The sequence below is a fragment of the Onychomys torridus genome, chromosome 20 (genome assembly GCF_903995425.1).
Source record: "Onychomys torridus chromosome 20, mOncTor1.1, whole genome shotgun sequence".
Classification (NCBI taxonomy): domain Eukaryota; kingdom Metazoa; phylum Chordata; class Mammalia; order Rodentia; family Cricetidae; genus Onychomys; species Onychomys torridus.
Window position 1 is genome coordinate 7,531,115 of NC_050462.1, and position 288,358 is coordinate 7,819,472.

The following is a 288,358-nucleotide window of genomic DNA, read 5'->3' on the forward strand; positions in this document are numbered from 1 at the left end:
ATGTGGAAACAGACTTCCAGGGCTAAGGAAGTGGCCCGACCTTCTATAAATTCTCAGTGGTGGGGCTAAGATTCCATGCTAGGCATTTAAAGCATACCGATTGAAGTGGAATTAAGCTATCATTTGCTTTGTACTATCATAAACTATCTTGTACAATGAACCTGATGTTTTAAGATATAGTATAAAGTGTAGACTTTAAGTCTACTTTTAACTCAAGGATGAACTGCAAACTTTGGGTCTCAGAAGGGTTCTAATCTAGACTTTTGTTTTCAGTAGCTTAAGGATTCTGAGTCAATCGTTTAAATAGTTCTCAGACTGTAAAGATGGGAAGAAGGATGTGTATGGGCGTGTGGCTTGGCTTCTGTTACTTGAGCACACCTGCCCCATGAGACACTGCCCAACACACAGATTTGTGAGGAGCTGCAGAGGCAGCATGGCTGGGGACCAGTGTCAGTCTCCTGGGCTGGTGGGGACAGCGGTGCCCACTTTTTCTGGAAAAGTTTGTTGTGTGACCCTATAGAGGATGGCTGCTGAGCATCAGGACACTAGAAAACACAAGCAATGGTTGGATATCCTGGCTGCATGGAGCTCCTTGTCTTCTCAAAGAGTCTGTGAGTCACCTAGTGTCTTTTAACAAACGTATTTTCTACTTAGGCTGGCCTGAGGAGGGTCTGTTATTTGTAACCAAAGTTTCTGGTGATGCAGCCACAGCCTGGTCTGCCTAATGCTTGGCTTGGAGCCCATACTAATGTGTTCTATCTATGTTCTTAATTGAGTAAAATTACTCAGAAATCTGTTGACTTTTAATGTTATTGCAGTATATCCTTTGATTATTATGCTTTTCCTTTTTCGTTTTTGGATTTGTGATGATTTAAAAAATGAAAACAATAGAGTTATGAACATTTCACTTGACTCTTGTGGCTGGGCCTATGCTGAGGCGGAGCTTCTGAGCTGCAAGGGTGTGTAGGTGAGGATGCTGCTCACATTATGGCAACTGGAAACAGAGAGAGGGGAGAGAAGGTGAGTACAGGGGTAAGACACACTCTTCAAAGAAAGTGACCTACCTTCTTTCTCCTTACGGGCCTCACCTCCATTTCCAGCTAGCAATGAAGTTACTGCCCTCATGATTCAGTCCCCTCTCAGTAGCCGCCCCTATCTGGACACAAAACTCTTAATACACAAGAAACACTGCTTATACGAACCATAACAGTTTCATACAGCATTTTGTGTGGGGAAAGATCAAAATTCAAATCAGCAAACTGAGTTCATCTGAGTCCATATTGTCTTTCCTCCATTGTACAGTAAAGAAAAAGCCACAAACAAACAAAGAAACTTTAGCTAGAACCTTTGTCACTTAAGCACTGTCCATAGTCAGGCTTGGGTGTCCATGTGTCCTTCCTTACCATGTCCCAACCAGGTTGGATGACAGCCCTGTGCTGTACAAGAACCTGTGCCCTCCAGTGCGCCTGGCAGGGGCCGGGCTGCTAAGCCAGCAAGTGTGTTTCCTTCCTGTTTGTTGTTTATCTTCTTTCGATTTTCCCCAGACGTCCAAGGCCATTTGCAAAGTGCTGGATGAACTTGAACCTGTGTTCTGCTGTCTGTGGCACTTCCACTGAGTTTTCTTCCTAAGCCGCGTGGGTGGAATTTGTGGTTCAGTTCTCTGAAATCAGTTTTTATAGAATCAAACCGAAGTTTCTCTTTAATGTTATTATTTTTCTTAAAACATAAACCTAAAAGTATAACATAAGAGTGACTTTTTGAATAATCGGATAACCACAAATGGATTGCATTGCGTGTTTAATTACGATGATAAAATGTTAAATAGCTTATTTATCAACTTACATATGTCTTGCATTTTAAGACCTCTGTTATGCTTTGGTGCAATGATTTTTGTTTTAAAGTAATCTTGTGGTTTAAAATTTTAAGTTTATTTTATGTGTATGAATGTTTTGCCTACATAAATGTGTGTATACCATGTGTTGCCTGGTGCCCACAGAGATCTGACGAAACTGTCAGATCACCTGGAACTGGAGTTAGAGACGGTTGTGATCATGTGGTGCTGGGAACCGAACTCAGGTCCTATGCAAGAGCAACAAGTGCTCTTAACTGCTGAGCCCCTGGTCTGACGAGTTTTACAAAGCTTTATTAAAACAAGCTGCCAAGCACTCTATTCCACACAACCAAGCAAAAAGCTCAGTCTAACACACACACACACACACACACACACACACACACACACACACCCGTTTCTACATCTTTTGCATAACCTTAGCTATAGTTAAAAAAACAAAAAACAAAAAACCAGACCCAAAATGTTATTTAGTTTTTCTCTAAGTGAAATTACCAGTGAACTGAAAACCTAGAGTCGTATGGAATGAAAATGAATACCCTTTAAAATAAATAATCATTCTATTTTGTAAGAAGCATCACACACTAACCTCACTTTCTTACTCCAGTGAATCTTTTTTTTATTAAATGTAGTTTGTATGTACAACTCAGTCCCCCCCCCCCCCACTGCAGTTCCTGTGTCCACCTCAGTCCCCCACCGAACAGTAGGCAGTTTGAAAACATCATGTTTGGAGTTCACAGCTTTCTTTTTTTGAACCGTCCTCAGGAGCAGTCAAAGGCCTTGATTTGCACTTCACTGATGAGGGGCCAGAGAGCTGAAGGATTTAGCATTTCAAGCTCAGATTCAAGTCCAATGTGCTGGAATGGAGTACAAAGCACAGCTATGCATTCATTATCACTTAATTATACAGCCAGTTGGGTTTCAAAGGCGTTTGCATCCCTACAGCACAGTCTACACCAGGTACTTTTGTTTTTCTGGAATGACACTTTCACATATATATTTAAATTTAAACTTTCCTGTTACAGACTCAGAAACACTGCTCTGCACGCTCTCCCCTAATGATCTGCTTTAATTTGAGAGCACAGGCCAATATTCGTTCTTAAATGTGAAACAGCAAGCACAATGTTTGCTTTTACAAATACCAGCCAAAGAGAAAGATGACCAAGTCCATGTGTGTTTTCCTGGTTTCATATGGACTGTGTAGGTTTAAGAGTCACTGACGGAAAATCTGAGAACAGTGACTCTCATGAGTCCAGAGCTCTTTAGTCTCAGCACTGTTGGTATTTGAGTTGGATAATTCTTTGTTGTGCGTGTGTGGCGGAGGGTGAAGGAGGTCTGTTCTATGCATTGTGGAATGCTAAGTGGCATCTCTGGCCTCCACACACTAGAGGGCAGTGTCATGTCCACTCTTCCTGCCAGGACAACAGAAAGCTACTCCAGATACTGCCAAGTAGCTTTTAGGTAGTGGAGGTAGAGGCGGTCCCTGGTGGATTTGTCTGAAACTATGAGAAACCAAAATTTATTTGTAAGCAATGGTATTGGATCCCTTCTCTACAGATGTTTTTGGGAATAGTTTGTCAGTGTTCGGCTCTTCATTTTAAAGTGTGACGGACTTATGGCAGTCTGCTTGGACCTAGAAGGTTTTATTCTGTTTCTACCCAAAAGGTTGAGTAGAGTCTTCCCTAGGAGAAAACACCTTTCAGAGCTTGTCTGTGCCCTGCTCTGACACCCCACAGACGACGGAATGAACAATCTTTTAAGTGAAGAAGCCAAGTCAAAGTGTATCATTCCCATTTCCCCAAAAACTCCAATGGAGTCCACCTCACTCAGAGTGGACGTTAAGTGTCCTGTAAAACTGTGTGACCCTGTGAGATCTGACCTCCCCCCTGTCTCAACCCATGTTGTCGTGTGTGCTCCCACCTGGGGCCTCTCCATTAGCCCTTTACCTTTTAGGAAAGCTTTTACCAGGGAGGGCATGATATCACTTCCCAGCTGCACTTCTGGTTTTCTCAGCTAGGATGTGAGTGTCTTGAGGTGGACACTGTCCCTCGCTGGTGACAATGTCTCAGTACCTAGAACACAACCGAGTCTGGAATACATTTGTTACTCATTAAACATTCATTGAAGAATCGCATATTCTGTCAATAAATTCAGTGCAAATGGGTGTTAGTTCTCAGTCTTGGTTTTCTTCCTAGAGTCCTCTGGGTCCAGAGGTGAGCTATAATCCATCTTCCAAAAAAGATCCTGTTCCTTAGTCTCATGGTGAAATATTTATTTTATTTTGGTTGAAGGGGAGGTTAATAATCATGGAGCTGGTTTGATTAGTCAGCTTTTTTTTTTTTTTTTTTCAGTGTAAGGGACAAATAATCACAGATAACTCTAGGCAAAAGGGGGTATTTGTTCATAATACTGAAAGTCAGTGGCACATTGGCCAGACATGGCTTCCCCCTGCCTTCCTCCTTCTCTTTCTTTCTCTGCTCCTCTGCCTATGACTTAGATCTCTTTCCATACGGTGGCAAGAAAAGCCAAAGAAAACTCCACACTTCAACTATTAGGGGTCATGAGAACAACCCGACTTCCCATGGCCTGTCTGAGGTCACAGATCTTCTGAACCAGTCACCACGACAGATCACACGACCCACACCACATGTCTCAGTACCCAGAGTACTGACATGTCCAGTATGCATCCGTTACTCACTAAATATTTGCTGAAGGATTGAATGTTCATTCTGTCAATAAATTCAGTGCTGATGGGAAGAAAGGTGGAGGATGTCCCTCAGAAAATGTCAACAGATCCCCACCTAACTGTGGGGGCATGAATGATGGACAGATGGGGAAGTGGTGGCCACTAACCTATGATAGACTAGCTTACACCCCCCCCCCCCAGCATCCACAACCTTGTAAACTCCCATGGTTTCACTGAAGGGCTTGTGACATGGACAATTTACCTGAACTTAAAAGAAACCAAAACCTCATGGGGAATACAGTGGGAGGGAGGGACCAAATTTACTAGAACCTCTCAGGAGGATCTTCATTGGGTAGGGAGCAAGGCCCCCCAGGAGTAGCTCCAGATAGTAACTTCCTTATTCCTCTGCTGCTTCCTGAAGACAGCCCATCTGGTTACCTTCAGGGCTTCAGCTTTGCAAAACTGATTAAAGAATACTGGAGGCAAGTGTTCAGCTTTCCAATAGAAATGACCCTAGAGCTGGGTCCTTGTGACTCTGTCCAGCCTCTTCAAGAATAAACATGTTTATTGGAGAAGTATGCATCCCCACTGAGGATGCTGGGTCAATGTGGGGCCCAAGGAAATGTCTCCACTGGGCCCCATTCCCACTTACATATTTCAAAGTGTGGTGATATGTCAGTGGTCAGTTGAAGTAACTGAATGCACCTTCTGTTTCTCTAGATTGTGTATGAGTGGAGTTGGGAGGGAAAAGTGACTGAGCAATGGAGTGTGTCAACATGAAGTACTTTATGGTTTGCTTTTTTTTTTTTTTTTAAGATTTATTTATTATGTATACAGCATGTATGCCTGCAGACCAGAAGAGGGCGCCAGATCTCATTACAGATGGTTGAGCCACCATGTGGTTGCTGGGAATTGAACTAAGGACCTCTGGAATCGCAGTCAGTGCTCTTAACCACCGAGCCATCTCTCCAGCCCCACTTTATGGTTTTAATTGAAGGCTAAAAGCTGCTTTTTATAGTTTAACTATATTTTATGCATCAACTTTATACACACATGCATCTGAATACACAAGTGTTATATATACACACATCACATAGAGTTTTGTTATGTATACTTATATGGCTACTATAAATGACTTTAATATATGTTATATCTGTAAGTTAGATAACTTTGTGTTATATAAAATATGAGTTTTATTTATAAAACAAATTTTATATAATATGCTTTGCTTCATTTAGACTTTTCAACAATTATGGAGTCAAAATAAGATCATGATAAGAGTACCTTTTACTCCATTTTTGTGTGTGCACATGAAAGTGTGGAAGTCAGAAGTCAGCTTTGGGTGTTGTTCACTTTCCTGTGCATGTGTGTGTCTGCGTGCGTGTTCTTGCACATGCATGTGTGTGTGCCTGTGTGGGGGCCAGAGGCTGACATCAAGGGCCTTCCTCAACTGTTCTTCATCTTAGTTTTTTGAGACACATTCTCTCATCCACCTGGAGCTCACTGATTTATCGAGAACGACTGGCCAGCAAGCCCCAGGGGATCTGCCATTTCCTCCTCCTTCCTGCTGGGATTTTAGGGGTTTGCATTTTTATGTGGGTGTTGGGTATTGAACTCAGGTCTTCATGCTTATGCTACAAGCGCTTTATGGCTGAACAGTCTCCCCAGTGCCCACTGTGTTGTTCTTTAAGTCACTTTGCTGAATCACACATAAAAAGTTGTGCACAGTCATGCATACAGCCTGGTGAATGTGGAGGAGGAAACTCTTTAACAAATGAAACAATCTTTGCTGCTCTGTTCTTATTTTACCCCCAGTTTATTCTCTTGTGATTGCAGAGAGGGAGTGCTTTGCCTGGGAGCCCTTGAGAGTTAGGCCAACCATTTCCTCTGGGCTTTGTGAGAAAACGCTGTATGAAAGAACTCCTGTAGTGCCCTAATATGGCGGTGTAAAGTGTTTTTTTTTCTGAATAACTTGGGGACACCCAATAGCACACAACCCTTCAGTAGAGTAGGAGCTGGACTTGATATGTATAAGCAGGATGTAAAAGAAGGTTGCAGTGACTGTGACTGGGATTAAGGATGGCAAAACTCTGGCTGTAGCCACTAAAGAGGCAAAGTTGATACTGATTTTGCATTAACATTTTCTGTTCTGGAATGAATATCTGTGATCTGCTTTTTCTGGATTCCACATTGCATGAAGGAAGGCACCCAGGGAGACATAATGATATGATTTGTGCATGTGTGTGTGTGTGTGTATCTGTGTGTGCATGTGTAGTTGCAGGTGGCTGTGCATGCATGTGTGGAAGACAGAGATTAATGTCAGGTATTTTCTTTGATTCCTCCTCACTAAGTCTTTGAGACAGGGTCTCTTACTGACCCTCGAGCTCACTGTTCTAGTAGATCAGCTAGCCATTGATTCCCCAGATTTCCCATTTCCAGCCTCACCAGCACTGACTAGATGGACAGCATCAGGCCTGACTTAGTGGGTGCTGGGTATCTGAGCTCAGATTCTGAGGCTTGGATAGTAAGCACTCTGCTTGCTCAGTTATCTCCCCAGTTCCTGTTTTATTATTTTATTTGTACTTTTTGCAACAGAGTTTCATGTATACCAGGCTAGCATCAAAGTCGCTGTGTAGTCAAGGTTAACCTTGGACTTCTGATCCTCCTGCCTCTACCCTCCAAGAATTGGGATTATAGGTGTGTACTACCACACCCAATTTTATGTTGTACCTGGGGTCAAATCCAGGCTTTGTGCGTGTTAGACAGGCACTTTACCAACTGAGCCAAATTCCCGTCCATGAGCTATGTTTTCAAAAGATCACTGGCTGTGTGGAGAGGAGCCGTGGAGACTGTTTGTTGGGAGTCTTTCTGAGAGCTCAGACCGGAAAAGCTAGAATGGAGTTGGCTAAGAGAAAGGGGCAGAGGGTGTTTCAGAAAGAAGCTTGGCGAGTGTAGAGCCCAGAGATGAAAAGGTTGTTTCAGAAACCGAGGGAAGATGAGGGAGGAACCGGAGGGAAGAGAGCATTCAGACGGCAAGGCCTCCAGACTGTCACGATACAGCAACGATAACATGATAACACAGCAGCCGTGGTGGGCTGAAGGATGCTCACATCTTTGGAATAACTTCCTTGTTCTAGGCATTGCTGGGTTCCATATGTTAATGTTCTAAATGGAAAAAAATTAAGGTACTCTAGAAATTTGGATTTTTTTCCCCTGATTTTTAAATGTTGGCAAACTAATTAGAAAAAAAATTGAATTAAGCATGAGTTCAAAAGATATGTCTCTGGTCCACATTTGGCTTCCAGCTTCCAGGTGGTGATCTTTTGAACAGTGGAACAACCCAGCCCAAATAAAAAAACCTCCCTCTCCTACGCTTCAGGCTACCTAGAGGTGAACTGTAATATTAAATACACATATTGACAGTGACTTGAAAGTGGTGACTGGAGTGATCCTTTCACCTTTTCCAAATCCAGCAGCTCCATGGGAGAGACGAACAGGAAGAAGAAAAAGGGAAATATGACAGAGTCGGGAGTAGTGAGCACTCAAGTGCTCAGCAGGGCCATCTGTGCACACCTTTTCCTAACTCTGCCCTGGCTTGTGGGATAGCTTGAGATCCGCCATGGTGGAAATATTTACACTGGGGAAATTGGCAAACAGTACAAGCCAGAGCCTTATCCAACGCAGCATTTACCAGGACACTATTGGATGAGACCATGTCAGGGAAATGTTGTATAACTGGTAAGGATTTAGACTGTAGACTGTGGCAAGGCTGAGATCAGACAAACCCCAATCACAATTCCTCTTCATTTGGAGTCTTCCTGTTTCATGAACCATATAAACTGAAACTATTTTTTTTGGTGATAATCTTTTTTTTTTTTTCCAAGACAGGGCCTCACTGTGTAGCTCTGGCTATCCTGGAACTCTTTAGTAGACCAGGCTAGACCCAAACTCACAGAGATCCACCTGATTCTGCCTCCTCAGTGCTGCTTTCTTTTCTTTCTTTCTTTCTTTCTTTCTTTCTTTCTTTCTTTCTTTCTTTCTTTCTTTCTTTTTTAAGACAGAGTCTCTCTGTGTAACTTAGGATGATCTTGACCTCACTCTAGTCCTGACTCAGCCTCCAGAGCGCTGGATTACAGGCATGAGCCACTGTGCCCCACTAAGACATCATCTCTTTCACTTCTTTCGAAGGGAAGTGGTCCCTCCTCACTTGTTTCCACTACATCTAGGGGTAGAGGAAAGAGGGACACTGTATTGTTTTAGGTAGAGGAAGGAGGCTCCATATTTTGTCCTCATTTTGTGTCTCTTAACATTGTTTTTATCTTCAGCAACTCCCTGTCCTAAAACCATTTGCTAGGCTACTAAGTGCCATGATATCAACTTTCCCAAACAGGAGCTCTGGTCCCTCCTCCTTAGCCCTTACATCCACTTCAAACCCTTCATTCTCCTGGGAGACTCCACTCATGGAGGATTTATTCTCTATGCATTCCAGATGCATGCTTTTTATAATTTTCCAGCTTCAAGATACTTTACCTCTATTCGACTTAAGACATAGTTGTAACCACACCTTGGTCAGTACACCCAGCTTTGGGATAGCTTCATCTTTAAAATGTCATAGTGACTTTTTCCTCTACAGGTTTAAAGTAAGGATTAAATGACATATTAAATGACAAAGTGCCCTTGAATGCCTGCCTTGAATGGATACCCAATAAATGTTTCTTTCCCTTTCTTTCTGTTGAAAGGCAGGGACACCCAATGAAAACTATTTCTTTCCCTGTTATCTGGAAGATCACTTGAATTTAAGTGTAACAGTCTGTTAAATGACATCTCTAGGGATCTGTGTTCTCTCTGGCACTGGAGAGCTGCTAGCATCCAATATTATAGGTGGCAATTGTACTAATATATATAGCACAATACCCACCCTTTTAATTACAGAATGTTCTTGTAGAAAAGTAACACTGATTCCTATCTGATTAATATGTAGGTTTTGTTTTTGGCTACATGCCAGTGGTCTTCATGACAAGAATTTCTGGGGCCTCATAGTTCTCTTTGCTGCCTCTCTTCCATGAATTCAATGAATTTGTGTGAACAGACCCACCCCAGTCATGTGACAGATTCCTTAAGCCACAAATCCCCCCCACCCACCCACCCCCACCAGGGATTTAAAATGGGTGAGCATATTGTCTTATCTGAGGGTTTCTGTTGCTGAGATGAAACACTGTGACGAAAACAACTTGGGCAGGAAAGGGTTTATTTGGCTTACACTTCCACAGCACTGTTGACCATTGAAGGGAGTCAGGACAGGAGCTCAAGCAGGGCAGGAACCTGAGGTAGGGGCTTTACTTGCCAACATGAGCTTGGGGTTTGAGGTCTGTTACTGATGAAAAGCTTTCTTTATATGCTCTAGGAGTGGCAGCTGAGTGATATTTGTGCGTGAAAAGCTAAGCGACACCTCTGAGAGGCTGAATGAGTCCTGTCCACCTCAGCCACATGTTACCTTGTATTCAGATAGAACAATTAGGCTCAGACTCTTCCCTTTTCTAAGTGGTGATGATGCCTATGTGGGCATTAACCTTAACTGTGGACTTGACCGGATATGGAATCAACTAGGAAACTGCTAGGTGTGACTAGATGTGTGTGAGGGAGCATTTCCAGGCAGGACTGGTTGAGGGAGGAGACACCCCGACCAAGGCAACAGGCTCTTCCAGCAGCAGCCCAGCTCTAAGGAAGTTCTAGCAAACAGTAGTGCTCTGTTTTGCGTTCCTTCTTTCTGGTACGAGTGTCTACCCTGTAGCTGTTGCTGCTTCCTTGACCTTCCAACTGGGATTGAATGCCGGTGACTCTTTAAGGACCATCATAACCCTCAGGGCATCCAGCTTGGTGGACTGAACTGGGTGTCTACTGGACACTCAGCCTCTTTAGTGTGCAAGAAACTACCCTTGGACTGCACATCCCCTATAGAATAAGCCAACTGAACAAACCTCCCATACATACATGATACCTATTCATCTATCTACTATCTATCTACTATCTATCTACTATCTATCTATCTATCTATCTATCTATCTATCTATCTATCTATCTATGTATCTATCTAAATCTATGTATGTATGTATGTATGTATGTATGTATGTATCTATCTATCTATCTAAATCAATCTATCTATCTATGTATCTATCTATCTATGTATCTATGTATCTATCTATCTAAATCAATCAATCTATCTATCTATGCATCTATCTAAATCAATCAATCTATCTATCTATCTATCTATCTATCTATCTATCTATCTATCTATCTATCTATCATCTCTACCCATCCATCTATCCTATCAGTTATGTTCCTCTAGAGAACCAGTGTAGTTGGAATTTTCTTTGGGCCACCAACCAGCACCCAAATAAAGACATGGAGACTTATTATTAATTATGAATGCTCAGCCCTAGCTTAGGCTTGTCCCACTAGCTCTTTTAATTTAACTTGTTTCTCTTCATCTACGTTTTGCTTTGGGGCTTTTACCTTCCTTTGTGTCTGTCTGTCTGGTCTCTGGTGTCCTCCTGGCATCTTTTTTTTTTCTTCCTTGAGCCTAAATTCCTCCTCCTACTTACTCTGTCTGCCCAGAAGTCCCCTATATCTCCTCCCTCACTATTGGCTGTTCAACTTTTTATTAGACAAATCAGGTGCCTTAAGCAGGCAAGGTAAAACAGCAACATAATTAAACAAATGCAACACATTTCTACATAGCTAAACAAATGCAGCACATCTTTGCATAGTTAAACAAATATTCCCCAACAAACCCCATTTCTATATATTTGAAAGTTTTGTGCAAATCAAAGAGAATGCTTGCTTCTCAAAATTTTCCTTATGAGTCACAATTAAAGGCAGTTTTGGTTAAGTAGAACTTTATCTTTTGAGCAGGTTTGTATACCTTTTCACGTGTACCTGTTTTGTCGAGGCCACAGATATTTTAATAGCTCACCCTTGCATATTCATGATACATTAGTGGGTCATTTGCTGGGAGGGTCAGTGAAAAGAAGACATCCTTCTGACTGTCATTTGCTACACAGTAACAGCAAATTAAGGAAAATGAAAATCAGTCTGACCCATGGTGTTGTATTTAAAAGTTTGAGGACTGAAGTTGTATTTGCTGGCCGACTTTAGTTAGGGAAGATGAAGAAGATCAATAAAAAACTTAGTGGCAAGGAATAGAAGCTCCATCAGCAAAGAAGAATGGAGGAAAGCACAAGAGAAATCTGAAATAAAGAGTTTAATAATTTTAATGCAAAGAGTTGATTTGGAAAGAGTTCGATTTCTTCTTTTTTGGACAGCTGAACTCTGGGCAGTGGGTTTGAGTCACTAAATTAAAGAACTTTGTGTCGGGGTGGGGTAGGGTGTATAACTCAGTGGTTGTCCAGTATGTACATGGCAATGCCACCACGCAAACAGCCAGCACGACAAACAAACCTTTGTTTCTTCAACAGCTGCCAGACCCTGGAATGAGATCTACTAAGGGATATGGTTTTTTTCAGCTCAAAGCTTGTCAAAAAGGGTGGGTTTGAAATATGGGTGAAGAGTGGGCCAGAGTCAGCTTAGAGCTCTGGTGTAGTTGCTGAATGTCCATGTTCTTTGGATGTTACTCTGTCGACAAATGTCCCATAATTGGCCAACTCAAGACTATTCTGTATAGTAGGAGCTGTGAATAAAACTTACTCCCCCCCCCCCCGCCCATAACTTCCCTCTGTCTGCGTCTAGGTTTCAGGCAGTGGCCTCCAGTCCAGAGGCCGTTAGGCCCAGTGATGTAGTCTTGGCACCTGAGGAGTTGTTACTGTGGAGAAGTTGTGCCCTGAGGATCACCATGTCTGCACTGTAACTGGTAGCTGACCCCTGTAATCCCAGCCCTTGACATGAAGAAGTAGGAGGGTGCCTGAGAACCTGAGGCCAGCCTGGCCTACAAAGGGAGACCATGCCCCAAGAAAGCTAGAAATTGCAGAACTGAGCAATGTTGTATTGTCATTTGTCTCTTCACACCCAAAGTTTGCAGCTTCAGGGTCCTGGTTTAGCTGGGATGCCATGTCGGCTTTGTAGCTGAATTGTATTGCTATTCTAACATGGAAATCTATTTCCCATGGTTGGCTCCAGGTCTCGATCAGTCACCCATTTATGTGAACCACATTCCGGGTTGGAGCTGTGGCAAGTAGCCCTGGGGAGCCATCTTGACGTTCATGTCGAAGCTTTGATATGGCATATTAGCTTACTTAAGTGCTTGTGGGGTCCATAGCCTAGGCTGACCTGGAACTCAGAGATTCTTCTGCCTCATCCTTCTCAATGCTGGAATTATAGTTGTGAGCACTATAATGGATTACAGCCTTCAGACTACTTTTAACCCATAGAAACAAAAACCATTTATTCTCTCTCTATATTTTTTAAATGTTTAGGCACTATGTGCAAACAAAAACTTAACTTGCTGGGGGCAGTAGGCTCATGTGTGGGCAATTCCAAACTGGGGCAGTTCAGATAGGCTAATCCTAGTGAGCTCCAGACCAGCCTAGGCTGTTCTGTGCTACGCCAGGCTAGTGCGTTTGAGGCCAGTATGGATTACCAAACAGTGAAACCCTGTCTCAGAAACCTAACCACTGCCACCCTACCCCAGATTCAAAACCCAAATAAAAACCAAACTTAAACAAGCCCTGGCTTAGGGTTGATTGCAGCGCGTGCAATCTTGTGCGGGGTTCGTAGGTCTTTCTCTGCTCAGCTGCATACAATCACCAGGCAGACGTGAGCCGCCTTTATGGAAACAGCTAAGTCCCTGACTAGTTGGAATAGAATTTCTAGAAAGTTTCTGAACCAGAGTAAGTCTTGTGGTTCTTAGGCAAAGGGAATGGGCCCTGTTCCCAACCATTGCATCGCCCTGCCCCCTACTGTTGGCTACAGCGCCCTTATCCTTTTAACTTAGAATTCAAGGGAGAGGCCTGGATTGGCAGGGGACTTTAGGAGACTTCTTTATCCTTTCTTTTCTTCTTAATTCCTAGAACTACCTTTTTCGTGGAAAACCAACTCTGGCAAAAGATCAGCAGGTGACGCTCATATTCTTAAACTGAAGGCCTGTCCAGGCCTTGGTAGAGCAGACTATCTGAGATGTGGACGTTGTCCCTCCTGACTTTGGTGGCAGGGGCGGGGCAGGGTCTAGTCTACTCGCAATGCTGCTCCCATTGTGGTTGCCCGGAGACTGAGGGGTTCTCGGGACCGCGCCCGGAGGTGCCCATAAGAGTTGGGTAGTGTGGGACCAGCTCGCTTGGAGGAGGAGTCTGCGGCGAGCTCAGGATAGGGCTTCTGCAGTTGCAGGTAGAAGAGGAAGTCGTGGGTCCGGTCTGGACACCGAGGAGGTGGGTTGCTCAGAGAGAGGAACCCTGTGCTTCTGTAGACTCCGCCACCTCGGGTGGGGGTGGCTCTCGGGAGGGGCTGTGGGGCGGCGAGCAGCGGAGTCCGATCGTCCCCGGTGGTCGTCATCCCCCTCCACCCCGCTTGACCAGTCCCAGGGTGGAGGCGACAGAACTGCGCCCCGCCCCCGCCCCTGCCGCCCGTACCCACACCAAGACGCACACGCTCCTTAATCTCCCCCGCCCCCGGTTGCCCGGGCGACGGCCCAGACGAGCAGGTGATGCATTGACAGCGAGCAGATGGTCCCCCGTGGAGGCGAGCGCGGCCCACAATGCGCCCAGAGCCGCGATCCCACTGCGCCGCCCCCGCCCCGTGGCCCGCGCTGCCCGCATGCTAATAGGGGTCGGGGGAGGGGTCTGGGGCGGGGCCGTGCGCCCTGGGCACGCCCCCTGCTCTTTGCAGTCACTTCGCCTCATTTTTTTTTCCTTCCTCTAAAGCCCTCTCGAATCCCCGCATTTGAAGAGCTTTCCTATCTCACACCCAGCACGCTTCATCTCTCTCCAAACTCTGTCCAAGTGGATCCAGGCTAACCCAACACACACACATTTTGCCTTTCCCATTCTGCAGATGCAGGAACCACATTTACTCCCTGCTGGCATTTCATAGTTGATCTGGGAAGACTGGAGGAATGGGTTTTTACCACAGCCCAGCCTCGATCCCTGCTTCTAGACCTGGCATTGGAATGGCAAAATGTGTCAAGACATCCGCCCCCATCCCGCCCCCTCCCCGCCCTTGCCCCCTATCCTCAATGCTTCATGGCCTTTCAGGCTGCTGCTTTGCCGGGACTTTCCTTTCTGAAGTTCAGAAATAAATCAGCCGCTGGTGACTAGTGTGCTGCCCCTCCCGGGAAGCCCTCCCATTCACACACCCTCCTCCCATCCATCGGACGCACACACCCTCTTCTGTACCCTATTCAGCGCTGTGTGGCAGATTGAGGCTATCTTATGGTAAGGGCATGAAAACTGCTAGGCAGCATTCACAATTTTAATACTAACTTCATAGCTGTCACATAAATTCATTGCCAGACCTACTCTATAATGGCCACGAAATAACTTTAAGAGAAGGGGGAGATCCGACGACAGCGCCATAGCATTTCTTTGATTTGCAGGTGCTCCCCCCTCCTCCTTAAAACCATTACTACAGTAACTGCAGATAGCTTTTTCTTTCTTTTTTAAACTGTCACACAGAGAGCTTTAAAAAAGCCATCCTTCTCCTTTTTATTTTACAGTAGATAAAAAATGCCAAATGCCAATAAAGGCTTTAAAAAAAAAGCAGTGGAAAAAAGAAAAAGAAAAAGAGACCAGTGAATAAAGTTGGGACAATACTGGGTCACAGAGCTGTCGAAACTAATGTCATAGTGCGGCTGTTGGGCGGGCGTACAGAAAACTTCTTGTTTCTTGATTTTTATGGAGATTTGGTGTGTGGCATGAAGCACTCCCTGAACAGGTTTAGAACAAGTGGGGAAGAAAGAACTCATAATAAACCCCTCTCCGACAGTCTTTCTGCCCACAAACACCTGTGAGTTACAAAGAGGCATTTTGGAGGACAAAGAGAGGCCAGAGGGCCAGGCTATTGTTGCAAAATGGATGCCTCATGTACTCAAAGCTGTAGGAGAGGGTTGTTTTATTTTAAAACATGTCCTGGATCCTTGCTATGCAAACTTACAACCAGAAACAAAGCAGTTCTTCCGAGGGCTCTTAATAACTGTTTCAAATGCGTCCTACTCATATGAACCAGTGCTTTTGCCAAGTTGTTAGACTAGTGGAATTCACTAGAATTCAGGGAGTCGATTTATACAAGCCTTCTAGGTAAAGTTAGTAATCTTTACCCAGCACATAGAAACAAGTGGCTAGAATGTTTACTTAAAAGATGCATACTATTTGCATTCATTTGAAAAATTATGAGAGTGTGTTTCTTTCCCTGGGAATGGTAATAATTTTATGTTTATCTTCTTTGTCTCTTGCTTTTCTTTTTTTTTTCTATTTTTTAGACAAGGTCTCTCTGTGTAGTCCCAGCTTTCCTGGAACTTGCCGTGTAGAACAGGCTGGTCTCTGTCTCTACCTCCTGAGTGATGGAATTAAATGTGTGCACCACCACACCGGATGCTTGTCTTGTCTTGATTTTATGATTTAGTCTTATCACTTGAAGATTTTTCTTTTCTTGTTTCCCATTTTGACTTTTCCTCTGTTCTTTGTCATTTCCTTCCCAATAAGTTAGAATGATTGGAAAGCGTATAAAACCATGAGGCAATAATTTTCAACAGGGTGACATTCCCTTTGGTTAGGGTAACTAAAGGAGGCCAGGGTCAACTGTAGCCCGAAGCTAGCAGGGACACAAACAGCCATGTGACCAGCAGTCATGTGACCAGCAGTCATGTGACCAGCAGAGGAGCTGCAAGGGTCTCAATTCACTGTCAGAAGGCTGTGAGGCTGGGGCAGTGTGGGAGTGGGAAGAATTCTGAGACACAGCTGGATGAGATTGGCTTGAGTCAGTTAGGGAGGTCTTTTGTGGGAATGGGGAAGGAAAGGCTTTTATTCTGAAATAAACAGAGAGCTGGGGAGGATTTTGAGGGATTTTCATGATTGGACTTACCATTTTAAGATAATCACTACTGCTATGTGGAGAATTTTCTTAGTTTGTGTTACTTTTGTTTATGTTGCTTTTTTGTTTTTTGTTTGTTTTTTTGTTTTTTTGAGACAGGGTTTCTCTGTGTAGCTTTGCGCCTTTCCTGGAACTCGATTTGTAGACCAGGCTGGCCTTGAACTCACAGAGATCCGCCTGGCTCTGCCTCCCGAGTGCTGGGATTAAAGGCATGCACCACCACCGCCCGGCTTAGTTTGCTTTGTGATGCCGCAACAGAATACTGCGGATACGAATGGACAGATTCTTATTTGGCTTGTAGTTCTCATGGCTGGCTTCAAGAGCCTGGGTGGCACTTGGCATCGTGCTATCTTATACTGTGGAGGAAGGCAGATGGGCAAGGGTAGGCTAAAACACGCAAGAGAGAGAGAACCCGGGGCCTCAGACCCTTTTATAATGGGCTCTGTCCGATTTATGAGATGAGAGTAGAGTCCTTACTGGTTATAGGTCAGAACTAGACAGGCAATGGCTGGTTAGAGACCCGCTGGAAGGTCACCTCAGTCGCTGAGAGGAAGCATAAATGATGTCTTGGAGTAAATTGTGTCAGCAGAAATGAAGACTGAATGGCTTCGGATCTGTTTTAGAGAAAAGAATGAGACCTGATGAATGAAAATGTGTGAGTAGCATGAAGAGAAGCAGTGAGGACAAGCTCTCGGGGCTGAACAGCTCAAGGGGCGGTGCACACGTGGAGAGGGTGGGTGTGAACAGCTCAAGGGGCAGTGCACACGTGGAGAGGGTGGGTGTGAACAGCTCAAGGGGTGGTGCACACGTGGAGAGGGTGGGTGTGAACAGCTCAAGGGGCGGTGCACACGTGGAGAGGGTGGGTGTGAACAGCTCAAGGGGCGGTGCACACGTGGAGAGGGTGGGTGTGAACAGCTCAAGGGGTGGTGCACACGTGGAGAGGGTGGGTGTGAACAGCTCAAGGGGTGGTGCACACGTGGAGAGGGTGGGTGTGAACAGCTCAAGGGGAGTTAATTTAAGTGTAAGAGATAAGTTAATAATAAGCCTGAGCTAATGGTCAAGCAGTTATAATTAATATAAGCCTCTGTGTGTTTACTTGGGTCCAAGTGGCCGCAGGGGCGGGACCAGGAAAGCTTCAGCTATAGTACAGCTCCATAGAAGAGATGGACTGGAGGATGAGGTCTCTGTGTTAAGCCCGAATGGGCTTCCTGATATGCTGATCAAAACTGATGGGAGATACGCGTACAGGAGCCGGGGTAGGTAGAAGAGTAGCGGCAGGGTGAACTACTGCACCCGCAAAGTCTGGTCGTTATGGAGAAGCAGATGAGAGGCTGGGTGTGAGCATCTGGACCCAGGGACATAAAAGACAACAGCAAAGGCTGGGCGAGACTCTTGCTGTACTTCCCTCTCTTTAAAAAACAGATTTACTTTTGTGTTCTGTGTGTGAATGTTTTTCCTGCATGTATGTTATGTGCATCACATGTGTGAAGGATCTGCAGAGGCCAGAACAGGGTGTTGGATCCCCTGGAGCTGGAGTTACAGACTGTTGTGAGCTGCCATGTGGATGCTGGGATTTGAACCTGGGTCCTCTGGAAGAGCAGCCAGTGCTCTTAACCACTGAGCCATCTCTCTAGGCCTCTTACCACTTTTTATTTAAAGGTCCTGGTAAATTTAGCCAAATAGGTGTAGGTTTTCCCCTGTCTAACCAGTTATCCGCCGAAAGGAAGAATACATATGCTTTTTAAAAAGATGTATTAATTAATTAGTTAATTAATTCTTTGGGTATTTTTAGAGACAAGGTTTCTCTGTGTAACTCTGGCTGTCTAGAACTCGCTCTGTAGACCAGGCTGGCCTTGAACTCACAGAGATCTGCCTGGCTCTGCCTCCTGAGTGCTGGATATTTTTCCTGCATGTATACTTGTGTAGTATACATGTTCAGTGTCCATGGAGTCAGAAGAGAGCATTGGATCCCTGGAACTGGAGTTATAGATGGTTGTTTGTGGCCATGTGGGGACAGGGATTTGAACCTGGGTCCTCTGGAAGAGCAGTTGTGTTGGTAACGGCTGAACCATCTCTACAGCCCTGGTATTTGTTTCAGTATGTCCTCTGGGGAGCACTGCTGCTTCCAAGGAAACAGAATGCAGGAACTAATTTTCTCTTGCTCAAGTGTATAAAAGAGCTCTCAAATGTAAGAAATCACTGTGTAAAATTTTATGGCAATACAGTCAAGAGCCTCAGCAAAATATTGTATTAATGGAAAAGATAATTAGAGTTGACTTAAGGAGAAATGGAAGCCCTGGATAGAGCTACAGTATTGGCAAAGATGAAGAAAAATGCCTTGGGATAATTAACTCCTAAAAGGGCTTTGAGTTTTGAGCATCTTACATATAAATGTGTTTTTGGGGCCGAGAATGTCGTTCAGTGGTAGAGCACTTACCTAGCATTTATAAGTACTTGATCCACAGTGCTGCAAAAACAGAAAACAAAAAGTGAATTCTTTTAATGTATTAAGTAAACATAGTTAGTCATAGAAGTTATGGAATGTAAGAGCTGATGAAATTTTCCTAATTCTTGACATTTTAGCTGGAAAAAGAATAATAAAACAGAGCCAATAAGGTATTTTACTCATATATATGTATGTTACTGCTTTGAAAACTTCAACACATTAAATTAATGAGTGTACACAGGATATATTAAGAGGATATTGTTTTACGATAGTTTAAGGATTCTAGAAAGACATCACAGTAGGATAAACCAGTAGATCATCCAAAAATCCTATTAAATACTAAACACAAGACATGTCCTAGTTAACTTTGTTAACTCGACACAAGCTAGAGTTATCTGAGAAGGGAACACAATCTCACAGGGAAAAACGCCTCCATAAGATTGGCCTTAGGCTAGCCTGTGGGTCTTAACCTAACAATTGATATGGGGGAGCCTAGTCAATGTGGCCATGCCACCCCTGGGCAGGTGATCCTGGGGTGTATAAGGAAGCAGACTGAGCATGCTCTGGGGAGAAAGCAGTGTTCCTCAGTGGCTTTTGCTTAGGTTCTTCCTCCAGGTTCCTGTCCTGACTTTCCTCAGTGATGACGTGATGTGATGTGAGGGTTGTAAGCTGAAACAAATCCTTGCCTCTCCAAGTTGCTTTTGGTCAGCGTTTTACACAGCAATAGAAACCCTAGCGAAGACACAAATGTACAATAGTTCTTTTAAATTTTATTTCAAGCATGTGTGTTTTGCTTGCATGTGCATGCAGTACCCACAGAGGTCAGAAGAGGGCGTTGGATCCTCTGGAACTAGAATTACAGCCGGCTTTAGTCTCCATGTGGGTGGGAACTGGAAGCTGAACCCAGGTCAAATGCAAGAGGAGCAGTGCTCCTAACCACTGAGCATCTCTCCACTGCACAATAGTTATTCTTTTTAAAACTAATTTTTGTTTTTTTGAGACAAGGTTTCTCTGTGTGGCCCTGGCTGTCCTGGAACTCACTCTGTAGACCAGGCTGGCCTTGAACTCACAAAGATCTACCTGTCTCTGCCTCCAGGCCTGTGACACCATACCCACTTATAAGAAAAAAGCCAAAACCTTTTATTATTTATTTACTTTTAAATTTATTTTTACAACAGTTATTCTTTATAAAAGTTTAAAATATATTTTAAAGTGTATTCTTCGGCAGTTTTACACATGGATAGAACACATTTTTAGTCATTCTTACTCCTGTTATCCTCTCTTACCATCCCTCTTTGAGAAAATGAAGTGTCCATTTTATTGAGATTCATCGTCATAGTTAACAACAACAAAAAACGTGGGGGACGCACTATTGGTGAAATTATTAAGGCCACTCCACGTAGTTAAAAGGGAGGTTTATTTTGTGGGGTAACTTACAAATGAAGGGGTAGGTAACAGGGTCTGGGAAAGGTATGGCGCAGTCCTGCGGTGTTCTCTGAACTCTGCTCAGTCCACCTCCTGCGTCCAGGGTCCAGGAACCAAGAGAGCCCTCCTCTCGATCCTGGGTCTTCCGCTTCCTCCCTCAGCCCCGCCTTGTGGGCGTGACCATTACCGAAGCCTCAGTTGGGGTTGGAACTTCCCGGCCAAGGCTGGGATGACTACCCACTACAGCGAATAAACCAGAGTGACGAAATAAGTCAGTGTCACTATTGTTCGGGACGGTTCTGAAAATTGTAAGCAATCCCTCAGACACGGACAGACATAGCAGGTAGAGCCAGTTGAAAGGAACAAGGTCACTAATGGCAAATAACACTTCTCACGAATAAAGTCTGGGAAAAACACACAAGATGAGACACAGAGATGTTAACGTTCAAGAATAAAATAATAATAATAATAATAATAATAATAATAATGATAAAACAACTAGTAGATTTCCAGGAAGATGCACCCTACAGAAATGCAGCCCGAGGTGAATAGAATTTAGGAATATGTCTTTGGAATTTGGCGTCTATCCTTCCCTCAATTCGAAAGCAGGGAGACTGGGCCTTTTGTTCTCTAGAGGAACAGAAAGCTGTAGAACACCTCTTCCTGTTGTTGTTAGTGTTAGAACTTTAAGTTAGTGTACAAAGTAGTGGGTTTCGTGGTTAAGGTGCTTTCCAGGCAGGCAGTGGTGGTGCACGCCTTTAATCCCAGCACTCGGGAGGCAGAGGCAGGTGGATCTCTGTGAGTTCGAGGCCAGCCTGGTCTACAGAGTGAGTTGTAGTCCAGCAAAGACTATATAGCAAGACTATGTCTACCACCCAGAACAAAACAAAGCAAAACATCCAAAGAAAAACCAAACAACAATGTGAATAAGGTGTTTTTAATCAGTAGTTACTCAAGTATGTAAGAGACAAGTAATTTTAACACAGACTCCGATGAGTGGTTTGGAAAGTGACTATCCTAAGTCCTTTTATGGGACCACATAACCTTGATGGAAATGTAAAGGTATAAAGGTGAAGGTGGGATGGATTTCACTCATGATCACTGAAGAAAAACTAGAACTAATATTGTGACAGTAATGCACCCCAGCACTGAACAGAAACATGCTATGACCATGGATTCTTGACTGGCTTATTGTGAATTTTATTAGCACGACATCACATTAACATGTTAACAATGAAAACATGGTCATCCTAAAACATGTGGAGAACACTGGGCAGAATTCATCATCTGCTCCTCTTTATAAACTGAGAATGGAAGGGGGTCTGCTCAACTAGTAAAGACATCTACAAAAGAGTTAGAGAAATATTACACACTTTGTACCTGAGCGTGGAAATATGTCAATTCTTTTAAATATCAGAAGCAATAATGAATATCCAACTCATGGACAGGCTGAATGTTTGGGGGCTCCATCTCTTGAGTGTGTGCACCCATGGATCTATCAGCATTATCTCGTGTTATTTTTTGTACCCCATTCTTTTTTTCCTACTTAGTGAACCCTTTATAGTCACTTTCATATTTTGCTTTCTGTAACAGAAATATCTTAAGATTCAAGTCTCAGAACTACAAATACAAAATTATATATTAAAAATGAACAAGAATCGGAAGCACAGGAAACTACCGGAGACATAGACGGGGCTTATCCTTCTGAGCCATTTTAATGGATCAGAATGTCTCAATTTCCCTAGGCATCTCCTGTCTACACTTTGCAAATCCCAGAATGTTCCAGAACCCACAGCGAGGGATACACAAATGTGGGCTTACTATAGTGCCTTCATAGTAAGTCTGTTTTGGGGAAAAACAGCCATGCACACCACCACAGCTTCATCTATTGTGGATGCAAGCTAGTGCAATAAGAAAGAACTTAGGGCTTAGATATTTGAAAGGAAGAGGGAAGAAGAGCTGTCAATATTAGCAAGATATACAATCATTCATGTTAAAGGTCTCCAGTAATCTACAAACACGTATTTCATCATTAATGTGAGAGTATTAGCCAGCTTGCAGCTTAAGATTCTCCCCAAAGTTTAAAAGAGAAAGTTTAATCTGGAGCCAAATATGAGTAACCATGGTCTGGGAACATAGGTATAGGTTACTTCAAATTTTATGTTTCAATGAGGTATACTAGTACTAGTTTATAGTACAGAATAAAGAAAGTCATGAATCAAGATGAGATGCTTCCAAACACATTGGTGGAAACATCAAAGCAGGGAAATTTCTGCTGTAGGCCGTAGATGCTGCCTGAAGATATTCAGCCCTTGGGTTAGTGGACCCTCTCAGTCTATACAAACACATTTCCAAGGGTTTACTTAATGGTCCTGAGGATGTTTGGCCACCCAATTGCATTTTTTAAAAAAAGATTTATTTATTTATTATGTATACAGTGCTCTGTCTGCATGTGTCCCTGCAGGCCAGAAGAAGGCACCAGATCTCATTACAGGTGGTTGTGAGCCACCACGTGGTTGCTGAGAATTGAACTAAGGACCTCTGAAAGAGCAGTCGGTGCTCTTAACCACTGAGCCATTTCTCCAGTTCCCAAATGCATTTTTATACCCTGGAAGTGATTTGAAAAATACATACACCTGTAGCTCTGGTATTGGGGATTCTGAGTTGGAGGCCAGTCTGGGCTACATAGCCATACCCTTTGTCAAAAACAAAAACAAAAACAAAAAACCATTCCAATCCAAAAATAAAACAAAATCAACAAACTGAAACAAACTTAAGCATTCCCTAGAACAGGGAATCTACATCTTCAAAACAGATAATCTTACATTTTGGAAAAGTGTAAAGTGTTATCAGAATTCAATGTCAAGAAATAAAGTTTTGGGAAGGATGACATAGGGTCTTAGTAGATCAGTATGTCACTGTAACTGGCTCTTTCCTCATCTGTTGTCACAGGAGACCGAACTCACAGATGGATGCCTAAGGTGACTGGTATGGAGGAATGGGAGAAGCATTCTAACTAAATATTAGACTCTTCAACAGGATGCAGGTACTGTGTGAAAGAAACTTTTTATTTATTTTTGACCTGTGAGTGGGGTTGCTCCAGGTCAGCCATTCATTATGGTTCTTGAGCAACAGTATTGGTCTCACAGTTTGAAACATCCTGTTATTTTCTATTCACTTGTCTGTGGTGATGTGTAAAATATGTGGATGAGAGGATAACTGCGCATGCCTTCAGAACATGCAATTTTTCCTACTCCAACAAAACATTACATTTCTGTTAAGCAACTGGAGGTACAGCCCCCACTTTCTTTGACATTGTTGTATGTATTTGCTAAGGTGACATGCGCCATACAGGCGGGGTGTATGGGGTTAAAGCTACCGCTGGGGTCCGAGTTGGACAAGCTCATGTTTTGAACAGAAAGGCCCCCCAAAATCTACTGCCATGTAAAGAAAGTGAGAACTCTGAGATGGCACAGCCAATCCTTCCTGCAAACCTAGTGGCTTAAATAATTTTTAGCCCTGAAGGTCAGAAGTCTAACATGCCTTTTGGGTTAAAAATTTGGACATTGACAGTTCTCTGGTACTACCTGAAGACTTCATTTCTTTATCATTTCCAGCTTCTTGACCCTACCCGGGCTTGACCCTGGCTGCTCCTCCTCCTCCTCAAAGCCAGCTGCCACAGGTTGTTGAGACCCTCTCAAACGGCCTTTCTCTGGCCTCTCTACCTCACCCTTCAACTGTTAAGGACCCTTGAGCTCTCCTAGGCTAATCCTACTTCACAGTCCTTAACTAATTACAGTTGTGAAGTTCCATGGTACAGGGAGGCACCATGTTCAGACAGCAGGTGTGAGGGCACAGGCACCCAGAGGGGAAATTGAACATTTGGCATCACTTCCCATTTCCTCTGCTTGTTCTGGCCATCTTTCCACACGCTAGCCTCTGTGTGCACTTGCTCCCCATGGTGTGGAGCGGCTTACACGCTTACTTCTTATCTCTGCTCAGAGGGCCTTCAAGGAACCATGCGTCTAAAATTTGCCCTGTGCTCTCTAGCCTCATACTATTCCTCATTTTTTCTTCATAGAACTTCTCTCTTCTGTCGGGGTCTCCTGCTGAAGGTGAGAAGCGGGCCAACTTTGCTTCCTTATGCCACCCAGAAACTAGCCAAGTGCCCAACACATATCAATGCAGTTTGCCTCTTAAGTGTTCTGTGTTCTCCAGTAAGCTGGACCTCAACCAAATATTTTATGAAGATGAGCTAGATGGTCTTTGAAAGTGTGTGCCAGAGAATGCCATGTGTAAAATAGCTGGGCACACACAGTCTGTGGTAGCGGCTTCTCAGAGACAGCTCCAGCTATGGGAGGTGGGCTTTTCTTCTTTAACTGTTTCAGCACTGGCCTCTGCTGTTCGGTGAACATGAGCTGAGCTGGTATAAAGTGTTTGTGGTGAGAAGTACCACCATGGTTGTAGCGGGGCGGGGTTCAGCTGTCCCAAGAAAATGGTAGCAGTTGTAGTCTGGGCTTGTGTAGTCATCTGCCAAAGCTTGCTGGAAGATGAAGGTTTATCAGGGATTCATTTACATTAAAGACTGAAATGTCTGTTTTAACTTATGAAGTAAGTTTTGAAGATTATGCTATGGTTCCCCAGTGTCCCTTCTAAGAAAATAGAATTGTTTCAGTCAATAAAAGATATACTTTAGGCCGGGTGGTGGTGGTGCAGAACCAGGCGGATCTCTGTGAGTTTGAGGCCAGCCTGGGCTACAGAGCGAGATCCAGGACAGGCACCAAAACTACACAAAAAAACCCTGTCTTGAAGAACAAATATATAAAAGAGATTACGCTACTCCAGTGGCCAGATTTAAGCTGACACTAGCTGGTGATGAACTCACACGTGCTATTAGCTGTGCTTTCATAAACAGCCCTGTTACTTGATGTTTTTGAGAACAGAGATTGATAATAATCAGGACAAAAGTAAGTATCATCACCTTTGCTGCCACTTACAGAATATGTACTGTGTGTCAGTATACACACATGTACACACACACATACACACACACACACACACACACACACACACACACACACACACACAGTCTATGTAATCTTTTCATCCCAAGAAGTCATGGAGCATTTATTGTTTTGTCTACCCATCAAGAACATTCCCTTCACCCAAAGCTCATTTTAGGAAACTCTTCCTCTGCTCCCACTAGTTCTGGAGATACAGCCCAGTTATGGTCTCTTAGTATCTTGGCAGTCAAGATGAACATATGATCCAGACACAGGTGAACAGACACATCTCAGAGCAGTTCTTTACATGTCAGGAATCAAATAGCTACTGAACAGCCACATGGGGGGAATTTCCCTAGTACCTACTCAGCTGGATTCCAACCATATTTCTGTCAGTTTGCTGTGCCGTGTCCTGACATCCCATAGTCGTGATCAATCACCCACTCTTCCCATTCAGATGTCGTCTTGAAAACACAGTGTGGAGGGAAATGTGAACACTGTGTTTTTTATCAGGGTGTGGCCCTGACAATTGCTCCTTTCACCTGTCTTTTGGTAGATTAATTTTTTTGTCTTGTGTCACCAGGGCTAGAATGTCAGATGGGCTCCATCTTTTGTGCTAATTCTAGTGGAATATAGGTGGTTGTTCGGAACTCTGTTGAGACAGCGTTAGCTACTTTTCATCTCGCTGTGACCAAATGCTTGAAAAGGAGCAATTTCCAGGAGCAAGGCTTGGTTTGGGCTTATCATTTGAGAAGACGCAGTCCAACATGACAGACAAGGCTCGAGAGCAGGACTGTGTGGCAGGTTGGTCACATTGCGTTTGCAGTTAGGAAGCAAAGACTGGACAGGAGGTGGGTCTGGCTTAGTGGTCCACTCCAGGGAGGCTTCAGCTCCTAAAGGTTGCTCAACCTTCCAGAACAGCACTGACAGGTGGAAATCAGCCGCTCAAACACATGAGCACCCAGGGGATCATTCACATTCAGCTGAAGACTTGTCCTGGGCTAGTAGGAAAGTGAAGCGAAGAAATGAGTTATTAAATGTATTCGAATATTTGACTGCATTTGGATTACATTTTGGACATAGGAAATTACATGTTTTTTTTTTTTTCTTTTTAGAGTGTGCTGAACTAAGGACTTCTAACTTGTTTGGCTCAAAGAATATTTCTGTTGTGAGCTCATCTGTGTGTCAAACTAAACTCTTAAATAAGCCTGTTCACTGCAGGGCAATGGCATCTTCTAACACCTCCCTTCCCTACATCGTGTACAGACAGTCTTACCCTATAACGATAGGGACAGTGACATGATCTGAATTTAGATTCTGAACTAAATCATTGGTGTGGGGGAGGTCACTCTTTTTGGAGAGAGGGGTGTTAAATCAGTCACCCTGAGAAGACTGTCATGCCCCGGCATTGTTGAGCCGGTCTGAGCAATTGCATTAGGGCTCCCATTTTGTGGGTTGGGGGTTCCATTTCTTCATCTTTGGCCTAAGTTACTTAGCAATGAGCAACTTAACTATGCGCCCACCATATTGTTTTGCGTGTTTGACTAGAACATTGACAGATTAATAGGAAGGGTAAATAGCAACAGCAGAGGGGCCCAGTGTGGGGCAGCAGGATTGACTGCACTGGACTTTGTTGTGTTTGCTCAGAGGAAGCCGAAGCAAAAGCCTGCTGGGAGGAGGTGACTCAGGTCATGGGCATTTGTTTCTCATCTCTATAGAAAGCAATTGTCTTCTCAACGGAAGATGGCTTTTTCTGAATCTACATGGTTTCACTGACAAGGAGGAGACATTTGCCATTCCAGGGTGTTGGCTGAATCACACACCAATGAAAAGGCCACACAAAAATCCAAACCTACTAAATTCCTCAGAGAATCCTTTGACTTGGGTTGAAGGAGAGAAACCTGAGAAAGTTTATCAACTATTCAGAGCCTCCATCCAATATTTGATTAGAATTTTATGAGGTTTCAGAATGATCCAGCCATCATCCCATCTCCTGATCCATGAAGGTAAAGCCCTGGACATCAAGCTCTGTTGAATTTGCAAGCCCTGATTTAGGGGACATCTACTTAGACTCAGATTTGTTCTTTGAACTTATGTGGCTGAGGTGTCTTGAAATAAGGGGAAAGATCTCCTTTGGGTAAAACTGAGCTGGAAATGGTGGATTCAGTCAATGACAAAACTTGGTTTCCTGGGGACAATCTTTGAACACGAGTGATTTTACATTTTAGCACTAACCTAGTTCTTTACAGTACAACTCATTTCTAATAAAAGACTCCAAGAGCTTCCACATAGAGTTTGACTAGTCATTCTTGGTCTGTCTGTCCCTGCCCCATTGTGTGTGTGTGCACATGCATTTGTATGCATAGATATATAAATCTTTCTTTTAATCTACCGGGCGGTCTTCTTGAGAAGGCAGGCAGACAGGCGAATGGGACATTTGCAGCCTCCCTCCTTGGCTGTCACTCTGCTTTGTTGTGTCTGACAGATGTTGTGGTGGTATTGTTCCCCAATATATTGTGCACCCTAATAAATTTATCAGGGGTCAGAGAACAGACAGCCATTAGAACAGAGCCAAAAATGGTGGCTAGAAAATGGGTCAGAGCAAGCCATAGCAGAAATTGGGTGGTGGTGGTGCACGCCTTTAATCCCAGCACTTGGGAGGCAGAGCCAGGTGGATCCCTGTGAGTTCAAGGCCACATTGGAAACAGCCAGACATGGTGACACAGCCTTTAATCCCAGGGAGTGACGCAGAAAGTAGAAAGATATATAAGGATGAAACCCAGGCACCAGAGTTAGTTAAGCATTTGGCTGGTTAAGCATTCAGGCTTTGGAGCAACACAGTTCAGCTGAGATTCATGTGGAGGAGGACTCAGAAGCTTCCAGCCTGAGGAAATAGGATCACCTGAGGAACTAGTAAGGTGAGGTAGCTGTGGCTTATTCTGTGTCTCTGATCTTCCAGCATTCGCCCCAATAACTGGGCTCAGGTTTGTTCTTATTAATAAGAACCTTTAAGATTCACACTACAAGATGTTGTTTTCTGAGGTCTGCTTCTGCTCCCTTTTTCTGTCTCCACTGTTTGACTCAAGGTTTCCTTCCTTTTCTTCTTAGTGCTCAAGGATAAGGAGCTGCATGGCAGCATTGTTTGTAGCGGTGCTGGAAAACATTTTAGCACCCATAAGCTTTTCAAACCGAAAAACCATTAAGAACTGTCTGTTTCTTCACCTGTCAAAAGTGCTGTAGCATTTGTACCAATACGTACAGTGTGAATCGTAATTCAGCGAAGGCACAGACTGGTTTTCTGCAGCCTCATAATGTCTGGCCTGAGCCTGATGGAGACGCCCTCATTCATGCCTGGCGTCTAAGTTGGGTTGATTCAAAGCTTCTGTTCATTTGACACCATCACTTGGTGCCTCTACCCACAGCCTTTTCTTTTGATGCAGACTTTTTCATAGTTTGGTGATATCAAGGCAGAGAGCTCTCTTAGGTGGTGGCTGAAAATTCCAAGAACAGTTCTTCCCAGAGGACAAGGAGGAAGTGCTGTTGCCTTTAACCACTTAGCACAGAGCTAGAGCACATCACTCTTAAACTCTATTGGCTAAGGCAATCAGAAGCCCACCCAGCTTCAAGTGAAGGGAGCAAAGATCTTTGGGTTCATTGTGAAGAAGAATTCAGGGCCATGCTCTACAATTCCAATAGGGTTGAGAGAGAAGAGACTGGAATGTGCTGGGTGACATCATAGGAAGTACTTGAGCACAATCTCCCAAAGACACCCGCCATCAGCAAGACACTGATCCCTAGAAGTAACCCGACCTTCATCTTAGGTAGCCATTTAGTACAGCTTGCCACCAGGCCAAGCTTCCTAACGCCACTTTGCTTTACTTTATTCTTTCATGTTCGCCTTTCATGTTTCTTCCCCTCTAAAAGGAAAGATCAGAGAACTGCTGGGTGGTAGGAGCACCCTGCAGGGACGTGTGGAGGAGACTCTGAAATGTCAGTGAGGCAAAACTCTTACCAAATGCCAGTTAAAGTGTTCATCCACCTTTCTGTTTGGTATACATCTTAGAGCAGCCTTCGATCCTACTGAAAACCTCGAGGACCCTGGAGTGAGTGAGACACAGAAGACTCAGGTTTTAGCTCACCACCAAAGAGAGGCCCAGGCAGAGAATTTCTCCCCTGGCCTTGTTCTCTTTGAGGTCACATATTTTTCCGATGACCCATTTTACAGCTGTGCAAATGGGCTAGATATGTAAACTTCATGAGCAAACCAGGCTATTTATACTGCATTTTGTAGTTATAAACAAAAACATGTGACCTTAGATATGTAACTGTGCCAGATTACCACAGGTTGAACTTTCTGTGTTGGTGGGAGTGTGTATTAAATACGAAGCCATCCCGTGCTGCTGCAGAGCACACTGATTTCGGGGCCTTCTGAGCAGCCATTTGCCTTGCCTTTGTGCATTAGATATATTGATGAACTTGTGCATCTGTTTATCCCACTTCTGGAATCCATCTTACACACATGATTAGACCATGAGGTCAAGGGTTCTGTCCAAGGATCTTTATGACAGTGCTATTAATAGTTACTCGATGGCAGCCCCCTGCACTTTCCAGTAACAGAACGTTCTATAACCTACAGTTCATGGACAACAAGAAGTCAGGATTTCTGAAGGCATGTTTGTATAGACTTTGCACAAATTAATTTAAATAAGTAAAGAATTAAAGTCTGCCTAGAGGAAGAACAGGCAGGGACTGATGGAAGAGAGCTCTATAGAATTATTAGGGATCTTGTACCCTTCTGGGATGTGTTTTTTATTAAAAATACTATTTTTTAATGGGTGTATGTGTATATGTGTATATGTGTGTGTCTGTCTGTATATTTGTGTGTATGTGTGCATGTCTGTATGTGTGTATGTTTCCGTGTGTGTCTGTGTGTATGTGTGCATGTGTCTGCATGTGTGTCTCTGTGTGAATGTCTCTTGTGTGTCTGTCTGTCTGTCTGTATGTGTGCATGTGTCTGTGTGTGTATGTCTCTGTGTGTGTTTGTATGTCTGTGTGCATGTGTGTGTCTGTGTGTGTGTGTATGTCTGTATGTGTGCATGTGTCTCTGTGTGTGTCTATGTGTGTATGTTTGTGTTTATGTGTGTACGTGCCTGTTTGTGTCTGTGTGTGTCTTTGTATGTATGTCTATATGTGGTCTGTGCATGTGTGTTTGTGTGTGGTCTGTGTGTGTGTGTGTGTGTGTGTGTATGTGTGTATGCATCTTTCTGTGTGTGTCTATGTGTGTATGTCTGTGTGTATGTGTGCATGTGTCTGTGTGTATGTCTGTCTGTATGTGTGTGTGTGTGTCTTTGTGTGTATGTCTATGTGTGATCTGTGCATGTATGTCTGTGTGGTCTGTGTATGTGTGCATGTGTCTGTGTGTGTATGTCTGTATGTGTTTCTGTGTGTGTGTCTTTGTGTGTATGTCTATGTGTGGTCTGTGCATGTATGTCTGTGTGGTCTGTGTGTGTGTGTGTGTGTGTCTGCATGGCTGTGTGTGTGCACATGCACACTTGTGTTGCAGGTGCCTGTGGAGGCAGGAAGAGGTCACTGGACCCTGCTGGAGTCCTGAGGTCTTCTGAAGAGAGGTGTGTTCTTGTAATCACTGAGCCCATCTTTCTGCTTTTTCAAACTCTACTGTGTGTTATGTGTGTTGTCTGTAGTCAGAAAGGGAAACGAACAGTATGTGCAGCTGTCTTGCATAACATGTTTTCCTTGTAAATACCTTGTCCAAAAGGCGGCTCAGCAGGTTAATGCTTCCCTTACCCACTCACCTAAACACCAGTGGCTGCTGTCCTGTAGTGCCCCCTCTCTCCCTCCTCCATCTCTCTGATTCCAAAGGGGATTCCCATGCTAAGAACTGGCTTTGTGGCGGTGGAGGATGGATGGGCTGAGAAGGGCAAAGGCAGCCAGGATCTCTGGTCTGATCTTTGGGCTGTTGTGGGAACCTGCAGCCACAAGACAGCCCCAGGCCTCCATGTGGCCTTCTGCTTAGACCTCAAGTCCACAGGCTATTAACTGGATTTTACCTGAGTAAATTGCCCTGCTTTTTGAGAACATTAATAAATTACCGGGAAAATTCTGTCATCCTGAACACAAACATCTTTCAAAGGCTTACTCACTTCACTGGGCTTTTGGTCTCAACTCAAGATTTACCTGTTCGCTTTACAAAAAGCATAAACTGAATTTGGACTCCCAGGGTAATTTGCCCTCAGAGTGTTTGATCTAGCATCTCCCTCCCTTACCTCCTCGTAGAGTTGGTCCTCTATCCAAACCGGTCCAAAATTCCCCAAAAGGCAATCAGCCTTGTGTGGGCCAAAGAGGGAGAGCATTCCAATGTAGCTCCCTCCTCTTGAACCTGAAGAATGGAAGAGATTGCCCTTTAGTTAAGAGTAAGATAAATTTGGATTTAAAATAGGGAGAACTGTTACCTTTAAAAATCTGATCCAGGGAAGGACTGCAGGGTACACATTGCAGATAATTTGCATTATGAAGTTTCCTCATTCAATTATCATCCTGTCTATGGATGTAATAAGCACATGCCTTAATGCTTGCAAATCTGGACAATAAATAGCATTTTAAAACTTATGGGTATGAAAATGGTACAGTTGGCTCCTCTGAAAACGTTAGCTTTTTGTATTGTCTGTTATTATGTCTAATTACTGAAGGAAGGCTCAATAAAGCCAGGAAGTAATGAACTTTATTAAATAATCACAGTACTCAGCATAACTGTTCAGTACATCGAACGCTGTATTGAGGTTCCTTCTCCTAATGCAATCATACTCACTAATAAGGTACTTTTCAAGGCATCTGCTATGAAACTTGACTTCTTTTGTCTTTGTTAAACTTGGTGTTGGTATAGATTATTTATATCTTGAAACAGATGCACCTGCTCAGAAGTCAGGCAGCATCCCCAGCAAAAAAACAAAAGAAGGTAGCTTTCTTGGAGTGTTTTCTAATGTGTAGATGATATCAGAGTTAAGTGGGCTCCTTCAGAGGGGTCCCAGATTCTGGTTCCAGAACACAGAATTGGACAGGGATTCCTTGTGTATTATCAGCAATGCTTGCACATCAGGGGCTTTCCAGACATGCATACTCTATCTGCACATGTGGTGGATCTTCATGCATCATGTATCTCCTTGCATCCTGAATCCCCATCCAGAGCTGTGCATTTTACTATTATAATGAGCCCCAGGTAACCTGTGGGCACTCTGAGCACCTCTGAGCCTGAACTAGTGGCTCCGTGGCTCCAGACAGTTCTAGTTGGCCTCAGCAGGTGTAGCGGGTTCCTTTTTTTTTTCCTAACCATTTTTTATGCATGCTAATTTTGTAGCCTCTGGATGGGACCTTCTGTGTCTCACTTTACATTATTCTTCTGAGTCTCATATAGCAGAGTGCCCAAGCTGAGGGCTAAATATTTATCCACAGAGAAAGAGAAAAATGTCTGCCAAAAGATATGAAGCAAATCCAAACCTGAATCTGCCAAAAGCTGCAGGGTATTGGCTTTTAGTGATAAGCCAGGCAGCTGCTAACTAGGAGATCCTGAATTCAGCATGACGTTCTGTGACACTAAAAAGCAAATATTATGGCAGTGGACACTGTGAGCTTGTTAAGGCTTAGAACTTCAAATCTCTTAGTCCAGTAGGTCCAAGGAGGAGACGTAGAAGAAAATCCTTGTGTGGACTGGACTTTGGTGAGTGTATATCTGTGTGGGGTTATGTGCAGGTGCCTGCTGAAGTCAGAAGAGAGTGTCTAAATGCCCTGGAGCTGGACTTAAAGGCAGTTGTGAACCCCCTGATGTGGGTTCTGGGGACTGAGCTCTGGTCCTCATAAGTGCAGTTAAGCACTCATAACCTCTGCACTGTCTCTCCACTTTCTAACCTTGTGTGTGAGTTTTCAGGGCTTGTGTGTGAGTTTGTGTTGGTAGAAAGGGCAGAAAGAGCAATAATTTATTAAATACTGTGAAATTATGAGGACCTTCTTTTTCTGACTGTAGGTGCCTTTTCTTTATCGGGGCTTAGACTATGTTCTGCACTTTGTCAAGAGTAGAAGGAACTCAGCTTTGTAGATGATTTTAGCGGGTTTAGGATATCTGAATCTTAAACTCCACTGAAATTGCTTTGGGTCTAGCTTAAGCAGAAAAGCAAAAAAGATTAGGAATGAGATTATTTCTCTTTCGAAGATCCACTTTGCAGTTTTCATATCTTATATGCACACAGATATATGCACAAACACACACACACAGACACACTCACACAGATACACACATAGACACACATACACAGGGACACATAGACACACGTGTAGACACACACAGACACTCACATAGACACACTCACACAGACACATATACACAGAGACACATAAACACACACACACACACACAGGCACATAGATACACACACAGATACACAGACACACACACACACAGACACACACATAGATATACACACAGAGAAACACACAAAAATACACACATAGAAACATACATACATACATACATACATACAGACAGACAGAAACACATACACACACACACACACAGACACACTCACACACACACAGAGTGTAGGAATTGAACCCAGGGCCTTAGCACACGCTAGGCAAGAGCTCTACCACTGAGCTATTATACCCATTGCCATGTACATACATCTACTTTTGAATCTGAAGACAGCCCTGGGAGGAAAGAAGGCTGGGCAGTTCTACATGCAGCTTTCTATTTGTGGAAATGAAAAGGCTGAAAGGTACAAGCATATAATATGGAGGATTGGATGTGGGCGAAGTCATTCACCTCAGATCTCAGTTTTATGTAGCAGGGAAGCAAAGCTCAGGCAAGTCGATCACTTGTCTGACAGAAAATAAATGTAGAATTGAGGCAAGCCTTTGGATTCTTAGAATCCTACTCGGAATTCTTCCTGCCACACCCCAGTAGCTCCAGTTCCATGTGTATAAGTGCAGACACCAGGACTATTCTAACATTGGTGTCCACACATCTGTGAGTGTTAGGGAAATGTTTTGCAATACAAAGTACGTCTGGAAGGCCGTCCCTGCGGATTTCTCCAATCAGGAACCTATTGTTCCACTTCTTAGTGGCACTTACAATTTCTTGGCTCTCATCTGTAAGCCCAGGATATTGCTTATCCTCTGAAGTGGACAATACAGAGCAGGAGTGTGCTGTCAGGGAATTGTGAAGGTTGTCATTCACAAAGAGGAAGTAGTGATGCAGCAGCCTGGGAAGAAAAGAGACACGTTCTCCTTGTGCAAGCAAAGCGCTTAGATTGCTTGCTGCTTTGCATTCTCTCCTGCATTTCTTCAAGGGTATGCTCCAAATAACACATTTATATATGGGTAAGAGTCCAGAATAAAATCTCACCATAATTCAGTCAACAAGGCACAAAACTTGGCTCTCATGAAACGTTGTATGACTTCATTGGAGGTCAGTAGTAGTCAGTGTTTTAAAACAGTTTATGGTGTCACAAAACCCACAGGAGCAAAGAATCCACTTAATGATACTAAGGTGGCCTGCAGCAAATCTTCAACAGACTAGAGATTATATGTAGAAAATTCCAAATGGTCTCAGAAAGTGAGTCCCTAACCTGCCTCTGCCCTGCGCCTCCCTGATGCTAAGCATGCAGTCTTGTTAGAGGACTTGAGCCAAGTGCCAGTGACCTCACATTCAAAGTCACACCGTCTCAAGGTTTTACAGGATGTGACATACACATTTATGCTCACATACACATATATTTAGTGATTAATGTGCAGATGGGTCTTCTTAGTCTGTTTATAAATAGGTTGTTTATAACTCAAAACACATTTCCTCATAGAAAATGTCTGCCCCCAAGTATTGACCACATGGCCAACGCTGAACTTGTAAGCAGCCCAGTTGTATATATAGGTTCTAAAGAAAACTTCAGAAACCTAATGTAAGTGTGCCCGTGTGTACAAGCTCACGTACAAACACTAGTGCACGTGGACGCTCAAAGTCAACACGGAGTGTTGTTCCTCAGCAGCCACACACCTTGTTTTCTAGACAGTTTCTTACTAGTCTTGAGTTCACTAAGGATGAAGCTATCTGGTCAGTACTGGGATCACAGCGGTTGCTGGCACATCTATTTTTTTCAATGTGAACTCTGACTTCAAGTCCTTGTGCATGCAAGATAAGCACTTAACCACCTGAGCTGTCCCCAGCCCCTGGGAACCTTTTAAAGCAACGCTGCCCCTTGCCTTTCGAAGAGGGCCATCTCTCTGTGCAAGGCTTTAGAATTAGCCTGAGACTCCAATTCCCAAGCTTCAGCTCCGCCCTGAGCAGAGATGGTGTGGCAGGGGCCCAGGCAGGCAAAGTCATTGCCAGTCAGTCCTTAGGAAACATGGCCTCCTCGGGGACCTAGGAAGTAAATTTCCACAGCTTCCTCCATCAGTGCCTCTTTTTCTCCAGCTGTGAAGACAAACTTAAAGTAAAGCAGACATTTCAGAAAGAAATATTTTCATAGATAAAGTCAATCTGTGGACTGACCAAGACTTTAAGCAAAGCAATCCAAGGGCTATTCTTGGTCATTGACCAGTGCAGCAGGTCCATTAGGTGGCCTTTGGATTCAAGGCAGAAGGTCCCTGAGGAGGACAGTCTTTCCACTGTTCCCTCCTCTCCTCTCCTTCCCCCAGGCTCGATTTTCTTGGGCAGGTGGTTCCTATAGCAAATCGCTTATTTTATCCATCTTTGTTTTTTTGCTTCTCAGAGGATTTGAACTTTCCCCGAAGCCAAATGTCATTTTCTAACCTTTCAATGTGTAATTATAAAATGGGACTCTTGTTCTTAAGTGTGAAGGTGAGCTGCTCAAGTTCTCTGGGTAGATGGGTTCTGTGACAGTGACTGGTTGCTAGTGTATAGTTTCCTTGTTAAGACAGGACTGCGAGGAGCCCTTTGTCCTATCCAAGAACCTGGAAGCCAGCTTGCAAGAGCCATAGAGAAGAGAACTTTAAAAAAGTTTGTGTGTGTGTGTGTGTGTGTGTGTGTGCGCGCGCGCGTGGGGTAGAGATCAATGTTGGATGTCTTCCTCATTTATTCTTTTAGACAGGGCCTTTCACTGAGCCCAGAGCTAACCGATTCAGCAAGACTAGCTGTCTCGTAAGCTCCCGGCTCCTCCTGTCTCTGTGTTCTTAGTGCACTAGGATTATAGGTGTGTGCCAATCACGCCTGGCTTTTATGTGAGTGCTAGGATCCAAACTCAGATTCTCATGCATGGCAAGACATCTTTCTGGCCTGAGAACTTGTTTTTAAACACAGAGGTTCCTGGTAGAGACGAGACTATTAGGTAAGCTTGGTGCTTTCAGTACGTTGTTAATGAAAATTCATCTCAGGCAGATGATTTGACTCCAAAGGGCTGAGGCTTAAAGAGGAAGCAATGTGCCGACCTCACACATCCATTAGGAGGCGGAGCCAGTGTTTACGGTCTAGCCTTCCCACACCCTAAAGATCCTATTTTGCTACCTGCCTTTTTGGAGAAAAGTTTTGTAGTGAATTCTTCAAGAAGTTTTGTCTGTTTTTCTTTTCCTTAAGAAAGCTTGAGACAAAACAGTTTCAGAGGGTGTAGAGAGGGCAAGGCGCCCCCACAGTTCTTTGGAGTCCCCACCTCCCTGTCTTCATGTGAAATGCCTCATAATTAAAAAGCGCAGACTCTGTATGGACACTGAGTCTTTTCAGTAGAAACTGCGACTCCAAAGTGGTTATTATGCATGGACGTGCTGCACGGATTCGGTTTCTGTGTCTTGACTTTAATGGCCCTGTCTAGATAGGGGACAAGCTTCTGTTCTTTGTCTCAAGATGACTGGTCAATGGGGTTGTGTGGTTTTAATTTCATCTGAAGTGCAGTTGGAGAAGAGGTAACCAACAGAGCCTGTTGCTTTTCTGCCTCTTGCTTAGTCACTGTGACCCCTGTTTCAATATTTTCAGGTCTTGTTAAACAGTTGGAGTGACATGAAATTATGTTATGAGAGGTTTTTTGAGTACAACATGGAACTTCTAACTTAAAAATATATGACACAAAGAGGTACAAAGAGTGAATTTTTACTTGGGTCTTAATCCGCATCCCCAAAAGACAGAGTTACAAATGTGTAGCCCGTGGGACGTGAAGGAAAACACAATTTAATATAAAACTGTAGTTCCCTATCTGTGATCATTGGTTACCATGACAACTGATTCAAATGCTGGAAAGACCAGAAGTTAGGCAACATAACTAGATGTTTTTGACAGTATGGGAACTAAGTATGTTTTAAAACAGACACGCGCAGATCCCACTGAGTGACCTGGATGACACAACAGTGAGGCATTGTTGTGACAACTGGAGGCTTTGCACAAAAGAATATAGTTTAGGATCAACAGTCTCAGACAGGAGAGCGGGCTCCGAGGCTGTGGCTCCTCACTGCCGTGGGGAACACAGTTACACCACGGGGCTCCCAGCACCCCTGCTGAACGAACCCAGGCTTACATTTTCCACATCTTCAAACCACCAAGAATGGGGCAGGCTGCAGTTGGAGGACACAAGCCTGAAAAAGGGAGAAGTGCCATTCCTGGATGCACAAGTACTTGCCAGGAGCTTATTTATCAACTCTATTAAAAATGACTTCCCCCTTCCTTTGGGTAATGATAGAGAAATTTGCTCTTATCTGCACGTTCAGTTGGAATTATAAACTTGTAGATTGCTCCCCTTATTATCAGGCGCTGTCAGGTAGAAAATAAAAAGCAAATTAATAAAAGCAAGTTTCCCCAGCTTTTGTTTATGTGTGCATGCATGTTCGTGCGTGCACATGTTTGAGCATGCATGTAGAGGTTGGGAGTCATCACAGAGACAGGATCTCTCATTATCATGGAGCTTTCCAATTATATTAGACCAGCTAGCCATTGCGTTCCAAGTGCCTGTGTCTGCTGTCCTAGAGACGAGATGAGGTCAACATACCTCACATTTTAAAAACATGGATTCTGGGACTTGAACTTAGCTCCTCTTGTTTGTAAGGCAAATGCTTTAATGGAGCATGCCGTCCTCACCACCCTCAGCACAGTTTCCGTGTTTTTAAAGCAACACGGCTCAAAATCTACAAACACAAAAGTTCTTTAGGACACACTTACATACACAGTATTTGAGGAGAGTCCGCAGAAGCGAGAGGAGAAGTGAGCCTGAGGTTCCTTCCCTCTGTGTCACGTGGACATTTTAGGCTTCTAGGAAATACGTTATAGGATAGTGGTTGGGTCAAGTATTTTCCTTTTTCTGATGAAAATTTCAAAGCAAATTCAATTATTTTCAAAAATGAAAGAAAACAAAACATAAATCACTGAACAGAAGGGTTTCCTGGACTGCTCACTTATTAGTAAAGGAATGTGTAAGAAACACCCTTAAGTCTGTGAGGTATTTTCAAGAGAAAAAAGACAAATGAATCCAGATGGAATTGGGCAATGGTCCCATTTCTAAGGTTTGGTGATACACCTCAACCTTGAAGCAATTATGGGTTTTCATGGAAATGTAGGCTGTACCACGTGGGCGGCAGACACTCAAGGCATAACCAGTGTTCATTTCCTTGTATTTTTGCTACTAGTTCTTTCCTTATGGGTGTCATAGGCAATTCACACAACAAAAATGGCAAATACTGTGTTAAAAGCTCCTCTCCCCACTTTCTCTGGTTGAGAACAAGACATTTTGTGAAACTATGGATGTTTGAATTTAAATATTAGTGTATTACATCACCCATAGAAAGATTCTGATACCAACTTTTTCTTTTGACAAGGTTTTGTAATTCTATCTGACTTCTAGAAATTGTCCCACAAACTTTCGAAGCCTTTATGAGCTATGAGGCACTGTTCTGAAGTCATCAAGGGAACAAGGAAGTGCTGGACAAGCAGGAGACAGGGGCTGCCTTGATGACCCTCTTTCTGCCTTTCTTGTTTGTAGTTCTAAATACTTACAGTAGAGTGTGTGTGGAAGACACCAGCCCGAGACCAGCAGGAGCTGCGTGGAACAGCCCGGCTGTCATCCTTTTCCTATTCCTGTTCCTGTTCCTTCCTCCTCCTATGGATTTAGCTCAGAGAGTCCATCCATTCCTGGGCAGAAAAACCATGGGATATGTTACAGTATGCTTTAGAGGTCTCCAGTGCAGTGAAGTGTGGGACATTCACAGCACCAAACCTACCCTCGAAATTTCTCCTCGACCTCAGAGGACCAGTCTGCCATGAATGGTCTCTATTGTCCCCCACCTCGGATGTGTGAAAAACAAAGCTGCCTCCGTTAACTCGTGTGTTGGTTGTGTATTACCAAACCCCTTCATGTGGATAGGGCAATGGTGTGCAGTGAATGTGCTCCACAGGAAGCTTGGGGGTCTTAGTAGTGGAAGCTTATCTTGGAAAATGTAAGGAAAGAATACTGTGGTTCATCAAGATGGCTCAGTGGGTCTAAGCATTTGCTGTCAAGCCTGACAACCTGAGTTTGATCCCTGGAACCCACAAGGTAGGAGAGAACCAACTCTCACAAGTTGTCTTCTGACCCCCACCCAAACAAACAAACAAAAATAAATAAAAACAACAAACGTAGTAGATACCTGTTCTACCTACCTATGACCTTGAAGTAGCTGCCTCTGTGGTGTGGCCTGGGGGGCTACCCTTGAGACCTAAGATGCACGTAAACACAGGCTCTTCTCTCCCTTGTGGGCTTCGATGGTGCAGACTGACTCAGGCAGCCAGAACAGTGGAGGTCAGTACCTCAGCATTCGAGGACCCTGTGACAATTCTATCCTGTTTAGTGAATTTTCTTTCCTAATAAATTCCTTTATCCTTTAAGCAGACTCCAGTGGATTTCTTGCTATACCTGGCGCCCAATGTGGGTCACAAAAACCAAGACCTTGAGATTAAGAGTCTCCTGCTCTACAGATTGAGCTAGCCAGGCTGTCATTTAAGCAGATTCCAGTGGATTTCTCACAATAAACAAACAAACAAACAAAGGAATAAATGAATAAATAAGCAAGCGTAAAAAGAGACTATTCTGGAAGTGGATTTGTTTTTCCAGTAGAGAACAAGTAGATGTTTTAAAAGTTCTCTTTGTTTCACAGCTATTCTATGCTTGAAAGGACAGCAATTAAAACAGCACAAATAAAATTCGCAATGAGTCAGGCGGCGGTGGCACACACCTTCAATCCCAGCACCTGGGAGGCAGAGCCAGGCAGATCTCTGTGAGTTTGAGGCCAGCGTAGTACAGAGCAAGATTCAGGACAGGAACCAAAACTACACAGAGAATCCCTGTCTCGAAAAACAAAAACAAAACAAAACAAAACAAAACAAAAAATCGCAATGCAAAGGAGGCTATAACTACATATAGAAGTCAGAATGAGTATGAGAAAACAAGTTTATGTCAATAACTTAGCAGTTAAAATGAAAATATTACAAAGAAAAGAACATGTAAAAGCCTTTGCAAAAATGTAATTTTACATAAATATTTTATAAAATACTAAGAAAATCCAGAAAACCTTATGGTCATGAGCTACATTAGATAACACTCTGATAAATACTTTAGAAGGGAGGAAAAGAAACCATTTGAATTTGGTACAGTCTTACTTGTAGAAAAGTTATGCTGTAAATTCAAAGAATAGATTAATATTAAGCAAACTTCTCCACAAACTTTGGGATGTTCCTTGTATCACATTGACTGTGAAAACTCTACATTTCCAATTCCTAACCTCTCTCTAAATGTATGACTTGACAGCTTGTCCCCAAAGAGGTAGGGTCTACTTCCTTAATCCTTGCATTAGAATTAGTTTCATCAGTTACTGTAGTGATTATAAAAGGTAATGGAAGGGATGGGCCTAGAAATGGTGATGTGCTGGTCATCACCAGTGTCTTGAGAGGTATCTCATGCTTTTGGACTCCTGACCCATTGATCATGTGTGCATACCTTGGTTGGCTTGTTGAATGTGAAAAACGCATAACCCAGTCATCCCATAGCCCACCAACTATGAGGCAGGTAAATAAGGACATCTTAGATGACCCCCAGTATCCAGCACACAGACTTACCAGAAAAGGCCAACCACATCTAGTCTAAATCATGTGAATTTTCAGCTGATCCTTGGACTCATAGGGATTCATGCTTATTGCTGGAAGTCATTAAGTTCCAAGATGGCTTTTTCAACTGATGGAAAAACTAGTATCTACAAGTAGGGTGCTAGTAATACAAAAACCAGAAGCATGTGATGTGGCTTTTCTAGCTGGGCTTGTTTCAGAAGCTGTAGAAATGGTAAGCCAACTGTGGCAAAGCCAGAAAAATGGAGATAACACTGTTTTTGGAGGGTGGCCATTGATGACATATGGTAATACTTGCTTATATAAACCAGAAAAGAGAAGATAACCTATGGATGCTTGGATTTGGTGACATGGTTTCTCAGGCAGAATGTTGGAAATGTCATCTGGCTGCCCCAAACTGTGCAAGATCCAGTCTGACAAGATAAAGAAGCAGTTAAGGAAGGACTGTTCAGTTTCTAGACAAAAGTAGAGGGCATATAGAAAGCAGAATTGCTAGCTTAGAATTAAAATATATTCTAGTCTCTCCATTTGGCCAAAGTTTCTTAAATTTAAATGGAACCTGGAGGTGCGAACAATCTCTAAGCTGAGTCTTTCAGACTGTTTATGTAGACTACTGTGAGGAACTTTGAGTGGTGCCACATAGATCTGTTAAGGTCGTTGTCCCAAAGTAGAGTCACATAGGGAAAGTCTTAGAAAGAATGGTGGATTTTTTTTTTTTTAAGTTTTAAAAAATACATTTGAGTGGAGTTGGGTATGTGGCATGAACTCTTGAGGGGGTTGTACATATTAGATAGAATAGACTGATGGGTAAATTTAAAAACGATTTCTGGCCCTAGCTTTCTAATAGATGGGGTAAGATTTTAGTGTCCAGTATCAACCACTTGCCCTGCCCTCAAAGACAATTTAGGCTGCTGATGAAAGAGTCAATGTACCCAAAAGGAAAGACAGGAACCATGGCAGAACCAGTGGGCAGAACAAGTAATTACCCAGAACAGTATATTGGGGGGACTGCTCCAGAATAATGCTGAAACCTAGTCAAAACTCTCTCCCTTAGAGCAGGGATGGGGTCTCCCTGGCAGCATTCCTTGGTGAGGTTTCACAGTTGCTATAAAACACCACCAGGAGCTCACAGAGATAACTGATAGGCCTCCCTATCCTGAATTATGAGGCTCATATAATTTTTATATTGAAATTAGTCAAAGAAAACACAATGATAAAAGTCATAGAGCAGTTTAAAGAACATTAGTAAGAGAATTTGATCCAAAGTATCTGCAAACTGACTTGAGAACACTCATCAATGCAGCATTGGCTTAATGCTGGAATGCCAAGCCATGTACTCTGACTTCAAAGCAAAAGAATAACACAGATGGGAACATTAAAGAGAAATCTCACTGTCCTATGGAGCATGAATGCAAAATTCTAAACACAAATCTACTAAGCCAGACCCACCATGTTAAATATATTTCAGGGAATCAAGGCCAACTTATCATGAGAAAGCCAATGAACTTACCATACAAAAAGACTAAGCTAGAAATGTAGGGAGTGTGCTTCTGGGTAACCATGGTGGACCAGAACTGCCCCCTTTGGGAGCTAGTGAAGAAAGTGTTAGAATAAGAAAACAAACAAACAAACAAACAAACAAACAAACAAAAACAGACACTTCAAAGCAAAAAGAGAGGAAGAGTCTCAGAAATCCAGGAAGAAAGTGAAGGGAAACCTGGAGGAAAGAAAAACAAAAAGATAAGACAAGAAGATGGATGATGTGGAGGAGTAAGATGAACACAGCTTCTGCTTTCATGTTCTCTGGTCGAGAGGAAGCAGAAGTCCTTTCCAAATGGGAGTCAGGTGTGAGACAGGCAGACCTACCCCAGGACAAGCCCACAGCCCTCCCAACCCTCAAATCCTGTCTTGGTGTTGGTGAGACACTGATACCTCCAAGTAGGCCAGAGAGATGGGGGTGGGAGAGAAAAGAGAGGGAGAGAGGGGTGTGTGAGTGTGTGTGTGTGTGTGTGTGTGTGTGTGTGTGAGAGAGAGAGAGAGAGAGAGAGAGAGAGAGACAGAGAGAGAGAGAGAGACAGAGAGAGAGACAGAGAGACAGAGAATTCCATTTGTCATTCAGTCAGTAGGACCCAGGGGTCAGTGCTTGGGTGCCATCTTGAGAGAGTAAAACTGATAACTACAGAAATGACTCCATGGGGGAAAGTCTTAAGCAGTGATGAGGACTAGATTCCCAGAATCCATGTCAAACCGGGCCTGGTAGTGCACGTCTGTAGTCTTAGCACTTCTACAGTGAGAGGGGAGATGAAGTCAGGAGAAGCCTGGGAGCTTGAAGGCCAGCTAGCCTGCCATGTGTAGTGGTGAACAATAAAAGCTCTGGTCTCCAGAAGAGGGTGAGGACCAATATATGAGGTTGTCCTTTGCCCTTCCACATGTATCTCCCCCTCCCCCCAATGATAAACACTTAGAGCTACACAATGGTAAAAACAAATTCCTCACCTCCAACTTCCCAGCTCTCCTGGGGTCTTGTGACACTGTTCCCGTGATATCAACAAATGTCTACTCACCCCAGGTAGGGAAGTGACGACAGTCCAAAGTATAGATACTCCGAAAGTCAACCTGGTGAACGGATGAATCCTACTGTGGTTACTCACAGGAACAGGGGTGAAGGGCTACTTACAGAGCTGAAAGGACTCAAAGCCTACCCCAGCATGGGTGATAGCTCATGAAAGCTGGTGTTCACTGCTTTACCTGCAGGCAGCTCAGAAGGCTGAAAGTGTTCTCTCCAGAGTTGGCCTGAGCCTTTTTCCTGGCAGCTTTATTGGTCTCTGTTTCCTGTAGGCAGTTCAGGATCCCTGATTCTTCCAGGCTGCTTGTCTTGTCTGAGAGTTAACTCTTCAGTAGGCCTCACTACTCACAGTGCTTGGGTAGGGAGGGGCCTAATGGATCTGTAGTTTCAGGGACTTCTGGGAAAGCTATTTTAAGTTGTTTACTTCCTGAGCTTAAATGTTTTACTTCCTTGCAAACATTCTGTGTCTCAGTGAACTTCCCTCTGAGATGGAAGGTTTTAAACCTCAGGAAAGTGCTGCACAACAGCCTGAGAGGGAGGATCTCATCAACCGAAAATAACACAAAGTGGTAAACTGAGGCCGTTAGGAGGAAAAACAAAAGACAACCCAGAACCATCTTTCTGTTGTTCACAGCTGTAGAACCCAAGAACTGCGCCGTTCCTTGGTGTTTTTGATACAGCCACGGTTTTTTTTTTTTCAGGTGATGAGTACCTAGGCGGTCTTGAAAGTAGGAGGGCTGGACTTCTGCCTGTCCTAACCTTACTGCTGTGGTTGGAGATGTCCTTTCCCACCCAGTTAAAGCGTCCCATGGCTCTCCCCTGCCCACAGGCTGCAAAGCCAAGGTCGACCAGCAGAGGTCTCTGGTATGCAAAGAAGAATGGAGTCCAGGTGGAGACCGCTCTGGGGGACTTCTCATAATATCATAAACTCAGAATATCAGAAACCATAGAAAGACAAGGAGCCCACAAGATCAACCGAACGTTCCAGTCTCCAAGTGTGTAACCGCAGTCTGCAACTTGCTGCTCTCTGCCCTCTTTGAGACTTGTTCTCCGTTGCCTGTTTCTACTGGCGTTTCAGCAGGATTTTTTTCTTTATTATTTTTAAAAACTTATCACTCCCCATCATACATCCATCTAATTTTCTTTACAATTTTAAAATTATTAGGCAATGTTTTTCCTTTTTTCTTTTTGCCTCTGAGTTTCCTCCTTTGGAGAAAACATGGTTAGTAGTATTTTGACTCTACCTAACTGACCTAAGAATATCCTTGTTTTCATTTCGTATTCTTCTTATATTTATCTAATTTTAAAGCCCTTTTCACCACAAGGGACTTCTCCCTCCCACTGCCCTGTTTTTTCTTTTTTTCCACTTTAATCTTATTTCTTATTTCTTAGTATATTCTACAGTAGTTTGGCCACTTTGAATTTTTGTGGTCATTGATGATATATGAGAGGACTGTAATTAATTTTAAGTGTCCAAGAATTGATTTCATGAGAAAATTATAATTCACTGAAGTATATCAAAACCTGAAACACAAAAAACCATGTTCATATGAAAGGTTTAGAATTATCACTGTTTCATTGATGAGCACTCTTTGCCTCAGTCTTAGACTTTGATGCATTTCCACTCAAATGTGAATGTGTTTTAAAAAAAGTAAAACTAAAAAAGTGTTCCAAAGTTTGGATGTGAGGTATGTCCAAGCTATTCCTACATGAAAATAATTTCATGAGGATAGCTTTGTCGGATGTGAAGGTTTGTTACAAACGGGTAGCAATTAAAAGGCCATTCTAGTGAAGTAGCCCAATGGAATAGAAGAGAAAGCCCTCAGTATGGAACCCTGCAGTCTGACAGAGTGTGCATTATACAGCAGAACCCACTAGAAAGTGGGCCTCACGTGTAAGTCGTGCAGAGCAGTGGCTGACGTGAGGTGAGGAAGCCCAGGGCAGAAGTTGGTTGCTTCGCGTAGTGATGAAACTATGGGCTAATCTCTAGACAACAACAGGGTGACTGATTGCCTCACAGGACAAAGAAAGTTGGTCCTTACCTCATGCCATAGACTTAAGTACCAAGTTACCTCACACCAAAAGACTTAACTATAAAATGGTAGTACACTAATCTTTAAGAAAACTGCTGGTATAGAGCTTCTGAGATGGCTTGGCCAATGAAGGTCCCCAGATACGCGCTCTGGTGACCTGCGTCTGGTCCTCAGGCCTAAATAGAGATTGTACAGGAGGAATACATTCTGTTTATTTAAGCACCGAAATGAAAACCACCAAATAAAAATCAATAAGAGGGAGAGGACACACGGAATCTGGGAAGAGCTGGCACCCAGCAAACATCTCAACAGTAAGGCAGGTAAAGGACTCGCAGAAACTTGTTACCAAACAGCCTATCCTCGTGGTGGCCAAGAGGCTATGAGGATAGTCCTGTAGTCAAGAGCTGCAGGTGAAATTTAAAGTGGGATAGAATAAGGATCTCCTTCATCAAATTAAGTAGGATGTTGGTCAGGTGAGAAACAACCAGCATCGGTATAAATTTGTGTATCTCTTTTGAACAAGTAAGTATCACATGCTGCATATAAACATGTGCAAATTATTATGGTCCACTAATTTCATCCCCAAATGCCAACCTTGGAAATCCTTACACATATACACAAGGAGTTAATGTTCAAGAACGCAGAAGCATTGCTCAAAACAGTCAAATGAGCACTCTGGGGACCACAGAGTGAAGTCTTGGGATGCAATTCTGGATAAAATATGGTATACACTGGCTTTTCTGGTTGGCAAGATGGAGGAAAATGTCTTAGAAAGTGGTTGCGAAGGTTGATGGATGTTGGCTAAGATCACAACGGTAAAGACTTCTACCAGGACCCCGGCTTAGGGACTGTCTGCATTAGTGTCTTCTGCCTCATGGGTCTTTCTTCTCTTCTGTAGTATGAAACTACTGCCTGCTGCTACTTAGTTTTAGCAGAAAGATGAACAGTAAGATAACTGTGACCAAGTGTTTAATAAAGCTAATCTCTCTTGCTTAGGTGTTTGAAAGAGAAAGCTCATGGTGTTTGACATCAGCTTATTCCAAAACACAGGAGCTGCTGGTCACACACTCAGTCTGTGCATGCAGCAGTCTCTTTATTCCTCCTCATCTTCACTTCACAGTTCTCTTCTATTGTTAGCCTATAAGCTCCTGCCTGTCCCGTCCTGCCTGCTGTTTTGTTCTTAGCACCCTGGGCAAAGGCTGGCATCTCATAAGCACTTAAAGAACATTTGCTTCATGGATGGGTGGATGAATGAATGAATGAGAAAGAGAAATTTCCAAGACAATCTCCCTTTAAAACAATTTGAAAGAAATAAGATGCCTATTATTGTTTAACTCACTTTCTTTAATCCCAATGCGTGTGATTTGTTAGAAAATAATTTAGTATGTATTAGGATGGGAAGAAAATGTTTGTGCTAGGGCATCCACTACTGGCAGATTCAGGGCTGGCTTGGATCACAGCACAAAGAGCAAAGACAGAAGACTCTGGACCCATTTGGCAGATTGAAATGTTAGTGAGAGCACTTTCCAGGAGAACCACCTTGTCCTCAGCCCCTTGAAGGTCACGGGTGCCCAAAGCTGCAGTCTGTCCACCTGCATGGCTGCTTCCTTACGCTTGAGAGTACCATTGTCCTTAGACTTTGGTCCTGTGAGGCAGACATCATCAGTCACAGCCCTGCTTTTGTATGGAAATGGCATCCATGTGAACACAATTGTTATGCTTAGTGGCTAACATTATCTTATTGGAGAAACCTAGAGAAATTCATGCATACCAGATTTATATTACAGAGGTTTATAATAAAAGTGATATAAAGTATTAGTGCTGGAAGAGGTTAGGAAAATACAGAAGGCCAACAAGCATCTTGTGGAAGTTTTAGTGAAGGTACATTTTTTTTTTTTAATGGCCAAACTTGCATTTTTATTTTTAAGAGAGAATTTCATTTCAAGCAGAATCATGTTGCTGCCTTTTTCTTCAAAAATTCTTGTCCTTCAACAGCATATTTCCTGGATCACAAGTGCCCCTTTGAACAGGACAGGGGACAAGAGAGGATTGTTGCTGGGCCCGTTGGAGGATGGGGTTTGCGTCGCATGGTTTCCAGACCATGTCCATCATTGGAGTTCCCGAGGCCTCTCCTGTGATGAAGTCCAATCATTTAAATCCACCTGAAGCTCCCTTGGTCTCTGCTCACAGCCTCTCAGGCTGTTGCTTCTATGTGGCAGCTCTGAGGAGGTGCGTGGGGTAGAAATGAGCCAAAAGTAGGGATGTATGAGGGCAGGAGGAGGCAACAGGCTTTTATATGTACGGAAAACATTTCTTGAAATAACTTACCTTGAAATAGCTGTTTCACTTTTCCTTTTTAAAAATCATTTATTTCTTTTACATCCTGATTACAGTTTCTCTTCCCTCCTCTCCTCCAAGTTCCCCCACCCCCCACCGTTTCTATGTTCCTATTCAGAAGAGGGCAGGCCTTCCATGGATAATTACTCACTTTGCCTTTTTAATGATCAAGTTTTGGTTTGAATGTTTGAGGCATGGAGAAAAAAAGTCACAAATTTCTGTAAGATTTGATTAAAAAGCTTATGTTTTTGGTTGAAATAACAGTAACATTAAATTGTGGAGGCGTGACTGATAGATGGCTCAGCAGGTAAAGCCGATTTCCGGCAAGGTTTGACAACCTGAGTTCCTTTATCAGGACCTGGGTAGTGTCCGTAGACCAGGCTGGCCTCGAACTCACAGAGATCCCCCTGGCTCTGCCTCCCGAATGCTGGGATTAAAGGCATGCACCACCACTGCCTGGCTTTGCTGGTACACTTTCTTAGAGAATATCTTCAAAGATTTGTCATGACCTTGTTGCATTATGTCAGGAGACTTAACATCTTCCCAGACACCTTTCCGTATCTTAAGATTGGTCAGTGTATTTGGATGGGATCAGTGCAATCTTCACGTTGTAAACTCCTTTCCTGTCATTCATTAGTGACTTTAGGATCTTTTAACATCAAGTTCTGCATTAATGGTCACAAGATAACAATCACCACATTCTATCAGAAGTTCTGCAATACTGACAGTATTTCTACAAAGAAATTTGTCATTATCTGCGTAGCCTGGGACAAGAAGGATAAGGAAAAGGATAGAGAGTTTCTCAGTTTTTTAATTTAATAAGTATCTGTTGGGTCACAAGAATTATATTATGTGTTAGGGACACCTAGTAAGCAAGCATATCTACATTCTTCAGCTAGTTTATAGCATGGGGATACAGTTGATAAACAACTACTAGATGATGTGAGGTAGAAAGCCTGTTGGAGTTCTCTTTGACTCCTAGCTTGAGGTGATTGTTATTGTTCCGATCTACTTTATAGAAAGTATCCATCTGTTTGAGATGCTATAAAACACCACAAAGTAGAAAGCTCAACTGAAAGAAAGCCAGATGATGGACAGTGGCCATTAAAAGCTTGTGTGAGTAATCCAGCTGCTATTCCTTGGGCACTTTCAGTTGGTCAGGCTGAGTAATGTGTTTCTGTATTACTTCACCTGCAGAATGAGTCAGAGCGTTGGCCTTGTCGTCGATGCCATTACCATTTTTTAAGTGGGAGGGGCTTGAGAGGCAAATGATCTGAGTTGTCTTAACAAATTAGAGCAGGGTGCAGGACTTGAATGCAGAGTTCATGGTCTCATCATACTATGAATGGTCTTTATAAATGGTTTCCCACCAATGCAGCTTGGTGAAAATAACATGGGCTCTAGATTAAAAAAACAAAAACAAAAACATTCTCCTCCATCACCCCTTGTCCTGTGGTATTGGTCTTTTGATTCCCCTGGACCACAGTTTCCCAATTCAGAAGGCAGAAACATTTCCCTGCCAGTGAGCACACTGGTGGCTTACCACCATGTCTGAGTGATGAAATTCATGATAGATATTAACTAGGCTACTGTCTCTTCCTACCTTAGGCATGTTTACATATGCAGTAATTCTCATTAGATGGGTGTGTGGGCAGCCATAAAGGTATGAAGACAGAGGACATTAGGAGGAACTTGACCTATTACTTTGAAGCCCACAGATCCTATCCAGTGTGTAATATCTTCATCAGGTCCCCTGCACATCATTTTGTGTGCTCATGATGTAGAAGAAACATGAGGAGGAGGTACCATGTTCAGGGCAGGCTCTAATCCTGTTGGAGATGCTCTCTCAGGGCTTCCTTTCTGCAGGGTGACTGGTGTGAATGTATTTCAGTATGAGGAATTGTGATAGTCTTCCTTCACTCACCAGTCAAAGTAGACTTAATGTCGCCCCCACATACAAAATTAAGGCAAAGATAATTAACTACCAGTGCTATACACTTTGAAATCAACTTCAGGAAATATAATACTTTTTTTTTTTACATTGAAAGACAAAGAAATTCCACCGTAGGTTATTTATAAATGTCTGTGGATCTCTCTGGGGGTATAATTCTCACTTGTTATTAAAGAGGATGCTGAGAGTTCTGACTTTATTTGGCATTTTAAGTTATCACAGGTTGGTTTTTTTTTTTTGTTCTCTGAAACTCATTAAATTTTAACTAGATGCACACTTTCTGTGTTGAACTGTAGGGAAAGACATATTTGGAATATCTGTCAAGTATGTTGTTGTTACTCATAAAAAGATGTCTAGTTTTAAGCCCTGGAACACGGATCTGCTTGGAGGCAGCACATGTCATCCGGCGGTGTGCAGAGAAAGCTCCTGCTCACACAGAGGAGCCCAGAATCTTCTCAGAAGTTCCCTGGCACATTAATACTCGAAGGCCCGTTTGAAAATTTCCCATTCAACTCCACTAAAGAGCTGGGGGGTGGGACGGGGAAAGAAAAAAACACTTATCTTAAAGATTCATGATTCAAGCAGCCGATAGAATCTGCAGTTTCCATAGTGCTGGGCCCTAGATTTCCCTTTAATGTAATTAAGCCTCAAGATTTATGAATACAACAGGCCAGAACTTGATCCGTGTTCGTTTTCAATTACTGCAGTGAAAGGGCCCTATCCAGATGTCTCTATTTATAACATTCAAGCAGGCCGGGCAGGGGCTGGGGGGGGCCTCAAATTGTCAACTTGTTAATTCTTCACAGAGGGTACTCAGCTGAGGTCCTGGCTTTGACCCTGTGACAAAAGGCTAGAGGCCCTGGGGGCGAGGGCATCAATGCTTCCAGGGACAACATGGTGAGCCCCAGGGGTCACTCACTCTGCTTTGTAGGTATTTGTGTAATAATGGGGTCCATTCCTTATTTTTTATTTCTGTTACAGTTCTGGGAACATGGAAGGGTGAAAAAAAAAAAACTGCCTCGAATGTAGATGTGAAAGACAAACATATAGAATGAGAGCATCAGGTGTCCCCTGGCAACAGTAACCAGGATAAAATGCTACAGGGGGAACCCACAGTATGCAGTGACCCACATAATCGGGCCTATTTTAGGAGCATTGTTTTATTTTTCTTTTGAAGGGTGTTGTGTCTTTTTTTTTTAAATGTTCCCAGGTCTACAATTTAGTTTTGCCAGGATTATTAGGACCCAAGTGTCTTTTCTTTCGCCACAGTTACGGGCTTATTCCTTTTCCGAGCAGGTTTTCAGCCACCAGAAACCCACCTGCTAGGGAAGCCTAAAATACTCTATTTTATTCCCTTTTATTTTTTCTTTGTAAAAGACTTCTGTGCTTTCCAGGACCATTCTACAGGTTTCTCAGACATGTGCAAAGTGTTTTCTTACATGAATGTGGATTTCTGCATGGAGATATCATTTTAAAAGGAAAATCCCAAACAAAAGGCTTAGAAATAAGAGCCCAGCGGGGAACGCAGGCCCACTAATGAAACGGACCCCATCCAGTAAAAAGCCCCAAATCCTACCCACGCTTTTCCTTGGCGGCATGTGTCTAGTCCATCATTTTATTTTCTAAACTCCCAGCCCTGAGTTGTTACCTTGTAAACAAGAGTGAACTGGAATATTGCGTTGTGGAGTGATAATTGGCTGTTACATTAACGTGGCTCAGCCAGAGAATGGTTGGCCAATTCCCTTCCAACTCAAAAGTCCACTTCTAAAAGGAACTGCAAACCTTCCTGGCTAGTCCCTTTAAATCAATTTGGGGTTTTTCTTTTTTCGAGTCATGACCTTTACAGGCCTCAAATTTATTTCAATGAATTTAAACAAAGATTTGAATAGAACAAGGGATTGTTAAAAAAATCAAGCTTCCTCCAGGTTTAGTCCACTGGCACTGTTCAGCATGACACCTCTCTTTCTCTCCCTTTATTTTAGAAGTTATTTAATAATTCAGCACCAAATCCAATCAAGTTCAAAAACTTCATTATCCATAAATGTGCCCTTCTGCTTTCAATGAATATACTTCAGATACATACATCATTTCTAACCACCAACTCCTCCTCTTTTTTTTTTTTTTTTTTTTTTTTGAAAATGAATGTGTCCAGACGCACAGGACAAGAGCTCGGGCTGGAAATCTATCTTGATTAATCGTTCCTTCTGGAAATCTGTGGTCTGGCAGTTCTAGCCGTTCATCTGGGTCTTGCAGAAGCACGTGTGTCGCTTTCACTCACCCGTCAGTCGCAGTAGGCTTTGGAACCGGGTTGAAAGAAGGCACCGCATTTTCCCAAGTTTTTCAAACTTTTCTTGGTTCTTCGCTGCTTCTGATTGGTTCTGTCCTATCGATTGTGCCATTTTTGTTTTCTAGCGTGTTTTTAAGTTACACTTATTTGGTCTTGTTTGTCTTTTGAAAGAAATTAAGAGTTAACTTGGGAGACAAAAGCTAATCATTAAGCTTTTAAGAAAAAAAAAGGTGGGGGGATTTTCAGCAAAAACACTGAGAAGAGTCATCTTGACCTCACTGCAGAAGGTAGATAGGATATTTAAACTAGAGGCAGGATCAGGACATAGGAGACATGACCTGTGGTACAGGAAATTTGGAGAAGACAACCCTTACCCTTCCAAGGCTTTTTGATAAACTTCCAACCCACTATGGACCATGCTATTAACAGTGGTAAAGACTCCAGTGACCCCAACTCTTCAGATTCCACCTACTCAGAATCCTCCAGACTACCCTTCCAGCTCCTCCAGTCTGCCCAGCATACATTCCAGACCTATGTGTGCCCATTTTGTTAACTTGACTGTTCTACCTTGACTTTTGGCCTTCTTACAAACTCAAGATTATCCTCTGGGCATTTACACTCTGGATCCCCTCTGGTGAATACCTTGCTAAAGCTTGTCAAGCATGCTCAAATCCTAACATTAATTTATAATCTTTGCAGGTCCATTGCCATACAAACGTTTTCCACCTTTGTCATAGTGACACAATGACCTCATCCACAAACCTCACGCTTGAGAACTGTGCATGCTCAAGTACTTCCATTAGAAGTAAGTTTACGGTTTGTGTGTGTTGTGTGTTGGTCACTTTCCAAGGGTTGATCACGCCTTCTTCTCCATCATTTCCAGCTGTTAGTTGCCTCGACATCTCTTTCCTGCAAATGCTGCCAGCTCTCCAGACTGCTTGTGGGTCTCTGAACGCACCATCATTTCCTTGTTGTATGCATAGCTCCTCTGCATAGCTTTATGTTCTCATTTCTCTCCCATCCAGACCCAAGTTTGGACAGTGATTTTTTTTTTTTTAAGGAAGTTGTATAAGGTTGTTTATCTCTTCTTATTGTTTGTGACTCACCTGCTTAATTCTGTTTCCATGATGGGCTCAGACTCACAGAAGCATATATGGAAAGAACTCCTGACTTTTGATAGTGATAGATATGAGCAAGATGAGCAATATGGCTATACAAAATATTATCCAAATATTACACTGAATGAGCTTCAGAGCCATTTTATTTTATTATTTCTTAATTCAAAAATTAAATTATTTTGAGGATTTCATATGTGAGTACTATGCTCACATCATTTCCGACATCCCCTACCCCCCTTAATTCCTCTTGTGTCATCCTCAGTTCCTCTCAAATTCATGACCTCTTTTATTTAATTATTTGTCTGTCTGTCTGTCTGTCTTTACATCTGTCTGTCTGTCTGTCTGTCTGTCTGTCTGTCTCTGTCTCTCTCTCTCACACACACACCACACACACACACACACACACTCATGCATGTGTAAATACAGTCTGCCGAGTCCATTTAGTGTTGTTCCTGTGCACGTGTTTACGGCTGTCCTCTTGGGACTGGCTAGCCTATTGGGGGCTTGTCCCCCAAAAGATTGGTTCTCCTGTCTCAGCAGTTAGTGTCTGTGTCTCTTCATCTAAAGACTTCCCACATCCATATTGCCATGTCTCTCCAGCCACTTTGAAATCATTGTTTCAAGCCCATTCTTAGCTGATATTATACACAAGTGCTCACTACAGAAAACACACGGGTGTAAGTTGTAGTTGGATGTTTCTTGGATCCCACCATGCCCCCGCAGTCCCATGGCCCTCTTATAGAATTGTCACTCAGAAGCGTATATTAATTGTAACTGCTCAGCCATTAGCTCAGGCTTATTACTGATTAGCTCTTACACTTAAATTAACCCATAATTCTTATCTATGTTTAGCCATGTGGCTTGGTACCTTTACTCAGTTCTGTCTTGTCATCTTGCTTCCTCTGTGTCTGGCTGGCGACTCCTGACTTAGCCTTCCTCTTCCCAGAATTCTCCTTGTTTGTGCATCCCCCAGCAGTGAGTCATCTCGTTTCTGTTTCAATGTAGTATCTTCATAGGATCAGTTGTTTGTCACGGTGTTTAGTGGCAGACAAGGGTAGGCTGTGTGCACCTAAGAAGAAACAGCGTAAGCTTGCTGGGGCCTGGCTTTCATGGCTTGGCTTTGGACAGTGGGAGATGAATGCTTAGGAACTCATGGCCCTAAACCTGTATTTTCCACAGTTATAAAGGTTACTGTATTAAAGTAAAGATTAATACAGTAAAGATACTGTATTAAAAAATAGCTACTGAGAAAAACTGTTTTCTTAGTCAAAGGAAGATATGGTTATATAGTTCTTAAGGATTCGATCTGGGTTGACATTAATTAAAATGCAGTTTCTATTTGAGCGTATTAATAGCTCTTGGCTATAAGACAGATAGAGGAACAAAGTTCACTTCAAAATATCTTTGTGAATAAAGCTGGATTAGTCCAGAATTACAGAGCTAGCTGATGTTCTTTGTAAGAATTTTGTTTAATGTCATGTGAAATGTAGATTCTGTCACTTGAATCTTATGCAATGACATGATTCATTCATCCACCGAACTGTTTAACTACTCACTTACCCAACCATCTATCTAGGCATTTGTTACCTTCTTGCCCAATAACCCATCAATCCCACAATTTCTTTTTTTTTTTTGCCTCCCAACAAAATGATTCTTTATTTTTGTATTAGACTAAAAGTTACATAAATCCAGGCATATATTCTTATAATTTGTCAAAATACCCAAATCTAGGTAAAGTTACACATTACTTAAATATGAAATGTCTTGTGGGAAAAGACTTATTAGATTTTATGCTTGTGTGAATGTTATGGAGTCCTAAGGAAACTTAGATTGCACACCTATGCTGTATGCAATATGTCTTATGTAAGATCTATTTAGTACAGGGTTTTTTCCTCATGAGAGGATTCTAAAGACAGATGAGGTTATCTCTTTTCTCAAAGTGCTCCAAGCTTGCTTTATTTTGTTCTTTTCTTAGACAATAGATTTATTTATTTTTATTTTATATGTATAGTGTTTTGTCTCTTTGTATGTCTATGCATCTGCATGCAGACCTGCTGCCTGCAGAGGCCAGAAGAGGGTAACAGCTCTCCTGGAACTGGAACTATGGGAAGGCTGTGAGTTGCCATGTGGATGTTGGGCATTGAACGTGAGTTTTCTGGAAAATAAGTGCTCTTAACTGTTGAGCCATCTCCCTGGATCCTTTTTGCTGTGGTTGCTCTTGATTTTTGCTTTTGAAAGAGGGACTCACTGCATTGCCCAGGCTGGTCTAGATACTGTGATTCCCTTGTCTCGGCCTGGAGACAGTGCTGGAGTTACAGTTGTGGACTGACACATCGCCTTCTCTGTGAATGTAAATATGTCTTGGATCATTATGATTAGGACCTAGATGCAGATAAAGCAAGAAGATAGTTGAAAGGAAAAGTCAGTATGAATGCCACATACTGGGAAAGAAAGGAGAGTAGAGGCAGACAGAAGGGCTTGTGGGGTTGGTGAGAGTATGTAGAGGGGAGAATGCTGGCCAAGGTGGAGAGGGTGGTTTGGATAAGGAGCAGACACCGTCATGCTGTGAGGGATGTTCAGAGACCCTTTGTGATTTCTGAGCAGGGCGAGTAATATGAGGTTCAGCTACCCTTTAGAAGGTCAATCCAGGTCTCTCCTGAAGGTGGACACAGAGATCTTTACAAGCTAGTTATTCAGATTTGGGTCACTTCCAACACTCAGACTGTTGCCATAGTGAAGCTAGGGGCTTTCCAATGAAAACTACTCTGTCTTGTTCATATTTCAGGGCTGGAAAAAGAGAGGTTGCATTTGTAATGCTTTGGCTTTCAGTGTACATTCAATGTTGATTTTCTCATAAATGTTGCAGAGATTAATTTGTATGTTCAGATTGTTCTTAAGCTGGTACCTTGGTACAGGAACATGAAAAGACTTGGGTGGCAGAGTAAGAGGCAGGGGAGATACAGATGTGTTCAAGTTTAAGAGTGGGGAAGGATAGGTCGCCTTTCTTAGGAAAAGAACTGGAACCTGAAACAAATCTGTTGTCTTTGTATGTAGTCGTTGTAATATCTTTTATATCCCACATGCAAATATGCGTTTAACTCAGCAAGAGAGCCTGCTGTAAAGCACAGGGCTCAGGATACAGCAGGTTAAAGCAGGGGTCAGGAGTTGAGTTCAGTTCTTAAGGTCACCAATTTAAAAATCAATTACAATAATGCAGAGTAGGGGACAAAGATCCCTTTCACAGAGTGGTAGAGTTGTTAGGTCAGGACTAAATACCCATCTTGGTGGGTACAAAGCAAACTTCCAGTTAACTGTTAGACATAATATAATAGCAAACACAGCACAGATATGAATGAATTCATTCCTGTTGTGTGGGTGGGGTGCCTTGGGGAAGCGGCATGCTTTCTCTAGTTTCAAAAGTGTCTTAGATCCATGAAAGCATCAATCCTGCTCATCTCCATTGAAAATTGTCCAATGAAACCTATCGGTGGCAATGCAGTCTGTCTGTCCATCCCCACCTTCCAGGAAAAAAGATGTCTATTTCCTCACGTGTTAAGCTCTGCCTATGTTACATGTTACTCTTTCCTCCCCAATTCCCTGATGCACTAAACCTTTTGGTTTATGTAAGAGTCTGATATATTCTGTATGTTTTATTGGCTTAACAGGCCAACCAAAAATATATTGTAATTAGAAATGCTTTTAAACATTCACACTGCTTTTCTCTAAAATTCTGTATGACTTTTTAGGCACGTACATGCCTCTTACTGAATACAAATTTTAATTATAACAAAACAGACATCCAACTGACATCCTAGCACACACTTGTATGCCTTACATACTCGGTTGTAAAAAGGCCAAGACACACTCTGAGAAAAAGACCAGGTTGCCCCAGCCATCACCTGTTAGGACGTGTGAATGCATCAGAGAAGAACCAGGAAGCCGCACCAGGCAGAGGGGATTTCTCTTCTTGGAAACGGGGAGAAAAGAATACAATTTGGCACTTTCTCAGCGTGGCAGCTGTGCCTGTCTCCACAAGAAAACGCCATCAAGCAATTTGCGAATTCTTGTTATGTAATTACTCTTCACTTAAGGTGACTATTGTGTTCTCTGTCCCTCATTATGAATATCTTGTGGTCTGATTTTGGCACATTTAATCCTGTTCAAAACCAAATTAAACTCCTAAAGCATATGTTACTGTAAAGCTTGAGTCACAAGCCTTCCGTGATATTTTGCAGAAGGTCATCTGTAAAATAAAAACACAAAGCAAAGCTAAATCCTCTATATGCCTATAGTGTGTCAGTGGCTGAAGTGACTTATGGCCCTTCATTATACAAGTGCTGTGTGAAGATGGGTGTCGTTTTAAGGCACTACAGTGATGACATCACCCATAACCTCACCTCTTACCAGATCTAGCTAGATGGAGGACTTCTTGCTTGCCTAGAAAATCAGACAACATCATCTTTGGTGAACCCCACACTGTACAAGCTGTATGCTCCTGGGTGATGGTACAAATGGGAGTTACTGGTGGGATGGGCCCTCTGGTGGCTCTTTCTCACTTGGGGTACGTTTTTGGAATAGGTGAGACTGTGTGAAGGTTTGGTTATGCCATAGTGTACTAATTTCAAAGATTTGACCAGAATCTGTTAAAAAAAGGACCTATTTTTTTCCAAACATGAATACTTCATCTTAAAATCTGAACAAATTATTTTCCTTTACACAGTCATTTTTTTCCCCTTTTGCTTTTCCTGAATGAAGCCTGTGTTATATCTAGGAGTCTTAATGAGCTGTCTAATTCTTTCAACAAAGTAGACTGTTCATTGCCATCTCTGTGACAACAGCGTCATGGTGCCCTGGGCTCTACTAGATATCAGCCGTGTTCTCTCCTGGAGAGGCTAAGCACTCACAGCTTTTTTCATGCTGCTGTCGAGTCAAGATTATGCAAGAATTATTTAATTCCATTACATTTGATAGACACCATTAATTGACTTTTGTTATTTCCCGTTAGTATTTGTATATTTGGTTTTATTCTTTGGGCATGATTGCATTTTCCTCCTAATGTTCAAGTAGTTTCCGATTCTCTTGTCTCCACCTCCCAAGTGCTGGGACTACAGGCTTCCAACTTCCTCCTGTCTTATGCTGGGTCTAACAGAATCTTCCTGCATGCTTATGCTACATGCTAGGTAAGCCCTCTCTCTACCAACTGAACTGTGTCCTCATCCAAAGTTCTCTTTGGTGGTGGTGGGATTTGTCTCTCTGAAAAGTTATTACAGTTTATCAGACAACCACATCCCTGTATTTGCATGACAGAACCATTATTCGTTCATTATTGTTTGGCTGAATTAGAATATACTTAGCATTCAAATGAGTAAAATTAAATCAAAACGGTCTTAGTGTTAAGTGTGTTTCTCACTTTGATTCTGAATGATAAGATTTTACTTCTGCTCACTCAAAGGTTAAAAATTTGGATTTAGTTAAAATGTTAGTCTGCAGAAAGAATCCTAGAACGGGTGCTTTATCTTGGAGTGTCAGATGGTGTTCTGTTGCCTTGGTAACAAGTCCAGATGTGACATACACCTGAGTGTAAGTATAGTCTGCTTAATTATGCTCAACAAACTCAGCACAGTAATTAATGTTTGTTGCATTGGCCTCCCAGTCAGTGAACAGCAGGGACTATATCAAGTTTTTACGAATTATATTTAGAGTAGAAGTGGGATACAGAATGGCAGCATTGTGTTCCTATGTCTCTCTGTCTGTCTTTCTCTTTGTGTGTGTGTGTGTGTGTGTGTGTGTATACTTGTCATAGCCTGTTTAGGCTGCTATAATAAAATTACTGGACTGGGTAATGTATAAACAATAGAAATTCATTGCTCATAGTCCTGGATGTTTTAAAGGTCAAGGTCAAGGCACTTGATGATTCAGTGTTCTCCGAATATGATACTTCATTGCTGTGTCCTGTGATAGAAGGGGCAACAATTCCCCCTTAGGACTTTTCATGAAGTCTTTATTCACATTTGTGAGGTGTTGTTTTTTCTCTTTACTCTTTGAGGGCTCCCAAATAATTACACATGGAGACTTATTTCTTATAAATGCTTGGCCTTGGCTTGTCTTGTTTCTAGCCAGCTTTTCTTAACTTTAAATTATCCCATCTACCTTTTGCCTCTGGGCTTTCCTCTTTTTTTTCTGTATATCTTACTCCATCCAGCTATGTGGTTGGGTGGCTGGCCCCTGACGTCTTCTCCTCTTTGCTCTCTTACTCTTCTCCCTTCCAGATTTTTCCTTCTGTATCTTGCCTGTCAGCCTCGCCTATCCTTTCTCCCACCTCGCTATTGGCCGTTCAGCTCTTTATTAGACCATCGGGTGTTTTAGACAGGCACAGTAACACAGCTTCACAGAGTTAAACAAATGCAACATAAACAAAAGTAACATACCTTAAAATAATATTACCCAAAAGTGAGGTCAGTTCATCTTCTGAAGGCCCCAACTTTTGATACCAATACTTTCATATTATGAATTTCAATGCACAAATTTAAGGACAGAAGCACTCAGACTTTGGCAATGACTGTCCATACCAATTTTTACTTTTTGTTACTAATTTTGTATTTTTAGTATTTAATGGTATCTTTTGGAGCAAAGGGGACTGTTGTGGGAAGAATAAATTGCTATAGTTTAGCATAATAAAAAGGGTAGTAAGTCCTTTTGTTTATTACTTATCTTAAAGGTTTTGCATATTAAGGAGATTAAACAGACCTGAAGGAAGACTGGGTGGTTAAGAGTAGGTACTACTCTTGCAGAGGATCCAAGTCTGTTTCTCAGCACTCACGTTAAGCAGTTCACAATGGCCTAAAACTCCAGCTCCAGTGTAATTGATGTCTCTGCCCTTTGGGCATGTGGGTATACTTTTCAACAGACACAGACATACTCTCTCTCTCTCTCTCTCTCTCTCTCACACACACACACACACACACAGCAAAAATATTTTAGAAAGCATTAAATATACCCCTATTACTATAATGTTATTAACAAAAGACATAGATGGTTGTTTTAGCTACATGGCAAATGAACTAACTGTGTAAAAAAAGATGGCAAATGGATCTGTAGATATGCTGTGTGATTCCATATGGATGGGAGAACAGAAACAACTCATATATGGTCTCTGTGGTCTTAAAGGTAGTGAAATTCTATTGTCAAGGTTATTGGACTGGGCTTGGATGCTTTGGGCACAGAACTTGGTCTGAATCTCCCCTGTGTAGTAGCTGAGTGTTCTTGGACCAGTCAATTCATGTAGTCATGTAGCCATCCATCAGTTTCTCTTATGACTTGAGACCACAGTTCCTTTCCTATAGGGTGATCCACCAGTTTCTCTTATGAGTTGAGACCACAGATCCTTTCCCTTAGGGTGATCCATCAGTTTCTCTTATGACTTGAGACCACAGTTCCTTTTCTATATGGTGGTTGAGATGAGCTTAGTAACTATTGACCCTGCTTATTCCTCCCTCTTATTTGACCTTCAAGAGGATGGATGTACAATCTTCTACTCTGCACCTACTCTTCTCAACAGGAAGGGCAGAGGCTTGTGGAATTCAACCCTAGACAAGAAGTGTTCTCTAAGTTGTCTCCTATTCCCACCATGTTCTTCTCACTGGAATCAGGTTACAGTCTTAAGTGTCCCTCTTGCAACTCTTTCAAAGCACTGGTTACAAAAAAGAAGATACATGCTTTATCACATCCCCATCCACTCTGGAACTCGCTTGTGGCAATGAAAATCATGCCAGGCAGCCTGATGCTCTTTCATGTGAAACTTGGATTTCCAGGCAGTGGTTCCTTGTTGACTTCAGCAGATGTTCAAGTCAAAGATGACTCAAACGTCTGACCTACATTGGAAAAGTCAATTTCATAAAACCACACAAATTTTCAGAGATGATGGCACATACTAATCTTCCTTTTCACTTGAATAGGGTGCTTGAGCGAATTACTTGAGTTATGAAATTGGCTTCAGAGCTACAGTCAAAATTTGAGACACTTGACTTCAACATTGAATCATTTTAGTTCTGTTTTCAGTGTTTGCTTATGAAGATTGTGTCTTCAGAAATGGAAGGCCCTAGGAAATGGCAAGTTTGAAGTTGTGCAAGTCCTAACTACAGACTGTATACAGGGAGGTGGCAATGTGATCAGGAAGTCAAACATCAGCTGGGATGCTGAATTATATGATATAGAGCCTTTTGGGCCCTAGAACCTTAGGCTCATTTTCATTATATCACTGAACAATACCATTTTCTAAACATGAAATATTTTAGGAAGTAAGTGGCCAGGCCTGGGACTCCCTTGTAATCCGACATTTAAGATTTTAAGTAACACCTAGTTTAACTAATTTATGTTTGGTTTCCATGAAACACATTTAGAACTCTGGTTATATTCCTAAGTACTCAATATAAGGTGAAAATTATGAAATTTAGAGCAGAGGAACTATAAATATTTAAGTTTTTTAAAGTTAAAAGAGCTGATAGATTCATGGCCATACCCCAAGATTACTTTCTGATGAAGGAAGAAAACCTCTTATTCATGCATACCTCTCTCTTTAAAAGCATCTATGGGAAGCTGAACATTGAAGTTAACTCCTGAATATGAGATTTCAGAGGCACGCATCTGCCCATTTTGAGCACAATGAATGTTAAATTCATTTGTGTGTTATGTTGTGTGCGTCATGGGTATGGATGTGATGTTCTCATTGAGCCTTAAAAGCCACAGTGAGCTTCTCTTGTGTCCCATCTCCCCCTTGCAACGCTCCAAATCTAACTTCTGCCCATACTATTGTTCAGAAAAAGTGGCCATATTGTGCTGATTGCTATTAAATTAAAGCAGAAAGGGAGAGACACAAACGTGGAAACCCATCTTGCCAGCAGGGACACCACAATCTTTTATTTTGCATTTTGGGAGGGTCAGAAAGTCATGACAGGCATCTGACCCCTGATAACCTCTTTGATGCTTCTGTGTGCAGGTTTTTTTTTTTTTTTTTTTGGGGGGGGGGTGAACTTAATTAAACACAATTGAATTTCCCTGCTAACATGGCCAGTGAAAGGATGCCTTTGAGATGGCTGTGTGTTTGCTGGTGAGGAACAAACAAAGATGCTTCTTTTGTTCCTCAAAGAAAAGTTAGCATATGTTAGTTAAGGATTTGTGATTTCTTTTGATGAGCCTGGCTGGTTCCTGGAAATTCAATGATTCTTCTGAAATGGTAACCACATGATGAGACAGAATGCATGATCCACAAAACCGCCAGTCTCCCAGCATCCTGCTATGGTTCTTTTTTTAAGCTTGTTGTATCTAGCTACTGATCATCACTGACTTATAAAGGACTTGCTGGTGTTTGGCTGCACATAACATATTTGTATATTTCTTGGATTTTTCTAGCAGCCAAAGGAAGGGATATTTGTAGAGACATATTAGTGTTGTTTGATAGGAAACTACTTAAACAGATGTTAATGAAGAATATCCAGTTGTTGCTTCTGCTTAGTTGACTGTGGGTATCCAAAATTGAATAAACATCCTGTCTCCTGCTAATGCTTTAATAATAATAAAAAAGCAACAGTTAAAAAAACATCATTTAAATTGAGTTTCTATTGTTTTTCTTGAGCTTCTGGAATCAGTGGCTGACAATTAACAATTGAGGAATGAATTTATAATTAAGATACACACAAAGAGTAAGTGGTTTTGTTCAACTGGGAGCCTAGATAAACTGTGTGTTTATCCAGAGGGAATAAGATTTACTTCTTAGACTCAGAATCTTTTAACCTAGATGGTTTTGTCTTCCTTGAAGAGAGGATTAGAACTGGGGACTGGCGCTTTTGAATTTAAAGTTGTCTATTGTATGTGTTAAGCCCCCTTTCTCACCTCCACACCCCCTTTCTCTGTTTTTAAGCTTTCCTAGACCTCTGTAATTATTTAGAGAGATAAAGTCAACACTTGACCCCATCGCCCTGGCTGGCTTCCGTCTTATCTCTTGCTCTCCATTCATAGTGGGACTCCTAAAAGTAGTGTAGACTACACACAACCCACGTTTCCCCTTCCCCAGCATTCTGCAATGTAGTTTTGATGCTCACCCTTTGTACCACATTCCACAGGTGAAGTCAGTGACAGTCAGCTGCTGTGTGAGGTTGGAAAGTTTTGCTCTACACAATGACATTTACTGACCAAACCAAGCGTTGTCAGAGGGCCCTATCTGCCAAGAGAGGGCGCCATGTTTTTTCCAGTTTTGAAGTTCATGTGGAGCTCCACAAGGCTAACTGAGCTTTGTCAATGCTTTCCTTGACTCAGTTTCTGTCTGTCTTGTTTGACTGTGCTTTCCAAAGTTGAGATCCTTCAAAGGCAAAGACACTTTGAAGAATCACTGAGAATAAAATTATGGTTATTTAAAAGGTCCGAAAATTTGTTGCTGACAGGTGTTTGCCAAAGGCTGATAAAATATTAGCTTGCCATGTGACTGGAGTCAATTATTTTTCTGTGTATTCAAATATTCAAAGTACTAGTTAAAGATAGGAAAACTAAAATAGAGTGGAATGTTTGTACAGAAATGCAATATTGATCTCTTCTCATCAGCTGCCTCATATTTCACCTTCTAGATCTTCTGAAATACTTATGCAAGATGCCATGAGAAGAACACAGGTCTTGTAACTAGGCAGACTCACCTTGGGATTCCAACTGCTCAGTAATGGGATTGCCTTGGGATATAGTGAAATTCTTCGGGTGTCAGGTTTCTCATCTCCGAAATAGATCTTGATAAAAATAGAAGGCCAGAATGTTCTCCTGTCAAGACTTCTCTGTCCCTCTTCTCTGACATCACCATTTTACTTCCTTTTCTGCCACTGAATCTATTTTTGCTTCTACTTCCGAATCTGGCTGAAAGACATTTGGCTCTTGAAGGACAGACACATCCTTCAAGAAGTGGCCGCTGATATGTTTTTGTGTTTCCGCTTTGTCTGATGGAGGCATATCTCAGGTACTCCCTTCATCCGGTCTTGGCCTTTGTTCTGCTGGGCTTCCTGGGAAGGACCATAGAGATTGTGCACCATTTTGTTTTACTCCTGTGGGGCTGAAGACACTGCAGTGTGAATCAATAATTATTCTGGTTGCGATAACCAGACAAGTGGACGCACACACGTTGGGCATGGCTATGACAATTGGAAAGCCCACTACACGGCGGCTAGACCATGTCTTTATATTTCATTAGTAGTGGACATTGCTCAATTACTGGTTCATTATACTTTTAAGGACTTTCATTGGAGAGGAATCTATTTTCAAGGTTTCAGTTATCTTTGGTCTTAATCTCTTTATTTTATTTATAATTTTGGAAATGATTATTGTTAAATAGCCCTGGCTGACCTCTTTGTGGCTACCTATGCAGAACAGATTATTCTTAGCAATCCTTCTGCCTCAGTCTCTAAAGTGTTGGGATTATAAGGCATGTTCTACCATTCCTGGCCTCTTATAGCCTCTTTAAGACAATAAATACTGTAAGGCTCCGAGGTTCAGTGATATGTTATATGGGAATCATATCATCAGGAAGCTTGCTATAAAAGTATGATCTTGGGCCCACACTAGACTTCCTGAGCTAGCCTGCACGTCTTAACCAGTGAGCCCCAGGTGACCTGACTGTACATTAAAAGGTAAGAATTGTCCATAATAATAACTGCTTCAATAGTGGATTCCCTGAATTTTCTGACACGTGAATGTCTTTGACTGTGAAGACTCAGGAAAAGCCCCTGGGACTACTACAAAGGAGTGGAGGGATGTATTAGTACACTGCTGGAGTGTGGTTTAAGTCAGGAAGCATTTTGCTGACCAAGGAAACTTCAAATGAAACACCCCTATTAGGTTGACTAAGGAGACAATCTGATCTATAAAAGGAGCTTCAATTAAGTGAGTTCTTTAATGCGTTTTGAGATTAATATCTTGATCCTATGCCTAGAAACAAGTGATTTTTTTCTCTTATAATCAAATGACACCTTTTAGAAGAAATAGCACTCACTGTGGCAAACGTATCTTCCTATTTGGTGCAGTTCAATGACCTAACCCGAGATTTCAAAAGCCATCTCCTGGTTTCCGCTTTCTGTTCCAATCCTAGGGGCAAAGCAAGTATTTGCTTTTAGCATTGTTGACAGCCAAGCACTTCGCAAATGTTTCCACAAGGCCAGCTGCCCTTTGTGGAGCCTCCTGGGAACTTTCTTTTGGTTACTAACCCTCAAGTACATGTGAACCTTTATTTGTGAAGGTATTTGTCACATCCCATCTTTAAAGGAGGGCGAGCCAGACATTGACTCAACCTTGAAAATCTTTGTGTTTTTAGTCTACTCTCTGGGCTCCTCTGAAGATTTTTCTCTCGCAGCCTAATCATCTTATTGCTGCCCTAGGAGGGAACGAGTACACACACACACACACACACACACACACACACACACACACACTCACACACACACACACACACACACTCACACACACTCTCACATACACATTTGCAAACACATACACACATTCACACACTCTCATACACACACTCACACAATCACATACAACACACATTCATACACATATACATTCATATAACATCCACACAAACTTTTACACATAGTCACACACACACACACACACACACACACACACACACATACACACACACCTTTCTATTCTTCGAATTTCTCCACTAAATTTTAGAGCACTGGAAATTCCGAAAACAGTGATTTCCCATTGGAAAGCCCTGTCACTGAAGCTTTGTATGTAGCTTGGCAGAGACACTTTGATGATGAATTTTGTGATACATTTTTGCATGGAATTTTGTGCTTGCATTCTTTGCTTTAAACGGTCCAGCCATCTTTTCCTGGATTCTTTTCTTAAGGCCACCACAGTGCTCTATTCACTTTTGAAAGTTGTTGACTGTGTTTAATGACTGGAACTTTGAGCCACACACTAGGTTGAATAAAGGCCACATTCAGGTGTCATCTGAAGATCAAAATTGTCAGTGGTAAAAACCTGTTACTTCAATAGAGTGGCTCCTGCCAGCAGGTTTGGTTTTCACCATTCATGCAGGGAATGCGTCATATATGTCTGTGCGTGCATGTGAATGGAGCAAAACCTGGATCCTGCAGTGTATGACACCTGGTTCCACAATATTGTGTCACAATGTTTTTTTTTTTAATATACATTAAATGGGTGAATTTGTCCTTATTTTTGGGAACCTGACTCTTCTCTAAGACATGGGCTATGCCTTTATTTCTTCTCATTAGACCAAGCCTTCTGGTATATTTATTTTTGCCTTCTCTTTCATTTTCAGAGAAACATGGGCTATTATTATTATTATTATTATTATTATTATTATTAATTGAGTATTTTGGAGCAAAGCACCCTTGCTTTTTGTGGCGACTCTTGTAGCTTTCTAAATGCACTTGATTTAGCTTTCACTGTGTAATTACTGCCAAACAAGTTAATTGCTTTATAAGTGTCCAGAATTCCCTGGTTACATTTGCTTTCATTTACCAACCTTCATCACACATCAGCTGCTCAACATAAACACAAATGATTGTTAATGAATGCCTAATGCCATATTCATTAGAAAATCAGGTTAATGACCGGCAATGACTATCCCAGCAATTTTATTTTTTCAAGCCCCTCCCCCACTGGCTTGTTGATTACAATAGCCTTTTAGTTTGAAAATAAATTCTACCTGCATTTGAAAGTTCAAGGAGAGGCTTTCCCAGAGAGAAAAGCCTAATCTCTGTTGCTTCTTTTCTCTGGTAAATACCTCCCAAGTCATTAATTTGTGGATATCAGATACATTCAGTCATTTGTATATCAGCTATACCTCAACAAAATGTTCTTTTGTTTTAAAGGAACAGAATGTACTGTTGGCCACCATGGAGCCTTACTGTTTGGAAAGTACAAATTTCAGGACTGCTGTGCACACATGGGGATACTGTTTTCCCATCCTAGGCACTCTGAATGAAGCTACTCAGTTGTGCCCTGACATGAACAGTGGTGCCAAGAAATCTCTGTTGAAATCAATGTCAGAGCAGTGTTCAAAGGGTCCTGTCCACCTCAGGTGAAGGTTACCTAGTTGGAAAATCCCAGATGCATGAAAATTGGAGTGAATGCAGAGGTTTCACTGAAGAGCGGGCCTGAGATGCATGTTGGGCATGAGCCTGACTTCTCCTAGTGGTCCTTCAGTCCTGCACAGATGAGGTGGTTTCCAGGTTTTCCAAACAGACTTCTGGGGGTTGAAGGCTGCATATGCACCCTAGTAACTCAACAGAGAGTTAAGTAGTTAGAGGAGTCCAGGCTGGTGAATCTGCATTGGCTCTTCACTACGTTGGGTGATCTGAAGTAACTTCTTCACCTAGAGTTTAGAATTCCTTCCTGCTTTTCACCTGTGTTCTCTAGTCCTGTTTGTTGTATGTTTGTCATGTATAGAAATGACACCAGGGTTACCATGTAAAAGATGTGTTTGCTTGACTTCATCGGCTCATACCTATGCATGTATTTATGGTATATTTATAATCACTTTCAGGGCTCTTGGAAATCTTTTTACTCACCTGTATATTTCCTCTAGATTCCAGGAGTTTTATTCTTTTCATGCCCTCTTAAACCTAACCTTTTATTTCTCATGTCCTTCAGTCTTGCTTTGGATTTTAGGAAGACCATTATTTCTTCTTGATTTTTATTGAGTAGGAAGACCTGTTTCCCAAGTCTGCACCATTTACCACCTTTGAATCTGCATACACTTGTCTTTCTCCTTCACAACATTCAGCTTTTCCCTGCATGAGTCTTTGTAACTATCCCTGTTCTAAATCCTGGTCACTCAGGGCTGGAAAGATGCTCCACCGTTAAGAGAACTTGCTGATCTTGCTGAGGACCCAGGTTCAATTTCTAATAGCCACACCAGATAGCTTACAATCAACCACGTCTCCAGCTCCAGGAAATCACACACCCTCTTCTGGCTGCCTTGGACACTTTCATACACATGGTAACTGTAAATACACCAAGGTACATACACCTACACATAAAATTAAATCAACCAATAAAATGTTTAAATCCTTGACACCTTGGTGAAAAGTAGAAGGGCTACTGTTTTTCAGTTGCATACCTGTATCCTGGCCTTGGGCATGTTGGGGTGTACTCTTCAAGGTACCAGGATTGAGTTTATCAAATGCTGAGTCAAGGGCTCTGAACACTGACTAACTAAATGAAAAACATCAAAATGAAAACCAGAAGTTAGAAAACCAATCCTGACATCATCTTATTAAGGTTTGACATTTTCTGGAAAATGTCAAGGTTCTCTCTCATCATGAGGTCCTCAGGTTACCTTCTCTGGCATTGCACATTTGTTTCAAGCAAGTTTTTCCCATGTTAATTCTGCATAATATACAGTTCCAAATTAATGACTTCCACCAAGTAGTATTCATTTCTTATTAATGTTCTTGGGTATGTGGGTTAGCTTTGCGTATATCAGTCGAGGATGGCTCAAGATGATGTGACATATGCCAAAAGCATATGGCAAAGGATCTGCCAGTTTAATTCTGTCTCATTTCTCCCCTTATAATACACCAGCATCAACATTTTAAATTCATTCCTGAGGTTTCTTTAAACTTTCTACATGTGGCTTCATCTGGACTCTGAAAGGTGGCAAATGCATTTGGAATTTGCCACAGTTCCCATGGTAACTGGGCCAGTGTTCTGGGTGTTATCAGGTACTTACGGTATGAATGGCCATCTTTGGATAAATGAGCTTCTGAGCTCCCTAAAACTCATCTCTCAGTGACAAAACAAGACTGAAGTGACGCCAGATGCCTTGTTCCCTCTCTTCTAGAAATCCTTCTGCTATCTTCCCATTGTGAGCAATGTGACCCTGTGGGAGAGAGGCTCAGCTCAGACAAACGTGAGTAAACAGAATACTGTTGCCTAGGACCACATCTGTAATGTCCTCCCTCGGTGTTCTGTAGCGTGGCGCTTAGCATCTATTCCTTCATACTTATTTCGGAAGTTATAACTGTAAATTATTTGTTTTAAATCTCTAAATAAGGATGTTAAAAGGTATTTCCTACAGAACCTTGAGTCTGTATCTGAGAATCGCGTGAGCTCCTTCTTCTTTGAGCACATAGATATATGTGTACCAAGGAAAGACTCATGTACTTGATGCTTTTTCAGTGTCTAGATGTGTCACAATCTAGGGGTCTAGCATGATGATTTTGTCTTAAAATAATCACTACAAGGAATGACTGGTCTGATACAGAAAAAGTTAAGACACTGAAAAATTTCAACGCTCTGTGTGACCTCTTAGCAGGCTGCTGATGGCCCACTCATGGAAGGCCAAAGTGAATGTCTGTCTCTGGGATTTGTGCTTCTCTCAGTGACTGTGGTGTGTACACAGAGAGGGTCACCTTGGCTAGCAGGGCAGTCCCACTGTCACAGAGTCATAACATCCCAAATTTACCCATACCTGAGCTTTGTTTACAAAAGTGGGACTGGGAAAAGGAGGAGACTTTTATACTGAAATACACATTGTAAGAGCTCTGTCTGTCTCCATGTCCTTCCTATTTGCCTTGAGGGCAATTGCAATATCTAAAGAGGACCCCAGAGTCTAGAGATACTGATACCCTCACTAGGTCCCAGGCAGATGAAGAGGGTTTGGGGGTGATTCTAAGATAGTTTTACCTTCTAGTTTGCCCTTTTTAAAACTGAGTAGTTTCAGGCTACATGGTTACACTCTGTCTTGAACAAACAAACAAGCAAACAAACACATCCAAGAACAACAACCAACCAATGGGACAAAGAAAAAATTGGAAAGAAGAAAGCCAAAATCAAATAACAACAAAAACTCCATCACGGTTTGTGAGTGGGTTTGCCCTGAGTTGGTGCTTACTCAAAAGTAGGATGCAGTGACTTGAAATAGAATTCTAGTAGCAACCAGAGGTGTAAACTCACGTTCTAAGATTAAAAATGAGGCCAGCGTGGAGAAAATGAAAACATGGCCTACTTAAAACACATAAACAAAACTATGACCTGATTTTATGCTGACTTTTTCTGTGCTGGAGCAGAGGGCTGAGTCTAAATAAGGCATCTGCAGCTTTCTGTTACAGTAGTTGTTTTTCCATTTGGACTTGAAGCCATTGGCCGCCTAAGAATCCATTCAGCTAATGGAGTCTGTGACTCACAGTGGGGTTTTGTAGGAAAGGGAAAGGACATTAACAGAATCCCCTTATTGAGGCCATTCCATTAGTGTGCCTAGACCTTCAGAAAGCAGAACTTTCTAAAGGAAGGCCCAAGTCCCTCTTCTTGGAGAGATGTGTTCCACATGACAGTCATGAATTGCCTATACAGATACAGTGACATAAAGCTTGCTCCCAGCTGACTCCCGGGCACCCCTCTTTTCCTCTGGATTTCAGCAAGGAATTCAGGGCTGTGAAGTCCTGTCTGAGCCCTGGGTCGTGGTGTCTCCTGGGTGCTCAATTGGATGGGCCACTTCCTTCCTTTTGTTCTTTGTTCTTTCCTCTTTGTGTAGCTGTGTGCTTTGGGGGAATCCCACAGACAGTAGTAGACATTTTCAGATGTTTCTCTTTAAAACACTTCTATGTTGTCATAATTTATAGCTACACTATATGCTAACTATTGTATACTTCATTTCCTATTATATATTGCATTTAGGGTGTTCTGTATTGTATGTCAAATAGTATATAGCACATAGCATATATTAAAGAACATATATGTGGGGCACTATCATAGATTACATATTGGATGCCCTCTACCTGGCCAGCATCTGAATATAGGTGTTTCAGTATCATGCTTTTTATATTGTGTTCATTGAGTAAAAAAAGGTCAAATGGCTGTTATAAAAGCAACAGTAAAGAAAAAAAAATTGCCTTTTAGGAAATCCATGTCCAAAGTCAGGAAAGAAATTATAACATGATAAGCAAAAAATTAGAAAAATTTTTAACTAAAATTCAAAATTTCCTGTTGCTTCCCAAAGAGTCCATCAAGAGTGTGCCATGCTCAGTTTTCTGTGACTGAGTTTTATTAAAATGTCAAATGCCGGAAATTGCTACGGAGAGAAAGAGAGAAATATGTAATTCATCTTTTGAAGCGATCAATACTTAAAAAGGAAACAAATTATAGATCACTATAATTTATAAAATATATTAAATGGAGTGCTAGCAAGTTCAAATTCAGCCGTCTATAAAATAAAATGCATCATAACTAATTAAGATTAATTCTAATGATGTACCATACTTTAATATAAAAAAGAAATTTATAAGATACTTATTAATAAACCAAATGAACAAAAACATTCCCATTACCATGGTCATTTCTTTCAACATTAATTCATGGGAGGAAAACTGTTTAGGAAATTGGGAATAAATGAGAACTTTTTTATTTAAAATTTTTTTTCAATATATTTTGGTCATAATTTTCTCCTCTCTCAACTCCTCCCAGTTTCTTCCTATCTCTCTACCCACCCAACTTCATGTTCTTTCTCTTAGAAAAACAAAACCAAAAAAAGGAAAAAAAAAAAAGACAAAAAACCAATGCAACTCTCCTCAAATGAAAAAATAGAGCCCCCCCACCAACACAAACCACCACCACCACCACCACCATCTACTACTACTATCACAATTGCAACACAAAAAAGCCACGGAGTCCATTTTGTGTTGGCCTATTTCTCCTGGGCATGAAGCCTGATCTGGACTGTGGTTGATCTACCCAGTGACATCCCATTAGAGAGCATATCCCTTTCCCAGCAGTCGTCAGTTGCAAATAGCTTCTTGGTTATGGATGGGACATTGTGTCCACTTCCACTTCTGAGCTGGGATCTAGTCTGGTTGAAACTGTGCAAGGCCTTGAACACACTGTCACAGTCTCTTTGAGTTCATATGTACATCAGCCCTGTTGTGTCTGGAAGATGCTGTTTCTTTGGAATCATCCACCACCTCTGGCTCTTACAAAGATATAGAGAAACAGCAACTTCACACACTGTAGAATCACTTTGGAGGACATTTAACAATTGAACACAATTGCAGATGCAAACAGCTGTAACTCAATAGTCCTCATCAGCATATGAAATTAGAGTTGATGAAGATACATAAGACCTGACTTTCTGAGGCCTGAGTTTTGTAATGAATGGGACACTAAAAAGCCACTCATGCCCATTCACAGGGGAATGGCTGAATTCATTGTGGCATATTTAAACAATGGAATGTTGCAGTTGGTGACAAGTGGAAGCGACACGCGACATCAAAGATCACCTGAATGACTTAATGCAGAATGAACCAAGGACAATCATGTGTGTGTGGTTTAATGTGATAGCTGTGTCCGTGGAGGTGATACATTTATACACTTTGGTATTTTCTTCCTAGTTTAAAGCATGGGCAAAGCAAACAGATGGTGGTAAAAATACATTCTGGGTCAAAGATGGATTGAAGGACTTAGTGATGTTTCCCAAAACATAAAAACGTAGTCTGCTTACAGTTACCAACAGGGTTCAGTTTTACTAACAATTAATTGTGAAGACTTTGTCATGGCTCAAAGGCCTACACACAGGCTGGTCCTCACTCTTCTCTTGGCCTCCATGATTATCTTTTCCTGCTCAGTCTGTTTTCTATTCAGCCTTCTAAGCTCATTTCTTTCTTGGATCCTACTTGTCCTGTCTACCTGAAATGAACATACCTGAAATGTTTGAATGATGGTTTTCTCAGGTGTCAGCCCCACTTGTTGAGAACCAGTAGACCTGGGCTGTGGGACATCTGGGGTAAAATGCTCCTAAGCATCTCTATTGAAAATGACTCATCAGTGTGCATCAGAGGATTAGAACAATGGTATTTAAATCTTAATTGCAAATACCTTGTGGTGATTAAAAAATTGAGTGTTCATATTCAGTCTGCTTATGTTTATGTATGTATCACCCCACTTAGTACAACATTACAAGCTATATTATAATATGCTTATAAATTATAAATATATCATAAACTACATATCTCACTGAATTTAAAATATATAAATAAATTAATGAAAGCAGAAGTGAACATATTCCTTCATATCTATCCATGATGTTTTCATAATTTCTTTGGTGGTGCTGTGGGTCAAATCTATGGCCTCATGCTCACTGGCCAGGCATTCTACCACTGATTTCATAGAATTTTTGACTGAAAGGAGTGAGTGTGACCAACTTAAACCAAACATGTACGAAAGTGCTGTAAGAATATCTGTTTTATATGCTAATAAACACATTTGAAAAATGTTCAGTAATCTTGAGCAAAAAGAAATGTGGAGTTCGAGATGTGCCCTGTGGTTGCGAGTACTCACTGCTCTTGCAAAGGACATGGGTTCAATTCCCAGCACCCACATTATAGATCATGCTGTCTCTAACTCCAGCTTCAGAGGATTCAGTGCCCTCCTCTGGCTTCCACAGGCACTGCCTGCACACGATACATGTGGGCAACACACACACACACACAGACACACAGACACACAGACACAGACACATAGACACAGACACACACACAGATACATACACAGACACACACACACACAGACACACACACAGACACACACACACAGACACAGACACACACACAGACACACACACACACACACACACAGACACACACACACAGACACACACAGACACACACACAGACACACAGACACAGACACACAGACACACAGACACAGACACACACACAGATACACACACAGACACACACACAGACACACACACAGACACACACACACAGACACAGACACACACACAGACACACACACAGACACACACACAGACACACACACACAGACACACACAGACACACACACAGACACACACACACAGACACACAGACACACAGACACAGACACACAGACACACAGACACAGACACACAGACACAGACACACACACAGACACACACACAGACACACACACAGACACACATACACACAGACACAGACACACACACACACAAATAAATTTTTAAAAATGTTCTATGTGAGGGTCACCATTAATACGGATTGTGAAGTCATATTTCCACAGGTTTATTTTAGTAAACTCTAAATATTGTAGCAAATTTCTCAACAACCTGACGTCATCACCCTTCTACCCTGTCAAGTGGCAGATGAAGGAAAGCGTGTTGTACAGAAGCACAGAAGAAGAAAAGGGTTGACTTAGCAGTTATCCTCAACCGATTAATTCAAGAAGTATTTGTTCAGTGTCTCTGAGTACCAGACTATAAACTCCATGAGGGTAGGGTCAATCGCACCTCACTTATTGATGTATCCCAGGCTCCAGTAGGAAACCTGGCTGGTTTGGCATTTACTTACTGAGTGGGTGAGCTGGTCACTTTCCACAAGATGGAGATGCTCTGAAGAGCCACAGGCACTACTTTTCTGTCCCCCAGCATCCTTGTTCCTGGAAAGACCTTGCTTTGATCTGGAAGCTCCCACATCCACACTCTAGCTTCAACTATGCTTTCTCTTGCTCCCACACTGGATGGGACTTGCTCTGTCACAATTTGGAATGAGCCTTTGGTTGCTGGTCCCTCCTGGGGCCTGGCTATAGGAAGGGGGACTCTATCTGTACTTCCTAGGGAGCTGCACCACTTCTCAGTACTTGCTGTCCTTTTCAATGCTGACTCTCCTGACAGCGTAGCTGGAGCAATATTGGAATTTATGGAAAAACATGTTGTTTTCTGGAAAGTGTGTTTCCAAATGATTCTACATGTCACATGATAGCCCAATCTATGATTAGCATGAAACGCATATTTAAAATTGTGTGACATCTAAGACCGGTAGACAGGCTGTGTGTTAGCAAAAGGAAGGTTCAGGTGGCTCTCAACAGTTCCATGCTGTTGGAACCTGAGCTTCTCCACAGCTGTTGTTCAAATGGACATTTGAAAAGGACCCATGTTGTGGCGGTTCTGAGGACTGTAAGGAGTCAGGTAAATGTAGGGCAGATCATGTCCTAGAAAGGAGAGCCATTTTCCCAGAAGGTATAAGAGAGTCAGATGTGGACAGCAAGGCATTGTAGTATCTTTTATAAATTTTGAGAAGTGAGGAGTCTTTTATTTTTCTTTTGAGACAGGGTTTCTCTGTGTAGCTTTGCGCCTTTCCTGGAGCTCACTCTGTAGTCCAGGCTGTCCTGGAACTCACAGAGATCCACCTGCTTCTGTCCCCCAATGGCTGGGATTAAAGGCGTGTGCCACCACTGCCTTGGTCGGAGAAGTGGGCATGCTTCATCAGCTCATTCCATGTCTTCTCTGACTGGATTAATTCCTACTGTAGCTGAGTTGGCTACAGGACACCTTTATATTTAAGTGCTAAAGAGTGGTCTCTGAAGGTGTTTAGAAATAAAAGTTCAGCTTTTCTAATATCTGCTACAGACATCTTATAGAAAAAGGGAGACATATTCATTCACTTTGGTAAACCCGTTACTAATGAGCACAGGGGAAGGCTGGCAGATCGGTCATGCAGAAACATTGTGGGGGCCAAGGGAGGTACTGCTAGTGACTTCCTGATCTCTGTCTAGAGTGGTAGAGTATAGAGCTGAGAGGTGTTAGCTACCTGAAGAGAAATCACTGACATGGTATTCAGGATAAATATCATTGCTTTTGGTTTCTGACAGATGCATATTGTTAAAACTTAGATTCGTATGTGTTTTATTAAGTAGTCAGTATACCAGACACTGCTTTAGGTGTGTGGCAATAAACAAAACAAAGGATTATAACTTCATGCAGCTTTTGTTCTAGTATCAAAACTGAACAATAAACAGATAATAATAAAAACTGTAATAAGTAGTACAGGTGAAAAGCTGGATAAAAGAATAAGGCCATTTATTACTGTTGACCATTTATTAAATAGGGTTCCCATTTTGAACAAGGGGCTATGGAAACAACTTAGTTGGTACATACAAGCTTGAAACCCAGAGTTCAGATCTCTAGTTCCGACATAAAGCTTTGGGTGCAGTGGTGCACATCTGAATCCCGGTACTGGGAAGGCAGAGGCGGGAGAGCTCTGGGCTTATGGATCATCCAGTCTAGCAGAATTAGTGAGCTGTAGGATTAGGGTGAGACCATATCTGAAAATAAGGTAGGGAGTGATTGAGGAAGACACTTGACATTCTTACACACACACACACACACACACACACACACACACACACACACACACATGAGTGCGTGCAAATACAGCCCATACACAGAAACTATTGAACAAAATACATTAAGCAGTCCACAGCATTTTTGGAAGAGCTAGGTGTGGGGTTCTAGGAGGAATGCCCCAATTGCAGTGATCTGATATTGTCCATGCCTGCCACCGCCTCCTCCACGGGATGCCACAGTTTACACGCCTGCTGCCTGCTGCCAGGAACTCTGGCTTGCCCTTTCTGCTTCTGCGCAGCTGGCGGAAACATGCACAGAACTTCCTAAGGGTGTTACTGGTTCATAAGTCAGTCTGCTAATGCTGATGTCTAAACATTGGCTATTAGATGGTCATTGCACAAATCTCATTAAAGATTCAGTGTTAAAGCTAGCACACAAAAGTAACAAATTTGTAGAGTTTAAAATCAATGCATAAAGGGTCAGTTGTATTTGTATTTCCCATCAATGAGAAATCTGAACAGAAATAAAAAACTCCATTTTAATCCCTTTACGTGAAAGCCGTAAAATATCAGTAAATTTAGCTAAAGAAATGAAATATTTGAACATTGAAAAGTTCCTATTAAGGACACCACTGAAATAGCCTAGATAAATGGGAGACTTGCAATGTTTGTGGATCAAAAAATTTAACATGGTTGATAAAACATTATCTAAAGTGGACTATAAATTCAATGCATATCTATCAAAATCTCAACTGAGATTTCCCCCCAGAACTTTAAAATTCACATGAATTGCAAGAGGTATCCAAATGTCAAAACAATCTTGAAAGCAAAAAGGAAAATTTAGACACTTGAAAACATCTCATGAAGCTTTATTGGTTTCAGACTGAATCCAAAGCCATGATAATCAAAATAGTGTAGAAGTGGTGTATGAGCAGACACAGACCAAGGGAATAACTTAGAGGGCCCGGACATAAATATACGTGGCCAGTGGATTTTCAAAAAGTGTGTCAGGATAATTTAGTGGGGGAAAGGACAGTGTTTTAAATAAATTGTTCTAGGTAAACAGGATATCTATCTACAATAAAGTAAAATTGTATACTTTCTTTCATCATATACAAAAATCTACTCAAAAGGTTTAAACATAGCAGCTCAAATTATGAAACTTCCAGGAAGAAGAAAAATATTTTTGATCTTATGTTGATTTCTTAAATATGACATCATACAAAGAGTTATGCAGGAAGAGAATGAGGTACATGAGTTCTCCTTATCTTAACTTTTAGAAGAGAGAGATCCATCTCTTCCACCTTCTGTTTGGCTTCTTCACTGGGAGGGAAGATCCTACATCTTAGAATGGAGAACAGAGTCATGGTAGTTCTGACAGTAAGGTATTTTACACATGGTCAGATCTCACTCTCTACTCATTGGTGTAGAAGAGGCGACTTGCAGTGTTCTTCACAGCCTTGCTCACCTTCACCCCAAACCTCATCTTCTGTTGTACAGCTCATTGGTGGGAAGAACAGCTTGCTCCTCCCTGGGTTCTGCTTCCTTCCCCACAGTCTGTCTCAGGAGTCCCCACATCCTGCTCCAGCAAGAGAGATTTGGAGTAGATGAAATAACCCCTCTGGCAGGTGTCAAGTTTCCAGACTGAGCTACCCAAATAGACCCACCAACTTCTCTCCTCTGGACCACGGAAGGGCGAGACCTACCCCTGGGGATGGAGAACCCAGACTCAGTAGGCAGGAGTGATTCCCGAGCTTGCTTATTTTCAAGGAGGGAGTACATATGCAGGCACATAGGTGCAAGTGCACCTACCTGCCAGGCATCTCAGTTTCCCATACAGTTTGTTAACAGCATGGGGTGGGTCTGCTTGAGATGTGGGGACACATCTGGGCTGTGACTGCAGGGTGGGACTATGGTTTAACATACTTGGCATGACTTCTTGGAGGCAATAGAGGTAACCCATGAGGAATTCTTCTAGATAATTGAGGTTCTGATGTCTGGCCCCTGGAGCCAACACTCGATGGTCCAAGTGAGTATTGCAGCCTCTTTCAGAGACTGTTCACCTTGAAAAGGCCACATCGAAAACAACAAATATGGAGTGATGTTTCAGTCTGCTCTTTTCAGCAACCCAGCCTGCACTGTGGGTGCTATCCTTTGGGTCCTGCTAGCCCCAACCATCACAGACTGTTCTCTGATGACATCTTGTCTAGAGATCAAAGGCTCTCATTACAGATGACATTAGGAAGACTACTCTTGGCAAATGACTTGGAGTACTTACCCAGATCTAGCAGCTTCCTTTACCCACATGAGCATGATGCCGATCAGACAATTTTAGGGCTTATGTAATTGGGAGAGGAGGAATGAGTTCATAGTAGTAGCCAGAGATAGTCTGGGGTCCAGGTCAGACAGACATCCAAAATGCCAGTTCTGTACCAGAATTTGCTACTGAGTTCTTTCTTTTTCTTTCTTTCTTTTTCTTTCTTTCTTTCTTTCTTTCTTTCTTTCTTTCTTTCTTTCTTTCTTTCTTTCTTTCTTTCTTTCTTTCTTTCTTTCTTCTTTCCTTTCTCTCTCTCTCTCTCTCTCTCTCTCTTTCTTTCTTTTTTTGTTTTTTGTTTTTTTTTAGTTTTCCAAGACAGGGTTTCTCTGTGTAGTTTTGCGCCTTTCCTGGAACTAGCTTTGTAGACCAGGCTGGCCTTGAACTCACAGAGATCCATCTGCCTCTGCCTCCCAAGCGCTGGAATTAAAGGCGTGCGCTGCCGCCGCCGCTGCCGCCGCCGCCGCCGCCGCCGTTCAGGTGGCCTTGGCTCTCATGGGTGGAAACTGAAGAACTAGTTGAGAATATTGATTGTGAAGACAGACTCAAAGACTAGACAGCCTGAGTTCAAGTCTTCTTCAGTTTCTTCCTGGTGACTTTGGGTGAGGTTGTCTGCAAAACCATGTAATGAAAAACATCAGTTTCATAAGGCTCAGTGTGGGGCCCCAGTGAGTTAGATGTGACTCCAACCATGTGCTCCCATGTGCATTAGAGGGTGTCATTATCTTATCTCACAAATACCCTCTTTATGTGGATTCTGTTTTGTGGAGTTGATTCCTTTTGACCCCAGTGATGGGCAGACTGCTATCTTTTGTTGTTTGTTTGTTTGGGAAGTAGATAAGTTAGTTCTTCTGAGAGTCTCTCTAAATTAACCATCACCCATGCCATGCAGGCCTAGGCTCTCTCTCTGCCTGTGCATTAGGATGCAGTTAGTTCTCAGCAACTGCTCCAACACCTGCTTGCATGCTGCTGCCATACTCCTTGCCATGACAATAGTGGACTAAACCTCTGACATGTAAATGAGGTCCCATTTAAATGTTTTCCTTCATAAGAGTTGCCCTGATTGTGGTATCATTTCATAGATAAACGATAGATAAATAAATAGAACTAAGAAACTTCTTGGTACTCCAATATCAGGAGTTTCCTGGATGCTACCAGTCAGATGTCAACCTTCTTGTCTTGGGGTTCCTTATGCCACTGGAGGTTTTTAGGTCATTAACATTTCAACATGAGTCAGTGTAGTTTATTCCTAAATGCAAAGTTCTTTACAGATAGTTCATGTAAGTGAGCTCATTCATCTTAAAAAACCAGTCTCTATATTAGAAAGCAATGTGAAATGAGGGTAAGCTTCAAGAAATCAGTGTTCAAGACTTCTATACTGTTGATGGTGATCAACATTCTAAACAAGCTCCCACGAGGTCTTACTTGTTATCTTGAACAATCCATGACATGGATCATACATCTGCTCGTGATATCAAAGCCTCACTTTGCATTGATGTTACACATCTCTATGACACTCTGTAAATAAACATTGATGGGATTAGAATGTACATAGAAGATATTTGTAAAGATGTCATGCATGATGATTGGCTTGAGGAAATATTTGTTTAACCAAAAAGTTAAAACTGGAAATGTAGTTTGGAACTAGTTTTATTTTAATTAAACATTATACACAATGATCTCTTTATGTTAATTTTCAATTACTTTTAAATTTAATAAATGTTTAACATGTCAATACATCCACTAAATAAAATTTACATTTCCCAACAACAACAAAATTAACCATCAAATACTGGTTTTTAGTAGTGAATGGATGACCTCCAAGGTAAGCTTAGCTTTTCTCTTAAATTGACTATATATTGATTAGGGCAGGATCTTTCTATGAAGCCCAGGTTAGCCTAGAACTTGTGGCTATTCTCTTGCTTCTGCTTCCCAAGTGCTAGAATTAAATGTGCACCACCACATCTGCCTCAAAGTTTTCATGCTTTCTTCCAAATAAAAAAAAAAAAAAAAAAGAGGTAAATTACACTCAGTCAAATTTCAAAGTAACATTTTTTCAAAAAAGGTTTTAATCTTATTAGGCAAGTGAAATTTAGAACTTTAGTAAACAAACATTGATCATTCTTGTAAAACCAGGCAAGAAGTCTCTAATAGAGGAGATGACACGGGACAATTTATTATAACAATTTCAAAGCTCTGTTGCACATTAGATGGATGGATGGGTGAGTGCCGTTCTACCTGAATCGCTTTTATAAGCTCCGAATGGGTTACTTACTTATAATACAAGAACAAGTACATCTCAAGGAAGAATATCTTCAGATTGACTACTCATCATAAGCATAATTATTGTTTAACAATATTATGAAGGGCTGGTGATGAGATGCAGGTGTTTAAACACACAGAGCCAATAGATTTGACACGGCATTCAGTTCCAGGCGTATACATTTTTAAAGGCTCTATTCACCAGAGGGGACAATAAAACGCCACACAATGGTAAGAGTGTTTGCTAAAAACATGAAGTGACTGGTTAATTTTTTTTCAAATGGGCTATTATATTCATTACTAAGTGTTTCTTAACTTATTAGTTTCTACACATTATATATTTTAGGATGGGAAAAAAAATCAATCGGCTATTGTTAGGTTAGGATAAAGCCTAACTCTCTGAAGCTTTCAAGCCATCTCTGAGGTTTGGAAGATGCTACATGTTAAACTTTGTTCTGAGAAAGTTGCCTGCCACGTGATGACCGGCAGCTTTGATGGGCATTTTTAGGGAAGACGTAGCCTGACCCCTTGTTTTCTGGAAGAGGAAGCTGAGGCTATGTTTCCCGATTTACTCCGTGGAGCAGACTCTATAGTGGAGCTTGAAGAATGAATAAATGCTAGGATTTAAACAGTGCTCTAAGTGCCCCCAAAGTTCTGCTGTTAGTTGGGTTTTGTTTTTTTGTTTTTTGTATTTTTTAGTATCAGGAATCACTTCCTTTGGCCATCACTTAGCATTGTAACCAACTGTTTTAACAAGTTCCAGTTTGTTTGTGATGGCATTTAAATTACCCAAAGTTTGGCTTGTTTATATAGCTGTTACCTTCGTTTTTCAAGTTTTATTTACTTATTTTATTTGTGTGTGTGTGTGTGTGTGTGTGTGTGTGTGTGTGTGTGTGTGCGTGTGTGCGTGTCTGTCTGTCTGTCTGTCTGTCTGCCTGCCTGACAGTCATGGATGTAGGTGATTGTGCAGGCCAGAAAGGGCAGTGGATTCCCTTGGAGCAGGACTGAAGGCCATTATGAGCTGCCCAATGTGGGTGCTGGGAACCAAATTCGAGTCCTCTGGGAGAGCAGCAAGAGTTCTGAACTGTTGAGGCATTTCTCCTGCTCCTCTTAGGTTATTTTTTATTTTTAATAATAGAAATGATGTACTTATAAAATTAATTGTTGAAATTGTCATTGGAAGTTTAAAGCAGCCAGAATGCCTTAATATGGAACTGTGAGTATCACCTGAAGCTCCACTGCCCATGTCCAGCTCTTTCAGCACTGTGGCTTTCAAACATTTTTGGTGATTGTCCCTGTCTGTGAATGTTCACAGCAACAGATCATTATTTAATGATTTCACAGATCCTTTATTTTAGCTCAGTGACGATATCTTGAATTGCTCTGGGGCTAAGCCTCATTATTAATAGCCATTCATCTTATTCCATACAGTTTCTTAAAACTATGTTCCCTATGTTATAGGAGGAGAAAGTTGAATTCCAGAGCAGTTAAGCAGAGATCCTGTTCATAGAGTGAACCAATATGTCACTTACCTTGATTGTAGTTCACAGCTATACACCGCATTTATATGCTCCTTTATTCAGTGATCTACCCAGTTAAAAATATGTGTGTATATAAAATACGTATATACAATTATTTACATATTATATTAATTATGTTATATATTTTAAAATTCTAATATATATATTCAACACATTCGTAATTATACAAGGTTCATCCAGGAAGACACAAAGCAATGCTTGTCAAGAAAAAGAAAGCATCTATAGTTCCCATATGTAAAGAGACACATGCATCAAGGTTTATTTGGTGAAGCAGTCTTCCTGATGGTAAAATAATCAGAAACAACCTCCACACTCGTCAACAAGGATCTGGGTCAATGTACTCTTATCATTGTACAATCCTGTATGCTCTTAATGAGTCAGAATGCTGTAACCAACCCCAGAAGCTCACCTGTAGGTAGACGCCAGCTGTAGTGTTCAAAGCTGTAGTGTCCAAGTGTCACCGTGTGACCACAGTGATGTGCAGATGAGTCTTCACAGTGTTGACCTTTCTACTGCTCTTTGAGAAGTGAGAGGCCTTTGTTGCTTCGATGAGCTAGCCACACTTGCCTCTTTATTGTCAATCCAGTGATGGATACAGAGGAGAACTGAGAGATTTCTAGAAAGCTTAGTGATTTTGGAATGGATTAGATCTGCTGATGTACAGGCAAAGTGGGAAGAAGTTTGTGTGTATGTGTGTGTGTGTGTGTGTGTGTGTGTGTGTGTGTGTGTGTGTGTGTATTAGAAGAATACATTGAGTTTTGAGGATACGGATATTTGGAGAGCGTGGGGAAAAACGGGGAGAGGGCCCACAAGAGCAGACTCTGGGAAGGAAGGTGAACAGTGTCGGGGACCCAGGGTACACTGTGTAGGAGACACTTTCCTTGCACAACTTCAGTAAGACTTTGAATTGCTTTCTAGCTGGCTTCTGAAAGTAAGTTTAGTTGTGGAAATGGCTTTATCTGGTTCTGCTATGGCCCTATATATAGAGAAAAGACTGCACATACCATTCTAATACATATACATCAAAACCCATGGAAGCACCTGAGAACATTTTCCCTTTTAATTATCTGAGGGTGGTAAAATCTACACCCTCTTTAGCATGGTTGAGGATTTAGAGTGAACAGTTACCACTTTTATAATTAAGAAGGGAAATTATTAACATTCCTCCTAAGATGGAATAGCTGTGTTGAAATAGCAGCTCCATGGTCTTGCTGGGAAAGGCTTAAATGTAAATACTTCTGGAGACATCTGCTTCTGATGCCTACTTTAAGTCACCATAGAAGCACTGAAAAGTCTTGGCAGGGAAATAGTGTGCTGACTAAAATGGGCTCCAGCTATGTGCCGGAACAGCGAATTTCACTTCAGTAGCTCTTGGGAAGGAATCAGAGAGAACCAACCTCCTCAGTTTCAGCTTGGACACTAGATGCCAGGGCCGCTTTCATGCCTGGAAAGCCCAATCTCAGGCAGTGCCATAGGCTGTTAAGAAGCAGATACCTACATGGTGCCTTGGGTCTGGGAGATGGTCCTCATCACCCTCCTCTGCAGGATGCTTCCTATCGGGAAATGCCCTCCTCCCACAGAAAGGAGTTGGTTGGAGGCAAGTTGGACCAGATAGGCAAACAAACTAAACAAAAGCCAAACCAAATTAAATATTGGAAAATCGTCTTGGGTCTAAGCTGCCAATATGTGACAGTTTTTTTTGTTTGTTTTCTTTTCCTTTTTTCTTTGCATCCATTTCAATGAAAGAGAAATCAAAATACCAGATTGACTGGGAATGCTAACTTAGGTGTGCGGCAAGTGGGCTTTCTGACCTGACTTCCAGCAGGACTGCCTCTCCTAGACAACCTGGGTAATACTTTGAAATCCAGATCTCCTGGGAGCATGGAGATGGCAGGTGTGTTCCCTGAAAACCATTGGCCAAAATGCAGATCGGAACCACTTGTTGTCTGTAGACTCCGAGGGACAGTGTGGGAAGAGTTCTGAGCTGAAGATGCTCAGTTACCTGGTTCCCCACACTTTTCAGTCAGATGTCTCTCTGCCCTGTGATGTGCAAGGCTGGTGTGTAGGCAAGCTTCCTTCCCAGGACAAAACTGGAAGAGCATTTTTTTCAAAGAAAGCAAATGCATTTTTAGAGAAGAACCAGGAGATTTGATATGGAAATGGGTGCGTTCAAATGATGTACCTTTCTTTCTAATATTCAGAAGAGTCCAGGTTAGCCTAGATCTGAAATGAAGTTGGTCAGTTTATATACTTCAGCCCTCCTACCAAGGTCTCTCTCATTGTGGGAAACCCTGAGTTCTTTAAAAGGAGCATCATATCTACATACAGACAGAAGTGACTCATCAGCTCGAGTTTTGTTCCCCATATCAAGGACTCGCAGAATTCAAGGCAAACTAATTACACCAAATAGAAAGACCAAGAAAACCCAATAGAGGAAATGGTGGTGGAGAACCCTGACATCATTCAGAAACCAGAAGTAAAACTTCCCTCTCAAAAGATGGCTGATTAGTACTCTAGGGTGGGGGGGGGGTTGGTTGTGAGAAGACAGGAGCTAAGAACAGCTGTGTCCTTTAAAAAGCAGCAATCAGGAAACAGAGGGAGTTCACGGAATCAAGTACGTGATTGTTGGAAGCAAAAGTTTTAGTAGACAATTGAAGGAATGTTGCAGAAAAACCTACCAACGTTTAAAGCAAAATCACAAAAATATGGAAAATGCAAGAGAAAAGTCACGTGGGAAAGCGAAAACATTTGGTTTGAAAGGCAGATATTCCGAGGAAAGAGCAAAAGATGATGAAAACTAAGCAGACTCCCTCACCCTGGAGTCTGATTAATGTCTCTTGCCAGCAAAAAGTCAAGAATTCTTGCCTGACTGACAAGATTTGCACTCGTTTGCCTTCATAGACTCAGTGCCCCATTTATATAATTTATTTAATTTTTTAAAGATTTATTTCATTTATTTACATATTATTTGTGTGAGTGTATATGTGTATGTGCCTATTGGAATATCTTTGCCTATGTGTGTTAATGTGTATGTATATGTGCCTATTGGAATGTGTTTGTGTGTGTGTGTGTTAATGTATATGTGTATGTGCCTATGGGAATGTGTTTGTTCATGTGTGTTAATGTGTATGTGTATGTGCCTATGGGAATGTGTATCTGTGTGAATGTATATGTGTGTGTGCCTATGGGAATGTGAATGCACATGTATGTGAGGTGCTAGCATCTGTGTTCATGTATGGAGGTCAGAAAGGGTGTGGAGCATCCTCTTCTATCACTCTTTCCCTATTTCTTTGAGGTAAGTTTTCTCCTTGAACCTTGTGCTCCATGTTTTCCCAGCTAGGCTGGAAGCCAGAAAACCCCTTGTTCCCTCTCATCTTGGAGCTGGGGGGATAGACGTGTGTGTGTGTGTGTGTGTGTGTGTGTGTGTGTGTGTGTGTGTGTGACTCTGGCTTGTTACACGGGTGCTGGGACCCAAACTCTGGTCCTCAGTATTACGAAACCTCTTAATTACAGAGTCATCTCTCCAGCTCTCTATGCAGAGATCTTTTAAATAAGAACATTAGTTAAAATGAATCACACTTAAGGCCTAAGCATATATGGTCTTACTCCCTTCTTAGAAGTCAACCTAAATTTTTCTAGAAATCTTATAAACCAAGACTACAAACTTTTGTTTTTAGTAGAGACACTTTAACTCCATGTTTATTTATTGGAACAGGGTTTTACTTCATCAGCTATAATCCTAACCAATGCTCCTCAGAAACCACATCATGGTTTCATTTATAACCCCCAGCAACCCTTTCAGATACAACTTCAGAAGCCACGAAAATCACTTAAAGACAACTAAGCATGAGTCTCTCTTGAGAAGGCCATGTCCACACTACCGTGTATTATACTTGCCCAGAGTGCCTTTCTGTTAACTCTTGTGTTTGAATCTCTTAAAACATCTCCCCTGCACCTTTAATCCCAGCACTCGGGAGGCAGAGGCAGGCGGATCTCTGTGAGTTCGAGGCCAGCCTGGGCTACAGAGTGAGTTCCAGGAAAGGTGCAAAGCTACACAGAGAAACCCTGTCTCGAACCCTCCCTTCCCCCATCCCCCCCAAAAAAATCTCCCCGACAAACTTGACACTACTTCATGCTGATGTGTTCTGAAATTTGTTTCTGTAATGCGGTCAAAAATCTTGGCTTTCCCGTGAGAAGAGTTCCTCAGGCTGCCACAGGAGGCAGTGTAGAGCTGCCTGGAGCCCTCAGTATTGCTGCCCACCCCTTCTTTTTCAAAATATTTTTATTTTATAGTTAATTTAATTTTACATATCAGCCACAGATTCTCTTGTCCTCCCCCTCCCACCCCCCAGCCTTCCCCCTCAATTCACCCCCCATTCCCACCTCCTCCAAGGCAAGGTCTCCCCTGGGGAGTCAGCTCAGCCTGGTAGACTCACCTGATGCAGGTCCAGTCCCCTCCTCCCAGAACCAAGGCTGAGAAAAGTGTCCCAGCATAGGCACTAGGCTCCAAAGCCGGCTCATGCACCAAGGACAGGTCCCAGTCCCACTGCCTGGGGGCCTCCTAAACAGTTCAAGCTAAATAACTGTCTCACCTATCCAGAGGGCCTGATCCAGTTCCATGGGGGCTCCTCAGCTATTGGTTCACAGTTCATGTGTTTCCACTAGTTTGGCTAGTTGTCTCTACTTTTTCCAATCATGGTCTCAATATCTCTTGCTCATATAATCCCTCCTCTCTCTTGCTGATTGGACTCCTGGGGCTCCACCTGGTGTTTGGCGGTGGATCTCTGCATCTGCTTCCATCAGTCACTGGATGACAGTTCTATCATGACAGTTAGGGTGTTTGGCCATTCAATCACCAGAGTCGGCCAGCTCAGGCACCCTCTCAACCATTGCCAGTAGTCTATAGTGGAATCATCTTTGTGGATTCCTGGGGACCTCTCTAGCACTCTGCTTCTTCCTATTCCCATGGTGTCTTCATTTATCATGGCCTCTCTTTCCTTGTTCTCCCACTCTGTTCCTGATCCAGCTGGGACCTCCCAGCTCTCTTTCCCCTGACCCTTGCAAACTGGGGGTGAGGGGGTAATGGAGGGCAAGGGTCGGGGCAAAGAGACCACCTCTTCTTACTATGCATCTGTGAAGACACATGCAGGAGAGTGAGGGAGCCACTCACAGGCGCAGAACCCTGGTACCCTACTTCTTCCATCGCTGAGCTTTGTGTTGTCCCCTCATCCACTCTTTTAATCCCACGTGAAACCGTAGGATCTATTTTGAACAATTCATTTTGTTTTTTTGTTTTTGTTTTCTAGATTATTTAAAAAAAAAAACTGTAGCCTGGCCTGGTTGGCACATGTTGGTGATCTCAGCAATATAGCTGTTTTTCTAGGTTTTCTACATGAGCTCATATCACTAGTAAAGAGAGATTGTTTGGCATCATCCTTGTATATCTTCCGTTACTTTTCTTTTTTAACCCAATTATCCCAGAAGGGCTTCAAATACTATGTTGAATAGATGTAAGAGCAGGCATGCTTGTCTCGCTCCAAAGTGATGAAGAATCATCAGTCTTTTAATATGGAGTATAATGTTAGTTGTGGGCATGTCATAAATAACCTTCATTATGTAGAAGCAGTTTCTCCCTATTCTGTTTCCTTGAGTGTTCTTTATCATGAAATTTCATTGACCCCACTTGGTATCAACTGAGATAATCATGTTAGACTAGTATATTACTTTGATCCCCCAACTCAGTACATCAAACCATCCTAGCACTCTAGGAACAAAACCCACTTGGTCTTGGTACATGATTTTTTTTGTGTACTATTGAATTCAGTTTCCTAGATCTTTGTTGAGGATTTTTTGTACCACTGTTTGTTGAGGACAATGGTCTGTCATTTTCTTATGACATCTAAGTCTTGCTTTGATAACAGGGTGATGCTGGTAACTTACCTTGTCTTAATCAGAGTTGACATTCTAGTATCAGAATATCAGAACCTCTCTCTCTCTCTCTCTCTCTCTCTCTCTCTCTCTCTCTCTGTGTGTGTGTGTGTGTGTGTGTCTGTGTGTCTGTGTTTACATGTAGAGGACAGAGGACAACCTCAGGTATTGGTGTCATGTCTTAGGTACCAACCACTTTTTAATTTTTGTTTTGTTTGGGATTTAGTCTCTCACTAGCCTGGAGCTTGCCAAGTAGGCTAAGATGGCTGGCCAGTGCATCCAAGGAATCACCTATCTCTGTTTCCCCATTTCTGGGTTTAACATGCTCAGTAATTTTACATGGGTTCCTGGGATTGAACTCAAGGTTGCCATGCTTGTAAGTCAAGTTCTCCACTACCTGAGCCATAGCCTCACCTCACTGTGGACCTCCAGGCTCTCCACTACCTGAGACATATACTCACCACACTGTGGACCTCTGGGCTCTCCACTACTTGAGATATAGCCTCACAGTACTATTGAACTCTGGGCTCTCCCTTCAGTGCAGATAATTTCCCTAGGGGGCTTCTCAATCCTCAATTGATGCTATTAGGTATGATTGCTGTATCTGTAAAATGGATGTGATGTACTTTATTTCATAGAATGTGTAGCAAGCACCCAGTGGATTGACATAAACCCTAATTCAGTGTGGTTGAGAGCTCCGTCAACTTGGGATGTAATTGTACTCCCTCATGAGTATGTCCTATTAGAACCGAGGGCTAGGGCTAAGGATTCTGGTGTAGGAAACACTGTTTCCCTACTCCCTTTTCCAGCCTTGTGCCCACTATCATCAACTATTTTATCCTCTGCTGCTGCTGCTTTAGTATCCCCATAAACTCAGTCCCACAGATCTCCAGGGGCCTGCCTGTCATACAAGATTCATCTTTCAAAGATGCAGTTTATCCCTAGTTATGCACAGAACCAGAAGTAGGTGGAATAGCCACTTATAGCTTAAAACACAATTTCCCACTCTAGTTGTTTAGTGTAAGTGTAAAGGAATGATTATTTTTCAAATGAAAATAGTCTTCTCTCACACAATACATTCCAACCACAATCCCCCCTCCACATTCCCCTGCTCCCCTCCTCACTTCCCCTCTCCTCTAGATCTACTCCCCCTCTTTTTCCTCTTCAGAAAAGAGCAGGTCTCCAAGAGGCGACCTCCAGACAGGACAAAACAAGATACAATAAGACAAGGCAAAAGTCCTTGTTTTAAGGCTGGGCAAGGCAACCCAATAGGAGGAGAAGAGTCCCAAGAGCAGGCAGAACAGTCAGAGACACACCAGCTGCCCCTTTTAGGAGTCCCACAAAAACACCAAGCTAACAGCCACAACATGTATACACAGAGGACCTGCTGCAGACCCATGCAAGCCCCACGCTTGCCCCTTTGACCAGAGGAGATGGAAGACACCAGGAGAACTTGGGCCAACTAAGCAAGGCTCCATGGGCTCAAAGAGACTGAAGCAGGGTCATTAATTATTACTCTGGATAGAAAACAAAGACCATTTCAGATTTCATCTGTTAACTCAAATAAAATAAGTAGTGAATCCAAAAACTAGTGAATTGTTGGCACCTGCCATCAAGCAATTAGTTATACCACTTGTTAGAGCCATCGAAAGTGTGTATACAGCAGCTACCTGGTTAGGCTATCTGAAATTATCTGTGGATGCCATCACTGAGGTGTCATTACTATTTAGCCCTGTAAGGGACTATTTCCCCACTTCTCAGATGAGAAAACAGAGTAGAAGAAAAGGAAGTTAAAGCAGCTGGCTGTGATAGATTCAGGATCCAGCCTGTGCTGTGATCATAACAAACATTGCTTCTCCAAACTAAGAACACGTATTTATAAGTATTGCTGTCATTGTTGAGGTTTGATATTGTCTTACCTTTCTCTAAATCAAATTATCCACACCTCCTAAGATTCAGGAAATGATTTTTGATATTATTATTATTATTATTATTATTATTATTATTATTATGTGTTTTAATTTTATACATCAGCCATGGGTTCCCCTGTCCTCCCCCCTCCCGCCCCCACTCCCACCTTCCCCCCAGTCCCTCCCCTAAATTCCCATGTCCTCCAGGACCAAGACACCCCTGGGGATTCATTTAAACCTGGTGGATTCAGTACAGGCAGGTCCTGTCCCCTCCTTCCAGGCTGAGCATGTGTCCCTGTGTAAGCCCAAGGTTCCAAACAGCCAGCTCATGCACTAGGGACAGGTCCTGGTCCCACGGTCTGGGTGCCTTCCAAACAGATCAAGCTATTCAATTGTCTCACTTATCCAGATGGCCTGATCTAGCTGGGGGCTCCACAGCCGTTGGTTCATAATTCATGTGCTTCCATTCGATTGGCTATTTGTCCCTGTGCTTTTTGCAATCTTGGATTCAACAATTCACGCTCTTACAGTCCCTCCTCTTTCTCAACTATTGGACACCTGGAGCTCCACCTGAGGCCTGGCTGAGGATCTCTGCATCCACTTCCATCAGTTATTGGATGAGAGTTCCAAGACGACTGTTAGGGTGTTTTGATCTTTTAAAAAATTAATTTTTGCAGCTATTTTGGCTTTAAAAATTATTTTCCTTTTCTTTTTCTTAACAATTTTTTTTATTGACTCTCTGGGAATTTCACATCATGCACCCCAATCCTGCTCATTTCCCAGTCCCTCTGTACCACGCCTGTAGCGTTCCCCCCCAAAAGAAAATTAAAAACAAAACAAACAAACAAACAAACAAACCCCACTTTGCTCCTCTGTCTTTCTGGCCTCTTCATTCATCTTAGTGGCATTGGGAGCTGCGGTGTGTCATGCACTAGGCTCCTTTGTCCACTCAGCTTTACTTCCAAATGTTCACTGTAATGAGTTGTTGGTCAGGTCCAAAGCCTCTGGCTGCTGGCACACCATCAATACTGGACCCTCACCAAAACTTCCCTCAGATATCTTGCTGTTACCTGGAGTTATGGAGATTCTGTGGCTACAGTTCCACAGGACCAGTCCCTCCACACACTCTGGCAGGTCACAGATGGGGTAGATGCTGGGGTGGGCCAACTCAAAGCCCTGGATGTGGGTCTGGGTGGTAGGTGATTTCATCAGTCCAGGCATCTGGGACCTCGACCCCTCAGGCAGGGGGGCGGAGCCAGCCCTTCTTTGCCCATGCCATCAGGACCAGCTCTCCCATGCCCATGATGAGATGGGTTAGGACCCGCTCTCCTGTGAGGGGCAGGGCCAGCTCTCCCAGGGGCAGTGAAGGGAGATGCTGGCTCAGCACAGCCCTCAGATTCTAACACTCATGGTTTTTATGGCCCCCTGTGGTAACATGGACTACGGAGATCAACACAGATCCCAGCTGCAACAGGATCACAGACCCAGACATGCCCCTCAGCTGCAGCCTGGGCCCAGACGTTGCCATGGCCCCAGGTGGCAGTGCAGACCACTCAGATCAACATGGCCTCGGTGGCATCATAGCCCTCAGACACCAACATGGCCTCCGGTGGTGGGCCAGACCTTTGTTATCTGCACAGGCTTCAGTGGGAATAGGACCAAGAGATGTCAACACAGGCCCTGGCTGCAGTAGGGCCATGGGCATTTGTTAACCTTTATTCTTCTCTCCTACATTACATCCCGACTGCAGTTTCCCCTCCCTCCCTTCCTCCAAGTCCCTCCAGCCACTTCCCCTCTCTTCCAGGATCAACTCCTCTGTTTCCCATCAAAGACAAAAAGAGCAGGTCTCCCAGAAATATCCACTGCATGTGGCCAAACAAGATACAGTAAGACTGGGCACACACCCTCATATCATGGTTGAATGTGGCAACCGTGGTAGGAGGAAAAGGGTCCCAGTCTTAGGCAGCAGAGTCAAAGACACACCCACTCCCGTTGTTGGAAGTTCCTCAAGAACACCAAGCTGCACAACTGTAATGTGTAGGTCAGATCCATCCAGGGTCCGTGTTTGTCACTTTTGTCAGCCATGCACTTTGGCTGTTAATGCAGTGTGTCTGCCCCTATGCAGCAGGACACTTGATACTTCCTAAAGGGCTTTCACATTCCCTATTCTGTCTCAAGGACCACGGAAGGATGAGACTCAGGACATTGATTCCACTTGACTTCCTCTTGGTGGAGAATGTGGTGATCTGCTGATTGCTCAGGCCTGGGTTGGGATGTAGCTCTTTGGGTTGATTGCTCATGCCTGGGTCAGCAGTCTAATTCTCCTTCTGAGCCGCAGCACCTTCTCTTTGCTTCAGGATGCTGTATGGGTGAATGTCAGTGTAGCACAAACATTCTGAGTATAGATTATGCGGCTTCTTAGTTGGGAACTATGAATGATTTCAGCTACCCATCAGAAATGTGAATGATAAAACTTGCTCTAATTGTGAAGGTAAATAAAACAAAGAACTCTATACAATTTGGGGTGGTCGAAGCTTCTCTGTATCATTTTCACCATTTGTAAAATGTGGTAAACAAAATCCTGATTCTGTAAAGTTGTTATGAGGAGTTGAAAAGTCTAGAGCAGTGGTTCTCAGCCTTCCTAACACTGTGACCCTTTAATACAGTTCCTTATGTTGTGCTGACTCCCAGCCATAAAGTTAATTTCCTTGCAACTCATAACTATAATTTTGATACTGTTATGAATCATAATGCAAATATCTGAGATGAGGGATATCTGATATGTGACCCCTGTGAAAGGGTCATGACCCCCACAGGTTGAGAACCACTGGTCCAGAGTGTTTATAACAATGATTTATAGCAAGCACTCAATAAAATACTAGTGCTCCTGCTATATAGTGGTAAGAAAGCAAAATATATTGCTAAAAATAAAAATTATAGCCAAAGACATTATGTATACCCACCAAAGCAGTTGCTAAAAAGGCTTCTTGGCATATTATTCTTTCACAGCCTGATTTCATCATCTTCACCTTAGATTTGGTTTCATGTGCCAAATGTTGAGCAACTCTTTCAAATCATTTTTGTGCTCTGGGTCTCTGGCCTTTCTTCTTTGAGACACAGATCCACACTGACTGTATTCAGCAGTGTTCCCTCAGACACTCATTTCTGCCAGAGCTTTTCTGTTCTCACTGTGTATCTGCTTGACAGTAGGGAGCTTCACACTCAGCAATGGCATAAGCCCGAGAAATAATCGCATATGGAAGAAAACAACATCTTACTCCAGCTTAATATCTGTTTGTGCAATGACCTCGTTAGGTAACTCCAAGTCCCCTTGGTACATTTCCTATTAAAATTCTGCCTCATCTGCTTCTTATTTGATAGAAATAACTTTCCCCAGAGGAAATTGGGCAGAAAACCTTGCCAGTGTGTTCAACTTCTTGTCCTTTAAGAAATGATACTTTGATTTTAGAGGTTCAACTTTGCTAGGTAATGAAATTATCATGCTGGAACAAGGCATAGAAATAGTAAGTATGATAATTCTTTTCTCATTGTATGCTTTTGCTATTCATAAAGTTTTAGGGCCTTAGATATTAGATACACTTACGTAAGGCCTCATGAACGGTAATTATCTTTTGGCCAAAGAAAAAGCCCAAACGAATGCTAAGCTGCATTATCGCTTGGCTTCTGACATGAGCTGATAATCAGATTTTCTTGCTTAAATCCATGGTGCTTGAACAATGCTACCCACTGTCTGCGCTTCCCGATATTACCCTTAATTAGAAAGAACAGAAACACAAATCTGAATTATTTCAAAATCTGGTTTCCATGGTCAGTGGTTTGAAAGGCTTAACTTTATTATAAATAAACCTGGTTTTATTGGCTAATGAAATCTGAAATGTGAAGCCTGGGATTGTGGGGGTGTAGTACTCTGATGTTTACACATCCAAATATCCAGTGTAGGCAAAGTGTTTTATAATAAATCATTGGATAATTGAATTATGGTTCCTTTGTTCAAGTACACTAAGGAGGACCTGGAAGGATCTGGAATTTATGTTATTGAAAAGCACCTTCTTTAAGTTTAGTTATATACATTTCAACAGCTGTCAGGAGATATTGACCTATTTTACATTTTTTTCACTTTGTTCATTTTTGTTCCTTCTGAATATTGAGGTGACGATTATACCTTTGTGATGGTTTGTCTCTGTATTTATATGCCTCCTCAATGTTTGGGTCTCAAATATTCACAACGTGTGTGTGTGTGTGTGTGTGTGTGTGTGTGTGTGTGTGTATGCGTGTACGTGCATGTATGTGTGTGTATGCAGTATATAATAATGGACAGGCTGGCATAGATGGGAGATCAGTTGCATTTTATTTATGGTCTAATAAAAATAAGCCTAATAATAGATAAGGAAAACTGACCCCATTTGACAGGCCAATTAATAATGAAATACAGGTAGTAACTTTGGTCATCTGGAAGATACCAAGACAAACTTCTAGGACAAACAGAACATATAAGGACCTCAAACACTGTTGAGAACAGTGATCAAATATATCACAGATGTTTCTCCAGTTTCTCTGTGGATAGGAGGACCCAGGTGTCTCTATATGTCTAAACTGAGGCCTAGATTGCTTTTGTTCTCCATTTTAATGTTTTTAAAGAGACTTACAAAAAAAAGACTTTGTAATCCTTGTCTTCTCCTTTTCATTGTTCATTGATATTTTCTGCTCAATTCATCCACTCCCTCACCACCTCCATGTTTGGCACTTTGTTCCAATAGAAAACATTCCCACCAATAGGAATCACCCTGGAGAAAGCCCAGTACCTGACTAAGGAGGACCCAAAGCTTAGGGAGGACCATATACTGGGTGACTATCAGAGGCAGTTGGAGAATAGCAGGAATTAATCCAAGTCCTGGGGTCTGAGCACTGTTGTTTCTGAGTTCCGGGGTCTGAGCACTGTTGTTCTCTGCCAAGCTGTGCTGCTTCTTCCAAATTAGTCTCGTTGTCTCCACAGCTCTGTATCACTGCTTGGGGGTGGAAGCCCTTCTCTTTCCAGTCACCAGGGTGAATGTGTCTGAGGTCCAGACTCCTGTGATTGAAGGGGTTCCTCATGGGTCCAGGTATTTGCCTTGGGTGGTACTGGTTGGGTAAGGAGCATAGCCTTTACCTCTTCCATAGGGATCAATTGCCTATGGTCAGAAGACGGTTTTGAAGGAGTTGGCTGGGAACTACGGTATGGATAGCCTTCTGGAAAAAGCGGCCTACCTTAGCTAGCGAAGACAAGTGAGGGCTGTATTGTCAGACATTTCCCATACTTACACATCTCCTCTCCTCAAATGCCAGTGAGTTCATGATGGAACAGAGACTTCTAATTTGCATATTGCACATTGCTTGCAGGTAGCTAGGGACTGCTATGTGTAGCTTTCTTAGAGCCCTGTGGAACTGGCATAGCCTGGTCACGTCAGGCCAGCAGCTCTCGGCTTTCAGAGTTTCCCTGGGGTAGCTTGGTGGTTCTAAAGAGTGTATATTTTTACCTTTGTCTCATTTGATTCTGGAAATGATTGACCAATGCCACTTTGATGGAATGTACCTATGTTTAAAGATAAGGTCCCAGAGGGGACTGTTTATCAAGTGACTCCCTTCGATAATTCTTTGAAAGTAAAGATGCTTAGGAAATGACAATTTCAGCAGGAAGCAGTGGCTTCCAACAGATGTCTATCCAGGGGCCCAGCAAGGAGAGGCATTGTCTCATGCTATACCCACAGAAAACCCAGATCCCAATGGCTCCTTTATTTACTAACCAGCTAGTGGGGTGTAAGACTTTAAAGGAGGCTGGTAAGAGGCTGGCTTCTGAGTTCCACCACCCTTGGCTCACCCTGCAGAGTCAAGACAAGGATTTACTTCCTGGAAACAAGGATAAAAAGTTCTCAACTTGAGGATGACATGGAGATTACACAGTAATATCTTGAAATTTTATTTAGTTGCCTTATATAAGGGACCTTCAGACCATTTCCTCCTGCTTGGTTCCCCTGAACTTCTTCATCCAGGAGGATATTTCCAAGCCTTGGATTTGAGAAAAGAAACAAACAAGTTTAAGATATGTTTTTTCCTTGAACCCCCAGGAATCTCTCATAGGAAAGACAGGCTTGCTGTCCCTTGGTGTTGGGACGCTTACTCTGTGGCCAGCATCCCTGAGTCTAAAGCTTGGACCTGGACTTTTAGTGATTAGTGCTTTACTATGGAAAGTGAAGTATGTAAAGCAGTGTCTCCTGGCCATCACGGGGATATTGTGCCCATGAATTCCCAACAGTGAGGTGACATGCACAAGACCATACCAATCAACATTCCGGCATGGATGGAGAACTCATTCAAGTCTAGTTGAAGAGCTACAGGAAGCCGATGGCTGCCGAGGGAGGGGTAGTCAGCTTTCTTCAAGGACAAGTTCCCAGATAGGTTGTCTGTGCCCGAAGGGTTGACTATTCCTATACCAAAGTACATATGGCACATGAATTGGGCTTAGAGAATGGGAGTGGAAATAGAGGGATGGATATGATGAATGTACATCATGTCCATAAAGTAATTTCTCAAAAATAAATACTTTTTTGTTTTTGTTTTTTGAGACAGGGTTTCTCTGTGTAGTTTTGGTGCCTATTCTGGATCTTGCTTTGTATACCAGGCTCGCCTCGACCTCACAGAGATCCACCTAGCTCTGCCTCCCAAGTTCTAGGATTAAAGGTGTGTGCCACTGACACTTGGCTAAAAAATAAATACTTTTAAAAGGGAAAAAAATTAAAGGGAAAAGTGAATGGGTAGTCAAACCTCTTCAGGTCCCTGAGGGAAGTCTTTAATATGGGATAGACTGGAATACACAGAGGAGGGGAGTTCAGAGAAGCAAACAGATAAAACTCATCCATACCTGATCCTGCAGACCCCACACCCAAATGAGAGAAGAGATGAAATATGCCAAACATGTGTCTACAATGCCATCATTTAAAAAGAAGAGATCGCATGATCAAGAAAGTCACTGGAGAGGAGGGAGGGGAAGAAGAGAGCAGATACACACAAAGAGAGTCTATGAATCATTTTCACACACATGCAAAAGAAAAAAAGAAAGAAAGAAAGAAGAAAAGAAGAGAAAAGAAAAAGGGAAAAAGGTTTGTAAAACTGCAAAACAGGAATTTCCAGGTTGAAAGGAGTGATTGGAACGCCCAGACAGTGAAAGAAAATCCACACTATGGCACTTTATTGTGAAACTTATTTCAATAGTGACAAAGAGATCTTAACATTCTCAGAGATGCATGACAAAGGATATAAATAAAACAAATATCAGCTGGACAGATCACAAAAGAATGTAAATCAGAATGGCATCAGCATGAGATGCCTAAGATCAGAGAAAGTCACCAAAGTGCATCTGTGCTGTGCGGTCTTTTACTCCAGAAAACGTGCACTTCCAGTAGATGGCAGATGTTGTGATTTTCTAGTCATGTGGCCAGAGACTGGTCTTAGATGTTTTAAGCTGTGATCTCCCAAGACAGAAAGGCCACCTCTAAATGACATAGGGAAGAGATGCAGAATTTATTCACTTGGCTCAGGATTTTTGTCCTTGTCCAATTGCCTGTGGGAATTTAGGACTTATTCTGAAAAAATTCTATGGATACTGTCAAGACCTGGGCCGCAGAGCAAAATGTAAATGTCATCTGTTAATGGTAATAAAATAATAAAGCTCTCTGCTTTAAAATACCTCATTACTAATATGTGTGCCATAAATAATATCAACATACAATTATTAGTATGGACTCACAAATTAAAGAAATAATATTTTATTATCAATTTTGTACACTATGATGAATAATATTTCATTAATGTTATGTCTTAATTTGTCATAAAGATTTTTTCTGGCTTATTTTCTATAAACCTATTTAAGAGAACATTATTGAAATCCTTTTAGCAATTTCATTTTCAATATTGTAAACAATTTCTGATATATATTTTTATTTTCAGAAGGACCTTTCTTCTCATATGGCTGTTACTGATATTGTTTAGTGTATTTTATAGATTCTGATACCACTGGGCTAAATTTGTGAGAAATTATTTTGAAATACAAATTTTAGTATATCTGGAGTTGATTATTCTTACAGAATAGTTTAAAATTTTAAGTTTACTTATTTTCTATCTTCTGTGTGATTATTTTGTCGGCATGTATGTTTGTGCATGCCTAGTTCCTTGGAGAGCGTAAGAAGATATTGAATCCTTTCCATCCAGAGTTACAGATGGTTGTGAGCTGCCATGTAGGTGCTAGGAATAGAATCAGAGTCCTCTGGAAGCACATCCAGTACTTTTAACCACTGAACAACTTCTCTAGCCTACAGGATAGCTTTTTATAAGAAATGACTCTTTCTACAAATCCGTTTTACATGGATCTGGATTTCCTGCTATACAAGAGCCATTATATTTCCATGTTTCCTCTGAAATTTCCTGTAACTTTTGAATGTTGTAAGAAGCTGAAAGCAGCTGCAATTGGCATGCACCCAAGGAGTGTAGTTTCAGCTTTTTACTCTAGGGATTACTCCAGGTATTGACAACAATAAACCATACTTCTTGATTGTAGGCATAAGAGTTGGTAGCAAGTATTGTCCCTTCAATTTGGGGGAGAAGTAGATTACCTAGGAATTTCTTCCCAAGACAGACTGAGTGTAGGTCAGTGAGGGGCAGCCTCATGTGTACTAACCCTTATCAGAAACGATCAGTTTTATCTAGAGTAAAATTAACTTTCGGGAACACAGCTTGCTTTTTGACACTGCATCTTACAAGCACAGCACACTGGGTGCCAGGAAGAACAGCCCTGGCTTTTGCAGTCTTTCACCGTGAAACCTCCACTCAAGGAGTTCGGACAGAATCTTCATTTGCCATTGGTCCTCAACTAAAGTTTCTACAACCAATAGCATGGAGTATGCAGTGATGTGCTCAAATATAAGTATTTGTTTTACACAAGCCATGGGGATCCAGAATTGTAATCTGGACTCACAAATTCATGAAAGTAAAATAAAAGTGGAAAGAAAAATGACTGAAGCCCTTCTGTGTGGTCGGAGTAGCCTTGTAGGTGGGTCACTGTTGTAGGTCACTGGGTTGGTTGCCGGGTGATAGGAATGATTCCTTTTCTCCTCTGGCAGTGTCCAGAGTGCCTTCCAGCACCATGAACACTAGATAGTGCAGGGCTGAAGCTTCTAGTCAGCATGAACTCTGTGTCTCTGTGTTCATGACCTAAGTGTTTTCCTCAGCAAGAAGGCTTTACCATCAGGGCATGGAAAACAACCAATAACCGGGCCAATAGTTTGTGATGCTGGGGACCCCTTTGGCCAACAACTCAACGTGATGTAACCCATTTCTGGCACTGGTGGTTTTACTTGGTGGCATGAGATGTCTGATTGGAGTGTTGTCTCCCCCATGACATGGTGACGTCATTGAAATTCCCTTTTATATGTATACATATTTGGGAAACTTCTGCAGTAGTAGGCTTCCACATTAGTTGTGCCAGCTCCTGTTCCCTCCTTTCCCTCTCCTCCCCTTTTCCCCATTTACCTCCCAGTGTTCCTTTTATCTCCCCAAAGCGTTATGTAGCCTATTGCCCTTTGCTTTAGAGATTCCCTCCGCTCCCCACTCCCATAGTAGGGGAGTACTTGACCTCTGTGGTTATTCAGATTGTAGCACACACACTGTAAGATTATTTCTTATGTTGTTATTGTTTAGGTCTCAATTCTCAGTTAAAGAATGATTGAAGATTTCCACAACACATTAAAAAGCATCACCTTTAATGATGTTAACACCTCCACCAAACAATAAGGCTCTTGCAGAAATCCCTGTTTTTGCCTTTGGTCTGCAGGGGTGATGCATTTCCCATGATCCTAAGGGAGAAGTCCAGGTACAGGAGCTCCGATTTCTTATTCTGTCCTCCTGTGTCCTCTAATTACAGTTTCTGTAGGTGGCCCAAAGCTGCTGCGTCCCTTACATAATGCCAAGGGAGAAAGAAAATAGAATTTCATTGGCTACTGTACTTAGAATGGATCCTCAAGCCAAGAAAGAAAACCACAATGGGCTTGGCAAACAAACAATTGAAAAGTACAGGTGCTGGGAGTATGCACAGTCCCAAAATCAACATGACTTGGGAGGAGAGAGGGTTGGAAAACAAAGAAAGGTGCTTTTCATTCAGTGAAATTTATTTCTTTTCAATATTTGTGATCTGCAGCTGATAGTGCACGAGGCCACTTGGCATTATTTCCTGACAAAGGGGAAGGCTGCTGTGCTGAGCAGACGCTCGAGCGGCCTGTGGCATGAGGTGCGCCATTTGTCAAGAAGATCAATATTGACTGTTCTTGTATCTTTGTGGTGAAAGTTTGCTCTTCCCTAAAAAGAAAAAAAAATGTGGGGGCTTTAAAATATAGAGCACGTGCCCAGTTCAGATACTGAATCAAGTGATTGCAATGGGTCTTCATAGAGAGCCGTCCCTTCCCGATAGTGAGCTGTCCCTTCTTTAAGGAGTCAGGTTCATTTGTCTCATGACACTGGCAACCTCTTCTCCATCATTCCAGTTCAGTCCCAACTCCATGAAACACACACTCTGAGTGTAACAATGCACTTCAGTGTATGTTTTGGAACATCAATTCTATTCAGTTCAATCCAACATAGACCAATAAAGCCTCATGTCTCAGGCAGCAGGAACTAAGGCACTGGGTGAATAAGTCTAAGGGCACGGACTGCATTAGCTTCTGATGCCTCGACTTCTGTAGTTTGTTATATTTAGATTGCAGAGGAGTGTAGATGTAACCAGCTTGTTAAATAAGAAACACAGAACCAATTGCAGAGTTAAAAACCACGAGGTCAGAGCAAAAGCAGAAAACCTTACCCTTCACTGCTTCTGTGGTTCCTCCTCTCTGCAAGAGACCTACTTCTGTGCGTCCTGTCTATTTAAAGACTTTCTGTTCTGTTTTCTCATTGGTTGTAAACCCAGCCACATGACCTCCTTGTCACTGCCTGTTTGTACAGACCTCCAGGTCGTCTATGGTTGGTATTGAGATTAAAAGCGTGTGTCTGCCATGCTGGCTGTGTCCTTGAACACACAGAGATCCGCCTAGCTCTGCCTCCCAAGTGCTGGGATTAAAGGCGTGCCCCACTACTGCTCGGCTTCTGCTCTGGCTTGCTCTGACCTCAAGGCAACTTTATTGACATACAAATAAAATCACATTTCAATACAAATAAAATATCACTATATTTCCCCTTTTCTATTTTAATAAAAAGAAAAAAAGGAAAAAGTTATAACTAATATAAGAAAAACTATATACAAAAGTACAATAACTATATATACCATATATACAAACAAATACCTAAACAATGTCTAGTCCATTTGTATTTGACAAATTCAGAGAAAATAATTCCATTATCTATCCTATTTTGGTAAGTCCAGAATGTACCTGATTCACTTTTTATCCTAACTTATATAGCTAACGGAACTGTCTTATAACGTCTTTCAAATTTATACACTTACAGCTCTTAGTGAGTTTTTCTGAAATCCTTAACAAAGATAATTATAACTATAACTAACTGATCTTCAACTCCCTCAGAGACCCAAGAAGGAAATAATACTACCTAATAAAAAATAAAAACAAGAAGTGCATGCAAGCAGCTTACAAAAAAATGTGAGTTGACAGAAACAGCCAGCTGCCTGGATAGTCACCTGAGGTTTCTCCACAGTGTTGGGGCATCATCTTCAGCCTATAGGCTTAGCATATCTGACAGACTCTTTTGTGAACTAAGATGTATACAAGGTCAACAGTTTGACCTCACATTTGGTGAGAGCAGTCCATGTACCAGAAACACCTGAATTCCATTAGTGTCATGTCATGATTCAGGATTTTAAATTCTGGAAATTATTGATGTCTTTTCAATTCAGCTGTCCATTTTTCTTGGCTGTGTATATGTGGCTTCATCTTGGCATCCTGTTCTTCTCCACATTTCTCTACTAAATGCCAGTCTACTATTGAGAGGGGTGAGCTTAGTTATTCTTCAAGAATAACTGTTTCATCTGCTGTTCCATTGCATATCAGAAGCCATTGGCCCACTCCCTGTTCAGCTGCCTTCGAAGAAAAGGGCATGGTACCTTTTACAGATTGCAAAGGTCACTCACTTCAAGGATGGTGCCATATTGTCCTGGCTTCAGAAGATGCCTTTTGTTAAAGCCACAACCACACTTGTTTTGGCAAGAATTGGTAGTCCTTGGTTTCATGTCCTGTCTGTCCTGTTTGTCAGCAGTTGATTCGAGGATACTTTGTTGTCCAGTGGCTAACTTTTGCCACAATGAAAGTTAGCTCCATATGCAGTTTCTTCAATGCCCATATTTTCTCTGAAGTAGATTGGTACTGCCAGGAGCCGTCATGTCTCATAGTCATAGCAAAAAAGAAAAATTCTTAAGTTATTAAAACATTTTAAATGCCATATTCTGTAGATCTCTGAAGGGTTTGAAGATGACCTGTCTATCTAAAATATATCTGTTTGATCTTGAAAACACACCTAATATGACTACAAGTTCAATTGTAATGTCTAACCACTAATTTTCATTTCTATATATCCTAATAGTTGGTAATACTAACATTCAAGGATTAGCAAATTGCATTATATTGTTAAATGAACGGTATAAATACAATATCTCGAACAAGATTAGAAATACGTGTATGGTATATTCTAACAATCTCAACAATAATAAATTGTATACAATATAAAACAATCCAATTGTATGTAAAGTATTTAAAACTAGTAATTGTCTTTTTCTTTTCTTTCTTTCTTTCTTTTTTTTTTTTTAAACAAGCACCTTTTGCCTAGCCCTTTTCCTAACCCTTAACAACAACTTGTAACCAACCCTCCTAAACAATGAAAACTATCCCAGACCCAATACCCATAAAAAGACCAAAAAACCACCCACCCCACACCACCCCTTTGGGAATGTGGGCATCGAATTCTTAAAATTGCTTCCTGCTGGGTATGGGCGAAGTTATCTTTATTCTGAAAAGAAAAATTTTGGGTTAATTGACAAATTCTAGGAAAGATAACTATATTCTTTGTTATCCATAATGCCAAAGTTCAGGGTTTATCTCAAGTCCTTATTCAAGTAGTCTTTGAAACTGGATCATCTCAGCTAGCCATCTCAGAATTGCTCTAAGCACTTTGTAGTCCAAAGCTGATCTGTAGATGATGTTTGTCAGCTTAGTGATATTATTTTCCACGTGGAATTGTCGTTGTGGGGCCCCATCTTCTTCCTGGAGATTTCAGTTGAAGTTAGGCCTGGCTGTGATTTCCTGCAGAAAACTGATAAGAGACTCGAACACAAAGACATGTATAGGCAGCTAATTGAAGCCTTTTCTCTAGATTTAATTAGTACTCTATATGACCATTATTATCTTAACAAAGTTTAAAATATATATATCTTGTAAATTTTGATATAAAATTCATACTTTAAGAAAAGTTTAAAGAATCAGAATAGAGTCAAAGAATTGAGATTAGTAATAGAATAGTCCCTTAATTAATTTGGTTTTTCTCCTGTCCCATGTCAGAAGATGGCTCTTTCTTCTGGTATGATACAGGGAGTTTTCATTTTCCTTTTAACAACATGCTTGAGTTTAAAGGAGGAGAGAGCCATTCTCCAACTCCAAAATCAGCTTGAAGCCTTAATTGAACTGGGACTACAAGAAGACTAAGAGTATTAATTTTTTAGAGAAGAGCAGAAACAAACATTTAGGAAGAATTATGAAATTTTGTAGATGATATACCAATAGGCCATTTTACTCTTTTTTCCTGGGACAGATGGTTTGTCCTTTTTCTTCAGTTGTCTCATTTGTCCAGTGTTCTTCAGATACCTTAGCCTTCATTCTCCTAAAAGACAAAAACAAAAACCCTTCCCCAAGACTAATTTTGGGGAGGTCCCCTTTTGGCAAGTTACATCTGATTAAATGAAAAGGCATGTATTAATGGTATAAGTGAGTTTAAACTGGATGGTCATGTTGGTTGATGAACTATCACCTCCTCTAATTAAGAGGTCTCTCTTGTTCAAATCGAACCTTTATCAGTTTTGATGGTACCCACAGCTTATCTTCTCCTGCAGAAACAAAAGCAAAACCTCGTCCCCAATGTAACACATACCCTGGTTTCCATTCTGAGGTCAGCACATCCTTGAAGTATATAGGCTGATTTAATTCTGTTGTTTTTTCTATTAACCAATGTCTCTCTGCAGCTGTTGTTCCTTTCTCATTAGCATTGAGAAAATTCAAAGTTAATAGAGCATTGTGCAGTCTATTTCTGGGGTTTTTTGTTATCCCTTTCTGTTTATTTATCATATCCTTTAGAGTTCTGTTGGATCTTTCTATAACTGCTTGGCCTGTAGGATTATGTGGTATATCTGTAATATGCTTTATATTATAATAAGCAAAAAACTGTTTCATTTTAATAGAGACATATGCTGGAGCATTGTCAGTTTTAATTTGTGCAGGTATACCCATGATGGCCATAACTTCTAGCAAATGAGTGATTACAGAATCAGCTTTTTCAGAACTCAAAGCAGTTGCCAATTGAAATCCTGAATAAGTATCGATAGTATGGTGTACATATTTCAATTTTCCAAATTCTGCAAAGTGAAACAATCCATCTGCCAGATTTCATTCCTCTGAGTACCCTTTGGGTTACATCCTGCTGGTAATGGTGTCTGATTGTAGAAGGAACAAGTAGGACATTTCTTTACAATTTCCTTGGCTTGTTGCCAGGTTATGGAAAAATCCTTTTTTAAACCTTTACTATTGACATGATGTTTCTTATGAAATTCTGAGGCCTCCAGCACATTTCCTATCAATAATTTATCAATCTCATCATTACCTTGTGCTAGAGGGCCTGGCAGACCAGTATGGGATCGGATGTGAGTTATATATAAAGGATGACTCCTTTCCCTGATTGTATCTTGTAATTGAATAAATAGTGAAGTTAATTCTGAAGCATCATGGATAAATTCTGCAGTCTCAATATGTAATACCACTCTTTCAGCATACTGAGAGTCAGTAACTATATTGAGAGGTTCTGAAAAATCCATTAATACCAACAGAATAGCATACAATTCCGATTTTTGAACTGAATTATAAGGACTTTGAACCACTTTACTTAAATTTTCTGATTTGTAACCTGCCTTTCCTTGTTTGTTGGCATCTGTATAAAATGTCCAAACTCCAGATATGGGTTTTTCATGTACAATTCGAGGCAAGATCCAATCAGCTCTCTTTATAAGATCAATTCTATTGCTTTTAGGATGTTTGCTGTTAATTTCTCCCAAAAAATTACTGCAAGCTCTTTGCCAAGGTTCACTTTCTGTCCATAATTTTTCAATGTCCTCTTTAGTTAAAGGTACAACAATTTCTGCTGGGTCTATTCCTGCTAATTGACGAAGTCTCAATTTTCCTTTCAAAATTAAGTCAGAGATTTTTTCCACATAAGTTTTTAATTTTTTATTTAGTTTATTTGGTAAAAATATCCATTCCAATATAATATCTTCTCTCTGCATTAATATTCCTGTAGGAGAATGCCTAGAAGGTAAAATAACCAAAATGCAATCCAGCTTTGGATCAATACGATCTACATGTCCTTCATGTACTTTTTTTTTGTACCAAGGCCAATTCTTTCTCAGCTTCAGGTGATAATTCTCTTGGACTATTTAAGTCCTTGTCACCTTCTAAGGTTTTGAACAAATTATTCAGTTCATCATTTTTTACCCCAACAATAGTTCGTAGATGAGAAATGTCCCCAAATAATCTTTGAAAGTCATTAAGAGTCTGTAGGCGATCTCTCCTAATTTGTAACTTTTGAGGTCTAATTTTTTGTAGCTCTATTTTATATCCTAAATAATTAATAGAATCTCCTCTTTGTATCTTTTCAGGAGCAATTTGTAATCCCCAGCCAGGCAATATTTTCTTTACTTCTTCAAACATTCTTTCTAAAGTATCTGCATTTGAGTCAGCTAGTAAAATATCATCCATATAATGATAAATTATAGATTTAGGAAATTTTTTACGTATCACTTCCAAGGGCTGTTGTACAAAATATTGGCACAGAATTGGGCTATTCAACATTCCCTGTGGGAGGACTCTCCATTGAAATCTTCTAACCAGTTGAGAATTATTGTAAGTAGGCACTGTGAAAGCAAATCTTTCTCTGTCTTTTTCTTGTAGGGGTATTGAAAAGAAACAGTCTTTTAAATCGATAACTATGAGAGGCCATCCTTTAGGTAACAGAGTAGGCAAAGGAATTCCAGATTGTAGAGAGCCCATTGGCTGAATTACTTTGTTAATTGCTCTAAGGTCTGTTACCATTCTCCATTTACCAGATTTCTTTTTAATTAACAAATACAGGAGAATTCCATGGGCTAGTAGATTCTTCAATATGCTGAGCATTTAACTGTTCTTCTACCAGCTCTTCTAAAGCCTAGAGTTTCTCTGTTGTTAAAGGCCATTGATGAACCCATACAGGCTTGTCTGTTAACCATTTTAAAGGTAGAGCTGTTGGTGCCTTTGGAAGATCATCAGTTTTTCTGCCCTGTTCTTGTATAATATGGATGGCTGGTGACCACTCATTAGAATAATACCTTCTAATATTTCTCTCAGAAACATGTGCTAGTTTATTATTTATTTCTGAGGTTGGAGGGATGTTAATCTGAGTATTCCATTGTTGTAACAGGTCTCGACCCCACAGGTTCATGGCTATGTTAGCCACATATGGTTTTAATCTGCCTCTCTGTCCTTCTGGGCCTATACATTCGAGCCATCTTGCACTCTGTTTAACTTGAGATAATGTTCCAATTCCTAACAGTTGAACATTTACCTCCTGAAGAGGCCAAGATGGATGCCAAAATTCTGGTGCAATTATGGTAACATCAGCACCTGTGTCTACCAGACCAGACAACAAAACACCATTTATTTTTATTGTTAATTTTGGTCTTTGTTCATTTATAGAAGTTTGCCAAAAAAATTTCTTTATGGTCTCTCCTGAATTTTCTGTTCTCTCTGTCTCAGTTGTTCCATTACTCTGAGTAGCCTGGTTTATTCCAATAGGCATTTGGTCATTTAACTGCTCTGAGTAGGGGTCTCCTCTACGATTGCAGGAAAGGTATGAACTGGATTCACTGTAGGGGCCTGCCTGAGGCCCCTCTGGGAGTTTCCCAAAGACTGAGGCAAAGTATTACCTTGTCTGTCCCTTGTTGATCTACATTCATTGGTCCAATATCTTCCCTTACCACACCTTCTACATATTCCAGAAGGAAGGGGCGTTCTGTTGCCATTGTTCCTTGAAGAAACATTGTTTCTAGAAGTGCCCTGTTTACAGTCCCTTTTCAAATGTCCTTGCCTTCCACATCCAAAACATCTAACATTCCTCAAACCTCTTGAAATTGCTTCTCCTACCCACATATTATCATGATCATGAGCCTCAACATTAACCGTGTCTTTAATCCAATCTTCCAAGGGTGCAGATCTCGCCTTTAACGGCCTGATTATTCTCTTGCATGCTTCATTTACATTCTCAAAAGCCAAAGATTCAATTATTATCTGGCTAGCTTCTGAATTTGGGACCATTCTCTTTATTGCTGAAATCAGTCTTTGTAAGAAATCTGTGAAAGATTCTTTTGGGCCCTGTGTAACCTTTGTAAATGACTCAGTTTTCTTCCCTGGTTCCTCAACTCTGTCCCATGCATTCAAGGCTGCCATTCGACATAGAATTAGAGTTTGCATATCATATAAACATTGTGTTTGTACTGCAGCATATTGGCCTTCTCCAACAAGCTGATTCTGGAGGATTTGTATACCTCTATCACTACATTGTTTTGCTATGTTTTTAGCTTCCTCTTTGAACCACATTTGCCACTGGAGCTGCTGTCCGGGTTCCAGAACCGCCTGTGCCAGCTCCCGCCAGTCCTGTGGTATAATTCTATTATAAGTTGACCAGGAGTTTAACATTTGTTTTACATATGGAGAATGCATGCCATAAGATACTATTGCCTCCTTAAACCTTCGTAAGTCTAACATTTCAACTGGAGTCCAAATATTTTGTGTAGTCACTTGACCAGGTTGCTGTTGTATGGTTACCAGATAAATTAAGGGTGATTGTGTGAAAACAGGCTTTCTTTCTGTAACCTTATAATCCAATCCTGAAACAACTTCACGTTCTGGCTAAAAGCTTGAATCCAACCGCTTCAATGTTCCGGTCTGAGCCGAGTCGAGCCTGGGCTCCGGCTTCCTTAAGCTCCGACCAACCACATGCGCTGGCGTTTCAGCCAAAAGCAGCCTATCTGCAGTTGCGTGTAGCTCCTGCAATTAGCGGTAGCTCCCGCAGGCCTGAGTTGTTCGTAGCACAGGCTTTTTAAGCAAGTAACTCAAGCTGCGGCTGTAACCGCTTGTGGCTAAGGTAGATTGGGCCTGAGTCCTAAGCTGAGCTAGGCCCAGGTTAGGCCGGGGCTAAGCCTGTGCTAAGGAGCCGGGCCTGCCCAGGCGGGAAGCCGGACCCACTGTCAAGGCAAGTGGTTTTTTAATGAATTCTTGCCACGTTGGGCGCCAATTGTAGATGTAACCAGCTTGTTAAATAAGAAACACAGAACCAATTGCAGAGTTAAAAAACCACGAGGTCAGAGCAAAAGCAGAAAACCTTACCCTTCACTGCTTCTGTGGTTCCTCCTCTCTGCAAGAGACCTACTTCTGTGCGTCCTGTCTATTTAAAGACTTTCTGTTCTGTTTTCTCATTGGTTGTAAACCCAGCCACATGACCTCCTTGTCACTGCCTGTTTGTACAGACCTCCAGGTCGTCTATGGTTGGTATTGAGATTAAAAGCGTGTGTCTGCCATGCTGGCTGTGTCCTTGAACACACAGAGATCCGCCTAGCTCTGCCTCCCAAGTGCTGGGATTAAAGGCGTGCCCCACTACTGCTCGGCTTCTGCTCTGGCTTGCTCTGACCTCAAGGCAACTTTATTGACATACAAATAAAATCACATTTCAATACAAATAAAATATCACTATAGAGGAGAAAGTCCTCTGGTCTGCAGGTAGAGGAAGAGAAGGGAGTCTGGTTCATGACCAGCTTTCTTCCCTATAGAATCCTTCACATCAACATGTTGTCTAGGTCTTTAATCAGCTGGAAACTGTGATGGTGCAGATCCTGATTGGGTAGATGTCGGTGGAGTGATAGAACCTCCTGGTGTAATAAGCTTCTGGGTGGTGCTACTGAGCCAGCCCAGTGTGGTGTTCTAATAGAAGTTATTTTTTATCTGCATCAATTGCCTGGGGAGATTTCTTTTTTAATCACTGTATACTCCTGGACTCTGCCATAGGCATTTTGCACCAGAATTTGTATTATAAAATATATATTCCCCAGATGATTTTTAAAAGCGACAGTTACAGAAAGCTGTTTAAAACACAGTGAAGAGTGTGCCTTATTTAGTTTTTTCTTTTAGAAAAGGAATATGAAAAGGAGAATTCTAAGAAGGCAAACGAGGCTATATATAGCTAAGCTCATGGGTACCAAAGGACTGAGGGGAGTGAGTGGGTCTGAGGATCTTGAGAGGTGAGATTCAAAGTTGAGCAGATCAGGAGAGCCAGAGAGAAACCGGTCAGGGTGACCTGCCCAGCTCTGTGCGTTTGTGTGGCTGGATGTGTCGGCACTAAGAAAAGGGGGCTCTATGATGTGAGGTTGAGAATGTGGGTTTGGGAAGAATAGATTTGGGACTGCCTTACAATAGCTACTCCTGCAGCCTTGGAGGGTTACTTAGCATTCCATTTTAAAGTAAGGATAATGATTGCTGGGAAGGAAACCCTAGGAAAAAACAGAAACCGAGGAGCAGAGACGAGAGTTTGTCTGAGTTCCTGCGGAGAGGAATGGAGGGCTCTCACTGGACACTGTTCTAGCTTCATCTCTGTCGCTGGTACAGAACACTCTGGTCGAAGACGACTCAGGGTGAAGAGAGGGTTTAGTTAATATTTTTTTCCTTTTTTAATCAATTAAATTTATTTATTTATTTATTTCACATCCTGACCACAGTTTCCCCTCCCTCCTCTTCTCTCATTTTCTCCCCCATCTCCCCTCTGCACCCCCACGGGCCCCAGCCCCGCCATGCCATCCACTCCTCCTCAGTTTCTGTTCAGAAAGGGGTAAGCCTCCCACGGATATCAGCAAAGCATGACATATCAAGTTGCTGTAAGTCTAAGCACCATCTCTTGTTTTGAGGCTGGACAAGGCAATCCAGTAGGAGGAATAGATTCCCAAAAGGCAGCCAAAGCGTTAGGGACAGCCCCTGCTCCCACTGTTAGGAGTTCTACTTGGAGATAGATAGTAGCTTCAGTGGTGAAAGTGTTAGACCTACAATGTATTCAATAGCTAAGCAATGATCTAATGTTCAGTCACATCCAAACAATGAAAACGGCATATAAACATTGATGGACAATTGGTACTGACAAAACATTTAATAAACTGCTTTTCACTAAAAGTGAAATCGTCCTTTTGGTAATTCATTGGTATTTATTCAATGTCTGTTGCTATTTTCCCTCTCAAATTTTGTTGATTACTTCAAGGTCCCAACGGCTGACCTGAACATCCCCCCTCCTATCTCCTGACTGCTTCCTCCTTTCCACAGCTTTACCTTCTGGTCTGCTAGATACTCCCTGTGTTTGTAGTGACCCTCCTCTAGGTCACCACATACTACCTACCACCTTTGCCCTAATTCTAAAGTACTCCCATCTGAGAAGCCGTATCTTATTTCTGTATATAAATTAGAGTGGGGGGATGGGGAGATGGATCAATGGTTAAAAGCTCTTACCGTTGTTACAAAGGACAGGGGTTTGGTTCCCAGCACCCACATCGAGTGGCTCACAACTGTCAGTAACTCCAGCTCTGGTAGACGTGATGCCCTCTGCAGGTACTGCACTGATGTACACATACCCCTCCAAACATGCAGATAATTAAAAATATTTAAAAATTAAGAGTATTGCTCTTAACGTTTCCCTATTACTTTTAACCTTACCTAGTTTTCATCTTGGTGTCAACATCAAAAAAAATCTCCATTTGATATCTATTGTTCAATGTATGTCACCCTTCACTAAAATGTCAGTTTCATGAACCGTTTGTGGCACATGATGTAACTGAGTAAAAAAACAATTCCTGCATGCCCAGGACATGTTCACTAATCCTTTAAATGAAACACACAGTGTGTGTGCTGTGGGCAGTGGGAGTCAACTGTAGTTGTTTTCAGGATTATAACTTTTAAAGAATAAAGGGACAAAAGTGCTATTCTAAGGTCACTCATGTAGTGAAGTAAGGGTTGCAGGCGGGGTGTCCTGTTTGTGGACTCACAGATGTAACATTGTTTGGTTTATTTTTCTCTTTTGCCTCACAGTCTAGCCCTCGTGGTGAAAAAACACCCTCGCCCTGCTCCAGGTTTGTGACTCACATGAAGAATTTTTCTGCATCACATAAAACGGATAGATTAAATTTTCTACCATTTTCAGGTAAATTAGCCCAGAGAAATTCATGGTTTCCAAAGAAACTATAGAGTATACAGGCAAAGACTATAAGCTTTCACTCTTTAGTGCCTTCCAACCTGGCAATGAAAGAGGCCCTTCGTTGGTTTGTGAAGTCTGCAAATCCAGGGGGAGGTTGGCTCAAGGCTTGGCTTGATCCATGGATCCGTGGACATTACTAGGGTTTTATCCCACTGATATTACTAGCTTTATTCAGTTGTTGCTTTCATTTTCAGAAAGGGTAGAAAATTGTATCCAGAGGTAGGCATTATTCTTAGAGTTGATGATCTCAAAAGGAAAAGCTTGAGGCAGAGGCAGGTGGATCTCTTTGAGGCCAATCTGTTCTATATAGTGAGTTCTAGACCACCCAGGTCTACATAGTGAGACCCTGCTTCAAAATCCAAAAGGAAGCAAACCAAAGTAAGACCCTGTTTCTCCCTTTACATACATACATAGCTTCACATTATGTCTGATGACTTTGGCTGGCCAAATTTGGGTCTCAAGTGCCTGGTAAATGAAGCATGTTAGGTGGGCCACAGTGGAAACTGTACCTAAATTTTACCTAATGTGTGTGTTTAGAGTGGGGACCGAGAGATAAAGAGAAAGAGAGGCAGGGCTGGGGATGGTTTTCCAAACTAAATTGATGGCAGACAAGGTTTTTACAGGAATATAATTTTTTGATGAGGTCAATGAGATGTGTAGTTGTGTTCTCACCTACTGTGTTCCTCCACTGCAGACTGTTACGCCACTGGGGACTATTGATAAACTCTGTTTTGAGGAGTGTTTCCATGACTTGAAAGGGAAATCAGTCATATGACCAATTTATTATCCAAGAAAAAGCAATAATTTTATAATGATCGATGAAGCAGGTGATAGTTGTGCTTTGATTTGTGTTCTGTTACGTTATCAATTTTAAATGTTAGAAAGTTGTAGTTAGAGTTTTCCTGCCTGGCCCAGAGTCAGGACAAGTCTCTCTTACCCGCCAGTCCCACAGTCACTCAGACCCAACCAAGAAAGCACACAGAAACTTACATTGTTTAGAAACTGTATGGCCGTGGCAGGCTGCTTGTTATCTACTTCTTCTTCTCTTAAATTAACCCATTTCTGTTAGTCTATACTTTGCCACATGGCTTGTGGCTTACCAGTGTCTTTACATGTTGCTTTTCATGGCAGCGGCTGGCGGTGTCTCTCTCCAGCCTTCTACTTCCTAGAATTCTCTTCTCTCTTGTCCTGCCTATACTTCCTGCCTGGCCACTGGCCAATCAGAACTTTATTTACACAGAGCGATATCCACAGCACTTCCCCTTTTCTTTTTTTTTAAAGGACGGTTTTAACTTTTACATAGTAAAATTACATATAACAAAACAATTATCAAGCAAGAATTACAGGTACAATATTAAAGAAGATATCCTATCTATCTTATATTTGTGAGTCTAAGGTTTTATATCTAACTTATCTTTTATCATAACTGAGGAAATTATAACTATCTATTCTTCAACCACATCAAAGACCTCAGAAGGATATAATATTACCTGAGAACTGGGAGAAGGATGTAAGCATTTTTCAGGAGTCTTGCAAGCGTAGACAGAGACAGCTGGCAGCCTGGACAGTCACCTAATGTTTCTTTGTAAAGTTGGGGCATTTGTCTTCAGCCCACAGAGCTAGAGTCTCTCGGTCACTTCTCTCAGTGTCCTGTAGAATGTCTGGCAGTTTCCTCTGCGAAGCAGGAACCTGAAGGACCATTTTGTCAAGCAAAGTTCAGTGGTCACCTTTTTATGGGTCCTGCATGTCCAGTTGATCGAGCAGTCCAGGCAATAACAGTTTCTTGCCCAAATGCCTATTTTTGCCAAGGTGAAGATAAACTCCATATGAAGTGTCTTCAATGCCCATCCTCCTCTCTGAAGTAAATCGGTGCTGCCAGGAGCAGACATGTCTCACTGTCCAGAAAGCCTAAATTTTAAAAATATTTTAAATGCCATATTCTGTAGACCTTTGAAGTGTTTGAGGATTACCTGTCTATCTGAAATATCTCTCTGTATATCTAGAAGACTTAACTAACATGGCTACGAGTATGATTATCATAGATGACTAATTATTAATCTATTTTTAATTATCCATTTCAATTTAAAATACAATTAGAAATATACACACAGTATAACAAAATTAACTTTAAGTTCGTATCAATAGACTAAAATCTATACCAATGTAAAACATTTTAAATGAGTTGTTGCTCTTTTAGAAGTAAGTTCATTAATCTACTCTTTCATCCTATCATATCTATATCATATCCCCTTTTTATCTTTAGAAAGAGATTGCATTTATAATCAACCTGTTTTAAATAAAATAGTGGTTTTTCTCTGTCCCACACCAGAGGGCTCTTCTGATTTGGGACACAAGAATCTCTTAACCTTTTTTTTTTTAGCAATATGTCTGGGTTTCGAGAAGGAGTGAGCCAATTCTATCTCCAAAGCCAGCTGGGAATTTGGGCATAGTTTTTCTTACTACTTTCTGCTGGAGGGGGGCGCTGTATCTTATGGGAACACAAAGAAAATTTTAGGATTATGGAGTAGTCCATTAGGGTGAACCTCTGAGCCAGTTGCCTTGAAACCATTTTGGATGTTGGATCATCTAGGCCATGGTGTCATCGGAGACCTTTTAGGTGGTCTTGGCTGGTCAAACCTGATGTATCTTAACCTGGAACAAATCCAAAGCCTCTGGCTTTCTGTGGAAACAAAAGCAGAGGCTCTTTTCCAAAGCAACATATCCTTATATCCAAATTTTGAAGTCAAGGTACCTTTAAAATTTACATATTTGTTTAACTCAACAGCTTTTACGATCAAAACAGCAGAAAGTTTTCATTTGTTCATTTACTTATGCAATATACCAATAGATGTGAGGAGCAAGACCGAATCATCATGGCTAAATTAATTAAAACCAGCAATTGATTAAAGCAAGCTTTTTAATTTGTGTACATGGGCTGCCTCCACCCAAGATGGGGGATTCAAGAGGTCAGCATTGGGTATGAGGAAGACTAGGATTTCACAGAGCTCAGGGGTAAAGGGTTTCCAAATAGGGGAAAATAGGTGGGGTTATAGGAGCAGAACATAACAGGGGTTCAAAGCAAGGCAATCACAGCAGGTGGTCATGACAAGGTAGCCATAGATGGTCATAACAGGTAGTCATAAGTAACAGGTGGTCTTAATAAGGTAGTCATAAGTGGTCATATAACCTTTGAAACAAAGACACTGTTGCCATTCCTGAAACAGGCAGTACAGAACCATTTGTATTTAAGGTTACAGGTGGGGAGTAATAGCACACTCCTTGAAAAACAGAGGTTTTTCATAAACAGGAAAGAATTTGTCTTTACTATAAGATGACTTTTAAGCCTAAGATGGAGGCAGTATTAGTTTCCTACATATACTTGGGTATCAGGATTTTATGATGGTTTCATATGTCCTGTATTGTATAATTTTGATGAGATCTTTTTCCAAGGCTTTGTATCTGTAGGTTGGACCAACTGCAGCTCAAAATGTATTCATGGCTATGATAAAGTACCTCTATTCTAAACATATGCAGACTTTTCAGTCTTGTCATTATATTAAATGATATGGTATAACAAGTATTTACAAAGCACATACTTTGTTATCAGGTATTGACAGTAATCCAGAAATGATTTAAACTGCATGGAAAGCCCTGCAGGTTATTTACAAGCACTGTGCCTTCTTATATAAGGGACATGGACAACCTCAAGTTTTGGTGCCAATGAAAAAAGAATCCAGGAACTAGTCCCCTTTGGACATTAAAAGACAATGGTAGTATGGATTTCATATTTCAGGGGTTTGGTAGCACATACTAAAGTGGGTTTTGATGTATCCCACTCTTGTTAGTATTATACAAAGAGCCCATTAGGCGTTTACTCAGTTTCAAGCAATTAGTATAAGTCAATAAAAGTAAATGCCAACATCTTAATTCTTTTCAAAATATAGAAGATGACCAGAAATGATGACTATGTCTATCTGAAACATGTAGGACTTCAAAATCCAGTGCATGAGGCTCTTTAGAGCTGAGGCTATGATTGTAACTGTTTAAGAAATGCCCTGCTTTAAAGTCATGTGACTTTCACTGATGGCTCTAAGTGCTTTAATATTCTTCTTAAATTTGATGACCTGACATCTTCATGTGAGCTATGATGAGGGGCACCAGTGGGTGGGGATAGTTAGTCATCAGGGACTCTCTAGGGCTGAGGCATGCACTTGGTTTTATGAAACCCTTAGGACAAATGAACAGCATTTGAGTTCTGGGTTCTGTATCAGGATGGGGATCTGAACTGGGCACTTGAAAGAGGGAAGATCCATACTAAGGCTGGCTGATAGGAAGGGGGAATCACCACCTTTTTCTTTGAGAAAGGGATGTGATGTGTGATTCAGTTGTCTGTAGTAGCAGTTAAAGACAGATTGAAAGGCAAGTCTGAAGGCAAGAAAACTACTATTGGAGCTCTTATAGTTACCAGGTAAAAAGATGACAGGATATGGTGTGTTTGTGAAATTAGAGGAAAGGAATTACCAGAGGAGACATGTAGGAGGTAGTGTTCACAGGACATGAGCATGGATTAAAGATGAGGACTGAGATCAAAGGTTGATGTGGGAGAACGTTTACACTACCATCAATTTACTCAATAAGGGATGATTGAACACCCTTCAGGTAACTGGCATCAGGCTACTTTTTTGGAATATACACAGGACAAAGACAGGTGCGGTCCCTGTCTTCTTGAAATGTGCCTTTAAGTAAGGTAAAAATTGATAAGTAAACAAATAAATCACCAAGGTTACAGTAGATAATGAAAGCTATGAAGAAAAATAGTAGGGAATTTTCTTATGTATCTTTGTAATCAGTTCCTGTCCAACCACAGACTCTGACGACAGACAGGCTATTTAATATCTTCATAGTTCTCTCATTTCTAGGCTCTGATATCCATAGAATTATTCAACATGCAATTTCCTAAATCTAACTTCCTTCATTCAGTGTAATGCATTTCAGACCTATGGTGTTAGTGTTGATACATGGATTTACCACGGTTTTATCCAGCTATCAGTTGAATAGTGTGTGTGTGTGTGTGTGTGTTTTAATGAAAGGCTTTATTGAGTTGACTGGAATGCTAGTTTAAATATTAACTGTGAAAATGATTACAGACATGTATGTTTGATGAGGCATATAGTGGGACACTAATCAGTGAATTATACACTATGCAAATTTTATTTCAGTAAATCATATAGTAAAGGAGCTTCTATACAATTTTTCATAAAATTGAAAGATAACTTCAAGTCAAACAGATTAATTAGTGCACTGGAGGGAATACAGCAGACTTGGAGCTACTTAATAATGTCTGGTGGTTAAGAAAACTGACACTCATTCTGGAGAAGGGAAGGTGGTGTGTGAACTGAAATGAAAAGAAAATGGTGCTGAGGGTTTGGGAGCTTTGTCAGTCACATGGAAGAGTTTTGGAGTTTGTCCTAAATTGCATGGCGGCACTAAAGTCACAGGCAAAGGTGTTCCTCTTCCCATCTACTTTTAGACATCATCACCTTGTGGTTTGTATACCTACCTGGAGCAGGACAGAAGCAGAGGGATACAATGGCAGTGAGGATGTGAGTGGGTGGAGGTGGAGAAGGAGATGCATACAGATATAAATGCTGATAATGATACACTCAAGTGTGTGCACACATGCACACGGAGACACACCCAGACATGAACACAAACCACACTCTTGGAGATCAATGTGACAGCTGTCACATTGATAAGCTCTCTCCGCCACAGACCATGTGCTCTCCAACATTCAGAACTCCAGTGGGAGTTCCACAGATAAACATATCTTCAGTAGGGAGATGAGGACTTCATCTAAAAGCCAAGGTCTCTGGCTGAGATGGATTCCTATGATGCAGTCCAACAACACCCAGCAAGTGCTTGCTCTATATCAAGCTCCATATTGGGTACTGGGGGCAGCCCGAAGAAAACTATATGGATAAAGTCTTACAGGTGTAGGAAAGTGTAAAGTTGTTCCAAAAGGAGACCACCAAAGCACGCAGCTTTTGACCTGGTGACCACAGAATGTCACTTGAAAGGCACTGTCCCAGCTGTTGACCTCTGTCTTGGCAGTAGGGTAAGGAAGCAGAGTGTGAAGAAAATGGGAAGACAGGGAGAGGAAAGGGGAAGGAGACCTGGGACCTTGTTAACTTGGAGCCCTAATTTTTCCTAGAGCTCAGAGCCAGGCATGACCCATGTATCTACCATTCTGTCGACATAGCACTCAGGAGGGTCTCAGTAGAATTCATTCTCTACAAGTCTTATAAATCTTGGTGATCTCTAAAGACCACATTGATGTCCCAGAGAAGCCCCAGTTTTGTTCCCGCCATTTTGCTTCCTATCTTAGCTTGTCACGTATCTTGACACATCCGTCAGAATCACGTTGTAACCAACAGAAGCGGGTACTGCCCGGCCCTGCCTCTCTTGCTGCCCTTGTCTCTTCCTTTAAGATTTCTTGTCTTTCTTTGGCACAACTGAGAGTTTCCATTCCACCCCCACAAGCTTGTGAGAACATGCTCAGATTCTGGTGGGGGCTTGTGGGAGTGCCCACTCCAAAGGGGTGGTTCCCACCAGGATCTGGAATATGTCTGTACCCTTCTCACAGCTTTCTTGCTAAAGAATGTGGGGTTGGCTTTGACACCTCACCTCTTGGTATAAAACTACTTTTCATGGGTTGGCGGATATCTGCATCTGGGAGACCGCTTCCAGTTGCTCAGCTTTGGGGAGGAAATGATGCAAATACAAACCCAGGGCTTAGTTCTTGGGAAATTCAGGAAGTGTGTCCCAGAAAGGGAGGGGAGAAGGACATTTGTCAAAATGCTTGTGCCGCTGGGTCCCCTTGTGAATGCTCTTTGCTCTTTGTGCCTGCCAGACTCTGAAGAAAGAAACTCAAGCTCAAAGTGAAGGAGGCACTGGCAAGGGAGGGCAGCAACGTTTTCTAATCCATGTGGATCAAAACCACGCAGGTTTTGAGTCTGCGGTCTTCCTTAGCATGCTGGATTAATCACATGGATTAATAACACACAGTCGCCTTCACTCACTGCTGTCTCCTGGCCTTTGTGTTCCCTCCTCCCCCCAACTCTGTTTTTGAATTCTGTGAAGCTGGGGGAACAAAAGGAACAGCACTTTGTGAGTAGCATGGCAGTTGGCCTGGTGGTCCACTCCTCCGCAAGATGGACTCCGCATTTCCCAGTGTGCAAAACACTTGTTTGTGCTGCCTGGTAACTAACCGCTGACTTGTGGATTATTTAGGATGTCTTTGGGGGCTTTTGTTCTGTGTCATTTTGCTGGGTGAAAAGTAGCACATTGTAGTTCTTTACATTGCAAATAAGAACCGAGGCCAGGCTGAATGAAAGGCATCTACCCTGAGGAGAGGTAGGGAAGGGCTTGGCTAGTGTGCTCGCCTTGACTATATTTAATGTTTCACTTTCCTAATCTCAACACCTCTGTATTCTCTGGGGTAGGATCAGAAAGCAGTGTTTGCTTAAACACTAGCAGTAAACAACACTCACTGAACTTAATTATGTGCTATCATTTTGATACTCACAGAAACCCTATGGGGAAGTCGTACTATTAGCCCCTCCATTTTTTTTTTTTTTTGTTGTTGTTGATAAAATAATGAGTGGGGGCAGTCAGTATCTCACTGGATCAGAGTTGAGACAATGTAGATGGGTGCTTCGCCAGTTGGTGATCCTTCTGGCCTACAGCTCTGTTTGTTTAAGCTTGGCTCACTGTGTCCTTGAGAATTATGTAAAGCTTCGAGCCTGTGTTTTAATGTTTCCTAATACATTGTCCTTTCTTTAAAGAAATGAGGTCCCATGGCCAGAGAATAGAAACCATGATGATTTCCTATTCCAGTTCAGAGAAATAGTTAGAGAAGAAGACAACAGCTATCCAAGGGGAGCAAGATCCAAGTTCTGGGGAGGAAAGTCCTGGTCTTGGAGAGGTACTGATGAGCATTGCTGTGCCATATCACTTATCAGTCACCATTCAAACACTGAATATCCTCTGCTCTAGTCTCCAGGGACTAATACTTCACGGGCTCCAAGATTAGTTTCCTTACACTTGTTTGTAAACTGGCTTTTAGGAGGTATTAGAAATGACAGGGACAGGGCTCTCTCTAGGTTCAGAAATCACATATGTCTATGATTATACAACTAGGGCTTTCTGAAAAAAAAAATCACGTTCCTCAATGAGAAAAACCACATTGAGAGGCTGATCACTCGTGACACAGGCAACTCTGAAGTACTACAAAAATAGTGATAGTTTTATCAAAAGGACTGGTAGTGTTAAAAAGGAAGGTGAATGGCTATTAAAAATCAGTACAGTACATACTCAAAAAATCTCTGAGGGTTTAAAAGTGAGGAAACACATGGAGAATTCAGGCACCCAAAGTTTGGAGGCATAAATACCTTGGAGATTTCCAGTTATCTTTGGAAGACACACAGTTGGACCTGAGTAGAAAAGGATATGATGTTGGGTGGGCATGTTCCACAATTCTATTCCTCGTAAGCTGATGTGTTCTTCTGAATAAGTCATATTTACTTTCTCTTTATACACATAAAAAAAGAAAAGTTCTTTCAAATATATTGAATGAAAAAGAAATAAATGGAAGGACAGAAGTGCTCCTAGGTGTGGTGGAGGGGAAGGTTTAGTATATAGAGACATGGAAGAACATAGTTGGAGACAGGGACGTCTGCGAGGGTCCAGAGTGGACATGAGTGGACTGAGCTGAGCTGTGTGGAAGAGGGGGAGAAGGAAGAGGGGAGAGAGGGGAACCAGGTGCAGCAGCCAGGAAGCCAAAGGCACAGAGGGGGTGGGTGGCCAGAATGGTTGGATTCTATAGAGAAGAGCAGCCGAGCCCCTGGGCTGGAGAAGTTTAGGGGAGCAGGTGGGATATGCCAGCCAGGAGGACCCTGTAGCAGGGTAGGGATTAAGGGGTGCAGGAAGAACTGGTGGCCAGGATTGCATTGATATGTTAAGTAGGCACCTTAGCCATTTGTTCCAAGTTTGAAACCTAACGTGTGCTTTGGCCATATCCACCCCTCCCTCTTTTCTGTCATTAATATCTCTTCCTTTCATCCTTCTGCTCTGTGTCTCCTCCCTTCTGCTGCCTTCCCTTCTACTTTCAAATAGTAAGTGTACATATAGGAATACACATATATACATGCATATATACTCGTGGATTGATAAGATTCTAGAACAAGCAAGGTAAAATATTTTTTATTTTGCATCTGAATTTATTTTTTGGCCTTTTGTAAAGTTTGATTGTCTTTCCCCTATCAATTATAGTGACAATTAATAGCATGCATTAGTCACATTGTTCTTGCTCTGTGTCTAAAAGTGTGATTCCTCAATTTCTGAGAAGTTTGAGAGATCAAAAAACAACAGTGATGAGTCAAGTTCTGTAAGCATAATGTGACAGCCATACATGCTAAGATCAATACTGTGACATAGTGCAGCCTCATCCAGGGTGTGAAATTTGGGCCCACAGTGACATCTAAACACAAGGTTCTTTTGCCTTCTTGTGGAGACAGGCAGACACACTTCTCTTGAACTTCTGTAGCAATAGAGCAATCACAGTGCATGGTTTATCAGCAAAGGAATATCTAGTATAGGATTTAGAAGCTCTGCTAGGTATCTACATGTGTAGATCTAAAGAGCAGCCCATATGTTGACATGCTTTGTTTAAGAACAGTGAATAACATCAATCCATTTATCCACTATAATATTCTCTATATCTAATGTAATTTCTCTTAAATGTCTATTCCTATGTATGAAATTGCAAGTTTTAAGACTTAAGAAACATCCAGGGGTCTGGAGATATGGCTCAGTGGCCAAGTGCCCTCACTGCTTTTGCAGAAGACCAGAGTTCAATTCTGATCACCCACATTGGGTGGCTTAAAACTGCTTCTCACTCCGGCTCCAAGGCATCTGCTCTAGTTTGCTGTAAGAAGACACTGACCAAAACCAACTTGGGGAGCAAAGGGTTTCCTTTATTATTGTCTTTTTCATCCTTGAGGTTATAGTCCACCAGCCAAAGCAGGAGATTCTCCAGAGGTGGTACCACCCACAGTAGGAGGGACCCTCCCACATCAATCATTCCTCAAGGCGTGGCCACGACACAGTCTGATCTGAGCCATTCCTTAGTTGAGACGTCTTCAAATTATCCAGGGCTGTGTTGAGCTAACGAGTAGTTAACCCAGACACTTGGCATAGGAACAAATTATTGTTAAACCATAACCTCCCCTTTCTTATCCTCCAAGATCTCATGTTTATTTTGGTATTATAATATAAAATGCGAGTATCTGACTTATTTCAATTAATGGGATGTCAGTATCCATTTTCCAGCAAATGACATAATTTCATTTTTTAAAAATGGTTGAATAACACTCTATTGGGCATGTATGTATTTTCCTTCTCCATTCACTTTCTGATTGATTTTTAGTTTGATCCTATGACTTGGCTAGTGTGAATAGTTTTGCATGGTGTGTGGCATCTGCAATATGTTATCCTTGAGTCCACCAGTATATACCCAGGAGTGGCAGAGTTGGGTCACATGGCAGTTCTGTCTTAAGTTGTTTTAAGGAACTTCCAGACTAATCTCTATACTTTGTGGGCCAATTTCTACTCCTACCATTATTGCATAAATCTCTCTTTTCTCCACACCCTTACCGCATTTACTGACACCTGTTTTCTTAGTTATAGCCATTCCCACGGGTGGAGTGGAAGCTTGGTGTAGTTTTAATTTGTATTTCCCTGATTTCTAAGGATGTTTTCATTTTCATAATTTTATTGGCCATTTGTACTTCTGAAAATTTTCTATTGGTTTCATTAGTTCACTTATCCTTTATTTTTCTGAGTTCTTTATATGTTCTGGATGTTAATCCTCAGTCAGGCATGTAGCTATAAAGTATTTTCTCCTACTCTGTAGGCTGGAGAAAAACTCGTTTTGTAGTGCAGAAGTTTTGGTGAATTCTTGGTATTACTTCCTGAACCACCAGAGTCCTTCAGAATAAGCCTTGCCTGTGCCTGTTTCTTGACACACTTCTCTTAGAGGTGGTTCAGACATTAAGATAGCGAGAAAAATTATATATGAAAAAAACGACAGTTTTCAAACTATCACATTATACTAAAAACATCTCATATTTACCAATGTCAGGTGAAGTAGTTTGCTTAATAGAACATATATTGTAACAGGTAGTATTTGAAAAAAATCAAGTGATATTTAAATATTTACCGTGGTTCAGCTGCTCCTAGAGTATGCTTTTCAGGATGAAATGAATTTGTTATTCTATTTGATATTAATAACAAAACACTGTTACTACATGTTTGGCCAATGCACACTACTGAAAACTGTTCACACAAAGCAGTGTCTTTACACTATATCTGGTGGACTGCAATTTCTTTGAATGTTGAAAGTTAAAAAAAAGCAATAATAATGATAGATGATGTTAATTGAAAATTAAATAGTATCACTGACTCTGTTCCACTATTTGCATATATCTATCTCATTTGTCATAATCTTGAGTAAACATTTTAAATGAATTATCCAATTTCTGTTAGTCAGTTGGAACAATAGGAAACAGACCAAAACAGAACTCATTCTTAATAAATGCCTTTTCAAGCACAGTCTAGGGTTTCTCTCAGACTTTGATTTTAGGAAGAAGGAAGAGGTTAAACCCAGAAGTGATGGCTAGCTATTCATACCGCTGTTCCAACAGTAAACTTTCTCTGCATCCTGCTAGATTTCAGGGATTTTTGTCACATTGATGCTTTACTACGGACTACTAAAAAGACTCTTAGTGGAGCTGTGAGGCCAGCTCTGGGAGGGGCTGGCCATCAAGTTGCTCTGTGTTTCTCATCAGTTAATTCTGTAACAGTGAATTCATCCCCCCCCCCACCATCTGCATCATTAAGACAGGATACGACAGTGCACATTAGAAAAATGCATTTTTTGTTTTCTATTGTTTGAAAGTTATCTTTATTTACCAATGCCACAGGACCTAGTTTTGCTTTAACCTCTAGCTGTGTTAAGATAAAAACCTAATGTTCTAATAGACTTGACAAGACCGTTAGCTTTGAGAGCCTGGGTGTAGAGAGGGCGCCTACTGGGGAGTTCATCTTGGGATCACTAGGTCACTGGAAGCATATGCTTTCTGTAGAAGTTCCAGGAAGCCACAGTGAATATTCCAGAGCAGAACCAAATGTCTTCTTAATTACCTATGACTTGCTTTATTTCAAGATTCTATAGCCTGGCATAGATATGAGCCAGAAAGAGACTAATGTGGACATTATTTAATCAATTCTAACATAATATTTAATGACGTATAGTCAAGGGAGGTTGTTTACAGTTAAAAATGTGAAAGGATTATTATTGGTTTTACTCTGTCTAGAAAGAAATTTTGTGTGTGTGTGTGTGTGTGTGTGTGTGTGTGTGTGTACTTTCTAGTACTTAACATCAGGGGATTCAGATTAATAGTGCACCAGGCAGTTATTTGTATTTAGTTAACTATAGAAAGCATGGTCAATGGAATCAGAGATACTGTCATCTGCCTAACTTGATGAAACTCATTACTCGCCACTGAGTCTAATGGCCTGAATTCTATCCCTGGGACACACATGGTGGAAAGAGAATCCACTTCACAAAGTTGTCCTCTGACCTCCACATGCATGCTATGTCATACATGTATGCATGCATGCGCGTGCACACACATACACACACACACACACACACACACACACACACACACACACACGAACGAATATAACACAAAATAAAACTCATCAATGTTTTTTAAGACTCTGTATATACTCAGCTATTATAGAGTTGCAGTCCTAAAGTATATACAATATTTAAAAAAATTTTTATCTTTTGTGTGTGCATGGTTCTTTTGCCTGCATGTATGTCTGCAAACCACATGCATGCAGTACTGGGCAGGCAAGAAGAGGGTGTTAGACACCTCCCCTCCCAGCCCTTGCTCCATGACTGGTGTTACAGACAGTTGTTAGCTATCATGTAGTTGCTGGGAATTGAACCTGGGTCCTCTGCAAGATCAACAAGTGCTCTTAACAATTGAGCCAACTCTATGTGTACAATCTTAATGTTTTGATTTAGCAGCACATTATCTTTCTATCCAGCTTCACAATGAAGTTCAATAAATCTTTTTATATATATTATATTAATAGCTCAACAATTTTATACCTACTTGACTTTACTATCATTGAATTATGTGTTTCCCCCTTGAGGAACATTTAGATTGCTTTCATTTACCTATTCCTTTCATGGATGACTTGCCTCTATAGAACCAAAGAGCTGTATTGAAGTACAGTATTACCCCTGCTTCATAATGAATAGGTTCATTAGCAAAAATGGCTCTAATACAGAATGCAAAAGTCACAGACTCCTGCACAGAGGGAAATATCAATCATTTTATGAAAAATGGTTTAATCTTTAAAAGTGGTGATTATTAAAAGTGCCGCCAGGTCCTAGATGGTGCTCGGTTAATGATGATGGAGACAGTGGTGAGGGATAATGACATCATCAACAGTGGTGGTAATGCTGAAAGGTTTACTGAGCTTTCACTATGTGCCAGATACTCCTTGAAGACTCTGTGTGTATTAACTCGTTTAGTCCCTAAGAAGGAAGGTCCACAGTTATCCCCATTTTATAGCATAGAACATCTCTAGAAATGTTACATTTCTAACTATTGTAGACAAATAGTTCTTACATCCTTCATATTGATAGTTGTGTTAAACTGCTTCACAAGCGTGTTTTATGTAATTCTCCTGAAATCCTTGGCAGGAGTTCTATTAATGCTCCAGTTGCACATGTGAAGTGGAGGTCAAGAGGAGCAAGGCTAGTGACTGGTCTCACAAACTCAGTGTGGTGAAGTTAGATGATTTACCAGCCCTAAAGAAGAACCTATGTCTGTTCTCCCAGGTTCATCTCCTTCCCTTTAAACTTTGTTGTGATTTTTATTCTTTCGATTTTTATTCTCCCTGTCTAAGGTTGTTCTCTGCCCCTCTCTATACCTACCTCACTCTTAGCTTTCTGTAGACCTTCCTCTTTCTCACTTGCATGGTCTGCCATGCACAGCCCACAATGTGCAGTGTTTTTTAGGCTTACCAGAGCCTTAGGGTTGATTTGGTCCCTGTGCCTCCAGTTCAGATTCCTGCAGACAAACAGTTTGATGGAGCCAGTGAGGCTTAGGGCTTATTCCACCGTCTGGATCAGGGAAGTGTGTGGGCTGAATAGTACATACAGGTTGTAGATGGATCACACTCTCTAAGAGGAATGTTCAGATAGAAAAGCGGTGATAGGATATAGTTACAGATTAGAAGAAGACTAAAGCATGAAAACTTTGTAAGTAGGGAAGGACCATATGGGCCTTCTTAGCTACTTGTGCCCTCCCTTCTCAGCTTTTGTGTAGAACTTTCATACTTAGTTGTGCATGAAGACTTCAGAGTTCAGTAAACATCTTTCTTTGGCCACTATCATGGCCATCTCATCTGCTACCTTTGCACTATAATGTATCTTTGGGAAGCATGAACAGCACTCTTCTTTACCTCTGTGCTTGAGGTTCTGGCAATGGTGTTGGGGATTGAGCCCAGGGCCTTAGTCATGCTATGTAAGTGCTGCACCACTGACCTGTATCTCAGCCCTTGAGTTCTTTTAGGGTCTCATTATGTAGCTCAAATGGGCATCGACCATGAACTCTCCCTGCCTTTGCTTTTTTCAAGTGCTGGCATAGCAGGTGTGAGCCACCACACCTGTCTGGAATTCTCTGTCTTGATCTAAGTATCCTTTTTTATTCTTGCTTTTGAATGAAGATGAAAACATCTGAAAATGACACAATTTGTACAAATATTGGAGGGCCTTCTGCTTTCCCCTAATGTTGTCACATAAAGTGATGCTGGATAACATGCTTGAGATTATCTACTGTTTCTTAATTTTATTTAAAGATGAAAAGGATAAAAATCTTTCCTTCCAGGCTGGGTGGTGGTGGCACATGTCTTTAATCCCAGAACTTGGGAGGAAGAGTCTGGAGGATCTCTGTGAGTTTGAGGCCAGCCTGGTCTACAGAATGAGATCCAGGACAGGTTCCAAAAGCTACCCAGAGAAACTCTGTCCTGAAAAACCAAACACCAACCAATCAAACAAACAAATAAAACCAAAAACCAAAAACTTTCCTTCTGGGTGCAGACATTCAGAGCTTATGAATATAGTAATTGTTAGCATTTATGTTGGTGCCGATTCAATAAATTTGTGTCGTTAAAACTAATAGCCTTGGAGGAGGACAAGCTTTTCCCCCACATTTCAATTTTATCATTACCAAAAACTTGGGCTTCTGAAATACCTTTCAAATACATGTCAGAAAGTGAATCTTGGCTAACTGCATGGCATCTTTCAGAACACTCGATCACATGACGACTTTCATAAATATTCTGTTTGATATGGAAAATGTTTAGCTTGTTTTCCATTTTACAGCACTGTTTTAGTTTTGCTACATTGAGTTATTTTTATCGGAGTAAAGAGAAGTCAATCAAAAGGAATTAATTTTGTGATTTAAGTGCAAGTATTATAAATGAAAAGGAGATATTAAAATCCCCATGTCATATAGGAAAATGGCTTTTGGGGGGGTCATGGATAGGGTTTTTGGTGGAGAAGAGATTTGGTTTTCTGTGTGAACTCTGGAGTTTGTTTTGTGAAATTGCATTAGCATGACACACTGATATTTTGAGAACTGATGATTCCATTTGGATTTAGGTTACCATTCTTGTACATTTATACATTCTTATTTTGTGTTCTGCATGAGATGTGCCTGACAATTCCTTAGACCTGTATGGTGTAAGTTGCAGACAGTGGGCAGATGCAGAATTCTCAAACTCATTCAAATCTACCCGAGCTCTTGTCTGGTTATTTTCTCCTTGCCATCCCTTTGGAAGAAGAGCAGAAACCATGGTGACAAGACAGTGAGGCTTTCCTATCATGTGGAATCTCAGAAACTGATGTCGTCATTCTAATCTAATGCTGTCTAGGCATATCTCCATTTTGTAGTGTCCATTATGGAATTTAAGTGTGGGCTTGTTTCTATACAGACATGGAAAAAAAAACATATACTCTTTCAATCTGGATTTTTTTTTTAATGTAAAAGAGCTGGTGTGTTTAAAATTTACAGTCTTTCTGATTAACTTGGCTTAAACTTCTTCCTTTATATTATGGAGCAGTAATACCACATTAGGGCAGATTGGGTGAGAATTTATAAATATAATAATTAGTATAGTGCCTGGTCCACAGTAGGTACTCAATAGATAGTTGACTTATTTATCCATTTCTTTGAGTACATTCTATCTTGGGATTCAATAAAACTGATCTCTGTCTAGGTCTCTTGAAATAACTTATTCCAGATTGAATATGATGAGAGATAAAGTCTAAAAGAAAAATCACTCAAAATCTGAACAAACTTTTATATGTTAGAGAATTTTTTTAGATTGAGGAGTCTTTCAAGTATGTTGAGTGTCTGATGGTCCTGGTTTTTCATGTGTCAATGGTGTCCAACTTAGTACTCTAAGTACCTGGAAGATCTCTGGACATATGGGTGTGGCTGCAAATCAGTCACCTTGGTATAGGCATGCCCCACTGTCTGTTGTTTCTTTCTTTAATCTATTGATCCTAACACTACTCTTTCCCCTAAATGCCCTCAAAATATAGTCAAGAACAATGTGTTGTTAACCAGATGAGCATCCCATAGACAGGGAAGTAGACAGTAAAGTTAATCCTATTATATGTAATATTGATTACATGTCAATGGTAGTTTAAATGAGAATGTCTCCTATGGGCTCAGATGTTGGAATATTTTGTACCCAGTTGGTGGTAAGTTGGGTAGGTTAAGGAGGTGTGGCATTGGTGGAGGAAGAATGTCACTGGGGGTAGGCCTTCAGGTTTTGAAAGCCTTGTGCCATTCCTAGTATACTCTCTCTGCTTCATACTTGCTGTTGAAGATGTGTGCTCTCAGCTTGTTCTTCCAGCTGTCATGTTTCCAAGTTGTGACTGATACTTTATTCCTCTTGAACTATAATACCAAATGAACTCTTCTTTCTATAAGTTGCTTCTGGTCATGGTATTTTATTGTAGCAATAGAAAAGTAGTCATCCTGAGTGAGGTAACCCAAACCCAGAAGGACAAACGTGGTATGTACTCACTCATAAGTGGAATCTATATATAAAGCAAAGAACAATCAGACTGCAACCCACAGAACCAAGGAGGCTATACAGCAGAGGGGACCCTAGGATGACTGTAGGTTATAATAAGTTTTGGTTTTACTCAATTATTGGGCAAATCTCAATCAAACATTTCACTATTGGGATAAGAATTTATACTGTGTCAAGCTGATAATAGAAAAATAAATACATTAATTTAAAAAAAGAGAAAAGTAGTATATAAGTTGGTACCAAAGAGTGGGATATTGCTGTGACAAGCCTAACCATGTTTTCTGGAGGAATGTGAGACTTTGATACATTGGACAAGAAAAGTGGTTGAACACTATAAATAAAGTTTAATTGACCAATCCCAGTAGCACACCGAAAGACAGTGCTCAAAGGCATGTGGAATGTTGAAGCTCAGATTAAGAGATTTTACAGGGGAACAATATTAGTAACTGGTTTAGAGGCCATTCCTGTGATAGTTTGACAAACACTTGTTATTTTTGCTTTTTTGGAGGCCCACCACCTAGCTCCCAAATAAATCACCCATGGAGGCTTATTCTTAATGTGAATTCCCAGCCTTAGCTTGGCTTGTTTCTAGTCAGATTTCCTAAACTTAACTCATCCCATCTACTTTTTACATCTGGACTTTTCCTCTTATCTTACTTCTGTATCTTACTCTGTGGCTTGCTGTGTGTCTGGGTGGCTAGCCCCTCAAGTCCTCCTCCTTCTCTGGCTGCTCCTAGATCTCTCCTCCCAGTTTTCTCCTTCTATTTATTCTCTCTGCCTGCCAGCCCCACCTATCCTGTCTCCTGCCTTGCTATTGGCCATTCAGATCTTTATTAGACCATCAGGTGTTTTACACAGGCACAGTCACACAGCTTCACAGAGTTAAACAAATACAACACACACTCTGGCTGCTTTCTGCCCTTGTCCTAGGAACTTGCCTGAGTTAAACTGAAAAATAATGAACTAACTTTTTTGATAGAGGTAATTTCAAGATAGCATAATATTGGATCCGTGGTGTGGTTATTATTAATGACTGGTGTGGAGGTTTATAATGGGAAAAAATGAGTGAAGCAGAAAGAAATACAAAATATAGAGGTTAAAGAGAAAAGAGCACCAAGAACTGAAACTGAACTCGAGACCCGTGAGGCCCAATCTGCACTGGCATAAGAGAAGGGTCCCCTTAGAGCAAAGCCCCTCCATGCTAAGAGGCCTAAGGACTTTTCTGCCCCTACAACACAACAAAGGACAAAAGCTGTTGCAAATGTGATTCAAGGGAGCCAAGGATCACTCCAAGCTGGTAACTAAACTTGGCAATGCTGTCGTCCACATGGTGCTAGTTTTAGATTCCTGAAGGGTACAAGAACAAAGGGGCTTCAGAATCCTCCTCTGTTGTTTTAGAGAGCCTCTGTGACCACACACTTTGTGGCAGGGTAATCCCTACACTAAGGAGAAGAAACTCCGAGAGGAAGTTGCATGAAAACTGTGAAAGTACAACCTGGTTGTGTTGGAGATGTCAGGATATTGGAGAGTCATGATGTATCTGCCAGGGAGACCTGCATGCAGGAAGATGAACCAGCCTAAGAAAGAGATGCATGATTCAGTCAGCAAAGATGGTAGAGTGGGACTCTCTAAGCTCTTTGACAACACAGAATTTGATGTTTTCCCTCCTAGGTTTATGTCTTACCTTGGTGCAGTGTTTTCTTGTTATGTTCCCATTCCTCTCTTTTGGAACAGAAATACATAAAATTAAGAGATTGTCTTGGATCACAGAAGAGACTTTGGACTTTTCAACAGTGCTACTACTGGAAGACTGTGGAGAATTTGAGAGTACTTGTACTTTCCATTATGATATGGTGACAAGCCTATGAGAACCAGGGAACAGAATATATGGTGGCTTGAATTAGAATCTTCCCATAGACGTGGATGTTTGAATACTTGGTCTCTGGTTAGTGACACTGTTTTGGCAGGTTTAGCATGTATGGCCTTGCCGGAGGAAGTATGCCACTGGTAGTTGGCATTAAGGTTTCAAAGCCTTGTGCCATCTCCAGTATGCCATCTCTGCTTTGTGTTTGTTATTGAAAATATGAGCTCCCAGCTGCTACACCAGTTACCATACCTGCCTGCTGTCATGCCTCTAAGCTGTGATGGACACTTATCCTTCTGGAACCGTATGACCAAACAAATGCTCTTTCCTATAAGTTGCTTTTGGTCATGGTGTTTTATCACAGCAGCTAGAAAAGCTTTCTAAACATTCACCAGTGGCTCTGTTTTATGTCACAGATCAGTTCCCATTTTCCAGAACTTTAGAACAGTAGAATGATATAATATGTTCTCCTTTGTCAGGGAGTGAGAGGTACTTGCTGCTTTTTTTTTTTTTAATCCAAAGTTCATTACTTCTTGAACTACTCACCATTCTACTGAATGGCATGCACAATGTGTTTGCTAATTCCCTTGTTCAGGGGCACTTGCGTTGTCTCCATTTGGCTATAACAAATGAAGCTGAGGTTCTCACTTGTTTTCCAAGTCTACACATGGATATATGCTTTTGTTTTACTTCTATTGAAGAGTGTCATAGTCAGAGCAGGTGGTTTTAATTTGCATATTGATGACAGTATATACAGAATCTTTTCACATGCTAATTTGATATCCACATATCTTCTTTCGTGAATGTTTATTTTTTTTATTATTGTTGAGTTTTGACAGTTCTTCATTGTGGAAATGAATTCTTTATCAAGTACTGCATATTTGCAATGGCTGTCTCCTACTCTTGATTTTGTTTAATATTTTTTTCCTGACACCATCTTTTAATTTTGTTAATTGTCAACTAATAACATTGACTTTGTTGGCATACAATTCTGAGTTTAACACCCAAGCAGATCCGTGGAAATAATCCCTATAATCAGGGTACAGAACAGTTCCTGGTAAAAACTCTCAAGTAATCCTCCATTTTCTACTCACCTCTTTGATCATGTTTTTGTCATTGTGGTTTTAGTCTTTTTAAGAGTGTTGTGCAAACAGAATCACACTGTCTGTGACCTGTGAATGGCTTGTTTCATCCTGCATATTGAGAATCATCCAACTTCTTACTCAAATCAATAGTCCAACCCTTTGTATTGTTGAGTTACATTCCACTTTGTGCTTAGCCATTGACTGAAGGACATCTAAATTGTCATCTCTTTTTTTGTCTTCTCTTCATTTGTAATTTCCCTGACAATCCTGGATAGAGTTGTTTTGTTGTTACATATTTCATAGAACTTTGATATTTGTCTTGTATGTATATGACTGTGTGTGTGTGTGTGTGTGTGTGTGTGTGTGTGTGTGTGCACATATGTACAGATGCATGAGCATGTGTGTGGAGACCAGGGAACAACTCTGAGAGTTTATTCCTTAGGAGCCATTTTTTTTTTTTTGAGACAGTGTTTCTAAATAGTCTGGAACCACCAAGGAGGCTAAGCTAACTGGCCAGTGAGTTCCAGGGATCTGACTGTCTTCACCTCCTCAGTGCTGGATTTGGGAGTAGAGGCCACCACACCTTCTTTTTCTCTATGGGTTGTGGGGCTCTAGCTTGGGTCCTCATGATCATGCCTCAGGCATTTCCCCGATGGAGCCATCTCCCTAGCATGGCTCCCATCATCATTGTTCACATCTTTACCTGTCTTTACCTACTTGAGTCTTAGTTTCCCTGAGGTTTTCTAGTCTGGGAGGCTTTGCAGCTATCCTCAGCTGTCTGTTTCCTGCATACTTCCCTGAGAACAATGCACATGCTGTTCTTCACAGGCACACTCCCTTTCTCCTCAACTCCAGGAGTCTTGAGGGTCTGCCAAGGTTCTTCTGAGCTGTTCCATGGCTGGAAACTCTCCCAAGGCTGCACGCCAGTCTTCAAGAGCTCAGCTTCTGTCATCTTTCTAGGTCCATTTTCTTTCTCCATTGCTTTCTAGATAGCTCCTAGCAGCTTTTAAGGTACCTGCCCTGCTTTCTATAAATCGCCATCAAGTGAATTTTATTGCACACCAACGATTTGATTTGTTAGACACAGAAGATACTTTTGGTTTATCTCTTGAAACTCTAAAGTCATAGTCTTTTACATCTTATCATAATCTTCTTAGAGTTACTTGAGGCACATACATGAATCATAAATTCAAATGGACATTTGAATTTGATCAATAATGTGTGTTTATTAGTATGCTGTCCTGCCTTAAAGAGCTAAAATACAAATATAATTGTCTTGAGTTGTTTCAATTGTGAAAGTTAAGTAACAGAAAATCTTCCAAGTCTAATCTATTTGTGGTGTTAAAATTAGTAAAATGATAAAAAATAGACAATTATTTGCCAGAAGTAATATTTCCTAGAAATATTCTAGGTTGTTTTTTAATGAAAATGTGTTTTTCTGTGTGTCATTATGATGTCAGACAGACAGACAGCAGACAGATACACCGGAAAGAAAGAGAGTACAATCTGGCAAGATAGCATCTTCAGGACAGAAGGCAGTAGTGGAACTGTTACTATGGTAGTTCCCTGTCCTGGCCGCATATTTCATAAGTTCATTTCCTACCACAAGCCACTGTATTGGATTACTGCCCCATCCTTCTGCATGTTTCATGGTAAAGGGAAAGGAAAAGATGGGATAACAGAGCATTACAGCTTAAAGAGGAGTTATTTATAGTATGGCAGAAGAGGCCAACATTTCCAATGGAAAGATGGACATGAACACCCACACTGTCCTGTGACAAATGTCCAGGGAGGTCATGTGAGGTTAGTTGAATTTAAAAATGGAAAGAGGACAGAAAAGGAGTGGGTGGATGGTACAGAGAGACTTGGGATGTGAAGGGGTTCACTCTGGAAGACCCTGTCTCCATGACTGTGAGGATGAGGCTGGGAATAGAGAAGGTATATAGTGTTGGCTAAGGAATAAAAATACATCTCCTTCCATCTAAAATGTGTGCTTCTCAATGGAGACCTGCTGGAGCTAATATTTTAGCCCTGACCATGGCTATTTGTATGAAGGAGAATTTTCAGGGCAAGTCAGTAATTCCAAGTAAAGATATAACTTGTTGAGGGAGACCTTACCCCAGCTTATCTCCAGGGGTAGGAGGGCCCTGGCCATCCTCCATAGATTTGACCCTGACTATCACCTCAACAAATAGAGCTTTGCAGGGGAACATGGAGAGAATGGTGTAAACAAGGCAGCCACTTTGCCATCCATTAGTGAGCACGGAGAAGAAAGGGAAGAATATTAATTCAGACTGGCATGAAGGTGCTAGAGTGTGTGCACATCATGAGAGTGACTGGTATGTGAAGGGTGTGTGTGGATTGTGGGAGTGACTGGTGTGAAGGTGCTAGAGTGTGAAGATTCTGAGCTTGTCCAGCTAGAGAGCTATCCATGTGATAGGCCATATCTCAGATTCAAATCCTCTGTCCACCAGACTTCCTGCAGTGCTCCTTATTCCTTATTCCTTGTCCTTATTCCTCAAATGGGCTTGCCAAGCTGTCAGACAGGGATAAGCTTCAGCTGTGTGAAAAGGGACTCCTACCCAGATAGCACTGAGAAAAGATCACTTTTGCAGGTGGTTCCTTCTTAATTTCTAGTTGACTTTACACTTTTCTTGGGCTTCTCCTTGAGTACATTTCTTGTCTATAGCTTTGACCAGTTTCCAACCAGCCTAACACAATTTAGCACTAACATGGAGAATGCTATTTTTAGCTGTGCCACAGAAGTACTTCTGTTAAGAGCAATTTTATCAGCCCATGTTGACCTGGAACTTACTTTGTAGCCCAGGCTGGTTCATAGTGACCCTCTTACCTCAGCCTCTGGAGTGCTGAGATTACAGGTGTGAACCATTATGCCCAGTTCCAAATCAGTGTTTATTAATAATTCTTAAACTCTAAAGTTCCTGTCATCCCTGGGACTAAACAGATTTGGTGCTTTGAGAATATACTAATTGATCATGATTCCAAACAGTCACTTTTTGTGGATAAACCTACTGTGCTTTACATTGGGCAGTTTGTACAACTTGATTTTAACCCACCAAATGCTGCAAAGGAGGGAGTATTTCTCCCTTCTGCTCTCTGCGAACAAGATATAACAGAAGGTCAGGAATGGAGAGAGAGATGGGCGAAGGAGGGACAAAGGAGAGAGATTTTGGTTGATGGTCAATTTTAGAATGCAGAAGGGGGTGTGATTTCATGATTGTGCAATGTCTCCAAGTGTTCTGAATATAAACATGTGGAAAACACTTGATCAGGTACTTTTTGACCTGAATGGAACATACTTGCCCAGGGATTTTAGAGCAGAAAGATAAATAGAATGTGAGTATGATAATAATTAGATGGAACTGAAGATGCCATTGGGTGCTATGTTCAATATCAGCTTGTAATTCCTTCTAGCTAAGATTGTCAAACAAATCTAGAAAAAAACCCCTAATTTCCAGGCTGTTGCTTACAATATTCAATACTGTTTGAAGTATTTGTTCAATCAACACATGCAGCTGGTACTGAGCTCTAGGTACTGAGAAGAGAGTGCTGGAAGCAGATGTGCTCTGTTCCCAGGGGTCTTAAGTACTAGGAGTGTTATTCTGATTGTCAGAAATACAAAAAGGAAGGAAGGGAGGGAGGGAGGGAGGGAGGAAGGGAGGGAGGAAAGAAATAAAGAGAGAGGGAGAAAGAAGAAAGAAAAAAGTTATTGTGTCTGGCTTCAATTTCCATTTAGTTGTAAGATTTTTATCTCGTCAAGTTAGCCCTTCTCCTTTGATTTATTCTGGAAAACCATTTCCTTTTCAGCTACAAACTGCTGGGGGAGGGCCTTTGGAGGCTTCTTCTGCTACAGTATGATGGTCTGCAAACTAAAGCTATGGCTGGGCTCTCTGAAACCTGCACTGGGGAACATTTTAATTCTGTCTTGTTTTTGCACAGGAGTCCTATGTCTGCATGCAGAGAATGTCAAGGCCAAAGTCAGAAAGCAGTCAGCATCAAAATGGAGGGGGTGGGGCCTGGGCAGTCAATTCTCCATCAACAGATAAATCAAAAATGGTTACAAACACACATATTTTTATCTTGAATCACGGAAGGGGCACATTATTTTTAAAGTTACATGTTGAACTTTCATTAATTGATCATGATTCAAAGCTAGTCACATTTTATGGATGACCTCCTGGGAACACTATCCTTAAGGCAGTGGGACACTGAACACCCCTTGATTTTCACACTTGAAGTCTTCTATATGTTTCCAATAGAGAGGAGGTTAAGAGTTTATTTAAGGAGGGCAAATAAATACATTCTGCTTGGTCACAGAGTATATTGCAATTCAATATTGTATATGCATCTCCTGCACATAAATGACAGAAAACATCCCATTACCTAGCTCAAGGATTCTGATTTTCATATGGGTTGAATTTATCATTTTTAGAAAGGCAGATAAAAGGAAGACACTTAGTTGTGACAATCCTTTTCCTGTTGGGTTGCAGAATTTAAAAAGTAAGTAAGAGAAAAATAGAAAGAAAGAATATACAGTTTACTCTTGAATGCTTTGCATACTGTCACCTTGTTAAAGGGGACCAAAGCAAAAGTAGCCAGAGCTTGAAGGTGAAAAAGGGAAAAAAGAAAAAAAAGAGGGAAAGAGCATTCCCAGTTCTGTGAATGTGTAGGCATCCAGTGCCCACTGCTTGTTAATGCACATATTGCTAAGGCTTGGCAATGAAGTGGACATTTTTCTTGAGTGGGGTCGAAAAACTAATTATTCGCCATATGGTGGTTGGCTTGGCAGCAATCTCTGAAGCTGCAGAAGCAAAGGGAAGTTGGCTGAGTGATTTCTTTGGGCAGTCTGCACAGCTCTGACTCTCTTGACATATGCCATTCATGTGGCCCTTGGAGAACAGATGGGCCAGGCTGGGAACGCTGGGGAAGTCATGGCTGGGACCTCGTGGCAGCCCGTGTCTCTTTATCCTTCAGAATGACTTCAAGTCACATGGCATTGGACAATAACAAGGAGGGGATTGTATTCTGAGGATTTCCCTGCCTCCTTTTATAAAGGCACAGCGTAATTTTGACTGCCTTTTCGTATTTTGTTTATTAAAGGGATCAGGGGTTTAGATGAAAGAGATTCCTGGGTTGTGGGTAGGGTCTGGCCTATGCCAGTGACACTTGCTCATTGTCAGGAGGCAAAATGCTGGCAGTTTGATAAGGGATAAGAAAATAGACAAGGGTTTAAATTAAAATTTAAATTACTTCTTGTTTGTTCTATTCTTGCTTGTAAATCTCTCATAGGCAAGTTAAGATAAGCGCTGGGTTAGATTCAGGATCCTGAAAGCTCCTACAGCGAGCTCCTGGGAATTCTTTTATTTATTTTTCTCCCTTCACCAGTGGGTCTGAGGCAGTGGAGCAGAAAGGAATATGAACATTGTGTAGGTACTGGCTGGGACTTGGGGGATTTTTACATTGCTGGAAGAGAGCAGGATGGAGGGAGGGCAGTTGTCAGTCAGAGATGAACTGGGCAGTTTGGGGCATCCAGAGTACAAGTTGTCCATCAGGCTGAAGTTGTTCACACTGGGATTATCACTAAGAAGTGGCCCTTGAAGTGGGGACTCTGAAATGACAGTCCAGATAGGTGCCAACACTGCTGGCGACCGCCTGACTTACAGTGAAATTGGTCTCCAGGCCTGACCTCACAGAGATAGCCTCCTCCCTGACCCAGGATATGGTGGCGCACAATTTGTGGGCTCCCAAAAGCCCAGAGGCTTGGCATCTGCAATAGAAGAAGAGTTCTATGCTTGATTTTTCTTTTCTTTTCTTTTTAAAAAAGATTTATTTATTTAGTATACAGAAGAGGGCGCCAGATCTCATTACAGATGGTTATGAGATTTGGTTGCCGGGAATTGAACTCAGGACCTCTGGAAGAACAGTCAGTGCTCTTAACCTCTGAGCCATCTCTCCAGCCCTATGCTTGATTTTTCTATTCTTGTTTACATTTCATGCTGCCATCTCTGAGAATTTGCTTTTTGTTAATAAGATGATCTTGAAACAAGTTTATGTTCTCTGCCTGAAAGAGGGACAATTATTTGCGTTCTTGTTTATTTCCTGTTTCCACCGTTGAGTTTAGACTTTTGGGATATCTACTGTAACTTTGGTGAAAATGAAGCCATGGTCTTTACAGCATGGGTTTATAGTTCCTTTTTATGTGAACTAATGTTAGTCTTGCAATCCTGGCTTCTGGGAATATAATGATGACTGGTCCTGGGCCTCTGCTATGTGATGGCACTCTATGAGAGTCTAACGCATATTATCTTGGTATGCAACAAGCACTTCATCTGATTTCAGCCCTGTCATTGAAATATGGTGTTCTACGGTTTCCTCTCTGAAGAAACATGGTGACATTAGCAGTTGTAGTGGAGAGGGTGGGAAGCCTGCTCAGATTGTTATAGACCTCTGTCTATAACTCTGGCCTCATACTGTGTGGTTTTCCTTTGTCATTCCATGGGATCCTAAGCCATAATTGGCATTGTACTGATGTGCTCATCACCCCACTCCCAATTCCTCTTGGTGCACCAGGCTTTTGGATTGAGTGTTTTTTTCTGAACATTTTTTGACTCTCAGAACGGTGAGGGAGTCTCATTAACAACCAGGCTCCGCAAAGTTGATGAGCCAAAGTCAAAATTGTAGCTGTAATTATTTTGGGTGTTTCAGGATATAAGTAGGATGAATTTGGTTTGTAGAGTATAAAGTACTTACATGTTAATTATATCTGCAAGGGCCTTTCATGGGTAAGTGCACGTTCATGGGAATAGGCTGCTGAAAGTTAATACGTTCATGAGGCTAGCCACAGCTGAACCTACAGCACTGCTTTGCAGGGTGCAGGCATTATTGAAGATACAGTAGCAGAAAAGGTAGACTGTGCTATTAGGGTCTGACACGGGTTTTCCAATGCTGGTGAGTGCTATTAGAAAAATCGTCAGGGTAGCAACATAGAGACTCATATGCCTTTGGCGCTTGTGTGGTCTCTTGAGGGTGTGTGTGTGTGTGTGTGTGTGTGTGTGTGTGTGTGTGTGTGTGTCTGTGTTCATGTGTGTGTGTGTGTGTGTGTGCGTGTGCGTGTGCATGTGCGTGTGTGTGTGTGTGTGTGTGCGCGCGTGTGTGTGTGTGTGTGTGTGTGTGTGTGTGTGTGTGTCTGTGTGTCTGTTCTAGAGCCTGAACCTAGAATCTCATGCACTTTACCAACTGAACTATATGTTTTTATTTGAGAAAGAGTTTCTCTAAGTTGTGCAGGCTAATCCCAACTGTAGCCCTGGCTGGACTTGAACTCCTGCCTCAGCACGCCTGCTGGCTGGAGTTTGTGGAATTGCCACAAGATTCTGCTGCTGAGGATTCAAAAATGCTAAATCAGCGGTTTCCCTGCATTGTTCCCAGACTCCCATTTCAAAGTCACCCTGAACTTTACTGTCAAGGGAGTATCTCCAAGTAATGATTTTATCACCCTGCCCTATGATGTCTTTAGGAATCAGTTGGCATAGCCAGTGATCCAGACAGCCCACTGTATAAGGATGACTGGGTTCTTGTTTCTCATATTAACAGTACTACTGTTTATAAAGATGTCAATCCAATAAAGTGATGGGAGATTGCAGAAGTCATCTGGGACTGATATTAGAATTGTTGGGCTCAAGTGTTTTTTTGGTTGATTGTCATTTTTAGGGCAATGATGAAAACTTAATGTTTTACTCCCTGTGTATAAAGGGCTCTCCTTGTAGATCATATTTAGGTTTACATTGAGATTAAATTTTCTTTTTTTAAAAAGATTTATTTATTTATTATGTATACAGACGAGGGTGCTAGATCTCATTACAGATGGTTGTGAGCCACAATGTGGTTGCTGGGAATTGAACTCAGGACCTCTGGAAGAGCAGTTGGTGCTCTTAACCTCTAAGCCATCTCTCCAGCCAGATTAAATTTTCTTTAGGGGAAATTTAAAGATACTTAGAGAATTGCATTAAATTTAAATAAAATTTAGAGCTTGGAGCAATTGCTTTTAATAAGGCCTCTCTTTTGTTAGTGGAATAATTCATCGGTGTGGAAGTGCTAAGACCACCGTCCTGTATTTAAGCCTCCATAAATGACTAGCCTAGAGCAGGAATATGGCCCATCTTACATTTACATTGTCTTCTTTCATTCCTCTTTCTTTTTCTCAATAATTATATAAAACAATCGTCTTGTGTGATATTTTATGTATGTACATAATATACTTAGATCATCTTTAATCCCCTTTATAATATCCTGTTATCCCTTCCCATCATCCCCCTTCCTCTATCTCCAAGACCACCTCTGCTCTATGTATTATCTCTACTGTTTCCTCTTTGTTGTTTTATTGCTTTTCTTTCATTACTGTTGTTGCTTTTAAATATATAAATTTAAATATATAGATATGCATTTAAATATATAAATATGACCTGCTGTGTCCATTTACTATTGCTCAGATGTATATGCTTTTAAGGGCTGACCTCTTGGTATTGGATAGCCAATTAGAGAGCTAATCACTGTGGGACAGTGAGTACCTCTCTCTTCACAGTCATTAATGACTGTAGGTCTTCATCTATGGGTAGGACCTTGTGAGATTTCCCTCACCCATGTTGGCATGCCTTGGGTTCAATTAGATAGCTATTGGTGGTTACCAATATAACTGCCACTATCTTGCCATGCTGACCATTGTTGTGATTTGCACCCAGCACAGCCAGCTAGGGTTCAATATTCCTGAAATTGCTTTTCACCCTTGGCAACTTATACAGCACCTTCCGGCACTTTCCTCTGGTTTCCTTTTTTTTTTTTTTTTTGAACAGTTTAATTATCATGCTCTTAATTTCACTTTCATGGAACTCCTCGACTTCTGTCCTCCCAATTTCTGTTGATACTGTCTCTGTCTGTTGTCAGATGCTACAATAAAATAGTTGAAACCAGGTGATTTATGAAGAACAGGGGTTTATTCTAAGGTATAGTCCTAGAGAGTTGAAAGTTCAAGAGCATGGCAGCAACATCTGGTGAGGACCTCCCCATGGTATCAGGATTGCAGAGGGGGTGGACATCCCAGGCTGTTCTCTCACATTGGTTTTCAATCTTGTACTATTTGTAACTAGTTTTCAGAAGGTGCTGCCCTGTGACCCCTGGTACCCTTATCTGCTTCTCCTGCATCTCTCTGGGATCTTAGGCTTGCCTTGTTTTCACCATTCTTCAGTGTGTGTGGGTGCTTCTCACCATACTGTAACTTCAGTGAAAGCGTAGCCTGGCTCAGCCTTGCTGTACATCAGTCACCCATTTGATGTAGAAACAAATGAAGAGACTCAGTTCAAGTAGTTACAATTGGATTAGTGTTAACTGTCAAGTTCTATATCTTTTTAGTATATTTAAAAAACATAATTAAACATTATTGTCTTTGTATATTGTATGTGTGTGTGTGTGCGCGTGCGCACGCACGCACGCCATGGCACATGAGGAAGACAGAAGACAACTCTGTGGAGGTGGTTCTCTCCTTCCACTACGTGGGTTCAGATATCACAGTGTGCTGCGCATTAGGGGTGTGCAGTACCACTTGTGTTTGCTGAGCATCTTCCAAGCCTAAGTTCTTATCTTTTACATGAGAGAATTGGCTTGTTCAACAAAAAAGAGTCAGTGGAGCTAGGTGTCTTAGTTCTGTTCTCTTTGTGACTCTTTAATGGTTCTACAGATATGCCTCAGATATGCCTGCTTTATCCTGAAGCATGTGTGTGCTGTTTCGTGTGCATGGCCCACGGATATCTGGATTCACTCCTCTTCATCTGCAGGTGGAAACAAGCTACTTGAACATGAGAACAGGAGTGAGGTGTCACTTTTGCTGGAAGCTCTCTTGAACATGGCCACCGAGTTTCCTCAGTGAAGCTAGATGGACAGTTGTTTTGTTTACAGGTGGCAATACTAGAACACAGAGAATTTCATATCAGCTCACCTACAATGGAGGAGCTTTGGTTAATCTTAAGGTCTTCTCTTTCCATCTTTAGTTCTGTGTCTGGTCATGAATGGGATGGAAGGCTCTTTTTAAAACTGTGCTCCTCTCAGGTGGGAGAATTATATGTCTATATTGCATCGATATATGCTTGGCTATGACACAAATACTGGCTACTGAATATGGATAGAAGTGAGTCGCTTCTGAGCAGCAACTGTGAGGGGCACACAGCTTTCCCTCCTGCTGCAAACCAGCAGTGTCTATAAAGGGGCTCCTTCTGCATGAGCCACAGAATGAAGAGTATGTGGGACAGCTCGCTGATGAGCACGAGTCATGAGTGATAGTAGTCATTCCAGGCTTCAGTTAACTTACAATTTCAGTTGTCATAGCAGCATAACCCATTCTTAAACTGGCTGAAGAAGATGGCTCAAAATCAGATGCTAGGTCATTTACTATCTGTAGTCAGATTTTGGAGTGAACTGGGGCATTGTTGAATCTATATATTCTAGAGCAGTCTGGCAAGAACTTAAGGTAATGATAGATGGCCCCCTCAGTTATCCTTACTCTTTCTCCTCTAGGACAAATGAGGGGTCACATTGCCATGGAAATACAAGTTAGCATAGCTTTCTCCATGCCTGCCTGCCTATCTTTAGCCATGGAATCCCTGAGTGCCTGAGCTCTTCTGAGCCTCAGTTCTCCCATCTGCAAGGTGGTAATGTTAGTGTCACTGTATATCATGAAACTACTTTGAGGTGCTACTTCCTTATAAGCACGGCTGTCACAACTGTGGGTGACTGTTCACTTACCCTCATCTCTCTATACTGAAGCCTCTTAACAATTCTAGAGGCTGAGTTTCATTAATTCATTACTTCTACATCATGCCTTGCATAGAACAGCAATTGCAATGAATTGTTGCATGAACTTGGTAAGTTGCAAGTCCTGTTTGAAGAGTGGATGATGCATGGAGCAAAGGCCTTTTTGAGACAGAGTGGGCACACTGGTGTCAGGAAGCTGACAGTATCTCACTGGACACACTCAGCAGTATGTGCTTGGTGCATTCTGTAGGGTGATGGTGCGGGATTCACTAACTCTGCCATCCATCTGATTGAGAGCAGATACAAGGATGTAGAACAAGGCCAAAGTCTTAGTATGCTCAACCACTGGGAACACTCGGGGAGAGAGTGCAGCATTCCTCTGGAGTGCAGACAGGTGAGAAAGCAGAAGTGTCACCATGCGCAAAGACTGTCTGTCCATGTAGTGGTGACTGGTTGGCCATCAACCAGCCTGTAAAGGGGAGCAAAGCTGGGGATAAATGATTAGGACAGTTGAGACTTTGACATGTGCCTACATTTAGACACAAAGTGAAGGAGATAAGGAAGACATAGACACCAAAGTCAAGTTAAAGACAACAGTAATTTACAATGATATGGGTGGTGGGGATAAAGCCAGTGTGGAGTTAGGACACAGAGAGAAACAAAAAACAAGTACTGTTCGGAAGAAAAACCTAAAGGTTTGGGAGTAATGGTGATGGTAGGCGTATGGCTTCCTTGTCCTTCCCTGGGGAGCCATGCTTGCATCTTTTCTTTATTTACCTTATATTGCATGCTGGATGTGTAGACTTTAGATACCAGAACAGGAGAAGCCTGTGTGCTCTGTGGAGAACAGTGGCTCTGTTTACTTGGGCTGTGCCACCTTCTTGAATTGCCACAGCTCTGAGTGTGTGGGCCTCGATACTCTCATACCTTGGCACGGTGTCTCTTGCATTTTATCTCCTCTTTTATCAGGACAAAATATTGTGAAGGCAAAGGACCACAGGTATTTTTGTATCACTGACATTTGTAATAATGCCTGGAATGTGGTAGGTGATCCATAATTGCTTTCAGCTCCTAAATGGTAAGTGAGAGGTAACCTATTCCACCATTGCCCATCCATGCTTACTGGAAATGCTCTTTCTGGAGAGAATCAGAACGTGGCACCTAACAGGTCCAGCATCCGTTCTTAGTTCTCTATTTAGGGATACAGAGGCCAGGAGGCCTTTTTCAACTGAGTATTTGAATATTGGTGGGCCTCATGTCCCTTCCTTAAACAAAGTCACTTTCTCCAAATTGACACCACCTCATTAAATGAAGTCTTCTCTATGTGTGGCCCACAGTTTAACCCATTGGTAGAGAGAGATGTTCAGAGCAGTGTGGCATGACTTGAGGTAAATGATGCTTTCACTTCTTGAGAAACGTTGAGCTTTCAGATATAATACAAGGAGCTCAATTTATTTTCAGGTGTTTTAATGCAAGCATGGTCCACACAGTATAGTCAGTGTTCATCTGAAATTCTGGTTTAATTCTACTTTTCCTGTTTTTGCTATGTCAGGCATGTCTCTAAAGTCCAACAGGCACTGCCTATGGAGTAAACTTCCTATTAGGGTGGCAGGATATGAAAGAAGTACTGTCTTAGTTAGGATTTCTGTTGCTGTGAAGAGACGCCATGACCATGGCAACTCTTACAAAAGAAAACATTTAATGGGGTGGCAGCTTACAGTTTTAGAGATTCAGTCCATTGTCATCATGGTGGGATGTGTGGCATACAAGCAGACATGATGCTGGAGCTGAGAGTCCCTCATCAAAATGCTAGAAGAATTTGGCTATTATTGTCACTCAGCGTATGTTGTTTTCTGCCATGGGACACTGTTGTCTGTTCATCTACATCACTGTAGAAAGAATTGTCATTTCTGCCATATTCTATTGGAATAAACAAATGATAGGTCCAACTCAGGTTAAAGAGGTGGGGACATTTTACCTGAAAACTGGGTAATGTGAAGGATTGGGACCAATTTTGCAATCTGCCATCAGAAAACTAGAACCCAATTGTCAAAATGCCCATTAGAGCACACACTTCCTGTTACTGAAGTCCACAAAGACTTTGTTCCAAGATAGTTTCAGACTTTTATTATGGACCTCAGTGCTCCCTCCACCCCCCCCCCCCCTCTCTCTCTCTCTCTGTGTGTGTGTGTGTGTGTGTGTGTGTGTGTGTGTGTGTGTGTGTGTGTGTGTATTTCCAGTGCTAAGGATTGAACCCACAGTTTTGTGCATTTGAGGCCAGTGCTCTATCACTGAGCCACAGTTTCAGCTTTCAACTTTGGTTGTTGTTGACAATACTGACTGACCTCTTGGCTCAAATCTGCTACCTTCCAAGTGGAAAAGTTGCTTAATGCATTGGGCGTGATGAGCATGTAATAAGGAATGTGGGAAGGATCCTGTACCGGAGCAGTTACACATGCCCTGCAAATAGCACTGACTTCTTAGTGGAGAAAATTCCAGTTAGTTGTCACATCCAAGCAGCGTGGGGCCAGCTAGGTCAGCATCGGATGCTTTGCATGCTGTCACCCTGCTTTGCCACCATGATGTCACTCAAAAAGGGAGTCCCTCCCTCTGCCAATGAATAAGGCCTTCTCTGCCAACACCAGTTCCAGCTGTGAACATGTAATCAGCTCTTCTATGGCCCCCAAAGGGTAGTCCTGGAGCCTAAATTTAATTTTCATGCATATTTGTCTCCTTCTTCTACTTTATGCAAAATCTACTTTGTCGCCAATACAGGCGCCAACTGTTTTGTTTGGATAATTGCTCCAAGTCAACCCTGAGCTACAGGGAGCCCCCTTTTTCCAGAAAACACATTTTGGTTAATTTTTGGTTAACCAGATTATGGCTTTCTCTAGCATTTCCTTCAGACTTTCCAGGATAATTTCTGTAAACATTAGTTTATTTTGAAACAGTTTGACACCAATGTCAGGTTCGTTATTGCCTACATTGATTGGGTCCTTTGGAAGAAGCAAATAAATGGAAGCTGTGTAGCCTATAGCTCATTTTATATGGCTGTTTTTTCTTCCTCGTAATTCTCTGTTTTTTCTTACTACAATTATTTACTCTTAGAATGGCAATTTGTGGCTATAATAGAAAAGAGGGAAGGTAGGAAAAGAACACTTGTAAAGCAAAGATCTTATTTTTATGGAAATGAATAGTAACTCTGAAGTGAGGATGAGGCATATGGAAAAGAATAAAATATGAACAGAACATTTTAAAATAGACAGTCCTCAGCACTGTTCCATATGGCCCAGTAGTATTTAAGGTAACAGAAACCAGTGGCAGCTGCCTATTTATTCCTGGGGCTTAGACTCAGTTTACAAAATGGTACTTTTCACTTTGTCTTGAGTATTTCCTTTGTCTACCTCCTGGGTCTGGTTCTTTTAGATTTGTGGGGATGGAGTATGTGAGTTAAATTAATGAGTTACTGATTAAGACTTGTGGTTTTCATAAATTGTATCTCATTCTTAATGGAGTTGGAAATTACTCATAAGTCAGCCTCTCACCTACCCAACTTGGTCCACATGAAGACTAACTATAGTTTTATTTAGTGTTTAGGCTTAACCTTATTGCTCATAGCTGAAACACAAATCAAAGAAATGATACCGGATATTAAATACCATTGTCTAAAAGCTCAGTTCACGTATTTATGCCTTGAATTATACACAATAGCTATGTCTAAAGAGTCAAGCAGAAAATTGTCTGGCTTTTGCCATCAGTGCGGACACCAAATGAGTTTTGTGATTTAGAACTTTTACAGATAAAATGCATCTCAATATACTTTTGTGTGTCATAGAAAATGAGGGCAATATTTAACTCAAATATGAATCTAAGGCAGGTTGAATGACTCCATCATAATACGTTATGTGCCGGACTTATCGAAAGAATGGAGTCTTTTTAATATCCTGGGCTGGGATGTATCTTGATATCGTTGGTTGCTGTCTTTGTCTCTTCTTGATTTTGATCTTCAACTTGGGTTTCGAAAATGAAATGAAAATATCAGTGGAAAAAGGAATACAAACAGTTTAATGGGTCTCTTTTTTTTCTTTGTGTTCAGTTGGGTTTCTGGTTTCTGTGTGTGAGCATTACGAGTCATCTTTTCACTACTCCCATCTTGAAATTTGAAAGCTCTGCCCGGGCTGTGACCGAACTACTGTTGTGACATCTGCTTCTCCATCCCTTGTCCCATCAATTGACTTCATTTTTCTCTGTTGCTGAACTGTACTTTTTTTTTTTTTGGCTGAATCTATGGGGTGTTCAGCTTTGTGTAGACATAGGGGCACTGGAAGTTGCCCCCTAATTCAATAATTCACCATGAAGACTGGTTTTTATTCTCATTGTGTTGAACAGGCATCTAATCAACCATTAATTTCCTTTTTGCTGGATGAACAGAATAACTGTTTCTGTCTTTCTTTTTGATGAGAAACAGAGGCAGGGAGGATGGGGCCACTTTAAATGAGAAGGGGGGATTACAAGATTCGGCTACAGGGCGAAGGGTGGAACAGAAAAGGGTCAGAATTTGGGGGAGGCTTGGGGAATTAATGGATATGTGCCTGTGGAGTGTGAAACAACATTTTGTATATTTTATGCCGGGCTTACAAGACTCCTCCTACCATTGCATTGGGCAGCCTTAAACAAGTAACTGAATTTTTCTAAGTCTACTTCTTCACCATCTGTAGAAGGGGGTAGATAGAGTGGAACTGAGCACTACTTTTGCAAATCAATAGCAAATATGTAACTATCTGTTATCTTCACCTGGGGCCTTGCCATTATCATGCTGCCTTTTGAATTCAGCAAGAGACGGTGAAACACGGAGCCACATTTATGAGGAGGTCTTCACAGTTTATCAAATATGTTTCTCATAGCACTCCATTCATGCAAATGCACAGATGGGCCCCACGGAGATTAAGCTCACAGGTACAGTTGTGGCAACTCAGATGTAGTAATAAGGACTGGTTTTATTAAAACTATTTTTGATTTGACATCACAGAGTCAATCTGAATGGCATTAGTGAAAGAGAGAGGGTGGTGCATGTATCTAAAATACATAGAATTTGGAAGGAAGTGGATCTTGGGGGGAATATCTGACCCAGAGACTTCTGAACTGGTAGGGCTTTCTGTGTGTCTTGTTCTTATTACATGCCATATTTCCTTATTGTAGTCTTTTCAATATAGATCTAAAATTTGGCCTCCAATAACTCCCTGAGAATATTTCCAATGCCTAACTTTATAAAGGACTAAGCTATGGCCTTTGTGGCCCTAAGAACAGAAGCCCGCTGAGGAAATCTGAGGGACAAGTGTGGCTCAGTTAAATGAACCTGAACCTATTAACTATGGCCAAAGAGTGGGATACCATCTTGGAGCCTTTCCCCATGTATATCTAGTTAAGAGAAAGATCTAAGAACAAGAAGGCTTCCATTTCAAACATTTAGAATTGTAGAATCACAAGTCTTGGGTGGAGTGAGGGAGCAGGAAGAGTGGAACATGATCATAGCGTAGTTTAATGTAGCATTATATATATGTATATGTATATATATATGATAATTGGTTGAAACCTTAGAATGGCTATTTTGTATGTTCATGTATTTATTTAGCAACTGCTTATTGAGAACTCAGAGCGCAGCACACTAGGCACCCTGTTAGATTCAGAAAAGAATAAAAATGAGTATTCTTTCTTTAGAGACTTGCCTTTTTTTTGAACAAAAGGAATATTTGTTTGAGATTTTTGGTTACAGTGTGTCTAATGAAGTTTTTCCAAAAAGATTTTTGGAAGACAAGGAGCTTGGTGTGAGCCTGTGAGCAGGCTGGAGCTCCACAAAAGACTGGATGCTTACTTCGGGCCTTGAAGAGCAAACTTTTTTATGTGGGGGATTTTTTGAGTGGAGAAAAGGCTCTATGCTATGACAAGTGGATCAGTGTTTGGACACACACACACACACACACACACACACACACACACAAACACATATACATATACACACATATGCACACATATATACCAGGGACAGACTTTCTCAAGGTACTTCTCAAAATATATGACTAATTTTCTTAGAAAGTGTCCCTTATGGTTTCTGGTTCTCCTCCCCTCCCTCCCTTCCTCCTTTCTCCCTCCCTCTTCCCTTCCTATGGGTGAGAAGACAACTTTCTAGAGTCAGTTTTTTCCTTCCACCATGTGGGTCCTGGGGACCGAGCTCAGGTGTGTAGGTGAGTACCTTTACCTGTTGTGTTAACTTGCCGGCCAGAAAATTGCCTTATCCCTATCCTCTACCAAAGGCCTTGTTCTGAAAGAGTGGAGTGCAAATCAGCGAGGCTTTAATTCCTTCTTTGCAGGATAATAAATGCAAACTGCAGTGATTCATGTGCCTGAGAATTTCTGTCATTTTACAGAAACAGATTGCATGTCGAGCCAAGTGTGAGGGTATACACCTATAATCCCAGCACTTGGGAGGTTTGAGGCAGGGGATGGAAAACTTGAGGCTATATTTAGAGACCCTGCCTAAAAATAAAATAGGCAAGGAAAGGACGAGAAAAAGAAACTTATTTTCAGTCAACAAGTGCTCAAATCAGACTCGGATCTTATTTTAATTTTGCGACTTGTTATTTATACAGACGTGTTTCTAGAGCATCCACAGTGATGATAAATATTCTGCCTCTCTCCTCTTGGAGGATGAAGTGATTGTGAAAAACAAGATTTTCAACAAGCACTTTCAAATGTTGAGTGTTATAATAAAACAAACTCAGAGAACCGTGAGAACACGCAGCAGAAGGGTCCACATGGAACATGAATCCAAAGACGACTTGATGGTTGGAGTAGGCGGGGCTGGGGAGAACATTCCAGATGGAAAGGGGTGCCTGCCAATCAAGGCACAGTATCCATCCCCCATGGAACTGAGGGCACTGTCCTCTTCTGATTCCTCTACCCACCTGCCCCCGCCCATGACAGTACAGCCAGAGGGAGAGAGAACACGTCCATTCTTACTCTCTAATCTTTCTGCTTCTTGTATGTTTTACTCCACATCTTTTAAGAGACAATAAACTTTTACCTTTAAACAATAATATGCGGTTGCCATCACCTCATCCCCACTGAACAGAGAACTTTCTCCACCCAAGATTGACAAGAAAGAGAGTTTATCTTGTGGTCTTTCATGCGCTGTCAAATGCATGGGACACCACTGAGCTCCATTCAGTTCCGCCTTTGGCTTCACTTTGTTTAACCTTTAACTAAAAGATACAGTGTTGCCATGAGGCAGACCCTGGGCATCTTCTTCCAATTGCATTCATAGTCCAAACCTTCCTGATGGGTTTTACATCCACCCCTTGGTGTTTTCTAACAAGAATACTCAAGATGCTGGCATGTTCTTTCTCTTTTTAGAGCAGAAAGCTATGCCTGTTGGAAGCAGATGCTATTTGGCTTAATGATTATATGTTCTTAAATTGGTATTTTAATTGGATTGCCTAGTTATTGAAATCCCCTGTGTCCCCAAGGTATATTCCTCAAATACTGTCTCTCACCATAATGTCTGCTTCTTCTTCAAAGGAGCAAAAGATGTATAAAGAGGTGATCATCACTCAAGACCATTTGCCTCATTGCGTCAGCTGTCAGCCCACTACATTTATTTAGACAACAGTAGGTTCGGACAGAACACGTAAAGCTCTCTTTCTCAGCTGTGAAATATGATGGATGTGCCATACTGATGACCTTTACACAGGCCACATGTTAATATTCAGGACCTCCCTTTTGTTGGACCTGAACAATGGCTGTCATTAAGAAAGCTTGGCTTGCCAATATGCCCTCTGTTATGATGCGGGACCACTCCTGATTGGTCACCAGGAAGTGTCATGTGCCTTTGATGGAAATGACATGGAAGATGTATGGTCAAAGTGCTGTGCTCAGCACCACTGCTGTGCAGAGGAGAAAACCACCATGACCCAAATAGCCCTGCACTCAAACAATGTCGCACCAACCAAAGACAACGTATTGGGAAGAAAAATGCTTGTAAACTGCATGTGTTAGAAGATGTATTGGCCAGACGGCCATAGGGCAATCTTTGAACTATTGAAATCTTTAGAAATATTGTTTGGTTCTGAAACAATACTTACAAACATAATTAATCAAACATAGATGGTTTATTTTCAGGCCTTCCACGGCGTGTTGCTTTAATGCAAGAATAGGTCAGTTGGGTTCTTTTTACCATTTCATGGAGCCGTGCAAGAACTCAGCATGCAGACTCATGTTCATACAAGTTGAAGCGCTAAATTTCAAAATAATATCGACACAGATCTCTGGTAATGCCATCAACAAAGGCTGGGGTTGGAGGTAGCCTGAATTCCTTTTTCAATGGTTTCTGATTCCATGTGTAATGTTTTCCTTCCCATTTTCCTTTATTCACCAGAATCATTTATTCATGCCACCAATTATGAACCATCTCAGATGAATTTCTGTGACTTTAGTAATAGACACTCCAGGCTTTTCTTATAGAGTAAATGCAATGAAGAATGTTTTTTTCTGGACCATTAAGTTCTGTGATTTTAAGTGTTTTTAAATATCCCTCCCTGTTTTCCTGTATACTTTCATGTTTAAAAAGATGGATTGCAGCAGTGCATGTGTTCAAGTGGGCAAAATGAGAGCCGTGAAGAGTTTCATAGAGGGCCGAGCACTCTTCTAGGTGGTAACAAGCAGGAAGCAGGAAGCCTTTTGATGCCAGTTGTGGCTGAAGCTAAGTCAATCGTTAAGATGAAGGAATCATCCAAGTAATTCCTGGCATGCAAAATAGTTTTAGACCAGACCGGGATTGTGTGAGTCCAGCCTCTGAAGGTCAGCTCCTGGTTATTCATTTCAAGGCAGACTGTCAACGCTTTGGATTACCTTTGTATTCTGTCTTTCCCCACTTTGTTCTGCTGGGCTCTGTCCCTGTGCTCCAGCTGGTTAGAAAACAGAACAGGAGAGAGAGAGAAGGGATGGAAACTCCGGCCATAATTATACAAGTGCATACCATTCCAGGGAAAGATTTAGGAAAACACAAAGTAAAAGCACAGTGGAAGCATTGTCTTACGTTCACCAAGACGGCCACAAACAAAGAACAACAAATGTTGACTACAAGCAGCTGCAAGGACTGACAAAATGTAGAACAGCAGCAAGTTGAGTAGACTTGTGCTGGGAGTGTAAGTGGGTAGGGACATTCGGATGAAGTAAGTAGTCTGTAATAAGGTCAGCCTGTCTATGGCTTGGCTACTTTACTCCCAGAGAAGCAGAGAACGTGCCTTCATGACCTTTTGCTGGAGAACCATGTGGTCCAATAATGTCAAGAGAAGGTATATATATCCTTCCCCCTCAAAGGCAGGGATGGGCACCCTTGCATACAGCAGGGGGCCTGAGTCATGACAAATGGCCACCTTGTGACTACTTCATTTTCTCACATTCATGGCAGACATCAGTGAACCTCAACACAAGTCCTCAAATTCTTTTAAAAATTGGTATCACAATTTTTTTATTTGATGAACTGTTGTTTGAGACAAACCTTGCCTGAGCCCTCCTGGCTTGGGGACAGGCACCATGGTTACTAGAGCTGGGGTGGTGAGTGTGGTGAGCTGACAGATGTGGGCCAGTCCCTAGGCAATACGCAGGAAGAGGAGCCTGATGAAGTGAGCATGGAGGATGGCAGCCTTCATACTGATGAGTATCCATCAGAGAGGGCAAGTGACTCATTCCCTCATTTGTCCTACCTATAACAAAGTTTTGAGTGTCTAGTAAAAACCAGGCATACAATTAAGAATTTGCATTTGCCTTCACCAAACTTGCATTCTGGTGAGGGGATTAAACTTAGAAGCAACCATGTATATTCCATGTTATGTTAATTTGAAAGGTGAATCAGAGAAAAGAGTCGGATATGTGGCAAAGGAGGCCATTTTGGAATGAAGTTGGGACTATATTTTGTTTCAGAAGTTAACTGTTGGGTCAACTAACAGGGGAAAAAAGACTATTGTATTTGTCTTTTCTCCAAGTTCTGTCTTTCTTCATGAGATTTGAATTTATGATCTATACCCTTTTCCTTCTCTCTAAATAATTTCCTTTAACATCTCTTGCAGGAAAGTGCTACTGGGAAAGAATCCTTCAATTGCTTTGTGGCCATTGCTGTTCTCAGAAATTTTCAATTTGTCCTTTAATGTTAAATGATAATTTTTTGGGGATATAGACTATGTTTTTATTTTTGTCTTTCAACACTTCAACAATTTGAATATTTTATTTCACCTTTCCATTATGTGGCTCCTAATTTCTGTTTTGAATTTAATATAATATAATTTTAATTAAGAAATGACAATACCATGTATATTGTATATAAATGATGCTTTGAAATATATATAATTATCGACTGGCTCAAATATACATATAATCACCTTATACGTTATTTTCTGTTTTTGTGATGTGAACAGTTAAATCTATTCTTGTGGTGACTTTTGAAACAGATTGTTATTAAATATTCTCACTGTCATTTATCATAGGTCCCTCCCTGTGATTCTTTTTCTGGCTCTCATTTAAGATAGTGTTCTCTCTTCCTTGGCTTATTTCAAGAGTCTTTCTCTTTAGTGCTTGGGAAATGGCTCAGTGTATAACCTTTCTGCTGCTCAAGCACAGAGCCCTGGGAAGGTAGAGACAGATAGACTCCTGGGAGTCTCTGGCCAGTTTAGCTGATTCAGCAAGCTTTCCAAGCCAGTGAGAGACACTGTCTCAAAACAAAACAAAACAAAAACAAAAACAAAACAAAAACAAAAAACAAAAAACAAAAACAAAAAACAAAACAAAACAAACAAGGTAGATGATACCTCAGGAATGACACTGGAAGTTGTCCATACACACAAACACCCATGAACACATGTACCTGCATGAACAACACGCACACATGCACATGTGCACACATGCACAAACATGTTTACGTGTTTGTTTTTACTCCTTGTGTTTGACTTTTGCAGTTTAAAAATGATATTCTCAGGTGGAGGATTTCAGTCTCCGTTTTGCATTAATCTTGCTTGATATTCTTTTAGATGCTGGCCTCTGTTGTCTGTCATTGACTTTTGAAAGTCACATCTTCAAACAGCCACCCTTACTCTTATTCTTCAGAGAGAACCTACATATTGAAATTTTTGAGTTCTCATCCAACTTCATTCTCAATCTTCCTAATGCTACCACCCTTTAATACAGTTCCTCATGTTGTGGCGACCCTCAAACATAGAATTATTTTTGTTGCTACTTCATGACTGTAATTTTGCAGCTGTTATGAAGTGTAACGGAAATATCTGTGTTTTCCAATCGTCTGAGATAAGCCCTGTGAAAGCGAGGGTCACAACCCACAGGTTGAGAACCTGTGTACTGGAGGGAGACAATGGTAAGGCTTAGGATGTGTGGGAAGTTTCTGTAATCTCATTTTGTGATTAAGTCCCAGGCTCAGGCCATGAGATGTGCAAGTACTGGTTAGGTTGTTTGTTTCCCTTTTAGTTAGACAGGGAGCATGAAAGGGGAGTAGCATGGGAAAATTTTCTCCCTTAGTTAGAATAAAGTGTTGCCATGCTTTCGTCGTGGAGAACATTCTGCTTTTGTTTTTGCAAAGCTCCTTTATCCCATCTCCCTGTCACAACCTTGAAGAGATCATTCTCACAAATTCACCTTGAGAATGTAGTAGAGTTTTTTTTTTTTTTTTTTTTTTTAGGTAAAATCCACTAAAATGTAGGAACCACCTGAAACAGGTCTCCAGGTCTAAACTCTCAAGTTCATCCATAGCCAGCTGCCAGTGACTGATCAAGTTTACTATTTCAGTGTTCCCACCAGTTCATGGCTGCACTGGTAACTTCTCCAGGCAAGCAAATCCAAGATTGACCTGTTGGATTCAGCTGTCTCTCCAGAGTTTGGGGGTGGAAGTTTTCCCCGAAAACTCAGTTCTCTGACGGGTTTAGAGAAAGTCATTGCCACTATAAGGATCAGCATGTTAGTTTCCAAGCTTTACATGGTGGAGTTGAAACTACAAGACCATCTCATTCACTTTCCCCAGCACTTTTATTATTATAACCCCCGCCTTTCAGGTGAAAGGCTGTCCAAGCCCTTCGTAAGTTGGCCAAGTTTGCTAAGCCCAAGCTACTACACCCATCTGGGTTCCCATTTCCTCTTACCTGCATGGCAACCAGCAGCCTTCTACCTGTCTGCCACCTGTGTCTCATCCTAATCATGTTCCTCTGTGAGTCACATGTGACCTCTAGACTCCTCTCCAGTCCCTTCCAGCTTACTTTATGTCAGCCATAGGGACTGTTTCCAATGATCAGGATGGCATTTTTCTTTACTCCTGAAGTGAGCAGACCCTTTTCAGACTCCAGGTCTTCTGAGATGGAATGTCACTGCCCCATGTCACTATCCAGGAATCTCTGTCTCAGCCTTTTGGCTTTTCCTTGATACTATTTTGATACTATTCATTATTTATAGCCATTTCACTGGGTTGTTTTTCTTTCCTGTAATACATAGTAGTTAGTTGTTATGCCTCATGAGGGTAAGGATCTCATATTATTCTCTTGCATCACAAGATCAAGTATAAGGTAAGGCACATAGTAGGTTTTCAACAAACATTTTTGAATGAAGGAGTACATAAGATGAGTTTCTGGTCTGTTGAATGTATATTTTTTCAGAATTTTTTCAGGAGGTGTAGAGAGGGAGGTGTGTGTGTGTGTGTGTGTGTGTGTGTGTGTGTGTGTGTGTGTGCATGATATGTGTGTTCTGTCTACATGTTCATTTGTATGTATGTATGTGTACAGATACACATGTATGTGCATGCATGTGGAGGTGATAGCTTGACATCAGATGTCTTCTTCAATGCGTTACACTATTTTTTCAGGAAGGGTCTCTATTGAACCTGGATATCACCAGACTGGGCATGCTGGTGAGACAGCAAGCTCCACAGATCCTCCTGTCTCTGCCTCTTCAGTACTGTGATTACAGGTGGCAACTGCTATACCTGGCTTTCAGGGGATTAGAACTCAGGTCCTCATGCTTACGTGGCAACCAATGGACTGAGCCCTCTCCACAGCCTTTGAGAAAGGACAGTTGTTTTTAACTAACAGCAATAAGAACAGCTAAGATATGTACTTTCTATTGCCTGGCATTGCTCTAAGCCTTATTTTATTAAATAATTTATCTTATTCCAAGGTACATAATTTCCAGTTTATGAGAGCACTTAAGTAAGGGCCAAAGTATAGATTTGACTCCAACAGTCTAGACTCCGGGCTTGTGTGTGCTTGACCTCAAACCTCCATCATCTCTCAGAGCCTGATGCATCCTGACACATCTCTTGTACTCAAACTCATTAGCTCAATCATGAGTCTTAGTCCATAACTGGAAGTAAAGTTGAGTGAGGGGCAACAAACATTCTTATGGTCTAGGAATACCTTTAGAAGGTATACTGCAGGAGGATTTTTGTTTGTCTTAATAGAATGGAGAGTATATTTATGATCAATGTTTGATTTTAGATGTGAGAAAACAAAAGCAAGTAGGTGACACCTAAATGCTATAATGAACTTAGGGGAACTAATTGCCTTTAGGTCTTAGGTTGGTGTCTCTGCCAGTCTTTCATGGCACAAGCATGACTGTTGAGGAAAGAGATAAAGTCTGGGAAGCAAAGACACATGGAAGCTGAGAAGAACGGCTGTGTGAAGGGATGGAAACCATACTTTGTGTATCTAAAATGGCCCAAAGACATGGAAGTTAACATGTTTGTCCTTGTATTGAATTAAAAAATGAATATACAAGCTTGGTCTCAATAGTGAGTTCCAGGCCCTCTAGGCCTGTTCCCACTCCACCTCCCCCAAAGAATATACCAGCATCTATCATGATTTATCAAAATGACTCTGCAACTCCAAGAGAACTCAAAGAGAAGTTGCCTTGGTAAAATGCTTTCAGCTCTTAGGTTTATTTTATTTTGTCTTTAAACCTCCTGTCTGACACAATATTATTTAAAAATGAAGTTAGTAACTGATAGAAGATCCGTGATGCAAATAAGAGACTGAGTTACTTGTGCAGTGAGATGACTGACACATTTTCAGCACATCACCTCTACCACCACCACCACCACAGCACAACTGTCTGGAATGGATAAAATATAGGTTCCTAAACAGCAGCCTGAAAGTGTGGTTTGAGTGAGGGATCTCATATGAAGTATGCATAGGTTCAAATCCTGGTTCTACTAGTTTTATTCACCATTGGTTTTATTCTACCTTTTGAAAATGAGGATATCCACTTCCCTGTGTTAGACATACTGCTGGCACTATTTTATTTTTATGGCTATGGCATGGATAATAGAGCAGGCCTAGTCTGTGGTCAGTGCCCAGAACTTGTTAGCTGACATCATCATAGATACTTCATCAAGCCAAGGATATTGCATTTATGTGTATCCTTGGGTAGGTACCACCAAGCATGTACTATGAAGGAGCAAAACAAAACTTACCCCAAATTCGAAGACCTGGATCCTGCTTTCAGCTCAGCTAGTGATACGGTCAAGATGACTATTTTTTTCTCAGCCTCAATTTCTCAGTAAAATTTGTAAGCCAGAGAGGTTTATTGAGCTCAAGTGATAGGATTGATATGAAAACAAGTAAAATGTAAAGGAATACTCAAGTTATATGGAGTATATATGCTGGATTCTGAGATGTTGTCTGGATGAAGAAGATGTCTGAAGAGGAAGATCATATTGACTTTTCAGCTCGTATTCATGATTATTTCTGTGAATAAAAATGACAAGAGCCTTGGAAACTAATTGACACAGATAAAGGACTCTCTACACTAATGATATACTTTAAACCACAAACGGTCCTCACTGCGCAGATGCTTGGGTCCCTCTCACTGGGTTTGCCAATGGTAGAACATGATCTGTATTTTAAAAAATGTCCAATATATTGTTGTCTAACATATATTATTGAATGTGCAGCCAGGGTTAGAAAACAATTAATTAGACTTAGGTGTGTAACCTACCAAGAAGTGCTGGACTTGAAGCCACAGGCTGTGGGATTTGTCTTAAATTTTGTCACTAACTAGGAAGGAAAATTAAGAAAAAAGTCATTGAAGATTGCAAAAGATCTTGAACACTTTCTCTCTCTATTTAAGACCAAGACAACTGGTTGTTAAATTAATCTAGGTCATCTGAAGTGGTATCATAGGAGATTCCAGAAACAGATTTGTGAATCTGTAAAATTAGCAGAATGTGATTTTGAGGCTTCAGTTCATTTTCCTGTAAGTCAACTGATACATTTTGTCTTGAAAATGAGTGCTTGTATTGACTAATATCTAACCTCTGGTAGAGTCTTAAAAATATTGGTTGAATAATTAAATAATCACAATGACCACCCAACATTTTGGCCTTACCCACCTCACATGGAATAATCTGAAAGTCTAGTCAAAGAACACTAAGAACAGAATGTGAAGACATTGCACTAAGCCACAATTTCTAAGAAACTGCCATCAAAATTCGGTCCTGGAGCTTCTGGAAGGCTTAAAGCCTCAGCAAGAGTTCACTGGCGGTATACATCATAGGGCCAAGCACAGGGAAGACTCTGCTTGCCTTGGGAGTAAGTAGAAATGTTGGGAGGGGTATAAGAATGGACAAATCTTATTTTTATCTAATTACCAAATTCAATCTTCTTGCAATTCTGTTTTGCATAAATAAAAACATAAATTTTGACTTATTTTTCAGATATGATTTTCTCATCTCAGAACAGTAGTAAAAGTCAGTGAAAGTACTGCAACTTGAAGCTGTGTGTGAATCATGGTTTTCTGCAAATCACAGCTCAATAGCCTGGGAAATGTAATTTACACAGTCTCAATTGTTCATTCATAAAATACGGAGAATTACAACTACTTGAGAACAGATTAGACAGTGTGCATAATGTATTTAGAGTATAGTTAACATTTAGAAAATAAATGTTAAATATCAACATTATTACATTGTAAAGGTAAGCTTATATGAAAGAATAATTCTTAAATGTAGAGATGTAAAGCACACATTGTTTTCAAACAACAAAATTTCAAGAAAATAAACCAAAATTGGCAGTTCAAAAGATGGAATTTCTATGAACCATTAATTAGACAAAAATAAAATTACATGGGTTCTGGGATATCCAACTCAGATCCTCATGCTTGCAAGGCAAACCCTTTCCTGGATAAGCCACCCCACAGCCCTCTAAAGCAGCCTTCAACAGTATGTTTTTTCACCTTGCTAGTGCATCTAACAAAGAGACTGGCCCACTGGACTTGTGCTTTGGGCTTGAGGTTCTGGGCTAAAGTTCTAACTCTGTTAAGTTGTATTTATGTGATCTTGAACCTGTTACCTGTTCTAAGTGTATATTGGCTTCTTGGGGTATTGTAAGAAATGGTCACACAAAGTGGGTGGCTTAAAATAACAGAAATTTATTCATTCCATTCTGGAGGCTAGAAGTCCCAAATCAAGGTGTCTGCCTTGGTACGCTTCCTCTGAAAGCTCTAGAGATGGGTTATTTGCTTCTTCATTCTAGAAGCTTCTCATGTTCTTTGACTCCTGTCTCCATCTTCACTGGGCTTCACCTATACCTGTGTCTCCATGAGGAATGCTTGTGTGTGTCTCTGCTTTATAATAAGGATAAATAAGATGAACTTCATATTTAATTATATTTTTAGAAACTTTATTCCCAAATGAGGTCACATGTGCAGATATTGAAGGCCACATGCACCGGTGTACAGGTATTGCAAATTAGAACTTCAATACAGCTTTTTTTGTGGCAGGAACTTATTCAAGCCAGTTTTCAGACTATGAAATGGAGATAATAATAGTTTCAGTTAGCTGTTTCTTTTGCAAGGGTTAAGTGGCAACTATGTCCAGGGCATCCTACAGTGCCTGCTACATACCTCTGACTCAGAGTATTCACAGCCCTTTATGTCTCTCTCCACACTCTTTCTATCATTTTTTTCTTCCATGTAGATACCCCAGTTCCTGTCATGGTCATTTATTTTTGCTCAGGTTTGAAACAGAAAACACACACAAAGCCAAATATAACTTGATCCATGCTTCCATTCATTAATCTAGAAGATGATTTTGAAGTGATCCTTTCAAACTAATTTATTTCCCTTTTACAGGATGTGTAGAAGGGACTCATAGTCCAGTGACAGGTAAAAGACCACTTTACACTCACCAGAACACAGTCCCCAAGTCTCCCATGAGCACAGTTTCTTTCAAAGAAGAAATTCATGGAGAAGCCTGTTCTTCGCTGTCACCATCCAGGGAAATGGATAAAGGTGATTTGGTCTTTACTGTCAAAAAGAGAATGCAGAAGCAACCTAGAGGACCACCCAAGCAGGCCTGGACCAGCTCACTTCTGGAAAAGCAAGCTACAAATAAACCTCTTGAAAGATCACACTCAGTGAATCCCACTTCCTCAGAAGCTGCAGGTAGACACATACCATGTCAGAACCATCTCTTGGGCAACTCCAAGGGAGATTCTGGTAGGTATCACATTGTGGTTTCTAACGTTTCTTGTCTCAATTTTCTGGTTTTAACTACAATATAAACGAAACCACAGGTTATTGAATCAATGGTGAACCATATTCTAGAAGTGTGACAAGAGCTGTATTGGTGAGACCTTAGGCTACTTGTTGACAAGCATTACATTTGAGGAGATATCAGGTGCATATTGATGACAAGTTATTGATAAGTCAGTCAGGTGTTGCACCAAATAGTAGCAGTGACATCATTATAGCCCCCATATATGTATAGACTCTATGTTGAGCATTTTATTTACAAAACCAACACACAACATTTAGGCAGCAGACTTCCTACTTTACAAATAAAGAAGCTGTGAATTAATAGGGTAGGGTAATATGTGTGATAATTAAGTGTTTCAACTTTAACTACCATAGTAGGAAAGATTATTAAAAGTAAAGAAACAAAATATGGGGAAATAGTTCAGTGGCTAAGGTATTTGAAAGGCCTGAGTTTGAATCTCTAGAACCCATGTGAGCCGGGCATATGGGCACGTGTCTGTGATCTCAGTGGTTCAAGTGTGAGAATGAGAGGCCGAGGAGACACGGGAATCTTTGGAAGCTCACAGAACAGCAACCAGCCTGGACAGTGGTGAAAGAAAAACAGAAAAAATGGGGAGGGTGTCTCCAACAGATGAGGTTGTCCGCTGACCTTCACACACATGCTGTTGCATGCACAAGTCTGTGTGCACCCACGTGTGTTTACACATGCACGCATACGGTAGGCATACAGGTACACAGGCATATACCTGGGTGCACAAACACAATACTTTTAAATGGAACATAAGAAAAGGGTTTTGGAATTGAAGATTCGCTCAAGTCTCAGCTCTCTCCCACATCAATTCTGTAGCCATGATACAGTTCCATGGGTGTTTCTTGAGCTTAGTCTTTTCATCCATAAATCAAGGATAATTAGTGCTATGAAGACTACTTTTACTTGGAGGGTTCATTTTAAAAAATTCCCTGAACGCAGTAGAGACTGTATGGTGTTGGTGGTGTTTATATCTAGGAACTGTTATATAGAAGGATTGGATTGGTGTTATGTAGCCTTTTTGTAATTTTTTTTGGGGGGGAGGAGGAGAGAGATTTCACTCCAAATGTTAAGACAGGTTCTGTAAGATGGTCTGCTGACACTGAGTCAGAGAACCTTTTGTTTCTGGGATGTTGGACCCAATGATGGGAAGCAGATTATGCCAGTTGGTCAACACTTCTTAAAAAATGTATGTGTGTATATGTTTATGTGCATACAGGTGCACATGCATACCTGCATGCATGTGTACGTGTGTGTGTGTGTGTGTGTGTGTGTGTGTGTGTGTGTGTGTGTGTGTAGGTCAGAGGAAAACCTCATATCTCATTCTTAGGAGTCTGCCTCCTTTTGAGACAGGGTTCATAGGTCCAAATCTCCCTAATTAGGTTAGACTGGCTAGCCAGAGAATCCTGGGGACCCTCCCATCTCCACCACCCCCAACTCTGAGATTGTAAATACCTGTTCCCACAGCAGGCATTGTCACATGGGCTCTGGGGATCTAACCCAGGTCCTCATGCCTATGAGGCAAGCAGTCTATCAACCAAGCCATCTCTCCAGCCTGGTTAACTTTTTGAGTCTTGCTCTGTAAAAGGCAATGTTCCGATGTGAACATGCACCTTCAGCTCTACTCCAAATGATCCTTCCACTGAGATAGAAAATGTGACTTTCTCATGCCATAGTAGCAGATTTGGAGGCTGTTGGGGTTCTGCTTCTGTAGGGTTGAGGTCAGGATTCAAGCCTCCTACCCCAACTCCGGGTTGGAACATCCTTGTACTAACAAGTTAACAGGGGAATAAATGGTGATTCTTCAGCCTTAAGCACTTTCTATGTTCTCAGTGCTTAACACTTTGTGTGATCTTCCCTCAGACATTCAACTAGTTTATTTCTCCATAGTCAAGTCTTTAGTGAAGTTTGACAATCTTGGTCCTTCATAAGTTTTATTTTTGCTTTATTTTTCTCTTAGGATTTAGCACCAAATTAAGACTTCTAAGCTTTCTTATTTCTTATTCATGAGTCAGCTTCCTTCTCCTTTCCCCTCCTCTCCCCACAAAGAGACTGTAGGCTATGTAAGTGCAGAGATAATGTTCGCCTCATTCTCTTTTGTGTCCCTGATGTCTTGAATGCTGTTGGGTCCCTACCAGGTCCACATATGTTAGTCAATGAAGAAATTAATGAACAAATTTAATTTCACCAGCAATCAAGTGCCACAAATAGTGGGAGCTCCATGTTCCCTGTGAGAACACAGAAATTCAGGGCAGCTGATGTTTCAGGACTGGACTCTGATGGCCTGGATTTTGTTAGACTCCACCGTCACACTGAACCTCCTGCTGGTCCAATGCATCATCATGATTACTGGAGTCCTTCAAAGGAAAGGATGTCCTTTTTCAGCTTAAGAGATAGGAGAACATGCTCTGCCTAGCTCATGTCCTATCTGCTGAATTTCAGAATTTCAGTAGATTCTTCATGTACTGAATATGGACAATAATTAAATATATACTATTTATATACTAGGGCTGGAAGTCCATAATAACAGTTATTATTAGGAGCTTGCACAGCACCGAGTTTGAAAGCCTTCACTTACTTAGACCTTTGGAAGTGTTCCATTTTTTTTTTTTTTTTTTTTTTTTTTTCCGAGACAGGGTTTCTCTGTAGCTTTGGAGCCTGTCCTGGAACTTGCTTTGTAGACCAGGCTGGCCTTGAACTCACAGAGATCCACCTGCCTCTCCCTCCTGAGTGCTGGGATTACAGGCATGCACCACCACTGCCGTGGGAAGTGTTCCATTTTTATGTCCAGGAATAATTCTTACTTTGGATCAACCAGATTCAGTAAGCTGTTGTTTTGTTTTGTTTGTTTGACAGGTACATTGAGTGCACAGTGGAAGATCAGTACCTACTAGGCACAAAGCAATGTGGTGGGAATCCACTTTAACTCCTTAGAGATATACTGGCTATTTGACACCCAGTGTTAGGTGACACTGTGCATTCTGATTTTATTCTATTTTGAACTGGAAAATAATTCTGTGGGTTGTTTCAAATATTTTAGGATTTTCCCTGTTACTAAAAAGCCCATTAGAGAACTGCAGGAAATGATTTAAAGAGTATAAATTATGTTAATTTATTAGTGAAGGACTAGACTTCTAATGTGTGTAGATCATGTGTAGAGTTTCTCAAACTAAAATGGAAGACTAGATACATAAAATGCATATAACACTGGAAGTGTGATTGGGGAAAGAATAAAAATTCAATTTGATATTAATGTCAGCATGAGGGTGTGGTGTTGGGTAGACTCAGCTTCGGGGCCATCTATTTTGTGTTTTCGTTTCAGCTGGCTTTACAGTTTCTAATAAAATTCATGGCATAGCTCACTTCTGAGTTTCCTTTCAGATCCCCAGCTGTCAGTCTGAGCGGGCCGTTGATCCTCGCTAGCACATCTATCGTGATTTCTCTTTACCAACTTCCCAGAGTCAGAAGCTCCTGTGCCGCCTTAGTCACCAAGCAAGCCCTTCTCTTTCTCTCGGAAGGTTTGAACAGGTTCCCTTGAAACCGTTCTTGCCAGCAAAGGACTAGTCAGTGATTGGACTGTGTGACAGCGTGGTCAGGGGATTTTCTTCTCTCTCTCCATCCCAGCCGCAGTCCCGTGACCCTTGTCTAGGCTCAGGTTCTAGTATCACTTTGCTTGACTTCCAGGTCCTGTGTTGAGACCCTTCACCGCCATCGGCCTCTGCAGAAGTACCAGCCAGAACTCCTTTTCCCCACAGATCAACTATAAGACTTCCTTGGAATCTGAGCAGCAGAATCAAGTGGCAGCCTCGAGATCCTGGACAAACACAGATTCCTTAAGCGTCCGCGGAAGTGCAATCGGAAGGGGCTTGGTTGCAGTAACACCAGAGATGACCCCCAAACATTCTCATATCGCCAAAGAACATAGGTCAGAGACAGCTCTCGCCTTCCGTGGCCGTGCAGCCCAGGAGCCCCTGCCTATGCTCGTGGGCTCTTCTACCCATTTATTTTCCAGGAAGTTAATGAAGGTTTGCTCCTCAGCAGCCCCGCGCCCACCTCGGGGCTCCCTTAGGGCTTGTTCACAGACTCTTTCGAGGCCGGTGGTGAATGCTCACTTACACTGACTGCTGAGAAAGAATTGTTCTGCTAGCATGGCCCATCTTCCAATCAATGCCTGCTCCGAACAACAGAAAGGGCCTCAGATGTATTGGGTTTCCATAGAACCATTGTTAGGCTTTGTGAAGCATTTTTGAACCTAATAAATAATGTCAAAAGTCTCTATCGAAGCCAAAAAATGTTCTTTTTGAAGCATTTGTAATAGTATTTTGCTCTACCCTGGTCTCCCACTGTTACAAAGAATCTGCACTGCACAATAAGGATCGGTTGCACGGCGTGCCGCTTTGCAGCGTGGCCTGCTGGGAAGGTCAGGCTTTTGTTTTGCTGATACAGGTAAAAGGTTTCATTTGCCAGCCTCTGTTTAGGGCTAAGGATAGTTTCTAAGGGCCTTTAGGATGTCTAAGCAGACGTTTGGAAAACATAATCGAATGCCTGTAATTTAATAGTTAACATGAAATTTGATTACACCAGAAGTGCCTAGGGAAATTCTTCAGGCTATATGAAGGGTTTAGTGTCAGAAACCTGAAGCCAGATCCTAGCTGGAGGCTTTGAAACACTTGGAAGTAAGTTTAATTTTTTTTTAAAGGAAAAGATTCCAAAGTTTCTGATTAGTAATAAAAAGTCTGGCAACTTAGGAAATGTACTACCAAACTGGCCATTTTAATAACACATTTAAAATGTTTTGGAGTAGCTTAACAGACTTACATGGCTACTTTTCATCACAATATAGTGTTTGATACTTTATCAGTGATTTAATTGGATGACATTTGTTCCTTTTAATGTTCGTAGAGAAATAGGAACCAGTCTGATCGATATCCGTCCACAGTCTTGCAGTTTCCCCAACAGGCTTGGCTTTGGGAAATCAGATTCATGAAGATTATAAAGATTAACTGTATTAATATTTCCCCTTTAGTTCAATAAATATGTATGCATATATACAGGTAAAAATAAGCCTACATTTGAGACATCATACCTCATGTTCAAATTCAATTCTCAGAATTCGTCTTTTTAAAAAAGATTTATTATTATTTTTATAAATCTTATGTGTATGAGTGCTTACCTACACGTATGTATATGCACCACATGTATGCCTGTTACCCAAGGAGGTCAGAAGAAGGCATGGGATCCCTTGGAACTGGGCTTGCTGGTGTTCTGAGCTGCCATGTGGGAATTGAACTCAGGTCCTCTGCAAGAGCAGCAGATGCTCTTAACTGCTGATCCATCTTTTCAGCACCACAAGTCTCAGAATTTCATCGGTAGTGAAGTGCTGCTGTGGGGAAAGGGCACTGCATTTAGGAATCTGTTTAGTCTCCTGAAAATTATTTAATTGATAAAAATGGTATTTTTCGATGAGTAAGAAACTTTAGAAAAAGTGACATTCGTAAACTCTAAGACTTTTCTGGTTAATGCGATTTTTAAGGTGCAATGCTTCTCTGATTATTTGTTGTTAGCATGGTTTATTATGAGAAAACTTGCAGATTGTATCCCAAGCATCAAGTCACCAAAGTCCATGTGACAACTTCAAGTTTAACCTCATGCCCTTTGATTGGAGAGCAGTGTGTAGATAAACTGATGGGTTTATATAGAGATTTGGGATATTTCAACATGTGCTTTAACTATGAGTTAGCACACAGTGTTTACAAAGCAGGAGGACATTGCCTAAGGAGATTAAAAAACAATGAACCAAAATTCATAATAGCTGATGCTAAAACAGAAACTGGACTTGACATGGTAGACAGACTCCCTATCTACTGAGGTGTAAATAAGTGAATTTATCAAGATTCAGTGCAGAAAAGGCAATTCTGTCCAGAATTGACAAAAGACATACAGGCAAAAGATACAAATATGAGTATATTACAGTTGGAAACAGCTTCCCAAATCCAGTCCATGGCATACTAGAACTAGAAAGATGTGGTATGGCATGGGGAGTCTGTGTCCAAGTCTTTGAGGGTGGCTCACTGTGATCTCTCTCTGGGGGCCACACTAACATATTAGACCCTAGATAAATTTCACAATAAAATTTCAATGAACTATTTAACTAAGTGCATATGCACTTTATTTATCAGAGACCTCTGGAATGTGTACATGTATTTTTGTTTTGAGACGGCTTCTCTACATAGCCTTGACTGTCCTGGAACTATGTAGACCAGGCTGGCCTTGAACTCACAGAGATCCCCCTGCCTCTGCCTTCCAAGTGCTAGTATTAAAGGCATACACCACCATGCCCATCATGTACATGTATTCTTAAAATATTATATATTAATATCTTATAACACTAGTGTTCTGTGAAATACATATGAAACAACATTTTAGAAAACATTTCTCTATGCATGCCAGATCCATGTATACTGGTAAGGTTCATGGTAAGAATTTCCTTTCAAATAACTGGGATAAATATCAGAGACCACCAAGAAATCCTTCAAGAATCCATTTTAACTTGACTAGTGAATGAGGCGTCTCTGGCTATTTCCTGTCTTTGAGTACATGTATTTGGGAGGAAACTTAATTGGTTCAACTCAGAAAATACTTAGTGATGGATAAGAAAGTACTTCTAATCTTGACCGGCCCAGACATGAGCTTTTATGCTGAACCTGGTTCCAGAACTTAGATACGAAGGTAAGTGTACCGAGCTATTTCCCATTATTTGGAAAACAGTGCTGGATTATACATTCACAATTCAATGTTAGAAAATACATAACATGTACTCACATACAACCCAGACAGGGAGGACAGGAATGAGGTCTCTCATATACTATGGAAAATTGTTTTATAGGTTCAGAATTACAGCTTGTTCTTTCTACAAGGATCTGTGAGTTCATTCACAGCATTTATTACCACATATACTCTAGGTGTCTTAGAAACAATATGAAATTTCCTCTTTGTGGAAAAGTAATTATCTGAAAACCACATTTGAAAGTATGATATTGATGGACATAAAATGCTGGTACATTAGAGGAAGAGGATATTTGAGAGAGACTGACAAAGCATTTCATAAATCAGGAATGTTTTTGTAACATAAAATAAATAATTGAAAAAGAAGCAAAATAGAGTCAATGTTTGTTGCATACTAGTGGTTATTCTAAGTATTTGATATTCCCTAATAATTTATTTCTTACAATGACTTTATGAAGTAGTTTCTGTTGTCTCCATTTTGCAGATAAAGATTTATTTCTAATAATAATGACTATATATAATAATAATAATAACATACAAAAATAAGCTCAAACTATATTATAAAATTCTATCCTATATATTACTATAGCTGGTATATTTATATATATGGGGTGTGTACATTTTATTAATATCTATAATTATAATTGCATACCATGCTGTTTATCTATAGATAAGGTAATTATAGGAATTTGCCTAAGTCCTTGCCTGAGAACATAGTGGAGAGAAGGAGATCATAATTGTGGGCTGACAATACAGTATGTTTCAGAGCAAAGCAGCATTGGGGTTCTTCGTACCCAGCTCTTTGTTTGAAATGGCAATGACCCTGTGAATGAAGGCTCAGAAGATAAGGGGAGGTGAGTCTGGAGTTTATATGAGATTCATCATTTCAAGATTAGTGGAATTGTCCAACATCAAACTCTTGAAGGTGACAGAAGGAAACATTATAGAAGGCAAGAAAGTGTCCTGTGATTGTGACTGGAGCTTGGCACTATTTTCTCTGACCCAAGTTTCTTCACTGTTAAGCTAGGCTGGCCTATTTGATTTGCTGTAAAGAAGATGAAACTTGATAATCAAGCCAATGCATCTTGAAAAGCAAGAGTGGTGTGCAAATGTCAGTTATTATTCCATATTGGCACATGAGTAATGTCAATAATAATTAGCATTCCTGTTATCACTGGTCGTGCTGGACCAACCAATGCATGGTGCTTGTGGCGTTCTATCTGCTTTATATTGTGCATTGCTTCTGGTGATCATACCGCCATATGTTCCTCTCAGAAGTTTTTAGAAATGATATTGTTCACCTTCATCACAGAACCAGGAGGGAGCAGTAGGATACCATTTACCAAGCAGGAACTGAAACTCACCGTGTGGCCTCTGACTGTTTCCCTCACCCAAGCTCACAATCACTGCACTGCAATAGCTTACATAGTTTAATATTTCATAAAATTGACAAGTTAACTGTTCACATAGACTCTTCAATACATTTATTTAATTTTATTTCTTTTGAGAAGGTGTCCTGCTATGTAGCCCAAATTGCCCGGAATTCCTGGTTCTTCTGTGTCCAACTCTTGAATGTTAGCTTTGCAGATAGTCATGTCTGGCTGAACTTTAAGTGTAGAAAAGGTCAGCTTAAAGAATGGCAGTCAGCATTCTCCAGGTGTGATCTCTTAGCTGACTCTCTATAAAAGATCATGAGATTTCACACAGAGGAAAAAGAATAAGGCAATTTTATTAAAATCTATTGATTGCTTGATTGATTGGTTTTTTGAGACAGGGTTTCTCTGTATAGTTTTGGTGCCTGTCCTGGATCTCACTCTGTAGACCAGGCTGGCCTTGAACTCACAGAGATCCGCCTGCCTCTGCCTCCTGAGTGCTGGGATAAAAGGTGTGTGCCACTGCGGCCTAGCTAAAATTTATTTTTGTTTTATGTGTATGGGTATTTTGACTGCACATATGTCTGTGCTCTGCAGCAGAGGCCAGAAGAGAGAACTGGATCATGGGGAACTGGAGTTACACACAGTTGTTAACTGCCACAGATGCACTGAGAATTGAACCTGGGTCCTCTGGAAGAACAGTTGGTGCTCTTAACGGTGAATCCACCTCTTCAGCTCTAGGGCGATATTAATTGTAACTACAAAATGTATGTTGAAGATCTGAAGTAATGAAGGGCCCAGAAAAGAGGTTGTTCGGGAAAGACGACATTAGGAAAACTGCTCCATAGTTCTTTAGATGTATGCCATCTCTTTTTCACAGTCCCAGGTCTTTGTGAAATGTGATCATCTTCAACTCTTTTACGTTTTCCGGGTTCCTTTTGCCCCGTCACTAAGCCCCCATTCCTTTCCCCCTCAATCCCCAACCTATATTTTCCCTCTCAGGGAATCAATCTGATTTTGTAACTTAGGAAATTGGATGTCAGCCCTGAAGAGTTGGTGAAGTCCTGGCTGGGCACTTACATTTTAGGGAGTTGTGGTTACAGCTTTGAGAGCTGAGCCAATCCAATCAACACTAATTGTTCTCATCATGTTCTTGGGCCTGGTCTGGCAATTTTGACTAAAAGAAAACTAATCCTTTCCCTTGACAAGCTAGACCAAGTATGAGAATTAGTTCTTTCATTCATTCTATAAAATTGATTGAATACCTACTATGTGCTGTTTATTTATTTGTTTATTTATTTATTAATATAGCAGTAAAAATCCATTTTGGCCAAGTAAGTATTGATAATGAGTCATGTATAATGACTCAATTACATTCAGGTTGATAGTCCTTTAGAAATTGTTCTGAAATCTTAATTTTCAAAAGTTTAAAGTTCACTTGTTGTCAATTATAAACCAAACTAAACAGCCAGTTTATCTCATTCACGTATTTTGATGAAGATATCTCAATTCATTTTACCGATTATAAGTATTATCTTGACCCCTGCCGTATAGTGTTAAGCGAAACTGATTAGTCACTATGACACCAGGTATAGTTTATGGGCATAGTATCACCCCAAATCCTAAACTCCAAACTCAGTTTACCTAGAAGATTTTTGAAGGAGGATTTTGAAGTGTTACAGTGAATTAAATGCAGTGGTGACTCAAGCCATTTGAGTTGGAATAACTATAGAAGGCTTCTCATGGTAGAGTTTGAACTTAATTTTGGAGAGTAAAAGATTTGGGGGACATGAGCTCTAGTGTAAAGAGTAGGAGGTACCAGCCAGGGGCCAACCAGTGTTTGTGGATGCAGAGACGTATACATTTTGAATAGACACCTTTAAGGAAAAGAATGCACAAGTCTGGAGAGTGTTGGCAAAGGACCGGAAGCTGAGATCTCTTTGGGTGCTTTGTCAATCTGTTCCTGAGCAAGAACAAGGGTGTGGCTAATTTTTTTAAAAATGAAATGAAATGTACCCAATGATGTATAAATAAATGTGTTGGCACATGGGAAAGGAGAAGAAAGGAGGAGCTGGGGCCTTGTGGAGATGCTTATGTGTTTTATTGTTTGTAAATTTGAAAACTGATAACCAAAGCAAGCCATCTTTAAAAGTAAATGTAGGCACAGTGTGGATAGTCTTTGGTGTACAGTCCAAATACATCTTTAAAGAATGAATCTAGCTGTGGGTTTAACCTGTAGCACCAAAAACGGGACAAGAGTGGATCCAACTGTGACTGTCCTTTGGGAGGAATGGCCTTGTCATCTCATGCTTCTACAGTCCATTGCTAAAGCTTAAAGCTTTGACAGTCATAAATGCTTAAATGAAAAATTCAATGAAGAGGAAAAATGTGTTTTATTGTGAAATTTACCTGGGTTGCTTAGGGGTAGACTTTCTTTAGAGTTCAGGGATGCACTTGAATTTAAAAATATTAAGGTGAATACACGACAATTAAGGTATCAATTTCAGTCTGACTACAATAGCATATTTTTCAGTATTTTAGAAAGTTTTTCAGAATATTTTATAAACTGCTGAAAATAATTCTGAAAGTCACACATCATGCCCTTAAAGCTGTACCAGTCACTTCTAATTTTTATTGTAGTACCATTGCTCCCTCCCAGTTTTATTTATTTTTTTATAATCCTTATTTTTTTTTTATGTGTATGGGTGTTTACCTGCATGTACATGTGTGGAGCAGCCAGTGATCTTTTTTTTTTTCTTTCTTTTTTCTTTCTTTTTTTGACAAGGTTTCTCTGTGTATCTTGGAAGCCTGTCCTGGAGCTCACTCTGAAGCCCAGGCTGGCCTCAAACTCACAGAGTTCCACCTACCTCTGCTGGGATTGAAGGTATGTGCCACCACTGCCCGACGCAGCCAGTGATCTTAACTGTGGAGTCAACTCCCCAGCCTCTTCCCATTTATTTTCATGGCTAAAAGGAAACTTCTGAAGGCAGGTGGTGGTATGAGAATGTAAAATTTGAAAGCACAAAGGCATGATAAATTATTTCACCAATTTGAAAGTTCCATCATTTTGGTTTTAGTTTGATAGAAGTTCATTTTGGAGGCCAGGATTACTGACACACCCCCTCCCTTTTCACACTGGAAGAAACTGAAAATAGAGAAGTTAGGTTACTTGTCCAAAGTCACATGTGAGCACAAGGTGGATCCAGGTCACACACCTTCGGGCTGACTCACGTCTGCCATGCTGCTTCCCCCCATGCCAGCTATCCTCAGCTCTCTAGTCTTCTAGAATTACACAAAAATAATAACTATTGTTCAAGTGCACCTCCTCCAGCTGCTTGTAAATAATTTGCTTAAATATGATACATATTTCCTAAAGTACATCCAGAAAATATAGTTTTTAGAGGCAAAGTCTCATTGTAGCTCCGGCTAGCCTGAACTCATGGTGTTCTTGAATTTGTGGCCATCCCTCTTTGTCATCCTCCCAAGTGCTGAAATTACCACGGTGTCTGCCCAGAAAATAGAAATCTTGACAATATAAATGCTTACACGAAGCAACCCTTTCTTGCATGTTTTTAAAAATCCATATTTTCTCATTTTGCCCTAACTTGTGCTTATCTCAACCCAGAGTGTGTCTGGGTGTTTGGAATGGCAAAAGCTATCCCTAACGGTCAATTAACTGGTCCCCCGCCCCTTAATTCTTCTTCAGGGTGAATCAGAAATTGGCATAGCATACTAGTTGCCTCCTTCCCACACCTCTGGGTTAAAGCTGAATTCTTTGAGATTGAGACGTGTGTGTGTGTGTGTGTGTGTGTGTGTGTGTGTGTGTGTGTGTGTGTGAGAGAGAGAGAGAGAGAGAGAGAGAGAGAGAGAGAGAGAGAGAGAGACTTTAACAATGTTCCCTTCACATGTCCATGCATAGACTCAACAATTGCTTGTTGACCTATTTTAACCTCTTTTGAGCGTCATCTTCAAAGTGTAACTGTCCTTGACAATGAAAGAGACCTTCCTATTGTCTGGTCCTTCCAGGCAATCTTTAGCGTGGATCTCAATGGCTTTCAGATTGGGGGTTGGCAAGAGGAAGGAGACAAAGTAAGCTGTTGTTCCTGAGTGACTTTTCTAAAGTTTCCCTTTCTCTCTTAGAATGGGGGCATTTCTATAGAAGATGACAGACGTTTTGACAGGTGCAATATGCTTTGAACTGTTGTGTCCGATAATTCTTTTGTCTTGGCTTGCCCCAGTACAATGGTACATCTTAGGATGCTGATATGCATATTGTTTGCTTTTCATTTAGTGTGGTGAAGCCTTCCTTCTTGTCTTTTCTCCACCTCTCTCTTTAGGCCCTTTGCATGCATGTCACTAACCCAGATGGCAAGGCCAGCATTAGTGCAAGGCATACTCCCCCCACAGCCCAGCCCATCTCCTTTTTTAGAAAATGTAAATCATTTCCTTCATGGTTTCCTCATTACCCTTTTAAAAATGGAATAAAAGAAAGAGAAATTACCTGAAGGTAAGAAAAAGGCAAACATTATATATGACCCAGTCACTTGATGGTCACAATCATTATTTACCTATTGGAGCATATCCTTTCTGATATTTTCCTTGGCACACCCAGACACAGAACTATTTTATAAAAAAGGAACTCCTGCTATACATATTGTTCTAGAAACTCATTTCCCTCCATCAAATATACTGTGTTAAATACATTTTATATATCTTTGTTTTGTATTCTTTACACTTACAATGTAAATTCTTAATTATGGAATTGGCTAGTTAAAACACATTTGGTATCTTTTGTCCTGGTCCAGATCAGTTGCTAAGTACTTTATCTAATGTGCTTTCTGATTGGTAGAAATTAAGAAACAGTGATGTTACTTAGAAAAGATTTAGTTCAACCCACAGGTCTACACAGAGATTCTAAGTTAAATCATCTTCATTTTGATTTAAGTGAGTTTGATCTACACTGACTTTTTCTGCATTGGTGTAAATGTGAGCACGTTTTTCAACTGGAACACTAGAGGACTGCTCTTTAGGAATCAGAATTGGGGCCATCCTGGTACCTAGGGATAACAGGACAGTTCTATTGTTCCATGTCTGAGATGATACAGCAATAAAACTTTAATACTGTTTAATTAACTTTTCTGGTTAGTGGTTTGCATATTTCTACTAAATGTGGTTATTGCCCAACATGTTGTTCCAAGAGCCACTAGAAGGAATAGTTAGATTAAACACAAGGGTCATGTTTATAAAGCAAAGTAAGTACAAACAGCTCTGGTCTTCTGGCAGGTCATGCTGTTCCTCTTTTTGGCGGTATTTTCTGCTTTTCCTTAGTACTATGAAAAATCTGGAGTCTGCAAAAGAACGAACTAATAGGGAATTTGGGGTTGGGGGCTCATGGAAGAAAACAGCATGAGGAGATGTTAAGACATCGAGCTCTCTGCCTTCGGGAGCTTCGGAACTCCACTGCTCAGACTTAGCGTTAAAGGAAGCGATGCCAGGATGGGGTGGGACCTTTTATGAGCCCGACATACTAAGCTCTGGTTTGTAGGGAATCTGAAAAGACAAATTTGTGTGAGGTGGGAAACAATGAACTATCTGTGGCTCACACTGAAAAAGAAGATTAAATTTGAGTGCTTCCTGAAAACTATGGGTAAAATGATCCAGTTTTCAAATGAGGACACATGTCACTAGATAAGGGATAATTCCCATTTGTGCCCAGTTTGCTTTCTGAGAGGTACATCCTCAGCATGTCCTGTTTTCTGGTATCAGCCTTCACACCCTCCACAGACCTCTGTTCTGTCTTCAAGGTGTCCACTCTGTTTTATTCAGAAAATCTCCACAGGCTTAAGGGAATTGCTAATAAGAAGAAACAATGTAGATGACGACTTCTCCTAAGTTACAAAGACACATATACTGTGCTGAAAGTTGGGAGACACTGTGGTGGGGTCACCATGGGTCACATAATCGGGTGACTTCTATTTGGGTTTCATGAGCCTGCCTAGTAACAATTGATTAATGGTGTGTGGTAACTTGGAGAGCAGAGCCCATCAGCTCCCCTGAGTTTGAAGACTTCCTCATTATCTTGGGCCTTTCATGGCTGCCCTTAGGAAATTTTACTCACAAATTAGGTTGAACAAAGTCTTCTCAAAGAAAATTATTTTCGCTCTTTGGTTATCAGGGAGCAGAAGGTTCGATGGTCATTTGCTGCCTTGAGAAAGGGGAGGGGAAAGCAGAGATTGAGGAGCTGGGCTGTGGCTCAGGCTTCCTACCTAGGGCTGGGTTTCCAGAAGAAGCCACCTAACAAAGGCTCACACTTGAGTGACAGGTTGGCCTCACCACTACCACCCCGCCTCCGCCTCCCTGCAGGGAGAAGTTTAGACTTTCCAGTATTTCATCAGGTTTTGAGGTTTAGCATCTCATGACTGGGTTTGTGACAGTGTCCAGTGTCTCTCTGCTGTTTGCTGTCCTCTGTGATGGGGGAGACCCCTGTTTTATTTGGAGTAGTAATGTGTGGGTCTAAGGAATACTTTTATCTCTATATTTCCTTGTAGGTAGAGAAGCTGTGCTAATCTGTTTGCATTATTGGGATATAAACAGCTTCCTATCCATGAGATCTCAACAGAACTGTGCCTGTGGGATATTAACAGAGCTGTTCCTGTGGCAGAGCTGGGGATGCCTGCCGTTCACCTCATTTTGCCTCTTAGCATCGGGAACAGCCTCCTGTAGGTGGGATGATCAGTGAGTGAGTGTGCTTGCCCATCAGCCCTCCTTTTCCACCACGCTGGCCTCAGGATGAAGACTGTCATCTAGGGATGGTGCTTGCTAATGAAGCATCTGGTTTCTTTGTTTCCAAGCAGAAGCCAAATCTTAAGGATGCACTCACACAGTTTCAGTCTACAGTTTGGCAGGTTTAGCAATAAAAGAGGGTCTGCCCTTTTGTTTGTTATCTTCTGGGAAGCTTATTGGGTGCTCTGGGGAGGTGAGCAATATTCAGGGAAGGTCACTCTGTCACTTGTCCTTCGTGAGAGTCTGCTCTTCCAAGCACTTTCTCTCCCCAGCCTCACCAAAGTGGTGTCTTCCTCCAAGCGGCCACCAAGTATTCATGCTGTTTTCTCACTTTCGGTAATTAGAAGGGTCTTTTCCAAAACCACATTTTGTTTGGATTCTGACCATTCTTTTGACTCACTCCATCTCCCTGAGCTCTAGATCTGAGAGAAGGCAAGCTACTCCCAAGCTCAGCAGTCATTGTAGAAAACATCCTCTGGACAGCTGGAATATGTCAAGGAATCAGGGAGCAGGCTGGTGAGCCAGGGCATTACCTTATGATTCATGCTAGTGAATGGGAGACACACAACACAGAGTGAACAACAGGGTAATATAGACTTACTCAGAGGGTCTAAAGAAAATGAAGGGCGAGAGGAAGAATATGTCAACGTGAGCCCCAGCTAGTCCAAGACACCGGAGAGGAAGCAAATTGCTATGCTTGTGGCTGATGTATTCAGACCGAGCCCAAGCTGTGTGAGCCTATGCAGAGATGAAGCTGGGCAACCTAGTGGAGGTCAGGAGTGAGGACCATGAGGCCTTACTAAAGATTTTTATTTCCTCCTGCCTGTGATAAGAAAGCGTGAAGGGTTTTAAGTCATTGGACTTGTACTCTGAATTCAGAAAACAGGGCAGATTGGAACAGAAGTGGAGGCCGGCTGGCTCAGAAGCCAGACAGCTGTGGCCCAGTGGAGTAAGGTGCCACTTGAAGGAAGACATCAGTTGTGGAATGGGGAAAGGCACCATCACCCTGTTAGGAGAACTGTGGGTAGTGTTTCTGTAGTGCTTGAGAGTGCTGTCCGTGTGGTCTGCTCATGGCGTGAAAAGGCACAGGACAAAATATTAGGGAACCGTTTGAGTTCTATAAGGCAGTGTGATGCATCTTTATATATCAAATAAAACAGAACATAGGATAGAATGAAACATCATGTTTCACTTTAAAGCCCAAACAGGATTTCAGAGACATTTCATCTTGGCCTGGGACCCTATGAACAACATCTTTTGATTTCCGTGTGTGTGTGTGTGTGTGTGTGTGTGTGTGTGTGTGTGTGTGTGTGTTCATGCATGTATACATGTCATTTGATTTGCATATGTGTGGAGTAGTTTCAAAAATACAGTTAAGGTACTTCTTGCTCCCACCCTAAATGGTTCCTATTTTTTTTAACTTTTTATTGATTCTTCGTGGATTTCATATCATGCACCCTGATTGCATTCATGTCCCATCCCTTTGCTCTCAGCTCTTGCATCCGCCTCCTAAATAAAATAAAATAAAATAAAATTTAAATAAAAAAATCTCATTGTGGAAGCTGGAGTGTGACACAGTGAGTCACACAGCACACCCTTTAGTCCACACATCTTTACTCCCAAGTGTTCATTGCAGAATCATTGGTCTGGTTCCAGGCCTCTGGCTTCTGCTACAGTATCAATACTGAGTCCTCACTAGAACTCTTCCTGGATATCCTGCTGTTGTCCTGTGTCATGGAGATCCTACAGCCTTGGGGCTGCGGGACCGGCCCCTTCACGTGCTCCAGCAGTTCATGGATGAGGTGGGTGTTGGGTGGGCCAACTCATAGCCCTGGTTCTGGGCCTCGGTGGTAGCTGGGTTTGTCAGCCTGTCAGCTCGCCCTCATTAGGTCAAGCTCTCTAGCACTGCCCCAACCATCTCCCCCAATGCATCAGGCAGCAAAGGGTGGGGCCAGTCTGCTCTCACCCCATCTGGCAGGCCCACCTTCACCCACACCACCAGCGCCAGCTCTGCTGTGCAGTCTCTGGGCCTGTTCTCCCAAGTGCTGCAGCTAGCGTGTGGCCCGCCAACTGTGTGCGACCCTACAGACAACAACACGGACCAAGGCTGTGACATGGTCATGGACCCAGATATGGCCCCCGGCAGCAGCACAGGTCTGGACATCACAGTGGCGCCGACTGGCAAGCAGGCCACCCACCTCAGCCTGCTCCTCACTGCCTTTGCCTCTTCAGAACTGCCTCTCTCCACATGGTGTGAACCATTCTGCCTCCCTCTCGCTCCCATATCCCACCATGTTTGCTCTCCATAATGGCGCCTGACCATGTGGCGCTGCAAGGTGCTGGACAGGCTGTAGTTTCTTCTACCCACCCAGGACAAGTGGCCTCAGGCAAGCATGTGCGTCCCCGTCACCTGCCCGGTCCTCATGGTTCCTATCTTTTAAGAAATGAGTTTGGAAAGATCCAAAGGTTTTCTCAACTGAAAATACTCCTTTAATGGGATAGTGCTAAACACTGGAGCAGGGTTCTTGAGGATGTCACTCTGGTCACTTTGCAATGGCTGATTTCTGTGGCAAAGACAAAGCTGGCCTGTGTGCACTTGAAATTGGCATGACAATGCATCCATATATTTCTGTTCTCACCCTCTTCTCTCACACTACTTTCTGCTTTTATGACAATAAGATATTTATTTTTTTGTTCTCATATTTCAACTTATTCTTTTTAAAGTTGATTTTATGTGTATGAGTGTTTTGCCTGCCTGTATGTATGTCTGCTCATAATATGTATGCAAGTGCTCGAGAAGGCCAGAAGAGTGTGTTGGATCCCCTGGAACTGCAATCACAGAAGGTTTTGAGTCACTGTATGGGTGTTAGGAATGGAACCCAGTTCCTCTGGAAGAACAGCCAGTGCTCTTAACTGCTGAGCCATTTCATGTTGGAGGATTTGCTTTGAAGCTGATGTTTAATGTAGGTTACAGCTGAGTTTATTCAAGTTATGGAATCACATAATTCTTTAAATTTTATTATTTTATGTGTATGTTTTTTTGCCTGCATGTATGTCTGTGCATCATGTATGTGCCTAGTGCCCATGTAGGCTAGAAAAAGGCGTCAAATACCCGGAGACCTCAGTCACAGATGGCTGAAAGTTCTCATTTGGGTGCTGGGAACTGAATTCCAGTCTAGCAGAAGAGCAGCCAGTGCTCTTAACCTCTCTGGCTCATTTGCAGAATTCCTAATGGTCATTGTAACATTTAAGAATCTTGATTTTCAGCAACCAGAAAATTCATTCTAATCAATATAATAAAAAAACTATGTTTTGGTTCACATAACAACTGTGATTCTCAATGTTCCTAGTGCTGTGACCCTATAATACAGTTCCTCATGTTCGGATGACCTGCAACCATAATTTTTTGTTGCTACTTCATAACTGTAATTTTTCTACTGTTAAGGATCATAATGTAAATATTTTTGAAGATGGAGGTTTGCCAAAGCAGTTGCTACCCACATGTTTGAGAATCACAGACATAAGTGAAGGCTGTGAGAGGCTCAGGCTGAGTCTGGGAGCTCAGATTTCACAGTCTTCCCTTCCCTTTTATTCTACCTGTGCTCAGTGGAGTGAAGGATCTATGTGGGTTTTTTTTAATTACACTAAGGTGGGACACAACAAGACACTTGCATGTTGCAAAAGTAGCAAAAAGGAATACGATCGGCCTCGTATAAATGCACTTCCCATAGGAAGTGGGCTAGGTAGGGGAAGTCATCTCTAGTCCTTGTTTTGCCTCCTTCAACTTACATACAAACTCAACTGTCCTCTAAGCCATTGAGAATCTTGAAATTCTGTGTCAAGGGTATCATCAATACAGAATTATTTTTCAAAAGGACACCATCTTGATGAAAGGCTACCTGATAGGGGAGCCATAGAGCCACCTCAGGTATGACATGCTAGTGTTTTTGGACTGTGTAGATATCTAGTCTCAGATTGTCACTGCAAGGTCCAGTCTGTGGCCCTCCTGCATAGAAAGGTGATTTAGAGGATTGGATATTTATTCAGAGTGAAATTCTAGACTTTCCTCTTACATGCAGGTGACCTGCAAGTTATTTTTCTCCCTTCTGGGTGTCATTTTTGTTCACACCATGAAATGAGGAGAGTAATTCCTGTCTGTAGGTTTGTTTGATGGACTAAATATGATAACATTGGCAAAGCTCTTAGAACCACACTAATGACTTAGTGACAAGTAGCCTTGATGAGGCCATGTGAATTCATTGCATGCCTTTCCCTGACCTAAGAGAGAATGGCATTTGCCTCTTCTTATTGTCTCATAGCACAGACTCTCTGATCAAGCTGGATGTGCACTCTGGCTCTACTGTTGACTGTCTGTGTGACTCAATCAAAGGACCTAACCAACCCTAGCCTCCATATCCTTTCCCAGAGAACACATTGAATAGTAGTAGCTTCTTAAAGATGCTGTAAGGACCAAGTGTTATAGGATTTGCCAAGGGGTCATCACATTATCTGGGACATAAAAGTTAAAAGCTTATTATGGTTATTAGTGGTGTTGGTGTTAAAGGTTTAATGCCTTTATCAACATCTAGTAAACAATTGGCAGGCAATGAATAATTTCTAATCAATTCTTTGTTATACTTTTCCTATAATGTACTTTTTCTTCTGTCTTAGCATCTTTGTTTTCTGATTCACTTCTTTCTCATTAGCCTAACAGGTACCATGACAATAGGAAGTCTGGTCTCCAGGGATGAGGTTGCATGTCCCTAGGACTTGTCAGCACTCATTCAGTAAAGCAGGACACTGTTTGGAGTGGCAGTGATCATGCTGAAACTATTTCACCAGTCCTCTTGGGACTAGTCCTCTGCCCTTTTACCTTTCCTTTGGCACAATGCTGTTTCACCCCTGCATATGCTCATATCTGCACACACACAAGAAGCTTCATATTTTAAAAATTTTGTTCCTTGAGAACTTTATACAATATGTTTTGAACATGCTCGTTCCTTACCCCCGACTCCTCCCAGATCCAACTTCTTGCTTCCTTATCTGTCCAGTTTGTGTCCTCTTTTTCAAACCTTTCAAGTCCAATTTGTACTATTCATATAGTCTTGGATATGCAGACTTCTGCTGGAGCATGATAAACTGACTAGGGTCTATACTCATAAAGAAACTGACACTTCTTCTCTCAGATGCTTTAAAGCTAACATTTCTAAAAGAATAACCCCACCTTCAGCCAAACACTTGTCCACATGCCAACATCTGATGACAGGGATTTTTCTATACTGGCTTCAGGTAGAAGCCACCATGGGTAGAAATTAGTGTGTTAGCTATTTCCCTGTCTACTAGCCATTCGTTAACATTTTATTTATATATTTTGTTGTGTATGATATAATAAATATGTAAATAAGTATAATAAGAGCATATGTACAATTAATAGGCTTATCAAGGTACAGTTCTCATATGGTGTTGGGCCTCATAAGGTCCAGGCCTGAGGCCCAGTGTAACTTCCGAGCCTAGCTCAAGCTTGGTGACCTGTCTTCAGACATGACATCATCTTATGAGTGACTCAGCTCAACCTGACCTAGAATCGCCTCTGCCTAGTAACTGCTGAGAAGGCCTGCTATCCTCACCCCATCCCTCATCACCCCAACCTATATAAGTGCACTCCTGATGCAATAAAACAAGTTCCTGCTTTGATAAGACTCTCAGCTCGGTGTGCTTCTCTCCGGTGGACAGGGGAGGTCTGGGCCTTTGACACTCACCATCTCGTTCAGCCCCATGGAAAGACTGACTGGATTGGTCCTGCCTTAGCCCTACCTGTTGGTCAGTCCAACAATATAGAAAACTTCATATATAGAATTTGGTGGGTTTGGACATAGTATACGTGTGTGAATCTGTCATCACCATCAATGTGATCAATCTTCATCCATCACCTCTAAAAGCTTTCTCCTGTTTGTGTGTCTGGGTGTGTTAAGAACACTTAACCTGACAAAGATTTAATGACAGTACAATATTGTTAGCTATGTTTGTCATGTTCAGCAAATACCTAGTGCCTAGTCATCTCACTTAACTGAAATTCTGTATCTCTTAATAATGGAATATTATCCCGACTCTGCAGAGAAGGAAGTCCTGCTGGGTGTAGCAACAAGACGACCCTGTGCTTAGGTGACTTGTCATTTTTATTTATTTTACTAACAGGAATTAAATGGAATTTAAAAAGTGTCTGTCTTGTTTTCCTACTAGACCATTATATTTAAATATTCAGCTAGCTAATGCCTTGAGATTTTTGCTTCTCTTTAGTTAGATGAGACTGAATTACACTTTCTTTTTGTATGTCTTTACCTCGCTTGCATATAAATTGATAGCCTTATTAGGTGGACTGGGGTGCTTTATTTTTCTAGATTCTTAGTACTTCATCTAAGATCAGAATAACTGTGCCTTCTGAGGTTTGCCACAAGGTTATCTGGATCTATGACTTATTTTAATGGGACTGGAGAAGGATCTTGCAAATTCAGTGTCATCAGCTGGTGCCAGTTCAACTTCCCATCTCTTCTGTGTCAAGATTGGCTGTTCCAAGCCTGGCGGTGGTGGTGCATGCCTTTAGTCCCAGCACTTGGGAGGCAGAGGCAGGTGGATCTTTGTGCATTTAAGGCCAGCCTGGGCTACCAAGTGAGTTCCAGGAAAGGCGCAAAGCTATGCAGAGAAACCCTGTCTCGAAAAACAAAAACAAAAACAAAAAACAAAAAACAAAAAACAAAACAACAAAAAAAAAGATTGGCTGTTCACGTTTTCCCTCTAAGATGAAACATGTTTAATGCAGGCTTCAAAATTATGGTGTACAGTTCTCAACAGCAGGCACGTATGTCTTTAAAACATTGGCACTGATGAAGCTCACGTTGTTATAGCTTTTGTTTTTACATGACATTATCAACTTGTTTCCTTCCATTTTGGACAGACCTTTCAATCACAGCCTGTAAGGACTGGCCAAAGGACACACACACACACACACACACACACACACACACACACACACCAAACAAAGAAACACAAACCAAAAAACAAGCAAGCAGGCAAACAAAACAGTAATTAAGGGGTAAATACAACTGAAATTAGACAGCACATTTAGTATAAAGATTTTAAAATGGAATTCAGGTGAGAAGAGAGAGTTGTGGGTTTTTTTTTCTCCTCCAAGATAATTTTTTTGATCATCTAAGAAAACAAAGGTGCCAAATGTGGCTTGAACAGAGTGTTCAGGACATCAGGGACATCAGGAGGGCAAAGAATTTGCTCCTGGCATTTCACATAGGAACTTAGAAACTAAGGGAAATCAGGTTCAAGCTGAGCATAAGTGCCCAGCCAGATTAAAAGAGTAATAGTTGAAAATGTCAGCTCATCAAATTTGACAAGCCAAGTTTCTTTCTCTCCATAAATGGTAAGTATTAAGAAGAATTTAATTGGTCTATAGCTATGAAATGTAGGTTAAAATGAATATGTGCCTTGTGTATATGTGCACATGTACACACACATGCATGCACTCGTGCACATAGGTGCTCTATCCACCAGAGAAACAAAACACCTTCTATTTCTAAACACACCAATGAATTCTAAAACAGCTTCCCAAATGAGCTGTAGTGAGAATGGGTCACAAATGAGGAACAAATTATCCATGAGAAGAGGTATAGGGATGCCAGCTGAGACAAAGGCTTCTAAGTGATAGAGGAAAGATGATTCAGCCCTCAGAACAAATCAAGTATCACATGCATTTAATCCTCATTACAAGCTGGAAGGTAGGTTTCTTTTAAGGTGACCAGAGGTCCACATCTCATCTGGAAAGGGCAGGAATGCTGGGTACATGTTCAAGAGCACAAGCTGCAGACATATCTGAGTGTGAGTTTCACTCTGTCAACTTGACTGCTGTATGGCCTTGGGTATGCTATTTAGCCCCTTCAAACCCCTATCTGAAACATAATGTTACTGAGAGTGTCTACCTTTGACCTGTTGCAAAGATTAAATAAATGGATATACAATAAAACACTTTATGTGGTTTCAGGCCCAATAAGCCCTCCTTAAGTTCATACTGCCATTCTAAGAAGGAGACCAGTGGTTCTCAACCTTCCTGTTGCTTCAACCCTGTAACATACTTTCTTATGTGGTGGTGACGCCCAAACATAAATTTATTTCCTTGCTGATTCACAACTGCAATTTTGCTACTGTTATGAAAAGTAATGTGAATATCTGATATGCAGGATATCTGATGAATCTTGACCCACAGGTTGAGAACTACAGCTTCAGAAGCAGCAAAGGCCAAAAGGTCACTCTTTAAAAAAAATTCTCTCATATAATACATCTCGACCACAGCTTCCCCTCCATCCACTCCTCCCAGTTTCCCCCTGTCCCCCAGGTCCACACCTCAGCCCCATCTCTCCCCAGAAAGGAGCTGACCTCCCTGGGACATCAACTGAACACAGCACAACAAGATACAATAAGACCAGGCACAAACCCTCATATCAAGGCTGGGCGAGGGAACCCAGTAGGAGGAAAAGGGTCCCAAGAGCAGGCAAAAGAGTCAGAGACAACCTGACTCCCACTGTCAGGAGTCCTACAAAACACCAAGCCAACAACCATAACATATGTGAAGAGGACCAAGTGAAGACCCAGGTGGGCTCTGTGATTGCTCTTTTAATCTCTGTGAGCCTTCATGAGTCCCACTTCATTGATCCTCCAGTCCCATGCTCTCTCTGTGTCTTTGACTCCCCTGGCTCCCACATTCCTCCTCCTCTTCCTGGGGAGATCTCCAGTCTAAGCTTTCTCTCTGCCTGATGTTTGGCTGTGAATCTCTGCATCTGCTTCAGTAGCTGCCTGAGACAGCCTCTCTGATGATGCCCGGACTAGGCACTGACCTGTGAGTACAGCAGAACATCATTAAAAATCTTCATTTGCTTGTTTGTTTTGGGCCATTTGTGTTTTGTTCTACCCTAGGTCTCTGGGTTATCCAGCCTCTGGTTCCTGATCATCCAGGCATGAGCTCCCTCTCCGAGGTGTTGACCTCAAATTAGACTAGTCATTGGTTGGCCACTTCCCACAAGTTCTGCCCCACCATTGCCCCAACACAGCTTGCAGGCAGGACAAATAGTAGGATGAAGGTTTTGTGACTGGGCTGGCATCCCAGTTCCATCACTGGAAGCCCAGAAGTCCACTCTTAGGAGGTTGTTTTTTGACCTTGGACTTGGGGCTATTAAAATGTCCTTTCTGCTTCCTTTCTTGACTTTGGATATTTTATAGCTGAAATGACCAGTGACAAATGACCTGCTGTGTATACAACTTGATAACCTGTAAGCCACAAAACTGGAAGTTCAAGAAGTCAGAACTTTCCTTTCATAGATAAGCAAACAGGCTGTGGGACTGAAGTGATGCCTCCAGATGACAGCTGGTAGAGTTGCTTAGACCATACCCTCCAGCAGACAGGAAATATACTTTCTGTTACAATGGATAGAATATGCCCAATATTCAATACTGTATGCAATTTTTACTATTCATATTACTTCATGGTTATATCAACTTAAAGAAAAAAAACCACTAATGTGGTAACTCCACATGGAAGAGAGTGTTCCCTCTTTCCCTTATCAAATGGGCTTGGGTAGGCTTCCAGTCATGTCCCTATGGGTCACTGGAGGAACAAAGCTGTCCCAGATGGTCTCACACTGAGTCACCCTGCATAGAGGGAATGACTAATATCCTAACAGGTACACATCATCATGAAGAAGTAGGAGGAAACAACCTGTGTGAAAATGTTCTATCTCCATCTGAAGAGAACACACAGCTACTATAAAAATAAACTAGAACAAGTGAGGAAGCTTGACTTGGTGTGTGAGCTAAAAGGAGTGTGTGATTTATGGGAAGTAGAGAACCTGGCTAAATCCTGAGAACACACGCTTGGGTGGCAAGCTGGGACAGATGCAGGTTCTGTGCTAGTCAGGAGGCCTGAGTGTCCCAGATCACCTTGATATTTAACTAGCTGTGTGTTCATGGGCTTGGGTCACCTGTCCTTCCTAGGACCTACTTTTCTCCAAGGCTGGGGAGAGCTGTTGAACTCTCTGCTCTCTAAGCTTTCCTTAGATTCAAAGCCAGCATTCCTCCTGGTCTTGATCTTGCACTATTTTCTGTGAGCTCATATTTTATGGTAAGCAGAAGGCCACCATAACTGTTTGTCTGTGGTGGTACACCAGAAACAAGACTCATCCTTACTTGCAATGTATTAACAGAAGATAAGTCTTCAAAACTGCTTCTCATTAGGGTAACGACCTCATAGTTGTCATAAGTCGGGTTCTGGGTGTGAATAACTGTTATCTCCCAAATGGGCCAAATGATCTTTATTGGGGTGTGAAATTGCTTTGGGATGGTTTGCTCGATGGAGCTATTGTGGAAGTTAAAAGATTTAGCAAGTGCCTGGCATGTCATAAGCACTCAGTGCTGTCAGTGGATCTGGAGTGTTTCTAAAGGCTTGTGCATTGAGGTCTTTCTCCCAAACTTGTGCAGAAGTAGCAGGAATCTTAAAGATTCTTATTAATAAAATCAAACCTGAGGCCAGTTATTTGGGTGAATGCTGGAAGATCAGAAACACAGAGCAAGCCATGGCTATCTCACCTTGCTAGTTCCTCAGGTGATCCTGTTTCCTCAGGCTGGAAGCTTCTGAGTCCTCCTCCACATGAATCTCAGCTGAACTGTGTTGCTCCAAAGCCTGAATGCTTATCCAGCCAAAATGCTTAACTAACTCTGGTGCCTAGTTTTCACGCCTTATATATCTTTCCCTTTATGCCTGTCACTCCCTGAGATTAAAGGCTGGGTTTCTGGGATTAAAGGCATGGGTCACCATGCTTAGCTGTTTCTAAAGGGGCCTTGAATACACAGAGATCCACCTGGCTCTGCCTCCCAAGTACTGGGATTAAAGGCATGTACCACCACTGCCCAACTTCTGCTATGGCTTACTCTTCCCATTTTCTAGCCACCATTTTGGCTTTGTTCTAGTGACTGTTCCTTGACCCCAGATATGTTTATTTCGGGGAACACACAATATTTTGGGGAACACAATACTACCACATTTCCCCTGTTTTTGTCTAAAATTAAAACAAGCTTATTACTAATACAAGAGAAATCATATCCAATAAGTATATACAATATACATAGTCAAGATTACATTAACGATGTCTAGTCCATTAACATTTGACAGATTCAGACAAAAATCTCCATTATATATATTAACAAATGTCCAGTCCAGTAACATTTGATAAACTCAGACAAAAAAATTTTCATTACTTATCCTATTTAAAACAAGTAGTTCCTTTTTAAATGTAGATTCAATAATTGACCTTTCATTGAAGAAGCACAAGCTGGTGAGAGGATATTTTTTGGGGAGAGGGGAGCCTTCAAAAGGTATGGTGGGGCCCTAGTATTGTCCTTCTCTTTATCTGATTCTTTTAGTTCCTTGTTCTGAAGTGAAGGACTTTCCTCCTCAAATGCCCCAACCCCACAGTGTGCTGCTTCACCACAAGCACAAAAGCAAATGAGCTAACTGGCTATGGGCCAAAACCCTAGAAGCCACAAGACAAAAGAAACCTTTCATCTTTATATGCTGGTTAGAGTTGATATTTGTTGTAGTTGCAGAGAGCTGGCCAGCATAGTATCTTAGGGTTTTATTTCTGTGAAGAGACACCTTGACGGTGGTAACTCTTACAAAAGAAAAAAAAGCAGGGAGGTATCCCATGGCTCTGGCATATTCAAAATTTTGGGGTCTCCAAGGAAATCCAGGCTTCACCACAGCTTCATGAATGGCCCCTCCAGGCCTCCATGCAGGGATGCCTAGGAAGGATGCCTCCTTCCTCTGATGACTTGTGTCAAGTTGACGTACAAAACCACCCAGTATAGTGGGAAGCATGGTGGCATGCAGACAGACATGGTGCTGGAGAGGTAGCTGAGAGTTCTACATTTAGATCTGCAGGCAGCAGAAAGAGAATGTCACACTGCTCAGGCTTGAGTATTGGAGATGTCAAGGCCCATTCCCAGTGACACACTTCCTCCAACAGAGTCACACCTACTCCTGAGCCTATGTGAGCCATTTTCTTTCAAACCACCACATACAGTATTGTCATTGTTCTGAGCATCATCACCTAGGCAAGGCGACTAAATGTGTCCTTTAATGACACACTCTTAGAATGCTAAAGACCAGGAAGTAGCATCACCATGTCTAATGTGTTGCCACAGATACTGCTTCCTCTCCCACCATACATTCATTCAATAATATTGCTCCAAGCAGTACTTTACAAAATATTTTAACATTTATTTTCATTTATGTGTATGGATGTTCTGCTTGCATGTACCTTTGCACCACACACATGCCCACAGAGGCTGGAAGAGAGCATCAGATCCCCTAAGACTAGAATTGCAGACAGTTGTGAGCTACCATTTGGTTGCTGAGGAAAAGCCCAGGTCCTCTAGAAGAGCAGCAAGTGCTCTTAACTGCTGAGCCATCATAGCCCAAGTGGTACTTTAAAAATCTAATTTAGTCACCCTATTTCCATTCTGTCTCCATAGTCTCTCCTCTTAGATCTTCACATATAGGATCTTGAACATTAATACACTTGGCAGAGGTTTAACCATGAAATGAAAGAGTATTTGCCTTTCACATCATAGATGAGAAAATATGACAAAGAATTACAGTGCCCAAGGTGGCAGATTTAGGGGAAGAAACACAATTACGTGGCCTGGATGTGTCCTCTAGCAACTAAGGGCGTAAGTTTCCCACTGTAGTTGAGCACAGTCACTGTTGCATGCAATGGGCATGACGAACAAAACGGACTATTGCAGTGCACGTCCTGGACATAAGTACCAGTCATAGCAATTAGTGACACCATCATCAGACCCATGTACCTTCAATAGCAGATGTCCTTGGTATTGTTAACTTTATTAGCACACACACACACACACACACACACACACACACGCACGCACACACGGGTGGGGAGAGAGAGAAGTGGATTTCATTATGGCATTTTCATTCAGTGTACAGCATGTAATTTTGATCATATTCACCCCACATTCTTTTGCTCCCACTCCTATTGATCCCCTCTCTTCCTAATCAGTCTCTCTGCTACTTTTGTGTTGTATATGGATGTGCAAATGTGTGTGCGAGAGTGTGTGAGAGTGTGTGCCCATGTGTGCACATGCTTATGCATTCTTCAAGTATTCCAAACTTGTCATTGTTCTAGAACTTCTGTTTTCTTAGCACTTTCTAAGCTTCCTGTGAGATGAGCTCCATTGTCCCATTTCCAGCAGAATAAACCGAGGTTAGAGAAGATTCCTGCTGGAGTTCCTACAGGGGCCAGCTGCATGACTCCCAGGGTCCCACCTTTAACGGGGCCTCTCTGGAATAGAAGCCACACAGCAGTCTCAGAACATACCAAGATGCTGTCTCCCCATTTGGGAGCTGTGAAAACACTTAGTGAACCTTTCCAGAATTACTGTGCTGTTACTGGCAAAGCAACTAATCAAATTTAATTTCTGGACTCTTCTCTGTGTCCTGTGTTTCAGTATTCTTCCTGAACTTGCTTTGGGAAATGGCCCAAATCATGTAACTCTAATGCTGTAACCAAAGCTAGGGAACACGCTCTATTTTGAACTGATTATATCTCCTTGTTCATCATCCTGACACATTTTTTTATTTCTCCCCTAATTTTAAATGCCTAGACGTTTCTAAAGGGTCAAAAAAAAAATTAAAAACAGCATTAAAATCCAATTAAGGTTTCCCTTAGCTCCACGTTCCTGGTGAACTTGGCCCTCCTTTCTCTTCCTGTTCCTCCCGTTCTGCCTCTTCCCTTTCTATCTTTTCTCTTTGTCTCCCCAATTCCTTCCTATCCTTTCTTCCCAAACCCTTCCCTATTCCTTCCATCCCATTCCATTCCTTTGTGACTGGTGAACTCCTAAAAATCCTCCAGAGCCCATCTCAGAGTGACCTTTTCTGGAAAGCATAAACTCAGCCCTTTCCTTTGCAATGTTCTGCTATCCCTTCGCTCACATTTCTTCACAGTGCCAACCATGTTGTGTTATAAACATTTACTGCTAGATTCAAGTGCCCTGCATGACTTCCCTGCTCACAATACTTCTCACGAGCAATAGAATAACTTGCAAACTTTTTAGTCTGGAATCCAGTATCTTTGGTGCTGTAAGGCCCAAGAGCTTTTCTAGTTTCATATTCTACCACTTACCTGTCCATGCTGAGTTCCAGAAACACAGCCTGGGTGTTGGGAAGAGCTGCTATTAGTATCCACATCTCTAGCTTTCTTTCTTTCTTTCTTTCTTTCTTTCTTTCTTTCTTTCTTTCTTTCTTTCTTTCTTTCTTTCTTTCTTTCCTTCCTTCCTTCCTTCCTTCCTTCCTTCCTTCCTTCCTTCCTTCCTTCCTTCCTTCCTTCCATGCACCACCACAGCCTGGGACATCTCTAGCTCTCTTGCTCTGATTTCCTTGAATGTGTCAGCTCTCTGCCCTTTGTCAGATCAGATGTCACCACTCCCAGGATCTTGGGCTGCTGGCCCCTCAGCTGTGTCTTCCACATTCTCCATGCCATAGATGGATCTTCTTTATGGGTCGTCAGACTACCTCACCTCTCCTTCATTTGCCCATGAACTCGAGACTAGGTTTTGTCCTCAGCATCCAACTGAGTATGAAGTACAATTTAGGTCCTCAATAAATTCTTGGTGAATTTAACATGTAAGAGCAGCTGTTGCCAATGGTGATTCTATCAGCATCATTGCATCGTGGCATGATCATGAAACAGTAGTTTCTAATCTTGTAATAAGGTAATGCAAAAATGTGGCCTGTAAGCAGGAGATAATAACAGGAAAGGCAGATTCAAAAATTGACTTGTGATAATCATCAATGTGATTATTAGTACATTTTGTTTGTCAAAGCTTTAGGATGGGAAACACAATATGTAGAGGTGAGTCCCTATTCAATGCAGTTGATGCAGGCCAAGTGCCTCCTGTGAATGCAGCCCAGAGGCTCCATCATGAACAGTGCACCACACTTCGCTTGGCTTTTCATCATTTGTCTACTTAGGTCAATTTGATTCCTCTGTCAAGCTCTCCCTCAACTCTGAATCTTCTTCTGACCTCAGCAGCTGTAATATGATCTGGAGTTAGTGCGTAGTTGTTTTCAACAGTACTTTAATTTACAGGTTACACAATGAACTCAGACCCTTAAAGTACCACAAGGATAATGAAGAGCCAGAATAAATACCTCTGAAGTTGTAGTTACGAGTCTTACTTCTTTATTTCTGGTTATTCCCCCTCTTTATCCCCAGCAGCCCTGCATTTCCACACCTCTGATCTCCAGCACCAAATGGTAATTTATCATCTTTCCTGGCAGGCTTCCTGTTTCATCCTGCACCTGCCTCCTTGAAAGAAAACAAGACATCAGATACTTATTCAAATAATGGACTAGCTGATCAACCGGGTATCCACACAATAGAGAGTTATCCATGCTAAAAGAACAACGTTTTCACGCTTTCTGTGTGACATATGCATCCTTTCTCTTAAGATTTATGAACCCATAACTATCGGTATTGTTAATATAATCAAACCTTTATAGCCTCACGCCAAAGCTTAAACGTCTTATCAATCGGTTGCTGGAGGGAAGTCAATCAATTTCATAAATGCTTAAACACCTGCACTCTCTTTGACTCAGAGGGAAAAATCAATACCTGTGCCCATTTTTCTTGAGGCAGAATGCAACCAAGCATGGCTTACCAGTTTAGGGAAATTTGTAATTCAAGGAGTCATGCTTGAAGAGATTGTAAACTTCATCATGAAGTTTTCAAGAAAAAATTATTCTTTCTCTTCTTCTCCCTTGTGCTAAATAAAAGAGCAGGCTGCCAAAGAAAGCAAGGCAGAACAAAGCAGGGTTTGTTGGCACTGCTTCAGATTAAATCCCTACAAGTTGTGGGAGTCTTGCAGGATGGATGTTCATTCTGGGTTCACAACACAAGCATTTGTTGTAGTCGGAAGGTTTCTCAGGGTCATTTATAAAATAATTACTCAGTGAATTATATTAATTACCAATTGCATGGCATAAGGAAGGCTTCTTGCTAGCTACCTCTCATATCTTAAATTAACCTCTTTCTATTAATCTATGTTGTGCCACGTATTCTGTGGCTTACTGGCCTGCTGGCATGTTGTTCCTTGGGTGGCATCTCTCTGCCTCTCCTTTCTCTTCCTGTCTATTTGCTTGGATTTCCACCTTCCTCTAAGCTGCCTTGCCATAGACCAATGCATCTTTATTTATCAACCAATCATAACAACACATATTTACAGCATACAGAAAGACACCCCACAGTACCTCCCTTTTAGTATCTAATGAAAAAGGAAGGTTTTTAACTTTAACATAGTAAAATTGCATATAATAGAACAGTTATCAAGCAAGAATTACAGTTACAATATCTAGTCTATTTGTATTTGGCAAAATTAAAAAAATATTCTATCATCTATCCTATATTTGTGAGTCTAAAGTTTCATATATAATTTATCTTTTATCATAACCAAGGAGAATTATAACTATTTAGTCTTCAACTACATCAAAGACCCCAGAAGGAAACAATATTATCTAAGCAAACAGGAAAAACATTGTAAACAACTTCCAAAAATCTAGAATGACAGAGCTGGCTGCCTGGACAGTCGCTCAAAGTTCCTCTGCAACATTTGGGCATCCATCTTCAGCCTATGGATCTAGAGTCTCTCAGTCACTTCTTTCTGTGTCCTGTAGAATATCTAGCAGTCTCCTCTGCAAAGCAGGAACCTGAAGGACGATTTTGCCTTGTTTTGACAAATTCAGTGGTAGTTTTTCCATGGTCCTGCATTTCCAGTCAATACAACATTTTGTCAAGCAGTCCAGGCAAGAACAGTTTCTTGCTCAAATGGCTAACTTTAGCCATAAGGAAAGCTAACTCCATATGAAGTTTTTCAAGGCCCATCATCCTCCTTGAAGTAATTGGTACTTCCAGGAGCAGACTGTCTTTTTTTTTGTCCAGAGAAGCCTAAGTTCTTAAAACATTTTATATTTTGGTTGTGAGCCTAGCCTTTAACTGCTGAGCCATCTCTCCAGCCCCTTAAAACATTTTAAATGCCATATTCTGTAGGTCTTTGAAGTGTTTGATGATTACTTACCTAACTGAAATATATTTATGTATACCTAGAATACTTAACTAACATGAATATAAGTTTTATTATCATAGATGACTGTTAATTTGTATTTCTCAGTTATAAACTATAATTTCAAATGAGTTGCACAAACAAAATACTTTAAGCAAGAGTAGAAATATATACACATTATACCAAAATTAACTTTAAATTTGTATTAATAAACTAAAACCCATAGCAATGTAAAACATTTCAAACAAGTTGTTGCTCTTTAAAAGTAGATTCAATAATCTACCCTTTTATCCTATCACATCTATCCCCTTTTCTTCTTTAAATTGAGATTACATTTATTATAATCTTTAAATAAAAATAAACATTTATGAACAATATTTTGGGAATCTGGGCATAGCTTCTCATACTACTTCCTGCTGGATGGGGGTGCTGGCAATCTCATGGGGATCCTGAGAAAATTAAGAGTCATGGTCAAGTCCTGACTGGAGTAGTCGGTAAGGCTGTGTTGTCTGAGCCAGTTGCTGATCTGAATGTTGGAACATCTGGTGTCATTGGAGACCTTTCAGGGTGTCTTGGCTGATCAAACCATAGTAGCCTGGAAGCAATCCACAGGTTCTCATCTTCTGTGGAAACAAAAGCAGAACCTCTTTTCCAAAGCAATGTATCCTTAGACACATATTTTGAAGTCAAGATATCTTTAAAATATATATATTGGTTTAACTCAGCAGCATTTACAACCAAATGTCTTTCTGTAGTTAAAAATCCCAAAGACAATATAATCTCTGTGTGATTTCCATCTTTATGTGCCTTATCTTTTACTGTCTCTTTAAAGATTTTAGTTTTAAAAACTATCTATTCTTTATATAACTACATATACTCTTTTCCTCTCTCTTCTAAGCCTATGTACATTTTTACACACATTGTAAACTGTTTAGAGTCTTATTCCATCTGAATCTGCGCTTACTCTGCTTCTGTAATCATTTTCTGACCATTGCTTTAAACTGCAGCAAGGTCAGGACTCAATCAGTTTGCCTGGCTGCTAGGCTCCGCCCACCTCAGTTTCCCAACATGGGAGAGGTAGTTCACAGCCAGCTCTGGGAACCATGCTCTCTGCTGACTCTGGGAGGCAGTACGTCCATACCTCCATCTAGCAGCATGGAGCCCAGAAGCTTCTTTCTTTCTTTCTTTCTTTCTTTCTTTCTTTCTTTCTTTCTTTCTTTCTTTCTTTCTTTCTTTCTTTCTTTCTTTCTTTCTTTCTTTCTTTCTTTCTTTTTATTTGTATGTACCCGCAAAGCTAAATCCACTACACAGTGTGCTGCGTGGCTTGGAGAAGCCTCTGTGTACCTCTGTAGGAATATGCCATGCTGTAGCCCAAGCCTGCGCTCTCTGAAGCTGCCATAGTGAAACTCATGGCTGGCCTGAGAGACACATTTAGGAAAATGTTTTTAGCTCCATTTTAGATTTTTTTTTTAAGTTTTCTCAGGTTTTTGGTGGAAATTCTTGCCACCACCTCTAGGTGCCATTTGTAGTCAGGAGGTTTCTCAGGGCCACTTATAAAATAATTACTCAGAGGCTTACATTAATTACCAGTTGCATGGCAAAAGGCAGGGTTCTTGATAGCTAGCTCTTATATCTTAAATTAACTCCTTTTTATTAATCTATGTTGTGCCATGTGTTCTGTGGCTTACCAGTCTGCTGGCATGTTGCTCCTTGGGTGGCAGGCTGACATCTCTCTGCCTCTCCTTTCTCTTCCTGTTTGTTTGTTTGGCTTTCCACCTGCCTCTAAGCTGCCTTGCCATAGGCCAGAGCAGCTTTATTTATCAACCAACTATAGCAACACATATTCATAGCATACAGAAAGACATCCCACAGCAATTCATCACCTATTAACCAGGTCTGGCACTTGTCTGTGGAGATGCAGGGTGGCTGAGACAAGGTCCCTGACTTCAGGATGGTCACAATCCCATGATGGAAGAACACATTCTAGCAACATGCTCTAACAATTATAAAAATGGGATAATTTCTTTCCAAGTCAAAGGAGTCAGAGGAAAGAGGAAGGAAAGAAAAGCGTTAGAGAAGAGGCATGAGAGAAGGTCTGATCAGAAGCCTGTTAGGAACAGCAGTGTCTTTGCCTCTGTGGTCACTGGCAATGTTTGTTATATAGTGAGGATGGGAAGAGGTGGGAGTCCAGGAGGAGTTCAATTCCCCTTTCTGTCAAGTTGATTTCTTTGTTATTCTGAAAAGAACGTGTTGAAATACAGCAAAGCAGATTCTGTTGGAAGGACAACTATGTATTTATTATATTATTATTAATTATTATAATTAACAATTATTATTAATTGACATTTAGCCTTTGTTCTCTATGCTTTGTGTGTTATTTAAATAAAGGGATGGGGATACTTGGATAGATTTGGCACCACCTGATCCTCTCTTCTCCCCTGACCCTCCTCTCTCTCCCTAGGGAGGACCGCTGTCCTGGACCATGTGCTTACTGATCTAACCCAGTTGTCTTTAAGCTTACCACACCAACTTACTTGTTTTATCAGGTATAAAATTTTACCATTAAAATTAGCCATCCTTTCTATTCCTTGAGATTTTTCAAAGCATCAGCTAAAATATTGATGTCAAATTCTTTTTAGCTTGTAAATTACTATGGAGATGTTATCTATTATTATTTTATTAATAATTTTGATTATATTTATAAGCAGCTATGGTACTTTGTATGCATTTATGATTTACCTAGATTCATATACATAAACATAATTCACATAATGATTATGGATAGATAGATAGATAGATAGATAGATATACACATACACACAATGAGTCCTTTATATACATGGACTCCATACTGTGGATTGAACCAAGCAGTATTTTGGAAAATTGTAATATTGGTGCCAAACATGTAGACATACTTACTACTTTCTCTTGCCATTATTCCCTTAACAATACAACTATATACATAGCTTTTGCATTAGTCATTAGTCATAATTTAGACATGACCCCCTATAAACTTTCATTGGTGGCCCTGTCTCTTTCTTTCTGTGCTCATTAGGTTCCTGAAAATGTGGTGAATGTTCCTAAGACCTGCTGGACTTTCTGCAAGAGATGTGGCAAGCAGCCGCTCTGCAGTGACAAAGTACAAAAGCAGAGAGGAGTTTGTGTCCACAGGGAAAGAAGGGCTATCACAGGAAACAGCATGGCTGTGGTCGGCGGGCACACTATGCTCATTTTCTGCCAAAAGGCTAAAACTACAGAGAAGGTTATGCTGAGGCTTGAGTGTGCTGAGCCCAGCTGCAGCCCTAAGGGAATGCTGGCTAGTAAGAGATGTGAGCATTTGAACTGGAGGAGACAGGAAGAGAAAAGGCCAAGGGATTCAGCTCTCAGCTGGATTTGTTATGAAGACAATAGAAAAATGAGCTTTTACCCACCTCAGAAAAAAAAGTAGACATGATGTAAAGCATGTGGTAAGCTTTCCATATGTCATGTGCAAGTATTGCATTACTTCATAAAAGAGGCTTGCGAATTTATGGTTTTTAGTATCTCCTTGGGGGTCCTGGAATATGTTTCCTGATAATACAGAGGGAGGACCATATATATGTATGTATGTATGTATATAGGTATGTATGTATGTATGCACATGAATGCATTCATACATGTGTCCTACCTCTGAATTTTTCCTCAGTATTTTGCTATAACATCCATCCACAATAGTTTGTATCCATAGAAGAGTGTCTGGCCTTCACTAAATACTCTAGCAGTTCAATCCACATTTTTTTTTCTTTTTAGACAAGGTTTCATTATGTAGATCAGGCTAGCCTCAAACTCTCAGAGCTCTACCTGCCTCTGTTTTGTGAGTACTGGGGATTAAACACATGCGTCACCATGCCTGGCTCCATCAACACTTTCTGAGGGTTAGGATGTTTCTTTTTATTAGCCACCTTAAGGTCAATGCCTGCTTTCATAGCTCTGGTACCTCGAACCCAGCACAACATTAGTGAATGACAAATGTTTGTCTATTTGACTTGAGCGGGAGACAGCTCTCTGTGATTGATGGCTTTGGGGATGAGACTAGAGAGCAGGCAGGACAGGTGGGTGAAGCCTGGGCTATCTCTGAGGCTGAGGAGTAAAGTGGCCCGGAGCAGGTGTCTCTGAAACCAGGCTCCCACTTTTGAGTATTTCTTCTGGATTTGGAGGTGTTCATAATTAGCATACACCTTTCTAGCAGTTACAGTTTCTTTGCAGTTAAGTTGTGAAGCAAAATAGTTGTCAGGGTTAGGACAATGACTGTCTGACCTTTCTTGGAATTCTCCCCACATACCCTCCAAGGTTATTTTTCCACTTTTACACCTGGTGTGCTGTTTGATAGTATGACACCTGGTGACTGGAATTTTTTAGCTCTCCACCTGCTCACAAAATATGTTATTTATTTTGTCTAAAAATAATCTACGTTTTTTTTAAAGGCGCAGAACAGAAAAGAACCCAATTAAAAAGTTTAAATAGTCAAATTAAGCAAGATACATCCAAGGTTAGCCTGGTCACCATCTGCCTGGTTTTCAGCTTTTGTACACCTTCAGATCTTGGGTGGACATGGATGGGCAGTCTTGCTTTTGGATATAACCAAATTGGCACTCCTTTGATTTGCTTCCCACCCACCTCCTACCCCATCCCATGTCTTCAGACTTTGAAAGCCATGGGGGATATAAAGATTGCTACTTTAACCATCAAAAGAAAAACCCCGAGAATGTGCTGATCAGACCAGGTAACCCCATAGATGGTCTGCAGTCATGGTGTCTCTGGTAATACAGTGCTCAGCACACATCCCCACAGTGACAGCCACTAGCCAGATAGTCCACACTGGCCACTTGCATAAAGAAACACATGGATACAACCAATCTTGCAGAGTTTGCTCTATGTGACTTCCGCTTCCATTTTAGTTAACCAACTTTCAGAATGTTGGTGGCATTTATAAATAAAGATGTATTTTTTTTTCTGATGAGTTATCAAGACAAAGGGATCATTGGTACACACTTATTTAATGTTTTTGGAGACATTTGCCAAGATTAATAAAAAGAAGGCATACTGCCTGTTCTGAAGGGGTACAGGTCCCACATCAGATGACATCAGAAACCTGTTGGAGCGGAGACCACAGTCTTTGCTTTTTAAGACTCTCCAGTCCTCCTCGTTAGTTATACTGTGAAGGATTGTTTTCCCACAACAGGCCATGTTTTGATAAAAGGCATGTTTTGAAGATGAATGTGAAAGGTGATTTTCACTGACAGAATGGGAAGGGGAAATATCCAGACAGGGTTGTCATAGCTCTTTGTAGCCTATGTAAGCCTAAGAAAACTGAAGCATTTTCCACAGCAAAGATGGCACTGAGTGTGGACCGGTTTCCCTGCACCAGATGCTTGTGCTTGCTTTTCTCTCTGCCTGACATTTCCCGGGTCCACTCCTGGCAAGTCTCAGTTTCTACGTACCCTTGGAACAAATATGATAACGTCATGAGGTTTTCATCTTGGCTTTGTCCTTTTACAATGACATTAGTGCTAACTCCTCTTATCCCATGTTTTTTTTTTTTTGAATATCAAATAAGATATTAGTTGTGAAACTATTTTATTATTTTAAGTCACTATTGAAATATTTTCTTTTGTTATACAATCCTTATTCTATTACAGTGAAATAGAATTGAAACACATGAAGTCGCCAACTCACCATTTCAACAGAAGGTTATGAGCTAAGGAATATGATTAGTAGAGGTTGTTAATGTGTTTCTGTCCCTTAGCATAGTGGATGGACACACACAGGGCACTTGAAGAAAGAAACCAAAATTAGTAAAGAGTGCATACAGTGTGAGAAGTGTTGAAAATTATATGTTGAACTCATAATAAGACAATATTAGGAGGTGGGGACTTTGTCATGTAATTTGGTCATGAGGGAGTGACCCTCATTAGTGTGATACCTGCCTTTATAAAAGAGACCTAAAATACACTCTTGATCTTTTCCCACCATAAGAGGATACAGTGAGATTGTGGTGGTCTATATCCCAGAGGGGCACTCATCAGGATGTGAATGCACTCTTACCATGATCTTGAACTTCCAGCTTCTAGAACTGTAAGAAGAAAATCTCATCATTTATAAGCCATCAGTCTATAGTGCTTTACTATAGTAACATCAACTATGATAGTGACAATGTTACCAAAGACCATATACTCTGAGAGCATAGAAAACTAAGGTTCATAGACAATAAAGACAGAGAGGGCCAAATCAGAAGAGATGAAAAGATTGTCCACCCAAATACAAGTGTTGTGTGAATGGAATAGGATTTGGGTTTAGACTTTAATTTTGAAGTTAAACATAACTATTTTTATTTTTCTTTTATTAGTTTTCTATTTATTTGAGTCCTCCAGAAAAATCAGGATAGATAGATAGATAGATAGATAGATAGATAGATAGATAGGTAGGTAGGTAGATGATAGATAGACGAGAAAGGAAGGTGTATTTATTGTGGAAGCCAGCCCCTGGAAGTAGCACAATAGGCCATCTGCAAGTTAGGGAACCACAGAAACACACACAGTGCCTGCCCAAGTCTGAAAGCCTCAGAACCATGGAGGCCAATGGTGTGACTCTCAGTCCAAAGCTAAAGGCCTAAGATTCCTGGAAAGAGGCACACTGGTGTAAATTTTAGAATCAAGAGCCAGAGAGCCCAGAAGTCCTCTTCACAGGCAGGAGAAAAAATATGGTTAGCTCCATTAGAGATCCAGATTTGTCTCTTTGATCCTCTCTGGGGTTCTAGCCACTCGATGAGCCCATTATGTTGAGAACCCATCTTTCCATCCAGTCCACTGACTTCACCCTCTTTGGAAACATCTTCATGGGTATACCCAGAAATAATTCTTTACCAGCTATCTAGCTACCTCTTAACCCTGTAGTGCTGACACATAATATTAACCTTACCCATAAATTTAGGTCTTTCATCTAATCACTTGAACCAAATGATGAAATAACACGAAAAGTTGAGGATTGTTGGTGGGGAAATATGGGCTGAAGGAATTTATTATCAAAGCTTATTTGAATATGTAGTATGCATTAAACATTCCTAAAGATTTGTTGCTACCCCCATAGATCAGTGTACTTCTCAACCCTCATCAGAGAAGATAACAATTAACACAGAGTTCCACAACTTGTGACTGTGTGAGGGTTAAGAGACTGGGGAATGCTCATCCTTAAATGAACTTCTGTACCAAAATCCTTCCTCCCAAGGTTCAGGGAACATTGTGGGAAAGGGGACAGAAAGATTGTAAGAGCCAGATGTGATGGGCAACTTTAAGAAAACAGTGTTTTCTGGGCATAGCAAGGCATTTGCACATAGGAAGCCATGGTGGTTGTGGCAACATCTAGAAGACCTGAGAAAGTCCTAGTGTGGAGGTGAGGAGGTGGTCATGAATTCCACCTTAGCTCAGGAGCTATTGCCATTTGTTAGCTGCTGGGAGAGGTAGTCAGTTCTCTCTGAGTGTGGGCCCTGGGAGGCTGCTCACACTTCAGAGTAGGCAAGGCTGTACGCTTAGGAGTAGTTGATTAACATGGATTGAATTTTATGGGTATTAAACAAAAGAAAAAATAGAACTTGAAGTTAGGTGGATGGGGGAAGTAGGGTAGATCTGGAAGGAGTTAGAGAATGAGAGCATGAAATATGACCAAAACACACTGCATGAATTCTTGATTAACTAAATAATTAAAGTATCATTTAAAATTCATGAGTAAGATATAGTTAAACTACCTATCAATAAATATTCATCTTTATACCCACACACCAGTGCTTCTCTTAGCCTTAGGAAGAAACACACCTTTTTACAATGGGCAGTGGTGAATGTAGAGATTCATAATTGGTTAAAGTGCTGAGAAAAAAAAAAAAAACTGTTAAGTGTTCAGCCCCAAATAGGAAATCTATTTTAATGGTCCTCCCTCCCCAAAGCCTAGGGGATATTGTGGAAGAGGGGACAGAAAAAGGCGTAAGAACTGGAGAATGCAGAGGTGTGCTACTACACTCTGCCTTTTGGATGTAGCATGGTTGTGGAAATCACGAACACACAGCAGCTGTGGATAGCTGTACATGATTGGGCGCTTTAGTGTTCCATCATGGGTCACAGAGGGGCTCAGAGGCTCTCCTTCCTGAGGAACTGTTGGCACTTAAGTGTTGCCAGTGGAGGGAGGTGTGATTTCCTCAGTAGTGTGGACCTAAGTAAGTTGTCCATGCTCTAGTAATAACCTACCCATGCCCACACAAGCAATTTAATTAAATTAAGTGGGTCAGAAACAACAACAGAAGACAAGAAATTATCAAAGGAAATTATGTTAAATTCGACTGCTTTTGCAGTTGAATAATAGAATTAAAGTTATTAATAAAAATAACTAGTCAATTATCTATCTAATAAATGTTTATTGAGGAATGACTGTGTGCCAGACTGTGGAGGGGGTGTAATTTTCTTTAGTGGTGTAGCCACTGGCTTTAGCAGATAACCTACCCATGCTTACACAACTAACGTTAATTAAACCCACTGGGTAGCTGTTTAGCTTGGCTATTTGCTAGGTGTATTTTGAACAAAAGGTATAGTTTCAAGACAACATTCTTCTACTACATATTCATTCATGCTTTTTTATGACTGTTTAGCAGAAAATATAAAAACATAAAAGAGCAAAAAGTCATGAACCCTATTTAACTGTTTTATTTTCCTAGGAACACATTAGTGCACTCCTGTAATTTCACTTTTCAAAAGTTGAATTGGATTGCATCAAATATACCTTGTGAATACTTAATATCATGCCATATATGTTTTGATGTCTGATTACACATCCTTTGATGTGTATCATGTAGCTGTATCATAATCTCTGATTGAATATTTGGATAATAAACCTTCAATAAACAGTCTCATTCACAGATCTTGGTGTACATCTCTTACTGTTTCTAGAAATCCTCCACAGTAAAATTGATGAATTAAAGAGTACAAATGCTAAGTTTCTTGACTGTGATTACAAACCTTTTAAATGCGTCTTTATTAAAGTAGCTTTGTTGTGACAGTGACCAAGGACAGCTCCCTGGTACAGTAAATGTAGTTAGAGTTTTCCTGCCTGGCCCAGTCAGGACAAATCTCTCTTACCTGCCAGTCCCACAGTCGCTCAGACCCAACCAAGAAAGCACACAGAAACTTACATTGTTTACAAACTGTATGGCTGTGGCAGGCTTCTTGTTATCTACTTTTTTTTTTTTTAATCTTAAATTAACCCATTTCTGCTTATCTATACTTTGCCACATGGCTTGTGGCTTACCAGTGTCTTTACATGTTGCTTCTCATGGCGGCGGCTGGCGGTGTCTCTCCAGCCTTCTACTTCCCAGGATTCTCTTCTCTCTTGTCCCGCCTATATTCCTGCCTGGCCACTGGCCAATCAGAACTTTATTTGAACAGAGCGATATCCACAGCAAGTAAATGACAAACTCGTAAGATTTTCTTATTCATAAACATATTTTGAAAACATTTTCGATTAACTCATAAGTATGAATGCTTTGGCAGCAAAGTCACTAGATCTGGGTATTAATTCTAATTTTACCACTAGCCAGTTATTTTTCTTTTACATTTGAAAATCCTTGCAAAATCTCTTCGTCTCTGAAGTAGGTGTGTTAAACTAGACTCCTCCAAATCTCCTTCTTGCTTTAAAATTCTGTGTTCTTATTCTTCATAATTTTATGAAAAAATGTTTCATAAGAAACATACTTCTTTGTAATAGTATAGCTTAATAAATATTTCTTTTTATTTAATTTCTTCACGCTATATTTTGATCATAGACTTTCCTCTCCCTTGACTCCTCCCAGGTCCTCCTCACCTCCTTATCCATCCAATTTCATCTTCTTTCTCAAAACAAAAGCAAAAATAAAGTAAAATGAACAAAAAAAAAAAATGAAAAAAATCCAAGCCAAAACAAAACAACGTGAAAAGCTCACGAAAATAAAAGCCCAAACCTATGGAGTCCAGGTTGTGTTGGCCAATTACTACTTGCTGTGGGGTCTGCCCTAGGGTGTGGTTGATAGACCCAGTAACACTGCTCTGAGGAAACCCAATTTTCCCTCTCTTGGCAGGCATCTATTGCAAACAGCTGCTTGGTTAGAGGTGGAACCCTGTGTCTTCTTCCTTTGCAGTGCTTGGATTTGCCTGGCATGTACCTGCGCACATCCTGTGCATGCTACCACAGTCTCTATGAGTTCATGTGTACACTAATCCTGTTGTTTCTAGAAGACACTGTTTCCTTGGACTCATCCATCACCTCTGGCTCTTACAATCTTTCTGTCTCTTTTTCTGAATAGATCCCTAAGCCTTTAGGGGAGGAGTTTGAGGACTGCATCCCATTTAGACAGAGTGCTCCAAACCCTCATTCTCAGCACTTGTCCAAGTGATCTCTGTGTTAACTCTCATCTTCTGCAAGAAGCTTCTTTGATGAGGGTTGAGCAACACACTGATCTACAGGAATAGCAGTATGTCATTAGGAATCAGTTTATTGGTATGCTCCTTTAGCAGATTAATAGCATTAAGTTTCCCTGGGAACATGTCCTATCTTGGCCACTTATTGGTATTAGGTATGGGTTATATCTCATGGAGTGGACCTTAAATCTAATAACAAAAAATGGTTAGTGATTCCCATACATTTATGCCACTGTTGAACTAGTGTGTCTTTCAAGCAGGTCACTATTGTAGGTAGTAGCATTTGTATATGGGAAATACTGATGGTTATCTTTTTCTCTAGGAGAATGCAGAGTGCTTTGTTCCTATGAATGCTTGTCGGTAGGGGTGAAGCTTCTAATTAGACACCAGCTCAAATTATTCACGTTTGATGACATAAGTAAGTGGTGTCTTCAACAACAGGGACTTATTACCACATTGTAGAGAACCAATAGCCTTGAGAATAGCCTGTGATGCTTGGGTATGGTCTATGGGACCCCTGTGGCCACAAGTCAACAAGCTATAACCTATTCCTGGCACTGAAGGTTTTACTTGGTGGCATATGATGTCTGGTTGGGGCTTTTTCTAGATTTTTCCTGTTGCTTCCTTTAGCTTTTCCTTCTAGTCTATCTGCATTCCTTTGTGACTCCCATTGACCTGAAGAACACTTCCTATCAGGGGTCCACAGTGGTTACTCTAAGCTGAGGTTCAGGTAGGCAGCTTTTATTGTCCTTCCTGTCCTCCATTCTGTCCTATTGTGACTTAATAAATATTTCTTAAGTGATAAGAAATGGAGGTTATAATATTTGGTATACAAAGTGTATGTCACTCAAAGAATAATCTACTGAGCATCTTTTTTTGGTTACTAACAAGTTGAATAGCTGGGTAGTGGTGGCGCATGCCTTTAATCCCAGCACTTGGGAGGCAGAGGCAGAGGCAGGTAGATCTCTGTGAGTTTAAGGCCTGCCTGGCCTACAGGGTGAATTCCAGGACAGCCCAGGCTACATAGAGAAATCCTGTCTCCAAAAAGCAGAATAAATAAATAAAAATAAATAAAATTAAAAAAAATAACAAGTTGAATGGATCACAGCAATATAAACAGGGAATAATGCCTGACTTCAGAACTTTTTAATGAAAATCTGTACATGAATTCTGGTGGTGGAAATTTTTAAATATATAGGAATTACAGTAATTGACTTTAAAACACTTATGATCTCATAAGTAGACATAAGTGAACCCACATGGAAGGACACAATAAGGGCTAAAAATTTTAAAGAAGTGTATAGTACATCTAAAAATATTAGAAGGGCAGTTTTACACTTATCTGAAATGTAAAATATCAAAATAAAGATAGAAGAAGAAATTATATTGTATTTTCAGGTGACTCTTCTTAATTTTGTTAAGGTGACCTGTTCAGAGGACCATTAAGATGCTCACAATATATATAACCCATAATGTGGTACTCGCCTTAATATGGAAAATATGCCTTTAAAAAACAACCCAAGATACAAAAAACACACTTCTGATTATTAGCCATGGCTTAGGATCAAGCTATGCAAAAGCAGGTAATGCTTATGGATGGTATGTTTAATTCTAGCTTCATACTTTGCCAAAGCTCCAAAGATCTCTCATTCAGTGAGGGTCACATGCTGTTTTGCAAATTAATCTTTTGAATATTTTAATCTGACTTTCTTAGGTTTATTCTTCTTATTGTGGATCTTTAATTTGTCAGGTCACTTTGTACTTTTTGCCAATGCTCAGCATATCCTAATTTTCCCAGGGAACACTTGAGTACAAAACCATTACTTAAGACCTAGCCTTAAAGCCCTTGACTTAGGAGGCTCCCTGGCAAGCCATGCAGCAGAACTAATAGACAAAGCTTGCTGTATCTGGTTGCCTGGGCTAGTCGACTTGCCTTGCATATGTGAAGATATTAAGTTCCTAGCCAGTTAATTAAAAAGAGCTTCTTCGTGTGTCAACAATGCAGGGCTGAGTCCATACACAGGGTGCCGTTATTCCTGTTTCAGGAGACAAGTCTCTCCAAGTTTGCACACTTTTAAGATTGGTTTGTTTCCTGAAAGTGCCTGCTTCTCATCTGCACATTTTTTTGCTAATAAATTGATTTTCCTCCTAAAAGTAAAGCTGATTTCATCCAAAAAGTTGTTTTCAAAAAGCCATGACTGGCTGCTTTTCATGAATTCATTATGTTCTCTTTACTCTGAAGGCTGACAAGGTTCAGTTCAGGGCAAGAGAACCATTTCATAGAGAGCTACTGAGAGCAGTAAGTAGCTGGCCCCAGGTCTTGCAGTCTGGTAGACACATATGCATGTCTGAGCTCCATCTTACCATCTGATTCATCTTCATCTTCTCTAAACCTCAATGTCTGACCATAAAACAAGGATGGTAATTGCACCTGGCTATGTAACTGTATTTAGATTTAGCTGCTATAAATTATATGATTCTGAATCACAGGATAGGTTCTAGAAGCTGTTATTATCATTATTATTATTATTAATCTGTTTTAAGAGGTGGAATATAAGTGAATTTTTGCCTTGTTTTGTTTCCATTGTTATATTTTGTACTTATGTGACAACAGAGACATCTCTCAGAATGAGAGATTGTTGTCAAAAGGTAACTCTACAATTGACATTTCCTATCTGCTTTGTCATTTTACCCATTCTGTCATAATATATAGTGAAAGAAAATCCTGTATAAAAATTGCACCCCCTCCAAATTTGTTATTTTATATATATGAAGGCAAGACCACAAACTAACTCCATGAGAACAGCTGTTATTATCCAGTCCCAGCTCAGAGTATAAGAAAAGTGAAACCTGAGCCCCGAAAAAATACTGATTTCAGACTCTAAAACAAAGTTCCAGGAAACAATTATACCTTAGAGTTCAAACGTTCAGGTATGTGATACTCTTTCTGGGTTGTGTGTACTAACTAGTCAGTTGATCTATTCACCTGTTCCTGTACCAGGGCCACATTCTTAATTACTACAACAGTGGGTCTTGTATGATGAGGATTCTACCTAGCTAAAAATAAAATTTCTTAGTCCGTTGATCTCTTGTGTAAGTTTTGGGATAAGCTTATTGGTAGGATTTGAATAGAATTATGTAGAACTTATAGATGAAATGAGGAGAACTAAGTTTGTGGTTACGCCTAGGCTTTTGAGACTGCTTCAGACTAAAAAGATGGAGTTGCTTGTGACAACCCTTCCTAAAGTTATTCTAAGTCAAGAGGTTACGGAGAAAATGTTCTTGAACATGGTAACCTGACACCAACAGAATGTGTTCTAACCCTGGATCCTACTTGTTTTCTGTTATGACATTGGTTCCAGATACAGGCATATTATACCATAAAACTGAGGCTTAATGGTAAATGGCTTGCTTGGCAGGATTGTGTATATTCTAGAGACACTTGTTCTGCATTCTTTGATTATCAGATCATGAAAAAAACAAAACAAAACGGAACCCAAGAAACTAGAATTTCCTTGGGAATCTTTGGTTAAAAGAAGCTAAGACTAAAGCCTTGAGGGCAGCCAGAGCAGGATAGTATAGTCAGAGGAGGAATCTGCAGGCAGAGGAGGAATCTACAGACAGAGGAGGAATCTACAGACAGAGGGGGAAATCTATAGACAGAGGAGGAATCTACAGACAAAGGAGGAATCTACAGACAAAGGAGGAATCTACAGACAGGAGGAATCTACAGACAGGAGGAGTGTACAGACAGAGGAATCTACAGGCAGAGGAGGAATCTACAGACAGAGGTAGAATCTACAGACAGAGGAGGAATCCACAGACAGAGGAGGAATCTACAGTCAGAGGGGGAATCTACAGACAGAGGAGGAATCCACAGATAGAGGAGGAATCTACACACAGAGGAGGAATCCACAGACAGGAGGAATCTACAGACAGAGGAGGAATCAACAGGCAGAGGGGGAATCTACAGACAGAGGAAGAATCTACAGACAGAGGAGGAATCTACAGACAGAGGAGGAATCCACAGACAGGAGGAATCTACAGACAGAGGAGGAATCAACAGGCAGAGGGGGAATCTACAGACAGAGGAGGAATCTACAGACAGAGGAAGAATCTACAGACAGAAGAGGAATCCACAGACAGAGGAGGAATCTACAGGCAGAGGAGGAATCTACAGACAGAAGAGGAATCCACAGACAGAGGAGGAATCTACAGGCAGAGGAGGAATCCACAGACAGAGGAGGAATCTACAACCAGTTGAAGACCTTGTCTCATGGAGAAAGATTTACAATGGTCAGACGACCTTGTAGAAGAAGAGACTTGGAGCTCAGTCCATAGTGGGCTGGGACCACACTTTGGACTGCTGAGTTGTACATATGTCTTAGCTTCTGTGTAAACCTTACTCTTATGTTAGGACCCAAAGTTTAGACTTGGGGTGTCACTTGATCTGTGTTCCCCTTACCAATAACATTGAATAAATTTCCTTTCTCTGCCTTTCACTGTTTAAAAATTTCCTTGGTCTTTGATCTATTTTCAAATGTTTATTATTTAAGAATTTAATGTACACATGAAATTTGATCAATGCCACCCACACTCTCTCTCTTCCAATCCTTCCCCTATCACCCTGACTTTTATTCTCTACCAATTTCATGTTTTGATTTTTTAACTCCACTAAGTCCACTTAGTGCTGTCAGTATGTGCTTGTGTATAACGCCGTCTACTGGAGCATGGGTAGCCTCTCAAGGGACATATCCCTGCAGAAAACAGACTTTCCTTATCCAAACAGCCATCAGCCACCAACAGCAACTCATTGCTTCTTGCTTTCTGTAGCACCATGGGTTTTCTGTAGTCTTCCATGCCTCTGGCTCTTGTAATCTTTACACCCCTCTCCTGAGATGACCCATGAACCTTGGGAGGAGCGGGTGTGATAGAAAGGTCTCATTTGGAGAAGAGCACTCTGCGGTCCCTTATTTTCTATACCATCCAATGCCTGACACCCATTGCTTATGTTTTTTTCCTTTACATCTTGATGCCATTAAAAACATTTTGGGCATCTAAAAACAATAATCTGGTTCATATGGAAATTAAAATTATATTCCTTCAAAACCTCCAATAGCAACATGTTATTTCAGAATAAAACTGAACAGCATCATGAAGATATGTAGAAGAGTGTCTGAGCTAAGGTTTTCATATTCACTAAAACTGACTTTGCAGATTGCAAGTACATCTGCAACAATATCAGTATCAAGGATTCATGCAATACTGTTACAATGAGCCACTCCTGGGGAGAATATGTTCTGGAAAAGCTAAGTGAATAAGGGATTAAGTCTAAACCTATGGCAGGATGGGTATGTAATAGCATGTAACAGAGGAGGGCTCTGAGCAGGGACATTGCAAGCTGGGTGTTTAAATGCAGTCAGAAATAAAAGAGGTATGTCATAATCACAAATCTGAAGCAAGCCGTGTAACGTGTATGTGTGGTCATTCTGTTTAAAATCACAGGATGTCAAAGAGTCTTCATCATCAAGTCAACGTTATAACAGTGCTCTGGATGTCTTCATAAATACAGGTGATAGTCCAAGACATGAGGGGCCAACAAATGCTGCAAGCTATTCCAATCAACAAAGATTGCATAAGACTATGGGCACAAGGTAAATGCTTGGAAACAATGTGTTTCCCGTGGTGAACAATATATGCCTTTAAAGTCCATGTATTTTTTCTTCTTGTTTTTTGAGACAGGGTTTCTCTGTGTAGCCCTAGCTGTGCTGGGACTCGCTCTATAGGCCAGGTTGGCCTCAGACTCACAGAGATCCTCCTGCCTCTGTCTCCTGAGTCCTGGGATTAAATGCATGTGTTACTTGCATGCAGTTTATGTATTTTTTCAAATGTGTAAGGTTTATTCTGGCTCTTAGGTTTCAGTGCATGGATAGCAGAAGGTGGGGCAGAACATCACAGCAGAAGGAGCGTGTGCCAGGAAAATCGGTTTTCTTCAAGGTGGACAGGAAACAAAACGAGAGATGGGCCAGGGACAAGGGCGCAGCCTCAGTGAGGTACTTCCTCCACTGAGGAACCTTCTAGTTCCCGACATCTCCTAATCATGCCATCAAATCATGACTCCATCAATTAATTCACTGATTATCTTTGAGCTCTCATAATCCAATCAATTCTAATAGCTTCCCTCCCTGAGCATCATACTGGGAACCAAACCCCCACTGTATGAGCCTTTGGGTCATTTCATAGACCAACCATAGCAGATTCTTAAAATATATAATTGGAGGAAGGAAATTAAGAAAAGGTGAAATTTGAGCCAACAAGAACAATGGCGTTTTAAAACACAGCTTTCTGCTAAAGTAAGGAAATTTCCATAAGTCAGTGTCTGTCTTGTTTAATACCACTTCAAGAGCAGCCTGACTTCATTTTGCTGTTTGGAGACCTCTTGAGCAACAGTTTATGGGCAAGAATGCTGAGCACTCCTTGTTTGCCTTTACCTTCCCTGAGCAGACACCTTGTGCTTTTCTGTCCATGATGGCTGGCGTCTACAGGGAGGCAGAGTTCAAAGATGTCCCACTTGAACTGTACAGTGGAACTTAGGGCTTGTGCAGTTGCAGAAAAGCTTGCTCTTTTCACTACATAAATGGTAGAGATATGAGGGTGGAAGGGACTGAAGTCACCTTGCGTGTGTGTGGGTGGTTGTGGTGGATGCGTTGTGTGCATGTGTGTATGCACACAGGTTTGTGTATGTGTATTTTCAGAGGCTGACAATGAATGTCCTCAGCCTCTCCTCACTTCTCCAGTGTATATGCTTTTTGAGAGTGTCATTCACTGAATCTGGAGCTCACTGATCTGACTAAACTCAGTTTCTCATGCTTGCAGGCAAACACTTCGACTGGATCACATCTCACTAGTCCTGTCAAAGCCATTTTGAACAACACAATAGGGGAGGTGGCATGGGAGAGAGATCTAGCAGAGAGAAAAGCATGGCCTGGTAACATAATGTGCGCTCCTGATTAGGTCACTGCTGGATCCAGCCCTATCTCAGTCATATGAGCTAATAAACCTCTTTGCATTTTTATCTCAATCTAAAGCGTCTTATCTGGCATGCCAAAAAATATGAATATTCCTTATTTATTTTTATAAGTGTACATATGCATAGATACCTTTCATTTCTCAAAAGTAGCAAAAATTTTCATTTATATCAAGCAAGATCATGATTCCAAACATACAGAAACTGATGTTCTACGTTAGTGAGAGTAAAGTGAGTCTTTCTTTGACTAGCCAGCAGCCCTCCTGAGTCAATGTTGACATATGTAACTCTTTCCTGGAAGGTTAGAATCTCTAAGGGTTGACTGGTTTGCTCACTCACCCTAGCTTTTGTTTCTGATGAATGGGTAATATTAGTCTTTCATCATGATAACGTAAAGCAGGCTGATTTGCATCTTTCAGTATTGTTGGCCCTGTGTGTTTGAATTTGTTCTCCTGTTTAGCATGGCACTGAAACTGGGCAGTCCCTGTTTGTCCAGCGGCCTCTTGTTAGTGTCTGCTTCCCTCCTGGATTGTGCTGGACCAGGAAAAAGAGAGATGGGGAGAGTGGAAGAACAGAAGACTTTCTGGTTAAATGAGCCCTTCCTGCCTCCACTGCTCACAAGACTCAGATGGACAGTGTCTTAGCCAGTCACCCGCTTTTCTAATCATGGTATTACCATATTATCACCCCTGCTTTTTGATATTTATACTTATAAAACACTGATGACCACTCTCTACTCCTGCTGGTCTGTGACTGGAAAAGCAGGAAGGATTTTTACACTTTGCTTATGGGGTTGTTAGAAGTAGCTGAGAAAGTGTAAGAAAATAATAGAGCCCTGCCTAACATGCTTGTGGACTGGAGTTTGATTCCTAATATTGCAAAAGTACTGATATATATATGTGTGTGTGTGTGTGTGTATCTATCAATCTATCTATCTCTCTATCTCTCTATCTCTCTATCTATCTATCTATCTATCTATCTATCTATCTCTCTATCTCTATCATCTCTCTATCTCTATCTATCAGCTCTCTCTCTATCTCTATCATCTCTCTATCTCTATCTATCTATCTATCTATCTATCTATCTATCTATCTATCTATCTATCTATCTAACTAGCTAACTATCTATCTATCTATATGCCTACCTACCTAAGCACCCACAGGCCCACTTCACTCCTCACCTGGCACACACACTCTGCCCCACTAAGACCCACCATAAACAAACCTCCTGACTCTGCATGCCGCCCTTGAGGTCTTGATTCTGGCCCACTTGTCCTCCCGCTCACTGCTCACCTTGATACCAGTGCATTATGTCTTGTTTCTTAGTTTTCTGATTGTTCTTATCCACCTAACCGTGACTGCATTAGAAGTTGAATTTTCTTTAGTCTCTGTCTTCCAAGGGGATGAACCATGTATACAGCATTAGTTGGGGTGGGGTTGTCAAAAGCTATAAGGAAAATGTTGAAAGAAGCTAAAACACTAACTTTTTTTGGAAAAGACAACTATGTCACAAACACATTGGAAATATTTGCTTATGCCTTTTTTGTGATATGCTTTTTAACAATGGAGAAGCCAGATAGAGATTAAATGGTTTGTACAACCCCACAGCTAAGGGACAAAAGACCAAGATCCTATTCCAGCTTTGTTAGGTTCAAAAGACGCTTCCACAAAGCAACTGATAACTCACTTGCTGGCTTCCTCCATCTTTGGCATTTTCTCCATCACCACCATATCTGTGTTTTTCAAAAGGACCAGAATATATATATATATATATATATATATATATATATATATATGCATCTATCTATCTGTATATGTGTATGCATCTATCATGCAGACTACACACACACACACACACACACACACACACACACACACACACACCATTTGAAAGAAAAACAACCTGGTTTGCCAATTGAGAATGCATTGTTCCTATAGAAACTTTCTGTGAGTGATTGGTTGGGATGGATCTTTGATTTACAGTCTTGCCCTGAAGACTGTTGGGGAGAAGTTAAACCACACTCTTCAGAATACTTCCTTACTGACTCACTGTAATATCAGAGTATGTTGTTTGAGTTGTGAATATTAAGCACCATATTGGTGCTTACAGTTGTAAATGGATATTGTGGCTATTAATGACACATGCTAACAATGTATTTGCTTGATAGCTAAACATTTGGGGAGAAAAAAATGATTCATTGCCTTGAAGAGAAAATATTTCCCTATAAACCCTTCTAATTTAAAGAAAATTTTGTTGAATTTACTTATGTTGTGTGTGTGTATGTGCATACATGTGTCATGACGCACATGTAGAATTCAGAGGGCATTTTCATGGGACTCTATTCTCTCCTTCCACTACGTAATCCCTGGGTTCTAACTCAGGTCATCAGGCTTGGTGGCAAGTGCCTTAACCATCTGAGCCATCTCACTGGCACCAAATCCTTTTAAGTTCCTAATTTACACCACATCAGAATTTTAGGTCTGAAGCATGGATACGTGCTAAGGAAGCGTACCACAAAGGGGATGGAAGAAAGATGGAAGGACCCGAGACAGCCTTGTTTCCTCCTCTGCTCATTCCTGCTTGCTTCCATTACTAACCCTTTCCAAGCTTCAGTATCCTCTTCCATACAGATGCAAATTATATATATATATATATATATATATATATATATATATATATATATATATATATATCATAGTAATAGTGGCAGATGATGAGATGGTTGGGAAGATAGACTGACAAACCATGTAACAGGTGAGGCACAGTGCCTGGCCCCCACTGAGAATCTAATATTCATTTGGGGCTTGAAAATTCTTATCAAATCTAGATTTTATAGTTTTTTTTAGCATAAAACTTTTTAAAATTAAAGCATATCTTTACAAAGATTAACTATTAAGAGGATAAGAATAAATTATTGAGAACAGGGAGAAGAAGAACAAATATTATTAATTCCCTTCTTATAAAGTTAGCCCCACATATTAAAAATAAAAGACACTTATTCATAAATAATATGGGCTAAGAAATTGTATCCTCAGAAGATTTTTCATTTTCCCATACCTGTAATAAAGAGCTCTGGGCCCACAATAACTATGGGAGACTTTTAAGACATGGTCCACAGAGTCACATTAAGCTCTGCATTTTTAGTTTCCTTTGCTTTCTCTCTCCTAGACTCAAAGCCTCCATCTGTTGGGCACAGAGGGGACTGTTTACCCTCACTGTATGAACAGCTAATCCCTTCTCTCAGGTCTGTCTTTAAAAAGATATTACATTTGCTTATGGCTGAACTACTTTTATGACTTCATTTCCAGTATTTGAATGTCTAGGTTCTGAGGGTTATATCCACCCTGGAGGCAAACAGTGGCATCCTTTAAAAATTTTTAATTTTTAATGTTTAATTAAGTTCAATCACATATGGTACAGAGTCATATGGTATAAGAACATTTGAATACATCTTGGTATTCTTCCAAATCCTTTAAATTCATCCCTCTTATAGAAGAATTAATTGCAAAAGAAATATACTCATGTATGGTAAATGTTTACCCAGTAGAACTTCCCTTCATAAAAATGTCCTTGGCTTCCAGGCTGCTGTCTTAAAAGAAATGGACCAGTAAATTTTAATTGATGTTGGGAAGGCTGGCTGATATAATCAGTTACGTGGCATCTTTTCTCTTCACCTTGTTTTTCTTGTTATTGTTTATTTTTATGCTTAAGTGTTTATTTGTTTAATTAAAGTGTATTTACATCATTTCCCCTTCCTTTTTCTCCCTCTAACCCCTCCTGTGTACACCCTTTGCTCTTCCTCAAATTCATGGCCTCTTTTTCTTTAATTGTTACATATATATGTATATATATGTATATATAAATTGTTTATATATTTGTTTATTATATATCCTTAAATCTATAAATACAACCTACTCAGTCCCTATAATGTTACTTGTATGTATGTAGGATTTCGGGGCCAAGCACTTGGTATTAGATGACATATTGGAGAACTCTTAGCATCCCTTAGTTCTTTGCCTAGGGTTGGGGTCCTGGGAGATGTCCCCCTTTCACATCAGCATGGCTATTGATCTTCTCTTTGTTCAGTTCTTGTTTAAGTAGACATGTTTTTGAGACTTCAAGGGTATAGCTTTTCGTCATTTCTGAGAAACACAGTCTCACAAAGAACTTCCTGCTTCTCTGACTCTCACCACTTTCCTCCACAGTGTTCCCTAAGCTTGTGCGGGAGTTGTGTTGGAGAGGTATCATTTGGGGTTGAGCCCCACATGACCACGTGATGTCTGCATTTTTAACCAGTTGTGGTGTTCTGTAATGGTTTCTGTATGTTGCAAAGAGAAGTTCCTTTGACGGGGGTGGGGGGGTGGGGGGGTGAGAGCTGCACTTATCTGTGAGTATGAGAATGAATATCTAGAATAAGGTCAGGAATTATGAGGACTTGGTCATGATGTAGCTGAAGGTTTTCCTCTGAGACTCATGATCTTTTAGAGCCTCGGTAGTTGGCTAGTTTCAGTACCAAGCATGATTTCCTTCATGTTGAGAAAGCATTAAGTCCAATCAGAGAACTATTGGTTGCCTCCGAGATATGCATGCCACTGTCATACTCTTAGGGTAATTACGCCATGGCAGCCTTCATAGGTAGACAGGACTATTGGTTGCTTCCTTCCCTTGGAAGAATGAATGTCACTTTCTGGTACCATGAAAGCTAGTCTTCAGGGAGGAGGCTTTCATACCAGATGCCCCAGGCTCTGTGTACAAAGGACATGGTGTCTTCCACTACAGGGACTTCTACCTCTGAGAGGTGACCAAGGGCATTGATGACAACCTATAATGATTTGGGAGTTGCTTGAGCAACCCTGACCAACAACTTGAAAGGGGACTTCCCATGCCTGGCATTGGAATTTTTGTTATATTGCCTATGGCTCTTGTGAGAAGAAATGTTGGCCTATGTGGGAAATTTTCATTTAAACTATGCATGTATATTATCTATACAAATTATATGTAATTTTAGGGAAATCAATAATAATATGATTCATTGTGACTTTTACTATTGTTTACTTTCTTCCTTCCCTTTCCTGTATTGACTTACTCCCCTCCTAATTAAAGACCTCCCAACCCCATTTGACCATTTTCCCTCCAAGTCACTTGTACCTTGCTATTCCTGTATGAATTTGTCCTATCTTTTGGCTTTTAGAATAGTAGTTTATTTTGGTTGGCTTTGACTGAATCTGTGATCTGGGACCAAATTGGCAATTTTAGGATCACTTTTACTTTGGTCAGAGATTCAGCTCAATTAGGTGAACCTTGTCCACTACCTTGGGGACATTACTGATTAATTTATGTTTATGTCACATGAATGTCTTCCATTCATATTTTAGTCCTCTGGCTGGCAATGTTCTGTTCAACAGGCATCTCTTCCTCTAGTCTCTGTACTGCTCTGGGTAAAAATTCCTGTGGGTCTTATTTTCTTACTTCAGGCAGGGATAAGTCATTCACTCATTAATACTTTTGTATTAGTTCAACAGTTCTGTATAGTTCAATAGGTATTCTCATATATGTTCCATATCTCATCTAAATAAACTGGCTTAGGAAAAAGTGATGTATACATAGTTTGTTATTTTTCTTCAATGGTTTCTATTCATCAGGGCTAAATACATATTTTAGGAACACATTTATAATTGAAGAGTTCGGTATTTGGCTCCTACAATGGCTTCTCTTTTTCAGTACCTCTCGATTTTATGGGAAGTGATAATGACTATCAATGATAAACTGCTCAGTCTGCTTCTGTTGGTTAAATAGAAGGCATTTTATTTGTTATCTCATTAATTTTTAAAATGAACTCTTTAGTGATGTTAACTCTTTCACACACAAATGAGTTGCTCAGTGCAGTGAAATAACTTGCCTGTGATTGCGGAGCCAGTAGAAATCAATATATCTTTCTGGGTTCATAGCTTGTGTTTCTGTGAAACGAAAACGCCCTTCAAGAAATCATTGCAGAGAACATGTAAGAAAACTTGAGAGCCTAACAGTTTAGCCTAAAGCTGTGTGGTTTATACCAAAGCAAATCAAAATGAAACAAAACACCACTAAAGCCTAGGTTTATACTTCCTTTCTAGGTGAGACTTTTAAATCCTGTTTCCAATTAATTTGCCTTATCTCAAAGTCACAGTAATAAAGAGATTTTATACTTTTGGGTTAGGGCTCGGGTTACAGTCTATGTTTTGGGATTACGTAAACAGTCTGCTCATTTGATGAATTTATTGATTACATTTGTCTCTAGTCCTTGGTAAAAATAGAATATAATAATCTCTTTAAAAACATTTTTTTCTGTTTGTCCCATACTATGCATTCTTCCAAGAAATGAAGTGGCACATTTTCTTCTGAAAGTACCTCAAGTAAAGAGCTATGGTGGGGTTTATACATTTTGGAGTCGTTTTTGTTACTGGGTGGAAATACTTGTTTAAAGATGTTGCATTTATGGCATACTGGGTAGATTTCTAGAAGGAATTGGAGAAAACATTAATGACAGGAAAAGTGTGGGAAGTGAACCTGAGAAAGAAAGTTAAAAATACATTATTTCTAAGTAAAAGATTCACTATATTCAAGGCTCCAGGGCACCAAAGGCAGAAGATTTTAACTGCTGTTGTTATAAACCTGGATAGTATCATTACCTTGACACCAATTAGAGGGGTTTTGCTTCTATTTTCTTTTTTTCAAACAATTCTGGGCATTCTTAGGTGATGGATGTCTTCAGAGGCTGAGATGGACTGTGCCAAAGTTTCCTGGAGTGCATGGAGTGAGAAGCATCCTTACTCCAGTCTGAGCATCCATTGGTGAAACAACAGATACACGGATTGGAAGCCTACTGAGCAGATGACCTCAGGGCTGCCTGGAGTGGGTAACTCTCATCTCAGGGAGCACCAGGTCCTCAATGGAGGAGCCCCTTTAGGTTGACCTTAGCTAAGTCTTCTCGCAGGCCAGGAAATGGGGGTTGTACCTGTTCTGGGATTAGAATATTAATTCAAGTCCCAAAGGTCCCGGTGGCTGACTGCTTCCCTTGGTGATATGATCCACTGGAGATATGAAATACAAAGAGAGAAGTCATGATTCTTATTTTCACCCTGCTTGTCCCCTTTCTCTAAATATTACCCTTGTGTATACATTAAAATTGATCCTGGGAGCTGTAAGCAGTGTCTGGCCATATCTCACAAGAGTCTAATTTAATGGAAAATGGATATTACCTGTGGAATGGGCGTTTTAGAATATCCCCCAAGGAATTCTGATGGGCAGCTGATGACGAGAGCCGCTACCCTCAAGTACCTCTTTCTTCCTGGTATAACACACATTCATTTTCTTTCCCTCACTTTCAGACCATGAGTAATAGCCACCTTTCTAACAAAACACAAGTTCCTCACTTTGCCCTCTATAGCTGTAAGGAGAGAACAGAAGCATTTTTATAAAAGTAAATCTAGTGACTAAGAATAATTACTTGTATGTTGTTTAGTTCATTATAAATTTTGCTAACAAGAAGATATATTTTATACTTGTGAGATCATTTAATTTGTTAATGTAATATTAAACACAATACAGTAAACATTAAAACAGTTTAATGTTTTAGAGAAGATTTGAACGACTCAAATGGTAAGGCAGTAAGTATAACTAGTGCCTCACTTCCCCATACACTTAGAGCTAATATAAATTATATCGGTGATTACAATGGGAATATTGTGAATGTCTTGTGAATAGTGGAGTGTATACAACACAGAGACATTGGTTAGCTACTTATCTTTTGGATTATTTCTTTTCTAAATTTTACTTAATTTCAAATACACTGACTACTAAGATTTATCATAATATTCAGTGACTCTCTCATAGAAGCCCAGAGAGTTTAATTGAGATTTTGTGATAGACAATCAGAGTAAGAGTCCTCAAGCCAGTAACTATGATGGGAATCATGATTTCCGTAATAGATAAGCACCACCCAGACTGGTTTAGGTAGAGATTTTACTGATAAACTTCCTTTCATTATATTAGGAAAACCTAATGTAGATAGTATCATTGTAAGTCATTTTGAAAAATAAGCCCACTATACATATATTATTTGTATAAATTTGAATAGTTACTTATTTTACCACATTAGCCATTATAATATATTTTTGTTTCTTTTAAACATATAGTTAATCATACAGCTAACTTGACAGATTTCTGTTTCCATTGCCAATGTTAGGGTGACCATGTCTTGTGAACACACAGCTGATGGCTGTTTTTTTTTTTTTTCTTTCAGATTATTAATAGGATAAAATAACTTCTCAAGGACTAGACTTTTAGTAATTAATAACTTTAAACATTTTTGAGCAAAAAGAAAGACACAATCTTGAAACTGTAATAAATAACATTTTTAGAGAGCATGAAGCATCAGAATCTATGAAAAACTATTTCACAGACTAATCAAAAATTTCTACGTACTTTCCTAATTTTGTTTTTGTTTTTGTTTTCACTTTACTAATTTTTTAAAAAAAGATATTGCATGGTTTTAGCAATGTGGAAACCACAACTGGGCTATGATTCTAAGAGTTTCTGTTTTAAAAGTTAAGACTACCTTAGAGTCAGGAATAATGTTTTAGTATCACATCTGAAAGGAAATAGATTCAGGTCAAGCATACTTGCAGTCCATTGTGTCCTCAGCATCTCCATGTGGAGAGCAAGTGGGTCTGAGAGCTGGGTTCCAGTGCTGAATTTGTAGCATCCATGAGAAGGTCAACAATTAGTCCCTTTGTTAGCAGCTAGAGGCTGGAGAGCCTGTGCTTCATCTACGAACCAGCTGAAGCCAAATGAAGAAGCTCTAAGAGAAAAAGAGGTGAAGCTAGTGTGGAAAAAGTCTTCCCTCTAACGACTTTCGTTCTCAGTGTCCTTTGAAGAGCTTTCTAAATTATTTAGGATTCAGTTAAGTGAAAATGCATGCATTCAACCTGTAGGACACAAGGGTGGGGAACAGTTTCTGAAAAGGACTTAAAAAGGAAGCTAAATAATCTTAAAATGAAAGAGTTCAGCACCCATGTTTTTAATTCTGAGTTGGCTCTTGTGACCTTGAACCCCATGAGGGCAGAAGTACAGTGTCTGCAGCCCCATACCTCACTCCAATGGAGTCTTTGGCAAATACACGTTAAATAAATCAGTATATAATTTTAGGGCTGGGAAGGCCTTTAGTGGTAATTTGGTCTTACCTGATGATTTTAGAGGCAGGGAAAAAAAAAAAGATCCTCAAAGAAGAAAAACACCAGCCAATGGTCACTCTAGCCTCGAGATCAAAGCCTTGGCTCTGACCCAGATTTCCTCACACATGATACAGAGCTTTTTCCATTCTACCTTCAGAAGGTAAACAGAGAAACCTGCCAGATACTTTTCAAATTACCCATGGAGAGTGGTCTGAATGGCAGGTGCAGCCATCAGACATGGATGCTGGGTCGGTTCAGTTGTATTTACCTTTCAGTCTGTTTGCTCTCAGAACAAGAGGGGCCAGCTCCATTAGGTGAGTGCCTAACCCACTGAAGTGGAATCTAAATAAGTGAAGTGGTTTCTTAATGCTGCATGCTGTCATGGAGCAGAGGAAGAGGAAGCCAGGGATGAGGTAGGGAAGACTCTGAAGAGTGACCTAGTGAAATGCTTTTCTGAAACAACAGTTATCATTTTGTAGGCCCTCATGCCATCGTGACTCTTAAGACAAAGTGTTTTTATAATATCAATAAGTATGCTGTGTTTTGAGAGTGTAGGTTAGCAGGAAATATATTAGATATTTGCATTTCTTTTACTGACAGTTTGTCTGAGTGTCTTTTCATAACAATCGAAGGATGTAAGAGCATTGCTACTTGCCAGGAGGTGTTTGTTACGTCATCTATTAATTTCTTCTGAAATCCACCCAGCAATGTGTGTGTGGCATCTAAAATGTTTTAAATATTAATAATTTAGAATGTAGAACTCTAGTCTCATAGTCATGGGAGGGAATATAAAACATTTCCATTTTGTTTAAAGCATTTCTTGCATCAAAGGGTATGCGACAATGGCTTGGTAACAGTACAGAATATGGAATATTTTGGTAAATGTTGCAAAGGTGTAGCACTGCAGTGAGTCTTGGAGTAGTAGCTAATTAGTATTCCTGCTTAGCTGAGGTCAGGAAACAACAATCATGACATGAAATAAAAACACCACTGTAGACCTAACCCAATTATTGTTGTGTCTTATGGGTGCATTGTTACTCTGGTGCTGATTACTCTAGAGTAACTGTAGCTATTCTAGCCTGCCAAGCTTGTAGGTAAGGGTGTGTAAAGTCTTGAACTGAACAATCTGAATGCTAATCCCCGTCACCCTGACTTGGTAGCACCTATCTCCCCTTCTTGTCTTGATTTCCTTGTATATCAATGGTGCTATGGGCTTTGTTTAGAGTTTATATTGCATTCATGTGCCCAGCATAGTCTTCTCAATTGTTTCTCAACCAGGAAATCTGTGGACATTTTAACGATCTTCTGCCTCACTCACCAGTTGGCTATTAGTTCTAAATAGGGTTTGCATACTAAGGACTTTGTGCCTAACACATAAAACACTCAGGAAATGCTGGATTTTGTAGCAGCAACAACAATAATAATCGGTACTGTTATTATAAGTAATGTTTTACACAGTGGTATTAGGTAACTTTGGATATGAAGAATTTCCATAAGTGTATTTTTCACAGGGTGGAAATTCCATAACGGTTTGTAGTTCCAACTCTTAATAGAGTTGTAACTGGAATCAGAGACTTCTTCCTACTTCCTGATTTCCTTCCACAATTCTCGCGAGTGGAGACTTCATTTCACCTCCAGCTGGAAGTTGGGAAGTCTGTCTAAAGTTCCTTTCTCCACCCTGATGATAAAGCAAGTCTCAGCTATCTGTGTTGCTAATGCCTCCTCCCTTTCCCTTAGGCCAACATGGCTTAGAAGATGGAGACTATGTTTTAATATTTATTCCTTAGGTATCATTTCCCAACAAGACTTCCTAGCTTTGTCTATTCATAGCTAGTTGAACTAAATGTAAATAGGAGACCATCACATATTGCATAGCAAAGCCTAGCATAAAAGAATAAGTTTGGCTGGGAGGTGGTGGCACACACCTTTAATCCCAGCACTCGAAAGGCAGAGGCAGCCAGGTATCTGTGAGTTTGAGGCCAGCCTGGGCTACAGAGTGAGTTCCAGGATATCCAGGGCTACACAGAGAAACTCTATTTCAGAAATACAAAACAATAACAACACTAACAAAGAAACAAACAACTAAAAAAAGAAAAAGAAAAAACAGAAGAAGGTAGAGAAGGAGATGAGGAAGGATAAGAATGGAAAAAAGATTCTCATAGTGGGAACCATGGAGGGGATTTGTCAGCTAATAACAGAGCAGGGGCTAAGGGATGTCTTTTAGAAAGGCAAGCCAAAGGCATCTGGAAACCAAACTCTGAGCTACTGGAACACACATGAGAGAGAAGATGCAAAACATAACTAGCAGGAAGAAAAGGGCATCTTGAAAATGTAGAGAGATGAGAAGAGGGAGATTGGAGAAAGGTAAGAAGTCACGGCTAATTCCAAGATGCACCTGGGATCCTGATAGCTTTAGGTTCTCTCTGTAAGGATAATGACAAAAATTCCCAGTGATGTTTATACTAGCAATGGTGATTATAACAGTGGATAATATTTTGTTACAATGTTATGTGTTCTAGAAACTACTGTAACTCTTTATGACTAAATCAGTTCTCCTAAGAAATCCACAAAGATGGTTTTCCTTCATCCAGTTTTGTGGAGAGCCTGTTTGTAGCTTCAAAGACCCCATCCTTCACCATATGTGCCTATTCTCACCCAAAATACTTGAAGAAAAAAAACTAAATTCCCAGGAAGACAATGAGGATAAGTACTAACTCAAACATATTCTCAGGCACAAGGTTAGTGGTCTGTTCTCATTACCCCACAAGTCTCCTTGGCCCACATCATAGCCCACATCTGTTGTATTAGGAGTGATCCTGAGTAGGGATCTCCTTATCTTTTTGGATCCCAGTGAGCTTTTAGTACTGACTCCTACAACCTTAATTCAGAGCACATTTCTGGCAATTATATGTCCTTTAGCCTCATCCTGACCAATCTGAACTTAGGGGTCTTCACACATGGGGTAGCCCTGGAGCAATGGCATGTGCCCTGCTGGGGATGGACAGAGCACCTAGAACCAGCCTAGCATCCATGACCATTATAATAAACAACACTTACTGGGGTCTAGCTCATCAATATTTATCATTGGACTCCCACACTCTCCAGATTATGTGCAAGTCATATAACTGCTATCTAGTTTAGCATTACTCAAACTCCATGAGCTACCCTGAGGAAATCATGTTGCCATGGAGATTCTGACAGCATGGTTCTTAGCCTCTGAGTTTCTCGGACGCTTGTAGGTGATGCCAAAGCTGTTGGTCCATAGATGACATGGGAACAGCAAAGCTCTAAAGCAGATCTTTGCATCTAAAACAACCAGATGGCATTTGAAGCTTTGAAGGCCATTTCATCCAAGTTTCAACCACTGATCTGCACTGTAGTGATGGGAAAGCAGGCGGATGCACAAAAACAAATGGATCCAAGGGTGTTCCTATAGAACTTTATTTATGAAAACAAGCAGTGGTCACATTTGGCTCATGCCTTTGTCTGCTCTTCTATAGCTAGGACCACAGTCTACCCCATGCCTCCTGCAGTATATTGATGGTAGTGAGAGACCCAATAAACGGTTTCCCTTTGTCCACATTCTTTGCATGTGAGTTTGCATATTTTTCTCTTTTGATTGCGGCATTGATTTATGCTTTGCTTCAGTCTATGGGCTTTCCTTCTAAATTGCTTTGGCTACTAAAACACAGCAGAAGTAATCTCATGCCAGGTATGAGGCCCAGTCTTCAAGAAACCTTTCTCCATTCTGCTCTCTTAGATGTCTCCTCCAGAGGAACAAGCCTGCCTTTATCAGTGAAGGAAGAAAGGCAATGAAGGGAAACCAAGCAATCCCTGCAACTGTAGGAGGACCTGTTGGCAGAAGCACAGAGGAGTCCAGCCAAGACCAGAATTGCCAAGCTCGACCCCATCTCAACTGCCAAATATCAGGATCATGAGAGAATGGAATGATTTTTTATTTCATGCTGCAGAATTTAGGTTGGTTTGTTAAGCAGTAAAAACTAACTGATACATCTTCTCTCAGTTATTATCAAGAATCATTATGAAGAATCCTCTGAACTAACCCAGGGATTCCATACTGTGTCTAATTTACAGACGAGCAACTAAGGTGCAGCTCGGAAACTTCCACAGAGCAGCACAGGAGGGAGGTGACAGCCGGAAGTATAAGTCACTTCACAGGATGGGCTCTTACCACTGTTCTGACATTCTGGTTTGATCATTCTGGTTTGATTTTCTTTCCTTTTCTTGTTCTCAACACACACACACACACACACACACACACACACACACACACACACAGCATTTGACACATGCTGTTCTAGATAGTTCTAGAATAGAAAGACAGCTTCCGCTGTGGCTTAAAGAGTTTTATGAAGACTGCCCTCCCAAGTGTGTTTCTCTCAGGTCAGATGACACAGGCAGCATTGTAAACCATACACAATTTAAACTCCAGTACTGTCAATTCACAAGCTGAGGAGCTCCTCAAGGAGCAGTGCTGCCTGTCCACTGGTTTAGACCTTCAAGAGTCTGGTACTTCCTTGAAAGCGAGTCTAGCATGACCTCTGTAGCAGGCAGGCACTAGAGAGAGCTACTGTGCTCTCACCACACTCCCAACCTGTGGCCTGGGTCTGGCAGGTCTACAGTCTTTTCCCAAAGCATATGTTTTGGTCTTACAGATTTAGTGAAGGGTTGATTTTCTCCCTTCCTGGACAAGGACAAACTTCATGAGATGGTGACTTGATTCACAAAACAAAAGCAGCATGAAAGCACTCTTCACACACAAAGAAGAAAAAAAAAAAGAAGAAAAAGGCAGGTTCATTCAGAGTAATAGACCACTTTATTCTTTAAAAAGAAAAACAATTGGACTTTACTAATTCTCACTAATGACAGAGGTCCTTTGTAGAGGAACCAATTTCACTGATTACTGAATCATATAAAATATTCTGAGAAAGAACTGAAATCTCGGTCATTCAGGACCCTCTGTGATTCTTGCTGAGAAATAGGCACCCACTGCTGCTCTAATTTGGAGAATGATTGGGTTTGCAGTTTAGTGAACTGAGATAATCACAAACACCATCCAATTGCAAATCTGCATTTCGGTCATTAAAGAAGACATTTGCAGGTGATAAAAAGGAATAGAGCCGCTGGGGGCAAATCAACAATGTATTGAGTTCAGGATGTGTGTGTTTAGGGGTGTGTTTGGTTTCTTTTAAGCTATTGGGAGAATAAGATTTCCAGTTGAAAGAAGTTATTCACCTGGGAAAATCTGAGCCAGGAATTTATTATCTCAATGTATGCTTAGAACCTCGATAGTAAAATAATATTTTGACATGCAAAGTCAAAACCAGCTGTGTACTTAGAATATGTACCAGATCCTCCATCAACATAACAGATTCTAAAGACTGACAGCTAATTAGAATACTTAAATTCATTTGTTTATAAGCAAAGAAAAATGATAAAGTGCTTGGAAAACAGGAGTGCTGAGTATTTCAATGATCAATACTAGGAAGTCAATGCTGGCAGGAAAAAATGGTTCTGCATTTAACTGGAAGTATTTCTTTATCCACCTTACAGGAGTATTTCTAAACTATTTTGTCAATGTAAGGGAGCGCTAGAGTTGGCATGCTGATCAGTAACTTGTCATCCTGATGCAGATACCTCTCTTGATGTCTTTACCTTTAAACAGTTTCAATGACCATATTGGCAACAATGGAGACAAAACTAGCAACATGGGAAATGAGAGCTGACTAGTTGCAAAGCCTGCCATGGGAGTGAACTGACTCATCAAATTGATTCAAGTGGTTTTAGTATAACAACCCTACAACATCTGTGTCTTTAGTTAAATAACCATTAGTGTGGTGATGTCTTAGTGTTTATCTTAGTGTTTATGGAAATATCGTCTTGCTCCATAATCAGCTTCTTCTAACCTAGAACATTCATTATGTCCTCCCAGATAGGTATGTTCAAAGTGATTCTTAATTAGTGAAGGTACAGCCTGAACAGTCCTGCATTTGAACATAGGAATTTAAGTATTCTTTGAGCATTTATATATTGAGTTCCTCCTATGGCAGCAAATGACTGAGATTAACGTCTGCACTTCAAGGTGCTTAGTGATTCAGTAGGAGATCTATATTCACAAAAAATCACATGAAATGCAAAACAGGACAATTTACAACTGAGAAATAAAATAAGTGCCATCAACATTCAGAGGAAAGAGGAATCTGGGAGAGCTCCAACAAAGGAGAGCAGAGTTTTCCTCTATGGGATGTGGAGGTACGTCCGAGAGAAGGGCTTTATGAAAACAAAGGCAAGCCAAGGCCAGGAGAGCAAAGCAGGTCGAAGTAAGGCATGAGGAATGCTGTGTGGAGGAGATTTTGGAAACTAAACTAAGTATAAGCTGTACTGAGGCCTGTGACCTGTGATCGTTTGGTCCACAGAGAAGTAGGTGCTGGGCGAATTGGCTTTGTTAACCATTTTCAAAGAAAATGTGACCAACATATGAATCCTTTTGACAGTCCTCTTGATTCCTCAGCTCACAAACCACCAATCATTAGCATGCCAGAGCTCTGTAGAGCAATGCCATACAGGATAGTGACACAATGCAGATGTAGAAGCCTCCCATTGATAGGATTGTGCCAATGGGCATAGATGGAACACTCTGGCTGAACTGCAAAGGGGGCAGTTACAGATTACTGTATTGCTATAATGATTTCATATTCTTGGAACAGAAAGATTTGGAGTCAGTAAAAAGATACTATCTGTGTTAGAGGGAGGCAGTAATGAATCACTCTTACTACATTGGATGAGTCTATTGGATCACTCCTACTACATTGTAGATACATGTATCACAAAGTTGTACAAACTCACAGAATGTACAACATCACAAGTGAACCTTCTTGTAAACTTGACTTTCAGTGATAATGATGTATCAGCTAAGATTCATCAATTATAATGGATGCACTACTCTGTGTGCTGTTCAGACACTGGGTAAAATTATGCATGTTTCAGGGTAGAGGATACATGGTAAGATCTCTGTCTTTTCTGCTCAGCTTTGATGTCAAAAGAAAATGTCTTTGAAATGTAAAACCATTAAAAATAATATGTAACAGACCATAATGAAATTAGGAATTGGTAACAAAAACATAAGTATAATCTAAAAATACTATACAGTTTCTAATTTAAAATACATCCAAGTACTTCATGAACAGTAGAAGACACTGGAGTGGTGATTATGAGTATTATATGAACAATGAAACAATGTTTATAAGAACATGGGAATGCAATGAATATGGAGATATGTATAGCCTTGAAAGCTTGTACCCTGCAAAAGTTACAAATGTGTAACAGTCATAAAGGGGATAGAGTAGTAAGCCTATTAATGAACTAAATACCGTGTGTGTAACACAGCCATAAGGGGATCGTGTAGTAAGTTGGAAGAAATAAAAGGAAAGCATATTTAATACAAGAAGAAAATAAATGAAAGGAAATGCAAGCACAAGGATGAAATAATAGCAAATTGAATGAATTTCTTAGAAGTGCATTCCTCGTGGTTCTGACGGGATCTGTGGAGAGAGGCAGAGCAGAAAGATTTTCCCAACATTGGAACAATAAAGGGACACCAGCGACTGTAAGACAGTGAATCCTACCAAAAAGCCAAACAAGTTTCTAGAAATAAACAAGCAGACTCAAAAATAAATACAGCATTGGAACAATCTATGTCAATACAGAAGTTGAATCTATAGATTAAAAATTTTGCACAAAGAGAGCACCAGGTCCAAATGACCCTACAGGCTTCCAGAAAGATTCAAGAAATAGTAAATTTCAGTCTTGAGTGCTTTCTGAAAATTTTTGTTTTATTCTTTGAATATTACATTTATTTTTACAATGTGTGTTGATATACGTCCCTCCTTTTAATTTTATTTGTTATTTATTAACCCCTGAACTCGATTGGTGTTGCCCATACACGCACATGGTTTGAGGTCAGCCACTGAGGCATGAGCAGCCTTCCAGCAGCCACACACTCAAAGGAAAGGGGTTTTCGCTCTCCCAGCAGCTGCTAACTCTATTAGTTCCTTTGACAAGACTGGTGGCATGGGTTACCTTCCACATCCATGGTGCCATTTCAACTGGCTTGATCTTCTGCAGGTCATGTGCAGAAAACAACAGCTCCTGTGGGTTCACGTGTGCAGAGGTCATGCGTGTCCAGAAGTGAGCATTTCGCACTCTCCTCCCCATTGCTGGGTCTTCCATTCTCTCCAGTCCATCTTCCATAAAGTCCCCTAAGCTTGAGTGGTAGGAGGTTGATGCAAATGATGTATTCATATTTATACATCCACTCTTTCTTACTCCTGGCCCCTTGACCAGTTAGTAGTGTCTGTATGAACTACTACCAGCTGTAAAATGAAACATCCCTGACAAAGGTGGAGAGCACCACAAGTAAGTATAAACATAAACGTTTAAAAGTTATTTTGACAACATGATCATTTAGCAATGCAACTCCTAGTCTTCAACCCTGGGTATAGAAAAGTTCAAGCATGAAAGGGAAAATGAGGTGCTGGTAAAAAGACTTAACCCAATGGACCTTTTGACTAGGTACACAGTACTGGCATGGATTTCTGTGGAAGTGGGTCTCATATCCAATGAGAAATAGATTTGTTATTCCCATAAACTTCATGACGTTATGGCACAGAGGTGACATCTTGCCAACATGTCTGTTCTCTATCATACAAGGTCTGGTTCTGACTGACATCATCCACATCTCTCCCTCCCAGTGGCTCGCATGGTACCTTTTGGCACCAAGGAAGCCAGCTGGTAAGGAAAGACTTTGACAGTCAGTTCAAGGTTGGTTTCTCTGTCCTTCAGCCAAAGTGAGTTATGTCTTCAGCAACAGAGTCATACCATCCAGTCACCATAAACAACCAAGAGAAATAGCAATAGCCTAGGCCCCCTGGCTAATGACCTGTAAGGTCTATCTCATGCCTGGCACCAAGATTCTCATTTAATAACCTGTATCTTATTGGAATGGCTTTGTCCACCCATGCAGGGTAATTCTGTTCCAAGTGTTCACACGTGTATACACACACATTGAAGTTAGCTTACAAAAACTAGTGAGATTTCTATAAGGCTACTTCATATATTCTTAATTGGAACTAGCCCACTGCCCACCCTCTGCTCTCCCCAATCCCACTACCACCCTTTAACCTCTAACACATCTCCTCCAAGAGGAGATTTTCCCCTGGGTTGGAAAATGGTAGGATGCCATAAAGCCTTTTCCTGCAGGCTTAATTTGGGTTAAGTGTTTTTACCAGCACCTCATTTCCCCTTTCATGCTTGAACTTTTCCATACCCAATAACTTCTGCTTTTTTAAAAATTTCATTCTAGCATAGTCCCCACTCCAGGGTCAACCAAAAATTGACCACTAGGAGAATTTTCAGACCCTAAAATTTTACGGCAATTGGCAAAAACATTCCCCAGAATTTGGGACTTAAAATGGACATTTTCAGGATATTTCTGGGGGCAGTTGTCTGGGATAGTGCATGATTTAAAATGATGACATAAAACACAATGGAGTGTAAATATTTTGACAGGGTCACTTGTCCTGCTTAATTCTGCCTCTCTGTGATGCTCTATAATCTTCCTTGTGGGCTATCTTCTTCCTGAGTTATCTCAGAATTCACTCAGCTTTAGTCCAAGTAAGACTAGTATTTCCCCGAGTTGTTTGACATTCAGCTGTTGCTGAAGATGTTAAAAATACAAGCAAACCTGCTAATCATTGCCAACAAAGCGGCTTAATCCAGGCTGACTGGCGATTTGCTTTGCAGCTTTTGGTGCAACAGAGCGATTGGAGTTTATAAAAAGAGGTAAATAGTCAGTTAGAGATTAGAAGCTGAAAAAAGGAAAAGACTCCTTTCCCCAAGACCACACACTGGTAGGGAATCTCCCTTGAGCAATTGTTCCCGAGCATTTCATGTTTCTGCCCCCTCCCCAACCCAAGCTTCTCCACTGCCTATCTGCCCCCTCCCTTTACCACCAAAGGCTTGATTGGCACTTGTCACTACCACAGAGAGGAAGAAGCTTCAGGGCAGAGGGAGGGGTTGGGGGGAGCATCCACCTCAAAAGCCTCGGGAGTCAAAAGATGATTCAGTCTTTCTGCCTGTGTTTTGTCTCTCTCTAAATTATTCAAATCTGGGTGGCATCTTGGATAAGTGGCATTTTGACACAGCTTAAGGGATTGTCCCACTAACACCATTGAGCCAAAGCTGCTATCCTTTTAAAAATGTAGAAAGAGAGATCTTTACTATAATCTGATATGTCTACAAATGAAAGACAGTTACATTCAAAAGGCTTAAAACATTTTGATCAATTATATTCATTTTTGACTTACTGTTTTGTCCGATCCATCTAAGAGCGATCTTTATTAGACAAAGAAGAGGAAAAGCCCTTACTCAAATCTGTTTTAGAGAGTATTGATGGCAGATAGATGTTGCTGGGTGGTTTTGAGGCTGAGGCAGCTGGCAGAGAAGAAAATGTGGAATTTTCTAGATCAAAAAATTGTTAAGAATACCTTGCATGTGGGACATGTAGGGAACCTTGGCTTGGGGTTTGTTATGCCCTAATTCTAGCCCAGAAATCTCATTCTTAGCTGTGGGATCTTAGAACAGTCATAGCACAAGCCTAGAGTATATATTTTTCCCCTCTGGCAAGCATGACAGAAAACATGCATCATCAGAATTTAGGACTGTTGAGTTGTTTTAACACTATTTTTGTTAGTATAATTTTACCTTCGTGGAAGATGACACTTACTGGAACTTTAAAGCACTGTTTGCTTCACTAACAGCTTGCTTGTGCCCTGGCAGCAGGATTGTGCTTGGTGACACTGAGGTGGGATTCGGGACAATATGGGTGGAAGAGATGGAGATATGAGCTTCCTGATTCTTATTGTCAGAGAACTCAGTCTTTCACTTCTCTTGTTTTTCTTCTGGAGTTTTAGATATTTTATCTGCATATGTTAACCCCATTTTTTGTTTCCCAAAACAGCAGGCTTTTCAATTAGTTTTTATGCAGAAAGATCTGCTCAAAACTACTAATAAAATCAACAGAGCACAGAGGCTGTTTAGTTTTTGAGATAAAGGATAAATAATGTAGGTACGGAATGCTAAAAGAACCACTCTTCTTGTGGACTTGTTCTATTTAAGCTTACAAAGTATCTGAGTTTCATGTTGTCCTTTCTTATTTCCTCTTAGTAAAATGTTCTGAAAGTTTTGTTCCCAGGTTTAATAAATAAAAATACAAAATGCCTAAGAAATATGCAATTAAAATTGTAAATTATGATGGTGTGGTATCTGGAATATATTCACAGTAAATGTTTATTTACTATTAATCTGGGCATCCTGCACTTTATCTGACAATTCTTAAAAACCCTTTGGCTCCTCTTTCAGATGCTCAACAGCTCTGCTCTTGCCAGGGTTTTATTAGGCTTGAGTAGAATTGAATCTATGAGAAAATTCTGCACATAAGATTATCTTGGAAAATATGTTTATTTAAACCCACTTAAAGACATAAGTGTTGAAGCCAGCCATATTCTGGAAGCTGGGTAAGGTCCTTGGGGTACAAGGTGACACAAAGTCCATGTCTTTGTGTAGTTTATGGTCTAGCAAGAAGGAAAGAGACACTTAAAATGCATTCACACTTGGGAATGACTTAATTCTTACTATCATACGGCCCATTAGGAAAATGTATGATCCAATGAGAATATTTAACAAAAATACTAACCCTGTGTTGGGGATTAGAGCAGGCATCCTGAGGAAGTGACATTTGATCTAAGAACATTGGATGCTGAAAAATACAATCTCCAATGTAAGAACAAGAAGTAGGTGCTGACAAACCATGGGGTTCGTTTCCATTTCTATCTCATCAAGAAAATCCATCTGTGATAATGTCATTGGCTGGTTAATAGGGTTTCATACTGAATCCTTCAGTTTCAGAAGTATGCATGGTAGACATGTTCCTTCGATATTAAGTACAGCAACAGGGAGTTGATGTGCCACCTTGATAAACTCCGGGGAAGCTGAAGTGTGTAATAAAACTCTAATAGTTTAACAGCTAAGCTTGAAGTTAAAAAAAATTTAGAATGCTCTATTGTCATTAAGAAGTCAATCTATGTGTAAAAACATAACATTATTTTTAAATACCTAAGGACAATTAGAGACCATGAGGACAAACAGCAACAGCACATAGACAATGTTTTTAGTTATCTGTATTAAAATTTTTCTACCTGGAATCAGAGTTCTGGTGCTAAAATATCTGCTCTGTCACATGCAAGTTGTGTAGTCAGTGTAGAAACCATACCGATGCAGAGGGTACTGAAACCTCCCTGGAGGCTGAGACAGGGGCCCTGTCAACAGTTTGCACACAGTAAGGCACTTAATATCAATTGACCTCATCCTCAACTTTTTCACCTAAAAATTGCTGATGTTAATAGAGTTTACCTCCTAGAGTTGTAATGAGACTCCTGTAGGAGGAAATTATGTCACTTCAGCAAAGCAGGAGCCTTTGATCGCATGGATGATGCTTGCCTAAGCCTTTGTTCATAACCTTATAGGATCTGACTTTTGTCTTGCCTGCTAACACTTTCGAATAGCAAAAGGAGCTGCCTCTGTCCAGAGTCCTGAGACTGCATCACCACACTGAAGCAAACATCCCACTTCATCTCTAAGATAGTGTGTGTGTGTGTGTGTGTGTGTGTGTGTGTGTGTGTGTGTGTATGTGTAAATATCGTTCTGTACATAAGATAGTGTGTGTGTGTAAATTATCATTCTGTACATAAGATGGTGTGTGTGTGTAAATTATCATTCTGTACATAAGATAGTGTGTGTGTGTGTGTGTAAATTATCATTCTGTACATTGGAAACCTCAGACTACTGTAGAAGTGACCAGAAAATAAAGATAGAGTTTGTTCATTTTCTGCCCCCATCCTTCTGTGTTTGCATATATAACAGAAGTAATTCAGTATTGTCTGCTTTGAGCCAAACACCTGAACCACCTGTCATCATCCACAGCCTGAGTTTGATCCAAATGAAAGGCGGGCACCTCTGCCTGAGCCTTCTGTTGCTGGGTAGCAGCAGAATAGCTAAGACAGACTCCAGAGTCCATGTCTTCATAAAATACAGAAGCCTTGAAATTTAATATTTTGTGGATTCCAGTTCCACTCCCTGTGGTCAGTGTTTGGCGACTGCAGAACACCCATGATGTACATACACAGCAGCCAGCACTGGCAGCGTCAGGTCAACCAGTTCTTTTAAGTGGCCAGCATTGTGTGGGCACTTTCTGTGGCCAAAGACAGATCAGAATTTTCCAGGGCTTCAGAAATGTTCTAGGAAGAGAATAAAAAATTTTTAAAACTTCATTTCAAGGTAATTCAATATGTTGAGTGGTGTGGTAGACAAGTGTGCCAGAACTTCAGAGGAGACTATAGGAGCGTTCAGAACAGGAGATGAGAGCTATGAACTCCTTACCCAGGACAGGAAAAGCCTGTCTTTGTGGAAAGGTAAAGGCTGTGATGAAAGAATGGAGAGAGAGACGGAGAAATGGAGAGGAGAGAGAAAAGACAGAGGAGAGAGAGGAGAGAGAGAGGAGAAAGGGAGAGAGGAGAAAGGGAGAGAGGAGAAAGGGAGAGAGATGGACAGACAGACAGATGCATGTGTACACACACACACACACACACACACACACACACAGATAGATAGATTGATAGATAGATAGATAGATAGATAGATAGAGAGATAGAGAGATAGAGAGATAGACTCCAATACATTCTCCAGGAGAACAATTTCCCAGTACATGTAGCTCCAGTTGGTGTTCTACAGGCAATGAACAGCTAAAGAAGACTGACCACATTCACACACGAAGTGATGTCTAGGGATGTGTGGTATATTCTGGAGTGGGCATTGACAGCAGAAAGACAGTTATATCCAATTTAGGGAAAGCAAATACTGAGTACTTTTAGTATATCTTTGGGTTGAGAGGTTTAAAATTTTGTTAACTTAGAAAAGGTTCGGGATGAGGGTGCAAGAAGAATCATTTGATCTTTGGGGAACTTTCCAGGATCAAATAGAGAGCCAGATTCACCTTCTCAGCATCAGATTTTAGTGTAGCCAGACCAAAGGCTCCTATCAGAGGGAAGAAGAGGCTGACTGCCTCTCTTTGCTATCACTACTGGTGTTTAGCCAGCATCCGGTGACTCCATGCTTATCACACAGAGCCAGACCTTCTGTTGACTTCAATAGAAGTCGGAGAGTTCTCCATCAAGGAGCCAGTACGCTAGCATTTCCCACCAGATGTGGGAAAGGCAGCATGGGAAGTTAGCAGGAGCCATTTCAACACCTTCTTACACAAATGTAGACATTTGTAGTAAGCCTTCTTTCAAATAATGAATGTTCACAATCTCATATGTCCTCTTGCTATTCTGTGTTCCAGGAGTTGGGAATTTTTACCCTGACCAAGAAGGAACATTGTAACACCGTTGGTGTTGAGTGTGGAGAAAGGCACTTGAACTGCATTAGCTGGTTAGTACTGCATTAGCTGGGTTGGTTGCTCTCTGTGTTACCAACTTTCAGATCCAGAGGTTTAGGGTACCTGATTCCACAGGGCAGACATGTTTACCCAGGATGTACCGAACTTTTTTCTAAGTTAACAAAATTTTATTTCATGTGTGGTGTCTGAAAAGAGAAATACATCTGGAGGGATATATTTGAGAAAAATAATCTTTTAAGTGATCAGTGGCTATTGTCATTCCACCAGTAAGTTACATTTTCATCTTCCATGGAAAAGAATGCATTCTCCATGGACTCAGGGAGGATGGGTAAGAGATAACAGTGATAGTTTATCAGCAGGCTCTCCAAGTGGAATAAATTCTGAAAAACATTTATTAGCACTGGTTATGCCCTCAATATATATGTATTTGCATCTGGAATATTATACATTAGCTGTGACATTAGTGTTAATGTCTGTAATAATAGTCTTGGTATCTGTGTTATTGTCTAAGTGTCAATTCTAGTGCTAGTGTCAATATTTGTGTTAGTGTGTGGAAAGAAAAAAATCTACAGCAGTGTTTTGACACAATCAGGGCCCAAGAACTATTTATTTCCTTTCATTGAAATTTTGTCTTTCATTTTGGGGAAAAATTAGTAGTATTTGTTCCATGCAATAAATCCTTATTAAGAGTCATCTTGCTGAATTAAATTAAGCCTTTGGTATTTTAGGAAGAGTTTTGGTTAAGAAGAATGCTGATTGGTAGATTAATTCTGGGAAAACATGGTGTAGCCATATGCAGAGGAGAGACTGTTTTCTTGACAGCTTTGGTCTGAGAGCGACAATAGTGAAGTCTCAGGTTCTGGGTGTGGCGTGAAAATTAGTTAGGCCAAGGAGCTAGCAGTTGATCCCTTGGGAGTTTTCATGGTCTCCTTCTACCATAGGCATTGACTCTTGCATCAAGCAGGAGTGGGGATATCACATTCTAATGTAGGTAGGTTGCCCGGAGGACCTCCTCTCCTACAGAGCGATATTGATGTGTTCATATACCAGCCACCTTCTCATTCAGATCAACACTTTAAAGTAACAATGAGTCATTTTAGTCTGTTAAATATCTAGAGCCCCTAGATTTGAGCCCTACTCTGTTCAGTGTACTTTGCTCTTATTTTCCTTAAACACTTCACAGGGATGCTATCACTCCATTTCATAAAAGAAGACACCCAGGCACTTCACTCAAGTAAAAACCATGGCATAACCAGGATGAGACCCTAGGGGATGGGACACCAGAGCCCATTCAAGATTGTCCTTATTTGGAATCACACAGAGACCCATTTTTAAATTTCTTATTGGAGGAATGTTAAGGAACTTGCTACAGATTGGCTACCAAGCTTCCAGTAGGACATAAAATGCTATGGAACAGGCATTCATAGGTTCAAAGGAAGATTGTGTGTTTAAAGCATGTATGTATGTTTATATTTAGTTGACACAGCAAACCACAGGGCCTCAATGTCAGCAAAACAGAATTGATCCCAGAAATACTAGTCAGCAAGCCCTCACGTCTCTTTTAGTACCTTGGTTCAGCACTGTCTTTGATTGTGGCGAATTGTGGTACTAACCTGAGGTTTGGTGGAAACATTCTAAGCTTGCATAGCCTTTGTTTCACTGTTGTGTAACTTTAATGATATCATCATTAAAAATTACAGATGATGTTAATATAGATGCATACATGCTGGTGTACACAGGTATGTCCATGCATATCCGAGTATTCCTGATATGCATAGATTGTAATATATTCACAAATAGGATACATCTAACAGGTAGAAGACTAAATTATCAAAGATATGGAATCATATCTGGGGTCAAATGTTTACTGTTAAGTTCAGGAGGAGTTTAAAAGAAATCATGTATGCCTTGCTTCAAGATAGATAAGTAGGTATGAAGGGCAAATAATTCCTTTACAGATGTATTTCAGTTAGTAAATGAGGGTGGAAAAATAGAATTAGCTCCCTGCCTTAAAGGTTCAGTGGAGAGAGACAGTGGATGCTGGCGGCTGCTGACTCCCCATTAGAAGAACAGTTGGACAAAATGATCCTTCTGATGGGTGTGTACACACTTCTATTGCTGAATGCTGAGTCTGCATCAGGTGAACCACTTTATCAAACATACAAGGATATGAGTAACCACACTTGAGAGATGCAGCCACAAAAACTCAAAAGCTTTGTTCTGTTACAGAACAAACATTTTGTTTTGTCAACAACATTAAAACATTGTAAGACAAAGGGGAGTGTCAAGATGGCTTGGTGGTTAGGAGTGCCTGCCTGAGAACTTTATGATCTGAGTTCAGGGTGGAACCGCATGGTGGAAGGAGAGAAGTTATTGCCCCTCTGAGTGCCACACATGTGCCATGTCATACACTGTAAATAAATAAGTAACTACAATAAGATTTTTAAAATTTATTCTTCTCTCACACTGTACATCCAGACTGATGTTTCACCTCCTTGTACTCCCCACAGTCTGTTAATCCCCCCACCTCCTCCCCTCTCCCCAAGATCCACTCCTCCACTTCCCTTCAGAAAAGAGCAGGCTTCCCAGGGATATCAACCAAACATGGTATAACAAGTTACAATAAGACTAGGCACAAACCCTCATGTCAAGACTGGACGAGGCAACCCAGTAGGAGGAAAAGGGTCCCAAGAGCAGGAAAAAGAGTCAGAGACACCTCCCCCTCCCACTGTTAGGAGTTCCACAAGAACATCAAGCTAACAACCATAACATATATACAGAGGACCTAGCACAGACCCATCCAGGCTCTGTGATTGTTGCTACAGTCTCGTGAGGCCCTGCTTAGCTGATTCTGAGGCTTCTCCTGCTATCTTCTACCCCTCTGGCTCCTACAATCCTTCCTTTTCCTCTTCCATGGGATTCCCCAAGTTCTGCCTAATGTTTGGCCGTGGGTCTCTGAATCTGCTCCCATCGGTTACTGGACGAAGCCTCTCTGATGATGGTTGGGCTGGATGCCTCAATGGGTAAAGTCACTTGCTGCCAAGCCTGAGGCCCTCAGGTCTGTTTCCAGGACTTACATGATGGAAGGAGAGAGCAACTCATGCATGATGTCCTCTGATTTTCCCTTAAGCACTCAGTTTTCTCCAGTGGAGTGACACTAGGTACATCAGCCACTCCAGGGAAGCAGTTTAGGAGTAGTTGACCAGCAAGTAATTCACTTCATCTTTTTGTGTGTGCTTTTATTTGCTTAGTTTGTGTGTAGTGTGTGTGTGTGTGTGTGTGTGTGTGTGTGTGTGTGTGTGTGTGTTTCTTTTTGGGTTTTGATGTATTTTTTCTTAGGTTTTGTTGTTGTATTGGGTTTCTGGTTTGTTTTTTTGAGAAAGAACTTAAAGGTGGTTCGTTAGGGAGTCAGAGAGGATCTGAAAGAACTTGGGGAAGAGGAAGAATATGACCAAAATATATATAAATTTAAAAAGTGTTTTAAATAATAAAAATATAATAAAATTACTTTAAAATACAATCCAAATTCTAGTTGTAGTGTGATTTTTAAATTGGCAGGAGGGCTCTAGAATGCATAAAACCAAAGTGCATAGAACAGATATGCCTCCAACAAAACAATCGAGAAAAAGAATGGGCTTAGGAGTCTCAAGTCACTTGATGTAAAGATGAACAGGTGCTCACTGGTGTTGAGTGTCAACCCGACAGGATCTGGAGTCTCCTGGGTGTGTGTCTCTCCCTTAGGGTGTTTCAGAGCTGTTTAACTGTGAGAAGACTCACCCTGAATGTGGGTAGCACACTCCGTGATGGCCAGTTGAAAGTAATGGTAAACAGAAAGGAACATGGTTATTGACTTATAAAAGAACAATACTTTCCTACATGAAATAGTGTGACAATCTGACATCAGTTAAACCAGGAAGGAGAAGGAACAGGTGAGTGGACCACAGCTTCCGCCTCTCTTCTTGGGGACTTTGGAAGCCGCATGGCTGGCCTCACCCTCCTTCCTGAGGCAGCCAAGGGCAGCTCTTGCTGTGAGGATGCACCGCACCCTCAAACTGTGAACTAAAGACGCTTTCTGCTGTTATCGGGCATTTTGTCACAGTGATGAGAAAATTAATTCATAGACTATTAAAAAGCTGCAACAACCGACATTTTAGTGCACATATTGAATGATACAATCAGATACACAGATATGTGGATTGGAACAGAGCCAAGAAGAAGACCAATATAGCATATGGTCAACATTTAAATGAATTGAAGATGGAAATATTATATGGATAAAACAAAAAAAAATAACTTCTGCTTCATATGTTCAGAAAATCTAATTCAAAATGAACTAAATTATGAGAGACACAGGCAATGGTTTCTTAAATTGATTACAGAATATGCTCTATAAAAGAAAAACAATGAGCTTTATAAATTTTTTAAACAAATTATTCTTCAAAAGAAAATGTCAGGGAAGCAGAGGAGCATGATAACATTGGGGAAATATAAAATTCACGCCTGATCCTGGCATGTGCCTTAGTGATCAACTGCCATGTAACCTCTTGTCCTGGTTAGTTTTGTTATCACACACTTGACACACCTGGGAAGAAGGACCTTCTATTGGAGAATTGCCTCAGTGATGCAGAAGGGCCCAACCCACTGTGAGCGGTGGCAGCCCTGGGCTCAGCTGTTTATTAAAGAACAGGAGCCCAAGAGCAAGTCAGCAAGCAGCATTCCTCTGTGGTGTCTGTTTCACTGTGACCTGTATGTCATATACAGCATTTCTGCTCCACCTTGGGTGCAGATGGTATTTATTACAGCCACAGGTAACCCAACGAGGGCACTTATACTCCTAAAGCATAGCTGCTTAAAGATTGCACTGTTATTATCTCCTACAGGTTATGAAGGTCAAGAACTGGAGAATGGCTTAGTAGAGGAGTCCATGCTCATAAGTTCCCCTCCAGGACTGTGATTTCCAAGTCTTAGCCTTGTGATTCTCAAGGGCAGAGAACTGTCTTGCTCCTTATTCCAGTGGCTAATGGCAGGCCTTTAACTGATACTTTCATTTCTCAGTACAAGGTCCCTCTCATAGACTCCCTGGAAGTTAGTGTCTTCTAGACTAACTGGCCTGAGAGAGACAAGACCTGAGACATATATTTCATAACAAATTTTAATACGAATGGCCCGCTGAGTTGGACACTTTCAGAATTCTTCTGTTAAAACCACAACCCTAATTATGTTACCACAGGACAAAAAAGCTTTAAGGGGAAGATAAGGTGAAAGAGGGGAGGCAGGAATGGTGCTCAGACAGGATCCTTTAAGGAGGGGAAGGTTGCAGCTGTTATTTGGTTGCCAGATATTTTCAGTTAGAATCTACACACACACAGTTTTCTGTGTACGTGTGTTTAATTTGTTTTAAAAGAGTGTGTGTTACACCAAGATGAAGACCTGACAGAAGAATGAGGTCCATGCCATGGGATGGATCAGTCATAAGAGGCAAAGGTTCTTCTCTGGCAACAGCCATGAGCAGTTCAGAGGCAGTGGCTCTGCAGAAGGAAGGAGGAAATAGCTTCTGGGTGAAGGGGGACAGAAGATAGAGGCATCTGGCTACATCTGGAAAAATACTGAGGATGGAGTCACAATTTAGTCTATGAAATGGGAAAGAAACTGAATATAGAAATATAAACTGTTTAATTTAAAATGAAACTACTGGCTGGGAATAAAGGGTAATCAGGAAGAAAATATTGTCACAACTATGTCTTGAATCAGCAAAGAATGATAATACTTAAATATCACTATTCAAGAAAGTGAATGTTTGGCATGGATTTAGCCCCAAATCTGTGACAACTACACTTGACGAACTGCTGTCTTTCTAATTGAGAAAACAATGGAAAAAGCTTCTGGTGCTGTTGAGGGAGAGGCATATGCTGGAGAACACAGAATAAACAGTCCAACGGCTTTGTTTGTTTGTTTTTTGAGACAGGGTTTCTCTGTGTAGCCCTGACTGTCCTGGAACTCGCTTTGTAGATGAGGCTGGCCTTGAACTCACAGAGATCTACCTGCCTCTGCCTCCCAAGTGCTGGGATTAAAGGTGTGTGCCACCGAGCCTAGCTCCAACAGCTGTCTTTAAATAACCAGCTGCAAACAGCCCCGCAGGGAACTACCACAGTTTGTCCGAACTGCTGGTTCCATTATTGTGTGATCAGGTGTATGTGGGACTTGAGTAAGAATAAAGCATAATTTCATCAAGGAAGACCCTCTTTGGAAGGTAAGAACTGAGAACCAAAGTGAGGAAATTGTTCTTTTTGCCCACATATAGAAGGTGGTTATAATTTGAGAGTTCAAGCCAGGCCTGAAGGGTTGACATCTGTGTGTGACATGGGAAAGCAGGGACCCGGTCAGCATATAAGAACTGGGACTCTGGCTGACCATGCAGCCCTGTGTAAGGTGACTTTGGGAAAGAAAGTTTCTCTGGGAGCTCTTCTTTGCAAGCTTTGACTCAGTGCTCAGCTTCGTGTGTGTGTGTGTGTGTGTGTGTGTGTGTGTGTGTGTGTGTGTGTGTCAGACTCAGCTCTTTTTTTGTAATTGAGAAATTTTTTCTAATTCATTTTACATACCAAACACAGATCCTCCTCTTCCCTCTAGCCCTCCTCCTCCCCACCAATCCACCCTGCCTGCATTCCCTCCTACAGAAGGTAAGGCCTCCCATGAGGAGTCAGCAGAGACTGGTTCATTCAGTAAAGGCAGGTCGAAGCCTCTCCCCCTGCATCAAGGCTGTGCAAGGTGTCCCACCATAGGTAGTGGACTCCAAAAAAACAGCCCATATACCAGTGATGGATCCTGATACTACTGCCAGGGGGTCCCTTAAACTGATCACGCTACACAACTGTCTCACTTATGCAGAGGGCCTAGTCCCAGACTCAGCTGTTTTTTACCTGGCTGATATCATTAGCTTTCAAAGTCATCATTAATTTTGTCTTCCTAAGGATTGTATGGCATACACCAGCAAACTAATGTCAGGGGAAAACTCTGAGAAAAAGGCATGCAGTCACTTTCCAACTGCTGGCAAAGGTTTTAAAGGTTTAAAGAAGGACATTTTGTTTGATTTTTTTGTTCATGTGACAGGGTTTCACTATATAGATCAGGCTGGCCTTGAACTCATGATCCTCTTGCCTCAGCTGCCTAAGGTGTGCACACCACACCCCAGTTACAGAAGCAGCCTTTGTCTTCTGTTACTCTTCCTAGACCCTTCTGCAAGGAAGAGACCTTTGTTTCTCACCTAACAGAAAGAATATACCAGAAACTACTAATGTTTTAGGAAAATAAAAATATACCTTGCTGCACAGTATTTAAGTCACATCATTGCGTCAAGTTTAGATGCCAAGAGTATATGCAGTAGAAAGCTTCTGGAGTTGTTTCTTAATGGACATTTTACAATCTACAAGGAGCTTGGCACTCCTGAACCAAACTAGGGCATCTCATTTACCACACATAGTGTGGATCGTTCGTTGTTTCATTTTATTTTTCACCCAAGTTGAGAAAAAAAAGCAACAGTTCATCATGACAAAATCTGCTTTAAACTGTTAGCAGTTGGACCAGTCTCTGATAAAAAGAATTTCACTTTGTTTCTATGAAAATGAGATTAGGCAAACTGAGACTCTGTTCATGAGGATAATTCTTCTTCAGTTCTAGAGCAGACGCCCCAATCACAGAGGCTCACAGCTCACTTTACATCACACAGAATTCAGCATTGCCACCTGCTCAGAGGGCCAGGCAAACTGAGCAAGCGGAATGGAAAAAAATAAAGGGAAAGATTAGAGTGGGAAGTAAAAACTCATTTTCTTCTGCAAGAAGGTGGGTGAGGAATGAAATTGCTGTCATTGTTCTGAATGTTTTCCTAGATTGAGTCTAACTGGAGTAAATAAAATTGTGCCGAAGTCCAAAAATGGACTCTTTTTCTGGGTTAAAAAAAAAAAAGTCCATCTTTTTTGTCCTTTGCCCTAATTTAATACTTTTCTGTTCGGTTTTTCTTCTGTCAACAATGTAAACACAAATGTGTTGCTGATCTGAAATTTGTTTCTTGTAGGGTGTGTAAATGCTTTGTAGTTAATAGAAATGTAGTGATTTTCTAGATTACCATTTCATGGTAGACTGCACACCCAAACAAGTAACTGAACCTGCATCTTTTATGGGTAATGTGGGTGGGTGGGTAGGGAGCCATCGTCCCCAGAAGTAATCAGATAAAGCGGGCTGGGGTGGTATTAGTGTGTTAGCTTTGTCTAAGTCCTTGGCATCTTCAATGGACCAGCCTTCTCTTCATTTGTCAGCCCAACGCACCTTTTGTGCTAATCATTTCCCACTGGTCATCGCCCAGAGCTGGGAGTCGATCGCTGGCTAGCCTCTTCGCTTGGGCCATTATTTCCAGCAAGCTTGGTACGTCTGCAGTAAATCCTGGAGGATTTAGGGGTGGACCAAGGAAGTGTGAGTGACAGGCTGGTGTGATGAGGCCTAGCCGCAGCTGAGAGGAGTGAGTGCTTTTCCGTCCCGGCCTGATGTGGCATCTGAATATTTGATTTGATCAAGCGGTTTCTGCCAGCTGTCACAGGGTGTTCATACAAGTTACAAACGAAACCGTGAGCTTTCCTCTCTATCTCTATTAAGCTTGCTTATGAGTTCCAATGACAAAAATATCTCTTTTCTTGGCTTTATTTATTTATTTTCATTATTTATTTTTTTGTGTGTGGTGACTGGTGGGGGAGACAGACAGTGGATATTCAAGAAGGGGCGTCCGATGAGCCTGGAAGCTGTTTCAATTGACGGGTCCAGATGAAAAGGCAGGCCCCAGCTTTGTACAGCAGTGACAGACAAATGTCAGGTGTGAGAGCAAAAAATGTGGTTTAATCAAAATTTCGCAGCTTGCTTGCAGAGGGGCTCTGAAGAGCATCTTCAAAGCAGAGCCACTTTTAAGCAAGATTAAATCCTCTGCTTCTGCTGCTGCTTTAGATGTTATTTTTTTTTTCTCTTCTTGGATTTTATTTATCCAGAAAAGCTGTCTAGGAAGTGTTTGTTTATGAGCAGTGGCTTATTCTCCCTTCCCCTACCGTGTGCGTGTGTGTGTGTGTGTGTGTGTGTGTGTGTGTGTGTGTGTGTGTGTATGTGTGTGTGCTCGTGCGTGCGTGTGTGTCTGTGCGTGTGCACTGTGCATGTTGGCAGAAATGAAGTAGTATGGCATGGGACAAGCATTCACACAAGAATCTGTGCAGTGTCTTTCTGTGGCACCTAGAATTCAAGGATGCCCTGCTGGCCTCCGTACCTCTCAGCTATGTCTTGCTAACGAATGACTGAGCTCTTCGGTGGCTCATGGCAACAAAAACTCATTGTTGCCCATGCTCTGTGTCCATCCAGGGACATCTGAGCCCAGGACTGTCCTTAATCCTCTAATACCTGTGTGTTGACAGAGCTGCTGGGGATGTCTTTCTGTATGTTGTGAATGTGTGTTGCTCTGATTTGGTTGATAAATAAAATGCTGATTGGCCATTAGTCAGACAGGAAGTATAATATAGGTGGGTTAAGCAGAGAGGAGAATTCTAGGAACAGGAAGGCTGAGTGAGGAGTCGCCAGCCAGACACAGAAGAAGCATGATGTGAAGGCAGAACTGAGAAAAGAGGCTGCAGGACTGGCAGGTGAGAGAGATTTGTCCTGACCATGGGCCAGGTGGGACACAGGAAAACTTCAGCTACACAGAGCCTTTCTCAAGACACAGGAAAGGAGGACAATGCCAAATCATCCACCAACTCCTCAAACTCCTGTTTCCACTCACAATTCTTTGGCCTTAGCATGTTTCAAAGAAGAACTTTCATCTCTGTGTGGAGAGAAAATAATTCCACATGAAGGAAGTAGCCTTGTCTGGACACACAGTGACTGAGTAGACTGTAGCTCTCAGTCTCTTTTGTGAGGGAGCTGGGCATTTCTGATGGCCTTTGTGACACCATATGACAGAAGTTCTTAGGGGCAGAGACTTCAGTGAGACAGCTTCAGGACCTTCATGGTATAGCTAATGAGTGGGACACTCCAGCTAGGGTGGCTGAAAGGTATCTGTATTACAGTAGAATAATGTGTGTGTGTGTGTGTGTGTGTGTGTGTGTGTGTGTGTGTGTGTGTGTGTGTGTTTTCATGGGGTGGGGTACCAAAAGGCTAGAATGTTGCTACAACTTTTTTTTTAAACTAAAAATAAATTTGCTTCTCTCCTTGAGGAATGAGAGTCTTTTTATAACTGCCCTTTTGTCTCTGAAATATAACACTTGCAGGATCTGAAGAGGTTAGGTCTTATAGAAATAACACAAATGCAGCTGACTAGCAGGACATGCACTAACCTGGAAGCTCTTGTATTTCCCTTCCCACGTACATCACTTGTTTCCCCTCAAAGGTAAAATGTGAAGATTGTCTTACAGTTTCTCACAATAAACTCCAGCAGAGTGGTGAGGGATATCCACCTGTTGGGAAATTGGGGAAGCAAATGCTCAGAGGGAGAAGCTGGACCATCCTATGATTGCTTCAAAGGTAGCCAGTCCCATGCGGGTCTCAACAATGAATGGGCTAGCTCTTTGGCTTTGCTTTAAATGGAGGCAACTGAAGCTGGGACACTCTAGTCTCATTTTAACCTGTTTGTAGGTACTAGTCACAGGGTTAGCCCTGGGAGGGATGTGGTCTAGGATGAAGCAGTTCCCAGTGGCTCTGACTCATTTCCAATGAGTGGTCAGCTAAGGATGCTCCTGGCAGCTGAGAACGGCATTTGTGTGTGGTCTTTATGTACCTACAGCTCTTCTTAGTTCTTGGACGTTGTTTGTGAACCATCCTACAGTCCCACCTTCACAGATATTTGTGTTGCTGACTAATGTCTGCTGTTGCAACTTAAAGAACCTTTTTGGACATTTCTAGGAAGGCAGGGCTTGCAGTGACAAACTTCCTTCATTTCATTTTTTTTTTCTGAGAAAGTCTTTTCCTCTTTGAAGGGACCAAGCTGGCCAAGAATGGCAAACATGGCTCTGAGGCCTTGCCCTTCCTTCCCATTCCCTCTGCCTTGCTAAAAACTATTAGATTACATTCTTAAAGCTAGCGACCAAGGTTTTTTTCCTTATCTGGCCACCTCCTCCTCTTGATGTAAACAACCAATGTTCAGAAATCAAAGTATTAAAAGTCCAGAAATCAAAAGCCCCCTTTGGCTGTTTAATTAACATGCCCAATCAAAATTAAACACCTCATCCTAACACAGAGTTTCCCCTTATACCTTTATAAACAGCCATTTTTCAATGGGCTCATGCCTCCACTCTATCCAGAGTCATTCCTTTGGTCCTCCTGTACAATGGCCCTCCCCCTCCCTTGTTCCTTTCCTCCTTCTCTCTAGTCCTCTAGCTCCTGTCTTTGTCTCTTCTTCCTGCCTTTTGTTTCTCTGGGGCAAAGAAATCTCCTTTGTCCTGACAACTAGGTCTTGGGGTGTCTTGTGACTTCACTCTTCATTTAAAAAAGGCCATTTTTGCAGGGATAGTCATTTTGGGTGGTAGTTTTATTTTCCTCGTGACTTTGACCATATCAAAACTCTTTTTTTTTCCATTTGAAGTTACTGCTCCGAAATCTATTGAATGTCATGTCAATGCTCTCTTAATGCGATGCTATTTTTTCTTTTAGCTTTTCTCTTTGTCTTTCAACAATTTGATTATAATTTATTTTAACATTGACGTCTCTAGATATAATACTTTCATAGTTGAAAATCTCGGGTTGGAGATTTAGCTCAGTGGTAGAGCACTTGCCTAGCAAGAGCATGGCCCGGGGTTCAATCCTCAGCTCAAAAACAAACAAACAAACAAACAAACAAAAACAAACAAACAGAAAATCTCCAGCCATTGTTTCTTGAAGTAATATTTTTGTTGGCTCCTTTTTTTTTTTTTTTTATATTCTGAGTATCTTGTAATGTGTATGTTGGTTTGCTTGATAGTTTCTCAGAAGTCCTGTAAACTTCTCCCACTTATTTTCAGCTTTTTCCCTTTTGTTCACCTCATAAAGTTGTTTCGATGTTTCTCACTTAGCTCATTGACTGTTTCTTCTGTTTGATCAAGGTTACTATTCCTTCTCTATGGGGGTTTGACAGTGACTGTGTCCCTCAGCATTTCCGATTGGTTCTACTTACAGTTTTTTATCTTTGGGTTGAACTTGTAATTTGGTAGACTTTACATTTTTGATAGCTTCCTGTCTGTGTTCTCTTGAAATTCACTGAGCTTCTTTAATGATGTTTGACTCTAAGCCCTCTGTCGAGCAGGCTGTAGAACGTCATTACTTAGGGTGGACACTACTGTCTTATCTTACTCTTTAGGTGATCTGTTTCTCTACCATTTGAATGTTGTAGGCCAGCATTGATAACTACATGTTTGAAGAATTGGTTATCTTTTGTATTCTTTACTGACATTGAGCAAAGACAGCCCTTCGTGAACTAGCCTAGCCCAGGAGTCTGAGTGATCTGGCTGGTGTTGAGATCAATGGGGAGGTGGAGCTGATATCTAGATCTGTAGACTGGTGTTCCTGGGGTGTGTGTGTTTGTGGGCTATCCTGGCACTGGGATCTGTGGGGTAGACTAGGTGCTTGGGATGTGGGTGACGACCTGGAGTTTTGAGACACAGCAAAGTTCTATGCTCACTTCACTCCCCTATTCCCTGAGGAGAGCTCTTTGAATTGGATATCTCTTTTGGATCTGAGATATCCAAAGTTGTGGAAGCAAGAATCTAGAAGGAGTGACTTTATCTTTCTTCCTCAAGGTATGTCTCCTTTCTCCGTTCTGTGCACCATGACTGCAGTTGGATCCTGTAGCTATCATGAAAGTATGTAAAAACTAGATGACTTTCATATGTATGCTGTTTCTGTGAGGTGAGAAGAAGCTAGAAGTTCTTATTGAGCACCATGACGACGCCTCCTAATACATTCTTCTTTATGGAGGTCCATAAAACGGATTCTTATTAGATTTTTGGCTCTAGGACTAATCCTTAGACATGTAAACTCTTGAGTTAAATGTGTATTTTATTGCTTGCTAAAAAGCTCAAGCCAACTCAGTAGACTACCTGATACATGGAAATGCATTTTATGTGTCAACCCTAATCCTGTCCTTACTGAATTTCTTTTAATAGCTTTTAATCTGTGTTTTAATAAAGAGTATTTTTTCTCCATTTCTAACAGCAGCAGACTCAGATTATTTTAGTCAATCCAACAAATGAGCAGGACCAAATAGAGAAATCCTCAGGTACTCAAGTTATACCATTGCCCTCCCTTCTACATGGAAGCTTGTCTTCCATGAGCAGATTGACTTCTTTCAGGGCAGCAAAACAGCTTCTAGTGCTCCAATACTCTCATAAGAGCATCAACAAATTGATCAAAGGAAAGGAACATTTTACCTCCAGAAATATGAGAAACGGTTTTTTAGTTTATACTAGGTATAATACTATTTAGCAATTCTTAAATTATTGTAGGAGAAATAAGCCAATGCTTGGATTAATCCACCTATGGCCCATCTCTGAATGTGAAGATGAAGTCAATCTACCCAATGCATATAGAGGAGAGGAGTACACATTCCAGGGAAATTCAGGGTGTTCTTACCAGAATGGGAAAAATGGGTGCATCAATGGTGTACATTCATTAGTATTTCCTCTTCCTCACTTAGTGATTTTTAAAATACTTATGGGCAGTTTTAGAAGCCAACTTGAGGCATGTTTGGCAATGACCTGGAGCATACACAAACCTAGAGATAGATCAGATGTGCAGTGAACAGCGCCATTAGAAGTATAGTTAGTAAGTGCTCCACAAGTAAGAGAGAAAATGAGTGGTTTTACTTAGAACTTCATTCCAGGGAAAGCTTGGATGCAGTTGTTTCTCAGAGAGTGGTGATGACAGCCATTTCTTCTCCAGGACATTCCCAAGTATAGAGAACACAGATTCTTGCACATCAATTATTCATGAGCTCATCCCCGCAGATATAAAAAGGCTGTACAGAACAAAAGCATATGCTTTAGAGAGACAAAGAGATATTTACTCTCTGTGATCATGTGTTCTTGTTAAGAATGGAGTCTATAAAATGGCCTCAATGGTCATGCCATCTGCCCTGTTCAAAATGCAGCATAGGCTAGTGATAAGCTTCAGCTCCCAGGGTTGTGTTGCTGTGGTTTGAATCCCGACTGCATTAATTGTTGTGGCTGTAGACAAGAGTAAATGCCATACCTTCACTGTGCCCCAGTTTACTTATCAGTAGAATTGATTACTAAAGCAATACTGTGGGATTTTTATGATGCTTTAGAGATTGAAATTCTAAAAATAATCTGAAAAGCACACTTACAATACTGATGTTCTTGGTAAGTATTATGTAAATATTCATACCCCATCACCTTACCATGATAAATTATTCTTGGCCAATTTGGGCTTTTCTCCTTTGAGAGGATTAATCCAGTAGTCAGGGCCAGGTCTAAACAAGGCCAAGAGGCTGAAAAAAGTCTCCAGGATTTTATGGTATCATATATAAGGAAGTTATGGTATTTTGTGAGGTACAGTGATTTTTGTCTAGGAACAAATTGTAATCAAAACACAAATAATTGAGTGAGAGAAATGGTGAATGGCCCCAGTGTTCTAAACTTTGTCCCTCTAGCTTCAGTTAAATTAGGGGACTAACATGACCTTTTCTTCCTCTAAGAATGGATAAGGAGCAGGTGAGCATAAAGTCGCCCTAGATCCTGGAATGTCCTAGGCCACTAGATCCAGGCATATCACTTGTAAGAGCCTATTTTAATGTGTCCCCCTTGAACTCTGTGATGGATGAAATCATATTGCTCCTTCAAAATTGTATTCACTTCACTAAATTATCTTTCTATGTTTTAAATGAATCAATCAAGTGGATATTCATAACAACCAAAAGACTAAGTCTATATGAAGTTCTGGTGCCTCATGTGAGATTTAGATTAGGCACAGTACCACTTTGGGCTTTCAGACATAATAAAAACCGTATTTGATCTCAGATCAACCCAAACCAAAAGTATTTAAGTAAGACACCAAGTTCCTAACTCGCCGTCCTCTTACTTGCCATCTTTTGTGGTGGAGAATAAGAGATTCATGGAGAGGATGAAGATGAGAAAATATCTTCTCACTGGAACATGGAAAACATCTTCTTAGTGGCTGGACTTTGACATGATGCTGTCAGTTCCCATGTGGGGCAGTCTGAAGCAACTGAAGCAGTATGGACTCCATCTTAGCTGGGGTTTCTATTGCTGTCAAGAGACACCATAACCACATGACCACAGGAACTTTTATAAAGGAAAACATTTAATTGGGTGGCTTACAGTTTCAGAAGTTTATTCCATTATCATCATGATGGGATACGGCAGCATGCAAGTAGACATGGTGCTAGAGGAGGAGCTGGGAGTTAATACATCTTGATCTACAGGCAATGGGAAGTAAACTGTCTCATTGGGTTTAGCTTGAGCATAGAAGACCTCAAACCCCACCCCCATAGTGACACACTTCCTCCAACAAGACCACACCTATTCCAACAAAGCCACATCTCCTAATGGTGCCACTTCCTGTGAGCTTATTGAGGGCAATTACATTCGAACTACCACAGACTCTTTGCCCCAAGTGCTGGAGTCCTAAGCTTAGAACCTCAAAGACATACTCAGTGGCCTCTAGGCCCAGTTTCTCCAGCTCCTATCTTAATCTCCTCTATCAAGAACAAGTGATAGCAAGGAAGAAGTCTGGTCGGCTATGCATATCCATGGGCTCCATGTCTGCAACTGCAATCAACTTCACACTAAAAATAGGAAAAATATTTTTATTGAATGTGAACATACTTTCATTATTTTTAAATAATAAAATATAATAGTTATAACTTGTACAGTATTTATGCTAGATATAGTAAGTTATTTAGAAATACCTTTTCACACTTTAAGTTTCTTGATATACATTTTTCCTGTAGCGTGAATTCATTTTGTGTCTCCTTGTCGTATTTTGGTGAGTCTATTAATGTTGCAAACATTTTCATCATATTTTTTGGTGGTCTGTGAATAGTGATTTTTTTGAGGGACTAGAGAATGAGCCCACAGTCTCTTAGACACATCCTAACACTGAATCACATACAAGCTCTGTGGTCAGTGATTACTGATGTTACTTTCATTACTATTTCATTACTATGGAAATGTGCTGACCTATACATGTGTGCAGTGTCTGTTTCCACTGTAGACTGACCAACCATTCCCACTTCTTTCTCCCCATGGGTTTCCTTATTTCCTAGGACAGGACAATACTGACACTGAGTAAAATTACTACAGTTGTTTCCAAGAATTCCAGTGAAAAGAAAAATGTCACCTACCTTGCTTTATTGCTTTATTGGTTTTAATTATGTGTCTATGTGTGTGTGCAGATGGCTATGGAAGCCAGCAGGTTCCCACAGATGCTGTAGACAAGAGTTCCCTGGAACTGGAATTACAGGCAGCTGTGAGCCTCCCGGTGTGGGTCCTGGGTGCTGAAGTAGGGTCCTCTATAAGAGCAGCACACTCTCCTCACAGATGAGCCATCTCTTCAGCCCTGTCCATCTCACATCAAATCAAAAGCTACAAACGATTGATTCATGATGAAGACATGTCAAAAATCAAGACTGTCTAAAGGCTGAGCCTTCTTGTCACAAACAGTGGTTCTGTGACTATAAAACAGAAGTTATAGAAAATGAAAATTTGCTCATTTGGTGATCATATGAGCAATATAAAAACAAAATGGACTTTGTTCTGATCTGGGCAGTGTCTCATTGCATGGATAGAAAATCAAGCCACCACAAGCCTGTTAGCTGCATCAAGTCCTGGTGCAGAAGCTGCAGTGGGGTTATCCTGCAGGTCTGGGTAAGGCATCTGCAAAAGTGGCTGCACTAGACAAAAGGCCAGATGGCCAAATGTACTTACCTTGGATTCAGTTATGATGTCTAAGACCTTCATGACTAAAGAGGATTCAATGCCTGCTTTCAAAGCTTTGTAGAACAGGTAGACTCACTTGGAGCTTATGACTGAATGGGAATCAGCTCCCATGTAGCATTCTGAAAAACTTAGAGCCTTTAAGAATTACATGAGCCGGCTTTTTAGAGCCCACTATCTATGGTGGGACACCTTGCACAGCCTTGATGCAGCGGGAGGGGCTTGTACCTGCTTCTACTGAATGTACCAGGCTCTCCAGACTTCCCATGGGAGACCTTGCCTTGTTGGAGTAGGGGATGGGATGGTGGGTTGGGTGGGGAAGGTGGGAGGGGAGGGAGGAAGGAAGGAAGAGAGGGATATCTGTGATTGGTGTGTAAAGTTAATAAAAAAATCCTTAATTAAAATAAGGAATTATATGAACTCAGCTTGGCAGTGAGGCCCATGCCTTTAATCCCAGCACTGGGGAGGCAGAAGCAGGTGGATCTCTGTGAATTTGAGGCCAACCTGGGCTATAGAACGAGTTCCAGGACAGCCAGGGCTACACAGAGAAACCCTGTCTCAAATCCCCAACTCTCCCCCCAAAATTACATGAACTCCTTGATTTCTGCATTGTAAAGAGAACAATAAAACCTGGATGATACAATGTTTGCTAACAATCTTATTTACTGAATATTCTTTTTTAAAAGATTTATTTTTATCAACCTCCATTTCCCCTTTCAGATTTTTCATATGTAGCTAACGTGTCCTCGCCCAGCTTCAGATTTAAAAGGTATTTAATTTTAATTGTGTGTGTGTGTACATGTGCGTGTGCGTGCGTGTGTGCGTGTGTGTGTGTGTGTGTGTGTGTGTGTGTGTGTAAGTATGCACACAACTATGTTGGTGCCTGCAGAGGCTAGAGGTATCAAATTACCTGGAGTTGGAATTACAGGCAGTTGTGAATGGCTTCATGTGTGTGCTGAGAACCAAACGGCATGCACTTTTAACTGCTGAACCATATACATCCCCACTTTCAATAGCTTGCTCAGTCTGGTTAGAGCTGCCTATATGTACATTGGTGTGGGGCCAATGAAACGTGGAGTACCCACCAGTAGCTACATCCTCAATAAAGAATGATTCCCTCTTCCCCAGCAACTACCCATTGCCAACAACGCCTCTGCATTGGATGGGACTTGCAGATAATCTACCCTATCTATCTCACAATTTTGGCTAGCATGATACTGTGTACGTCTCATGCCAGTCACCACAGCTGCTGTGAAATCATGATTGTGATAGCTTTGTTGTATCTGCAGAAGGCAGACTTTCAAAGCATCCCTTGCCCCCATACTCTAGCTCTTATATTCTTTTTGCCTCTTCTGTAATGGCCCCTAAATTTGGGTGTTGGGAGGTTGATACAGATGTTCTATTTATGGCTGAGCACCGAGTCTCTCATTCTCAGAATTTTGACCAGTTCTGCATCTCTCCATAGATTGATGCTCAAGGCAAAAAGTAGTTTATCTGACAGGTTGAGAGCACCCCAGGTGTATGCAGATAATCAGAAACATTTAGAGGAACATTTAGCAAAATAACAATAGCAGGCTCTACTCTAGGACCTACAACCTTTCAGCCATGGGCTTTTGACTATAACTTTGATTACAATACAAGGAATAAAATTCCCTCTTTTAGAACAGGTCTTATCCAATCAGAAAGCAGTTGGTTAACCCAATAGTCATGCCACTATTGATCCAGCAAGCACATCTTGCCTGGAGGATTGGTATTCCAGCCTGCAGGATCTATCAGTGGATAAGATGATTGACATCTTTCTTCTTCCAAGCTTGTACAACACCTTCTAGAACAATGAACTGGCCAATAGGGCAGAAACATCCTGTCCCATTGAGACTGATCTCTGTGTGTCCTGAAGCCAGAGTACATGGTGTCTTCAGCAACAGGGTCTTAGCATGTAGTTATGGTAGTTAACAAAGGACAGTAGTAATAGCTTGTGTTGTTGGAGACCTTGGAGACCTCCCTGGCGATTAACCCATAGGGAGGTGTCCCATGCCTTGCACTGGAATTTCCATTTAATAATCCTTGTCCTCTGGTAGTGATATTGTTCTCTCTGAAGGGTAATTCTATTTGAACTTTTAAAAACTATATTTTAATATTAGCTTACTAACTAGTTGGTTCCATAGTCTTTTTATACATCTTCATCTACATCATACATCTAGACCCATCCACTAGCCCCTCTTCCTTTTGTAGATGCATTTCCCTTTCCAAGTTTTGAAAAGTGAGAGCCCTGTGTTCAAGGGCTACTTATAGCAGACTGTGAATTAACCTGCCACCTTCTCTTTTTAATTCCATATCCACCAATCTCAGATATCTAATGGTAATTTTTATTTAATTGGGTAGATTATGGTGTTGGAAGAAAGTAGTTAATTTATTTTAAATGCAGACCCAGGTTCTACTCATGGGAAATTCTCAAACAGTATCATGGGAGGTCAAAGTGCTGGGGGGTGGGTGTCTGCATTTTAATAAAGAAGCCAGTTGATTTCAACAAAAGAGATCCCTGTTGTACTATGTCAAGAGATGTTCCCTCCAATTCCTATCCTGCATCAAGCTCCACTTCAGCCAAGGAAGTCTGCTTCCCTTCCACTTTTACCATTTAGCAATATAACCACAGTTCAAGCTCCTGCTTTTCCACAATTAGACCACCATCAACATTCCAAGGAGCTGCTTGGGACTTTAAATATTTAACTTTTCAACTCCCTGCCCCCCCCCATTTATATTGAGATTTCTCTAACACTATAAACATATTTGTGTGATGTGGTCCTTTGCAGAGACACAAAACAGAGTATTTAGAATGTTTTTTTTTTCCAGTGCATCACCAAAGGATCATTTTCATCTCTTAGGCAAAGATGCTGTCTACTCAAGGATGCTGCCTCATTTAAATCAAAACCCTGGGGATCCCACAGTTCCCGCGAGCCCCGGACCCCAAAGTGCTCCAGTTCATCTTTCCTTGGGACTCTGCTTATCGGCAGCACTGCCACCTACTGCCAGAAATTGTTCCCGAAGTGTTGCGAATCCACCCCCAAACCCCACACGGCCAGTTCCGCCCTTCCTTTGGATGGTTGCAGTTGTCTCTGTCATCTCTGAGAGCATTAACTATGCTCCTGCATAGTCCCCAAACACTCTGTACTTCTTTCCATGGTGTTTCTCTGAACCCTTGTGTGTCTCACGTTAAATCCTCAAATTGTGGGTGGTAGCAGTTACTTCTTTTTATCTATCTCCAAAAGCTACTGGAGCCCTCGGCGCATGACAAATGGTCAAGAAGCCATTTGCTGTACTAAACTTGAGATGTTCTTCCCAAGGTTGAGGATACTAATTAGTATTAAAATGCACAAAAAAGCAGGTGTCCAGGAAGGAACTATAAAGAAAACATGCCCTTGATAATCCACCAATGGACTAATTATTTCTAAATAATTCAGACGAACCAGAGTTGGTCCTGAAAGATGCCCAAACAGTCGATCAGTTCTTTGGAAAAGTCAGCCAATTGGCATCACAGAAACCCAAACATTCAACAAGCCATCCCAGTGGGCTCGTGGCGTTCCAGCAGGTGTCTGTGGAGCCTGTGATGGAAGGAATTACTGATCACACTTAGTTCGTTTCTCCTTTCTGCTCATGGCGGTTCCTTCCACAGCCAGCAAACCTAGGCTAGTGTTACAGCACCCATGTGAAACATTGATATGGAAAAGCATTCACATTCGAGTGAGCTCCCCGAACTGCAGAGAATAAACACAGCATCCATGGAAAATCCTACATATGAAAGGGTAAGTTGAACCAAGTTTCTGTGAAGCAGGGCCCCCTTTTAGGTTCGGGACACGTGGCCTCCGGCTGAATGGACAGACAGTCTGAATGTGCAAGAGCGGCTAACAACAACCCAAACAAGACGGCCTTTCTCACTCCTCTCAGACCATCGCTCGGAGGGGCCTGCTCTAGGGACGGGCTCTACATGCTAAGTAACTCCTATTCTTCATTCATGTTGACTTGATGGCTGGAGCCAGGTGAAAAGACAATTGACCCAAACAGCCCAACTGAACGTGAAGCTTCGCTAACGAGGTGGGCATTGTAAGACTCCAAGTGAGTGCCACTTCCTAGAACTGCATCCTTTATGCAAGGGGAAAATTATTAAAGAAGACGAGGGTGGGCAGCAGAGGAGCCCTTTGGTGGGCTGTTTTCTACTTTTGTTGTGTTGTGTGCTTTCTTGCGGGCGACTTTTGGGCAAATGCTACATCTTCAGCCAGGAGAAGTTGGCGGAGTACAAAAGGGCTTTTGAAGCAGGGAGTGTAAATTCAGACTCCTTTTCTTCCTTCCTTCCTCCCTTTCTTTGCCTCCTCTCTTTTCCTATGTCTGCAGACCGCTCAGTGGAAATAATAAACGCCATTGCTTGCCGACCGCGTCCCATGAATTACTCAAACATCAAATGCAACTCTAGAAAGGAGGCACGCTTTATTCTCTTCAGCAGAAATCTCTGCCCATTCTTTATTTACATGTCGCCGTGAGGCTAAGCAATAGACAGCCCACCAACACACACACACACACACACACACACACACACACACACACACACGGCCATTAAACAAATTAAAAGGGATGGGGCTGACTAGCGCAGTACTCTTGGAATCCTCAATTTGATTAGTCCGAGTTTAATACACAAAAGCTGGAGAAGGAGGGGCCAACCGCTCTTTAATAACCTGTACAATCAAATTATGCTGATAAATCTAACTATTCTGTGCTTTTTAACGGAGTCTTATTATCTGATTACTTATAGAAGAAAGTCATGTATTCATCAACCTTTCTGAGCATGCCCCTGAAAGGCTTGCTCAGACAGTTTTATGTTTTAATTGATGGTTCTTTTTGTTTTCTAGAATTGTTTTTCTGTGTTATGAACTTTATGTTCAAAAGATTTCACATAGTTTTAGCTTCTTGGGAGCATTGTCTTTCTTTCAGCCTCCTTGAAGCCTGGGTTCAGGAAAGGTAGTGCAATTAGGAAATGCTTAGTGCTGGGGTGCTATTCAAGTACATTTGGGGTGAGTTTTGCTTAATTGTCTTAATGTATTTTAGAATGTGGAGAGCACCCTATTCTTTTCTTAACAGAGGAGTATTCTGACTCATGGGGTCTGGGGCAGGAGAGATAGCTCAATGGTTAAGAACATACAATGCTCTTGGCAGAGGATAAGGTCTTGGTTCCCAGCTTCCAAGTCGGGTAGCTCACACCCTCCTATAACTCCTGCTCCAGATGCTCTGAGGATCTGACATCCATGGGCACTAGCACTCACACACACACAGACACAGACACACAGACACACACAGACACAGACACAGACACACACACAGACACACAGAGACACACACACAGACACACATACACACACACACACACACACACACACACACACACACCAGTAGTGACAATAAAAATAAATCATTAAGAAGATTGGGGCACACCACCAAACATTAAAGCGCTATCATGACAGAAACTGAGATAGTTTGCTTGATTGTTTAGGAATCAGGCTGCCATGCTGTGTTGATCCTGTGAGTGTTCTGTTTCAGATGGATTCTTGCTGTTTGCTCAAGTTGACTTCAAACTCATGATCCTGTGTCTGCCTGCTCAGTAGTTGAGATTGTGGAATTGTGGGTGTTCATTACAAGACCTAGATTATAAATTATCATTCTTTTATGAGAAGAGTATGCCTGTCTCTCCAAGGGCCACCTCATGGTTGGAACAGAACCCAAGCCATCACATATTAACCATGAAATCTGACATCTCCAGCCCTCCAATAATTCCTTATAGAATTATTGTGTCTTCCACTACCTTTACTTAAAAGTCAAAGTGTAGATAAACACTGTCCTAATAGAAGAATATATAGTTCAGGGAATATTCCTCTAGAATATTGGGTAGTAGAGTAAAAATTGGAAAAATGGCACAGATGTGAAGAATGTTTTTACTGCTAGTTTCTACCACAGCTGCTATTGGACCTGAGCTGCTCTTAGGAAATCAGGGTCACCTGTTTCTACCTCAGGGGCAGATGACGAATAAATAGTAGTGAATTATGGGGCATCACTTCCAGATGCAACAGTAGCAGCTTCTTGCTGGCACTGAGTTCTAAGAATACCAGATGACCTTCAGGTTTTCAGACTGCACTTTGTTTCAGTGCAGGACAGTTTGAGAGTGAGGAGTCCAGGTGCCAGAGCCAGACAGTGTGCTGTCAGATCTCCGCTTCGGCCCCCTGGCTTTGATGGGTTGAAGGCGTTGTATACATCTCCATGCCTCAGCTTCCTCATTAAAACAATGAGGGATAATAACGATTCCACAAAAAGTTGCTATAGGAGTTGAATGTTCATCCCCCCCCCCGCCCTGCCCCTGGGACTGTGGGAACTTCATAGAAAAGGGGACAAACAGAATGTAAGTGCCAGAGGAAGAGGTGGAAAGTTGTAGAAAGTTGTCCTCCAGACATGACATGGCCATGGCTATTGAACTCACAGCAGCTATGTTAACCTACATAAAGCTTGCATGAGATTGGGCACAGCAACATCTTGTTATGGAGAGGATAGGGGTTCACCAGGGTGCACTCCTTCCCTGAGGACCTATTGACAGTTTCTAGAAGAGGGAAAGACCTTTTCTTCAGTGGTGTAGCCATGGATGAGATATCCTTATTCCTGTAGACAACCCCATACGCAAGCCCCTGTAAATCATCCTACAGAACCTCAGTGGGTCATAAGAGGAAATAGAAAGTTAAATGGCATATGTAAGATTGCACAGCAGTTAATGTGAACTGGCTTCTTCACTGTTGAGTGTACACTATGTTCCTGCAACCCAATAGTTCCACATGTGCTTTATTATCCCATGGGTAATGTAACCCTAAAATGGCAATAAATGGGAGGGTAAATCACAGTTAAGACTATGGTCATGAGTTATCTGAGTTTTGAAATAAACATATTTATTTGCCATTTATGCACTGCATGTTTCTCAATATTCTCCAGCTCCCCCACCCCCAAGAGTGTATAACCCAACTGTAAGTAAACAGTGAAGCAATCTGATTAGTATCTCCAAGAGGTGGCATTGAATAAAGGATCAGAAATGTGATCCAGCAGGAAGGGACATAGAAAGGCAACACTACTGTGGTTACTGAAGTTGCAGGATCACAGGTATTGGACAGGAAGATGGTTATCAAGTTCAGTGGTCCCACCGGAAATCAGTGTCCCATGTCCAATGTGCTTATGTAAAGAGCTAAACTTCAACGAGTGATGCTGTAGCTTTTATTAGACCACAGAGGCAGCACTGTTCATTGGAAGCTAAAAAAATCTCAAAGGGGGGTGTTAGTCCAGAATCACATCTGATGTAGGGCAAAGGGATGCAGAGTCATCTTCTTCTTCTTTCTGGAAAACAGAGAGAATGCCTCCCTTTACTTAAGCCCACCATCAGCCAGCAAATACGTCTGCACATAGCTAGAAGAAGGGGTGACTCGTGTGCACAAAAGGGAGTGATCACCTTTCTGCAGTGAGCTCATCAGGCAGAATAAGATGAGAAGAAATGAAATGGGAGACCAAAATGTGGGAGACACAACTGTGACCCAGAGACAGAATAGGTGAGGAGAAAGAGGGGCTGGGAGCAGTGGCTGGAGGGGAAACTGAAGGCACTGTGCAGTGTGTGAGAGAAGAATTTTTAAAAGACAGAGAGAAAATTAAACACTTCCTCTTGGAAACAGAATTACAGAGAAAGAAAAAGAAGCATTTGCTTGATGAAAAACATTGATACTAGGCATAGAAGCATGGATGTTAGATGAAACTTACAAGGATTTCTCAGCTGCCTTTCCCATCATAGTTTAGGATACAAGAGAAAGGCAAAAGCCATCTTGTTATAGTAGGAGGCATCACGTTTGCACAGAAAGCTTGGCAAGGACTCTGGAGCTTCCTGGGCAGAGGCCTGATTCTCTGCGTTCAGCACTAGTGAGAACCAGATTTTCCTTAAAACATTAGGGTGCCCACACATGACATTTAATCAAGCACATTCCTGTGTAAAATCAAGAGTGGAACTGAGAGAGCTGGAGGCCAGCTTTTCTACTCCCATGCAAACTCAAACTTACTCTTTAGAGTCTGCGAGCTGCTGGTCCCTTGTTTATAAATGAAAGCATTAAACTGAAGAGTCCCAGTCAATTATACTTCATTATCTTATATGATATACCATATAGCTGCCACTTAAAAATGAAATGCAATTAGCTTGATTTCATAAAATTTTGTAGCAGCCATTGGGGTGCTAATTTCTCCCCCAAAGAGCCCCCCAATTCCTGGAGAGAAGTGGGTGTGCTTCAAAGCTTTGTTTAAAGAAAACTCTGTCCATGAAGTTCAATTATTGAGCAACACAAACCAACATGCCTGTGGGGTCAGGTGGTGGAAACTTTAATGATTAACTTGGGGGATATGAGTTCAAAAGATATACTTGGTGAAACTCTGATTCTATGAGCAGCTGATGTTAGCTTCAGAATTGGGAAATTATATCATGTTTTCTTGGAAGAAATTTCCAGGAAAAAAATCCAAACCTCTTGGAAAGAGTTTGTATAAAATCACTGAAAGAGAAAAACAAAAATCTGGGTATGGTTTGTTAGACAATAAAATGTCATGAACAGAGGACTCTGGATTTGCTGCACAACATACTGTGGAACATCTCACTACAGCTGAGGGTTGGCTCCAGGGCTGTGAAAGCAAAGGCTAGGCCTTTGCTCCTTCAAGTCTCTCTTTCTCTTTCTTTCTCTCTTTTTCTCTTCCTTTTTTTTCTTCAGAAACAGTTTCTCTGTGTAGTCTTGGCTGTCCTTGAATTAGCTCTGTAGACCAGGCTGGTCTTGAACTTACAGAGATCCATCTGCCTCTGCCTCGCTAATGCTTGGATTAAAGGCATGAGCCACCACCACCCAGCTCCTCTTCTCCTCTTTTCCTTTCTGTAAATAGGGGATGGATATAGATATATGTGTTGTTGGGGTTGGGGGAAACTAAGTAAGTGGGAACAGAGAATTCTGCAAACTAATGTAGTTATTGTTGTTGCTCTTATTGATCTTGTAGCCTAATTCTGTCCACTCAATTGTCCAACTGCCCCTTCTATGATTCATGTTACCATCTCATAGTTTTCTATTGACACGGAGTCAGAAATCTACTCAGCAGGAGACCTGTGTGATTCACGAGTCCTAGCAACTTCCTTCTGCCTACATTTTGGGAAATTAATGAATGGGTTCTTGAACTCTCCACTGCTCCCATTTCTGCTTTATGTAATTCATTCTGGGACCCCAAATGAGCAGTTTCCTTACTTCATATTCCAGTAAAGGCCAACACAGAGGCAATGAGTTATCTCCACCACTTTCAACTTCCTGTGTCTCTTTCATTGTGTTCTCCTGGTTTTCAATGGCCTTCCTGCCAACTCACCTGGAGTTAGGTGCATCCTCCTGTCCCAGCATCAATTCCTAAGAAGAGGAGGGGAAGCCATATGTCTTTTCTGTCCCCAGGAGCAGACCCAAGGCTGAATCTTTTACCTTTTGCTCGTCTTCCTCTTTCTTCCTAAAATCAAAACCCATGCCTCAATGTCATGATTTCTCTAGTAACTTAGAGATTTCCTTTCTAGCACTCATTTCTATGTTCTAGCTGTTTTTTAAAGAATATTAGTCTTCCAGCTTCTGAGACATAAAATTCTGGTTTCTCCTATGATCTTCCCTTCAACCTTGGCTTCTTAGTAGATCCAACCAGGGTTATAAAGTATTTCTTTCATAATAATCCTTACTCCTATCTCATTCTTTACTCAGGCCTCTAAGTTTTATTTCTTGTGCATACCAATCATTTACTAATTCACTCATACAGTAATTCACTCAACATGTATTTATGAAGAGCCTTTTAGTGAACAGGGCAGAAAACCACTTGCTTTCTAGGAAGGGAAGACAGATAATAAGCAAATCAATAAAACATACACTTGTGTGTTTATATAATTGAATGTAGTGATAGGGGCAGGAAGAACATTAAAGCAGGTTAAGAAAACAGATGAGGGGGTCTGAAGAGTTGTCTCAAAAGATAGACATGCTTGCCCCCAAGCCTGGACCGTTCTTGAAACCCATAGAGTGAAAATAGAGAACGAACTTCCACAACTTGTCCTCTGACCTCTACATGCACTCTGTGGTATGCACACACACACACACACACACACACACACACACACACACACACATACACATACATACACACACCACACACACCACACATATACTACACACATATAACACACACACACACACACACATACCGCGCGCACACACACACACACACCACACACACATACACACATACACATACCACACACCCACATACACATACACACGCACACCACACACATACACAAAGAGAGAGAGAGAGAAAGAGAGAGAGAGAGACAGAGACAGGGACAGGGACAGGGACAGAGACAGAAAGAGAGTTTAAGATGGCTGCCATTTCAGTATCCCTTTTGCATTTGTGATATTTGGGGATGATCCAGACTTGTACCTGGGATGAGAGTCACTGAGAGAAGCAAAGAGCCATCACAGAAGCTCCAGGAGAGAAGGTGCTTAGCATGGTCTAGGAACAGAGACCTGTGTGGCAGCAACATGGAACACAATGATGAGAAGAAAGAGCGGCTAACAGATGTCTTGTCTTGATGAGCAACCTCAAAGAAGTCACTTGACTCTTTTGAGATGGCTGCACTAGAAGGTCTCTGAGATGCCGTGCTGCCTCCGCTGGACTGTCAGGAACATTAGAGCAAGGGTTGCAGTGCATGTCTGTGTGTCTGTGTACATTTTACTCCTCTAAATTGAAAGGAGTTTTCTCTGTAAGATATCCCTGGCTCAAACATAATTCACCACCTTATTTACTCCCTCCTCCTCCTCCTCCTCCTCCTCCTCCTCCTCCTCCTCCTCCTCTTCTCTCTCTCTCTCTCTCTCTCTCTCTCTCTCTCTCTCTCTCTCACACACACACACACACACACACACACAGATTCACATACACACATACAAAGCAGAGACACCCACTAAACTGAAGTGAGTACACTGATGTCCAACTCTGATAGAAAGAAAGGGGACAGAGAGACAGCCGAGAACACTTCCCGCAGTAAGTCCCTCAGTGAGGAATCTGGATTCTAATGCACAAATTCCTGGATTCAGTCCCCAGCACTGGTTAAACTGGGTGTGGTGACACATGCTTGTAATTTCAGCATTTGGGAGGTGGAGGCAAGTGTATCAGGGGTTCAAGGCCTTCTTTGGTTATACACAGAGTTTGAGACCAGCCTGGGATACAGGAGATCCCACCTCAGAAACAAAAACAAGACAAAATTAAGAAAAAAAAATTGTCTTTATTTTTATTTTATTATTGCATCAATGCCTTGTCTTTCGTCTCTGTCCTCCCAAGTTTCTGGAATGATATCAGTTTTTAACCACACAGTAGTTACATCTTCAGCATAATCCTCAGCTCAGATAACTTATCTTCAAATTCCAGTACTAGAATTCTTTATTATTATTATAAAATTCCCTTTTATGCTTTCTATACTTCTCAGCATGACTCACTAATCTACTTTTTGAAGTGGAAATATTTCCTAGATGACACTCCATGCTGTATATTCTCTTAATCTATGTCAACATTTTAAAAAAATGGCTTACAATATGGAGAATAAAAGCATGAAGTACCCACCATTCCCATACCTCCTCTCATTCCCCAATAAAGACACACATGCACATATGAATTTAGAAAAATTCAAAACATGGAAGTTATGTGTAATTAAACTATGAGGGAGAACTGTTATAAACAAGTATAGTATTCCTACACACACTTGTGTGTAGCCTGTGACATGAGATTTAGGTCAATAGTGAAGGAGAGGAAGCTTGTTCCTTCTGTTGAGTTAAAGCAGGAGCCCGGCCAATGGCTGGGGTACCATTGTAAGTTTGCTTCTAGAGGGAGGAGTTTCTCAGGTGAGTCTAAAACAAGGCTCTTCTTAGAGAAACAACTGATGTGTAAATCAAGGGATCTGAGCCTTGTGCTCTGAGCCTCTGTAGGTGAGGTTAGTAAGGGGGATGTTTAGGTAAGCATGGCTGACTGTATGCATGATTCTGGGGAAGATGGAGCCAAGACACTTTGCCAAATTTATCTGAGCTTGAGAATGAGCTTCGGTAATGATGACTTGAACTTTCATGTCTGTTTTTGGGAATTGGGTTGTGCCAAAATAGATTAGGTCTGGATTCACGGCTGAGACAGGAGTATGGCTTTGGAGATTATGATTGTATGTAGGCAGGATGATGTCAGGGCCCATGATTTCAAGTGCTGTGCTGATGTTTCTTACATGAGTTACAACTTCTCTAGAATGTAAGCCCCTGATATCAGGGATGGCTCCGGTTTATCACTGCTCTTCCCATAGCCTTTGCTGTAGACTGAGCATGTAATAGATTGAACAACCAATCCGAGAGATTTTCCAATGAAGTTTGTTGAAGGAGAACATCTGTAGTTGGAGTTTTCCTGCCTGGCCCAGTCAGGACAAATCTCTCTTACCCGCCAGTCTCACAGTCGCTCAGACCCAACCAAGTAAACACACAGAAACTTATATTGCTTACAAACAGTATGGCTGTGGCAGGCTTCTTGTTATCTACTTCTATCTTAAATTAACCCATTTCTGTTAGTCTATACTTTGCCACATGGCTCGTGGCTTACCAGTGTCTTTCCATGTTGCTTTTCATGGCAGCGGCTGGCGGTGTCTCTTCCCAGCCTTTCTCTTCCCAGCCTTCTCCTCTTCCTTGTCCCGCCTACACTATCCTTCCTGCCTGGCCACTGACCAATCAGAATTTTATTTACACAGAGCGATATCCACAGCAAACATCCACTGGTTGTGCTGTCTTAGCCTGAGCATTGCCTGCTATTGTTTGCATGTAGCCTTTGGACCTTGAAGACCTGTTATTGCCTTAAACAGATAGCTATATCCTCCTCCCTCATTTCACAGATGAATTTCAGTGTGAACTCTTAGCACTCTGTCCAGGTACATACTTCTTCCAGCAAGACTTCTCCACCTCCTCAAACAATGCCACTGACTGGGGACTGAGTGTTCAGATATTTGAGTCTGTGGTGTGTGTGTGTGTGTGTGTGTGTGTGCGTGTGTGTGTGTGTGTGTGTGTGTGTGTGTGTGTGTGAGAGAGAGAGAGAGAGAGAGAGAGAGAGAGAGAGAGAGAGAGAGAGAGAGAGAATTTCTTTTGGAAACTACCACAGGGAGCAAACCTGACGTGACTCAGATCACACAGAAGTCGCTGGGGTCCTGGGTGTGCACTAAACCAGCTGAGGGAGCATATATAACTAGACTTCAATACTGTCTTTCCAGGTCTGTAGTGTGACAAATTTTTTTTTTTACAGCACATCAGTTTCAACACATGAAATACTGAAAATCTTCTCTTTTAAGGGCATTTAATTAGTTAGTGATAGAAAGTGAACCACAGAATCGACGACTTGTGGACAAGACAAAAGACCTAACGTCTAGAAGCTACTAGCTCTTTTGCCTTTTGTGCCCATTGCCCTCCATGTTTGGCTCACAAGCAGGGGCAGTCTAAAGCACAAGACCGAAGGGCCTTGGTGCACAGGGGGTAATACAGCGGGCATGAAGCAGGGGTCGTTTTGCTCCTTGAAGCTCAACTTGTATCCCAGAAATAGTGGGCTGCCTGATTCTTTCCTCTCCCTGCACATCACACCCCAATCTGCCATTGATTGGACCTAGATGAAGCACCCTTTCCATGGAGCAGCATCAATTTAGCCAATTTGTCTGATTCAGATGCTGCTGAGCTCAGTTCCTTCAAGTACAGGATTTGGCAAAGGGGCAAACTTTGTGCAATGCCGTATTTAATTAAAACTGCTCCTTGTTCAATTAGTAAAAATCTTTCTATTGTTGTCTGACACTTCTGTGAGCAAAAAGGAACCTCTGATAGACAACAAACACCAAATGGTGCTACCAAACAAAAAGGGCAGTTTCTGCGGTGGAATAGGATTTTCTCTCCTTAATAGAAATGGATTTCAAATATAATTTGCTGCTGCTGCCTGGTGAAAGGCCATCTCTCCCCATGAACCCGTGGGGTGCTGAGAAGAGCTCCATTTCCTTCCAGAAAGCCATGCTTCAAATTAATTTGTTCAGATGCTAAGTGGAGGAGGAGCAGCCGGGCTGTCAGAAGAACAATTACTTTCTCTGGGTAGCCTCCACGCTGCTCCCCTCAGCTCACCTTATGTTCCAAACCTTGGCTGGGTCTTCGACAGTGGTTCAATATTGTGCAGGCTCAGTGGTTTTATTTCAGCCAAATCGGTGACACAAAAGACGAAAGCTTGGTGATCCTGCCGTGATGTGCCAGGTTTACACAACCTGCCTTGGAAATCAGTGAGGCCGACTCTGAGAGGGAAGCTGGGAAACCTGCATTTCTCATTAGCTGTCTGTTAAGGGGTACGTGCATACTCTCAGGTGCTGATGCACATATGCACAGGCACATCCTGTTGGACATCTGAGTCCTCTTAGAGATGTGACTGAAAGTGTCTTTGCATGTAAGGTCCTCTTAGCTAAGGCTCCAGTCTCTCCCCAGATCCCTGGCCAGACTTGCAAAGTAGGTCCTAAGGGAGCTTGGGGCTTGAGTACGCTTTAATGGTATTGTCTGGAGAGGCAACAGCCTGTGCTGGTGGATACGGAATTTAAAGCAGAAGATGACAAGGACGGGGTTAGTGAAGTGGTCTCGAACGCTAACTCAACGCTTTCACTGATCAATAGATACCACCTCTTTCCTGAATGCTGCTGATGCCAGTTCCCTCTCAGGGGACACAGAACAAAGGCGCATGCCGGATCCTCACATTTTAGAATGAGGATAATCAATCTTGCTCCGTGTATAAAACACAGCCAGGGCTGGGGAAGAGCAATAAACCCTACCAGCTGCTCTGTCTTGGAAGGGATAAGAGAAGGGGGTGGAGACTGAAAAGTTTTCTTTTTTCTTCAGAAACATGTGGGACCAGATTGCATAATACATCCCTACAGAAAGAGAACGTGAGAGGGCAGTATGGATGGGTAGAGTCTGAAGTTCATTGGTTAGCTTTCTAATGAAGACAGCTTCATCCTGAAAAGTCAAACTCAACCTCTGCATGGTTAATAGGTGCATAAAGTTTTTCATAAACCAGCAGGTAATCTGTGTGTGTTGATTCTTTTACATGCCAGGATTAGCAAGGCTTTGGGTATTCAGTAAGTAAGGTTATTTTGTCAATAAAGAATTTGTATTCAGTAGCAACTAAAGGATAATTTAAATGTATACATATATTTTCTGAAATATTGGCAAGCTAGAATGTTGGGGATTTCCAGTAACATCATTTATTATTGTAAACTGACATGTTCTCCCACTTCTCAAGTGCAATCCTCTAAATATGAGTTCTAAGATATTAGAAAAATGTCTGTTAATAAAATAAGTACCATAAATACTGTGCCAAATTTGTTTCCTTCCTGCATGATCTTTTTAAGACTTTGAGAATGTCGATGTCTATGAGGATCTCCCAGAGTAGGAGAGGATAAGTCGTGTCTTCAAAGTGCTCTTGATTCCTTTATGGTTCCCTCAGTGAGCAGTCTGCACTGTGTGTGGTGGCATTGGGTTCCCCAAAATATTGTGCACTCTAATAAACTCATCTGGGGTCGGAGACAGAACAGCCACAATATTAAACATAGTGGTCGCACACATCTTTAATCCTAGCATTCCAGAAGAAGAGATCTACCTGAATCTCTGTGAGTTCACGGCCACATTGGAAACAGCCAGGCATGGTGACACACATCTTTAATCCCAGAAAGAGAGCCTTTAATCCCAAGAAGTGAGGGCAGAAAACAGAAAGATATAAGGCATGAAGACCAGAAACTAGCAGCATTTGGCTGGTTAGGCTTTTTGGCTTTGAGCAGCAGTTCAGCTGAGATCCATTCCGGCGAGGACTCAGAAGCTTCCAGTCTGAGGAAACAGGATCAGCTGAGGAACTGGCAAGGTGAGGAGGCTGTGGCTTGTTCTGCTTCTCTGATCTTCTAGAATTCACCCCAATACCTGGCTTCAGGTTTGATTATTTTAATAAGTACCTTTAAGATTCATGCTACAACCGTGAGTGTTTGGCAAAGCACACTTGGAAGCATGGCCCCGTGAAGTTCCCAGGACTTCCCTTTAAACAGCACGAATTAAAGCCAGCCTTTCAATGTTTGATTCCACGGGAGTTCCAAGATCTTCCCTTCAGTTGGGATTCAAACTTAAGATGCCTGATTTTCCACAACACTTGGGGATATTGAAGAGGGATTTTAGAGTGAAAATCCAAGCAGCAAGAAGAGCAGCGAGCCTCCTCCTGGCCTGAGAGAAGGTGGCAGCCATTATATATCATGAGTTTGAATTCTGTGATAATGGAACCAAGGACTCAAGGGCAGCTGACACACTCGATGTTGCACACAAAGTGGTGAGTCTAGACTTGGAAGTTGCTCACTGAGAGTGGCCATCACCACTTACAATCAAGGAAACTGAAGTGAAAAGCTTCATATCCCACAGTCTGATGGTGGAGTGAGTGGCGGATCTAGGATTCAAGTAAACCTAGACAGTGTGTCAGGAACAAAGTGATGCAATGCGACTTTTAGTCTCTGCACTGTGTTGACACATCTAGATACCACGGCTCATCTGGGGTCACACTACCATTGCATCTCTGAACTTTACTTTCACAGAGGAATGGAAATCACTGAGGCATGAAAGTGATTTTGGCTGGAACCTAAGTGCTATTGGGAGGTATAAGCTTGAATTCAGTAAGAGTTTAGGGTGCCATTTGACTTCTCAACAAGGGATTTTGGGAGCAAATGTAGAGAGTTTTGAGTTTGAAGTATCCTTTGGGGTTCTTTGTAGACTGTGTTCCATTTCTTGCAAATGGTGATCCGAAATCCCACTACCATTTATTTTTACTTTGCTTGGAGAAATTGCAATTAAGGGCAATGGAAGATCAGTCTGTCAAGTAGAGCAATCCTATAAATTATACATAAAATTTACAAACTCTATGATGCTTTCCTTCCACTCTTCCAGCAAGAAATGATAGGAACGGAACAGCGCTGGACAGTTTTGATAACTAGGATTTTATACACTTCTCTAAGATCTATTCTATTCTACTTTGTTTCAGAAATTTAGTATCTAGGAAGATTTATAGAACAGCTAAAGTTTATTTTTAATTTGATATATTCTCCCCCTTTTCTTCCCACTGTTCATACAAAGAAAGTTCAATGTTTGTTACCACTTATTCTTGGAAAACCCTTGGCACCTGATAACATCAAACACCATGAGGTAAACACCCCAGTTGAGTCATGACCTATCATTTCACCTCAGGTGGCCTCATCTCAAAGGATTAGCCAACCTGGTTTGTAATATAGACTATAGTCTCAGAGTCATACAGTTGGTGATTCAATCAGCAATACTTTCTAAGTTAAGTTGATTTATATAAACTATACAAACTCCTTCTGGAGAAGGTGTCTTAAACATGTGCAAACTAAAAACCAGGAGTTCTTGCCATCAAGGAGTTGGGGAGATTCCTAGAATACCGCAGGAGCTCATGAGAAACATAATATATGGACATAGTGAATGAACGGAAGATTGATTCTGAATAAGAGTGGAGATTAAATGGATGGCAGTGTTTATTGAAGAAAGAATGTGACTTTTAAATCAGGGAGTAGTTGTGACAGGAGCTGAAGAAAATGCTCACTTAGATGGCTTAACACAAGCAAAACCAAGGCATGATCAGAAATAATTGATACATTCGGGATAGCTCTTGGGTGGCTTGGAGGGCACTAGACCACAGAGTCATTCATAAGAATAATGGAAGCTTCTTGAAGGTAGGAGAAAGATTTCTGGTTCATTATTGTAGGTTGATTATCCAATGCACAGCACGTTTGGGAGAGAACAGTTAAAAGGTAGATATTTGATGGAAGATTACATGAATCCATGCAATCCCTAGCACTGGTGGAGCAGTACCACCTGTGAACACAGACAGGCCATTGGAATTTAGATAGAGGTAATTTGATCTTGATGGAGAAGAGTTAAGTGGTATAAAGGCAATGACAGAGCTGTTTGTTTGTAAACCAATTGTATCAACTTAACTTTAGTCTTTATAAATCTGTTCTTAAAAACCCAACATGATCCTCATTAACAGTGTCAGGTATGGATTCCATCTCATGGAGCAGGCACTGAATTCAATTTTTAAAAAGTGCTTGGTTACTTCCCTAACATCTGTGCCATTATTGCACTAGTGGGCATAACTTGCAGGCAGGCTGTTATTATAGCTCAGGATATGGGGCTAGGTGAGACTGATGATTGCTTTTCTTCTATGGCAGCATATGAAGCATATTTTAACACTATGAATGTTAGCTAGCAGGAGTGAAGCTTCCCATTGAGCAGCAGCTTGATTTCTCCACGTTCTATGCTAAAATTTTGTGTTGTCTTCAGCAATAGAGTCCTACTGCACCGAGACTAGACAGGTCATAAGCCCCAGGGGAAAATTTTCTGGTATTGTTCTACTCAGTGAACATGGCAATAAAATGACTCCCAGTGACATAGATCCATAGATCAGTGCATCACTCAGCCCTCATCAGAGAAGCTTCTTCTTACCATAGATGGTAACTAACACAGAAGATCCACAACTGGACAACATACAGGTGGTAAGAGATTTTGGAGTGCTCCTGTCTGAACAGGAGGTCTTTGTTACACCCACGCACCCCCCCAAGGCTCGGAGAGCTGTGCAGAAGAGGGGGTGAGAATGATTGCAAGAACCAGACTCTGAGGAAACAGTATTTTCCAGAGGCAGTGGAAACGATGCACATATAAACTCACAGAGACTGGAGCAGACAGTACAAGACCTGTACAAGTTCATGCCAGACAAAATTCCAGAATAGAGGAGGGGAAGTGGGCATAAAGGTCTGCCCTTCACCAAGAAGCTATTCACTAATGATAGTTGCTGGGGAGGAAAAGTCGCTTTTCTTCAGTGGAGTGACCCTGGATATATCATCACACTTCAGGGCAAGGTCTATTCTCAGGAGAAGTTGGCCAACACAAATCACATCCAAATTTTTTTTAGTGGCTTTTTTTCTTTATTAAGACATTTTTAAAAATTCATTTTTCACACTAACTATAGATCCTCCTCTCTTCCCTCCTTCTACTCCCCCCAAGTCTTTCTTCTCCAAACCCATCCCCATTTCCTCCTACAACAAGGTAAGGCCCTCCATGGGTTGTCAGCAGAGCCTGGTCCAAGGCCCTCCCCCTGCCTCAAGGCTATGCGAGGTGTTCCACCATAGGTAGTGGGCTCCAAAAAGCCAGCTCTTGTACCAGGTATGGATCCTGATCCTACTGCTAGGAGGCCCCTTAAGCAGATCAAGCTGCACAACTGTCTCACTTATGTCCAGCCCCATGCAGGCTCCACAGCTGTTGGTCTAAAGTTCATGAGTTCCCACTAGTTTGGTTTAGTTGTCTCTGTAGGTTTTCCCATCACGATTCTGATGCCCCTTGCTCATAAAATCCTTTTTCTCTCTCATGGACTGGACTCTGGAGCTTGGCCTGGTGGAAAAAACAAAACAGAACAAAACAAAAAACAAGAAAACTAAAACAATCCTGTACAGTAAAGCATCACCATCCCTGACCTCAGGCTTTACTACAGAGCTATAATAATAAAAACAGCTTGGTATTGGCATAAAAACCAACATGTGTACCAATGGGATTGAATTGAAGATCCTGACATTAATCTATGAACACCTGATTTTTGACAAAGAAGCCAAAACTATACAATGGGAAAAAGAAATCATCTTCAACAAATGGTGCTGGCATAACTGGATGTCAGCGTGTAAAAGATTGCAAATAGATCCATATCTATCGCCATGCACAGAACTCAAGTCCAAGTAGATCAAAGACTTCTTTTTTTAAGTGAGAGAAAGAACATGAATTCGGGTGGGTAGGGAGGGGGGAAGATCTGGAAGGAGTTGGGGGCAGGAAAGTAGTTTATAAAAATATACTGTTTGAAATTCTCAGAGAGTAAATAAATTTTTGAAAATCTAACATGGGGAATTTTACTTTCTCACTTTCTTATGAAGTGACAAGAATCATCTAAAAGTCTTGGCAAGTACACAACCTTAAGATCACATGGGACCTGTTTTGTATCTGATTCAAGATTTTTTATAACTTGGTAGATAAAATTATATCACCCCTGCCCCCACACCTGTCTCATTACTTTATTTGTTGTTCTTGATGAAGCTCATCAGCTTTAGAATAAACCACCAGTCTGCCTTCTTTGCTTTTTTTTTTTCAATTTTTAGAAAGCAAAAGCTGAGATTGGAAGAGCAGTATATTGTTGTCATGCTCAAAATCTATCTTGGTTGGATGAATACTGACTTAAGAAGATAAGTTTTTTTTTTTTTTTTTTTTTTTTTTTTTGTTTTTTTTTTTTTTTTTTTTTTTTTAATGGCCCTCAGCCAACTGATTCTCTAGGAAAAGGGAATGAACACAAGTGTTTTTCTGTCTCTGGATGGGTGGGATGAGAGTCAGCAAAGAAATTGTCTTCATGGTACATTTCAGCAAAAGCTGGCATTACCCTGCAAAATAGGCACCTGACCCTTGGGGATGGTGCAAGAAAGAACAGGTTTTGGCACATAACAAATCTGACTTGGTCCATGTCAACTTGGGTAAATTAATTCAGATCTCTGAGCCTCAGTCACCCCATCTGCAAATGAGAATGTCATATCTCCCTAGATGTGGGAATATTAGAGATAATATGTGATGCTCACAATACATAATAGGCAATTTTAAAAAGCCCTCTTGCAGGTATTTCTTATGACTGAACCTTGCTGCAAGCTTGAAAACACTTTTCCCTTATTTGTTATTTCTTAATATCCCTTTTGAAGCATAATAGATTGGAAATTGAAACAACAATAAAAAACGTGACCAAGCAAATATCTCTTAGTATAAACCATAACAAAACAAGAATCATTTATAAGTAAAACACAACTTTAAGATTGTATTTTTGATATTTCAATGCCAATTAACATGTATGTGGTTTAAAAAAGTTATTTAATTTTAGTTTTTACTTTGTGCTTGAGTACTCTTTATGAAAAGAAGTGCACATAGAAACAAAAGATCAGTGAATTGTCTAGGAGGTGACACTATGCAATTGACCTCCACTGTCACCTCTAAATATGACCACTGTCTTGACTTATAACCTTGCGGACTTGTCTGGTCTCTTTGTATGCTTATGAAAATTAGAATGCTTTTGTGGCAAGGGTAGGCAAGTAATGGTTCTAAATGGCTTCAAATGTTGTGTGCCTTGGCCCTGGAACCATGTTGACTGATCTGATCTGTAAAGGATGATTTACAAGATTTGGTCGGCTTCAATGGAATAAGCATGAGATTTTGAGCAAATAAATACTGTAAAAGTAGTATTATGGCACTATGACACTATTAGATATGACAATTATAATTATAGCAACTGCTAACCTAAAGCAAATTATGAATGATGATTATAAAAAGTACTGATAGTAGTCAAAAGATCAATGAAGGAAGTAGATTGCAAATAGAACAATTTGTTTGAGTGTGTGTGTGTGTGTGTGTGTGTGTGAGAGAGAGAGAGAGAGAGAGAGAGAGAGAGAGAGAGAGAGAGAGAGAGAGAGATGACCAATAAATCAGTCTTAATATCTTCTTAGAAACCATCTGCACATATAATCAAAGCATCCAGAGGCTCTGATTGAGAGGAATAGCACCTGCCATTGGAGAAACATCAACTCCAGGGTCCCCCTGGCATTTGCTCAGTATGTAACCTGCTACTCCAGGCTCATCACTGAGTGACTTGGGCAGCCTTGGTGCCTCTATTGTTCATGCAGAAGACTGGGAGGAATGTAGCTGGAATTTTCTTTGGACAGCCAACCAGCTCCCAAATAAAGACATGGAAACTTACTTATTATTAATTATGAATGCTCAGCCTTAGCTTAGGCTTGTTGCACTAGCTCTTTTAGCTTAATTAAACCTGTTTCTACTCATCTATGTTTTGCCTCCAGGCTTTCAATTAAGTTCTTTTAATTCTGTATGTCCTACTTTCCTGCTTCCTCTGTGTCTGTCTGTCTGCCCCCGGTGTCTCCCTATCTTCTCTTTTTCTTTCTTTCTCAAGCCCAAATTCCTCCTCCTACTCTTTCTTTCTGTCCAGAAGTTCTGCCTATACTTCCTCTCTTGCCATTGGCCACTCAGCTTTTTATTAGACCAATCAGATACTGTAGGCAGGCAAGGTGAAACAGCAACACATCTTTATGTAGCATGAATTGTTAGAGGGTCTTATTAATAAAAACAAACCTGGGAGCCAGCTATTAGGGTGAGTGCTGAAAGGTCAGAGAAGCAGAACAAGCCACAGCCACCTCACCTCTCCAGTTCCTCAGCTGATCCTGTTTCCTCAGACAGGAAACCTCTGTGTCCTCATCCAAATGGATCTCAGCTGAACTGCTGCTCAAAAGCCTAAAAGCTTAACCAGCCTAGTTCCTGGTCCTCGCACCTTATACACCTTTCTGCTTTCTGTCATCACTTCCTGGGATTAAAGGCGTGAGTCATCATGCCTGACTGTTTTCAGGGTGGCTTTGAACTCACAGAAATCTGGATGGAGTACTGCCTCCCAAGTGATAGGATTAAAGGTGTGTGTGCCACCATTTTCTGTCCTCTGACCCCCGATAAGTTTATTAGGACGCACAATATATTAGGGGATACAATATATCACCACAGCTTTACATAATTAAACAAGTGCAACACATCTTTGCATAGTTCAACAAACATTCTGCAACATAAACAAATGCAACACATCTTTGCATAGTTCAACAAATATTCCGCCATAGTAGAAGGTCCAATTCACAAACTTGTGACAAGCCTTTACTTTTCACATTGAACAACAGCCATGTGCCTTTCCCTGCAGCTTGAGGTCTCACAGTAAGTGGGAATGCTCATCATGTACCCACTCACTCAGAAGTGATTCTCCACACTCTCTGCTGTTTCTACTTGGGCCTGGAGGAAGTAGAAACTACTGCCAAGAAAATCATATGGAGGGACCTGGTCTCCAAGCCTGGTCTTTAAATGGTCTGAATATGAGGTGAAGGCAGTGAGAACAAAGAAGAGGGACTAGGTGTTCTGATATTTGTAACTCCTCACAGATTTCTACTTCCATGCTAGTCTCTACTGTAGACTATAGAAGAACATGAATTGATGGAGGTGAAGAGAAAAACAGAAGTTTCCAGCTTTGGGTGTCAGTTGACTGGCTAAACATGACTAGGCTTTTTTTTTTCATGTAGAATGGTATAGGGTTGGTGAGTCCCATTTCAGATAAGTAACAGCAGACAGCTACAAATGAACTCATTGTTTAATGAAAGCTTATTTTTCTGCCAAGCAAAGAAAATAAATTAAACATCAAATTGGTTTCTTGTTTTGTCTGAGTATAAGATTACTGCCTTATGGGAAAATGTTTTGTCCTCCTTCTCTCCCTTTTTGGAAAGTAACTTATAGAAAATGTGAAAGGGGGCTGGAGAGGTGGCTCAGTGATGAAGAGCACTGGCTGCTTTTCCAGAGGACCTGGGATCAATTCCCAGCACCCACATGGCAGCTTACAGCTGTCTGTAACTCCAGTACCAGACCTTCTGACCCTCACACAAGACACACATGTGGGCAAAACACCAATGAACATGAAATACAATAAATTATATTAAAAAAGAGAAAATGTGAAAGAATAAGAGAGCAAACATCTGTCTTTTAATACACGAAGCAGTTGTTATTTTGATATATTTCTTCTCATTCAATATTCTACCACCAATATTAAGAGTACTTTGATTTGAATTTCTCTGATTACTAATTCAGTTGAAACAGTTCTCCAAATTACTTTCGATAGTAATTAGGCTAGGTTCTGTCACGCAGTGTAAATGGGCTACCTCCCTTCTATTGTGAACCTGCTGGTGTTGATATGTACCTAGGCTGCCTGCTAGATGATGCACTTTTTTTTAAAACCTGTTTATTTTTAAATGTCATTTGGGTGTTTTTCCTCATCAAAGTATGTATGCTATTATTCCTATGGGAAGGTGGTTTTGTGGTAATTATGGAACTTGGTGAATTTTTACAAACTAAATCTAGCAGAATAATCAAGGACTTAGATTAGGAACTCAACCATTGCTAGTACCCCTAGGTACTCTTTCCCCAATTTCACATCCATTTTCCCTTTTTGGAAGCTATCATTATGGTGTCTATTAGCAGGAATTATATTTTTCTCTTTCGTACTTTTCATATAAATGTAATCATGTAGCTTGCATTTGTGTATCTGGCTTCAGTTCTCAAGACCACCTTTCTTCCTGAGATTAGTAACACTCTTAGGTCTCCAATACAGTGTAGGAACCCAGTGTGGGATTTACAATGTAATCTGTTGTTGTTTACAATGTATTCTGTGGTAATGGGTGTTAGGACATATCTTAGCACATGTTTTCTGGTGACAAAATATGTGAGTTTCTGTTGGGCATATGCCAAGGAGTGAAACTGTTGGGTGGGAAGAATGCACACGTTTGAATATCACAGGTAACTTGTAGTTTATGAACATAGCATTTCTAATTTGGTACCTTGTTGCCAGTCTTCCAATGGTCCAGTTGCTAAGCATCCTTATCAATCAATAATTGACCTATTTGTCTTTTTTCTTTTTTTCATCATTCTGGTTGATACACAATAGTGTTAATTTGAGTTTTTCCAATGACAAAAGAATTGGGTGCCTTGTACTAAATTTATTAGCTACTGTATACCATCATTTATAATGAACATGTTGAATTTTTAAGCTCTTCTTTTTTAATGATATACTTGCTATTTCCTTATTGAGTTTTGGATGCTTTCCCTATGTTTTAAATGAGTTTTTAGATCTGTGCAAAAATAATATTTATTCCCATTTAGTTGTTTTTTAACCACTTAAGAACAGTTTAATCATAACTATGTTTAATATATTTAACTATACGTTTCAAGATATTTGATCATCCTGTAAACCCCGAGATTTTGTTATTTACTGAAAAACCCTGTTTCTGGTTGTAATGTGGCTCAGCCCTAGCACACACCTTTAATCCAAGGGCGTTCTGCTTATTGTAAACAGGATTAAACAAAAACAACATTCCATAGGTCAAGAGGCAGAGCAAGCAACCAGTTGACAGGAAATAACCATAGAGAGTAAGAGGGAGTTTTAGGAGGACAGATAGAGAGTCGCACAGGAAGTAGAATGGAGGGAGGTTTGTTTTGAGATGGTGTAGGAGAATGCTCCTTTTCTGGGGTTTCAGAGGAGGAAGAAGGTCAGCCAGGTGCTTACTCTGCCTCTCTGAGCTAGCAGGTCTTCACCCTTCTGTTGGTATTCTGGCCTTCCCTTTGGGGACCCAAGCTGTGTCCTGATGTAACTCCTCTTTTAAGGAAAAACCCTCCCTTTTTCTTCCTCTTCCTCCCTTTCTTGCCATGAGGTGTGCACACCTCTACTTTCCCTCTTTCCCTCCTTCTCTCTCTCTCTCTCTCTCTCTCTCTCTCTCTCTCTCTCTCTCTGTCTCTCTCTCTCTCTTTCTTACTAAACTCTCCACATGGATGCTGTGTCTGCATGGTATGAGTGACTTTCCACACGCCTCAGCCGGCCACCACATCTGTATGGCGTGTTTCCCTCACTCATGGGGTACTTTGGCCCAACCTGCCAAAGCCTTCCGCTCACCATATCATAACATTGATGCTCTGTGACTTGGTGGGCTCTCCCACTGCTTTCTCCTGTCTACCAGCAGTCTGAAAAACTGTGGGACCCTGTACTGTCTAACATCATCACTTTTCTGACTGGAGGACCTCTGGGACTCTTCAGTCTATCAGTAAGACACCTCCCTTCCCTTCTGGCCATTTTTCACCAGTGAGGATTCATCTAGTCTCTTGACCATGGTTTCTCAAAGTTCTGGTACCGACAACCTGCGTCTCAGGCTTTCAGCCCTCCGACCCCTGTTCCTATGTGACAGCATCTGGCAACAGGTTGTGCCCATTCACTTGGTGGCTCATAGCCTTTGGATGACTATCTACCTGCTGTCTTGAGCTGGTATCCGTCCTTGCTGACCCTCTGGGACACTGAAGATCAGTCTGTTGGACCTTCTACCTCACTGTGGAAAATGTGCCTACCACCTAACCTCTAGTCTGCTGGATTCCTCTCTTATCTCCACTCCCTCATGCTCCTCCAGTCTCTGCCAGAACAGTTACGTCATCATCTGTTGCTTCACCCTCTGCTTTTGCCCTCAAACTGTCTCCTGCTGTTCTGTCTCTGTCTGTTTCCTGTTTCCCGCTCTAGTCCCTCCTCCTCCTGCTGCTGCTGCTCAGGGTGTTGGGGTGAGCTGCTCAGAACACAGCCCTGCCCCCACTGCCACCGCTGGGAGAACCCAGGATGACTCCCTTATCTTCTGCTTCTTCCTGGCTTTCTCCCATCTTGCCGCCTCAGTCTACACCTGTTCTTTATACTGCAAATTCTTTTTTTTTTTCTTTCTGAGACAGGGTCTCTCTGTAGCCTCGGAGCCTGTCCTGGACTAGCTCTGTAGCCCAGGCTGGCCTCAAACTCACAGAGATCCACCTGCCTCTGCTTCCCGAGTGCTGGGATTACAGGTGTGCACCACCACTGCCTGGCTATACTGCAAATTCTTATCTCTGACTTTTAAAGTTGGTCAGCTGACAGTTTCCCAGAGTTTTGGCTGTCGTTCTATTAAAACATTTATTTTGTGTATGTACCACTGGAAACGTGTAATTGAGGTGGCCACTTGAGTGTGTTTCTGATTGACTTTTGAATGCTTGAGTTTATGTGTCCCATATAAACAAACCATATTTGTTCTGCAATTTGAAAAAACAAACAAACATGTGAACATGAGGTCAGATACCAGAGAGCCATCACTGGTCAGGCAGATGCCATCTTTACTAAGGTCAAAACAGACAGGTTATATGGCTCCATTGCCATATTTGATAAGGGAACATGTGGTCAGATGCCATCTTTACTAAGGTCAAAGACAGGCAGGTCATTTGGCTTCATCGTCATCTTTGATGTGGTCGGGTCACTGTCTTTCACTCTCTTACTCTTCCATTGTCAAACCTCTTGCACTAACTCTGTTGCCCATGGTGTGTTTGTTTAGTCCATTGTGGTGGCCTACTTCATGCCAGAACCTCACTCACCTGCAGCAGATCTGCCCCCTGCCACCCATACCAGGCCTGCTTTCTGATTCACCCTCTTACACTTGTAACAAATGTGTTGTTTCTCCAGAGGTGGGGGTGCGTCCATCCCAGGTGGCGTCCTTGGTTGGTGGTTGGCATCCTCAGTGCTTGTGCAGTGGCTGGCGTATCTGGAGACCCCCTGAGGGCTGGTCTTGGCACAAGTCTGGCAGGAGGGGTGGACCTATGCAGGAACCTTTAAGTGTGTAAAACAACTGGAACAGATTAACATCTTGGTGTCCTAGCAAAAGGCTGTTTCATTTAGCCCAATGAAACACATCTTTGACTTATAACCAGAGGAAATTCACTGAGTGGAATTGAGTGAAGAAGGAGGAGGGAGGCTTCCCTGCCCTCGCCAATGCTAGCCTGTCTCTAAAAGCGGGGAACAGTAAAGTCCACAGAAACCTTGGAGTTGGGGGAGAGAGCTGTTAAAACTGGCAAACATTATCAGATCTAAGAAGGATAAGTAAGTCAACAGAAGTGAGGCAGCTTTCCTAGCTTCATATAAACAAACCTTAAAGCTGCTTCTTTTTTATCTAATTCACCAGGAGATACTGAGGGCAGTATTAGCCCTGAGAGAATAAGGCTTGTGAGTTTTACACAGAGAACTGAGAAGGCAGCTGAAGCAAAGCCTGGTGGTCAAATGGCATCAGAGATCTGAGAAGGCTCCTTGGGAACCTGCCCTGTGTCCTGACATAAATCCTCTTTTAAGGAATAACCCCTCCCTTCTTCTTCCTTGTCCCTTTCCTCCCTTACTCGCCATGAGGTGTGCATGCCTCTGCTTTCGCTCCTTTTCTCTTTCTCTCCGTCCCCCCCCCCCCCCCATAATAAACTCTCTACATGGATGCTGTGTCTGCATGGTATGAGTGAATTTTCCTGCACCACAGCCCGCCTCCATGTCTGCATGGTATGTCTCCCTCACGCCATATCATAACACCAGCATCTGGCTTCCAAGTCTTTATTGGTAAATTTAAGTGACTGAGATTTTGATAAAAATAACAAGTATATTTATACAGTATTATAAACGTATGTCAACTATATTTAACATATTTAATATAACTGTTCAATAAAACATAGTTTAATCAGCATAGTTAACAAAGTTGATCTTTTTAAAAGATCTATGTTATTTTTAATGCTGTGTAAACATGTTGGGAGTGGGCAAGTATTGCATACATGAGTACAGGTACCTCAGGAGGCCAGAGGCATTAGATCTCCCTGGAGCTGGAGTTCCCAACAGTTGTGAGCCATGCAGTAAGGGTGCCAGGACCAAACTCAGGTCATCCACAAGAGCAGTAGGTGTTTTTGTTGCTGCTGTTGTTGTTGTTACTTGTTTGTTTCTGCTTTCTGTTTTCCCTAGCTGTCCTGGAACTCACTCTATAGATCAGGCTGGCCTTAAACTCAGAGATACACCTGCCTCTGCCTGGGATCAAAGGTGTGCACCACCACCCAGCCAACAGTAGGTGTTTTTAAGTGCAATATTTTCTCTAAATGCTTTTCTCTTTTATCCTTTACAACTAAATCTACAATCTATTTTGAATTTAATTTTCCAAGAATTGAATTACAAAGATAAGAGTTAAAACACATTTTTAAATTCATTACCATTTACTGAAAAGACTTCTTTGATTGTTTGTCTACCTTGGTTTTTGAAACTGGGGCTGTCACTGACAGTGACGCTTATTCCTTCAGCCAGGCTGGCCGGCCAGTGAACTACAGGGGTCTGCCTATATCCCTGACCCCAGCTCTAGAGTTATAGGTGTGGACCACCTCGGCCTTTACATGGTGCTAGAGATCCAAACTTAGGTCCTATTGGCCTCAGGAAAGGCAATTCATGGGCTGATTTCCCATGGTAGTATATACTGAAACAATCTGTATTGCATAACTCAGAGAGAAAAATTCCTCTTGTGCTACTAGGGGAAAAGTCACTGCAAACAAGGGTGATTTTTGGGAAGAAATGAGAAGACTCATTTGAAGCTTAATTTTTTTTTCTGCATCAGTTGGACCTCCCAAGGTGCATATTCAAGGAGAGGCAAAAAATTCAGATTGCAAGAAGTCAGGCATCTGAGTTATCTAACCCACTACAAAGAAACTTGATTTTTTTTAGGATAAAGGAGAAAACAAATTATATTCCAACTTGTCCAACTCTACAGCTTTGACGTCTTGATACAAGTCTGTAGCAACAAATGATGATAAAGAAACTCCTTGTATGATGCTGAGCCAGTGGGCAGTAGTTCTTTGTGTGGAAATCTCAGGTAATGTGTTCTGGAGTTTAACCCTGACTTTAGCAGATATGAAATATGTTATGATTGTTTTTTATGGCCCATAACCAATGTGTGTTTAATTTCCCCTGGTGGAAAAAGAAACCATTGTCTGCTCCCACCTACATTAGAAACACATAAGGAATTTTGAGATAATGTTCAACAAATGCTATTTTATTTCTTGGTTTCTTCAAGGTAACTCATTTTACTAGAGGACCATTACTGCTGATGTCTGCGTACAAACTGAATTGGCTAAGAAGAGTCTTACTTCCCGCTCTCTCCCTCTATAGTTCAGTGGCTCAGGCAGCAATATCTGAGACTAGAGGAAGGAATTTAAACAGACCTTCATGATATAAATGCAGTCATGCAAAGGAAAGGAGCTATTTGTTCATATTCTTCACAAATACTATAGTATTTCAAATGAAGCCCCTAAATTAAGGAATTTGGGGAACATGGAAAATGAAGTTCAAAAGGACTCCTATTTGTAAATAATGTCTAATTAACCAGATGTTTGTGGCAGTCTAGACTGGTGCAAGCAATATCACAGCAAACTCAGTTTCTATAAACTGGGGCTTTAAAGCATACTTTAAGTCATTAAAGTGTCATGTGTTTAAGCAAATTATGTTTGGATCTGGATCGTACAACAAGGAACTCAAAAGGCTTACCTCTTGATATAGTCAATAGAATATAAATACAATAAAAGTCTTGTTAAGACATGGATATGAAGTATCGTTTCAAAAGTCTGTGTGTATTTGGTGCCAGCTGATGGGCTCTGGGGTCAGATTGGATGGATCCCCAGAGTCCTGACCAAGTCAATGAATTAATCTTTTGATAGGTTCATAATACCAAGGCATTATTGGGAGGTGGGGCCTAGGAAGAGGAAATGCATCATTGGGGACCTGTCCTGAATGGCATGCCTTGTGCCTGGCTCCTTTCTGGCTCTTTCCTGCTGTCAAGAGGTGAGCAGTTACCACTACATGCCTGTTTTGTTTGCCTGTGTCAGGGCCAAAGAGATGAATCCATTCAACCTTGGACTGAAATCTCTGAAACTTGAGTTGAAGCAATTTCTTAAATTGTTTGTGTCAGGTGTATCACTGTGATGAACACACTAATATAAGATGCAATTAACAAGACCCTTTGGTTCTAAGATATTACCATAATTGGCCTTCTGGCATACTCACACAAAAACATGATGGTGTCTCTGGTATGCCACTGTGAGGCTCTACCTCTACAGAGCTACAATGTTTGTTTTTATTTAATGACAAAATTGTTTTCCATCTGTGTTATCATCCACCAACAAAATAAAGAAGAGGGAATGACTGGACCATCTCTGTCCTTGCCCTTTGCAGATGCAGTGGCCCTGTTTTGTGTGACTACTGAGAACAGGGAGGAATGCTACCAGCATTTACTTCTCCCATTGTCCTGAGAGAGCTTTGTCTTGTCATTTCTACTGTAAGAAAGACTAAACCACAAGGTTGGTCCAGGCTATTCTGGCTACTCATTTGTGAACCTTGAGTAAACATATTGTCTCTGCAGTCTTTGCTTCCGTTTTTCTGAATATTTTGTTCTGCCCTGTAATGTTTGAACAAGGTTTTTCAAAGCTGAAGACAAAATGAGGGGCCAGAGAGCTGAACATGCTAACACATACTGAACCAGCATTCCAGATGAACACCCTCATACAGCTGTGGCTTTGCTCAATGCACTTTGTAGTATTTATTATCATGAACTGCAGTGAAAGGGAAGAACTAGGGGTGTAGACCAGTGGGATGAATTCAATTCTGAGACACAAAGGCAGCTGGCAGGGGGAAAATTAACCTCTGCTCTGCCTCTGGGTCACAGCCATGGATCTGTGAAAACGGTTCACTCACTGCAAAGGCCCAAACATGAATTTAGTGTCCTGCATTGCACGAAGTGTCTTCCATCACACGGATCTGAAAGTCTCTGGAGGCCTCTGGATGGGAAACAAAATGATTGTTTAAAATAAGAAAAGCCAGAGACAGCCCTAACAGGGGAAGAACTTGGCTCAGTTTTTCCGCTTTTCAGGGTTAATTTTAGCCACAGGACAGGGGAGTACATGCATGCTTGTTTTCCGATCCCATTTACAGGTCTGCTTGTTTGCAGAAATTACTTAATTTCAAGGAAAAGTGTACAAAATGCATTCCGAGCTGCTTTGGATGGCAACAGCTTTTGCATCCATAGTGCCCTCTGTAATATGTTCCATGAACAAACCAGGACTTTCTGGAAGGAATTGCCTGGACACATTGCTTGTAGATCTGCTGAGTGTGCATCTAGGTCACACCTGAGTGGCATTCAGGCTGAGGTACTCTGGGTGGCTTTAGTGCTTTCCAGGAATTTGGAATGCATTTTCTCATCACTATCCAGGGGCAAATGAGTCCCAGTGTCTCCTCCTACCCTGTAGTAAATATTAACCATAATTTGTAGATAATATTGGTTTTGTTTTGTTTTGTTTTTTTGAGATAGGGTTTCTCTGTGTAGCTTTGGTGCCTTTCCTGGAACTCACTCTAGAGCCGAGGCTGGCCTCTGCCTCTGCTGGGATTAAAGGCATGCACCACCACTGTCTGGCAGTTGATATTAAGTTTTTTAAATGCCTTAGCCCATATGTAAACAAAACACAAGAAACAGCATTGTCCTTTGCCTTATAACAATTAAGCATGTCTTAAGTATGTATGCAGTTTCTTTCGCTTACAAAATATAGAAGTTGGTATACATTTTTTTGAAATAGAATGTGATATTGGTCTTACCTCATTTATTTTAATCTATTAGTGCCTTAATATATAATATCTAATTAAAAACACCTCACAAATACCATTTATTATAGTTTAATCATACACGTAATACAGGAAGAAAAGAGCCAAGGGGTTTAGTTCAACTGTAGAGTCCCTGTTTAGCACTCTGGAGGCTCTGGTGTTTAGCATAAAGAAAGCCTTGGATTTAATCCTTGTTGGGGGGGGCAACAAAACAAAACAAAAACAACAGAAGAAGAGAACGTTACAGACAGTTGCAATCTATTTTAAATAAAATATCAATTCTTTAGGAATTTCAGGCATACACTCAATGTATTTTGATCATATTTAGAACTACTTCCACTTTAAACTTCCTGTGTGGGGCCACCTGTCAACCTAGCAAGGACCACACCTTAATGTTATGAGTGATACCTCTTTCCTCTCAAGGGCTCTCTGAGATTATAAAGATCACAAACTGATTAGAACGGAAGTGGAAAAGTCAGAAGTTTAGGAATGAACTTTACAGGCTGAATTTTCTGCTCTTTTATTCAATTATTAAAATACATTTTAATGTTTGAAACATTTAAAAATAAAAAGAAGCACCTTTGTGAACCATAGGACTATTGATTTTATTAACAGTTAACATGTGTATGATGTGTGTGAGGGGGCTTGGGAACCAGACACAGACTTGAGGTCAGAGGACAGCTTTGCAGTTAGTTCTCCCTTCTACCTTTCTGCAGTTTCCGGGAACTGGATTCAGGTCATCAGACTGTGTGTGTACAAGCGCTTTCACCTGCTCAGACATCTTGTCAGATTTTCTTTTATATGTTCGTTAAAGATGATAACCAAAAAGTAACAGGACTTAATTCTTTTGGGGGAGACACAGTGAAATATGCCATTTATTTTGCTTTCTGGCCATTTAATAGGCAGTGCTAATATTCACAGCATCTTGATTGCTTCTCTGGATAACATTCTCTCCTATGTGTCCACCGACAAGAACTCAGCTGGAACGAAGTCGGGAAGTGATCAGATGAATAAGCTTTAGTCAGTCAGATCTGTGGCTTCCTGAATGTGAAGGCTTGTCAACGCTTCCTCAACAGCATGGACTGTTTAGACAGGTCAGCCCTACGGAGCACTCAGTGTTCTAAACTAAATCTGATTCTCTCAAAGAGTCTCTCCTTTCTTCTCAGAAATGGTCTTCTAATTGAGTTGCCCACATGACCTTCAGTCAGCAACTACCACTATACTCAAATAGATAATGTGATGCGGTTGTTTCAAAAACATAAGTGCCAAGTAGCTTTTTCTTCACCCTTTAGCATCATATAATTCCCAAAAATATTTTTAGCATTGTTAGAAGCCTCAAATGTAGTAAGCCTACTTGGAAGACTCTTTCCCACTGCTTTGCAGTCAGAAAGGTGACACCCACATCTACCTGCCTGGTCCTTTGTGAAACCATACTCTCTGCCTCTGTGGTATCTTGTTCTCATTAAGGGACTTACCTTATGTCCTTCAAATATGTCTTGAGGATGGGAAACCATCCTGGGACTTTCCTCACTCTTGGTAAGGTGACTGCAAAGAGCCACCAAAGCTTGGGAAGATACAAGCTTTGTGCTCAGAGCCAAGGGCACTGACAAACACTCTTTCCTTTCCTTTGGTTCCCTTATTTCTGATTTTTTCTCCTGATAACAGGGTCAAGTCAACATAACTTACCGAAAAGCACTTCAAACTGAGCTCCAAAAAACACATCTGAAGGCTGTAAACACTATCCTCCAAGGAGCTAGCCGACTCCATGTTAGATTGGTTTTTGTATGTATGATAGCCCCCAAACATTTGTATGATGTCATCCGATTCTTCAAGATCTTTTCTCTTGTTAGAGAAAAACTCCAGGAAAAGCAAAAACAAAAACAAACAAAAAACAAACCAGGAGTTAGGGGCAAGCGCCTGCTTCTCAACATTATGCAGACTCTCAGCTGTCCCTAGTACCTAGTGTCCTGAGTTACCAGTGCCCACTTTCCCTCAGGCCAGCAATGCACAGCCTAACTGCCTGGAGACCCTCTGTCTTATTTTGCTCTTGCAAATTGCATGTTTTTCTACCTAGTAATTTTCCAATTCTAGATTCCCCAGACCAGCCATTTCGTGAGCACTGAACTCTCCAAATGTGCCTTCTTTCATGCGTCAGGGCATTGGATATGCTGTCACTGGCTTGGAAAAGAGGGACGCCCCACAGCGTCTACTGTTCTGTACTTGCTTGTCCAGACACAGAGAGTTACTTGAAAACTTTCACACATTTCTCTCTCTCTTTTTAATCCCCTGGGGTGAAAACTCGAAGACAATAACCTTTTCCCTGTCATGATCCAGCATAAAATGTGTTGCTCACAGGCAGATAGTTCTGAACCAACCCAAGCCTCCAACCCTGCCCCCATCTGGGTTTCATGTTCTGATCAGCAGAGCTCTCACACAGTGCAGTTTAGTATATTAAATGGAACGTGTACATCTTTGTTTGACATTCAATGCCTTGGGTTTGGTTTATAAAGTATATGTATTTACAGTTCTGGTATGAGCCATCTCAGAGGCATGGCTTGCTATGCTGGCTAAACTGACTGTCAAATTTCCTGAACATGGAGGCCACCCTGTTTCTGAGACACATACAGATGAATATGCATGGAAGTGTCAGATTTATTTAAACAGGAATCTCCATCCTCTGTGTCTTCTCTTTTTTGGTTTCCACCACTACTGAGTCAGAACTGTCTTTTGACAGTTCATTTCAAAGTGATGGGCAACGTGGGCTTTTAGCTTTTAGACTTTGTAAACTTTATTATGGAACAAAACACTTGCAAACAAATTCAAACATCACAAACCAAAATTAACCAAAATGGAACTTTTAGAAATGAAATTCCATCCCTTCTTTCTCTCTGATGCTTTCTCAAAGAAATCTTAAGTTTGCAGCCAGTCTATCCACAGGAAATATTTACATAAGTTTAGATATTAAGATCTCTGGAAGCATGCAAACAAAGTAATAACCCTGAGATGCCACCTTGCCTGGGATGGAATTTGCCAAAAGGATTCCGAATTACCATTCTGAGCTCTGAGGTTTCAAACTGTTGGTTTTGTCTTGAAGTTATTGCCTATGCAGGAGAGAGCTTGAAATTTATGAGAAAGAAGAATTTATATTGTTTATCTCATTGCAAGGAAGCAATGATAAAATTGATTTCAGACAAATTCTATTCCCTGGAGTGACATTTACTAATCACATTGATTTTAGTTTATGAAAAGCAACAATAGAGTAATGATATCCGTAAAATAACAGTAGCAGCCAAAGTAGACACGCAGATATAGCATGAGCTCACCTTGCCACATTTCCTTCATTTCTGCTTAAGCTTCATATTTGGAAACAATGTCGCACAGAAGGAAAGCAGCAATTAATGGGGAGCAGGCTAGACATTTTAAATGTTCAAGTTTTCCCTGTTTATTGTATATTAAATTTGGAGCCACAATGTATACCCATCTTTTCCTAACATTTTACAGTGGAAATTTTCAAAATATAAACAAGTTGAAAGAATTACAGAGTAGATCCGGTATACTCAGTCTTACATTCTACATACAACTAAACATTTTCCATATTGGAACTCCTGGACGATCTCTTCTTTTATTTATCAAACCAATCCCTTTTGTGTTTTAGATTCGGTTCCTGCTACAGCAAACTTCACTCTGCCTGTACAGTTTACTATTTTGCTCTTAGCTGGGTTTTGACACACTTTGATATTTTTTGGGGGAGGATGCGGTCCTCTGCCTTCCCAGAATTTATCACACTTCCTAACCAGATTTCTTTTTTCTTCAATTTAATTTTTTTTCTTCTCCATGTTACCTCTAGTTTCATCTCTTCTTCTCTCTATTTTTGTCACGTCTAGTTTCACGTCTTTTCTCTTTGTAAGTTAAATACAACAGGTCACTGCTAAAAGCTGGCTTGTGCCTAGTTAAGATTACAAAAGTCTGTAGGCAGCTACATTACGAATCCGTGAGCGAGAGAGGCAAAGTAGTAGCCCACCCTGCTGAAGGTAGTTCAGGCAAAAGTGCCGTTCCCATGTACTCCATGATTTAAAATTCAAGTGCAGGCCTGCATTCAGGTTTTGAATCCCACAGCAATGTTTCCAGCATATCTCCCATTTGTCACGATGTGTCGCATGTGTGTGGAGCTAATACATTGTGCGTTGTTTGTGTGTGCCCCACATTTGGGACCCCGGTGACCTACAGTTCAGCATGGGGTTTGTCCCCAAGCCTCTTTAGACTGTCAGCATTTTTTAAAGTTTGTTTTGTTCCTTATGCTAATAAAGCTTGTCCCCGCTTCAATCAAAGCATATTATCCCTTCTTTTTCCCCCTCTGTAAGCAAGGCGCCAATCTGTTCCGTTTAAATGCCTCATCATCCTTGCTCTCCCATCCCTGCTCCCCTAGATTTTCGAGATTGTTGACTAGGACGTAACAGATGGTCCAACAGACCTCCGACTCTTTGCAGTGTTGGCCAGCTTGGCTCCGAAAAATAGCGGCACTGAAGTAAGTATTCCCAGGCATGGGA

At 41.2% G+C, this 288,358-nt stretch overlaps 1 protein-coding gene across 1 annotated transcript; it reads left to right on the forward strand.

The window, feature by feature from the left end:
* The first annotated feature begins 13,849 nt into the window (after window positions 1-13,849).
* Window positions 13,850-165,264, forward strand: C20H12orf42 (chromosome 20 C12orf42 homolog). Its single transcript, XM_036169506.1, has 6 exons — window positions 13,850-13,912; window positions 23,392-23,485; window positions 69,675-69,743; window positions 112,353-112,464; window positions 160,711-161,076; window positions 164,828-165,264. Exons 2-6 carry the CDS (start codon window positions 23,480-23,482, stop codon window positions 165,262-165,264), a joined length of 990 nt encoding a protein of 329 aa, XP_036025399.1. The 5' UTR covers window positions 13,850-13,912; window positions 23,392-23,479.
* Window positions 165,265-288,358: the final 123,094 nt, after the last annotated feature.

What these genes read in the sequence shown, in the direction of transcription:
- C20H12orf42 (XM_036169506.1), top strand. An exon ending in AAATTTTCTACCATTTTCAG is followed by an intron (nt 112,465 to 160,710) that starts GTAAATTAGCCC and finishes TCCCTTTTACAG; the next exon opens with GATGTGTAGAAGGGACTCAT. An exon ending in CAACTCCAAGGGAGATTCTG is followed by an intron (nt 161,077 to 164,827) that starts GTAGGTATCACA and finishes CTTGACTTCCAG; the next exon opens with GTCCTGTGTTGAGACCCTTC.